Raw genomic sequence first — 287,566 nt, forward strand, 5'->3', positions numbered from 1 at the left:
CCAGAATCCATGGCAAGGAAGCAAAACCAATTTATTTGGTTTCTTAATTTTTCCTAGTTTCCAAATACAATTTCGCATTGCCCCCACCCGGTCCCTCCCGCCACCCCCACCCTGATTCTTAAACACTTCCAAAAGTTGCCTGTGCAAACACTTTTCTACCCATGTATAATACACATTTGAAACTGAAATCTTTGTGCAGAGTTTTGAGTTTAAGAGTCTTAAAAAAAAAAACAAACCCTCCTTGGCACAAGAGCTGAGGAATAGTCAAGCTTCTTTTAAATCATCAAACACAAAATGATGAAAAGTGGAGAAAGCACAGTTAAATGAAATGAAAAAAAAAACAAAAACAAAAACAAAAACCTAGACCCGCAGCTTTTATTAGCCATCGTTACAGTCTCTCGTCCACAAACACTGCCCGGCTCCCTTCCCAGGGCACTTTACTGGAGGCAAGTGCAAAACACTGTGGTGCTTTCTATTCAAAGAAACAGAAGATGTAGCTGTGGTGGTAACGGACAGCCCAGCTACCCACCAGTTTTACAGCAGGATCCGCAGTGAGCTTGATACAGATAGAGGATAGATGACGGTAAAGGGGGAAAAGAGTTTAAAATTATCAAGTTTCCTCTTGAAATGTCTTTTCCCAAGGCACTGTGAAGAAGACTGCTGCTAGCAATTTTCTAGGACTAAACACACCGATGGGAATATAAATATTTCAAACACAACCCCCGTTACATTCTTACAGCTAGTTTCATCACTTAGGTCTCTTCTTAGCTTAAATGATGCTCCTTGAATCTGTTTGGTCCTTGGAGGGGCAATCCATTTTTGTTTTCTGTAATATTGACAATCACCTTCTTTAATGCGGCTATAACATCAAAGCTCTGTTAGGTTACTTAACCCTTCACTCTTAAACTAAAAGTTTTCATTATCATCTCACGTGAATCCAATGTGCAGGTTTTGCTTGCTTATTTAAGAATAAAACAAAACAAATGTAAAGGGTTGAAAAACAAAAACTCTGCTTTTTTTTTCTTCAAGAGGAAACTATGTAAGAATACATAAAAGGCAAAGTTGGCTACTTGAAATCCAAGAATGGTTTTAATGTGTTGGCCGAGAAAAATAAACTGTAAAGTTCTGTGAGGTCTTCTAAAAATGTACAAGAAAAACTGATGGGCAGTTCTAATCAGACTTGGATGTTATCTTTTCCCCCCTTTTTAAAAATGACAACAGATACAGTTCCACAAAATACAATAGAAACTGTTTTTTTATCTTGACTGCCAGAGACGCTCCTTTGCAATGCCTTCCGGTAACCAAATGTTTGGGCACAACACACAGCTGGCCTTCATTTCTTCAGGGGCTGGTAAACAGAGGCATTGGGGTCAAGTCCAGAGGGGCTGGTCTCCACAAATTTGGAAGAGTAGTGGGGGGAAACAGGGCTCAGGGGGCTGGTGGCGGCACTGTATGTTATGCTGGGCATGACGGCCATGACTTCGGCTATCTTCTGTTTTAGGTCCTTGATTTCCTGATCTTTCTGAAGGATTTGTCCTGTAAGATCAAAGACCCACCATTAGTGAAAAGGGAGGCCTCACCCAACACAATGTCCCCAGGGGCCAATCCCTAAGTAGATTCGGTTCAGTGTGAACAGCTCCAGGTTCAGTGATTTGTAAGAGCAGGCAAACTTGTCCTGTAATGGGACACAGTAAATATTTTAGGTGTCGTGGGCCATATACAGTGTACTTACTATCTTTGTCATCTTTTCTTCCCAGCCATGGAAAAATGTAAAAACCATTCTTCATCGGCAGGCAGTACAGGCATAGGTGGCAGGCCAGATTTGGCCCATGGGCCACAGTTTACTGATTCTTGGCTTAGAGCTAAGAAGGGATTCTGTTCATATAGGTGTGGTTGATGTAAAGAAGTCAGTGTCCAGGAACCACGTTTTGAACATGGCAGTCAGCTATGACAGCGTAAGAGGGCTGGCGATTTTGAACTCTGGCTCCACCTCTTGAGCTGGAATTTTTTTGAGAGGACAGACTATCTCTGAGTGTCAGACCAAGGAATACAGCATAACCAAGGCCTCAGACTCAGTCACAGTAATACGCTTCTGCCACCAGGTTCTCTGACAAAACAGAGGAAGCTCTGTGGCTGCTGTACTGGGAGGAACGCTAGTGTGACCCACATCACTTGCCCTTGCTTTAGCAACATCACCCTATTTAGCCTTCCAGCACACTTGCCCTCACTACGCTTCAGTTTCTTGATCCAGTCAGCTCCTGCCTACCTCGGGCCACTTCCTGTCCTGTGTGTCTCCTGCTTTCTTTGTGAAGCTAGCTAAATCTTGAGGATTCTGTTTCTACTTCCTCAGTGAAACTTTCCCTGAGCCTCCTGTCTAAATTAGCTTCCTACAACTCCTAAATTCTTTTTTTTTTTTGAGATGGAGTTTTGCTCTTGTTGCCCAGGCTGAAGTGCAGTGGTGAGATCTCGGCTCACTGCAACCTCTGCCTCCCAGGTTCAAGCGATTCTCCCGCCTCAGCCTCCCAAGTAGCTGGGATTAGAAGCATGCACCACCATGCCTGGCTAATTTTGTATTTTTAGTAGAGAAGGGGTTTCTCCATGTTGGTCAGGCTGGTCTCGAACTCCCAACCTCAGGTGATCTGCCCACCTCGGCCTCCCAAAGTGCTGGGATTACAGGCGTGAGCTACCGCGCCCGGTCTAACTCCTAGATTCTTAACACACCCTCAACTTCCCTTTCTGTCACTTATAATGACAAAAACTAACACATAGGGCTTCATATATGCCAGGCATGCTAAATGCTTATGTATACTAACTCATTTCTTTCTTACGACAACCCCATGATGGGGGAATTATTATTATCCATTTTATAGATGAGGAAACTGAGGCATAGAGAAGTTGAGTGACTTGCTCAAGGTATACAGCTAGTGACAGAGCCAGGATTCAATTCCCTGCAGTCTGTTTCAAATGTACACTCCTACCTACAGCATTCTTCAATCTCTGGCAACTATTCATTTGGTGATGATCTGTGTCCATCATCTCTCTGCTGGACCATGAGTTCCATGAGGGCAGACACTGTGTCTACCCTTTTTTTTTTTTTTTCCATTGTTAGCTCCCTATTGCCCAGTCCAGTAAAAGCTGGAGTTCTACAAGTTGTGTATCTTGCTCAAAGTCATTTAGTTATCAAAAGGTAGGGCAGGATTTAAACCCAGGACCACTTTGTTCCAAAGCCTCACGTGACTTTCATCATTCTATGTAGCTTCCTGGTCTTCTAGGGAGACCAGAATAAAGACATGGTTGGTATATGTAAAAGCACTTAGAACACTTAGGAGCAGTCTTTCAGAAACTTAAATGCTGGCCAGGTGTGGTGGCTAATGCCTGTAATCCCAACACTTTGGGAGACCACAGTGGGGGGACTGCTTGAGCCCAGGAGTTGGAGACCAGCCTGGGCAACATGACCAAACCCTGTCTCTACAAAAAATACAAAAATTGGCCAGACTTGGTGGTTCACACCTGTAATCCTAGCTACTCAGAAGGCTGATGCAGGAGGATCACGTGAGCCCAGAAGGCGGAGGTTGTAGTGAGGCAAGATTGTGCCACTCTACTCCAGCCTGGGCGACAGAGACCCTGTCTCAAAAAAAAAGAAAAAGAAAAAAAAAAAGCCCACAAAAATGCTTAAAAAAGAAAAAGGTTGCATTTGAGTTGTATTTATTTTGAGATTGCTCATGGGTCCTATAGAAGACAATAATCTATTTGGAATATAAGAAAGCTTGGCAGTGTATTTTTTAAAAGGATGCAGTAGAGATGAAAGCCATTTTGGTTTTGTTTTGTTCATTTTTTTTGAGATGGAGTCTTGCTCTGTCGCCAGGCTGGAGTGCAATGGCGTGATCGCTACTCACTGCAACCTCCACTTTCGGGGTTCAAGCAATTCTCCTGCCTCAGCCTCCCGAGTAGCTGGGGTTACAGGCGTGTGCCACCACACCTAGCAAATTTTTGTATTTTTAGTAGAGACGGGGTTTCACCATGTTGGCCAGGATGGTCTCGATCTCTTGACCTTGTGATCCGCCCGCCTTGGCCTCCCAAAGTGCTGGGATTACAGGTGTGAGCCACCGCGCCTGGCCTGAAAGTCATTTTGGAACCAGGATGTATCAAATGATATAGAGAGTAGGAAGGAGAAAAGCAACAAGAGGTTTCATTTAAATTACAAAGTTGGGTTCTTATTAGAATATCCTGAGCACAACCCTGTAGGGAGGGAGTGGGGAAGGCAGCAGTGAGAGCAGTAGAAAGGAACTGGCTTCCTTCATGTCCCCTAAGCTTCAAGGAAGCATCAAATATCCACCTTCTCTTTGAACAAAATAAGCCTCAGATGAATAAAATACCTAAAAGCATCTGATATATGAGCCACTGTATCTTTTTCCCTGCCGATTTAAGTTTGATTTCTTTAATCAGTAACAGGAAAACATACCCAGTGCTTTGGAAAAAGTTCTTTTTGCTTCTTTGTCACTTTATGAGGATTTCTGGGCTGACAGCAGAGCACACAGTCTGAGCTGGGAAGCCAAGCTCCTCTGGCTACTCTGAGGCCAGGTGCTGCTTCACACCAGGGGGAATCTTTTCCAAGTTTGCAAAACCAAGTAAACAGGGTTGAAGCACTGAGGGGTGGCCACTCCTCAGGTAACTAAGCCAGGCAGGCAAAAAAAGTCAGTGTAAGGTCAGAAGCTCGGCTTCAAAGCAGGATTCCTGGGAACCTTCTTAAATGCCTTTCCTCGAGTCCACAGATTAAAGCAGTGAAGGATTCTCAAACTTCTTCTCTTGCTCAATCACCTGTGCCATCCCAAGCCACTCCTGCGCTTCACTAACTTCTCACAACTTCTAAATCCAACCCCTTACTCCCAGGGGTTTGGGCCTCCGTCTTTGGTTTAGGCCCAAAGTTCCCACTGACTGAGGAATATTTCCTACTTGGGTTTCTGGGGAGTACCTTCAAATCAAAACATCCAAAACCAAACTTATTCTTCCTTCACTCCTTGTATCTGTTCTGCTCGCCTTCCTTGGCTCCAACAACTTTGTCCTTCCAGAACTCTCAGGCACCTCCACTCTCCACTCACCTGTCTGGCCCGTCCGCCCTCCCCATACTTATCATCTCTTAGATAGAGGACAGTGGTAGCTTCCTCACAGTCTGTCTCCACTCAGTCTCACCCCTTCCATCGGTCTTTCACATTGCTATAGGAGGGAGATTTCCCGCTTAACATTCTGAACACGTCCCCTCCTTCTTCCTTCAGGAAGATCTAGGGAATACCCTCTCTAGTATGGCTTCATTCATGGTCCCCTACCCTCCCACTCTTTCCTTCCCTGCCCCCAGCTTAAGGCTGCCGGACTGCTCACCTGAACATCCCGGCACTTTCTTTCCTTTGCTTATACTACTTCCTTAGGCAACATGTTTTTCCCTGGCATTCTCTGCTCTTGAAATTCATCATCAAAGCCCACTCAATGCCCCCTCCTTCACGAGGCCTTCCCTGATCTTCCTCTGGCCTTTCTAGCCCCCTGCCTCTACCTCATGCCTCTACTTTTTTGCTGGGCTCACCCTAGGTCAGCAATTCTCAAAGTACAGTCAGGGTCCACAGGCTCAAAACTACCTTCATAACAGTACTGAGACATTACTTCCCTTCTTCATGCTCATTCTGTCAAAAGTGTAAGTGGAGTCTTCTAGAAATTAGGTGGAGTGTGAAATCACAACAGAATGAATGTAGAAACAGAGATAAGAAACTATCTGGCCGGGCACGGTGGCTCACGCCTGTAATCCCAGTACTTTGGGAGGCCGAGGTGGGCGGATCATGAGGTCAGGAGATCGAAACCATCCTGGCTAACACGGTGAAACCCCGTCTCTACTAAAAATACAAAAAATTAGCCAGGTGTGGTGGCGGGCGCCGTAGTCCCAGCTACTCGGGAGGCTGAGGCAGAATGGCGTGAACCCGGGAGCTAGAGCTTGCAGTGCACCGAGATCGTGCCACTGCACCGAGATCGTGCCACTGCACTCCAGCCTGGGTGACAGAGCAAGACTCCATCTCAAAAAAAAAAAAAAAAAAAAGAATCAAACTATCTTCTGTTAAGTCAGACATTAAAGAGATCTGCTAAATGTAAAATAATGCCACTTTTTTCAGGAATTTTTTTTGTTTTGGAAAATAGAGTTTCAAATTAAAAAGTTATTTATATTAACATGTAATATGTTTGTATGTTATTTTAAAATGAATAATAAATTAATTTGGCTGAGCACAGTGGCTCATGCCTGCAATCCCAACACTTTGGGAGGCTGAGATGGGAGGATCTCTTGAGCCCAGGAGTTCGAGGTCAGCCTGGGCAACAAAGTGAGACCTCGTCTCTAGAAAAAAAACAGAAAAAAAAAATTAGCTGGGCATGGTGGCACACGCCTATAGTCATAGCTACTAGGGAGAGGCTGAGGTGGGAGGATCACTTGAGCCCAGAAGGTCGAGGCTGCAGTGAGTTGAGACTGTGCCACTGCACTCCAGCCTGGGTGACAGAGCAAGACCCTGTCTTGAAAATAAATAAATAAATGCTTTAAGTTTTAATTTCTAGTAGGTAAATATTGATAGATATAATCCACTTGAAATAAACCTCTTTGGGGTAATAATTTTAAGATTGTAAAGGGGTCCCTAAGACAAAAGTTCACACACCATGTTGTATTCATGTTTGTCTCCCCCAGAGCTTCTAGGACAATGCTTTGCACAGAGTGTGACTACTCTGTCAGTCCCTGTTGAAATATTCTTTATTTTAGAGACAAGGTCTCGCTATGTTCCCCAGGCTAGTCTCAAATTTCTGGGCTCAAGTGATCCTCCTGCCCTAGCCTCCTGAGCAGCTGGGACTATGGGCAGGCACTGACACAAACCACCACGCCTTGCTTGAAATATTCTTCTCTTTCCACTAAGTCAACCATTTGAAAATTCTTTTCAGTACTCTATTTTATGCAGTACTCTATTTAGTACTCTATAGAGTACTCTATTTTTTCAGTACTATACTCAATTTAGTACTCTGGTTGGATAGCTAATCAATTTCTTGGACAAAAATCCAAATTTATTTTTCTCAGGTCATGCCATGCCTCTGTTCAGAAGCCTTCCAGTGCTCCCCTATGGCACTCATGGTAAAACCCTAAGTTCTTTCCATGGGCCTCAAGTCCCACACAATCTGACTGCTGTTACTCCTGTCTGCTCTGACAACTCTCCACGTTATCACACAGGCTACAACCCCCACCCTCTGCCTGCAGAGTACCCATGCTCCCCCTGCCGGGCTTTTCACTTGCTGCCCCCTTCCCGGAAGTGCTTTCCTCCAGCTCTTTACACGGCTCACTCCAGCTCTCTTCCTTTGGGTCTCTGCTCAAATACTACCTACTCAAGGGATTTTCCATGATTGCCCTGTTAAAAAGGGAGACCCCTGCCACATACGTTCTGTCTCGCCACGGCTTTATTTCCATCATTGCACCTACTGCCACCTGACATACTCTCTGCTGGCTTGTTCATCACCTGTCATCACCAGGGCTGTATTTTCAAGTCATCTTATGGTGCTTGGCACAAAGTAGGTCTCAGTAAATATCGGCCAAGTAGATGACCATGGCCTACTCTCCAGACTCTCACCTGCAGCTCCCTCATTTGTATCCTCTGCTTCAGCCAAGCAGGCTGGCTGCAGCTTGGAACACATCAAGCCCCACTAGCTCCCAGCCCTTGCCTAAGCTGTTTCTTCTGTGTGGACCCCTCTACCCCTCACCCTCCACCACACTGCTGCTTCACTGGGCCAACTCCTCATCATTCAGGCCCACCTCAGACATCAGCTCCCCTGGGGAGAGGCCCTCTCCAATTCCCCAGACTAGTTTCGTCCCTGCCTCTTTCTATGTTCCCTCAGGCCCCGTATATACTTATACCTAAGCACCTTTTGATGCCTCTGCAGTTCTCTACTTCTTCAACAACACTGTGAGCTCCTTGAATGTAGAAATCATACTATTCTCTGTATGCCCTGCACTTGACATGTTCTCATCTCAAAATATGTCTGCAAATGAATTAATGTGATGGTTCCTATATTTCAATGTTGGGCACTTACCAAGACTCTTGAAGAGAAAACTGAAATGCCCCTTGGTTGAGAGCTCTCAGGAGAGGTCTGGCCTGTGCATCCCTGTGCATTATCAGTCACACCACCTCACCAGGGGCCCACGTTCTCCTACCTTGGGCAATCTCGAGCTGCCGCTTTGCATCGCCCAGTGCGGAGAACAGGTCCAGCTTGATTCTCGTCTCTGCGCTTAAGCTGTTCTCCAGGTGCTGTGTTTTGTCTTGCATGGCTGAGAGGGCTGACATTAACACCTCAGTGTCCTTCTCATTTTCCTTATATTTCCGAAGCTCCTATCAATATCATCAAAACAGCAATGCTACAAGGTAGTTTTGGCATCGATGTCTATAAATTAGCCTGAAATCACAAATTAAATCCCACTATTCTTGGTCTGGCCACTAGAACACAAAATCTGGTGTTTCATGGGTTTAGGCAAGTGCTAAATGTGTTTATATGGCAATACGCACATACAAAAACATTTAGAAGATAATCATTTGACTGTGCTGGGCATGTGTCTAGAAAACAATGGAATCTGCTTCCAAATAAAACACTTTTCTTATAAGCCTAATTCAGAACCACGGAAAACATTTTTCCTTGCTGGCCATGTGCAAATTATCATAATGCTGTAATCGAACTTGCCAAAACTCAACCTGCATTAATAATTGTAAAAATGTTAATTATTTTGACAGGGCATACTGCAGAATAAGCCCACTTTAATGTAAACAATTAATATATACAGATATTTGAATTTTTCTTTTTAACAGAAAAATCCAAATGTATTACAGAGAATTTAGGAATATAGAAAAATTCAAAGAAGAAAATGAAAATTACTCATAATACCAACACTAAAAAATTTAATATTTCTTTTAATCTTTTATGCATATGTGTATCTTTCAGCAGAAGTGAAATATTAAATGTACAGTTTTGTACATAGTCTTTTAAAAACTAAATGATTTCAACTATTGTTTGAAAATAAAATTTTTATTGGCTGTACAATATTCCTGAATGTTTACATACCAAAATTTAAATGACTCTCCCATTGTTAAGACTGTTTTCATTTTTTTTGCATTTTTATACCACTACGATGAACATCTCTGTACATCACTCATTGGTGAGATTTTAAAATTGTTTACCTTAGGCTGGATTCCTAAAAAAGGTTAAATACTTAAAAAGTGCAAGACTTTTTCCAGAAAGTTACATTTCTACCAGCAATGTATGAGGCCTATTTTGTTGCATCCTCACCATGATTGATATTCTCATTTAAAAATCATCTGCTAATTTCATAGGAGAAAAATGATATCTACTTTTAATCTGCATGTCTTTGATGACTGGTGAGTTTATATTTTTATGATCTTATCAGTCACCTGTATTTCCTCTGAATTATTTGTTCACATCCTCAGCCTATTTTGCTATATATATGAGCTTTCCTTAGCAACTTTTATGAGCTACGGATATGTTGAGAATATTAATTCCTTATTTATAATATTTGTTGCAATATTCGTACCTTCCCCAATCAATTTTTTCATTTATTATTATGATTTTTGCTTTGTGATTTTTTCCCATTGCTTGTATGTTTAGAAAATCTTTCCCTTGTTTCAAGGTCAAGTATATTTCCACCTAGTTTTTAAAAACTCATTTATTCGTTTTTTCTGCCTTCAACTCTTCATCTGGAATTTCTTTATATGTGGCATGAGATGAGTTTCTAATTTTTTTTCTCCAGTTATTTAGCTATTCCAAAGCCTTTTACTGACTAATCGTTACCTTTCCCATCTATCTCTGATGCCACCTTTACTTTTTTTCGTATTTTTTTCGGTACTGTACTCCAGGGCCATCATTCTCGTCCACTGACTTGACAGTAATTTTTCACTTGTCCCACCTGGCTCAAATTACTGTAACTTTACAATATATGACATTAGTTTAAATGACAAATATTTGGCTAAAGTATACACAGCCCATAAAACAGGCTATGTCCATAGCACTAGCACCTTTCCTATCATTCACTGCTACGAACAACAATCTGCAAGGCTCAGAGCCATGCAGGAGGGTCAATCCCCTGGCAATAGAAAGAGGGTTGGGGCTAAAAGGAGGTGTGTAAGTTTCAAAGGACACTAATCTGGCCTATAACCTGAAAAAGTTAAATGAATCTACAGCAAGTTAAATCCTGGTATAAAATACACCAAGGGATTGTCAACATTTCTGGTTTGTATTAGAATCTGGCTACATTAATATGACTTGAAATGAGCTGGACAAGATTAGAACTTCAAATCTTTTTGTCACATAGAGATTTTTCAGATGCAATGAGATTTGATCTATATTAAAAGGCATCATCTCTACACTGCAACACAGAGCACAAATTTAGCATAAAAGTGGAATTCAAATACAAGGGAAGTCTTTTGTTCCCCCCTTACCTGGACTTTTAGTTCTAGTTCTCTGATTTGGTCTTCTTTCACCTTCATGTCCATCGTGAGCTTCTTGCCCTCTGCTTCTAGTTCTCTGATCCGATTCCGTAACGTTTCGGTGCATTCTCCCCTTTTGAAAAAGAAGAGAAGGAAATAAAGTGATTTAAAAGACTATAGGTTGGGGCTGGGCCCTGTGACTCAGGCCTGTAATCCCAGCACTTTGGGAGGCCGAGGCAGGCAGATTATTTGAGGTCAGGGGTTCGAGACCAACCTGACCAGCATGGTGAAACCCCGTCTCTACTAAAAATACAAAAAAAACTGGCTGGGCATGGTGGTACATGCCTGTAGTCCCAGCTACTGGGGAGGCTGAGGCAGAAGAATTGCTTGAACCCAGGAGGTGGAGGTTGCAGCGAGTCCAGATCGTGCCACTGCACTCCAGCCTGGGCGTCAGAGTGAGACTCCATCTCAAAAATAAATAAATAAATAAATAAATAAATAAATAAATAAAATTTTTAAAAAGACTATAGGTTGGCCAAGTGCAGTGGCTCACGCCTGTAATCACAGCAATTTGGGAGGCCAAGGCAGGTGGATCACTTGAGGTCAGGAGTTCAAGACCAGCCTGGCCAACACAGTGAAACCCCCTCTCTACAAAAATTAGCTGGGTGTAGTGGCACACATCTGTAATCCCAGCTACTCGGGAGGCTGAGGCAGGAGAATTGCTTGTACCTGGGAGGCAGAGGCTGCAGTGAGCTGAGATGGTGTCACAGCACTTTAGCCTGGGTGACAAAGTGAGACTCTGTCTCAAAAAAAAAAAAAAAAAAAAGACTATAGGTTTACTTGTATTGTGGGATTTATATTTCTTTTAATTTCTTTTATACTCCAGGGTCTGTCAGGTTTTAGCTTCTGGCTCAGTCTGCTCAGTTCTCTGTGTCCTTTGATAATTTCAATAATACCCTAAAACAACTGGGCTGGGCATGGTGGCTCATGCCCGTAATCCCAGCACTCCCAAGGCCAAGGTGGGAGGACTGCTTGAGCCCAGAGTCTGAGATCAGCCTGCACAACACAGAGAGACCCTGTCTCTACAAAAAATTTAAAAAATAGCTGGGCATAGTAGCACATGCCTGTAGTCCCAGCTACTCAGGAGGCTGAGGCAAGAGGACAACTTGAGCCCAGGAGTTTCAGGTTATAGTAAGCTATGATTGCACCATTGCACTCCAGTCTGGGTGACAGAATGATATCCTGTCTCAAAATACATACATATATACAATAATTATTACTGAGTGTCTAGATGAGCCAAACACTAAGGTACTTTACCCATACTACCTTCTTCAATCCTTATAACAACCTAGGGTATATTTATCCCATTTTCCAGATAAGAAAACTGGGGCTACATAGATAAAATACTAGTTCAAGGTTACCTAGCTTTTAGGTCTTAGAATAGGGATAAGAAATGAGATTTTCTGGCTTCCCAATCCAGCAAACTTCCCACCAGGCCATGAGACTTGAGACAATACACACAAAGCCAGATAGAACTGAACATGTACTATGTCCAGCAGGGGGCGGTGAACTAGAAAAAAAATTTTCCCCCCACTTTTGAGGGGCTATGCATTGGGACTTTTGTCTTTCTTGTCATAAAGTTGCCACAAGACTGGAGTAAACAGAAAAATAAGGGCACACTGTTGAGCTGCTTCTCAGGGCTATCATAAGGTTGAGCTAAAAGAGATGACAGCAATGGCCAGTCCAAAGCTGGTACTGTCTAGGTTCCAGAAACAGCCCAATGAAGAAAGTAGGTGTTCTCTGCCTACCAAAAAGGAAGGTCCAGTCAGAGATTTATGCCCTGAGATTTACTGAATAAATTATGGCAGGCCTGGTGTGGTGGCTCACGCCTGTAATCCCAGCACTTTGGGAGGTCAAGGTGGGCAGATCACCTGAGGTCAGGAGTTCGAGACCAGCCTGGCCAAGATGGTGAAACCTCGTCTCTACTAAAAATACAAAAATTTGCTGGGCGCGGTGGCAGGAGCTGTAATCCCAGCTACTTGGGAGGCTGAGGCAGGAGAATCGCTTGAACCTGGGTGGCAAAGGCTGCAGTGAGCTGAGATCACACCACCACACTCCAGCCTGGGTGACAGAGTGAGACTCCGTCTCAACAAGAAGGAAAAAAAGAATAAGTTATGGCAAACAAGGACTGTCCAGGGATAAGATAAATAAGCTTAACTGGAAGCAAAAGGGATTTGGGGTAGACACTGAAACCAACTTACTGATTCTCAGGCATGGGAGACACTAAGCAATATCGTTAAGGAACTGCTATGTCGTCCTGAGTGGAATTTTTCAGAAAGGGCAGGTGCTGTATGAATTGAGGAGAGAGGAGAGCAGTCATCACTAGATGACTGTTCAGGAACATCTCCTGCAAGTTTAAGTGCTTCAGAATGCAAATACATCTTCAAACAAACAAACAATCCCACATTGTAGGCAGGCTAGTCAAGGGCCTTGTAAGTCTGTATAGATGCTGATGGGCCAAGCCAGCTCAGCCATCTGCTGGGGGGAGGCAGGATCACACAGGAGAGAGTTCTCAACTGCTGTTATTTCCTAAAAGGTGAAATGATTCACCAATTATTCTGCAAATGCCAGAACCCACAAAGAAGGCTATCAACACGCCAAAAGTTAAATTACTTAACTTTAAGTACGACAAAGCAAAGTTCAAGGAAAAATTACAGTTGAATTATACCACGTAGATATAAATTAGGATGGAATTTAAAAGTGAAATAAATAATAATTTACCCTCGCTCTATATCTGCAAACACCTAACTGATTCCCACATGCAGAGGGACTTCACTAGTCAAGAAAACAAAGGAAAAAGTGATAAGTGAAGTAGAAGCAAAAAGAAAAAAAAAGCTCAACTATCTAATAGTTTTTGGAATACTTGCACACAGGGGTACTTTCCAGTGGTATAGGAGGTAGTCCCCAATTTTCATTATGCCATAAATGTAATTCCATCTAGTAGAGACTTATGTTTCACTTTTTTTTCCATTTCATTTGACAGTTTGCTGATATCCATTTGAGCAGCCAGTACACAGTGCTTGGGCAACCAAGATTTTATCTTTCTTCCATTTTAAGATAAAAACTTCAGAAACACATATACCTAAGAGTGGAGAGTAATGATAGCTCTCTAAAGGGAACGAACTTCCAGATGGAATCTCTCAATGCATTTAGTAATCATCAGTCTGACAAAAAGTGACTGGAAACCTTTTTATGAGCAGTACTTTGCCTCCCAGGTATGGGAAACATGGTGATTCCCTCATCCCACTTTATAGATGAGGTCACTGAGGGATAAAGCTGTTATAAGATAGTGCAAGCTTGCACAGATGGAGTTTAAACCTGTTAATAAAACAGTACTTAAAAGCAATCCATCCGTGCATGATTGCTGTACGTCCAATCCTGCCCAAGGCACCAAATTCCCATGTCTTTGTTGGTAAAGGAAAGCCAACCTTGGATTAAACACTCAGGTGACATGGACATACCTAGATGCAGCAGCAAACGCAACAGCCCGGGCAGCAGTGGCTTCTTCTAACTTCTTCCTTTTTTTCTCTTCCATTAACTGTTTCTCTACAAAACTTCGGGCTTCCTGCTCAGCTTTTAGCTTTTTCTCCAACTGGCTGATATTCTGCTTGTCTTTTTGCTTCATTTGCACAGCATTATGTAACCTATATGGAAATGATTGTCATATAAAGTCTTAAAATTACAAATGCCCACTATAAACCCTTGAGAAACATCTCTTTATCACCTTAAGGCCAATTAAACAGGAGGTTTGAACAGCAAATCAAAAATGTCAATGCCCAGAATGCCTGAGGAAAACACAATGTTATTCTTTAATAATTCCTAAACACCGATAAACAAGCTGCCTTACAAAACAGAGATTAAGACCTAGCCTCTACTCTGTTCAAGTAAGTGATCTACAAAAGGTCATCCAGAAAACAGGGTAAAACAAATTTCAAACAGAGGGGAAGATAATTGTAGAACTAATTCTAATGTTCCAGAGCACCCTGAAAGAACTTCAGTCCCACCAAAGAACCACTGATGGGACCAGCCCCAGTGAAACTAAGGTAAGGGGTGGAAAGGGGAAAGTTTTTATTTTTCCTGAATACAATTTTGCTGTAGCCTACTACAGCTTTTCCTTTCCAGCTCAGGATGTTTGCTCACAGTGTCCCCAAATCCTCTTTTAGAGTCACAGGATGCTTAATTTCAGATAGAAATTTCAGCCATATTTCCTGCTTACTACCACCCCCAGCTTTACCTATCAGCATGAGGTGAGTTTATCATTGGGATGTTCTCTACATATCAATGCCAGAACCACCACAAATGCTGGTCAGAGGCAATGGAGAGGTTATTTGCCTGTAATGCCCTAGCTTTTGAGTTACATTCCTTAAAAATGTTGAACACCTCTTTCAATAGGGAAAGCCCAGAAAGCCAACAGCCTGTAATGATCATCACTACCACGGGCACACATTGCTGGGAGATTTAAAAAAAGAAAAAAGGACAGACCCACACTGAGTTAAGAAGTAATTCCAGAACAAACTAATCAAAAGCCTAAATGAATTCACACAGAAGACCTGGCTTTCTGCCTGCCTTTTCAAATAAAATCAAAGTTCAATGTCATCTTTTAGTTCTGGAAATAAAAGTAAATATAGTCAAATCCTCTAGAAATTTTCACTCAAAGGAGCAAAATTTTCAAACTGTGACAGAACTACTTCTTGTCAATTTTACTATCCAAAAACTCAATAACTATTTTAAACTAAGAAGTTATTAAATTAGAGAAGACAAAACAGTAATATTAATAAACTGTTTTGTGGCAATGAAATAAGTTTTTATAGATTTTATAAACATGTTGAATATCTGGTACTAAATAAAGTATTTTAAACATTTTATTTAAAAACCTCTCAGCAGGTCTCTGTCACCATAAATCTTGTGCTCCAACCCCTGGCAACAGGAGAAGCAGTGAAGCTGCTGGGCTTAAGGCCAAAGGCCTAAAAGGTGCACGTACTTGTTCTGCAGCAGCTCGTTCTCCTGCCGAAGCTGGCCCATTTCTGAGCGGATCCCTCGCTCGGTGCTCGAAAGGGAGCTGATCTGACTGCGGAGCTCTTGTTCCACTTGTCTGCTGGCTTGCAGGTCAGCCTTTAACTTTTTAATGTCTTGTTCCAGCCTAGGAGAAGGAGAAATGCAGCATTTTCATCTAGGTGAGGGCACCCACAGAGCTGGGAGGGACCTGGTGGGGGTCCTGGACTGCTGGGTGAATGGCAGAAGAAGGACCCCGCTGGCAGTTCCTGCCATCATGAGGACTTCTGTCTGCAACTGGGTTAATTTTGTTGAATGATTCCACCTGGGTCCCTACCTCTTCCTACTGGGGTGTAACTTTCAACTTCCCCCTGTTTATGAATATTGACAGGTGAGTATGGTGCTTGTGAATATCCATCTGAGCTGCTGATAAAGGAGAAGGGGACAGCAGAGAGGGTGGCTGAAGACTAAAGGCTCCCTTCTGGTGGCTTTTCATGCCCTCAGCAAGGGAAATATGTTCAAACAACTAGCTCATGACCTACCACTTAATGCTTTGTGATATTTTGATAAATCAGAATCTACTGTCTGAGACTGTGTCCCACCATGGGCCTAGAAGAAAACGGTCTGCGACAACCTCCAGAAATTGCAGCATCCTTGCTGAATGACGTTCACACCTCTGGTGATTGCGGCAGAAGAGCTCACGAGACTCAACAACAATGAAAAAAGGAACAAATTACATGCTCTAAGAATCATAAGAGAACTCCATCTGTAAAATGAAGCCTATCTTTTCTCCTCAATTCCTTACTCTTGTTCCATCTATTTTCTTTACTGCAGTAATAGTTTCACTTTAAGTGACAGGTATTGGAGACCTACTATGCATATGTAGTGCTGAAAATGGTCAACAAAACTATCGGCCGGGCGCAGTGGCTCATGCCTGTAATCCCAGCACTTTGGGAGCCCGAGGCGGGCGGATCACCTGAGGTCAGGAGTTCAAGACCAGCCTGGCCAACGTGGTGAAACCCCATCTCTACTAAAAGTACAAAAATTAGCTGGGTATGGTGGCGCGTGCCTGTAATCCCAGTTACGCAGGAGACTGAGGCAGGAGAATCACTTGAACCCAGGAGGTGGAGGTTGCAGTGAGCTGAGATCATGCCACTGCACTCCAGCCTGGGTGACAGGAGTGAGACTCTGTCTCAAAAAACAAAAAACAAACAAACGAAAACTATAAAATCAAGTCTCTTTCTTCATGGGAAAACTTCACAATTAGGAACAAAGAAATAGAGAGGAACTAAGAAATACATAATTTAAATGATTAAACAATAACACAAGGAAGGCCATGATTAAATATATGCTAGAAGGAATAATAACAACAGCTACTATTTAATGAGAACGTATGGGCCAGGCACTGTTCTATAGGGTTTAATCCTACGATCTGTACAACTATGGGCCAAATGCCATTCCTATTCCCATTTTTACAGATGAAGAACTCTAGGCTAGGAAAGGATGCAGCCCAAGGTCATCCAGGCAGTCTAGCTCCAGAGTCCATTCTCTTCACCATTAGGCCAAACTATAGCCATGTCATCCACAGCATGGTAGAGGAAGAAGTGCTATGTGAGTCTGAGGAGAGAAGACTGGGAAAGGCTTTGCAGAGCAGGTAGAGATTGACTTGGGCCCTGATGTTTGGATAGGATTTGGAGAAGTAGAAGAGGAGGAGGGGACATTCTAAATGAGGGGAGAAATGTATTAAAAAACTCAAAGGCAGGAACAGCCATAGACATGTGCGGGCAAGCCATTAGTCTGGCTTCTGAGAAAGGCTTGTACTGGGGAGAGAGTAGGAAAGGATAGAACAGATCTGGTAGATAGGACTGTGGAGAGTGGTGCTGAAGGTCAGGTCAAGGATGGCTGCCATGTGAGCTGCAGTTGAGAATGAAAGAAAAATTAGATCTACAGAGGCTGGATCTCAATAATTTTGCAGTTATTACTTTCATTTTTTAAATCTCTTCCTACCACAAACTAGGAATAACAATATTTATTTAGAAGAGGCTTTTTCCATCAGGATACAAACTCACAAGTAGGTAAAGTCAGTTTGCTCTGATGAGACTCTTGTTCATGTCACTAATTCAACATACCAACAGAACCAAGATTTCTGAAGGGCAATGGTGATCTCTTTGGAACTGTCAGCTCCAAAGACTAAGTCTTAGAGACATGTTTTATTAAGCACTAAATCCCCAGAGCCCTCCACAGTGATCAACGCTTACTCAATAAATGTTGCCTGACATAGAGCAGCTTTATTTACATATCTACCTTTAGGCAACTTAAAAAAAAAACCCCCAAACCCCAAATCATAAAACACTGACAGTCACCCTGCAGGTGCAAGTAGCTAGTCCTCCTGTCCAGTGCCTGGGAGCATGGCCTAGAAACCTTTTGTTCCAAAAGCACCGCTGGGTGTCCTGACAGCTTGCTGCCCAGGGAAGGGTCACAAGTCGACATCACACCACACTTTCCCTATTGCCAGGGTTATTCCAGTTGAATGTACTCTCAGAACTGCTCTAAACAATTACAGATCGGCATTTATACCATCACCATACTGTCTGTCATTCACTCCTAAGCAGCCCAAAGAATATATTCCGAAAGAGGTCAATGCTGTCAGGCTATCCTCTTTGAGAAATTTGGCTGAAAAATGTGTTAGGTAATTTGTCTTTCTTCAGAAGCTGATTTCACAGTCCGAGGATTGCATTTTCAGTAGAAAGGGTGAGTTTTTAGGTGAAAATAGGGGCTAAGCCTGGTTTAGTAACAGAGTTTAGGATCAGGGTTCTACATTCAGCTCTGGCGCCAACTCTCTGACCCTGCACAAGGCGTGTAATCTTCCAGGCCTCAGTTTCCTCATCTACAGCTGATATCTCTAAGGTTCCTCCCAGTTTGGGCTAGGATTTCTATGCCTGACACACTTACAGATGGCTGCTGATTTGCCTCTTTAGATTAGCAAACTAAGCTGCATCATATGCAGATGCACAGGAATCAAGTTCCACACAACCAGTCGCTGGGGAAAAACATACGCCACAGTTGGGAATGAAAGAAAAATTAAATCTGTAGAGGCTAGATTGTGAGAATTTTGTAGTTGTTACTTTCTTTCATTTTTTAATCTTTTCCCACCACAAACTAAAAATAACAATATTTATTCTGAGCGAAATTTTAGAGTTCCTTGAAAAATGTAAAAATCCAATGAGCTAATGTAGTTTGAGACCAAAAAGCATAAAATATCTAGATTATAACTTCTGAAGACCAAAGAACATGAAATATATATATATATATATATATATATATATATTTTTTTTTTTAACCAAGTCTCACTCTGTTGCCCAGGCTGATCTCAGCTCACTGCAATCTCCCCCTCCTGGGTTCAAGCAATTCTCCTGCCTCAGCCTCCCAAGTAGCCGGGATTACAGGTGCCCACCACCACGCCCAGCTAATTTTTATATTTTTAGTAGAGACGAGGTTTCGCCATGTTGGCCAGGCTGGTCTCGAACTCCTGACTTCCTTCAGGTGATCCACCCACCTTGGCCTCCTAAAGTGCTGGTATTACAGGTGTGAGCCACCGTGCCCAGCCAACAATATATTTTTTAATGTGAAGCTTATATAAAAATTTTGTCAAAGACTAACAGTGGCACAATACAACAAAAATAAAATGAAGTGGTTACAGGAATGTGTTCACTTTGTGAAAATTCATAAATGGAACACTTGATTTGTGCACTGGTGTGTATACATGTTATACTTCAATAAGAAAAGGTTTATTTAAAAAATAAAATAATCTCACAAGACACAGAACTAAAATACTTCAGGATTTTCATAACTGCTACCATGAATTTTGTAAAACTGAATTATTTTCCAAACTGCTGCAGCAAGCCTGAGAGTTAACACCAGCATTCCCAGTTTAAGAAACACTGCTCTACAAGAACACTGCCCAATGGCTAATGGCATGCAGGATAACATAAAACAGTAAATGGCAAAATTCTCAGCAATTTTAAAAAATTTATGATGGACAATTTTTCATTAGCTGTCTACAGAAAGCATTTGCCTTGAATGTCCACTATATATTTTAAATCTTTACTAAGGTAGGCAGCAAAATGATTTACCACCTGCATTGAGTTTATTTTTGATACCCAGTCACAGTATCAAAAACTGAATAAATAATGGAAAAGTATAAATAAAAGTATAAATAACTCATAATCCTCTTATCCAGACAGAACTGCTCACTATTTGGTGTACCTCTTTTCTGTATGTTTTTTTCTATTTCTTCGTACATGTAAATATATTTAATATTGGTGAGAGAGTACCACATATACAGCTTATAAATCACAAGTACCTTCTCACACTATTAGACATTTTCCATAAATAATTAATTGCTAATATTCCATTGTATGGATGTACTATACAATCCTATTTTCTAAGATATATCTCAATTTTTGCATTTGCCCAATAGAAAAATGTATGTCATGAGTTTTGAAAGAATTATGTGTGGCCAGGTGCAGTGGCTCAGGCCTGTAATCCCAGCACTTTGGGAAGCTGAGGCGGGCAGATCATCTGAGGTCAAGAGTTCGAGACCAGCCCTGCCAACATGGTGAAACCTTGTCTCTACTAAAAATACAAAAAAAATCAGCTGGGCTTGTGCCTGTAGTTCCAGCTACTAGGGGAGGCTGAGGCAGGAGAATCGCTTGAACCCAGGAGGCGGAGGTTGCAGTGAGCCAAGATCACACCACTGCACTCCAGTCTGGGCGACAGAGAGAGACTCCATTTCAAAAAAAAAAAAAAAAAAAAAAAAAAAAAGAATTATGTGTTAGCAAATTGAACTGAATCAAGACAGTTGAGTGCTAGAAGCATTTATTAAACAGATAACTACTATTTGTCTTAATGGCATACTTAACCCTTTGGTGCTGAAGTTCAATACTTTATAGGTAAAATACAGATATATAATTTATTAGTGTGAAGTACAAAGAAGTTTTTATTAAATGGTGTTAAAAGGTTAATGCAAAATCGCCAAATGTATTAATATGATTTTATTAAAATGTCATTAGCTGAAACCTAAATTAAAAGCAATGATCAGGAAGAAAATGAGGCAGAAGTAATAGATTATAAGCCTTGAAACTAATCTCAGCAGACAGGGATAGAGAGAATGGAGGAAAACATCAAACCCCTTTTATCTGAGTTAAGGGCCACACTCTTCCCTAGACTATAGAATTTTAAGGGATAAAAGAGTAGTTTTCTCCAGAAGAGCTACAATCTCATTTAAAAAAAAAATAATGGGCCAGATACATCTGAACCAAGCTTTAGTGAGGCTTAGTCAGGAAATAAATGCACTTCCTTCTTGCCTAATTCTTGTGGAACCAGTTTTCACCCTTACAAAGGCCTGCCCTGTGGCATCACCACTTTGGACACAGACAGGGCCCATGGCAAAGCTGGAGTTTATATGTACAATAAATATGTCCATTTTTGTCCAACGGAACAAGCCAGGGTTCTAAATTATTACAGATCAGGTCCAGGCAACTTTCCTACTCACTTTACTGATAATTTCAAAAGATAGCACTCAACTTCTAAGGGAGTTGTGAAGCTACCTCTGAATCCTATTATCTAACTCACAGCAAGAGTTGGGACCCATACAGCAGCACTTTCTCAGGTCCCTGTGTCAGATGCCAGGCTGACTTCAAAGCAAAAGTGTCAAGTTTAAGGATCACTCTTACTCCAAACCTTAACTATATCTCACCTTCTCCCTAATCCTATCCAATTAAGATAAACTGTAATGTAAATGATTAATAATTATTTAAATTTAAGAGGAAGAGATTTACATTTTAATAAAGGGCAATCTGCTAATTGACCAAAGGAATGAAGTTCAAATGTTAGCCTTTCAGACAGGCTAAAGAGGAAAAATATCTTTTTGAGTATCTGGAAGAACACCTGGTGGTAAAATAAATACAGTATTTATTTATTGAAAAATTTTTTTGAGACTGAGTCTTGCTCTGTCGCCCAGGCTAGAGTGCAGTGGCATGATCTCGGCTCACTGCAACCTCTGCCTCCTGGGCTCAAGTGATTCCTGTGCCTCAGCCTCCTGAGTAGCTGGGATTATAGGCACGTACCACCACGCCTGGCTAATGTTTGTATTTTTTGTAGAGATGGGGTTTTACCATGTTGGCCAGGCTGGTCTTGAACTCCTGAACTCAAGTGATCTGCCTGCCTTGGCCTCCCAAAGTGCTGGGATTACAGGCCTGAGCCACCACGCCCAGCTGAAACACAGTATTTAAGTATTAGCTTTTAGTTGAAATGGGTATTGTTTTTAAGTATCTGAAAAGGTAGGGAGATACTATGTCTAAATGTTTGTAATTCTTATCTCTTGTGAATTATCTGAATTACAGCCCACACCACTATGCCTTCACTGAAAGTTTAAACGTCTTCAGTGGCTACTGCCAATAACTTCACGGTTTTAAGCCTGACTTCAGCTTTATGAGGCCTGACTGAAAGCATAGGGGAAGTTTAAGGCATCAGGGCAGTAAATTTCCCCAGGAATCAAGTCTTATAAAAAAGAAGCAGACCTTTTTCTCAGCCAAGACTTCACCTAGGGGTGACTATGAGTCATAGCCCATACCCATTCCAGAAAACCACCTAAGGATATATGTCTGTGGGCTGCAGGTTGGGCCCCATGAACCCCTGGGGATGATAAGGAGCCTCAGCTTTGCTGGTTATCTATGAACTCTAAAGAGCAAGTGACAGAGAGGCTCTAGGCTCTGCAATACAGAACTTACCCTGCTGCTTGCTCTGTAGGAGAAGGGGCTTCAGAAAGTCATCTCCAAGTTATACAGCCAACTAATTGAAAGGTAGGTTTTCTGACAAACCCTTCACATCAGCCAAAATGACCCACTCCTTGTTTTCCAGACATTTTCTGCCTTTTACTATGTTACCTCTTTGGGAGGAATGGCCTCCATTTTTCAATCTTACCCATTCTTCAAGGCTCAGTTAAAAAACAACAAAAATTAAACTCTCCAGCACACGGTGCCCAATATCTCTTCTCCTTCTAAAACCCTAAAGCTCTCCATGTTAGTGTTTCACATTTGGCATCAAACCATTGCCCCGTGCTGGGCTTCTTTTTGTTGCTGCTGTTCTGATGTTTAATCTTTTCCTGTGACTGTATCGTATTTCTAACAAGACTATAAGTTCTTTGAAGCCAGGGACTGTGCTACAAAATTAGAAGCTGGGACTGTATTTCTAGTTTCTTCCAATCCTTATAGATCATATCACTAATCTTCACTCTGTGTCTATCTCCTCAGTGCTCACAATGGAACAGGGTCAGTGTTACGATATAAGAGGCTCTGGAAACCTATCTACAGCAGACCATCCGATTTTTAATTTAAATAGTGGCTGAAGGGAACAGGGGTAAGTGGGCATTTGCTTTTAAGGAAGGCAGGTGCACATGAAAAGAATTAATGAAGAGCAACTGCTTCATCTCGATTAGTACCTAGTTCCATTAGGAGTTCCCCTGGTACACATTAATCATACAAGACAAGACTTGTTTAAGGACCACACAGCTGTCTGTGCAGAAAGTTGAGCTCATAAATCAAAGCTCTGTCCTCAGAAGAAATACTGATTACCCTCTATATCAACTCCTCCCCCTCTCCTTTCCAGGTCACTCACACTGACAGGATAGGTAGCTTGGGTCATTCACAGAAAAATGTATTTTAAGTATATGGTAGACAGATCCCATCTTAAGTGAGGCCTACACTAACATGACCCTGTTTCAATGTAGCAGGTATAAACCACAGATTTGGAAATACTGACATGAAGCTGCCTCTGGTGTCACTGTAGTGACTACAAGGCATAAGTGTACAAAAACAAGCAAGAGCTTGATGACCTGATTACTAGGTGAAGCCATGTTACAAAGTACTTTATGTCTCTGCTCCATAATCTGTCAAACACAAAAGGCAAACACATTAATTTTCCTAAAGGAATGCAAAGAGAGACAGAAAAGAATTCTAGAGACTTTCACACAACTGGTCATTTAGGGAAATAGGGTACTTACTGACTTCTTAAAGTTCTTCAAGAATAAAGCCGTGAGTGCCAAGAACTAGTCATTTTAGTAAGGTCCATAAAGGAATCTAGTCAGATTTGACAAGTGTGTATCAGCAGTCATTAATATTCATATCTTATGTAAAAGCTTGTCTGTTGTAATAAGAAAAAAATCATAAGCACTTAGATATTCAACAGAAGGGTGGCTAAATTACAGTACATTCACATTTGATTGTCATTAAAAAATTAAATCATTAAAAAATCACCAATGAAGAATATTCAATGACATGGAAGAATGCTCATGATAGAGTCTATGAAAAATAAAAGCTACAAAACATACATAGCATGAGCTTAATTTTGTAAAAAGAATATATATGCAAGAGAAAAATGCTGGGAGGATATAAAATAGTGGTTATCTCTTCCTTTTCAAAATCAGATATAATATGCATAACTTATTTTTAACATTTTAATTATTATTCGATAATTTTAAAAGAGGATACTGCTAACCTGCTCCCCATTCTGTTCCGCATTCACTGACACTCTCAGATTTGCCCATGTAACAGGGCAGTTTCAGAACAACCCAAAACCTTAGGGAAAATCCAAGTCTCTTACTTTTTTTTCTTTTCTTTCTTTTTTTTTTTTGTAGAGCCTGGGTCTTGCTATGTTGACCAGACTGGTCAAGCTAACTCCTGGACTCAAGCGATCCTCCCACCTCGGCCTCCCAACGTGTTCAGATTACAGGCGTGAGCCACCATGCTCAGCCAACATAAACTTTTTAGGTCACTCCAAAAAAGGGGAACTTTAACTTTCTGATACAGAGAATGCCTGTTTTTTGTTTGTTTGTTTTTGAGACCGAGTCTTGCTCTGTTGCCCAGGCTGGAGTACAGTGGCACGATCTTGGCTCACTGCAAGCTCTGCCTCCCGGGTTCATGCCATTCTCCTGCCTCAGCCTCCCGAGTAGCTGGGACTACAGGCGCCCGCCACCTTGCCCAGCTAATTTTTTTGTATTTTTAGTAGAGACGGGGTTTCACCGTGTTAGCCAGGATGGTCTCGATCTCCTGACCTCGTGATCCGCCCGCCTCGGCCTCCCAAAGTGCTGGGATTACAGGTGTGAGCCACAGTGCCCGGCCGAGAATGCCTCAGTTTTTAAATCTACCTCAACTACTTCCTATTCATCTGCTCCTAACAAAATAATAGTTTTTCTAAATTTAGATTCTCTAGCTGCAGTTTATTGTCCTGTTTGTCCTGCTCTCTTTGGAAAGATCTCTTGGTTACGTACAACATTGACTGCAGGAGAGGAGGCACTGCTCTGACTTGAGACTTCACTGTACCACACGCTACAAGAAATGGTGCTGCGAAGTTCAAATTCTAAGCCAACCCTGTGTCGTCTGTGAAGAAGCAGGACCCACATCCTGAGTTTTGGTGTATTTTGTGCTCTGAGAACACAGTAGAAAAATATCTTGATGTAGAAGAAGTTGCCAGTCCTAGACACAGATGGAGTAAGCAGCTCTCTGCACAGTATAGTTTGAGGAATGCCAGAAGGCCCCAAACCACCCTTATCACAAGGCTGTCCCCTCTCCTTCTAAGCGGTATGAAAGCCTCACAGTCAGGTGTGGGAATTTAACAGTAAAGGGACTGGTGTTTCACTCTAGAGAGGTACCGTCAACATGGCCTATTTTCTAGGAGCACAGAAGACTGAAGAAGAAAAAGCAAAAAGGTCCCATTAATATATGGCAGATTAGTTCATAGGATTTACCAGGTATTCCCTAATAGAAAAGTCCTTGCTAAAGGAAAGTCAAGTTTTCACTGGTGGGGCCAGAGGGCTAGAGGGAGCAAAACACAAGTGTAACAGAAAAAGTGAGGCACAGAGGTTGCAAACTGGTGAGCCAATATGGCCCATAAACATGTTTTGTTTGACCCTCCTCCTACATGATGTTAAAAAAAAAAGTTTTTTAACTGAGAGGTTTCACGTAAGATATTTTCAGCATCTCCCCAAAGTATCAGAAGACTTGGCAACACTGGGCCTACAATCCCCCATGGCAACAACTGGCTGTCCCCTTTGGAAGGGTTTAGGCTCCCCAAATGCTAGGTGTCAGGTTCAGTACTGAATGAGAATGATGACAATGCCAGACTCCAGAATGCTCACCCTAGCCTGCCTCACTCACTCCTGTAGGAGTCTGAATCTGCAATACTTGCTCTGGAGCAGAGTGTGGGGGGAGCAATGGTCCTTTCTAATTCATTAATTTGTGTCTCTGTTTTGAATCTACTGGAACACTCTAACAAGAAAAGTGAAATGTACCTTGTGATAGAGGAGAGTTGTCATTCTACCTATAAAAAAGAAACTGAAAGTTGGTTTTAAAGATCTAAGACGTACCCAAGAGATTTGCAAAGATGAAATATACCCACATTGGCTGGCAAAGTATCCAAATAGCCAGTTTCTAAATGATAGCATGAATAATATTTAAAGAATATGGTTCCTTTTCCTTGGGGTTACCTTCCCTTCAGGGAATCCACCCCTAACCCCCTTAGATGAAAAACTAAATTCATTATATGCCAACAGAGGTACTGACTCAGAATTTAACACAAAGCCTTTCAAAGTTTTGTAATAGTTCCTTCTCAATTCTAGGGAGTAAACTTTCAAACAGCCTATCTAGAAATCAGTTTTGATAGAATAAACTCTCGGGACTCAATATAAAATTTTTTTTTTCATGTTTATGTAGAAGCCCCCTCCCCAATAACCTACATGTTACTTCATAATTTATCCATACACCATAATCACCTTCCTGTTTGGCCTCTTAGATATGGAGATATTCGGTAAACTGCTTGCTTAAATTCACTTATGCCTAGTTTCTAAAATGCCATGTTTTTCAAGCCACAAAATAACCCTGTTTAAGTATAAAATCAGGCCCCTATTACCACATTTATATCCCAGAATACGATAGTTTTAAATTCCTGCAACGGTTAAAATAAACTCAAACTATATTGTATATTAATATAAACAGAGTCAAACTATAGGTATATAAAATATTATGGTTATAGCAGAAAATGAAAATTAATCAGGTCCGACAAAGTATATCTGCTCAGACATAGTGCTAGAAAAACATAAATCAAAAACATGTTTCCACAGAGACAGAAAACACACTAAACTAACTAAATAGACAGATGGCTCTACTACTTATTTTTTCCCACTTGATAATTTCCAAATAATTTAGCAGCAGCTATAGCCAACATATTCAATTTAGTCTAGCTAGAACATCTAAGTGTCTAGTTTTCACAGTTCCCATTCTAAAATTTCATACATTTTAATTATAATTTTATATCTCAGCTAGAATAATGCTGTTCCGGAAAATTATTTTATGCCTCACAGAAGTAGAAAGGCCGGCTGTGGTCGCCATCACTCACGGAGGGGTCAAGCAGGTGACTCTGCAGCAATCTGTCAGCACCCTGTTGTGTAGCCACCTGTAGGGAAAGCAGCTAGGGGAACCCCCAAAGCCTGAATCACTGTCTACCAAGATCAGATTTTCTTCCGCAAACTACTCCTGACACAAGCAAAATGCATTCAAAGCAGAAGAGAACAAACAAATTTACCATTCTCTCTGTTGCATTAGAGAGAAAGCAGCCAAACACATATTCTAACCTGGAGGATCTCCTTGGAGAGAAGGTTGGAACAGAAACATGGATGAAGCTGGAAACCATCATTCTCAGCAAACTAACACAGGAAGAGAAAACCAAACACCGCATGTTCTCACTCATAAGTGGGAGATGAACAATGAGAACGCATGAACACAGGGAGGGGAACATCACACACCGGGGCCTGTTGAGGGGTGGGGGGCTAGAGGCGGGATAGCATTAGGAGAAATACCTAATGTAGATGACGGGTTGATGGGTGCAGCAAACCACTATGGCATGTATGTACCTGTGTAACAAACCTGCACATTCTGCACACGTATCCCAGAACTCAAAGTATAATATATATATTTTTTAATGTGGGATCTGAGCTGCATTTCCAGCTACCACAAAGACAAAGAATGATCTGGGACTGGCGAGGAGAGAGAGGGCTAGACCCACCAGAAAAGATGAATAAGACAAGGCAAACTGAGATTATCTTCCCTGTTCCTGGCTGAGATGGGGCTTGTGTCTAGATTCCTTGGCCCTGAAGCACAACCAACCCCACTGCCAGAGCAAATGCCTTTTTTGACAACAGTGTCTCAGAGGACTTTTCTCCTCTTTTCCCTTGTAACTTCCAGAAATTCTTACACCTCTTTCAAAGCCTTGGGAAAAACTACTGACGGAGTGCTGGATTTTAAAACTTTCTGTGAAATACCAAGAAAAGGGGTTTGGAGCAAAGAGACTTTCTATTTAGAAATAAAATTATTAATAACCTCAAAAATAACAAAGAGTTTGACACTGGATGTGCAGTTCTCGATTGGGTCTAATGTGATATTCAGGTTTTCTAACTTCAAAAGCCTTTGAGTTGCACTGTGATAAAATTACTGGGCGCCACCCTCCCTGCTTCCTAGTATTTTCCCTGCACAAAGGTAGTATTTATTAATTCAACAAGTATTTATTGAGTATCTACTCTGTGCTAGCCAAGCACTGTGTACTGTGACAAACCAGTGAAAATAAGTTCCCTGCCCTTACTGAGCTTACATTCTATTATGGTATAATAAGCATGTTATAAAAACTTAAACTATACAGAAATAAACAATGCAGAAAGTAAATGTCTCTGGCAGCCAACTACAATTGACCATCTGGTATATATTTCAAGTAATTTTCTGTGCACATATGGGTAGATATATTTCTCATTTTTCTTTCTTTTTCTTTTTTTCTTTTTTTTTTGTTGAGACAGAGTCTTGCTCTGTCGCCCAGGCTGGAGTGCAGTGGCACGATCTCTGCTCACTGCAATCTCTGCCTCTCAGGTTCAAGTGAGTTGCATGCCTCAGCCTCTCGAGTAGCTGGGATTACAGGCACCCACCACTGCACTCAGCTAATTTTTGTATTTTTAGTAGAGACAAGAGTTTTGCCATGTTGGCAAGGCTGGTCTCGAACTCCTGGCCTTATGTGATCCACCTGCTTTGACCTCCCAAAGTGCTGGGATTACGGGTGTGAGCCACCGTACCTGGCCCTACCCATATATATTTTTAATTTTTTTTAAAGACAGGTTCTCACTCTGTGGCCCAGGCTGGAGTGCAGAGGTGCGACCCTGGCTCACTGCAACCTCTGACTCCCAGGTTCAAGTGATTCTTGTGCCTCAGCCTCCTGAGTAGCTGGGACTGCAGGCACATGCCACCACACCCAGCTAATTTTTATATTTTTAGTAGAGACGGGGTTTCGCCATGTTGGCCAGGCTGGTCTCGAACTCCTGACCTCAACTGATCCACCTGCCTCAGCCTCCCAAAGTGTGGGATTACAGGTGTGAACCACTGAGCCCGGCCCCTACCCATATTTTTCCATGGATTCATACTACACAATCTGTTTTGCTACCTGCCCCCTCCCCACCCCACTTTAGCAGACAATCTTGGGTTCCTTTAATTACCTTAAGATGGGCTTGCACCTTTCAAGAGAATTGTTTGTTATCTTTCCCACTTAACTACTGTGGTTCCCCACTAAGGACTCATCAGGGCCTTGGGAGAAGGATGGAATCGTCCATGAAAGGCCACCTGCCCCTGGGTTACCAGTCTAGGGAATGCTCACAGGCTCTGTCTCCTAAACTGACCGCTCTGTCTTGCTTGAACCCAATGGTCAGGTCCCAGCTTTGGATTCTATTCTTGCTTCATGCCTATTAACAACCTTGTGCTACATGCTCTGAATCTTCTTCTCCACCTTCTGTTGCAACTTTCTCTCTTGCCCTGGAGCTGGGAGCCAGCCTCAACCACTCCTAACCCTGACCCAGGCCAGTTCCCTACAAGAGATAAAGAATGATAGAAAGATAGATAGTAAATAGCATTTGCCCCCAAATTTGCTAGTGGCTTTGAAATGTTTCTCTAAGATCACAAAATAGGGACATCGTGGATTCTCTCTTCACTCTGCTCTGTTTTACAGTTATTCACACCAAATCATATTGAATCCACTGATTATGAAAAATCAGTATCTAAAAATATAGTCCTTTCTATTCAACAAATGTATAATTTTAAATTGGGTGTAGACATCTTATAATGTGGAGAAACAAAAAATAAGTACCCTAAAACATCTACTTTAGTTTTTTCCTAAACTGCAAGACCAAATACACCAAGGAGTCTTATAAAAGTCAGAGGTTGGCCGGGCGCGGTGGCTCATGCCTGTAATCCCAGCACTTTGGGAAGCTGAGGCGGGTGGATCACAAAGTCAGGAGTTCGAGACCAGCCTGGCCAATATGGTGAAACCCCGTCTCTACAAAAATTAGCCAGGCATGGTGGCGCATGCCTGTAGTCCCAGCTACTCGGGAGGCTGAGGCAGGAGAATCACTTGAACCTGGGAGTCAGAGGTTGCAGTGAGCCGAGATCGGACCACTGCACTACGGCCTGGGTGACAGAGCAGGACTCTGTCTCAAAAAAAAAAAAAAAAAGTCAGAGGTTACACAGCAGTATTAAATGCTGGTAGCTGGAAGACAAGGTTAAATTCAGAAGTATGAAAGTCTGTGAATTCCTAGTCAAGCCACATTTGAGCAATGTGTGCCATCAGGAAAGTCTAGTCACAGAGGAAAGCTGATCGTTTTTAACATTTGCTATCTTCATCTGCCCTTTTAAGGAAAAAAGGGCAGATTCATGTTTTAAAATCATAAAACATAAATACAAGGTTTAAGTGGGCTAGAAAGTACAATGAAGGGCAATGACACTTTGCTCACTCACCAACTTAAACCAGAAAGGAATGAGTCACAAAAACTCGTATCACAGACAACACAATACTAATCAACATACTCACTGATGACTAGAACATTACATAGCTTATTTATAGATTATGTTGTTATCAATATATATGCTCTAAAAATATTTCTCTAGATTCAGATTTGTTAATTTAAATTAGTACTTGCATATGAGTATAAGTTAAACACTTCTCAGCCAGGTGTGGTGGCTCACGCCTGTAATCCTAGCACTTTGGGAGGCCAAGGCAGGCAGATCACTTGAGGTCAGGAGCTCGAGACCAGCCTGGGCAACATGGTGAAACCCCGTCTCTACTAAAAAAAAAATAAAAAAATTAGCCAGATGTGGTGGCACTGCCTGTAATCCCAGCTACTTGGGAGGCTGAGGCAGGAGAATTACTTGAACCTGGGAGGTGAAGGTTCCCAGATTGCGCCACTGCACTTCAGCCTGGGCGACAGAGTGAGACTCTGTCTCCAAAAACAAAACAAAACAAAAAAACCAAAAAACACTCCTCAGTGTAAACAAATGAGTTAAAATCTCCCAAAGTGCCTCTCTATGCCTCCCTCTTCTCTGAGGCAGGTCTACCAGTTGCTTAGAGATCCCTGAAAAAATCCTGAGCAATGTTTTCCCCATTTCCTTTCAGGCTCTCAAGTCTCTAAATAAACAGAACTAATTATGGGAGCAAACCAAGTTATAAGTAATATCATTTTGATGTGCCTAAAATAACCAAATGAATTTGGAGCAGAATAAAAGAGTATTCAATATATTACACTTTACCCAGATTTCCATATTCTCCTTAAGAAAAGGCACTTTCTTTTCCATGGCTTCAAAATTTCTAGGAGCTCACCATCACGGCAATGTGCACACCCCAGGACTCTAGGCCTTCGAAGCAAGAATGAGGAACAAGGTTAATGGTGGCCTCTCTGCAGGGTAAGTTGATGGTTACATCTCTGGTCTCAAGTCTTCTAGTTCAGGGCTCTTAAATCTGCTGCTGCCAAGCTAAGCCTACTCCAGACATAAAGAACAATTCCCATGCTGTGGGGCTCTAGGCTGTCTGGACCAGACCAATTCCCAAGCTAGCCCTAACCAGAGTTGAAGTCTCAAAGATCCTGTAAGCTTTCAAGGATACAAGCAGCTGGCTCCCTTCTATTTAGAGATAAGTAAGTACACTCATGTGTCTTTGGCAAGAGCAAGAATTTTTAACACACAACAGCACCTCTCTAGTAGAAAAAAAAAATCTGAAATTCTAACCATTTTTTCTACAGATTTTAGCCATGAGATCCTAGAATCTCATTCTAGTGCCAATCCTTGGGCCAATGTTAGTTGTATTTGCATTCAAAACAAAAAGCCAAAAAAATATAAAGCAGAAAAAGCAAGCAAGTTGATAAAAATTTTTAAAGTACTATGGTGTAACAGAAAGGGTTCCAGAAGTCAAAAAACTTCAGTTCTGGTCCTGGCACCGTCACCCTAGCTTGGTCACCCACACCACCCATGTAATCTTCTAGGGTTCATTTACTTCACTGATAAAAATGAAAAACAACAGAGTTCAAGGAAGCTGGTCTAGATAGCTCTTAGATCTCTTCTACTTGCAAAAAAAAAAAAAAATCATTCTAATTTCTACTCAGTTTTATTAAATGGTACTCTACCAAGCAAATTCTGGATACATTTCCTTTATGACTCTTTATACCAGATACAATTCAACTACTTTAAAGGGTTGATATCATATTAAAAATAAACACTATAATAAAAAAGGATGAATCTGTCTTAACAAAAAAGGCAGTGGAATGGAAATAAACAGAGAAGAGACGTTTGCTTCAACATTTCTGCAGATTATGGATCACTTAGTATTTTGTTAACTCAAAGTGTTAAATTCTCTCCCTTAACAAGGAAACTGAAAGAAGTAACAATTGCCGACAAGAAACCACATGGTCTTGGGCTGTTTTGAGAGGGAACCTTGTGGCAAGTACAAACAAAATTGTTGATTCCTCTGCAGGCCTTGAAACTTCAGGACAGCAGTTCAGGTGTCGCACCCTGCTCTGCCTGATCTTAGAGAGTGATTTCTTTTTTATTTTTTTTTGAGAAAGAGCCTCGCTTTGTTGCCCAGGCTAGAGTGCTGTGGCATGATCTTGGCTTACTGCAACTTCTGCCACTTGGGTTCAAGCGATTCTCCTGCATCAGCTTCCCAAGTAGCTGGGGTTAAAGGTGTGCGCCACCATGCCCAGCTAATTTTGTATTTTTAGCAGAGACAAGGTTTCACCATGTTGGTCAGGCTGGTCTCAAACTCCTGACCTCAAGTGATCCACCCGCCTTGGCCTCCCAAAGTGTTAGGATTATGGACGTGAACCACCGTGCCCGGCCGAGCATGATTTCTGAATGATCGCACTGGCCTGCCATGGAATATTCCACCCTATGTAAAAATGAGTGTTAGACTAAGTTGAGAAAATGATTTTTATATAATTTAAGTGAAAAAAGCAGGACACAAAAACTGCACAAACAACTCTAAAGGCATGATCTATGAAAGAAAAAATTGACAAGCTAGACCTCATTAAAATAAAAATTTCTGCTCTATAAAAGACACTGTCAAGAGAATAAAAAGCCTCAGACTGAAAGTATAACATTTGCAAAAGGCATCTGATAAAGGACTATTATTGAAAATATACGAAGAACTCTTAGAACTCAACAATAAGAAAACAAACACACTGATTTTAAAATGGGCTGAACTGGCCGGGTGAGGTTGCTCACGCCTGTAATCCCAGCACTTTGGGAGGCCGAGGCAGGTGGATCACCTGAGGTCAGGAGTTTGAGACCAGCCTGACCAACATGGAGAAACCCCATCTCTACTAAAAATACAAAATTAGCCGGGCATGGTGGTGCATGTCTGTAATCCCAGCTACTCGAGAGGCTGAGGCACGAGAATCGCTTGAACCCAGGAGGTGGAGGTTGCAGTGAGCCAAGATGGCACCATTGCACTCCAGCCTGGGCAACAAGAGTGAAACTCTGTCTCAAAAATAAATAAATAAATAAAATGGGCAGAACTAATATCAAAAAGACAAAAAATAACACACGTTGGCAAGGATGTGGAGAGAAGGAAACCCTTAAACACTGCTGGTGAGAATGTAAATCAATTCAACTTCTATGGCAAACAGTATGAAGATTCCTCAAAGAATTATAAGTAAAACTGCCACTTGATCCAGCAATCCCACTACTGGTTAGCTACCCAAAGAAAAAGAAATCAATGTATCAAAAATATACCTGCACTTGTATGTTTACTGCCACACTAGTCACAATAGCAAAGATATGGAATCAACCTAAGTGTCCATCAATGGATGACTGGATAAAGAAAATGTGGTATACATACACAATGGAATATTGTTCAGCCATATAAAGGATGAAATTGTGTCTTTTGCAGCAACATGGGTAGAAATGGAGGTCATTATCTTAAGTGAAACAAGCCAGATGCGAAAAGCCTGATATTACATGTTTGTACTCATAAGTGGGTGCTAAAAAATGTGTACACATGGATACAGAGTTGAATGATAGACAATGCAGACTCGGAAAGATGAGGGGGTAGAAGGAGGGTCGATAATGAGAAGTTGGTTAACAGGTAAAATGTATATTATTTGGGTGAAAGCCCTGACTTGACCAATACACAATCTATGCATGTAACAAAATTGCACTTGTACACCATGAATTCATACAAATTTTAAAAGTGGGCTAAGACTTTAACAGACACCTCACCAAAAAAAGATGCACAGATGGTAAACAAGCATTAAAAAGATGTAACATCATATCATATGTCACCAGGGAAATGCAAATTAAAACAACGAGATACCACTATCCACCTATTACGGTGGCCGAAATCCATAACACTGACAATACCAAGTGCTGGCCAGGATTTACAGGAACTCCCATTCATTGTTGGTGGGAATGCAAAATGGTACAGCCACTGTCAAAGACATTGTGGCAGTTTCTTATAACTAAACATACTCTATGATCCAGCAACTGTGCTCCTTGGAATTTATCCAAAGAAGCTGAAAACTTATGTCCACCCCAAAACCGGCACATAGATGTTTATAGCTTTATTTATAATTGCCAAAACTTGGAAAAAAACAAGATGTCCTACAGCAGGTGAATGGATAAACTTGCAGTATATCCAGACAATGGAGTATAATTCAGTACTAAAAAGAAATGAGCTATTAGGCCAGGAAAAGACACGGAGCAGGCTGGGCATGATGGCTCACGCCTGTAATCCCAGCACTTTGGGAGGCTGAGGCAGGTTGATCACTTGAGCACAGGAGTTCAAGACCAGCTTGGGCAACATAGTAAGTTCCTGTCTCTATATTTAAAAAAAAAAAAAAAAATTGCCTGGGCGCAGTGGCTCATGCCTGTAATCCCAGCACTTTGGGAGGCCGAGGCAGGTTGATCACTTGAGCACAGGAGTTCAAGACCAGCTTGGGCAACATAGTAAGTTCCTGTCTCTATATTTAAAAAAAAAAAAAAAAATTGCCTGGGCGCAGTGGCTCATGCCTGTAATTCCAGCACTTTGGGAGGCCGAGGTAGGTGGATCACCTGAGGTCAGGAGTTCAAGACCAGCTGGTTAACATGGTGAAACCCCATCTCTACTAAAAAACCGTCTCTACTAAAAACACAAAAAATTAGCTGGGCATGGTGGCGGGTGCCTGTAATCCAAGCTACTCGGGAGGCTAAGACAGGAGAATCACTTGAACCTGGGAGGTGAAGGTTGCAGTGAACTGAGATAGCGCCTTGCACTCCAGCCTGGGCAACAAGAGCAAGATTCCATTTCGGGGTGGGGGAAAAAAAAAGAAATTATAGACGGGTGCGGTGGCTCACGCCTGTAATCCCAGAACTTTGGGAGGCCCAGGCAGGCAGATCACCTGAGGTCAGGAGTTCAAGACCAGCCTGGCCAACATAGCGAAACCCCATCTCTACCAAAAATACAAAAATTAGCTGAGTGTGATGGCAGCCGCCTGTAATCCCAACTATTCAGGAGGCTGAGGCAGGAGAATCGCTTGAACCTGGGAGGTGGAGGTTGCAGTGAGCCGAGATCACACCACTGCACTCCAGCCTGGGTGACAGAGTGAGAATCCATCTCAAAAAAAAAAAAAAAAAGAAAATAAAAAGAAATTATAGAAGACATGGAGGAATCTTAAATGCACATTACTAAGTGAAAGAAGTCAATCTGAAAAGGCTATGCAATATCATTCCAACCACATGACATTCTGGAAAAGGCAAAACTAAAGAGATAGTGAAAAGATCAGCACTTCTCAGGGGTCAGGGGAGGGGAGGGATGGATGGACGGAGCACAGAGGATTTCTAGGGCAGTAAAACTACTCTGTATATTATACATTAGGTGGATACATGCCATTATAAATGTATTCAAACCCATAAGACTGTTTAACACTAAGAATGAATTCTAATGTAAACTGTGGACTAACTGATAATGATGTGTCAATGGAGGTTCGTCTGTGTAACAAATGTACCACTCTGGTGGGGGATGCTGACAATGGGAAGGCTAGGCATGTGTGGGGACAGCAGGTATATGAGAAATCTGTATCTTCCACTCAATTTTTCTGTGAACCTAAAACTGTTCTAAAAATTAAAATCTATTTTAAAAAACACTATAAAATGCTATGATGACAACTATATATAATTAGCCTATGAGAAGACAACAAAATTTTAACAGCTATTTGTATCATGATTGTGGGACTATTTTCTCTTTTTCCTTTATCTAAAATTGTAATGATTTTTTTCACACTTAAAATATTTTTAATTGACCACTGAGGAAAACTTTTAAACCAACCTTATTCTAATTTATATTATTCCTTTCCAACTTAGTACTTAGTTAAAACAACTGATCTTCCTCATTGCTTTTTCTGTTTTTGACTAGAATTTTTCTCATGTTGGAATCAAAACCATTTTTGGCTTCTAACATTAAGTCTGTTTTTAAATATCTTAGGTAAACAATTCAGAAATCAAGCTGGTAGAAAACAGGGTCATTTTGTAAGGTATATGTTTCTAAAACCAACAGAGTACTCCAGACTGCCTTTGGCAAGTTCCCAAACTTTCTAGGAAAGGACCCTATAGGCAACACCTGTTTATTCCCAGGTTCCTCACCTTCCTCCACATTTCTTTACCTTAGCAATCTACCCAGCATCTTCTGCTCCACTTTCTCCTGTATTTCCTCGTAAAGCAGAGCTTCTTCCATTCACCCAGTTCCTTGTCACCATATATCATTCATTGATTCAACATTCACTAAGCACTCTATTTTTGTAGAGAGATATTAAAAATGAAGAGAACCAGCTTCTGCCCCCTGGAACTCACAATCTAATAAGGGGGAAAGATCGTCAAAACAAGTGACTACTATATGATGGACGTCAGCAGACTTTTTCTGTAAAGGGCCAGACAGTATATACTTTTGGCTTTGCAGGCCATAGTCTCTGTGGCAGCTATTCAGCCCTGCCACTGTAGCACGAAAGCAGCCATTGATATGATGTAAATGAATGAGAATGGCTGTGTTCCAGTAAAATTTATTTTTACAAAAACAGGCAGTGGGCCAGATTTGGCCTGTGTGCTGTTGTTTGCTAACCCATGGTATACAGCATACTAAAGAACATCCCTGGAGCTGAGAGAGCTTGAGAAAGACCTGCCAGACTGCCCGCCCTTTTATAGGGAATAGCCATCAAACCTTAATTGGACAGCCAAACCGAGCTAAAAGAATTCTCCTTGAAACTGGTGGAGCAGTAATGAATTTTCCCCCCAAAAGTCACTGAATTGGTTTCTCAAAAATAGCAGTTCTCACCCACAGTTTTCAGACAGACATAGCTGTAGAATGTGTTGCAATTAATCTATATTATTACAGTAGAGTTACTGGTTAGTTAATATAGTACTGGTTTTCAAATTTTGTCTTCAACACTTAGAAAAGGGTAGATCAACTTGGGGACACACGGACAGAAAGACTGGAACAACAGACACTAGGGACTTGAAAAGGAGGAAGAGAGGGAGGCAGTCAAGGGCTGAAAAACCTTCCTATTGGGTACTATGTTCACTGTCTAGGTGATGGGATCAATAGAAGCCCAAAGCTCAGCATCATGCAATATGCCCTTGCAACAAACCTGCATATGAACGCTTGTGTACCTCCTAAATCTAAAATTAAAAAAAAAAAGGAGAGATCAATTTTATCGCTAAAGCATCCCTGGGGAAGTTTGTTGGCCTGAAACTGTGCACCACCCCAAGAGTGCCTGCAGAAGCAAACAGTGCATGTACATACTGTCAGCCCTGTATGTTTGCATCAGAAGGGGTCTTAGAGACTGCTGAGTCCAGCCTGCTCCATCTGGATAACAAACTCACTCTCTAGCTAACAACTCAAACATGTCAGGTTTGAATCAGTCACAATCTTATTGACATGGATCAAAACATACATGAAGTCAAACGAGGAAACAGAGGCGACGGCTAAGGAAGGGTGGGAGGAAGTAAGATAAGACCTCCTCCAACCACGCTGGATAATCTGCTCAGATAGATGCCTTTCCTTTTAAACTCTTTCATTGCTGTTCATCATAGAAAAATGTGAAAATGTATGAAAATAAAAAGAAAAAATAAATGCCCAATACTATCAAGGGATAACAACTATTGTTAACAATTTGGTTATTTTCCCTTTAAATCGTTTTTCTATGTATATTAGAAAAAATTGTTTTTCATTAAATTGCTTTCTCCTTTATCCATGAAATGCTTTGACATACTTCCCCATATTCTTTAATATGGCTTGAAAGTATGATTTTATAGTATCTATATGAAAAGTTTATCAAATGGATGGACCATAATTTATTTTAAATTTCTCCCATTATTGGATATTTACATCATCCTTTTTTTTTGGGGGGGGGGGGGAGGAAGGGAACCAACATTTATTGAATGCCTGTATCTTAACAACAGCACTATTCTATTAGTTTTATCTCAACTTTCCAAGAAATGGAAATCAGAGGGGTCAAATAATATGCCCAAGGCCACTCAGACAGTAAACAGAAGGTCCAGGATCCAACCAAGGTGTGATTTAAAAACCTATATTCTTTGCATAGTATTCTTTATTTTATTTTATTATTATTATACTTTAAGTTTTAGGGTACATGTGCACAATGTGCAGGTTTGTTACATATGTATACATGTGCCATGTTGGTGTGATGCACCCATTAACTCGTAATGTAGTATTAGGTGTATCTCCTAATGCTATCCCTCCCCCCTCCCCCCACCCCACAACAGTCCCCGGAGTGTGATGTTCCACTTCCTGTGTCCATGTGTTCTCCTTGTTCAATTCCCACCTATGAGTGAAAACATGTGGTGTTTGGTTTTTTTGTCCTTGCGATAGTTTGCTGAGAATGATGGTTTCCAGTTTCATCCATGTCCCTACAAAGGACATGAACTCTTCATTTTTTATGGCTGCATAGTATTCCATGGTGTATATGTGCCACATTTTCTTAATCCAGTCTATCGATCCCCTTATTTTTTATAACATTAAAAGTTGAAAATAATACCATGGGAGCTTATAAACCTACTTAAATATACTGTTGTCTATTAGTCATTTGATAGTAAGTAGTTCTCCAAAACAGAGTAATACCTGGGGCACTGTAGGTCAAGGCAGAGTACGCATTAGTGACCACAAGAAGAAGCATACTCCTTAGGTGTAGGCACGGGGGCACTGGACCCATGTCATCATCTCCAGCTTACTGGACAATTAGCCATCTGGGTCCTTGAACTTCTCTACTAAAAGCAGATCAGATAGTAGAGTCAATCAATATCACAAACCATCATTTAGTAATAGCTTGACCGCTATTACTAAACTTGTGTCAGCCTGGGCAACATGGCGAGATCTCCTCTCTACAAAAAAATTAAAAAATTAGCCAGGCATAGTGGCATGCGCCTATAGTCCCAGCTACACAGGAGGATGAGGTGGGAGGAAAACCTGAGCCTGGGGAGGTAGAGTCTACAGTTAGCTGTGATCACGCCACTACACTCCAGCCTGGGCAAAACAGTGAGATCCTATCTCAAAAAAAAAAAAAATGTGTAGGAGAAAGGATGGTAAATAGCTGTGACAGATGTTTTGTGTATAGCATTTAGTGAATTTGTGGGATATTCCTCTGAAATAGAAGGTAAACTAATTGGTCTTTCTCTCACGGGCATCTGGAGGAGAGTTCTCTTCCACATGTTTTTTCTGCTGGGCACAATGGCCAGAATCTCCTAAAAATGGATATGGATGCCAGCCAGGCAACAGCAATAGCACACTTCCAAAAGTAGCCTGGGGGCTGTGAAACCTCTAGAGCCTGTATTAGTAGAACCCAAATATACTTCGCTTAGTTTAACTGCCAATCAGAAAATTAAAACAAATTAATAATCTAGTTCATACCATTTATAATGCTGGAAAGCCTCCCTCCTAGAATAAACGGACTGCCTAAAGGGCTGCCTAAAGCAAGCCAGAGAAAGAAGAATATAACTTACTGGAAGGGGAGAGTTTCAATTGCCCTCTTGAGTTACACACACACAAAAAAGCTCCAGTTTAGATCTCAGTTTCCAAATTAAAGATCTGAGGTGAAAGGAACATATTTGTGTTTGCCTAACATAAGCCATATAAAATATAGTAAAATTAAGTCTGAGCCAGTCAATGTAATAAAACAATGTTATTCTTTTATGGCCGGGCACGGTGGCTCACATCTGTAATCCCAGGACTTTGGGAGGCCGAAGCAGGTGGATCACTTGAGGTCAGGAGTTTGAGACCAGCCTGGGCAACATGGTGAAATCCTGTCACTATTAAAAATACAAAAAAATTAGCCTGGCGTGGCGGCAAGCACCTGTAATCCCAGTTAGTTGGGAGGCTGAGGCAGGAGAATCACTTGGAGCCAGGAGGCGGAGGTTGCAGTGAGCCGAGATCATGCCAGCCTGGGCAATAGAGCAAGACTCCGTCTCAAAAAAAAAAAATTCTTTTAATTAAAATGAGAAAAGGAACATTCCTAATTAAACTCTGTGTCTAACACTGTTTCTCCATGGATTTTTGTGAAAGAGATTGCTTTTCAAATCTAACTTTCCCAGAGTTATCTAGGATAATTCATATTCTAAGTGCAGAAAAACAAACAGAAAAACAAAACAAGCACAAAGTAGTAAGGACAACTTTCTCACCCCTCTCCTGCAATGTATATCTGTTTGACAGAGATTTGCGTGAACAAGCACAAACTCTTCTTTTTGTGTTTATGCCAAGAGAACTCTGGACATGCAAACAGAAAAGGACAAGGACCAAAGAAGTGCCTTACAACACGACTAGAAGAATCAAGTTACAGGTCAATTTGTCACATGTGGGAAGTAATCAGTGTCACTCCTTATTCAGAACACTGCAAAGAGCTGAAATCAGTGCTTCAACACAATAACACAAGGTGGCCAACAAACTCATGTAAAACACCACACGCCACTAGTCACAATATCTGATTACAAACAATCCCTACAGGCCCATATGGGAGTATGTCAAGAGTATGTCAAGTTTACTGGAAAGTGTTAGTAAGGATGCAGCATGCGCACTTACCTGACCAGTGCGTCTGGTTTGCTTAGCTGGTTATTAGGAATACAGTTTTCCATTAAGTCCTTGTGTGTACTTGGGCTCTTGCTAGTGCATTTCTGCTTCTTCTCATTTTTACTAGATGAGGAAGGAATGCTCCCATTTGTGGCGCTATGACTTCGAGGTGAAGAGTTCACAACTCCACTGGCATTTTTGTAATTTTTTGAGGAAGCAGTGCATGAGTCCTCTTTCAAGAGATTTTCTGTACTTCCCACAAGATCATTATTTAATCTTTTACTATTGATATGGTTTTCCATATACTCAATCTCTTGTATTTTAGAGTCTACAGGTTGTAGAATATTGTTGTTATTTATTCCAAGGTTGTGTTTTTTGGCATCCTTGTCCTTTTCTTTCCCTTTTTCTCGGTACTCTATCTCTGGCAAAGTTGTGGAGAGTTTTTTGTTGGCTGGGATACCTCCATTGTGGTGTATAAGGATCGAAGAATCCATATCAGGTAATCCTTTGGCTGCTACAATACCAAAAACAAACCAACAAACAAAAAGCCCACACCGGAATATTTAGTTGTTTAACAACACAGATTAATTCAACAAACTATTATCTACACTTAAGAAATTCACATTAGTTTGCACACTCATTATACGCTAATCAAGAAGCAAATCCTCATAGTTTACTAGAAGATGTAGGAAAAAATAGAAGAAAATCCAAATACATTTGAGAAACTCTACATTTAGAAAATCACCATCATTTATGAAAATGATGGCCACTAAAGGTCTAGTCTTGAAAACAAGATCAGGGTTTTATAATTAGGTCACACTTTGTGTATTAGTCAAATCAAACTCGCCTATCACTGAGGTGAGAGGACAAAGGCAGATCCTAAGAAGTCATATTTTTTTAAGTGCCTGGAGTAAACGACCTGTTAATAACTTTACTGAAAAGAAAGAGGTTAAATGAAACAAAAGAAGAGGAATAATTTTAGGATACAGGACATCTATCCTTTTTCTGGACTCTAGTGTTGAGGTAATAAGGAAGTCTGTATCATTTACCAGACCACTCAGAAAGAATTTTGTGTATCGGGTCTACACATTCCAATTTATTAAGGTCTACTTGAAGAGATATTTTTGCACCACATCACACAAAAAGAAAATTTTGAAATATATTAAATAAAAACATGACCTCAAACTTTCAACTTTCAAACCAATGGAAACTAGCTACTGCCAATTATCTATTTCTATTGGTCAAATGCCCATGAGAGAAATTCCATTAGAAATGGTTCAATTTAAAATCTGCATTACATTATATGAAGCATTTAGAACACGACCTATCCATCTTGGCTCTATTCAGAAGACATCTGGCTTCTGAAGTTCAATTCTACATGTCTACATCTCCGTTGTGCTTATACTTTGGTTCTTGGCTTGCTTCAATTACCAGTTCACATAGTTCCATACTATTTTGTTGCTGAGAATATATATTTTAAAATATGTAAAACAGGCTGGGCATAGTGGCTCATGCCTGTAATCCCTACACTTTAGAAGGTGGAGGTGGGAAGATTGCTTGAGATCAGGAGTTCGAGACTAGCCTGAACAACACAGTGAGACCTCATCTCTACAAAAAAATAATTTAAAAAAATTAGCCAGGCATGGTGGCACGTGCCCATGGTAGCAGCTGCTCAGGAGGCTGAGGAGGGAGGATTACTTTGCTCCCAGGAGTTTGAGGCTGCAGTGGGCCCTAACTGTTATCACTGCACTCCAGCTTAGGCAACAGAGTGAGACCCTCCCTGTCTCAAAAAACTAAATTTAAAAAAAAATCAGAATTAAAATATAAAAAAGATATAAATATATTTTAAAATAATAAAATAAACATATTTAAACACATAGTCTTCAGACAGTATGTAAAAAACTTCATTCACAATCTGTATTTCATTGACCAAATAAAACAATGACCCTGAGGAGGAACACCATTAGACAGAAAAAAACAAAATCCTAGCTACTTTTCCAGAAAAGAAAATTCTACCAAGAGACAAAATAATGACTAGCCTATTGAGCCAACAGCTTTAGGGTAAAGACCTACCTTCCTCGGCCTCTTTTTCTTGCTTCTGTAGCATCTGCTGCTCTGGAGGGAGAGCTTGTTGAAGAAGTTGCATGTAAAACTCGTTCTCTTTTTGTACTTCTTTTTGCTTCCTTAACCGCATTTTGTAGCTTACGTAACTTTTGAAGCCAAAGCCCAAAGTTACCACAGGGTACCCAATACTAGAAAGAAGACAATCCAGCCAGTAATTGTAGGTTTAAAACGAACCACATGTGCCTCAAGCACATGACAATACCTATGGCTTAAAATTTAAAAATAAATTCTAATTGATGATGGTAGTTGAGAATAGCATTCACTAGACACACAAATAAATGTAATGTCTACTGTGGAAATCAGAAGCAACTGGCACACAGAACAAAACCCCCAGGAACAACAGGACTGCTAGACCGTAAGACGACACTTCCCATTAGACGTTGGCATTCTTCAAATTAATTCAAGGAGTCACCACAGTGACTGTCAGATACAGTGGCTAATAACGCCTTTGAAGAAATATTGAAGAAACTGCCTTATGCATTAGAACTTAGGCAGATACCTGTACCCTTTTTTTTTTGAAATGGAGTCTCACTCTGTTGCCCAGGCTGGAGTGCAGTGGCGTGATCTCGGCTCACTGCAACCTCCGCCTCTCGGGTTCAAGTGATTCTCCTGCCTCAGCCTCCTGAGTAGCTGAGACTACAGGCCTGCACTACCATGCCCAGCTAATTTTTGTAATTTTAGTAGAGACAGGGTTTCACCATGTTGGCCAGGATGGTCTCGATCACTCGACCTCGTGATCCACTCGCCTCGGCCTCCCAAAGTGCTGGGATTACAGGTGTGAGCCACCACGCCTGGCCTGTATGCTTTTAAAAACTAAAAGGGTAGAGACTTTATGGGTAGCCAAAAGTAAACATAAGTGTTAAAAAAAAAATCACAAGGACATCATTTGATTTTCAATACTAGAAGGCAGGGTCAAATTCAGGTGACTAATTTAATCTTCCTGCTGCCTGAGGGGTACTGTCACCAGCTATTCCTTGAAGATTGGTTCACAAACACTCTGTCATATATAAATTCTGTCATACATAAATTCAAGAATCATTTAAATAAGTATCCGATATGATCAGTGCCAACATTTGGTTTGTATCACCAAATTAAACCAGCTGTACTTAGAACTCTAATCTCTGGGATAGAAAGTTAAATATTTTCATTGAACTTACCAGCCTGCCTAACATCATTTCAAAGCCTCTGCAAACACTGTCAAGCCCATATAAGTTTCACTAACATGAAAATGTATCAATTTATAATTAGTCTAAATGTGGTCTCACTACAAACTTACAGTGACATGTTTTATTGACCAAGTTCATTTAATTTACTTGTTTGTAAAAAGACTAAAAATACTGGAAACAGTATTTTTTTAGTTGATTACTGTTTATTTTGGTTTCTGCCATAAATATTAGTAAAAATTGGTGTGTTTAGGAGAAACATACATTAGGTGGTAAGCTCCACAATAGATATAAATAAGAACCAAGCTCATTTTTCAAAAATGTTTCATGGGTAAGATTAAATGAATAATATCTTAATATTCATTAACATAAAGAGAAATAATATTCATTCAAAAATTATTAATAATATTCTCTTACTTTTATAAATAGGCTAAGGAAATTCTAAATTATTTTAAGTTTCATGAATTAGCCATATATTTCATCAAGACCTTCTGGAATCACTACCTGATTATAACAAACATAGCTAACATTCATCAGACACCTATGTGCTTGGCATTAAGTTGAATACATGTATCACTTCAGTTCCTTTTTCCCATGACACAGTGAGGCAGGTAAGAAAACCATGGCTTAGGGGCAGTGACAAGGCAACACAAGCTGTCAGAGGACAGAGCTGGGATTCACTCATCTGCCTGAAAAGGGGGGGCTCATGGTCTTTCCAACCATGCTGTACTGCTTTCTGGGTCCATGTAAAATTTCTAAGAATAAATTTACAGTTGAACTTAACATTCTACAGTGAAATGAATTATAGACAAAGAATATATATAATACTGGCTGGGTGCACTGGCTCACACCTATAATCCCAGCACTTTGGGAGGCCGAGGCAGGTGGATCACTTGAGGTCAGGAGTTCGAGACCAGTCTGGCCAATATGATGAAACCCTGTCTCTACTAAAAGTACAAAAATTAGCCAGGTGTGGTGGCACGCGCCTGTAATCCCAGCTACTTGGGAGCCTGAGGCAGGAAAATCGCTTGAAGCCGAGAGGCAGAGGTTGCATAACCAAGATCGTGCCACTGCATTCCAGCCTGGGTGACAGAGCGAGACTCCGTCTAAAAAAAAAAAAAAAAAAAAAAAAAATATATATATATATATATATATACACACACACACACACACACACTTACATACACACATATACACACACACACACATACATTTATGTAATACTTACCAGTGAGCAGCAAATGGACGACAAAGGTCTACATGAAAGTTTTTGAGATCTTTAAATCTAATGGCTGCTTCAATATAAACAAAGAGGATCCAGAGAGACACTGTAGGCAAACACACTCCCCTTTCTGTGAGAAAGCAGCAGAGAGGCAAGCATTAATAAACGATATAGTAACTAACAGATGGATTGTTTGGGAGACTAATTTGACGACAGTAACTTTCATTAAGACCTTCACCTAAACTAAATTAAAAGGCAAACTGATCCAAACTGAAAGCTTTTATATGACAAATGATTCCACAGAATCACTGACAAAAATAAAAGACAAACATCCTGGCAAAAAATATTTACGATGTATGTAAAACAAAGGATTCATAGCCCTGACATACAAAGAGCTCCTACAAATCAATAAAAAGCTAACTAAAGAAAATAATTTACGAGTCACAAAAGAAGAAATACAGATGGCTAAAAAACATAGAAAAAGATGTTAACTACTGATTAGAGAAATACAAATTAAACCAATCAGATTCCATTTTCTTAACTATTAGATAAAATTTTTAAAGACAGATAACAGCACAGGGAGGGTATGGGCAAAGGTTCATTTTCATACTCGGCAATAATATAAATTGGGACAACCATTTTAGATAGCAATTTGGCAGTATATTTAAATTTAAATACTTGTACCTTTCTTTTACCCAGAAATTCCACTTCTTTTTTTTTTTTTTTTTTTGAGGGAGTCTCACTCTGTCGCCCAGGCTGGAGTGCAGTGGCGTGATCTCGGCTCACTGCAAGCTCCGCCTCTCAGGTTCAAGCAATTCTCCTGCCTCAACCTCTCAAATAGCTGGAACTATAGGCGCCCACCACCACAACCGGCTAATTTTTTGTATTTTTAGTAGAGACAGGGTTTCACCGTGTTAGCCAGGATGGTCTCCATCTGCTGACCTCATGATCCGCCCACCTCAGCCTCCCAAAGTGCTGGAATTACAGGCGTGAGCCACTGTGCCCAGCCCAGAAATTCCACTTCTAAGAATCTACCCCATAGAAACATAAAAGAGTCTTGAGATAAATACATAAAAATATTCACTGGGCTGGGCGCAGTGGCTCACACCTGTAATCCCAGCACTTTGGGAGGCCGAGGAGGGCGGATCACCTGAGGTCGGGAGTTCAAGACCAGCCTGGCCAACATGGCAAAACCCTGTTTCTACTAAAAATACAAACATTAGCCGGGCGCGGTGGCAGGCGCCTGTAATCTCAACTACTTGGGAGGCTAAGGCAGGAGAATCGCTTGAACCCGGGAGGCAGAGGTTGCGGTGAGCCGAGATTGCATCATTGCACTTCAGCCTGGGCAACAAGAGCGAAACTCCGTCTCAAAAAAAAAAAAAAAAAAAATTCACTGTAGGGCCAGGTGTGGTGGCTCATGCTTGTAATCCCAGCACTTTGGGAGGCCAAGGTGGGTGGATCACGAGGTCAGGAGTTCAAGACCAGCCTGACTAACATGGTGAAACCCCATCTCTACTAAAAATACAAAAATTAGCTGGGCATGGTGGCGCACACCTGTAATGCCAGTTACTCGGGAGGCTGAGGCAAGGGAATTGCTTGAACCCAGGAGGCGGAGGTTGCAGTGAGCCGAGATTGCGCCACTGCACTCCAGCCTGGGCAACAGAGCGAGACTCTGCCTCAAAAAAAAAAAAAAAAAAAAAAAACAATTCACCGTAATATTATTTGCAATAGCAAAAATTTAGAATTTAAATGTTCATCAACAGGAAACTGTTTATGATAAATCTATATAATGAAATATGTTGAAGGTTTCCTAAAGAATGAGGAAGATCTGCATTGTCATGGAATGACACACACAAAAAAATCCTTAAGTAAGAACAAGTTGTAGGACAAAGAAATGTTTCTGACACTTAAGTACTGTTCAAAAAATTTTTTTCTGAAGCACAAACTCATATTCCCTTTGTAATTAAAAACAATTTTCAAGGGAGGAAAAAGCAACTTGCAACAAAATAAGATGCAAATAAAGGCAAATGTCCATTGGCTTTTAGAATCAAAATCTGCAGGCTAGGTCCATCTATATCAGGACATGACTAATAATGGGATATTTATGAATGTGGACTACATGGGCACGAGGGGGAAAAAATCAGTGACCTGAAGGCTTTTTGCTAAGGATCTTTGGGATGAAACTAAAGAAAAATCATAGTATCTTCAAACTAGGAAGATCATTTTGTCTAACTTCCTCATTTTGTTGAAGAGTAAACCCCAGAGTTTAAATAAACTGGGCCCAAGTTCACAGAGACAATACTAAATCTGCTTCTAAGGAGAACCTCCCTTAGTCCTAGTACCTGAGTGAAGTTGTCACTGGATGCTCTGTGAAGCCAGCTAATGGTCTCAACCACTCTTATGAATTTAACATATCAAAAATAGGTACTTTTTTTTCCTTTTCTTTTTTCTTTTTTTTTTTTGGAGACAGAGTCTCGCTCTGTCGCCCAGGCTGGAGTGCAGTGGAGTGCAGTGGAGTGCTGGAGTGCAGTGAAGTACAGGTGCGATCTCAGCTCACTGCAACCTCTGCCTCCTGGGTTCAAGCGATTTTCCTGCCTCAGCCTCCTGAGCAGCTGGGATTACACACACGCCACCATGCCTGGCTAATTTTTGTATTTTTAGTAGAGACGAGTTTCGCCATTTTGGCCAGGTTGGTTTTGAACTCCTGAATTCAAATGATCCACCCGCCTTGGCCTCCCAAAGTGCTGGGATTGCAGGTGTGAGCCACCGTGCCCAGCCCAAAAATAGGTATTTTCACAATGTAGGAGGAAGAACAGCAACCCACAGAACAATGCATTTTCAAAATCATTTCAAAATGCATTTTCAAATATTTATCTGCCCTATTCTCTATATTAATTTATAAGGTTATTATAAACATAAGCACATTACAGAAAAAAATAGAAAAATTAGACAAAATACCTGTATTCTACATCTATGAAATAAATAAAATCACATTGAAAGCATTTTTGAGCAAGTATAATAATCATATTGTACATACAGTTTTATATCCTGTTTTTTTTTCCCCTCTTAACCACCAGGAAAAAAGCTTACGCTACAATATTATTCTTTCTTTGTAATCATATGTAATTTCATCAACCATTCCTAATATTGTCAGGAAATAATTTTAAATTTTAACAACTACCCCGAGTTATAGGAATTGCACTCATATTTGTCAGCCCAATAAGAGTAGTTTTTTGTTTCGTTTAAGCACTAGTCATCCCAAATTAAAACATATTTCATAACTTAGCTATTCCAATATGCATTTCTGAGCCTAGGGCTAAAGATGGGCCAGTAGCCATTTTATGACATTAGCTACACTGCTGCCCTGTGGGTCACCCACTGAACTAGTTTCCAATAGGTTCTATTAATAGTTATATGGTTAGTTTCTTCTCCACTACTAAGATATTACTAAAGAAATTTAAGAAATCGCCACAGCTCATCAGAGTCACAGAATATTTGAGGTGGAAGGTTCTTTAGCCATTATTTAGATTACTACACCTTTATATAACAGAGAAGCTGAGACCTAGGGAGAGTGACGAGTGTAAAAGGCAGCTCACTAGAAACTGAGGCCCAGGATAAGAAAATACAAATTAAAAACTGGTGGGAAGAAAAATCACTTTAATTAGAGGAAAGCAGACTAAAGAACCTTCATAGTAGCTTATAAATCAAGTCAGATATGAAAGAGTGTGAAACATGGAGAAAATCATGCTCATAGCAGATACTTTAAAAAATACAGCTCAACTGTGTCTTCTACATGGGCCAACATCATCATCTTAGCAGTTCTGAGAAGAGGATGAATATTGGTCCAGACAGCTTTTATTATTATTTGGTGCTCCCTCTCTGGTCAAAATCCTACAGGTTGTAGCTAGGCCCAAGAATCAAGTTTCATGCAGCTTTGCAGACAAATTTGACTCTGACAGCCAATCCTCAAATCCTAGTGCATACTAAGCTCTGGCTTTCACAGTGGGCTGAGGCTGTCAAAATATCTCATCTGATCTTAGTCTGAAGTGACAGAAGTATAGCTCTAAGAAGTAGGGAGCTCTACTCCAGTCAGAACACACCTGCCACAGTGTAGAGAACCACTGAGGTAGGCAGACTAGGAGGGTGAAAGTGCTTAAAATATATAAGGAAAAGATGATGAAACCAGAGGTGTTCTTGCCTACAGAAAAGACTTAAGAGGTTATGACAGTGTCTTTAAATCTCTAAAGAAATGTTAACGTGGAAGGGAGATTACATTCATTCAGTGTGGCTCTAATGCAGAGGTTCAATGTTTGGGATTGAGGGGATGGTCTGGTAGGGCCCTTAATATTTTTTTATTTTGTGTTGTTTTGTTGTGTGTTTTTTGAGATGGAGTCTCGCTCTGTCAACCAGGCTGGAGTGCAGTGGCGCAGTCTCAGCTCACTGCCACCTCTGTCTCCCGGGTTCAAGCGATTCTCTTGCCTTGGCCACCCAAGTAGCTGGGATTACAGGCATGTGCCACCACACCCAGCTAATTTTTGTATTTTTAGTAGAGGTGGGGTTTCACCATGTTGGCCAGGTTGGTTTCAAACTCCTGACCTCAGGTGATCTGCCTGCCTCAGCCTCCCAAAGTGCTGGGATTACAGGCGTGAGCCACTGCGCCTGGCCCCCTTGACATTTTAAGGAAAAGTTTTATACATTCCCTTATATTTTTCTGGGAAAGCCTCTTTAGATCCTCTAAGAAATCAGCAAGCTGTGGCTTAGTCCAGATACTTAGGAGGCTGAGGTGGGAGGATCATTTGAGCCCAGGAGTTCAAGTCCAGCCTGGGCAACATAGTGAGACCCCATCTTAAAAAAAAAAATAGAAATTTTTAAAAAAGAAATCAACGAGCCCAAAAACAGTGAAGACATACTGGGTCAAAATTTAAGGAAGAAAATTCTGGCTTAATATGAGGAATAACTTTATTTTATAGCTGCCCCAAAACAGAGTAGGGTACCAGGAACGGTAGGTAAGTTCCTTGTCACTGTAGGTTTTCCATCAGAGGTAAAACCACCACGTGCCAGGGATGCTGTGAGGATTCTTTTGCCAAATTAAGGGTTCATCTAAATGACATTCCTTTCAATGATGAAATTCCATGAACATTTTTTTTTCTTTTTTGGCACATGGCTGTCTTCAAGTATACCTAAATAGAAATCAGTCCAACTATTTTTTTTTAAAAGATATATTCAGAGTGAAAGCTGGTACCTGCAATGCCTGTAACTGAAATATCAAATCATAACAGCTTAAAGTTTTTATTCAAATAACGAAAAAAGATATATATTTTTGAAGGTATATTATAACCTATTAAGAAAACTTTAAAATGTCCACATTAAACTCAACTCTAAATAATGTATTCAAAGAAATAACCACATTTAAAAATTTGAATCTAAGATTTCTATCCATCTAAGAAATCATTAAGACTTACCTGTGTGCCATACGTACTGAACCCATACATATGTGCTAGCAGCAAAAAAAAGCCACTGTATGGGGATGAACAGCAGGCATATTATATTTGACGTGAATGCTACACAAACAAAAAATACTGAGAAGGCCTAAAGGGAAAAATAAAACAAAATAAAAGATACATCTTAGAACCTGTTATTTTCAACCACACATTGTTAAACACATGTTGGACAAAATTATTGAAACTGCTAAGAGATAACTTGGTAACTGTAGAGCAAATTCACAAAAGGAAATTTTAAACATTTAAAATCAACCATATAAAAAGTAGCGGTTACTTTAACATTAAAGAATACTAGCACTTTATGGTCCTTACATCATGAAAAATAACTGGATCAGAATGAGCTGAGGTGGGACCACAGTGAATTCATTTGGATTCCAAATAAATGTGGGTTACCTGAAAGAACTAGAGTTTTTTTTTTCTTTTTTCTTTTTTGAGATGGAGTCTCGCTCTGTCACCCAGGCTGGAGTGCAGTGGTGTGATCTTGGCTCACTGCAACCTCCACCTCCCGGGTTCAAGCAATTCTTCTGCCTCGGACTCTTGAGTAGCTGCAACTGTAGGCACTTGCCACCACACCCAACTAATTTTTTGTAACTTTAGTAGAGACAGGGTTTCACCATGTTAGCTAGGGTGGTCTCAATCTCCTGACCTTGTGATCCGCCTGCCTTGGCCTCCCAAAGTGCTGGGATTACAGGTGTGAACCACCACGTCTGGCCCTGAAAAAACTAGAATTTTAATACAGAAAAGTCTTCTCTCTCCTCACAAACCATTCCTAAAGAGCTTCATTCTTAAAAGACAGGCTGTCTGGAGCACAGATGAACCATAATATTAGTAAGAAATATACTGATGCTATTAGGTTGGTGCAAAAGTAATTGCACCAAACTAATAATAATTTTAATAATGCAGCTTTCCTCTGGACACCACTACCGCCAATAGAACATAAGCCGAAACTATCTTTTTAAAGCATGGATTTGCTCTGACCAAAGCACCAGGCCTGGGTGGGAGAGTTATAGTTTTAAGATGTGGCTGTAGAACACAACAGAATTAACACATTAATCAAGGGAACAAGCCCAGGCCTATGCTTGCTCCAATCCAGCAGCTGTCTAAATGTGGTTTGGGGATTTCTGGGGTGTCTTTGAGATCCCTCCAAGGGCTCTTTGAGGTTAAAACTATTTTCATAACAATACTAAGATGTTATCTGCCTTTTCTACACTCACTCATGCATATGGTGGAATTTTCTGTAAGTTACATGACATGTGATACAGTAACAGACTGACTTCAGAAACAGATATGAGAATGTAGGTGTCTTCCACTGAGCCAAATATTAAAGAGATTTACAAAAATGGAGCCACTCTTCTATATTGTTTGTTTTAGAAAATATAGCTATTTTTCACTTAAAAATGTAATTTCTATTAACGTGTAATGGGCTTATTATTATGTTTAAGTGCATTAATAAGTGTGTATTTTAAATTTTTCTCAGTTTTAATTTCTAATACAGTAAATCTGGATAGATATAAACCACATTAACAAAAGCTCTCTGGAGTCCTCAATAGTTTTTACGAGTGAAAAGGGGCCCTGAGACCAAAACGTTTGAAACACTACTCTAACTCGAATCCAATCACTAACCTAGCAACAGGAACCCAGAAACACTTCAAAGCAGGACTGAGCAATTTTTTTTTTTAAGGTAGGAACGGCCTTTATGGTTGCAATGGGAAATGGAAGAGGAGGGAATATGCCATCCCCAGACTAGGTTGCCGCCCTCCAAAAGCCTGAGTAATTATTGCTTCCTCCACTGTTCTGTTTCACTGGAATGGGAGAGGAGGAGAAAATGTAACTATTTGATCAATGGGTTTAGACAAAATAGTTTAGAGGTGAATTTCAGTTAACAGACCCGATTAGCTAATCCTAACATAGTTACCTGAGTATTGCTAATAACATCTACTCTAAACAGCTGAATGGTCCCCACACATGGAAAACATGTATTACTAGACATACCAGTCCCTGGTATCTGAAGGAATCATAGACGCTTCTGATGAAAAGCCAGAATGGCCACAGGTATTCAAATCTGAACTCCAGGACAAAATCTGCTAGGAGGACAAGTGCCCACACCACCAGGAATTTCAGGTATAAAAATGTACTGCAAAATATAAAAATAAAGAATTAATTTAAGGTCATTTGTGAATAACTAGAAATATAAAATTCACTGTTTCTGTTTAAAACGACAAAAAAAATACCTCCATATATCACGAAAACAATGGAGATAAAGCACAAAAAAGAGATGCTGCCGTGGCCCATCTGCATTTTAAATGCTCTGGTGTTCATTCTCAGACCCAAAACTATCAAGATAAGATGATACCAAAAACGCTTAATTCCACTTAAGATGGAAAAAAACCATTTAAATCCCACCACTATTTTAAAAATGTGCTAAGTGTCTGACTTCAAAATACTGCAACACTCTCAAAATTACAGCTTTCAAGCTGTTCTTCATTAGAAGAAAATGTCACAGTTGAAAGGCTTCAAATTTGCTGTTTCCCCACCCCTATACATCTGTTTGAAGAGTCTTTGAAATTCTTGATGCACATCCTTACATGCTTAAAGAATTCTGTCTTTTTTTCCCCCTTTTTTCCTCTTGCCTCTGTATATAGTATTCATCTGCATTAACCAAACAAAAACCAAATGACTTCCCCAAATAGACAGAAACAAACTTAGGGAGCAGATGCTAATCACTACCAAGGGCTGTGAAAGCATAAAAATGTACATTAAAGAAAAAACTCCTTAAACATCTAAGCCATGCTCCAGCTGAGATATAAATGTGTGTTCCCAGTTCCCTCTGGACTTGTGTTAAACAGAAACACTCAGACAAGCCAGTTAGGACACATATGTAACCACTGCAGTAGGTCACACAAGGACACAGAAAAAAAATATTATTTTTCATATACTCTATAGGTCAATTTTCCAGTTCATTAGTTGCATAATGGACAATAGAAGCCTTTAGATTCTACTTGTTAACAAGCCTCTATTTCTGTGCTCCTAATCCTGCCAATTCTGGAGGTCAAATTTAGGTATTAAAAAATATTTTCCACAATATACAAAATGGAAATACCTAAAATTCACTTTCATTTGGGATAAAGCCTTGCACGGTATTTTGTAATACAAATATTCCAATACTGATGTGATCAAATTAGTCATTTAAAAAAACAACAAAATTGAGATTTTTAATAAATAATTTTGAAATATATTCCAATAAGATACAAAAGACTTACATACTTGGAGGAAAAAAACAAAAACAAAAGCAAGAACTTAAAGTAAAATAATAAAAAGAAAAGAGAAAAAAAGAAAAAAGAAAAAAAAAGCAGGATCCAGCATTGAGGATTTATTTTGTGCCCTTTGAAGCCATTCAGGCAAGAGATGTCAAGAACAGAAACATCTGACCCTCAATGATACAGTATTCACAGTGATACATAATTTGCCATCTAGGGTCGATTTCTAATATTTATCCTTAGAACTTCTTTAGGTTTGATAATAAGTTTCTACTAAGAGGTATGCCATAAAGGAATCCGAAGCAAATCACAAAAGAACGCAGTCTTTTTTTTTTTTTTTTTGAGACAGGGTCTTGAGCTGTCTTCCAGGATGGAGTGCAATGGCACGATCATAGCTCACAGCAGCCTCAATCTACTGGGCTCAAGTGATCCTTCTACCTCAGCTTCCCAAATAGGTGGTAATATAGGCATGCGCCACCATGTTTGGCTTTTTTTTTTTTTTTAATAGAGATGGGGGTCTCACCATGTTACCCAGGCTGGTCTCAAACTCCTGGGCTCCTCCTGTCTCACCCTCTCAAAGTGTTGGGATTTCAGGTATGTGCCTGGCCAGAACACAGTCTTGAATCCTAAGTCCCACCTTTTAGTTTCATTTCACTAGAGTTCTGCTGGCCAGATGAAGATAGAGCCCTCGTAATTCTCACTCATTAAATCCATAACTGACCTAGTGGAGAGCAATGCACATTTTATTACAAAGAACAAACGAGGGCCAGGCACAGTGGCTTATATCTGTAATCCCAACATTTTGGGTGGCCAAGGTGTCCAGGAGTTCGAGACCAGCCTGGGCAACATAGTGAGACCCCATCTGTACAAAAAATTTAAAAATTAGCCAGGTGTAGTGGCGCACACTTGTAGTCCCAGCTACTCAGAAGGCTGAGGTAAAATAATTGTTTGAACCTGGGAGGTCCACGCTGCAGTGAGCCACGACTGTGCCACTGCACTCCAGCCTGGGTGACAGAGCAAGACCCTGTCTCAAAACAAAAACAAAAACAAACAAAAAAACACAACTGACTCATGCAGGTATTCGGGAGCACAAATCTAGTTTGAAACTAGATTTCCAAGGTGCTTGACTTTTAAGAGTTTTTTCCTTGTGTCTAGAACCCTTTCTACGTTTTGAAAAAGGAATAACAGCCTCTCCACCATGGTTTCAGAGCACTTTTTAAAAAATGGCATAGCTAGAAGCAGTGGCGTGCACCTGTAGTCCCAGCTATTTGGGAGGCTGAGGTAGGAGGATCATTTGAGCCCAGGGGTTCAAGTCCAGCCTGGTCAACAAAGTGAGACCCCCATCTCTTTATTTATTTATTTATTTATTTATTTAAAGACTGAGTTTCACTCTATCACCCAGGCTGGAGTGTGGTGGCATGATTTCAGCTCACTGCAACCTCCACTTCCCGGGTTCAAGTGATCCTCCTGCCTTGGCCTCCCAAGTAGCTGAGACTACAGGTGCACACCACCACACCACACTCAGCTAATTTTTGTATTTTTTTAGTAGAGACGTGTTTTCACCATGTTGGCCAGGCTGGTCTCAAACTCCTGACCTCAAGTGATCTGCCCGCCTTGGACTCCCAAAGTGCTGGGATTACAGGCGTGAGCCACTGTGTCTGGCCAAGACACCATCTCTTAAAAAAAAAAAAAAAAAAAAAAAAGGCATGGAAATATATTATTTTTCCTGATTAATCCTTTTCCCCATGGAGCTATCTCTGGAATGTAGCTGAATGAGACATGAAGGGTAATCCATCAGGTCTAGTCCTTACCATTCCCAAAGTGGAGAAGAAAGAGTACCACCAATTGCTTTCTGCCCAAAATGCCCCCAAGGCATGGCAGGATCCCAGTCAGACCCCAGTCAGATCCTGCCATGGCAACACTCCGCTTCACTATTTAGATAGCATTATCCAAAGAATGGTAGCCTGTTGAATACGTACTTTTTAATAATTCAATCATTTAAAACTAACGTAGTTCAAAAATTAGCATCTTTGTTAGTGACTATTCTTTTTCAATTGCATAACTTTAAGGCGGGTTCCTTTTGATACATTTCTTTTCAAACAACTGCTTTCATACCTTTGATGTTCCTTGACACCCAGTTCTTACTGAGTCACAGTTTAGAAGTACAGGTATCTAAGAAAACTTGATCTTTTACAAACGTATGCCATACCCTCAACTTTCCTCTGGCTCTCCTTTCAGGCAGGCCTGCCTCTAAAATCAAGAGACAACCTAATTAACAAACCTAACTTTCTCTAAGACTAATCTTGAATTCTATTAAGTCATTTTAGTCTTAGAGGTTTTAGAAGTTTAAGACAGCTGCCTGATTCAGTATTCACTTAGCCGTCTCCATCAGTAAATCATGCCTCTTATCCTTCTGTAGGTACATGTACAGAAGTTAAAGACAAGTAATCTAAAATGATTGCTCATCACAGTAAAAGCCCTAATTCCTCTCCTTTCATATTCTGAAGGTCATAAGATTTTTGCCAAATCTAAAGAGATGACATTCCAAGGGATGAGAAAATTAGACAGGGATTTAAGCCATCATGGCATTCTAAAATATTTCTTTTAAACCATGAAGAAAATATGATTAAATATAAAATACTTTTATACACAGTTCATTATATGACTCATGGCTAATTTGATGTTACCTTGATTCTCTGATCCAAATAAATTTGCTAATAACTATACTGTATCTTAAACAAAATTTTAAAGCATAACTGCAACAAAAAGATATTTTCCAAAATAATATATTGAAACAAGGGCAAATGAATAACATCTTCTGATGGTCTTGTAAGCTTCCAAGTGCCAATGAAATTAAGCAGTCTTATGCAATTGTTAGGCTTAATGGTGGTGACTCTATCAAAGTGAATATTAACTATAAGATTTTCCCCCATTCTATTCCTACCTTTGCCATTTACAACCATTTTTTACCTCAATCCATTTAGCAGTACTCTCCATCCATAGATTAATCAACTATGATTAATGAGAAGCAGTATTCAACATTCTTCTTATTCCAAGTAAAGTGCACCTTTTCTCCAGTATCTCTAGCTGCTTATCATCTAGATCATTTTCTGGAGCCCACACAATTACCACCAGCTGGCCATCAATCCTTAGTACCTGACCTTTTCCCTAGGCAGACTAATGGCCATTTAGTTCACTTGGTCCTCACTACAGAAATGAGTCTGTGGAATATTTTACTGGCTCTGCTAGTAGCCATCCATCTCAATCCCAGCTTTCCTGTCCTCTCAGTAATGGCAACTGTGAGTCACCTTTTGCATTCAGTATCTGCCATGATACTTCCTAGACCAAACTGCTTTATCTTTTCTGTTATCCAATACCTCTCCCTACTGGACATCACCTCTAGAACATTCGTTCAGCCCCTTATCTGGCTTGTACTCTACCTGAAGTCTCACACTGGCCATTTGTTAATTACAGCCTTGCTAATCAAAGTATTGGTCTCTGGACTAGCAGAATCACCGTCACATATTAGCTTTTTAGAAAAGCAGAATTTCAGGACCTATTTAATCTAAGCCTGCATTTTAACCAGATCCCTAGGCTACTTGCGCATACAATCAAATTTTAGAAGCACTGGTATATAACATAAATTTCTCATTGTCATGGAATTTCCACTCAATTACAGGATGTCTCAGAAAAAAGACAATGCCCTAATCAGATAATCCGTACTTATCACCAAATGGTTGACTGTCCTTCTCATAACTGGGAACATTCGAACTGTTCAGGGTTAGTTCTTCCATTTTTCTACATTTCTTTCTGAGTCAAAGCCAAGATCCCTACCTAAGTACAATTAAAACTAAACGAAGCACTTCCATAGCTACTCATCCTTCGGCACACAGCACAAATATCACTTCCTCACAATAAGCCGCCCTAACCCCAAAGTAAAGACTAGGACCCCATTACATACTCACATAGCATCCTGTACTATAAGAACACTGAATCACAACGATAATTAAATAATATTTTGTGTAATTAGCTGTTCGGATGTAAAGTCCACAAGAAAAAAGGAGCTGCCCATTTTGTTCCCTGTTTTATCTCCTTAGTGCCCAGCACAGTACTCTGACTACAGGAGCTTAACTATTTTTTTTCTCAAAAAATTTTTGTTGAGGCCGGGCGCAGTGGCTCACGCCTATAATCCCAGCACTTTGGGAGGCTGAGGCAGGTGGATGACCTGAAGTCAGGAGTTCGACACCAGCCTGGCCAACATGGTGAAACCCCGTCTCTACTAAAAATACAAAAAAATTAGCCAGGCAGATGCCTGTAATCCCAGCTACTCTGGAGGCTGAAGCAGGAGAATCGCTTGAACCCAGGAGGTGGAGGTTACAGTGAGCCGAGATCATACCACTGAGGTCCAGTCCGGGCAACAAGAGCAAAACTCCGTCTCAAAAAAAAAAAAAAAATGTTGAATGAATGATCTGTAATGTAGAAAAGTGTTTAGGACTGACAGTAGGACTTTTACCAAAGCACATACTTACAACGAATATAGAGGGAGAGATGACACACAGGTGACTGACTGGGAAGGTGTCTGGACAAAGCAACAACAACCAAGATAACCAATGCAGCTTCTGCCTGAACGATTACCATGAACCTGCTCCCATCTGTTCTGAATGTTCTTCACTATGAAGAAACTAATTTAATAAGCCTTGTTCTGGGTGCCAGACTATCACTCCATTTGGCCTACCCGCCACTGGCTCTGACGACAGCGGTGGTTCTCAAAGTATCTTCTAGTAAGCCAGACACTAAAGAGCTATGCAAAAATGTAAAAACACACCAGTCTTCTCATGAATTTATTAATTTATTGTTACTTTTCTTTTCTTTTTTTTTTTTTTTTGAGATGGAGTCTCACTCTGCCGCCCAGGCTGGAGTGCAATGGCGCAATCTTGGCTCACTGCAACCTCTACCTCCCAGTTCAAGTGATTCTCCCACCTCAGACTCTCAAGTAGCTGGGATTACAGGTGCCTACCACCATGCCTGGCTAATTTTTGTATTTTTAGTAGAGATGGGGTTTCACCATGTTGACCAGGCTGGTCTCGAACTCCTGACCTCAGGTGATCCTCCTGCCTTGGACTCACAAAGTGCTGGGATTACAGGCGTGAGCCACTGTGCTCAGCAATTTATTGTTACTTTTAAGTGAACTAATGTTTTAAATTTTTCTATTTTAACTTTTTTCTTTCTTCTTCTTTTTTTTTTTTCTCCAGAACTGGGGTCTTCCTTTGTTGCCCAGGCTGAAGTGCAGTGGTACAATCATAGCTCACTGCAGCCTCAACCTCAACCTGGGCTCAAGTGATCCTCCTACCTCAGCCTCCAGAGTAATTAGGACTACGGGCACATACCACCATGCTTGGCTAATTTTTTTTTTTTTTTTTTTTGTAGAGATGGGATGTCGCTATGTTGCCCAGATTGGTCAACATAGCAAGATCCTGGGCTCAAGTGATCCTCCTACCTTGACCTCCCAAAGTGTTGGGACTACAGGCATGAGCCACCACATCCAGCCAGTTTTAATTTCTAATACAGTAAATATTGATAGATATAATCCATATAAACCAAATCTCTGTGATATTCTCAATCTTTTTTTTTGAGACAGAGTTTCGCTTGTTGCCCAGGCTAGAATGCAATGGTGCGATCTTGGCTCACCGCAATCTCTGCCTCCTGGGTTCAAGTGATTCTCCTGCCTCAGCCTCCCAAGTAGCTGGGATTACAGGCATGCACCACCATGCCCAGCTAATTTTTCATTTTTAGTAGAGACGGGGTTTCTCCAAGTTGGTCAGGCTGGTCTCAAACTCCTGACCTCAAGTGATCCACCTGTCTCGGCCTCCCAAAGTGCTGGGATTACAGGTGTGAGCCACAGTGTCCAGCCTCAATCATTTTTAAGAGTGTAAAGAGATCCAGAGACAAAAAAATTTTTTGACAAAAAAAAAAAAATATAGAAAGTTGTGTGTGAGCCTTAACATAAAATAAACTGGAACCACTGCTGCATTCTGCAGGCACCTCCTTGTATAAAATCCAAAAAAGGGGAGCAGGCTGAGAAGACCAAGCTGTTCCATATTTCTTTTTTCTATTCTAGGCCTCCTGCATACTGCAAAGGGAACCTTTCTAGTGTCAATTACACACACACACGCGCGCGTACATGTGCAGCCACTGCAATGACAAATCTAACAGTATGAAATATGCCCTTTTTTGTTTGTTTATTTTTTTCAGAGACAGAGTCTTACTCTGTCTCCTAGGCTGTAGCGCAGTGGTGTGATCATAACTCACTGCAACCTCCAACTCCTGAGCTCAAGCAATCCTCCCACCTCAGCCTCCCAAGTAGCAAGGGTGACAGGCAAGAGCCACCATGCCTGGCTATTTTTTTTTCTTTAAAAATAAATAAATAAATAAATAGGGTATCTTATGCCTTTCACTAAGGTGTAAGTACTTTGTACTATTTTTGTGACTTTTCTGTTTAATTAAATCTAAAATTATTTCAAAATCAGAAGTTAAAAAGAAGCAACACATACTTGTTATTAAAAATGTAATATAATGTATAACATAAAAGCCCTTAATAGTCCTGCCCCAAGATGATTGCTGTTATATAATTCATAAATATAGTTTGCTTTTTCTATATAAACAAATGTGTTTCTTTCTTAACAAAAACAGGTTTCTGTTTGACATGTCCGCTTCTTTTTTTTTAGTTTTTTATTTTATTTTATTTTTCTTGAGACAGTCTCACTCTGTCGCCTAGGCTGGAGTGCAGTGGCACAATCTCGACTCACTGCAACCTCTGCCTCGTGGGTTCAAGCAGTTCTCCCAAGTCTCCCAAGTAGCTGGGATTACAGGCGCATGCTACCACGCCCAGCTAATTTTTATATTTTTAGTAGAGACGGGGTTTCGCCACGTTGGCCAGGCTGGTCTTGAACTCCTGACCTCAGGTGATCCACCCGCCTCGACCTCCCAAAGTGCTGGGATTACAGGCGTGAGCCACGGGGCCCAGTCATGTCCACTTCTTTATATAGAATTTCCCTTATCCATTTTAGCAGCAACATAGAGTTCCACATAGAATTTACACTGTTCTCTGCAGTCTCCTAACTTCTGTTTCTGTACTCTTTCAACAGTGCCTTGCAGCTTTTTAGTTCTCTATTCCTCAGGTTTGTTTCCTATAAAATGGCAATAACTACTCTGCCTATTTCACACTTGTGAGGATAAAATGAGATAATATGAAAACATTTGGAAAAGTTACAAGTAAGATAGAAATGTAAGGTGTGATTAAGCAGATTATTACTATCAATTATATGAAGCATAATTTTGATTCCCTTATGAAATGAATTTCTAATGTTTATATAATGTTAACAGGTTTTTTTAGAGCCTGTGAGTTGTTTTCTCTCTCCGCCTATGCTTCTTCACCCCTCCCCTTCCTCAACCCCATAGACTCCACACTGTTAAAAGTATTCTTGAAACAGAAATTCTAAAACTCACCACCTGCATTAGGTTACAATACCTGTCCTTGATATCTCTGTGGTCTATACAGACCTTTATAAAAATGTTATACTACAAAACCGTGAAAACCTTTTTTAGCGATTTCCATTCTAGATTTTTTTTTCCTTTAAATTGGGGGCTGATTATGGTGGCTCACGCCTATAATATCAGCACTTTGGGATTATATTAACCACCACGCCCAGCCAATTCTCTTTTTTTTGACACAGGGTCTTGCTCTATTGCCCAGGCTGGAGTGTAGTGACACGATCATGGCACACTGCAGCCTCAAACTCCTGGGCTCACGTGATCCTCCCGCCTCAGCCTCCCAAGTAGCTGGGACTACAGGAATGTGACACCACACCCAGCTAATTTTTTTGAATTTTAGTAGAGATGAGGTCTCGCTATGTTACCTAGGCTAGTCTTGAACTCCTGGACTCAAGCAATCCTCTTGCCTCAGCCTCCCAAAGTGCTGGGGTTACAGCCATCACACCCGGCCAAAAATTCTTATTACATCTGAGCAAGACGACTCAAGCCTCAGACAGTATCTCTCTTTTCTGAGACAGGAATCCTTACTTTGGACATGAACATAGTATTCATTCTCTTTAATGTTCAACTGTTCTTGCTACAAGATAGGCAAAGTACTGATTTTAGTACTTAGCTATTTATTTGGTTTTTAAAAGTGTTGGGTGGGTGCAGTGGCTCATGCCTGTAATCCCAGCACTTTGAGAGGTCAAGGTGAGTGGCTCACTTGAGCCCAGGAGTTCAAGACCAGCCTATACAACACGGCGAGACTCCATCTTTATAAAAACGCAAAAAAAAAAAAAAAAAAAAAAAGCCAGGCATGGTAGTATATGCCTTTGGTCCCAGCTACTCGGTCAGCTGAAGTGTAAGGATCTCCTGAACCCAGGAGATGAAGGATACAGTGAGCTGTGATCTCGCTGCTGCACTCCAGCCTGGGCGACAGAATGAGACCCTGTCTCAAAAAAAAAAAAAAAAAAAAAAAAAGTGTTTTGAAGATGAACAACGTAACAATATGATTCAAAAACAGAATGAGATTACTTCTAGCCACTCCTCTGTGCTGAGTGGGAGATCGGTCCTAAACAGCTCAAACGCATCAGTGATACGAACAGATATATGAAAATGGAGTAGTCACACCATTTTAATCACTAAATGCAAAAGCTCTGAAAAAGAGAAGGCAACAGAGGAGATGGGGTGAGGGATACATTATTTTTGGTGCCACAATCCCATGACTCAAAGTGGGCATATCATCCTTAAAGGCAGCAGAGAAAAAAATATAAAGCAATCAAGGTCAGTACTATGAATGTCTTCAAAGGCCAGGGAAGACAAGTGCCTTGGAAGGCTCATCAGCTGAGACAATTTGATGTCGGTTAAATGTCAAATTAAAGATACAAAGCCTCAGTATTCTCTAAAAGTTGATTAACTTTTTTCAAGCTTCCATTGCCAGGATGCAAGGTGAGAGGCTTTGAAAAGTCACTACTTAAGCATCTGAAGAAATCCACAGTGGAAAAAGTCTAACAAGGATATGTGTATCTACTGTTGTATGTACCATCCTACTTATGCAGCTTGCTGGACAGCCAACTTCTTTTTCTTCTAGACTTAATTCTTGAGAAAGAGCCAAGTAAAATAATTATGCCCAAATCTAGTAAGCCTGGGGATAAACTAATCAGTATATCTGAAGAACACACTAAATTTTATGAAGAAAAGTAACCTAATTACAGTATTTCACTCAACTATGTTTGTGAAATTTCTACTTGCCCTCCAAACTCCACGAGATGGTAGCCTAGAAACAGATAAAACAAAGTGCACATTTATATACATAAAACCCCAAAGGGTTAACAATATCAGTGGGGAGATCTGGGAGAAATGGCCAAAGAAAAAGATTCTAGGAACATAAATGCTTACAGAACATGGACTGGGTCCATGAGATATATACAAGCATATAACTAGTAAGAAAATGTAAATAATTATTTGTTAAACCTACCATTAAGATCAATCTCTAAATCTAGTGAGGTTCAAGAGAGGCCACGAGGAATCGATGTGAAGAAAAAGGAGACTATCAATGATAAAACAGGAAGCTTTTAAGCAAATAATGTGAAGTGAATCACGTTCTCTCCTGTTCCCCTCCTCAACCCAGCAGCAATTTAAAGGGATTTTCAAAACACCTAATGAAACTAAACTGCCAAGACTGCTCAGACAGGAAGAATCATAATGAAAGTTGGAGGAAAGTGCTTTTTCATCCCAGTGTGGCCGATTTTTAAAGTGTATTTTGTGAAAACCACAAATAGAAGAGTTTAGCTAATAAACACTTCACTGCACAGGTTAGTGAAAACATTTCAATTTCTCCTTCCCCAACACTCCTCTAAAACAATACAGAATCTATCACTTTCGTGCCAGGTCCAGGATTGTTAAAGTTAAAGCCTACCAAGATTACCAAAATGCTTTTAGGCTATGAGATTGCAACACAGGTATCTGGGGTTTCAGTTGCAGAACACATGTACAATCAAGGCAGCCAAGGGTCATGACAGCCTGCAGTGACTTTAATAACCATAGCCCAAAGGAGTCTAAAACTAGGCTTAGAAAACATCATTAAGGAGGCAGAAAAAGCAGTCAAATGAAACCTCTGGAGATCAGATGTAGACAAGGGTCTGAAAAAGGAAATTGGGAAGTTGAGAAGAATGCAAAATTTAATCACTTTAAAAAGTCACTTTTGAGGAGCCCCAAGGACCAGAGAATTTTTCTCTGAAATAAAAACGGGAAATAATAACATATACACCAGTGCTGAGTTCTTAGTCCTAGTTTTAAGGCATTAAGCTGCAAAAATATGACAGTCAGGTACAATACTGCACCGCCTAAGCTTCACACAGCACTACAAGCAGAATCCAGTACATGAAGACAGGAAGCAGTCTTAAATACACAGTGAAAGGGTACTTCCTTCAGCCACCAGTAACACAGATATAAAATCATTCCCAGAAGCTTAAAACATATACCTTACTTAAAATTCGTATTATATTTACTTGCATAAATAACCATTTAACTGTAGCGATTTGGAATATATATACACTTTAAACATAAATGTTTCTGCCTCCTTCTTCTACTTACCACATCTTATCTCCTCATTTTTGTATTATAAAGTCAGTAATTCTCTGAGGGAAGAGAGTGGAAAGTATGGCAGGGTGAGAGGTAGGGGTGAACCATACAGAATCCCCTTAAGGCTTTTAAAAACTACATAGTACCCTAACCTCACCTCACCTGGAAAATCACTGCCTGCAATGAGATATTACTATCGGGAGTGTCTGGTGCACATGTATCTAGGCAGACACAGGGAGAGAACCCAGCCCAGAAAACCAAAGGACCTTAGAAATATGAGTTAGGTACTTAATAACTTATGCTCATAATTTTTAAAGTACTTTCATATCTATCTCATTTGAGATAGAAAAGACTCCCTCATATAGTGGCAACTGTCTACTTTATCATAAAACAGCACAGAGCAAAATACAGCTGTTAATGTGTCAGATGAACCACTAAAACAGTAAGCTAAAATTTAGCACAACAGAAATATTTTTACTTGAACAGAACTTAAAGTTCTTTGGAAACTCTAAACCACTGTACAAATTTAAGATGGTATTACTACGGCCTACTAGACTGTAAACTCCTTGAAGACAATGAGCCATGTGTTATCCTGTATCCTCCACAATTCCCTGAACAACGTAGGCACTTCATGAATGAAATGGACTAGCTTATATTCATTTATTAATTTACTCACTCAACATTTATTGAACACTGAATGTCGACTCTGTGTCAGGCTCTGGGCTGGGTCAGATTTTTTTAAAACTACATCGAACTTTAGCCCCTAGTAAGACGAAAAGATCACTATTCCTATTTCCTTTCTCCTATTTTTAATTATTAACTGGACTAAAATATTTCTATAGCATGTTTCACTTTTCAAGTGATGTTTTATATGTATAAATGCAGATTACATTAACATAATGTCTAAAATTAATTTTCCTTGTATCTCACCCCGAAACAGAATTCCAAGACAGCCATGATACTCACAATAAATGATATCATTTGACAGTCACCTCAGTAACAGTTGTTGGACTGCAGCCCATGATTTAAAAGTGAGTCCACAACAGGATTTTTTAAAGCAAGACCAAACAGCAACTGACCCCTTGTTTTGGCTACTCAACTTTTGTTTACAGTTGCACCAAATCTTACAGTATTTCCTGCCTCCTTAAAAAATTAACCACACATGTTAAACTGTGATAGCAACAACATGGTAAATAGTATCTGTAAACTACACTAGGATTTATAAAGCATTTCACAAACTGTACATATCTCCTTTAGTCCTCAAAACTCATTTGAAGGTGGGAGAACTGGGGCTCAAAGCTGTGGATGCCCTGTCTGCCTAAAGCAGCAGAGCTGCGATTTTGAGTCTGATCCTGGGTCTCCTGATTCCTGCAGTCCAGTGCGCTTTTCACCACAGCTGCCTCCTTCCTATGCCAAGGCTCAGAAAGTTGTACAGACTGAGAACATGAAAATAGTTAAGTCCATGAAAGGTTTGGCTATGAAACAGTAGACAGTGGTTATCAAAACTGTCAACACGGCCCCAGAAAAAAAACAAGGCTCTCTGTTTAATGAATCCAAAATTGGCCACATGTTGTTGAGAAACAAAATGGGCAATAGATGGTGTGAAAAACAACTTAGCATAGACTTAAATTTGATGATCACCAGAAATTTGATATTCATGAATCCTCAAGCATTCTAGTTTATAACCAGTCCACTCATCCTGTTTGCTTTAGAAATAACAGGAAATTTTTCTAAATCTCTTTAAAAACAGAATTGGGCAAAAAAAAAAAAAAAAAAAAAATCTTGTTCTTCAGTCCAATACTCCATAATATAAACCAAGAAACAGATAAGTGAGTTGAAACGCTCATTTGATATATGATACTCCAACCAGGAAAGACAGGTAGAAATACATTTAGGTCTTTTATTAACATTTAACTTAAAGAATGCAAAACAGAGAAGCATAAGAAGATTTAAGGCTAATGCACTGTTGGTTTTTAAAATTTTGCAGATGAACCTCTGAATAACTTGCATAGAGTATTTACAATTAACCTTTAGGGTAAGAAAATTCAAATTTCAAAAGCCATCAGTAAGATGATAAATCTTCATTAAACAATGAATTCACTTCTTCACATCGATTCACACTGAGTAGCTATTATGGCGCAGGTTGTAAACTGGGTCTATTTGTTCAAGTACAGAGAAATTGAAATACAGCAGAAAACACGTAAACAATATGGAACTCTCAATCTTCTTGCTATAAATGGAGGTACATCATCTTATGTTACTGTAAATAGCGGCTATTCAAATGCCACAGTTGTGCTAAGTCTACCAACTCGGTTTAATATCCCTTTCCTATTTTTATGTTACCATTAATGTTAAGTTGGTCAAATATTTTTCAATAGCCAAAGGGGAAAAACTTTCTTTAATTCAAGAATGTATAGTGTATGTAACGTGAATTGAAGAGACCTTTCCTCCATCTATGTGTAGAAAAAATTGTTTGCTTTCACAGTTCAAGTTAAAATGGTCAAGTTCGATTCATTCAGCATAGATTCGAGTCTGTTTTACTCACTGCTCTATCTTCACTAATTAGAAATGTTCCTGGCACATAGTATATATAACTGTTGAATGAATGAATTACTCCTATGCTCTATGGCTCATTTTATAAGAATATACCCAAGAAATTTTTACTTTGATTCCTTAATGCTTTTAAACTTGAAGAAAATCCCCAGTGTTTACATCAGTCAGCTGCTTGTGGAAAGCAATCATTCCACATCTGTAAACAAGAGCATGTGCAAGGTGTACAGTTATGTTAAGACAACTTGGGTGTCATCAGCTACCTCACATATTTCTTGAAATCCCACAGCTAGAGGAGCTAATTGTAAAACACCATGAGGACTCAATTAAGCCTACATCCACATGCTGAGAATTCTTCTTTGTAAACTAATTACTTCTCCACCTAAATCTGTATCATGGCAAATACCATTTACAAGTAACATTCTGAGAAGAACCAGAAAATAACAGTCGTACACAAATCGACTTGGGGAAGCTATGATAGTAAGTTGCCCCATGAACCTGTTGTCTTTCTCTACCGGTGGACTGAATTCAATTTCTATTTAAAGGGACACTGCTTTTCTTGCGGATGAAAAAAAAAAAAAGAGTTTGGAGAAAATCCCTTTTTAAAAACGTTCAAAGCAAGCTATCTGCTTGGAATTGTCAAAACAATATTTGCTGAAAAACTGGTCATCAGACCCTTCCGAGTCTGGAGCAGGGCCACAGGGCATGATTTGGGGGTATCAGCTTCAGCCCTGGGTGCCAAGTTTGAGATCCCATATGGGAAGCAGAAGGTGAAAGAAGTGACAGCATGGCCCCAGGCCAGTCTGCTGGCAGCTTGGGGGAACGAGGGGCCACAGTGGGCTCTCAACTTTGTCAACCTCCCCCACCCCCCCGCGCTGTGGTCCACGAGCCTCCTGGCTCCGGCCGGCAAACCCCCAGGCCACCGGGGGGCTCGGGGGCCAGCGGCGGCCAGTCAGGGGTCCCGGAAGCGGCCCTCCGGGCCCAGCGGCACGGCCGGGATGCTGGGGAACGCCGGGCTGGTTGGGGGGCTCTCCGCCCCTCCCCCCGGCGGGCCCGGCGCTTCCAACGGCGGCGCGGCGGCTCCCTCAGCCAGCGCCCGCCGCGCCCTGCCCGCCCGGCCGGGCCGGCCCTCGCCACGCCCCGCGCCCCCGGGGCGGACCCCCGGCGGGCCGGCCAGCGGCTCCGGGGCCAGCGCTCCTCAGGAGAGCCCCCGGCGCGGGCGTGCGGCCTACTCGGGGTTACATAACGGGGCCAGGCCCCTCGGAGCTGGAGGGGGACCGCAGGGCCCGCGCCCGCGGAGTGGGGGTGCAGCCGCTCACCTGCCGTAAATGCCCTCGGTGATCCGGTTCCGCTTTAGGGGGCGGCGGAGCTTACTGCAGTCGGCGTTCCGCCGCTTCATCCTCCCGCTGGGGGGCCAGGTGCCCGCGCCGCCGCCGCCGCCTCTCACCTCAGCTGCCGCCGCCGCTGGCCCGCCCCGCGTCGGGCCTGGACTCTACCCCTGAGGCCGGTCACACAGACATGGAGCCAGCACCCGGGGGGAGGGGGTAGCACGGGGAGGGGGGGCTCGGAGCCTCCTCCGCCTTCGGAAACAAAGAAATGACAATTCCGGGGCCCGCCCGCCCAGCACCAGCCAGCCGCCTGCCCCGCCTCCCCGGCTCCGACGGACGGCCCGGGAGGCCAATCGAAGCCACCGGTAAACCGCTGTCGGCCAATCCCAGGGCCCGCTGAGGCAAAACTGACTCTAGAACCCGCCTCTTTGAAGGACGGAAGAATGCGCCAATCATTATGGTGTCTGGGTCCGCGGCTGAGCCTATCAGAAAAGATTTAAATAGAGGCTTATAAATAGGCCCTATAAATATAACATCCTATATTACGCCTTGTTGCGAAGGTATGCTTTATTATTACTGGGTTGCGTTTCATTGTATTGTAATCCCTACTAGAGCATACCGTACGGCATGGCATTGTAGGCTCTCGTCTAGCAATGTATGAAATCGGAAGGCCCGGGTTTGCGGCGTGTGCGGTGTCTGCGCTGACGTGCGCTTCAGCCAGTCGCGTCATTATGTAAGGGAGCATCCCAGGAACAGCGCCGGGGACCCTTCTGCGGATGCTGGAGAGCTCGGCCAGGCCGGCCGCGTCAGCGCGCACCGGGGGTACGAATGACAAAGCAAACCCCACACGCACACAGACACACACCCTGCCAGCTTCCCGCGACGTGGTGACAGCGCGCCGGCCAATCGGAGGTGGCGGCCCCGCCCCGGGTTACGCCACGGGGCGGAGCCTTGGGGGCGCGCGACGTAGCGCAGAGATGCCCGGGGCGTGTGCGGCGGTGCGGCCCGGGCTCCACGTCCACAGGCTGGGCAGCGCTGTGGGCCCCGCGGGCGCCGAGTCCGCAGGACCCGCGAGGGCACTACCGCGAAGCATCGGCCTCCGGGCCGGGCCGTGCCGGACCGGGAGCCTGCTCGGCGGGTCCGGGCTCCTCCAAGGCGGGGACGCGGGGCCGGCGAACCTTCACGCTTCATACTCATTGAGCGCCGATTTTATGCCAGGCACCGTGCTGGGTAATTTGCGTGTATTTGCTCATTTACTCCTTATAACTCCCCTGCCACGTACGTATGGCAAAGTAACACTTAGAAAAGGCCGCATGGTGTTTTTTTTTAAAGAGAAATAAAAAGAATGTTTATCATTAGAGAAAACTGGGGAAATGTAGGAAAGTGGCCGAAAAGGAAAAATCACCAATGAGTATCATCACATTAACACAAATACAGTTGACATTTTATTGTATTTGCTTGTTTTCCAATTTTCCCCTATGCATGATAATGCTACTATTGCTATTAAATAGAATAGTGGTCATACTAGAATAGCAGTCATACTGTTTTTAACATAAGCATTTTTACGTGTTTGAATGCAGCTTTTATAAATATTTCTGAAAATATTGCAGAATGTCCTATCCAGTAGCTTTATCAGTGTAATCCCTCAACGACAATGGGGCAGTTAGTCTTCCAGTGCATTTTTAAAACTTCCCAGGAAGGGCTGGGCGCGGTGGCTCACGCCTGTAATCCCAGCACTTTGGGAGGCCGAGGCGGGTAGATCACGAGGTCAGGAGATCGGAGACCATCCTGGATAACATGGTGAAACCCCGTCTCTACTAAAAATACAAAAAATTAGCCGGGCGTGGTGGCGGGCACCTGTAGTCCCAGCTACTCGAGAGGCTGAGGCAGGAGAGCGAGACTTTGTCTCAAAAAAAAAAAAAAAACTTACTTCCCAGGAGGTAGATGCCATTTTGTTTTGTCCTGGGATTCACAGAACTCTCTCTGGCCTGTAATCACCCCTCCCTTAATCAACATCTACCCCAGGGAGAAACTTTACACCAAATGCGTTGTCCTCAATCATGACTCTGTGTTACTTTCTTCTGCTCACAAACCTTCAAAGATCTCCCAGTGCCTGGAAGAGAAAACCCGTTCTGTTTCGAAGGGCATCCAGAGCTGGTCACAGTGGGGACCCACCCTCCTTTTCCAGGCTACACCAGGCAAGCAAACCGTTTTTCTCACTATCCTTAAATCCACTGCAACCGATCTTTCCCCCTTCCTGCCTCTGCCCCAACACAGTATCCCTGTCAGTGCCGCTTGTGGTGTGTGGTTTCTTAGGCAAGGCTTATCCATCCACTTAGGCAAAAAGCTTCTTGGAGATCAAATCTATACCCTGCAGAGATACAGTTCAGAAAAATGGCCAAAGTACTTGCTTTTTCAGAGTAGGGCTGAAATTCTAGCTTGGCCACTTACTAGCTTGGACAAGTTACTAAATCTTTCAGAGTCTGTTTCCACTCAGGTTTGTTTTAAGGCTTGGAGGACAATGAGCCTTCAGAGCCAGACAAGCAGTAGGTAACAGAAAGTAACTGCTGTTAGCAGTATACTTGTTTCTCATGCCTTAACTCTACTTCAGTATATTGATCAAGTGGCACCGGGTGGCCAAGAAAACAAACTGTGTGAGCTCAAAGTTTCACCAAGGCCTGCCCATCATTGAGAAAGGATATGAACAGAATGCTATATGTGGAGCAGTAGAAAAAAGTCTTCAGCTGCCAAGGCAGATTGGTTCACTGAGGAAGATACAGGTGGGAACCAAATCAAAATGGAAGCTTAAAGGCATTGGGGAGCGCAGGAACAGGTACATGGTAAAGTCCTGGCTCCAGCCTCCATGGGAACCCGAGACTTGAATATCCCTCATCCCCATGACTGCAGTGTTCCAGATTAACTGGGACAGAGACTAAGTGGGATGGTTAGATGAGTAAGCCAAAGAAAAGATGAGAGGCGCTGGGGACACATGCCAGCTTTCTGAGGCTCACTGTCTAGCCTACTATTAAATAGGCCCTGACAGGGCATCTCATGCTGTGGCAAAAGTGCAGAGTGGCTGGGAGCAATGGAGGGTGTGGCTGAGAGTTACTGTTGAGCTCTAGGACTACGTGGAAGCAGAGAAAGGGCAGAGAATATCTCAGGGTGATGGCTGACAAACAATCTGAAGGTCTGGAGGTCTAAGTTCCAATCCCAATTCACATGGCAACTCACCAGTGTCCTTGGTTGAGTCACCAGCCCACCCTGTGCCAAGATCTCCTCTGGAGGTGGTGCTTCTAGTTCTATGTTTAGAAGCAGATCATGCTAGCTCCATTTTACAAATGAGAAAACTGAGGCTGAGAGGAAACAAGGTCACATATTAGGTGTTGTAGAGCAATCTAGCTCAAAGCGCAAGCTGAGCAAGCTGTAGTGCCTGTATATAGCTATTGATGGGTAGAGTTGGGGTGAGATGATGGGAATGGCCTTCTTGCCAAGACCCAAGGACAGGCCAGAGCAGGACTGCCCATCTCCATACTCTTCCTCTTTCACTCCTCCAGACCCAGCTCTTTTTTCCATGACCCACTCTAGCACAAGCCCTTTTGGCTCCAGCCAAGTGCCAGCCTTTTTCCTCTGAGTCCTGAAATGGCCCTTTGGGATTCTAAGGGCACAGAAGTGGGCCTCCTGCCAGAAGGCCCCAGCTCCCCACACCTTCACCAGTCAGGAAGCAGAGATCAGCAGTGGCCATTTTACAAATGAGTGAAACAAGGAAGGGAAGTAATTTGCCCTCGTTCAAAAGACCAAGGCCTACATAGGAATTTAGGCTTGTCCCTCCTTCTGGGACTTTCTGATGAAGGGATTTGCACTTGGGCTTCAGGTGAGCCCAGAACAGCTCTAGAGGCCAGATCATTAAACCCTGTTTCACATATAAGGAAATGGTATTCCCACCTCTGTCAGCCCGTTCAATCCCCGCAAGCCCACTAGCTGTCTTGAGCTTTGTTCCTGCCCTATAAGAATCACAGAAAAGTCCAAAGATTTTGATGGCCATCTGTTAACACATGTACCTGTATCCCCTAGAGAAACCTATTTTTTTTTTTTTTTGAGATGGAGTCTTGCTCTGTCACCCAGGCTGGAGTGCAGTGGTGCATTCTCAGCTCACTGCAATCTCCGCCTCCTGGGTTCAAGTGATTCTCCTGCCTCAGCCTCCAGAGTAGCTGAGACTATAGGCACACGCCACCACGCCTGGATAATTTTTGTGTTTTTAGTAGAAATGGGGTTTTGCCATGTTAGCCAGGCTGGTCTCAAACTCCTGACCTTAGGTGATCCACCTGCCTTGGCCTCCCAAAGTGCTGGGGTTACAGGCGTGAGACACCACACCAGGCCAGAACCATGTTAATGGAAGATGTTCACTGTAGTGTTTAGAACAGGGCTAGTTTGGAAGAGGACTGACCAAACACTTTATCACATATCCTTACCATGGAAGTCAGTGTGGCATGGAGGATGATTATACACAGCACTAACTATGGCAGCCACCACTCCAAGTATCAGATACATTTTGTTTTAATCCTCACAACAATCCTATGAGATAGAGATTACTGGCACCATATTACAGATGAGGACACTGTGGCACAGAGGAGTTAAGGCACTTGCCTAAGGTCACATAGTAACAGAGTTGGGAATTCAAATTCAGGCAGTTTGCTTTCAGAGCCTGGGCTCTTTAACCACCATGTTATATTGTTGTAGAAAGATTTTCCTGGCTTGGAAACTGCTTATGATATACAGTTCATGAAAATAGCAAGTTACCAAACAGTATGTGCTGTGTAATCCCATTTTTGTAGGGAGAAAAACAAGGCCTAAATCGACAGGAATAGAAAAACATCTGAAAGGATATACACTCAAAACAGTGCTGGTTTTTGGAGAGACTGAAATGGACATTTTATGTTAGCTTTATGCATCTGTATTTTCAAAGTTTCTACAGTAAACTTGCCAAGCTTGTGTGATAATCATAATTGCTAACGTTTATGGAGTGCTTTCTACACATCTGACACTTTATGCACTGCCTCGTTGAATCTTCACAACAACCCAGTGAGATTGACACTGATTTTCTGCCTTTCCAGATGAGGAAACAGGCACAGAGACACTGACTGTTTTACCCAAGGTCACACAGCTCATTCCAAAGCCAGAATTTGAACCAGGTTGCCTAACTCCAAAGCTCATGTGTGTTAAATCAATGAACGACTGACTTAGCTGCACTTTAGCCAAACGTGCCCAGAGCAAGGTCACACCCTTGGCGTGGACACATTTCCAGGGAGGGACCGGAGGACCTCCTACCTCATTGGTCACTGCCAATGACTGAGCTTGACTCAGGTAGGAGGGCATGGCAGGTATTCTCAGGGAGTCTGGTGTTTACAGAAAAGTCATGATTACACGTGAAAGCTGTGGGCTCCCTGGGCTTGATTCACCACACCTGCAGGAAGCCTGGCTGCTCAGACCAGCACGCCGTGGTCATAGCACCACTTGCTCAGCTTCATTTCCGTAACTCAGGCTGCCAGGCCTGCTGACAAATTTTCACGTTTGTAATAACCCTGTGAGGAGACCAGAGTACATCTTACTTGACTCATAAGGAAATTGAGACTGGGCGATTTAGTAACTTGGGAGGCAGAATTGCAAAGTCATTAGCAACACAAGCCATGGTGTCAGATGGATCTGGGTTAGGTCCCACCTCTGCCATTTATTAGCTGTGTGGCTTTGGGTACTCACGCCACCTCTCTGAGCAGCAGTTTCCTCTTTTGTAAGCGTAATGATGCCTACACTCACAGACTTGAGAGGAAGATCCGATGAAATAACATATGCAAAATGATTGGTTCCATGCTTGGCATTCCAGAAATGGTAGCTGTTATTCAGCCAACAAATATTTATTGAGCACCTACTATGGACTTCCCTGGTGCTGAGGATACAACAGCAACCACAGCAGTCAAAAGTCCCTGTCTTCATGTTGCTCAGATTCTCATAGGGGAAAGCAGATAATAAACAAATACACGGCCAGACGCAGTGGCTCACGCCTGTAATCCCAGTACTTTGCGAGGCCAAGGTGGGCAAGTCACCTGAGGTCAGGAGTTCGAGACCAGCCTAGCCAACATGGTGAAACCCTGTCACTACTAAAAATACAAAAATTAGCCAGGTGTGGTGGCTCATACCTGTAGTCCCAGCTACTTGGGAGGCTGAGGAAGGAGAATCGCTTGAACCTAAAAGGCAGAAGTTACAATGAGCCAAGATCGTGCCACTGCATTCCAGCCTGGGTGACAGAGTACTCCATCTAAAAAAAAAACCTAAATACACAAGTAAAAATATAGACTTCGTCAGATGCTAGTAAGTGCTGTGAAGGAAACTAAAAGGGGAACACAAGGAACCCTTGTCAAGGGGAGCAGAAAGGGAAGTTGATGCTGTCCTTTTAAATAGGGCAATCAGAGGCCAGGCACAGTGGCTCACACTTATAATCCCAGCACTTTGGGAGGTCGAGGCAGGTGGATCACTTGAGGTCAGGAGTTCAAGACCAGCCAGGCCAATGTGGTGAAACCCTGTCTCTACTAAAACTACAAAAACTAGCCGGGTGTGGTATCGCGTGCCTATAATCCCAGCTACTCGGGAGGCTGAGGCGGGAGAATCGCTTGAACCTGGGAGGTGGAGGTTGCAGTGAGCCGAGACTGTGCCATTGCAGTCCAGCCTGGGCAACAAGAGCAAAACTTCATCTAAAAAAAAAACACAACAAAAAAGGGCAGTCAGGGAAAACTTCCCTGAGAAGGGGATGGCGGAGTACAGATCCAGGGAGGTGAGGTGGGGAGCAAGCCAGCACACTTGTTCCTTGACTTTCGATGGGGTTATGTCCTGATAAAGCCATGGTAAGTAGGAAATATTGTAAGTCAAAAATGCATTTAATACACCTAACCTACGGAACATCATAGCTTAGTGTCACCTACCTTAAACATGCTTAGAACACTTACATTAGCCTACAGTTGGGCAAAATCATCTAACACAAAGCCTATTTTATGATAAAGTATTGACTATCTCATGTAATGTGCTGAGTACTGTACGGAAAGTGAAAGACGGAGTGGTGGGATGGGAACTCTAAGCGCGGCTCCCACTGCATGTGTGTTGCTTTCACGCGATCATAAAGTTGAAAAGCGTTAAGTCAAACCACCGTACGTCGGAGGCCATCTGTATCTGGTAGGAGGAGTGTTTCAGACAGAGAGAACAGCAGGTGCACAGAGTGCTTTTTTCCCAGCATTTTATTATGAAAAATTTCAAACATCTACCAAAAAAAGTTGAAAGACTTGTACGGTGAAAAGCCATACATCTCACAGCTAGAATCAACAATTAACATTTTCCTGTATTTGGTTTTTGACTTATCTATCCTAGATCCCTTGTGCTTTCTGTAGCAGGTGACCTGCCTTGAAGATTTAAAGACAGAATATCAGGAAATGTAGTCAGAAAATGGGGCCTTTTATAAGAGTCAGAGGGGAAGAGCAAAAACTCTGCTTTGGACAAATCTGTCGGGAGAGGCCAACTGCAGGGATACCTCCCTTTTTTAATGAAAGCATTTCTGTTCTGCGAGGAGCGGGATCCTCTTGTCAAGCAGTCAGTCCCTGCTGCTTCCTTACTGGGGCAGGATCAGGACGCACAGGGATTTGGAGTGCCTTGGAACCAACCACCACCCACGCCGTTTGCCAGCTGGTAAACATGCCCGTCAGGTCTGGGGTTGGCATTGCCTGGAAATCTTTAGTGTTCATCTTGCTGACATCTGGTGCCCTCGGGCAGGTAGGTGCAGTTGGCTGCCTGGTTTACAGAGCTTGTACTGGGCCCAGGTTAGCAGGGGTCACATCCCTTTCTCCCACTGCTCAGGGGAGTTCCTTCTCAGGAAACCCAGTTTATAAGAAGTACTGACTGCCAGAAATAGAGCAAAGATCAGAACCAGGAGGCAATTGTGAGAGGAATGGAGACTTCTGACCTCTGGGGATTGGGGTACCCTCCCCCTTAATTGCTGTTGGGGTAGCAGAGGGCTTAGAAGCCCATGTTCCTAGACTTTTAGAATTGGAAGAAGACTTAGAAGTAATCTAGGCTGGGGTCCCCAACCCCCAGGCTGTGGCCCGTTAGGAACCTGACCGCACAGCATGAGGGGTAGGCCAGCGAGCACTACCGCCTGAGCTCCGCCTCCTGTCAGATCAGCAGCGGCATTAGATTCTCATAGGGGCACAAACCCTATTGGGAACCGCGCATGAGAGGGATCTAGGTTACGTGCTCCTTAGGAGAATCTAACTAATGCCTGATGATCTGAGGTGGAACAGTTTCATCCCCAAACCATCCCTCCAACCTCACCCCGGTCCATGGAAAAATTGTCTTCTACAAAACCCGTCCCTGGTGCCAAAAAGGTTGGGGACCCCTGATCTAGGCTACATTTAAGTGGTCAAACACCCAGGTCCTGAAGTTAGGCTGCCTGGGTTTACATCCCAGCTCTACTACTTACTAGCCCTGTGACCTTCAGCAAGTCACTTAGTTTTTCTGTGCCTCAGTTTACTCATTTGTAATAAAAGCCTAATAGTACCCATCCCAGTGTCACGAACTAAGTTCATATATGTAAAGTGCTTAGAATGGTGCCTAGCAAGTACTTAATAACAGTTAGCTCTGAAAATGTATAAAGCAAAATTAACCAATGTTTTAGTGGTTTGCAGCCAACTTTTTTCTATGCGTGTGCTAACATATTATTTTATAAGAGTGGGAATATATTGTACATGCTGTTATATAACTTGCTTTTTCACTAAACAGTCTATCCTCTGTGTCAGTTTTGATAAAAGCGTTTTCGTCTTGCTTTTCCTGCATATGTTCAGAACCATCATATTGGTAGCAAGTTTCATGTCCTGTAGTTTTCTTAACCAGCCCCCTGCTACTGGACATTTAGGTTAGTCTCAGTTTTTTCCTTCTGTAAATAAAGCTGCACTGAGCAAGAAGTGACCGATGCCGAGTGACTAGATGACCTTAGGTATGACCTCTCTGGGTCTTGGTTTCTAGGTCTAAAAACAAAATGACAGGATTCGACTGGGTGATTAAAATCTCCTCTGATCTACATAGGAATTGTTTTCGAGACATTTCTGCATTCCTCTAGTGACAGGGTGCTCACTACCTCATGAGTATTTCAGTGGACAACTGTAATGGTCAATAAAGTATCCACTTTCCATCTTCCACCTCCCTGCAGCTCCTGGCCCTGGCTTTATTCTCTGGGGCTCCACACATTCGGTTTACACTCAGTGGCCAGTGGCTGGGACCATTGTAGAAAATGAGGAAACTCCAATTCCTTCCTTCTTTTCTTCCTCTTTCATCCCTTCCTCCCTCCCTACATCCCTCTCTCTCTTCCTTCCTTCCTTGACACTTACCATGTACCAGACCTTCTGCCAGGCACATGGATGGGAGCACAGGGGAAGTTGGCTGCAGGGTTAGAACTAAGTCCCAAGCCCCCTAAAGCTCATGCCAGGGGACTGGACTGTCCAGTACTGAGGGATGGGGATGCTGAGGCTGGTGGCCTTCCTCAAATGCACTGTAGTGCCCCAGGCAGAGTCCTGGGCTGCCCTGTGAGGAGGTGACTAGAGGTAGAGCAACTGCACCCTAAGGCTGGATCAGGATCCCCTCCAGGTTTTTACTAGAGCCAAACCCACATCTCCTTTCTCTTCTGCCACCCCCCCTTAAAATGCTTAGAAACACACAGATTTAAATACAAATTCAAATGTTAAGTAATTTCAACTGTGTAACTATGAGGAGTCAATTCTACGTGGGTCCTATCTGTATCCTTCCCAGGGCTCAGCTCCATTCTTTGCTTTCATTCATTCTCATTCAATACATTGTTGTTAAGAGCTCACTGGGTGCCCTCTCTGTCATGTAGTAAGGTTTTAAAAAGAAAGCCTCTTCTGAGCTTCAGTTTCCTTATTCATAAAATAGGAGTATTGATCCGTTCCTTGCTTTCCTTACAAGGATATGCTGAAGATGACTGAAGTACAGAGTAGAGAAGGATTATGTTTGGGTGTCAAAGGCATAGAATGCCCTCTTTCAAACTGAGCACAGCAGGAACCTGTAACAGGAACACAGCAACTTGTTGAATGAATGACAATATTGGAAAACATACATTTCCTCCCCTCCCCATCATAGTCCCTCTGCTTCCGTGTTAACTCCATAGACAGGCCAGCACAGCCAGCCTTGCAGCCTGAGATAAGGCCTTTGGCGGGTGTCTCCCCTATCGCTCCCTCAAGCCCTCAAGTAGGTGTTGGAGAGAGGGGTGATGCCTGGTGCTGGTGGAACCCCTGCACAGAGACGGACACAGGATGAGCTCTAAGTACCCGCGGTCTGTCCGGTGCTGCCTGCCCCTCTGCGCCCTAACACTGGAAGCAGCTCTCATTCTCCTCTTCTATTTTTTTACCCACTACGACGCTTCCTTAGAGGATCAAAAGGGGCTCGTGGCGTCCTATCAAGGTGAGAGTTCACTGGAAAAGTGGTCACAGGAGCAAATAGCAGGGGCAGGGGCGGGGGAGGCCTATGGTTCTCCAGGGGCACAGATGTTCCTTTCTACAAAATCCCAAGGAAAAAGATTCCCCCATCTTCTTCCGTAGATTGCACCGAAATTCAGCCAACAATGTAAGCTTTCCTTTAGAAGCAGCCTGGGCATGCCCTCTTCTGTGAAGCCTGCCTTGATTTTTCAGCGCAGTGAGAGGCGTCCTCTTTGGTGTTCCTCAAATTCCCTCTGCCAAATGGTCTTCATAATTCTCTGCTTCTCTGCTTCCCCTTCTCTCTCCTTAGTGGCAAGGAATTTTTTTATTTTTATAGATTTAGGGGATACAAGTGCAGCTATCTTATGCAAGCAATTTCATGTTGTTGGGTTTTCGGGTTTTGTTTCCTTTTTGTGGCCTCTGGCTCATTTCTTCTTTCTTTTTGAGACAGGGTCTCACTCTGTTGCCCAGGCTGAAGTGCAGTGGCATGATCATGGTTCACTGCAGCCTTGACCTCCTGGGCTCAAGCAATCTTCCCACCTCAGCCTCCCAAGAAGCTGGGACCACAGGAGGGCACCACCATGCCTGGCTATTTTTTTTTTTTTTTTTGGTAGAGATGTGGGTCTCCCTGTGTTTCCCAGACTGGTCTCAAACTCCTGGACACAAGCGATCCTCCAGCCTCAGTCTCCCAAAGTGCTGGAATTACAGGCGTGAAGCACTGTGCCCAGCTCTCTTGCTCATATCTATACTAGTTTTGTTTTGGAAGCTTCAGCCTGTTGCTACCCCCCACCCCCACCCCCACCGACCCCAGCTTTCTTCTCACTTAGGGGCTGGGAAGTCTGCATGCTGTCTGTAAATCCAGAACCAGAAGGTATGGCTGAAGGGGAGGGTAGGATGATGGTTATTTTATATTCAGCTAAAAATATTCCCAGACTGTGATGAGACAACTGTAAATAAGACAGATGTCCACAATGGTGTGACTTTGCTTTTTTAAAAATATTGAAATGAGTTTCAGGCATCTCAGTGGGCTGATAGGTTGTTGATAATGGACGGGGCCTCCTTGAAGAATGTCCCTGAGACAAAGTTGAAGCTTGAGCCTGGTTGAGTGCTTGCTTGTTCCTAGGTTGATATGAACGGCTAGTTAACTGGAAGCAAAGAGAAGTCATCCTGGGGGCCATGGCAGTGACAAGTAGGACTTAGGGAGGGAAGCCCTTATACCATTTAAGGTGCTGGCCCAGAGAGGAGCCTTCAGTGACAGACAAACAAGAGCTGGCACAATTTTAATTCATTTCAATTTACTTTAATTCATTTCAATCCAATACAATTCAATGCATTCCATTCATTCAACCATGTATGACATCCAATGTGGGATCCAGACACATGATGATTAGAGCTGATATTTGTGAGCACTTACTATGTACCAGGCACTATTCTAAATGCTTTACATTGAACCCTCACAATAACCCAATGAGGTGGGTACTATTATGATCTTCGTTTTTCATATGAGGAAACTAGGCATATGGATGTTGAGTAATTTGCCCAAGGTCACTCGGCTAGCAATAGCACAGCATATTTAAATTTAGCCACCCTGGATTTAGTTTCCTTACACTTAACCATTATGCATCATGGCCCCATTTTACAGTGGGGTTGAGTCATTTGTCATATAACCCAGTAGGTGTAGCAGCCACTATTCCAACCCTGTAGATTGACTCTAGGGTCCGTGTTCTTTACCCCTGCACCGTGCTACTAACGTAGGTACAAAATGTCCTCAGAAACTCACTTTATACGGAAGCTCAGAGGAGGGTCCACAACCCAGGCAGGGGAGACGATGGTGTCAGGGGAGGCTTCTGGAGGGAGGTGACTGCCCAGCCAGGTCTTGAAGGCTCAGTAGGAATTACCTGTGGGACAAAGGAGGGTCATCCAAGTGAGGGCACAGTGGGTGCCGTTGCGTGTGCACACACTAGAGCAGACTGAGCTTGGGCTTAACATTGCATTGCCCTGGAGCCTAAAAAGAGAAGCAAGGGGCTGGGGGAGGTAGCTCACACCTGTAATCCTGGCACTTTGGGAGGCCAAGGCTGGAGAATCACCTGAGGTTAGGAGTTGAAGACCAGCCTGGCCAACATGGCAAAACCCCATCTCTACTAAAATTATAAAAACTAGCCGGGTGTGGTGGCACACGTCTGTAATCCCAGCTACTTGGGAGGCCATTACACTCCAGCCTGGGCAACAGAGCAAGACTTCATCTCAAAAAACCAAACAAAAACAACAACAACAAAAAAAAAAACAAAGAGTAGAGCAGGGACTGGGCGTGGTGGCTCATGCCTGTAATCCCAAACACTTTGGGAGGCCAAGGCGGGCAGATCACCTGAGGTCAGGAGTTCGAGACCAGCCTGGCCCATATGGTGAAACCCTGTCTCTACTAAAAATACAAAAATTAGCCAGATGTGGTGGCACGTGCCTGTAGTCCCAGCTGCTTGGGAAGCTGAGGGAGAAGAATTGCTTGAACCCAGGAGGCAGAGGTTGCTGAGCTGAGAATATGCCACTGCACTCCAGCCTGGGTGACAGAGTGGGACTCTGTCTGAAAAAAACAATAGTAATAAATAAAAATAAACAGGGAAGCAGTGGGTGGTAGACTCACTGGGCTGCATACGGAGTTTGGCTTCAGTCTGAGGTCCGAATAGTAAACAGGAGCATGACAAGTTTGGGTTTGGGTCATGGCGGACGCCATGCCAGGGCTGGTGTTGGGCACAGGGGAAGGGGCATGGCTTGAGACACAAGACCAGCGTGGAGGCTGTAGTGTAATATTGACCCGAGGGCTTCAATCTTCTGATGGTGTACACACCATTTTTTGAGCATGTACCATGGTTATATGTTACACTTTAAGTATTACTACATTAATATATTTTGTATGTTATAATAAATACATACAAATTAGGAAAATTGAAAGAGATCAAAATGAAATATATAGTATTTTCAAATTACTAATCATAATGGTGTCAATCTCCAGGCAGGGTCCATTGCTACAGTTGACGATAGTGGATGAAAATTCACTCCTCAGAGTCTTCTTGATAATTTGAAATTGTCTTGATTGACTTGTCAGATCTGATTAGATTGACATTTTTTAAATCTCGAATGTGACTGACAGCTTGTACGAGGAGAAGTTTCACTCTGCCTTTCCTTTTTGTTCACTTGACTGCCATTATTTCTATGCTTCCAATCTGTGTTTTTCTGCATGAGTTGGTTAAGCCATTACTTCATTTTGTGAAAGTTTGTTGAGTTAAACTTAGGTAACTTAATCTGTCAATCCACTTAATTGAATTCAGTCCTGGTAAACTATAATAGATTATTCAAACCTGCCAATTCTAAAAAGACATTTTGAGACAATCAGGAAATCTGAATATAGCATGAATATCTTATGATATACAAGAATTGTTGTTAATTTTGTTAGGTATGATAAAAGCATGGTGAGTTTTGTTTTTGTTTTTGTTTTTTAAGGCTCCATCTGTTAGAGAGGCACATTGAAATGGCATGATATCTGGGGTTTGCTTTTATGCCAGAAAAAAGGAAAAGTAGAGAAGGATTATAGAAACAAGATTGGTCTCATGTGACAATCATCAGAATTTGGAGATGGGCACGTAGGGTCATCGTGCTGTTCTCTCTGTTTTCGTATATGCTTTAAAAGTTCTGTAATAGTTAATTAAAAAAAAAAAAAACACCCTGGCTGAGCACTTAGGGAGGCCAAGTGGGGAGGATCGCTTAAACCAAGGAGTTCAAGACCAGCCTAGGAAACATAGGGAGACCCCCCCCCTCCCCGATCTCTAAAAAACAAAACAAAACAAAAAAAACTTTAAAATTTAACCCAGTGTGGTGGCACATGCCTGTAGTCCCAGCTACTCAGTAGGCTGAGGTGAGAGGATTGCTTGAGCCTGGGAGCTTGAGGCTGCAGTGGGATGGGATTCTACCACTTCACTCCAGCATGGGTGACAGAGCAAGACCCTGTCTCAAAAAAAAAATAAAAATATTTGAGGTGAAGCGAGGCTGTAATAACAAATTTAAAAATATAAATAAAACATAAAGGCTGGGCGCGGTGGCTCACGCCTGTAATCCCAGCACTTTGGGAGGCCGAGGCAGGCAGATCACGAGGTCTGGAGATGGAGACCATCCTGGCTAACACAATGAAACCCCATCTCTACTAAAAATACAAAAAAATTAGCCGGGTGTGGTGGCGGGTGCCTGTAGTCCCAGCTACTTGGGAGGCTGAGGCAGGAGAATGGGGTGAACCCAGGAGGCGGAGCTTTCAGTGAGCTGAGATTACGCCACTGCACTCCAGCCTGGGCAACAGAGCGAGACTCCATCTCAAAATAAATGAAAATAGAAATAAATAAAACATAAAACCCTGCCATTAGTTGCAACATGAAGAATATAGAGAAATGCATATCAAATCCTTCTCATTGGACCAATATTCCCTTAGGGCACCTTCCAAAGCTAGGAGACTCAAGGCTGTATGACATCCTGAGCAAGTGAGGGGTGGCTTCTGGGTGAATCTGAATATTAAATATTTGCAGAATTGAAAACGTCACAAAGTACCTTTAGAGATAGAATAGCCTAGATCCATGTTTCTCAAAGTGTGGTCCCCAGACCTGCTGCCTCAGCATCTCCTGGAAATTTAGTAGAAATGCAGATTCTCAGGCCCTAGGCCAGACCTACTGATCAGAAGCTCTGGGCCTGGGGCCCAGCAGTCTGTGTTTTCACAAGCCCTCTGGGTGATTCTTCTGTGCATGAAAGTTCGAGAGTTCCTGGAGCTAGACTGATTCAAATCTTGCCTCTGTATCTTAGAGACCTTGGGCAGATTAGTCAACCTCTTTCTGTTTCAACTTCTGTCAGAGTATGATAGCACTTGTTTCATTAAGTTGTTGAAAGGATAAATGAATTGACACACATAAAGAGTATTAGCTTTTATTATCAAAAGCTTTTTTTTTTGAGACAGAGTTTTGCTCTTATTGCCCAGGGGAGTGCAGTGGTGCAATCTTGGCTTATCGCAACCTCCGCCTCCCAGGTTCAAGTAATTCTCCTGCCTCAGCCTCCCGAGTAGCTGGTATTACAGGCATGCGCCACCACACCCAGCTAATTTTGTATTTTTGTAGAGATGGGGTTTCTCCATGTTGGTCAGGCTGGTCTCGAACTCCCAACCTCAGGTGATCCACCCGCCTCGGCCTCCCAAAGTGCTGGGATTACAGGCGTAAGCCACCGCGCCTGGCCCAAAAGCTTTAATTTCTTAATTTTTTAAATAAAAATAAATAAAACTAGAATTGCTTGTTTTCTTCCAGCTACCCTGGTGATTGTATTGAGCACTTTCTGGGGTGTGGGTTCTTTGCTGTAATGACTACTGGTCTGGATGACCTGTGATGAGATCAGATGGACAGGGGCAGTGGAGGAGATTCTAGAGATATTTAGGAGATAAAGTCAGCTGTACTTGATGAAAACAGTGGGGAGTTAAGGCTGGCTGCAGATGTATGATTTGGCATAGAGAGGTGCCAGTTCCTGAGATGAGAGACAGAAGGGGAGGGACAGGTTGTGAGGATGAATGAACAATGATATGTTCATTCTGGGCTTGGTGGTAAGGGGCCTATGATATGCTTAGGGGAAGCAGAGAGTATCAATTACCTATTGCTGCGTAACAGCCACCCCAAACTTAGTGGCTTAAAATAGCAACCTTTTAATTTACTCATGATCATGATTTACTCATGATCATGATCTCTCGCTGCTGAAATACCAGGTTAGACTTCTTTCTGCAAGTCATGAGGCTTTCATAAACTTTTCCTGAAGGCTTTCCGTAGAATGTACAATTCCCCTCTGGGCCCAGGCTTTCCGTAGAATGTACAATTCCCCTCTGGGCCCAGGCATGGGCGCCCGGATAGCACATCCACTTCTTATCACCCCTGAACACCTTCGAGCCCATCAGCTTATCAAACCAGCAGCTGATGTGAGTGCAGAGCAGACTGTGAGAGGTGGAGGCTGATACCAGTGAGGATGCTCCAAGCTGGGACCCAGCCCTGAAGCGGGAGCCCAGATAATGGAGGGGTAGAAATGGGCCTGCAGCCCAGGAGAGGTGGGAGGATGAGGGGCAGGGGGAGGAGAAGCCTGAAATCAAATGTTATTTCCTGACCAGTTTGGGGTGCATGAGCTCTGTCAACAGCTCATGGAAACTGCTGCCCTAATTTCATCTTGTTGGCTGAGGCACAATTCCTCTCTCAGGGACAGTGTAGAGCCTTGGGGAGGAAGGCCCTGAGCGCATATACCTGGAATCAGGGAATCAGGGAATCAGGGAATCAGGGGCAGCAGCTGTGCCCGATAAAGCCCGCACCCAGGATCCTCTGACTTCCTCGTCTCTCTCTTTGCTTTTTTGAGCCGGAGTCTCACTCTGTCATCCAGGCTGGAGTACAGTGGTGCGATCTCGGCTCGCTGCAACCTCAGCCTTCTGGGTTCAAGCGATTCTCCTGCCTCAGCCTCCTGAGTAGCTGGGATTACAGGCATGCGCCACCATGCCAGGCTAATTTTGTATTTTCGGTAGAGACGGGGTTTCACCATGTTGGCCAGGCTGGTCTCAAACTCCTGACTTCAAGTGATCTGCCCACCTCAGCCTCCCAAAGTGTTAGGATTACAGGCATAAACCACTGTGCCCGGCCTTTTTTTTTTTTAAACAGAGTCTCCCTTTGTCGCCCAGGCTGCTGGAGTATAGTGGTGTGATCGCGGCTCACTGCAGCCTTAACCTTCTAGGCACAAGCCATCCTCCCACCTCAGCCTCCCGAGTAGCTGGGACTACAGGCACTCGCCACCACGCCCAACTAATTTTGTATTTTTTGTAGAGACAAGGTCTTGCTATGTTGCCTAGGCTGGTCTTGAACTCCAGCTCAAGCAGTCCTCCCGCCTTGGCCTCCCAAAGTGCTGGGATTGTGCTGGGATTACAGGTGTGAGCCACCACACCTGGTCTGACTTCCTCATCTTTAGGGCCCCAACTCTGCCCTTATCCAGACAATTCTCCTCTCCCCATCTTCCACTAACTTCTTTGGAATATTCCAGAGCTGTAAAAGCCTTAGTATCAAGTCCAACTCCTATGTGTTACAGACAGGGAAACTGAGGCCTAAAGAGGGTAATGGACTTGCCTAAGATCACTTAGTGAGGTGAGAGAAAAAAGAGCTAGAGACAGCCTAGCCTGTGCAAGGACATAGTTCCAGGAATTCAGAGCTGGGCTCTGCTGCCGGCATGTTTTGGGGCCTGGTAGTTAGTTCACTGCTGAACTACCAGGTTAGATTTTCTTTCTCCAAGTTGTGGGGCTTTCGTAAACTTTTCCTAAAGGTCTTCCTTACAGTGTACAATTCTCCTCTGGGCCCGGTCATGAGCGCCCCTCACAGGCTCTCTCTGGTCCCCTTCTGTAAAATGAGAGGAAAATGGAAGAATTGCTCTACTCATGGAATCTTCAATAAGTCCGGACCCTATGCATATAGCATTGCTACAAAATGGCAGATGCACTTTAACAATCGTGTTTAATAAAAGGTTGGATTTGCATATCTTAAGTGGGGCATGCAGTCTCCAACTGAACACAAGCCTCACTGCTCCCACATGTGCACTGCACCTTCATGTACATATTTCCTGCTTGGCTCCTGAGGGAATTTGAGTAATCCCAAGAGGAACCCCTGTAGAAAATGTCCCCTGGCCACACACCCCCATTCCTAAGGACGCAAGCAGGAGACAGAAACATTCCCTGCACCTCCCTCCTTGCTGTCAGAAGAAGTGCAAAGAGTTGAATCCTTCCTAATGCCCACTTCTCACGCACGCCCCAAATCCCCAGGTCCTGTGGAGGTCCTTGGGGGTCTCCTATATCCTGGTGGTGTCAGGTTGATTTGGAAATGTCAGTGTCCTCCCTTGTCCTCTCTGGCAGACCCTGGGTGTGTGTATGTTTCAATGGAAGTGAATTTAAATGTACTTTATAAATCAAAGACTTTTTCTGAGACTTTGGAGAGTTCCAGTAATGAGAGCTTCTCATTGTTATCAAAGCCAGGGCTGGAGACCAGTGGCAGGTGAGTTCCTATTGCTGTGATTGTCATGATGATGTTGATGAAGAGCCACTATTTATTGAGCGTTCTCCATGTGCCAGGCACTGTACTAAACATTATTTCCTTCAGATTTCCCAGAAACCTCTCAGGTGGCTCTAATTACCCTTATTCAGTTGATAAGGAAAGTAAGCAACTTACAAGACCACAGGGCTATGAAGTGGAAACACATAAATTGATATTTCATTTTATTTATTTATTTATTTTGAGACGGAGTCTCGCTCTGTCACCCAGGCTGGAGTGCAGTGGTGCGGTCTCAGCTCACTGCAACCTCTGCCTCCCGGGTTCAAGCGATTCTCCTGCCTCAGCCTCCCGAGTAGCTGGGATTACAGGTGCCCGCCACCACATCCAGCTAATTTTTTTGTAATTTTAGTAGAGACCGGGTTTCACCATGTTGGCCAGGCTAGTCTCGAACTGCTGACCTCATGATCTGCCCACCTCAGCCTCCTAAATTGGTATTTTTATATGTCCAAAAGAGTCAACTGGTGGCAATTTAGTGAGCTTGAATCTAATAGGAAATGATAGAGCTGGGATCGAACAGAGCTATGTGAACTCAAAACCTATGCTTCCCCTTCCACCTTTTCGAAAAACATTGTCTAGGCTGGGCACGATGGCTCATGCCTGTAATCCCAGCACTTTGGGAGACGGAGGTGGGTGGATTACATGAGGTCAGGAGTTCGAGACCAGCTTGGCCAAAAATTAGCCAGGCGTGGTGGCGCGCGCCTGTGGTTCCCACTGAAGCACAGGAGGCTGAAGCACAAGAATCACTTGAACCCGGGAGGCGGAGGTTGCAGCGAGCTGAGATCGCACCACTGCACTCCAACCTGGGCAACAGAGAGACTCTGTCTCGAAAAAAAAAATTGTCTACATGCTGGTTGCAGAAAATTTAAACACTAAAACTAAAAAAGTAAAACATCTCCCAAAGTTAGAGACAATATTCATGACGGGAAAAAAAAATTCTTCAAGATCTCTCTCCAGTCATTTATTCATGTGCGAAAACAGTTGGTGATCATTGATAAAATAGCTTTTAGAGTTTGGAGCAATTACGTGCATTACATATACCATTTGATTCTGGCAACCTAATGAAGGAGTATGATCATTTCCCCTATTTAACAGACAAGAACAAGAAGAGGGAGGGCAGATGGTGTGGTAGTCTAAGGCACAGGCTCCAGCAGATTATCTAGGTGTAAATCTTGGCTGTAGGCCAGGCCCTGTGGCTCATGTCTGTAATCCCATCACTTTGGGAAACCGAGGTGGGCAGATCACTTGAGGTCGGGAGTTTGAGACAAGCTTGGCCAACACAGTGAAACCCCTTCTCTATTAAAAATACAAAAATTAGCCGGGCACGGTGGCGGGCACCTGTAATCCCAGCTACTTGGGAGGCTGAGGCAGGAGAATCACTTGAACCCAGGAGGCAGAGGTTGCAGTGAGCCGAGATCTCGCCACTGTACTCCAGCCTGGGTGACAAGAGTGAAACTCTATCTCAAAATTAAAAAAAAAATCTTAGCTCTACCCACCGGGGCAAGTTACGTAACGCCTCTGTGCCTTGGTTTTCATATCTGTAAAATGGTGACAGTAACAGCACCCACGTCAAAGTGTGGTTGTGAGAACGAAACAAGATAGTCTATGTAAAGTGATTGAAACAGCATAGGCACATGGTAAACGCTTAAGAAATGTAGGCTGTTATAAAGCTCAGAGATGTTAAGTAACCAGATCAAGACCACACAGTTAGAGGGTGCCAGAGTCCTGATTTGAACCCAAGTTTGTCTCGTTCTGGAGCTCAAGCTGCTAACCCTTTTTCAAAACTGGAATTAAACCAAAGTGCTCACCCTCCGCTTTGCTGGGCCCCTCCCTGCCCTCAGGTGCATCTCTTCCACTCACCTGCCACAGCAGCCTCTGCTCAGGGTCTGAGACTGGGAAAGGTGAGGGCTACCCAGGTGGCCCTGATGTTTTCTGCCAGCCAGCTCACCAGGTCCCTCGCAGCAGGCAGCAAAGGGAAGGAGGTTTGCTGTGAAGATTATGTGGTTCCCAACAACAAGAGCACTGGGCCTATCTCTGCCCTCTCTTTTCTGTGCGTCCTGGGCCAAGTCACTTGGCTTCTGTGGCTTTATTTTCTCATGTGCCCGGCCAGGGGGTTGGCCCCCATATGCAATAACAGCAGCAATGACCTTTACTGAGTGTCCATGTGCGTCAAGCACGTGTGCTTTACACTTGTTCTTATTATTAGGTTTAATAATAGAATAATTGCCACATTTACTGAGCACTCATTATGGGCCAGGCCCTGCCCTAAGTGCTTAATTAGCTTTAGCTCCTCTAATCCTTACCTTATCCCCACACGGCATGTTATGTTATCCCCATTATTCAGTTGAGAACATTGAGGCTCAAAGAGGCAAAGTAACTTGACCAAATACTTGTAAACGATCTCGCATGTCCCTTCCAGCTGCCATTTTGTAAGACTCTAATTTCACACCACCCTAAATCTCGTCTGCTTCCCCCTCCCCCTTCTCGCCATCTCCCCACTGAGCAGTTGGCCAAGATCTGACTGTGATGGCGGCCGTTGGCTTTGGCTTCCTCAACTCGCATTTGCGGAGACACAGCTGGAGCAGTGTGGCCTTCAACTTCTTCATGCTGGCGCTTGGTGTGCAGTGGGCAATCCTGCTGGATGGCTTCCTGAGCCAGTTCCCTCCTGGGAAGGTGGTCATCACACTGTTCAGGTACTGGGATGGTGGCTGGATCACTTCTGGGCCATAGAGGGAATGGACCCCGAAAGGACAGGTTCCAGAAGATCTGGGATATTGCCCCCTCTCTGTCTAGCACCAATGCTGTGCAATATTTAGGACATCCTTATGCTAAAAGATTATTCATTGTTTACAATTCAAATTTAACTGGGCATCCTGTATTTTACTGGACAGCCCTACTCCGTGTATCACAAGGAATCCAGGCCTACATTCCTCCTGCATCCTTTCTTTCCTGTTATTGTCGATTATGATTTTGTAAAGTTACATAATCAATATAAGTTTATGGAAAAAGTAAGAAGGAAACACGTTAGACAGAGAGAAATAGACATGCCACACCTAGAGAGACATTCCTTTTCTTTTTTTTTTTTTGAGACGGAGTTTTGCTTTTGTTGCCCAGGCTGGAGTGCAATGGTGCTATCTCAGCACACCACAACCTCAGCCTTCTGGGTTCAAGCGATTCTCCTGCCTCAGCCTCCTGAGTAGCTGGGATTACAGGCATGTGCCACCACACCTGGCTGATTTTGTGTTTTTAGTAGAGATAAGGTTTCTCTGTGTTGGTCAGGCTAGTCTCAAACTCCTGACCTCAGGTGATCCGCCCGCCTCGGCCTCCCAAAGTGCTGGGATTACAGGCATGAGCCACCGCGTCCCGCCTGAGAGACATTTTCTTGAAAAGAAAGGACTTTCAGCCCCCTAATGCTGCTAGACAAGAAATAGCCATGCGTTTATTTTCATTAAATTACCTGTGCTTTGTTTAGATGCCTTTGTGTGAAATGCTAAGAACCATCACAACTAATGTATGGTGCCAGAAGTCAGAATAGTGGTTACCTGGGCAGGAGGTGGATATTGATTAGGAAGGAACATAAAATAACCTCATGGGGTGCAGAAAATGTTCTCTATGTTCACCTGGGTGATGATTACACATCAAGCTATACATGTTTTAAAAGGGCATTGGCACTTAATAGGAGAAAGTAGGCTAAATTTTTTCCTGAAACATTGTTTTGTTTTGTTCAACTCTGAATCTCTGTGCTGCCCAGATGATGGTAAACGTCATCCTAGGCATCTTAGGGACCTCTCAAGGCCTCTCAAGGCCATTCCAGCCTCCCTTTCTAAGACTCTGCGAAACCTCTGGGCACTGCTGTTCAACATTTCTCTATGAGCCAGGAACTGTGCTGAGCACTCCACAAATATTATTTTGTTTAACTCTTCCAGGTAGGGATCTAAGCTGGTATACAAATAAGGAAGTGGAAGCTCAGAGAGGGCAAGGCACTTGCCTAGGGCCACACAGCTAAGTGGTGGAGATGGCTCCAACTTTTTATTATAACCTTTTCCACATGATCCAGAGTGGTCAGAACATGAAACACAGTCTAGCCAGCTCCCGATTGGCCCTGGGGGAAAAAAACTGTATGTATTTTTCTTTTTTAAAAGGTTTAGAGGCTGGGCATGGTGGTTCACACCTGTAATCCCAGTACTTTTGGGAGCCGAGGTGGGCAGATCACTTGAGCCCAGAAGTTTGAGACCAGCCTGAGCAACGCAGTGAGACCCTGTCTCTGCAGAAAATAGAAAAATCAGCTAGGCGTGGTGGTGTGCACCCACAGTCCCAGCTACTTGGGAGGCTGAGGCAGGAGGATCACCTGAACCCAGTGAGGTTGAGGCTGAGTGAACCATGATTGTGCCACTTCACTCCAGCCTGGACAACAGAGTGAGACCCTGTCTCAAAAACAGTTTTAGGGGCCGGGCACGATCGCTCACACCTGTAATCCCAGCACTTTAGAAGGCCGAGGCGGCAGATCATGAGGTCAGGAAATGGAGACCATCCTGGCTAACACGGAGAAACCCTGTCTCTACTAAAAATACAAAAAATTAGCCGAGCGTGGTGGCGGGCACCTGTAGTCCCAGCCACTCGGGAGACTGAGGCAGGAGAATGGCGTGAACCCTGGAGGTGGAGTTTGCAGTGAGCTGAGATCGTGCCACTGTACTCCAGCCTGGGCGACAGAACAAGACTCCATCTCAAAAAAAGAAAACAAAACCAGTTTTAGGCCAGGCGCAGTGGTTCATGCCTGTAATCCTGTACTTTGGGAGGCCTAGCAGGTGGATTACCTGAGGTCAGGCGTTCGAGACCAACCTGAACAACATGGTGAAATCCTGTCTCTACTAAAAACACAAAAATTAGCTGGGCATGGTGGCAGGCGCCTGTAATCCCAGCTACTTGAGAGGCTGAGGCAGGCGAATCACTTGAACCCAGGAGGCGGAGGTTATAGTGAGCCGAGATGGCGCCATTGCACTGTAGCCTGGACAACAGAGCGAGGCTCCATCTCAAAAACAAAACAAAACAAAACAAAAACAGTCTTAGAATTAATTCCCACGGGGATTCAATACACACACACACACACACACACACACACACACACACACACACACACACACGCATACACACAGTGCATCCACCTGGGACGTGACAAAGGGCACCCTGGGGGAGCCCTTTCAAACGGTAGTGGCCCTGGTTTGGTGTCGCTGCCTTAGCTTAAGGTCACACCAGCCTTCAGACTCCTTCAGCCCCACAGACTAGGGCTGCTCCCTTCATCTGATGTCCACAGGGACCCGTTTGTTCTTGACTCAATCCAGGAAGATGAGAAGGGAGAGAAGTCACTCGCAGCCTGAGTGAACTCCCCTGCCCCACCCCTGACTGCTTGGATCCCCCTAGGGGTGACCCCTGCTGAAACTGGCTCCTTCCTGACCGATTCCTCCCGTCAGGGCTGTGCTGATGGGTGGTGCCCAGGCCTGCCCCTGGGGACAGGGTACTCTCCCTTGGCAACACTCCAGCTTGTGCCACTTGACTTGGGACTGATTTGGTTCTGTTTTGAGTCCCTTCAGGGGAGGGGCCTATCTTATTCAACGTTGTTCTTTGTTTTCCTCACATACTGATAACTTAGCAAATGGCTATTGGAACAAAAATGAAAATAAATGGAACCCTGAAGTGGGATGTTTTAAAATTTTATTTATTTATTTTTTTAGAGACAGGGTCTTGCTCTGTTGCCCAGTCTGGAGTGCAGTGGTACAATCATAGCTCACTGCAGCCTCTGCCTCCTGGGCTCAAGTGATCCTCCCACCTCAGCCTCCTGAGTTAAATTTTTTTACAGGCGCCCCCTACCAAGCCCGGCTAATTTTTGTGTTTTTAGTAGAGAAGGGGTTTCACCAGGTGGGTCAGGTTGGTCTGGAACTCCCGACCTCAAGTGATCCACCTGCCTAAGCCTCCCAAAGTACTGGGATTACAGGCATGAGCCACTGTGCCTGGCCTAAAACTGTTTTTGAGACAGGGTCTCACTCTGTTGTCCAGGCTGGAGCGAAGTGGCAGGATCATGGCTCACTCAGCCTCAACCTCACTGGGTTCAGGTGATCCTCCTGCCTCAGCCTCCCAAGTAGCTGGGACTGTGGGTGCACACCACCATGCCTAGCTGATTTTTCTGTCTTCTGCAGAGACAGGATCTCACTGTGTTGCTCAGGCTGGTCTCAAACTCCTGGGCTCAAGTGATCTGCCCACCTCGGTTCCGAAAAGTACTGGAATTACAGCCTCCTGAGTAGCTGAGACCACAGGCACACACCACCACACCTAGCTTTTTTTTTTTTCTTTTTGTAGAGATGGAGTCTCACTATGTTGCCCAGGCTGGTCTCAAACTCCAGGCCTTAAGCAATCCTCCCACCTCAGCCTCCCAAAGTGCTAAGATTACAGGTGTGAGCCACCATTCCTGGCCTTAAAAGTGTGATATTTTTAATGTATTTTGAAATCTGCAGGAGTCTCCCTAGAAGATAATAGCAATAACCAACTCCTTTATTGTGCTTGACATATATCAACTCACTTTGCCCTTACCGTGGCTCCAGAGGCATTGGGTCCACCTTATAAATGGAGGCACCAAGGCACAGAGTGATTAAATAAGTTGCCCAGGATCACACAGCCAGAAAGTGGCTGAGTCAGGATTCCAGCCCAGGCAGCCTAGACCTGAGAGCACGCTCCTGACCACTGCACATCACTGTCTTAGCACCTCCTCAGCACAAACTGGCCCTTGAGGAATGAAATACCGCCGCCGGCACACACGCTCCTGAGTTAAGCCTTTGTCAATGAAATGAACACCCACTTAAAAGGAATAACCTGTCCAGGCACGATGGAACATTGAGTAACCCCTTATTCTAAAGTCCTGGTCCCTGTAAGACTCCTTCCCCATGCCCTTGCCCTTTTCTGACCTTCCCCTAAAGTCCTTGAGGCTTAAGCGGGCATAGTCTGCAGCAAACACTGGGGAAGCTGAGTCCAGACTTCAGAGCACAGGCTTTGGATCTAGGCCAGCTGGACTTGAACCTCACATTTGTGATCAGCTGGCATGACTGTTTCCAAAAAGTCCATTTTAATCCTCTACTTGACCTTCTGTAAAATGGGATACTGAATGGTAAGCTAGCACGATTTTACAGAGAGTTAATTTTTTTTTTTTTTTTTTTTTTTTTTTGTGAGACAGAGTCTTCTCTGTCGCCCAGGCTGGAGTGCAGTGGCGCAATCTCGGCTCACTGCAACCTCTGCCTCCCGGGGTTCAAGCGACTGCCGTGCCTCAGCCTCGAGAGTGGCTGGGATTACAAGCATGCACCACCATGCCTGGATAATTTTTGTATTTTTAGTTGAGACAGAGTTTCACCATGTTGGCCAGGCCAGTCTTGAACCCCTGGCCTCAAGTGATCCACCTGCCTTGGCCTCCCAAAGTGCTGGGAGTACAGGCATGAGCCACTGCGCCCAGCCTTATAGGGTTAAAATTTAAAAGAGGTGATGCTGTTACAAGCCTGTTTTACACAATTCTCTTATAATACATCATTATCATCACTGTTGCTGTGGTTGTAGCATCGTCATCATTAACTCCCAGAGGGAGGAGGGAGTCTCAGAGCAAGCTGCTCAGGGGAGACTGGATGTCCATGGATTGTGCAGCTCAGTACCACTTCCTCCAGGAAGTCCTCCCTGATAAGTCCAGTCAGCATCACCCTCTCCTTCCAATGAACCCCACTAGCCTTGTGATATCACAGATATTCTTAGTTGACAGGCTCATGGTGTAGCCTGTCTGGATCGTAAGTACATTTTTTTTTTTTTTGGGATCATAAGTAACTTCAAGAGCAAAATAATTTTGTCCTCCTGAGCATGCTCATTGGTCAAGGAAAGGAAGGAAACGTAATAGTGTTAATAAGGCTAGCGTCTTTTCAGGAGTTGGTTCTTTGTGCCAGTCTTGGTGCTAGACACACCGATAGGAAGAATACTCCTTCACATCCCCAGGACACCAACATGGGATACGTTTGATCATCATTCTTAATTTGCAGAAGGAGAAATAGGCTCAGTGAGATGAAATAGCCACTCCAGTGGCAAGGCTGGGACTGGAAGCCGGGCTTGTCCTGATTCCAAATCCAGTTTCTTTCCACTGCCATGGAGAGGGAGCGAAGGGACGGTGGCCCCAGATGAGGATGGGGTGACTGGATGTGGGCAGGCCTGCGGGGGAAGAGTGCCCTCTGTTGAGCATCTGAATGACGGCAGCAGAAAAGAAGACTGGGCAGAATCCCAGTTGTCAGATCCCCTGAGGGAACAGTCACCCCGATCATCCTCAGTCAGATGAGTGTGTGTAGATCAATGCCTCATAGATGAAGGCACTGAGGCACAGAGTGGTTAAGTCATCTGCCAGACCACATGGCTCAGGGTGCAGAGGCCACCTTAACAGGAGAAGAGATGGTCACTCCACTCTGCAGCATCAGCGCCCAGGTGGGTAGAAATCTTGTCTTCTATTCCCACAGAAAGTAGGTGCCCAACAGTGTTTGTTGAATGAATGAATGAATGAATGAATGAATGAGTGAGAGGCATCCTTCCTTCTCAGTCATCCTGGCTCTCCCTCTCTCCCCCAGTATTCGGCTGGCCACCATGAGTGCTTTGTCGGTGCTGATCTCAGCGGGTGCTGTCCTGGGGTACGTCAACTTGGTGCAGTTGGTGGTGATGGTGCTGGTGGAGGTGACAGCTTTAGGCACCATGAGGATGGTCATCAGTAATATCTTCAACGTGAGTCACGGTGCTGGGAGGAGGGACCTGGGAGAAAAGGGCCAAAAGCTCCATTTGGTGGGGTTTCCAGGGTTTTGAAAAATAAAGACAACCTGTAATCCCAGCTACTTGGGAGGCTGAGGAGGGAAGATCACTTGAGGCCAGGAGTGTGAGACCAGCCTGGGTATCATAGCAAGATCCTCATCTCTAAAAAGTAATTTTTTCTAAATTATCCAGTTGTGGTGGCATGCACCTGTAGTCTCAGTTACTCAGGAGGCTGAGGTGTGAGTTGGAAGGATTGCTTGAGCCCAGGAGTTAGAGACCAACCTGGGCAACATAGCAAGACCTCATCTCTAAATAAATAGGTAGGTGGATAGACAGATAGATAGACAGACAGACAGACAGACAGACAGACAGACAGACAGGCTGGGTACAGTGGCTCACACCTGTAATCCCAGCACTTTGGGAGGCCAAGGAGGGCAGATCACCTGAGGTCAGGAGTTCAAGACCAGCCTGGTCAACATGGTGGAACCTCATCTCTACTAAAAATACAAAATTTAGCTGGTCATGGTGGCAGGCACCTGTAATCCCAGCTACTCAGGAGGCTGAGGCAAGAGAATCGCTTGAACCCGGGAGGTGGAGGTTGCAGTGAACCGAGATCACGCCGTTGCACTGCAGCCTGGGGGACAAGAGCAAGACTTCATCTCAAATTTAAAAAAAAAGAAAAAAGAAAAGAAAAGATTGATAGATAGATAGATACCCAAATGAGGTTACAAAAGTGTGGTCTGTGCAAATGTTTAAACACAACAAACCAGTGCCTTTAACTACTACAGTATAATCCTGTAGGATTGTGCTATTCATGATATAATTATGGTTGTATAAAAGTAATTAATTCTCAGAGCCTCACCAGCAGTGGGTCCAGCAAGTTTGTACAGCCAGCATCTTCTTTCAGTCAGTGCATGTCAATAACTGCACATGTCCTCTCATTGGGAGAGCCTGTCGACAGTCTAAGTTTGAAGGCAGCTGTGAAGGTAAGGCCAATCCAAATGGCTCTCCCAGCTCCTCTGCTGTAACCCTGACCCTGAGTGAGGACATAGCCAACCTTCCCATCTCATAGGTGAGAAAGCTGATGCCTGGAGAGGGGAAGGGACTGCCCAAGATCACATAGCAAGATAGTGGCAGAAGCCAAGCGAGAACCCACAGTTCCAGCCTGGCTTAGAAGAAAGTGCACTGGACTTGGAGTCAAAGGCTGGGGTTTGCATCCGAGCTCTGCCATAAATCCCTGTGTGACTCTGGGTAATTTAACCTCTTAGAGCTTTAGTTTCTTCGTCTGTAATATGAGGGTAGCAGTACTACCACATAGGGTTTTGGGGGAGTAATTGAATTAATCACATGAGCTGATGCATGTTTACAAAAAAAAGCATGAAGCCCCTTTACTGTGCCTCAGTATCCCAAAGGACTTTGGATTTTACTCTGAGAAATACAGGGAGAACTAGGGAGTGTTGGGCAGAGGAGAGCTATGATCTGACTTATGTTTTAAGATACTCTGGCTTCTGGGTTCAGAAAAGACTGAAGGGGCAAGAGAGGAAGCAGGTGGAGACCAGAGCGGCAGTGATGGCCATCATCCAGACTCAGACTAGGACAATAGCTGTGAGAGTGGTGGGAAGTGGTTGGATCCTGACTGTATTTTAATGGCAGAATTGACAGGATTTGCTGACAGACTGCACGTGGGGTTGAGAGGGTCAAGATGACTTCAAGGTTCTCATCTGGCACAACTCAGCGGCTGCTGGTGCCATTTACTGAGATGGGGAACGTTGGGGTGGGATAGATCTGGGAGGGAAAACCCAGAGTTCAGTGTCGAATGTGGTAGCGTTAGGGTTAAGGTTGGGGCGGGTAGAGATGTGTATGAAACATCCCAGTGGAGACACTGAATGGAGATGTACAAGTCTGAAGCTTAGTGGAAAGGTTAGGGCTAGGGATGTAAATTTGGGAGTTGTTACAATACAGATGGTGTTTAAAGCCATGAGACCCAAGGAGATCACTCAGGAGTGAGGATAAAGGGAGATGGGAAGAAGTCTGAGGACTGAGTCCTAGAACACCCTGCATTTTAGAGGGGGGACATGTGTAAGAGCCAGCAAAGGAGACAGAATTGTGCTTGGAGAGGCAGGAGGAAGCCCAGGAGAGCGTGAGGTCCTGGAAGGCAAGGAAAGAGAGGGCCCCAGGTGGGCTGAATGCTGCTGAGAGGTCACGTAGGATGAGGGCTGAGAAGTAGCCATTGGATTTGGCCAGGAGACCTTGGCATGCATGGTTGTAGAGGAGGATGAAGGCAAAAGCCTGGCTTGACTGATTCAAGAGCAGGAGATGAGAAAGTGGAGACAGCATGCAGGGGCAGCCCTGCCAAGGACTTTGCTCTAAAGGGGAACAGAGAAATGGAGGAGAAGCAGGAGGGCAATAATCCGATAGAGAGAGGAAAAATCTGATGATACAGAAGAGAGATGAACTGCAAGAGTCAAGCCTTTGAGTTGGAAAGCAGGAGTGGGATTTTGAGCACTGATACCTTTAGGCCGATGCAGGGACAGTTCATCTTTTTTTAAATTATTATTATTATACAACATTTTATTTAAAAATTTATTTTCACAGAATACATTTTCACATTAGAGATTCCCATTGTGCGAAAATAACAATTTATTACTTATAGTTTTATATTTGTGGACAGATTGTTTTAGAACAAGTAGAATACATTTGAGAATTAAATCTCAGTTTACAATGGGTAATATTTTGATACGTGTACGGGGAAACTTGCCCTTAAATGGAACTTCTGTATCTTCAGAAGCACTCCAAGCGTTTCTTCCTAGGATTTAGAAATTTATAATATGAGATATCAGCATTTCCTAATTTTAAAATTTCCCTAGTATATGTAACCATCGGTAGGTGGTATCTACCGACTAGAGAGGGGAGTTTTCGAAAATTAAACACTGTCTAATTTTCTGCCAAGTTTTTATTCATGAATTAAGAGTATTTCCCTTAGTCCATTATTCCCAAGGCAAATATGGAAGTTTGATCATATGTTAATCGTAATAAAGCTGGATTCTTTTTAAGAGATTGATAAATTAAAAGGCAAAAGCTGATATATCATGTTTAGTTATACTGTGAGTCTTATAAGAAGCTGGGAGGCAACCCCATTAACTCACCAGAATACAGAACTCAGTCTCACAACTTAAATATAATTCCTCTCAAACCTTTTCCTCAAAGTTAAATTCTGAAAATAATCTTGTGATGAAGAGAAGAAGGCTGTCGACCAATGGACTTATCTGTTATTTCTTCCTTATTGTGAGCTTAATGGCATGACAAAGCAGAGGCAAAGAGGCATACATCAATTCTTCAAAGTAGGAAGTCAGAAAGGTCAGAGCTTCCACAGCATGGCAACAGCTTTGCAGATGCCCACATCGTGATAGTTGAAATAGCAAAGCCCAGCAAAGGTTAAAGCTGAAAGTGCCAAAAGCCCTGCCTTGGCAGCTTTCTGCGAGGCATCCCCATGAACATAGTCAGTAACAACTTGTCCAAGGCCCCAGTGACCATGAACAGTGAGGGCTGCAGCCAGGGAATAGTCCATCGCAGAGCAAGGATTCAAATCAGCAGCCGGAAGCAGACCCAGGAGCAAAACACTGACAACCCTCTCGCTAGTCCAGTGGAGACACGCAGCCTTGGAGCCAGAATGGTGGCTCGGTGACAAGTGTATGTGCTGCACTCCACACCATTCTGGGATAGGTCGGTCCTGAAGAAATGCTGAGATATGAGCAGGTCTGACAACTGGAGTTCGCAGCAACAGAGCTGGGCCTCCTTGGGCACCGCAAACGGCACTCAGCCTCCAGAGAACTGCCATCTCGTTCCTGAGGCGGACAGTTCATCTTAACGAGAGAAATGGCAGGGACTGTGAATAGGCTGGCAGATTTGGTGGCGGGTGCCACAGGTTCAGTCTCCTGCAGGGAGAGGAGAAAATGCCTTACTAATTCCTTGTATTTTCTCAGAGAAACAAGAGGCACCGTCATCAGCCTCATGTGAGGGTGGGAAGGAGGGATGGGGTTTGCGGAGAGGGAAAGTATGGTATGGTCATCTGTGGGAGTGGAAGAGAGTGAGAGGGCTGGAGGGGTGCAGCGGGACTGCAGGCTGGCACCAGGGTCCCTAGGGCTTGTAGTTGGTGGAAAGTGCATCAGTGACCAGGGCTGTGTGCAGCTGCTCCAGGCAGGTGTGGAAGAAGCAGAGTTGAACTTGCCCAGCCTGGGGTGCTGCCCAGAGTGAGCCCAAAGCCCAAGGGAGACCAGAGATGGGGCTGTTTGCAAAGGAGGAAGTATAACAGTAGCCCACAAAATCTGAGCTGGTTAAGAAAGGAGAGAGAGTGAAAATGGGAAGCCCAGCCTGGCAGCCTGGGTACACATCTCAGCTCAACCCACACTAGCTGAATCCATTTGGGCCCCTTAGTTGACCTCTCTGTGCCTCAGTTTCTCTATCTATAGAATGGGGATAAGAATAATGCTACTTCCTAGGGCTGTTGTGAGAATTGAACAAGTGAACGAACACTTGTTCAATTTTGAACACTGTTGTAAAGCATTTAGGACAGTGCCTGGCATGGGGTAAGTGTTGCAGCAGTGCTGTTATTTTCATCATCACCATTGTTCTCAGGCTGCGTTGGTTGGAGCTGCTGAAGGGAGGCAATTTAAGGAAGTGAGCCGGACAGACAGGAGGTGGGTGGTTATCAGGTGCGATGCTTGAAACTGAGGCTTCGGAGGCAACAGTTACTGGTAATGACAAGGTCTAAGGCTTGACAGTGGGTGGCAGAAGTGTAACGTAGGGAAAGAGACGAGCGGTCAAGGAGCCGAGAGGGAAGGAGTTGGGTGGACTAAGATCATTTGTGGAAGAATGATGGAGAGAAAGGCTGAAGGGCAGGAGCTGACATCATCAGTGACCAAGAGGCGGCCGGGAGGCTGAGACCGCAGCAAGGAAGGGAGAGTGTGATGGCATCTTCTTCAAGGGAGCTGGGGATGTTTGGGGTGGAAAAAAGAACAATGGTCTGGGAGGGAATATGGGAAGTTTTTTTTTTTTTTTTTTGAGATGGAGTTTCGCTGTTGTCACCCAGGCTGGATTGCAATGTTGCAATCTCGGCTCACTGCAACCTCTGCCTTCCAGGTTCAAGTGATTCTCCTGTCTCAGCTTCCCGAGTAGCTGAGATTACAGGCACACACCACCGCGCCTGGCTTACTTTTGTATTTTTAGTAGAGACGGAGTTTTGCCATGTTGGCCAGGCTGGTCTCAAACTCCTGACCTCAGGTGATCCACCCGCCTTGGCCTCCCAAAGTGCTGGGATTAGAGGCGTGAGCCACCGCGCCCAGCCTGGAAGTTTGTATTTATTAATTTTTGGTTGTCTTCATCTGTGTATGTGACTTTAACCCCTAAATACTTCAGTGTACATTTCTTTTTTTTTTTTTTTCTTTGAGACAGAGTCTTGCTCCATCAGTCAGCCAGGCTGGAGTGCAGTGGTGTCATCTCAGCTCACTGCAACCTCCGCCTCCTGGATTCAAGCAATTCTTTTGCTTCACCCTCCTGAGTAGCTGGGATTAGAGGCATGCCACCATGCCCAGTTAATTTTTGTATTTTTAGTAGAGATGGAGTTTCACCATATTGGCCAGGCTGGTCTTGAGCTCCTGGCCTCAGTTGATCCACCTGTCTCAGCCTCCCAAATTGCTGAGATTACAGGCGTGAGCCAGCATAACCGGCCTCAGTGTATATTTCTGATGCAGTTGGGTTCTGTATCCCCCTCCAATCTCATCTCGAATTGTAATCCCTACGTGTTGAGGGCAGGACCTCGTGGGAGGTGATTGGATCACAGGGGTGGTTTCCCCCATGCTCTTCTTGTGACAGTGAGTGGGTTTTCAGGAGAGCTGATGGTTTGAAAGTGTGGCACTTCCTCTCTCTCTTTCTCTCTCTCTCACCTGCCACCACGTAAGATGTGCCTTGCTTCCCTTTCACCTTCCACCATGATTGTAAATTTCCTGAGGCCTCCCCGGCCATGCCAAACTGTGAGTCAGTTAAGCCTCTTTTGTTTATAAATTACGCAGTCTCAGGAAGTATCTTTATAGCAGTGTGAAAAGAGACTAACACAATTTCCTAAGACATGGGGACATTCTCTCACATAACCATTGTTCAGTTAACAAAAATGAGAAATTGACATTGATATATTATGATCACCTTATTCTCATTTCACCAATTTTTTCAATAATATCCTTTCTAGAAAAAAATACATATTTTTTGTGGTCGAGGATTACATCTTGCATTTAGTTCTCATGTCTTATTCAATTCCATCAATCTGGAACAGTTTCTTCATCTTTCTTTATCTTTCATGACCTTGACATGTTTTGAAGTTTCGAGCCAGTTCTTTTGTAGAATGTGGGTTTGTCTGCTGTTCCTCATGATTAGATTGTGGGTATGCATTTTTGGTAGGAATTCTCCAAGAGCCGTGTGTGCCCTTCTTAGTATATCATATCAGAAGACATGCTATCAATTTGCTCCATTACTGGGTGTGTTAACTGTGATCATTGGGTTAAGATGGTACCTGCCAGGATCTTCCACTGCAAAGTTACTATTTTCCCCTTTGTAATTAATAAACATCTTGTGAGGAGATAATTTCCTATAGAAATCCTGTTGATCATCCAACTTTCACCCACTGATTTTAGTGTTCATTGATTCTTCCCTGAATAAATTAGTACTATAATAATTGCCAATGGTGGTTTTCTAATTCCATCTTTCCTTCAGTAGTTGGCATTCTTCTGTAAGGAAAAGCTTTCGCTTCTCTGTTCATCCACTCATCTATGTGCTTGTTTATATCACCATGGGCTCCTGGATTCCGGTTTACACACTTCCATTTTCTGCCTTTTCTCTCTGCTTAATATAAGGATTAATGAGAACTCCCTGATTCCCAGGAAGAAAATGTCACCAGAGCTTTCTTAGGCGGAATGAAGAGAATTCAGTGTAAGAACCATAAAGGTGTATCTGTGTAGTATGGACAGTTTTAAAAACCAAACAAACACAAAGAACCTCCAAGGGCAGGAGGTGCTGCCAGACTCAGGAGGGCACTAGAACTGGCTATGAGAACCCTCTGAGATCCCAGGTAATCTGTGCTCTCCATCTTTTGGCTCTGATTCTCTCTGTACATCTAACATCTCTGTACACCAGCTTTCTCTTTAGCGAAACATGTGTCCCCTCCACCCACCCATCCACCTCCACTTGTTCCTGCATTTCTATGTCCCAGATCCTGCAGAAAACAACTCTTTCCTCTCAGTTAGTCTCAATTGTGTAGTCCAGGGAGAGAGAATCTGATCAGTCCCCTGGGTCATTTTTCCACCTTGGTCCAAGCAGCTGCAGCTGGCGTGGGAAATAGTTCACACAGTAAAAACATGGCTGTCAAGAAGAGGAGTAAATTTCAGAGGCAGAACACTCCCTGTGAGCCTGAACCTCTTCCTGCTTTGTTGCAGTCTTCATAACGATTGCTTTAAAAGACTGCATTGATATAACATCATCTCCTCTCTTCTCTGCATCTTTGACTTGCTAGCTTCACTGGTCTAGGGGAGGGCTTAGCACTGATTTTGAGTGTTCATTTTCCTCAAAACTTCAATTCAGCCTGGGTTTCTTCAGCAGGAGGGCTCGGGGGAACCAGAGCCAGGGACCAGAGTCATTTCAGTGCAGGCAGCTCAAGAAATGAATATTCCAGGCCAAGAATCCCCAAGTGTTCTTCCTGAACTCCTTCCTGGTGGAGCTCAAAGAGATGAAAAACGCAAGCCCGCTTTTCAGTTCTTATCAGGAAACTACATAGACTTTCCTCTTTATGTATGACTGAGGGCTTTTTACCACCATTTGTTCACTTCACAGATATTTATTTGGTATTTACTGTATACCAGGCACTCTTGTGGCAGTGGAAAATACAACTCTCATGGAACGTCTGTTCCAGAAGGAAAGACTGCCAATAAGCAATAAAATAGGCAAAAGATATAGCATGTTAGAGAGTGGTAAGTACCGCAGAGAAGAATAAAATGGAGAAAAGAAACATGAAAAGTTGGGGAGAGAGGATAACTGTTTGAGAGGGTGGCCGGGGCAGCTTCATCTCATCAAGGGGGTGATTTTTTGAGTACAGACCTGAAGGTAACGAGTGCACAAGCCACATGGGTACCTGAGAACAGCGGCAGAACAATGGCAGGGTGCTGGGAGGGCTGTTTACCACCCACGCTGTTTAGAATTGTCAGCACATGGTGATTAAAAAAAAAAAAAATAGGCTGGGTGCGGTGGCTCATGCCTGTAATCCCAGCGCTTTGGGAGGCCAAGGCGGATGGATCACTTGAGGTCAGGAGATAGAGACCAGCCTGGGGAACATGGTGAAACCCCGTCTCTACTAAAAATACAGAAATTAGCCAGGCACGGTGGTGGTTGCCTGTAATCCCAGCTACTTGGGAGGCTGAAGCAGGAGAATCGCTTGAACGCAACGGGTGGAGGTTGCAGTGAGACAAGATTGCACCACTGCACTCCAGCCTGGCGACAGAGCGAGACTCCGTCTCAAAAATAAATAAATAAATAAATAAAAATAAAAAGCAGACAGACTTTGTAGTCGGCTTTGGAATTGTTAGACACCCTCTACAGAAAAGGTACCCCGATTGCTTGCACCCAGGGTGGACTACTCCCTCCACCCTGCCCTTGTTACACCCTGGCTGGGGGTCAGCATTTCAGGCAGCTGAATGACCCAAAGTGGGAACATGCTAGTGGGTTTGAGGATGAGCAAGTGGAGGAGGGCAATAGGAGGTGACGCCCGAGAGGTCAGGTGAGAGTGGATCCTGCAGGGTCATGGCAAGAACATGGACCTTGACTTTGAGTGACATGGGAGCCGCTGGAGGCTTCTGAGCAGAGGAGTAACATGATCTGACTTGCATTTTATTTTATTTATTTATTTGACGCAGAGTCTCACTCTGTCGCCGAAGCTGGAGTGCAGTGGCGCCATCTCAGCTCACTACAGCCTCTGCCTCCCAGGTTTCAGTGAATCTCCTGCCTCAGCCTCCCAGGTAGATGGGATTACAAGCAAGCATCACCACGCCCGGCTAATTTTTGTATTTTTAGTAGAGACAGGGTTTTGCCATGTTGGCCAGGCTGGTATCGAACTCCTGACCTCAGGTGATCCACCCACCTCAGCCTCCCAAAGTGCTGGGATTACAGGCAGGAGCCACCATGCCCGGCCTGACTTGCATTTTAACAGGGTCACTCTGCCTGCTGTGTGGAGAACAGTCGGCAGGAAGACAAGGGTGGAAACAGGGAGACCAGTTAGGAGGTTATTGTAACAATTTGGGGTAGTGGTGATGGTGGCTTAAACCAAGATGGGGTCAGTGGGAAATGGTGCTAAAAATCCTGCCAATTCTGGGTATTTTTAGAAAGCACAGCTGACAGCTTTCTCCAGTAGCCCACTAAATAAGTTATGAAGCATTACTAAAATGTGATAGTCATGATGCAGAATTAGAATATATCTAGAATTTACCGAAGACCTTAGTTTGGTATTACAAGAAGTCTGGTTGCTTCATGTTGCAAAATTTATATCACTCATCACTCCTGCAGAGTTAAAAATCCGCTGAGAAGTAGGAATCAGTGAGGTGCGTGTCCATGTGGGTTTTTGCCACACCTAAGTGAACCTTGGTCAAAAGCATATAAGAGCTACTGATAGGCCAGGTGTGCTGGCTCATGCCTGTAATCTCAGCACTTTGGGAGGGAAGAATCTCTTGAGCCCAGGAGTTCGAGACCAGCCTGAGCAACATAGTGAGATTCCATCTTTACACAAAATTTAAAAATTGGCCAGGCATGGTTGTGCATGGTTGTGCACTCCTGTAATCCCAGCTACTCAGGAAGCTGAGGTGGGAGGATTGCTTGAGCCTGGGATTTGGAGACTACAGTGAGCTGTGACCACACCACTGCACTCCAGCTTGAGCAATGGAGCAAGACTCTGTCTCAAAAAAAAAAAAAAAAAAAAAAGGCCGGGCACAGTGGCTCATGCCTGTAATTCCAACACTTTGGGAGGCCGAGGCGGGTGGATCGCCTGAGGTCAGGAGTTTGAGACCAGCCTGGCAAACACGGTGAAACCCCATCTCTACTAAAAATACAAAATTAGCCCAGCGTAGTGGCGCATGCCTGTAATCCCAGCTACTAGGGAAGCTGAGGCAGGAGAATCGCGTGAACCTGGGAGGCAAAGGTTCCAGTGAGCCGAGATCGTGCCGTTGCACTCCAGCCTGGGCAAAGCCTACTGGGTTGGGCTGGGTAAGCTATGAACACCAGTCTCATGGCTTCAAGTCACACCTCCTAAGTGAAGCTCTGAACTTTCTCCAAGGACCATCAGGGCTTGCCCCAGGCAGAGGATGCCGACACTCACTGCTCTTACTGGGTTTTATTGCAGACAGACTACCACATGAACATGACGCACTTCTACGTGTTCGCAGCCTATTTTGGGGTGACTGTGGCCTGGTGCCTGCCAAAGCCTCTACCTGACATAAAGAAGGATAAAGATCAGATAGCAACGATACCCAGTTTGTCTGCCATGCTGGGTAAGGACAAGGTGGGGTGAGTGGTCTCATACTTGGGCTGAGCAGAATGGCTCAGAAAAGGCTCTGGCTGAAAAAATCTCCCCCCTTTACCAACTTCCCCTGGGTGTCTGAAGCCCTTCCATCATGATTCATTTCTTTGAGCAGTGTTTGTTAAATTCATACCTTTGAATTAAGCACTTCACAGAGCAGGTTCAGGAGCAGGCTCAGGAGGCCTGGGGTATGCAGATTTCAACCCTCTTGACTTTGTTTCCTTGTCTGTAAAATGTGGTTAGCTGGTATCAGCTTGAGAGCTCGGAGGGGAGACGTGACTTCCCCATCTAACTCTAAGTGACAAGGCTGAGACTTTCCAGCCCTAGGATTCTCATCCAAAACCCCTCGAGGCTCAGACCTTTGGAGCAGGAGTGTGATTCTGGCCAACCACCCTCTCTGGCCCCAGGCACCCTCTTCTTGTGGATGTTCTGGCCAAGTTTCAATTCTGCTCTGCTGAGAAGTCCAATCGAAAGGAAGAATGCCGTGTTCAACACCTACTATGCTCTAGCAGTCAGCACGGTGACAGCCATCTCAGTGTCATCCTTGGCTCACCCCCAAGGGAAGATCAACATGGTGAGCAGGGCGCTGCCCTTGGGCAGCACTTGGGTCTAACAGGACTGACACACATATTTATGCCCCTCCCCACCCCAGGGCCAGCGTGGGTTGGGAGAGGGCATGCTGGCTGGTGGAGCTGTGCCTGCCTCTACAGTGGAGCTCTAGGAAGAATGCTGGGTGGTCACAGTGGGCCTGGGACTCAGGAGACTGTCCAGTAATCAAAGGCTTTCTGGGGGGAGTGATTAAATCCATCCATGCTAACATGAAACAGACCTGAGTTTGAACCCCATTTCTGCTAGTTGTTAAAGTCAGTCACCATGAGCGAGAGTCAGCAGCAACAGACTAGACTAGAATTAGCCAGCCTCTCTCTTCCCCCCAACAAATTTCAAGAAGGGAACCATCAGAATCAGAAGTAGAGAAGTATGTGACACTAGCCATGTGGCTCTGGTCAAGCCACTTCAACGTTTTGAGTCTCAGTGGCCTCATCTGTAAAGTGGGAATTAAGAGATGATGCATGTAAAGTGCTTAACGGGGAGTAAATGGTAGGCAAACATTAGCTGCTGCTATTAGTACAGAGAGACGATGGTGTGTGTGAGTCTTGTGGGCAGAGATGGGTGGGAGGGGAGACAAAACAAGTTCTCATGATGATGGGGGCAGGGGGTCAAGCCGGTGGTGTCGGAGGGAAGTCTGGACAGACCAGTGGTGGGGCTGGGGTGGGAGGCACTGGGGGGGCTGGAGTGGAAAGAATGTGGCCACAGATGACAGCTTCACAGCAGAATTCAGTGCTAAGAGGAAGTGAGTGGCCATGAGTTCCATGGTGACAGAAAGTCTAAGACACCCAGCAAGGCAGGAGTGGGTGTCAGCTCAGGGAAGCCCAGAGGCTAATCCTAGGTGAGAGCTGAGGGTGTCAGATAAGAGCAAGGCAAGGCTCCGGTTCTGGAGCAGTGAAGGACATAGCAGAGCTATGACCCAGGAACAAGGCCCAGCTTATTGGAACTGGGCCCAGTCACACAGGGTGGCACAGGCACCAAGTAGCCAGTAATAATAATAAAAACAATAACAATGATTTGTGTCTACTGGGCATTTATTCATGTTCTATGCCAGACACTGGGCTAAGAGCTTCATACGTGGAAACTCATTTAATCCTTACAATAACCTTACGAAGAAGGTACATCCAAAACCCCATTCTTCTAGGCCAGGTGCAGTGGCTCACACCTGTAATCCCAATATTTTGGGAGGCTGAGGCAAGAGGATTGGTTGAGGCCAGGAGTTCAAGACCAGCCCAGGCAACATAGCAAGACCATATCTCTAAAAAATAAAACAAAAACCCATTCTTCCCGCTGCCCAGGGACACACCACTAATGAGTGTGATGGGTGGCTAGGATGCTGAGCACCTGGACTTCCCAGCTCATTCCCTAAATGCTGCACAATCAGGCTAACTGTGCCCTGAGCCTAAGAGGCAGTAGTGAGCTGGCCCATCATGTCCACTGATGAAGGACACGTAGCCCCAACACAGGGGAGAGGTGGTTTCAGGATCAGCAAAGCAGGGAGGATGTTACAGGGTTGCCTTGTTCCCAGCATGCTGGTCACTTGCAGCAAGATGGTGTTCTCTCTCTACCTTGCTTCCTTTACCCACGAGCTATTTCTTTGCAGACTTATATGCACAATGCGGTGTTGGCAGGAGGCGTGGCTGTGGGTACCTCATGTCACCTGATTACTTCTCCGTGGCTTGCCATGGTGCTGGGTCTTGTGGCTGGGCTGATCTCCAGCGGGGGAGCCAAGTGCCTGCCGGTAAGAAACTAGACAACTAACCCCCTCTGCTTTGGCTGAAGGCCAGCAGGACGCTGGGACCTGATGGGCCACTGTGCAGTGCACAGCTGCATTAGGCAGGTGTCGGCGCATTCTCTTATTGGCTTCAACGCCTAGTGAGGGATCCATCCTGGCTCGGTGGCACATTTGTTAAGATGCTGGGGAGCAGGTGGCAGAACCCATTTGAGCTTGCTTGGGCACTGAGGAGAATTTGTTATCAGGCTACTGGGGTGTCACAGAACTCAAGGACAGGGACTGGAGTGTTGTGGGGAGCCCCGAAGCCCCTGTTTTACTTCTTTCTTTGCTCTTCCTCAATATCTGCTTTATTCTTACTCTATAGACCTGCTTCCTCCTCTTTCACCCCACATTTTGGGGTGTAGTCTTTTGCTTCAAGAAAGCAGCCTGGTGGATGGAATCTCTTGGCCCCAATCCCAAATTCTCTGGAGAAGGGGCTCTTTGGTTTAACTTGGATAATGTTGTCTTCAGCTGGGGGTGGGCACATCGTGCATATGTGGCTGCTGCCGGGGAACCACGTGGATGATGTGAGAGGAGCAGCACCCAGAAGAGGGAGTGCTGGGCTGATGGTCCAGGTTGTGTCCACTTCTGATTGTTTAATTCTTCTTCTAAGTGGATGGATCTTTCTCCAATACTCAGCAAATCCTGATCGTTCCAGAATACTTCATTATAGCCAATTGGTTATAATGTGCTTCTCTAAGAGAAATATTTAGGGACAACAAATCTTCATGGGTTTGAAGACTTGATGGAGGAAAAAGGAGTAGATTTTAGAAGGCTGGATTTGGATGAACAGGGGCTATTCAGGGAGTCCATTCCAACCTAAAATTAGGAAAAACTGGCTGGGCGCAGTGGCTCACGCGCTTTGGGAGGCCGAGGCGGGCAGATGGCCTGAGGTCAGGAGTTCAAGACCAGCCTGGCCAACATGGTGAAACCCATCTCTACTAAAAGTACAAAAATTAGCCAGGCGTGATGGCGGGCACCTGTCATCTTAGCTACTCAGGAGGCTGAGACGCGAGAATCACTTGAACCTGGGAGACAGAGCTTGCAGTGAGCCAAAAGCGCGGCACTGCACTCCAGCCTGGGCGACAGAACAAGACTCTGTCTTAAAAAAAAAAAAAGTGGTTTATATACACAGTGGAATATTATTTAGCCATAAAAAGAATGAAATCCTGTCATTTGCAGCAACATGGATGGAACTGGAGGTCATTAAAAAACAAAATAAAATAAACAAGGAAAAACGTATCAATACTTCGACTGACCAAAACCAGGGCAAATCTGATTTTCATCTTTGCAAGGGGAACAAATTTCTTTTATCTCCTCTGGCTTTGAAACCCTGAAATGAAAGGAGGAAGGGGAGAAAAAAGAACACATAGCAAGTTACCATCAGGCTCAGCGCCCGTCGCATTCCCTGAGCTTGTTTCCTTGACTTCATCACTGGCAGGACTATTCAAAAGTGATTCGCTCATTCATTCATATATTCATTCATTCATCATTCCTTCATTCAACACATACGTTTTAACACTCATCTTGCTTTTCAAGCTATAGTTTAGTGAGGGAAATGGATACACACAATACAGTGTGAGAACAGCTAGAGGGCACATCTGAGCTAGCCTGGGATGGGTCCGGAAATGCTTCCTGGAGCAGAGGAAACAGTTGACAGCCAAGTGTTGACAGATAAGTAGTATTAGCCAGGCAGAGACATGGGGAATGTATTCCAGGCAGAAGGCACAGTGTGTATGAAAGCTTATTGGTAAGAAGACTGTGTGGCCCAACCAGGAAACAGACATTCTGAAGGCATAGGGTCCACCCAGGAGCATGGTGGACCCAGATCCCTGAAAGATGGGAGGTGCTCAGGCACACTTCCTGGGCTAGTTGAGGAGTCTGGATTTTTATTTATTTATTTGTTTATTTATTTACTATTTATTTATTTTTTGAGACAGAGTCTCATTCTGTCACCCAGGCTGGAGTGCAGTGGTGCAATCTCAGCTCACTGCAACCTCCACCTCCCGGGTTCAAGTGATTCTCCTACCTCAGCCTCCTGAGTAGCTGGGATTACAGGTGCCCACCACCATGCCTGGCTAATTTTCGTGTGTGTGTGTATTTTTTTTTTTCTTGTTGTTGTTGTTGTTGAGACGGTGTCTCGCTCTTTTGCCCAGGCTGGAGTGCAGTGGCGCCATCTTGGCTTACTGCAAGCTCCGCCTCCCGGGTTCACACCATTCTCCTGCCTCAGCCTCCTGAGTAGCTGGGACTACAGGCGCCCACCACCACGCCCAGCTAATTTTTTGTGTTTTTAGTAGAGACGGGGTTTCACCATATTGGCCATGCTGGTCTTGAACTCCCGACTTCAGGTGATCCACCCACGTCGGCCTCCCAAAGTGCTGGGATTACAGGCATGAGCCACCGTGCCCGACCTGGAGTTTTATTCTGAAGACTAATGGGGATCCTAAGGAAGGAACCAGCTTGATTGAATTTGCATATGTGTCCACATCTGCTGGCTCATGGCTGTGTGGGAGGCTGAGTGATGGGGAGGAAGGATTACTGAGTAGGGATCTGGAGGTGTGGCCTCATGCTTTGTTTCTAAGCAGCTGTGTTGTCTTTGGGATGGTGCTTAAATTTGGGCTAGACCAGTGGGTCTCGGTCACCCCCCAGGGGACATCTGACAATGTCTGGAGGCGTTCTTGGTTGACACAGTGGGGTGAGGGCTGCTACTGGCAGCTCGTGGGGAGAGACCAGGGATGCTGCTTAACATCCTACAGTGCACAGGGCAGCCCCCACCACAAGGAATTATCAGCTGAAATTGTGAACAGTGCCTACACTAGAGCCTTGCTACTCATAGTGTGGTCCGTAGACCAGCAGCATTGGCATCACCTGGGACCTTGTTAGAAATGCTCTTAGATCCCACCCCACATCCACTAAAGCCAACTCTTCATTTCAACAAACTCCCCGATGATGTGAGTGCACATTCAAGTCTGAGAAGGGCTTCTTTGAGGTGAGCCTTAGTGCCCATCCCCATGTGGTGGCCCCGGATACCAAGGGTGTGTGAAAGGGGTGGGTAGGGAATACGGGTCTCACCTGCCAATCTGCTTATAATAACACTTGTCCACAGGTGTGTTGTAACCGAGTGCTGGGGATTCATGACAGCTCCGTCATGCACTACAACTTCAGCTTGCTGGGTCTGCTTGGAGAGATCACCTACATTGTGCTGATGGTGCTTCATACCGTCGGAGCTGGCAATGGCATGTGGGTCACTGGGCTTACCCCCCATCCCCTTAACACTCCCCTCCAACTCAGGAAGAAATGTTCACAGAGTCCTTAGCTGGGGCGTGTGCATTCAGGGCCAGGTGCTCAGTAGGCTTCGGTGAATATTTGTTGGCTGATTTATTCAGAAATTCTGTCCAGCCCCTACCTTGGATGAATTTATCACCTCTCCAGCCCACCTCTTCTTTCCAAATAGGGCCACCTAGGTATAGGACAAAGACGCGAAATCTTTTGTGACCCCACAAACACAGAGCAGGTCAAATAGGCCCAAGCCAATTGAGACTGTGGTTCAGGTCGTGATGCAGAGCTTTGCTGTGGACCTGCTCCCACTGCGTACTAGCTGGGCATGCGGCTTAACCTTTCTCAGCCTCAGTCGCCCCACTGTAAATGGAGATAATGATACTATCTCCCCTCACAGGACTGTTGGGATGCTACTGGATTTAATAAGCTAATGCAGGGACATGCTAAGCACAACCCATCCCTGAGGCCCAGAGAGGGGTGGGCCTTGGCTGAGGTCTCACTGTGAGGTGGGAATGTGGGCCTCCAGACCAGAGGTAGGTCCTGTGGCCCCTAGACAGTGGACAGCAATGGTCAGTTTGACACACCAGAGCCCTAGCCATTACTTCCTGGATGTAGTGTGAATATTTTCTGGACATGGCTTATATAAAATGAAAAAGTGAATTGGGCACGATATAGGGATAGATTTTTAGAGATGAACTGATAGCATGATGATAATCATATGCACTGATAACATTTACTACTGTTATTGACTGCTTTAAAAGTGTCGGGCATTGTGCTAGAAACCATTATATGCATTATCTCCTTGAATTCTCACAACCGCCTACTGAGGTATTCTCAGACTCTAAGTAATGAGATTTAAGAGAAGTTATCTGCCCAAGGTCACTCGGCTGGAACCTGGCTGTAAAAATGGCTGAAGCAGGTGATGAGGAGCTGATGTGTTTGGACGTGTCTCAGAGAAATCATGGAGGCGCTGGGGTTCCTTCTGGTTCTTGGATGCCTTCTGCAGAGACAACCATAGCCCCACATTATAGGGATAACATATCAGTGGGTGAGACATCATTGCTTGGGATGAGGAGGGGATGACCTGTGTGAAGCAAGGCGCCTCTGTAATGGGTTCCAGTGATGTGTCTGCCACTGTCTTAATAACTGTGCAATTCTAAGCAGAACCTTTCCTCTCTCTGGGCCTGAGAGTTCCCCTCTGTAAGATGAGGACTTGACCTAGCAAGGTCCTACTCAGATGCCTGTAGAGAACAGGCAGGGGAAGTTAGAAAAAAAAAAAAGCCAGTGAAGGAAGGGAGCTCTTCAGCTTGCACCCACCATCACAGTGCAGGGACCCAGGCTCAGTGTTGCCAGATCCAATGACTTCTCAAGAGCTCAAAATCTAGAGTTTTGCATGTGCTCTCCCAAGTACTGGCAGAAAATTCAAGATTGTTAGTAACAGTGTGTGGCTAAATTCTGCTTGTGGGCTGCCTAGATTCCCAATTCTGTGATTCTGTGGTTCTCTGGAAGCATTGGTTCTCCACAGCACCTGCATCACCTGGAAACTTGTTAGAAATGCAAGCCCTACCTACGGCCCCACCCCAGACCTACCCAGTTAGAAATCTGGGGGTGGGACCTATCAGTCCATGTTTGAACAAGCCCCACAAGTGTTCTCTTGCAAGCTCAAGTTTTAGACCCCCTGACCTATAGCCAAAAAAGAAAAAGCCAATCAGTGGTTTTCTGGTAAAGGATTAACTTAACAACTGGCTTTCCAAGAAAATAAAGACTTGATTGGCAGCACTTGCAATTTCTATGGTACAAACGCTTCCCGCATGACTGAGTTCAAGCTGTCAAGGAGACATCACTACACATGGACTTGGGAAGAGATGAGAACAATCAGCCCACTGAGCCTATGGGAACTGGCTCCAGCACATCACTGCAAGTCAACTCTCATCAGGGTGAGTGAGTTGAGGACCAAGAAGCAGTTATCCTCTTGCCTTTGCAGGACCCAGGCAAAGGGAAGGGCATAGTGACAGTGATGATCTCTCTTCCAGAAGCCTTTGGTTTGCTGAGAGTAAAAGGCGTGGGCTTCACCAGTGGTGAAGCCAGTCATGCAGCCTTAGTCCTGGTACTCAAACTCTCTAAATCTCAGTTTTCTATCTGTAAAATGGGAAAATAAGACCTATGTCACCGGGTTGCTGTGCAGATTTAGCAATAGAACATAGCCCCGTTCTTTATGATGACTGATGCTGCATCCGTATGAGGACATCTCTATGTAATGGAAAGATGGAGAGAGGATTAAGTGCAAAGTCACAACACTTAATGGGAACTGTGGATTAGCTACTTGGTGGCATTGGGCAAGTCAGTTGACTTTGCATTAATTCCACAAACAGTATTTCCCAATTTCCTATTCAGATGAGCATATGTGACTGAGTCAGATGCTGTGATCAGAACCAGGATGGAGCATTTCCCACAAACTGTGGGATTTTTAAGTGATGGGAAGGCACACTGAAATGGCATTGAATCATGCAGTTGCAGATACTCTTTTTCAATTCTCAGTCCTTTGATTACATCAGGGAGAAAAGAAGGTCCCCACTTGGGCCAAGAATCTCTGCATCCTTCTAGCTCTTGTTAACCGCTCTTTTGAATAGCAGAGAAAACCTCAGACTGCCATATCTGGGAGAGATTTTAGCAACATTTTGTTTTCATTGTATCTCTTTTTACAGCTACCTCCTATTTCCTTTCTATTTCAAGCTAGTAACACAGTTTTCTTTTAAATTCATTTATTTAAATGTAAAAATAAGTCTATTTGGAGAAAAAAAATTTTAATAGCATCTCTGGAATGCCAGTATGGCTAAATTCGTGAATATTGTCCCCAAATGCTGAAATCTGGGAAGCATCTGGCCAAGCTTTGTGGACAGGCCTGCCTAGTTTGAGTCCCAAAAGCCGCTCATTCCGAGCCACAAAACATTGGAATTCTTGGTTCACTTCCCTAACCTGAACTTGCCCTCTGTGAAATAGGGACACTAATAGCTCACTCACAGGGCTGCTGTGAGGACATGTGTTGAGCTGAGGGTCTGGCCAGGGGAGACCCTGTGCAGGGAGACTGTTATCATGGTGATGGATTTCTGCTTCATTCATTTCTTTTTCCAGACAGCATCATATAGAATGAGTTGTGGGGTGGCAGTCAGCAGGTTTGGGTTTATCCTCTATTCTGCCACTTATTACTTAAAACAAAAACAAAAACAAAAACCCAACTTATATAGTATAAGCTATATCCAGAAAAGTGCAAATATCATACAAGTACCATTTGATGAATCTTCTGATATCCCCACATAACCAACACCCAGAACCTCTTCTTGTCTCATTCCAGGATAACCACTAACCTGACTTCTAACAGCATCAGACAGTTTTGTCTGTTTTTGTACATTATATATGTGATGGTTTGAATGTGTCCCCCAAATTTCATGTGCTGGAAACTTAATCCAATTCATATGTTGATGGTTTTTGGAGAAAGGGCCTTTGGGAAGTAATTAGGATTAGATAAGGTCATGGGGTGAGGTATGATGGCACTGGTGACTTATAAGAGAAAGAGAAATCTGGGCTGGCATGCTCTTGCCCTCTCACCGTGTGATGACTTCTCCATGTTATGATGCAGCAAGAAGGCCCTCACCAGATGGTGGCACCATGCTTTTTGACTTCCCAGCCTCTAGAACTGTGAGCTAAATCAATTTATTTTCTTTATAATCACCCAGTTTGATATTTTGTCATAGCAACAGAATATGGACAAGGAAAGAAAATTAATGCAAGAAGTAGAGTTTTTACTGTAACAGATTCCTGAAAATGTGGAAGTGGCTTTGGAACTGGGTGATGGGAATAGGTTGGAAGAGTTTTGAGGAAGAGGCTAGAAAAAGCCTGTATTGTCAAGAACGGAGCATTAGGCCAGGCATGGTGGCTTAGGCTTATAATCCCAGCACTTTGGGAGGCCGAAGCAGGTGGATCACCTGAGGTCAGGAGTTGGAGACCAGCCTAGCTAACATGGTGAAACGCTGTTTCTACCAAAAATACAAAAAATTAGCTGGGCGTGGTGGTGCACACCTGTAATCTCAGCTACTCAGGAGGCTGAAGCAGGAGAATCATTTGAACCCAGGAGGCAGAGGTTGCAGTGAGCTGAGATCGTGCTATTGCACTCCAGCTTGGGCAACAAGAGCAAAACTGCATCTCAAAAAAAGAAAAAAAAGAAAAAGAATGGAGCATTAAAGACAGTTCTGCAGTTCTGGTGAGGGATTAAAAGAAGACCCCATAACTAGGGAAAGTCTGGAACTTCTTAATGGTTATTTAAGTCGTTGAGATCAGAGTGCTGATAGAAATATGGCTGGTAAAGGCCATTCTGATGAGGTCTCAGATAGAACTGAAGAACCACGTGTTGGAAACTGGAGCAAAGGTCATCCTTTTTATAAAGAAGCAAAGATCTTAGCTGAACTTTTTCTGTGCCAGAGTCATTTATGGAAGGCAGAAAATCTGTAGGTCAGCCATGTTGTAGAGAATGAAAGAACATTTTCAGCCGAGAAAACTGAGAGTGTGACAGAACTACCGATTGATAAGAAAACTAGTACACATAAATTAGCCAGGCGTGGTGGTGGGCGCCTGTAGTCCCAGCTACTTGGGAGGCTGAGACAGGAGAATGGCATGAACCCGGGAGGCAGAGCTTGCAGTGAGCCGAGATCGCGTCACTGCACTCCAGCCTGGGCGACAGAGCAAGACTCCGTCTCAAAAAAAAAAAAAAAAAAAAAAGGAAGAAAGAAAATTAGTACACATAGAACAAAGCCAGAGGCTGTTCATCAGGACAAGGGAGAAAAACTCCAAAGCCATTTCAGAGATCTTCAAGACTGCCACTCCCATTAGTGGCCCAGAGCTCTAAGAGGGCAGAATGGTTTGGAATGACCAGCTGCTGCCCAGGGCTGCCTTGGGTCTTGGCTCCCCGCATTTCTGGTGCAGCGTTCCTCAGCCATCCCAGCTGTGGCTCAAGTGGCCACAGGTGTGATGTGGAAGGTAAAAGTCATAAACCTTGGCAGCATACACATGGCACTAATTTTGCAGGTGTGCAGAATGCAAAAGCTGAGGGGGCATGCCTTCTTCCACCTACATTTCAAAGGGTGCTGTGAACGGCCACCCCAGAGAGCCCCTAGTATAGCAGGGTCTAGTGGAGCTACAAGGGTGGGGCCACCCCCAAGACCCCAGAACGGTAGAGCTATCATAGTGCAATGCCAGCTTGGGAGAACTGCAGGCGTGAGACTCCAACCTGTGAGAACTGCAACTTGGGCAGAACCCAGCAAAACCACAGGGGCAGAGCTCCCCGAAGCTTCGGGGGTCCAAATTCCATAGTGTGTCCAGGAGGTGGCACACAGAGTAAAAGATCATTCTGAAGGTTTAAGGTTTAATGTTGTTTTCTATGTTGGGTTTTGTACTTTCTTGGAACCAGTTACCCTTTTTCCCTTGCCTCTTTTTCCTTTTAGAATGGGAATGTCTGTCCTATGCCTGTTCCACTGTTGTATTTTGGAAGTCAATAACTTGTTTTGACTTTACAGGCTTACAGCCAGAGGGAATCTCCCATAGAATGAATTGTACCTTAAGTCTCACCCACATCTGATTTAGATGAGACCATGGACTTTGGACTTTTGAGTTGGTGCTGGAACAAGTTAAGACTTTGGGGGTTGTCTAAGTGTGGTGTTTCATGCCTGTAATCCCAGTGATTTGGGAGGCCGAGGTGGGAGGATTGCTTGAGCCCAGGAGTTCAAGACCAGCCTGGGCAACATAGTGAGACCTGTCTCTACAAAAAATAAAAATAAAAAAATTAGCCAGGTATTGTGGCATGTGCCTGTAATTCTAGCTACTCAGGAGGCTGAGGTGAGAGGATCACTTGAGCCCAGGAGTTTGAGGCTGCAGTGAGCTATGGTCATGCCACTGCATTCCAGCCAGGGCAACAGAGTGAGACTCTGTCTCTACAAATAAAATTAAATAAACTTAGCTGGATATGGTGGCATACATCTGTATTCCTAGCTACTCAGGAGGCTGAGACAGGAGGATTACTTGAGCCCAGGAGTTTGAGGCTGCAGTGAGCTATGATCATGCCGCTGCATTCCAGCCTGGATGATAGAGCAAAATCCCATCTCTAAAAAAAAAAAAAAAAAAACTTTAGTGCTATTGGAATGAATTTTGCATGTAAGAAGGACATGCATTTTGGGGGCTGAGGCAGAATGCTATGGTTTGAATGCATCCCTCAAATTTCATGTGTTGGAAACTTAATCTCCAAATTCATATGTTGATGAAATTAGAGGTGAAGCCTTTGGGAGGTAACTAGGATTAGATAAAGTCATCAGGGTGGGGCCCCTATGATGAGACTGGTGGTTTACAAGAGGAAGAGAGACCTGAGCTGACATGCTCTTGCCCTCTTGCCATGTGATACCCTCTGCCATGTTATGGCACAGCAAGAAGGTCCTCAACAGATGCCAGCAGCATGTTCTTGGACTTCCCAGCCTCCAGAACCATGAGCTATATATACTTATTTTATAAATTACCCATTCTGTGGTATTCTGTTATAGCAATAGAAAATGAACTGAGATAATATACATGGAATCATACAGTAAGTCTGTGCTTTTGTATGCTTCTTTTAATCAACATTGTAGTTGTGAGATTCATCCAGGTTGTTAAGCATTGCTGTACCCTTTTTCCACTGGGATATAGTGTTCTGTCATGCTTGGGTCTTAATTTATAAAGGTGACTGAGTGGCATTTTCTTCCAGTATTATTGGAAGGAAAGTTTTGTTGTTCACAGTTCCCCTGTAAACAAGAGGCAGAACACATCATGCAGGGCCACACAAAACTGTATCATCCAGGGACCAGGCAGCAGAAAGAGAGGGGGAACCGGGACTATGCCTTTATGAAAAAGAGTGGTGGGAGAGTAACTGAGTGAGGGCATCCACTAATGGGCAGGAAGTGAAAACACATATGTTAGAATTTGTAGCCGAGGGGTTTATAATATGAGTTTCCCATGCCTGAGAAAGCTGACTTGCAAGAAAACGAGATAAACAACTTTGGCCATTAGTGTGGCCCTGTGATAAATGAATGCCAGATAGGCAAATAGAGAATCTAAGAAAAGATAGTTGGAACAAGTGTTCCATTGTGTGAATGCAGCAGAATTTATTTATCCATTATTGAGGAGGATTCGGGTAGTTTCCAGTTTGGAGCTATTATGAATATTCTAGTATTGCTCCTATGAACATTCTAGCACTTTTATTTTTGGAGCACATGAATGCACTTCTGTTGATTATATGCCTAGAAGTGAAATTGTTGAATTATACAGTATTCACACAGTCAGCTTTAGTGGCTACTGCTAAACAATTTTCTCTAGTAGTTTGCGCCAGTCTAATCACCAGTAGTGTATAGAAGCTCCTCTTACTCCACATTTTGCCAACACTTGGTGTTTTCCTTCTTTTTGATTAGTCATTTAGCAATCAAACCTATTGTTTACATTTTGATATCTCCAATAACTAACTAAATGGAGCACTTTTAATATGCTTTTTGGACAGTTGAATATCTTTTCTTGTGAAATGTCTATTCAAGTTAGTTTGCCCATTTTCTATTGTGGTGTTCTGTCTTTTTCTTATTGATTTGTAGGAATTCCTTACGTATCCTGGATATGAATCCCACTTTGTGCGTTACCTTTTTCCTTCCTTTCTTTTTGAAACAGAGTCTCCTTCTGTCACCCAGGCTGGAATGCCGTGGCACTATCTCAGCTCACTACAACCTCTGCCTCCCAGGTTCAAGCAATTCTCATACTTCATCCTCCTGAGTAGCTTAGATTACAGGCACATGCCACCATGCCCAGCTAACTTCTGTATAGACAAAATAATTTTTGGTAGAGACAGGGTTTTGCCATGTTGGACAGGCTGATCTTGGACTCCTGGCCTCAACTTTGGCCCACCTTGGCCTCCCAAAGTGCCAGGATTACAGGTGTGAGCCACCATGCCCAGCCCACCTTTTACTTTCTTAATGGTGTCTTTTGAACAAGAGAGGTTCTTAATTTTAATATAGCCCAATTTATCATTGTTCCCTTTATGTTTAGTTCTTTTATGTCCTGTTTAAGAATTTTTGCAGCCAGCGCGGTGGCTCACACCTGTAATCCCAGCACTTTGGGAGGCTGAGGCTGGCAGATCACAAGGTCAAGAGATCGAGATCATCCCGGCCAACATGGTGAAGCCCTGTGCCTACTAAAAATACAAAAAATTAGCTGGGTGTTGTGGCTCTTGCCTGTAGTCTCAGCTACTCAGGAGGCTGAGATTGTGCCACTGCATTCCAGCCTGGTGACACAGCAAGACTCCATCTCAAAAAAAAAAATTTTTTGCAAGGTCATGCATATGTCCCCCTGACTTTTTTCCTAAAAATCACTGATTATTAGATCAATGAATTGAGTAATTGACTCCATTTTTCAGTCATTCAACAAACATTTCCCTGAGGTTTTGATAACCTGAACTGTGTTTGGAGCTGGGGAGGAAGCAAACTATTGAAGATATACAAAGATGGCAAAGATGAGGGCCTGGAGCTTGCCACACGGAAGGGGGGATGGCTGCCTGAATGGTTGGGCGGGTAGTTGTTGACATCTGCACTCCCTACATGAGCAGCAGGGTGGCAACTCTTTTTATCTTTTTATTTTTCTTTTCTTTCTTTTTTTTTTTTTTTTGAGATGGAGTCTTGGTGTGTTGCCCAGGCTGGAGTGCAGTGGCGTGATCTCAGCTCACTGCAAACTCCACCTCCCCGGTTCACGCCGTTCTCCTGCCTCAGCCTCCTGAGTAGCTGGGACTACAGGCGCCTGCCACCATTCCCGGCTAATGTTTTGTATTTTTAGTAGAGAAGGGGTTTCACTGTGTTAGCCAGGATGGTCTCCATCTCCTGACCTCATGATCCACCCGCCTCAGCCTCCCAAAGTGCTGGGATTACAGGCGTGAGTCACCACGCCCGGCCTTAATTTATTTTTCTAGTCTGCGGGTAATTCTTTTTAATTCTCTCCACTCTCCCATGATCTTATGAGGTAGGGACTGTGATTATTTCTCCCACTTTATAATGAACAATCAGTAAAGACAGGGAAGATAACCAAATGACATACAAGGTGGGGTCCACCCCATGAGGCTGCAGGCTTGGAGCTTTCCTTTGTCTTAAAAATGAGAACATGAGCTGCCCACCTGTTGAGACAAGAAACGGGAAAGGCTTAAAAAACTGGCTTGCTGTGTACAACTATCCGTGGGGCTGCAGTGAAGGGGCTGGCAGCGCCCAGGTGCAGGCTGAATCCTGTGACAATCACATTTAGCATGCAAGGGCCCCCGTAATAGCTTAATGTTTGAATTGAACCCCTGGGGTTGCCTTGAAGGAGAGAGGTCCTGGAAGTATGTTCAAGGGGTAGGGATGGGCAGGGGAGATGGGTCTGAAAGCCAAGCTCTACCCCACCCACCTTGCCCCAAGAGAAATAGAACCTTCATCTTTAATTGCCTAACGACAAAACTGGGGCTGGCCACACGTGGTGGCTCATGTCTGTAATCCCAGCACTTTGGGAGGCCGAGGCGGGCAGATCACTTGAGGTCAGGAGTTCGAGATCAGCCTGGTCAACATGGTGAAACCCCGTCTCTATTAATAATACGAAAATTATCCAGCTATGGTGACGCATGCCTGTAGTCCCAGCTACTTGAGGCACAAGAATCGCTTGAACCTGGGGGGCAGAGGTTGCAGTGAGCCGACCACTGCACTCCAGTCTGGACGACAGAGTGAGACTCCATCTCACAAACAAAAACAGAAAAAAAAAGAGAGAGAGAGAGAGAAAACTGGAGGCTCTGAGAGGTTGAGGGACTTGCCCAGGGTCTTGCAGCTAGTAAGTGACAGAGCTGGGACTTGAGCTTGGGTTTTCTGACTCCTGGTCTGGTTCATTATCCATGAGGTGCTGGGAACTAAAATAAGCCACAGATAATCTTGGAATCTCCTTCGCCTCCCTCCCTCCCACATGTCTGCATGGCTTTTTGGGGAAATGCCAGGGGAATGTACCAGCCAGGAAGAGGACCCTTGTTTTCCTCATGGCCCTTCCTGGCAATGGCACTACTGACACCGACAGTCCTTTTTGTCCCTGATGACCTCTGCTGCCTGATGCCCAAGTGACCACCTCTGCTTTGTCATTTCTAGGATTGGCTTCCAGGTCCTCCTCGGCATTGGGGAACTCAGCTTGGCCTTGGCGATAGCTGTCATGTCTGGTCTCCTGACAGGTCAGTGTGAGGCCACCTTTCTTCCACCATTGCCAGGACACAGCACCCACGTCCAGAGCGCACCCTGCCATGTGGCTGGATGTGTATGTGCCCCATCTCCTTCCATCACATAATTTCAGAATTGGAAAGGTTCTTAGAGGTCACCTGCTGCTAATGTGGACTGTGAGGCCAGGGCAGGGAAGGGACATCCCTGAGGTTATAAGTAGGGTGAGTGGCAACGTTGCAGACTTTTGAACCCAGGGCTGGTGATCACACTCAGTTTTGCACAGAAGCCCGAGAAAATCCTTACACCCAAAAGCCTACCTTTTATTTCTGAGGACACCCATAATACTATTTTATTCAACAGGTATTTATTCAATATCCACTATGAGCCAGGCACTGGGGACACAGCAGTGAGCAAAACAAATTCCCTGACCTCATGGAATTGACCTTCTAGTGGGGGAAGGTATTAGCAATAAATAGACAAGTAAGTGTCTACTATGTCAGATGGGAAGAAGTGGCTGTGAAGACAGAGCAAACTAGAGAAACATAGAGTCAATGTGGGATGGGGTGTTCTTTTAGGGGGGTGGTCAGGGAAGCCTTATCTGAGTAGTTAGCTTTTAAGCAGGGACCCCAATGAAGAGGAGGGAGATGTGCGATGCATTTAGTTAGGGGAAGAACATTCCATGAAAATAGGATAGCAAGTGCAAAGGCCCTGAGACAGGAGCATGCTTTGTGTGTTGAGGGAACGGTAAGGAGACCAGTGTGGTTGGTGTGAATGGAGTGAGAAGGAGCGGCAGGGGTTGAGGGCAGAATGGTAGCGAGGAGCAGGCCCTTATAAAAGATGGGAAGCCACTGGAGATCTTTCAACAAAGGGGAAAAGTATGTTTCTGTTCTTGCAATACAATAGAACAGCAAAAAATCTAGGGGAGTTGCTAATTAGCCAGTTTTACTTATATGCCAGGTGAAAATATGTGGCTAGATGCAGTGGCTCATACCTGTAATTGCAGCAGTTTGGGAGACCAAAGTGGGCAGATCATCTGAGATCAGGATTCAAGACCAGCATGGCCAACATGGGGAAACCCCGTCTCTACTAAAAATTAAAAAATAAGCCAGGCGTGGTGTTGGATCCCAGCTACTTGGGAGGCTGAGGCAGTAGAATTGCTTGAATCCAGGAGGCAGAGGTTGCAGTGAGCCGGGACTCTGTCTAAAAAAAAAAGAAAAAAATACACATTCAGGCCAGGTGCACTGGCTCACGCCTGTAATCCCAGCACTTTGGGAGGCTGAGGCAGGTAGATCACTTGAGGTCAGGAGTTCGAGACCAGCCTGACCAACATGGCAAAACCCTGTCTCTACCAGAAATACAAAAATTAGCCAGGCGTGGTGGCGTGTGCCTGTAGTCCCAGCTACTGGGGAGGCTGAAGTAGGGGAATGGCTTGACCCCAGGAGGTGGAGGTTATAGTGAGTCGAGGTTGCACCACTGCCCTCCAGCCTAGGTGACAGAGTGAGACTGTCTCAAAAAAAAAAAGAAAGAAAATATACATTCCATCCAGAACTGTTCACCTTTATTCTACAAGCAAACATCTTTTATTGGTTAGACACCCATATATGTGTCCCTAAGCAGGAGGTGAATGCCAAATAAGAGACAAATGGCGTAAGACACTATGAGTTGTGTGACGTTCGGCATGTCACTTTACTCCCTCTGAGCCTTGGTTAGCTTCTCTGTAAAATGAAAGGATTATGGTAACTAAGCTGGCTTCCTTCCAGCTTTAACAAACTGTATGGAGGTACTTTTTGGAGTTACCTGGGTAACTTTTGAGTGTGAGATTGGCTAGAATTGCTTTAATATACCAATGTCTGGCCTTAGCTTTTGGCAGAGTCTGTGTGAAGAAGCAGAGGCGGAGTAGCGTTAATTCCGTAAGTTAACGTTCAGTTCGTGGCAGCTGGCAATCCAACCCTGGGAAAGGCTGCCGGATTTATCAAAAATGCAAGGTGTCTGTTTTTAAATTCGAAATGAATTGGGTACCCTGCATTTTATTTGGCAACCCTGTCCTGGGACTCACACTATTCACTGTTAGCACTGGTATGTTCAAAGTGGTGCTGACTTGCCCTCTGTCTTGCAAAGTACCAGGAGGTCTTTTCTTATTCACTGGAGTCAAAAAAGAGAATAAAGGAAAAGACAATCATATTGTTCCTTTAAGAGTTAAGACCAACAAGTCTTCCTCTTTACATGTTGTTTTTGATATGAGCAAACTGGTGATTAAAAACAACTTGGGTGGCTCATACTTGTAATCCCAGCACCTTGGGAAGCTGAGGTGGGAGAATAGCTTGAGGCCAGGAGTTCAAGCCAGGGCAACATAGTGAGACCCCATCTCTACAAAAGATACAAAAATTAGCCAGGCGTGGTGGTACACCTGTAGTCCCAGCTGCTCCAGAGGCTGAGATGGGAGGATCAGTTGAGCTTGGGAGGCGGAAGTTGCAGTGAGCTGACATCGTGCCACTGCACTCCAGCCTGGACAACAGAGCAAGACCCTGTCTCAAAAAAGGAAACAAAACAACTTGGACAATGGAAGGGGGAAAAAGTTCCTCAAGCAGCCAAAATTGCACCAAATGGACTCCCAGAAGACAAGCATTTAACTTGTTAATTGAGCCCTCTATGGGCCTGTCTATACTTATTTAAGAAACAATCCTATCAAGCATAGTTATTGGGTTTCTCAGCCCAGGTAGATTAGAAATAGCAGATCAGAGGTGGGCTAGGTTTCTAGAGGTAAAGTAAACCAGCAGAAGTTAGAAGTGAAAGCAAAGAGCCTAACAGAGGAAGAGAAATTTTTTTTTTTTTTTTTTTTTTTTTAGATGCAGTTTTGCTCTCGTTGCCCAGGCCGGAGTGCAATGGCGCTATCTCGGCTCACTGCAACCTCCGCCTCCTGGGTTCAAGTGATTCTCCTGCCTCAGCCTCCGGAGTAGCTGGGATTACAGGCATGCACCACCACGCCCGGCTAATTTTGAATTTTTAGTCGAGACAGGGTTTCTCCATGTTGGTCATGCTGGTCTCGAACTCCAGACCTCAGGTGATCCGCCCACCTTGGCCTCCCAAAGTGCTGGGATTACAGGCATAAGCCACTGCGCCCGGCCGACAAATTCTTAAAACGACACAAGAACACAAAACGCTTGGGCTGCTGAGAGATTAGAACAACAACCCTCCACGGCTACACACCTTTTCCACGTTATATGGCACGTTATAAGTGGGTGTTCCTAGTGATGGTTCTGATTTTTTTTAAAAAAAGTCTAAATATGTTTAATGTTGTCTCAGAAGACAAAATATATTTTAGACAGATATTCCTCAGTGATGAGTAAGCCTCAGCTATCTGGAAAATTCATGCAGGTGCCAGAGATCATTACTGAGTAATTCAAGCTAACTGCATCATGCTGGTTGTACCCTGCATGCCAATATCAGCTAAAAGCAGCACCACGAAAGGGAAATACGAATCTCACTAAGCACTCGCCCATTCTTGTTAATGACACTGGAACTGATCATCCTTAATAATACACAGATAAATCTATCAGGAGCATTTCCTTGCTTCCTGTGAAAGGAAGCACTCATTCCATGTGTCCTGTGAAATTCAGCCAACTTCGGGAAGCTGGAGGAATACATATGGCCAAGCTATCTGGGCAGAGAGTAGACAGGGAATGGAGGTTGGGCACAGTGGCTCACACCTGTAATCGCAGCCATTTAGAAGGCAAAGGCGGGCAGATCACTTGAGCTCAGGTGTTCAAGACCAGCCTGGGCAACATGGCTAAGTCCTGTCTCTGCAAAAAATACAAAAAAATGAGCTGGATATGGTAGCACACACCTGTGGTCCCAGCTACTTGGGAGGCTGAGGTGGGAGGGTTGCTTGAGCCCGGGAGTTTGAGGCTGCAATGAGCTGTGATTGTGCCACTGCACTCCAGCCTGGATAAGAGAATGAGACCCTGTCCCAAAAATAAAAAATAAAATCAAAGACACTTAAAAAGATGGGGAAAGGAAGGACAGGCACTTAAGCAAGTTATAAGCTACTTTCCTAACTACACAAGTAGAATCTTAAGCTGAGGTTCCCGGGAGTTGACTGGAGCCAGAGAAGACAGACCTATAGGAGCACCCAATTGGAGTCACCCTCCATAGTAGCCTGTATGTCTTACATGGATCAGCTTTCGTGGGGCCCTTCTAGTCCGTCTGGGGAAGGGTGTCAGATCTGTGGCTCTCCTGTACTGCTCAGTACACTGCCATTCTCAGTTCTTTAAAAAAAAAAAATGTCTACAGAATCGGCCGGGTGTGGTGGCTCATGCCTGTAATACTAGCACTTTGGAAGGCTGACGTGGGTAGATCACCTGAGGTCGGGATTTCGAGACCAGCCTGGCCAACATGGTGAAACTCCACCTCTACTAAAAAAAAAAAAAAAAAAAAAAATTAGCTGGATGTGGTGGCAGGCGCCTATAATCTCAGCTACTTGGGAGGCTGAGGCAGGAGAATTGCTTGAACCTGGGAGGCAGAGGCTACAGTGAGCTGAGATCACGCCATTGTACTCCAGCCTAGGTGACAGAGTGAGACTCTGTCTCAAAATAAATTAAATAAAATAAAATAGTCTACAGAATTAAGCTGGTCCAGGAATGACAGGGCTTCCATTTATTTGTCTTTCAATTGTGGGAGAAAAAGGATTTCTGTTGAGATACTGTGGTTTTGACACACAATATTTCGATTAATCTTGAGATTAAAAATCCTGTGCTCCAAATGTTTTAACATTAAATTATGCATTTAAACAGGTTTGCTCCTAAATCTTAAAATATGGAAAGCACCTCATGCGGCTAAATATTTTGATGACCAAGTTTTCTGGAAGGTAAGATTTTTCACCTATTAACGTGATAGATTTTGAGTGCATGAACTTAAAAACATACCTGGGTATATATGTTGACTTGCTGTTTATGAGTAAAACAAAAACAAAAATGGAGTAAGGAGCATTGCAGGAGGAACTGGAGGAGGAACAAATCCATGATATGCATGTGTGTGGGGGAGGGTGGCGGGCAGGTGGTAAAGGTCACCATTTCCCTGATACCTCAAATTCATTCAGAGTCAGGGATGAGACAGCTTTCACTGGCCACACTTCCCCTCCCCTCATCTGCAGTCCTCAGCGTAGCCAAATAGTTTGACATGCGGGTGACAGAACCCCGCAATGCAAAAGCTGGAAGAAACCTCAAGCCTTGGAGTCCAACCCCTTTTTTGACAGATGCTAAGAGTGGAGACATGACTTATCAAGATCTTACAGCTGGCCGGGCACGGTGGCTCACGCCTGTAATCCCAGCACTTTGGGAGGCTGAGGTGGGGCGATCGCCTGAGGCCAGGAGTTCGAGACCAGCCTGGCCAACGTGTGGAAACCCCATGTCTACTAAAAATACAAAAGTTAGCTGGGCGTGGTGACACATGCCTGTAATCCCAGTTACTCAGGAGGCTGAGGCAGGAGAATCGCTTGAAATCAGGAGGCAGAGGTTGCAGTGAGCTGAGATCGCGCCACTGCACTCCAGCCTGGGCGACAAGAGCTGACACTCTGCCTCAAAAAAAAAAAAAAAAAAAAAAAATTCTTACAGTGTGTGAGTATCCAGGCTGAGTCCTGAACACAGCTCTTGATAAATGATAACAAGCAGGCACAAAAAAATTTGTAGTACAGGAGTCTGAGGTCACTTAGCAAAGGGACATAGAGCTCAAACAACTCAGCAGCTGCTGAGGGTCCCGTGTTACATTGTAGCGTGTGTTGTTGTGACTGGGCTAGAAAGAAGGTGAAGAAGGTTGGGGCTCACTCCCTGCCTCCCCTCCCACTCTCCTCCCTTTGACCTACACTCATAGTTCACGCAGCACTCTGATGTGTCCCCTTAGGCCATCCTCTAGTCAATGCTGTGGGTAGGCTGGACCAGCAGGGACCAGTATTGTCACAGCAAGTCCAGGCCAACAGTGGTCAGGCTGCTGCCTGGTGTTGTACCTTTGTGAGTGGCAGAGCCAAGACCGGAACCCAGGCCTTCTGAGTCCCAGGCCAATACTTGCCCCACCCAGCATCCAAGATGTTGCTCACTAAAGAGACAGAGAAGCAGCCTTATTATGGGCCTGGACACCTGTGCATGAGGGGTCAAGCAGGGAGAACCTGGGGAGAGACCCTGCCCCTTCTTTTCCTTCTCCTTCCTCTCCTTTCTCTTCTTCTTCCTCTTCAAATAGCTTTTTGAGGTGTAACTGGCATACAATCAATTGTACATATTTAGGCTGGGTATGGTGGCTCACGCCTGTAATCCCAGCACTTTGGGAGGCCAAGGCGGGTGGATCACTTGAGGTCAGGAGTTTGAGACCAGCCTGGGCAACACGGTGAAACCCCGTCTCCACTAAAACTACAAAAATTAGCCAGGCATGGTGGCAGGTGCCTGTGATCCCAGCTACTCGGGAGGCTGAGGCAGGAGAATCACTTGAACCTGGGAAGCGAAGTTTGCAGTGATCTGAGATCATGCCACTGCACTCCAGCCTGGGTGACAGAGCGAGACTTTGTCTCAAAAACAAAACAAAACAATTGTACATATTTAAAGTGTTGTAACCAACTGAGTTGTAGAGAAACACCACACTTTGAGACTAATTCAGGAGTCCTTTATTAGCCGGCGACCTAGAGACGGCTAGTGCTCAAAATTCTCTCGGCCCCAAAGAACGGGCTAGATTTTCTTTTATACTTTGGTTTAGAAAGGGGAGAGGGAACTGAGCTGAAGCAATCTTACAGAAGTAAAACAGGCAAAAAAGTTAAAAAGACAAATGGTTACAGGAAAACAAACAGTTCCAGGTGCAGGAGCTTTAAATCCATCACAAGGTGACAGGTGTGGGGGCTCTGGGTGCTATCTGCAAGACACAAACGCTGGGGCTTTAGAGTACTATCACCCGGGTAAGTTCCTGGGAACTGCGGACACAGCTTGCCACAGTACCTTATCAGCTAATTGCACTCTTTGATGTGCGGGGAGTCAGCTTGCACAAGTTAAGTCCTTGAGGAAGGGGGTGGGTAAGGAGCCCTTAACGTCTTGCAAATGAAGGAGCCTAATGGAATCCGTCTGGCTTTCTTAGCTAAGAGAGAGTCAATCAAGTTAATACAAGTTAGGGTATCACAAAAGTATATAATTTGATACATTTCAACGTATTTATACACTGAAGAGACCATCACCACCATCAAGACAAGGAGCACACCCATCACTTCCACACACTTCCTCCTGCTCCTTTGAAATTCCTCCCTCCCTACCCACCTGGTCCCACCCAAAGGCAACCACTGAACTACTTTCTGTCACTAAGGTTTGCATTTTCTGTAATTTTTTTGTTTGAGACAGGGTCTCACTCTGCCACCCACACCGTAATGCAGTGGCACCATCATGACTCACTGTAGCCTCAACCTCCCCAGGCTCAGGTGATCCTCCCCCCTCAGCCTCCTGAGTAGCTAGGACCACAGGTGTAGGCCACCATGCCAGGCTAATTTTTGTATTTTTTTTGTAGAGATGGCGTTTCACCGTATTACCTAGGCTGGTCTCGAACTCCTGGGTTCAAGCAATCCTCCTGCCTTGGCCTCTCAAAGTGCTGGGATTGTAGGCGTGAGCCACTGTGCCCAGCCCTCTGTAATGTTACACAAAGGGAATCATGCAGCACGTACTGCCCTTGCCCTTGGTCTGGCTTCTTTTGCTCAGCATGATTATTCTGAGAATCATCTGTGTTGTTGCGTGTAACTGACTTCATCAGCTTCTCTCTGTAGCCGTCAGCTCCTGGCTTCTCCCAACAGACAATCTCTCTTTATCCCCTGCAAGTGTTCTTGCCTATTTAGCAGAATCAGGGTACTCTATCGAAAAGACTCGGAAAATTGGTTTAATCTATTCATTCATTCCTCAAGTATTTATTGAATAACTATTCTATACCAAGTACTATGCTAATCAAGCAAGGATAGCACAAACAGGACAAATCTCCAGCTCAGTCACTTGAGTTGCAATAAATATTTGCTGGATAGGTCAGGTGCAGTGGCTCACACGTGTAATCCCAGCACTTTGGGGATTACTGAGACGGGAGGATCTCTTGAGCCCAGGAGGCCAAGGCTGCAGAGAACCATGACCATGCCACTGCACTCCAGCCTGGGTGACAGAGTGAGACCCTGTCTCTGAAAAAAAATATTTGCTGGATAAATTAAGGAAATCTGAGGAACCCCATCTAACACTAGCCATTGCAGCAACAGGTAAACTAGAACGAGTGTGAATTTGGAATGAGGAAACCCGATGTTAGCCATCATTCTGTAATGTCATGTATTATGTAATGTATTATGTATTAATGTATGTATTACGTAGGCAAGTTCCTCGACCTCTCTCACTGGTAAAATAAAAGTAGTAATCTTTGTTCTACTTCACTGGGTTATTTTAAAGATCAAGTGAGGTAATAATGTCTCTAACAACATTCTGTAAAATGCAAACCACCACATGAATGTGAAAGTTTATTACTAGGGATTTAGCCAACCACAAGGGAATGTGTGAGCATAACAGCTATCATATTGCAAGCGTACAGTTTCTGATTTTGTGCTAGGTGCTTTTCCACATTACCTGATTTTATCCTCACAACAATCCTGCATAAAAGTAAGTATCTCACCCAGGTGTGGTGGCTCATGCCTATAATCCCAGCACTTTGGGAGCCTGAGGTGGGCAAATCACTAGAGGTCAGGAGTTTGAAACCAGCCTGGTCAACGTGGTGAAACCCTGTCTCTACTGAAAATACAAAAAAAAATTAGACAGGCGTGGTGGTGGATGCCTGTAATCCCAGCTACTTGGGAAGCTGAGGCAGGAGAATTGCTTGAGCCCAGGAGGTGGAGATTGCAGTGAGACGAGATTGCGCCACGGCACTCCAGCCTGGGTGACAGAGCAAGGCTATGTCTCAAAAGAGAAAAAAAAAGTAAGTATCTCAGTCTTGAAGATGATGAAATGGAGGCCTAGAGAGATTAAGTAACTTGCCCAAAATGACAGAACTAATGCATAGAAAAGAAGAAATGTGATGTCTTTTGGCTCCAAAGACACCCCACATATGTGTTGGGTACAGTTACTAGAGAAAAGTTATTCCACCCCCACCCCACCCCCAGAAATCTTCTGACTTGTTTTCTCGCAGTTGAGTAGGACCATTTATTCGGCAGTGTACCATTCTCAGCTTGCAGTTGAAAGCCAAATATCCATTAAAAAGGCAAGGATGCAAACTTGCAAAGCTGATAAAGCCAGGGTGATTTTTTTTTTTTTTGCAAACCATCCAAGAAGACATTTTAAATACTCATTGAATTTCACAGAACTGACTGCCAGGATTGGAAAGACATTAAAGCCAGCTCAGCCACTGCCTCGCTGGTTGGCCAGACCACGCCTGGCACTTCTGGAAGGGAGCACTCACCACCCCCCAAGGGCACCCATCTCATCCTCTGATGGTTTATTAAAATGCACTCATCATTTGCTAATTCATTCCACTACGTGCATTACCTAATTTGTGACATGGTATGAAGTACCAGAGAGATAATTCTAAATAAAATATAGTTATGGGTCTCAAGGAGCCAGATATGCTAATCTCCTATCCTCCTGCAGTTTACAGTGGTCCTCACCAGATACTTATTTACAAAAATTCAGTTTATTATTTATTTTTTTGAGACAGAGTCTTGCTCTATAGCTCAGGCTAGAGTGTAATGGTGTGATCTCGGCTCACTTCAACCTCTGCCTCCCAGGTTCAAGCGATTCGCCTGCCTCAACCTCCCAAGTAGCTGGGACTACAGGCACCTGCCACCACGGCTAATTTTTGGAGTCTTAGTAGATACGGTTTCACCACGTTGGCCAGGCTGGTCTCGAACTCCTGACCTCAGGTGATCTGCCCACCTCAGCCTCCCAAAATGTTGGGATTACAGGCGTGAGCCACCATGCCCGGCCAAAACTTCAGTTTATAACACAATCTTTCATGTGTCTTCTGCTTTCATTAAAAGAATAAACAGTTCCCTTCTTTATTTCAGTTTAATAAACCATGGATTTTATTTCATGCTTTGCAAAACACAAGGGCTCACTGACATGCACTTCGTAAACTAATTCTGGCTGGTCGCCTGTAATTCCAGCACTTTGGGAGGCTGAGGCCGACAGATCACTTCAAGTCAGGAGTTCAAGACCAGCCTGGCCAATATGATGAAACCACGTCTCTACCAAAAATATAAAAAATTAGCCAGGTGTGGTGGTGCGTGACTATAATCGCAGCTACTCAGGGGGCTGAGGCAGAAAAATCACTTGAACCCGGGAGGCGGAGGTTACAGTGAGCTGAGATCGCGCCACTGCACTCCAGCCTGGGCGACAGAGTGAGACTCTGTCTCAAAAAATAAATAAATACAAATAATGTAAAATACGAAACAAGCAATCCTGGCAGTAGCTGCTGGAATGAGAGGAGGGAGAGGTCATAGGGAGGTGGGGGAGAATGGAGCATGGAGTTGTGTTGGATTTGGCTAAGCAGCTGGAAGTGCAAGGCATTCCAAGCAAGCAGAGGGGGGCAGGTGGGGAGCGTCTGCAAGAACAGAAGCAGCATGAGCAACCTGGCTCGGCAGTGTGTGAAAAGGCTGAAAGGTGGCTAGAGCCATTTCAATTTCATCCTTCAGGCAAATGGGAAAGTCCCAAAGGTTTGAGTGGGGAAGCAATGCCTACAATGAAAGTTTGAGAGTGAAGCAGAGTGATCGAATTAAGCATGTAGGCCGAATTCTGAAATAACTGCAATGTGCTGAAGATCATCCATTGGCTTCTGAATGAGTATTTGCAGTTTATTTTTTAAAATGATTTTATTGCCAAGAAATATAAACACTACTGTTTTGGTACAAAAACATAACACAATGTGTTGAGTCCCTCTTGCTGTTTTACACAAAGTTTTAAAAACCTACTCTTGTCACAGTGGTATCACCCCTACTTCTGATTTCAAATAAATGTTCTAGAGACACAGTAAGGGCCCAACAAATGCTTGTTCAACAACACAAGGAGAGCCAGCTTTTAAAGTAAGGTAGGAAAACAGGCCGGGCGCAGTGGCTCACACCTGTAATCCCAACACTTTGGGAGGCTGAGGTGGGCAGATCACTTGAGGCCAGGAGTTCAAGAACAGCTTGGCCAACATGGTGAAACCCTGTCTCTACTAAAAATACAAACATTAGCCAGGCGTGATGGCACACACCAGTAGTCCCAGCTATTCAGGAGGCTGAGGCAGGAAAATGGCTTGAACTGGGGAGGCAGTGGTTGCAGTGAGCCGAGATCGTGCCACTGCACTCCAGCCTGAGGTACAGAGGGAGACTCCATCTCAAAATAAAACAAAACAAAACAAAATCATACAAAAACATTAGCTGGGTGTGGTGGTGCACACCTGTAATCCCAGCTACTTGGGAAGCTGAGGCAGAATTACTTGAACCCCTGGGGGGAGGTTGCAGTGAGCTGAGATCGTGCCACTGCACTCCAGCCTGGGCAACAGAGTGAGGAGACTCTGTCTCAAAAAATATATATATTAAAAAAAAGAGAAAAAAAGTAAAGTAGGAAAACACATCAGCAGCCTGCCAACAGACTCCCCTAGCCTCGGTGAGGGCCAGTGTTCTGGGAGGCAGATCTGAATTCTAGTCCTAGTTCACCCACTGGCAGGCTGGTGCCCTTGGGCAGGTCACTTCTCTGGAGCTCAGTTTCTTCCTCTATAAAATGAGATCAAATCCCATGTTCTAAGAGTTTGTGCTCTGGAGTCAGACAGATCTGGGTTCTACCACTGCCAGCTCTGTGATCTTGTAGCTTCAGTCTCGTCATCTAACATGGAGATAACAGTAACTGTCTCACTGTGTTCTTGGGGTTTAAAGGAGATAATGTATGTGAACTGTTAGCAAACAAGTGTTAGCTACCCTGATTTCCGGTTTCAGAGTTCTGTGGTCCCAGTTTATGCCACATGAAGTGACGCTGTATGGTAGGCTGTGGTGTGGCACCACTTCAGAACTCAGCGCATGCACAGCTTGCAGAAGAGAAGGCCAAAGGAGACCTAAGAAGGCTCTTCGAACACTTGAAAGACTGGCATGTACGCCGGGCGCGGTGGCTCACGCCTGTAATCCCAGCAGTTTCGGAGGTCGAGGCGGGTGCATCACCTGAGTTTGGGAGTTTGATACCAGCCTGACCAACATGGTGAAACCTCGTCTCTACTAAAAAATACAAAAATTAGCTGGGCATGGTGGCAGGTGCCTGTAATCCCAGCTACTCGGGTGGTTGAGGCAGGAGAATTGCTTGAACCCGGGAGGCAGAGGCTGAGATTGCATCACTGCACTCCAGCCTAAGACAAGAGCGAAACTCCATCTCAAAGAAAAAAAAAACAAAAAAAAAACCCCCACAAAACCTGGCATGTAGAAGAAAAATATTTTTTCTCTACGCTTCTCCAAAGAATTTAACTAGGCCCAGGGGAGGTGCAGTATAAATTTCTAACAATCTCAACTGTCTGCCAAATGGAATGAGCTACTTCATATGGCACTAGTGAGTCCTCTGTCTTTGGAGGCATTCAAATAAAAGCCAGATGGCCATTTATCAACAATCCATGTAAAATGTTAGATGAAATAAAACCTATATATCTAAGATCTCTTCCAATTCAGATTTTATGAAAGAATTTCTAAGGTCTTTGTAATGAGACATTTAGGCTGTTTCAAGAGATCAAGCCAAAATCAGTATGTGGGTTCATCTGCAATAAAAATGTTTGTTTTGCTTTTACAGTTTCCTCATTTGGCTGTTGGATTTTAAGCAAAAGCATCCAAGAAAAACAAGGCCTGTTCAAAAACAAGACAACTTCCTTTCACTGTTGCCTGCATTTGTACGTGAGAAACGCTCATGACAGCAAAGTCTCCTTATGTATAATGAAACAAGGTCAGAGACAGATTTGATATTAAAAAAATAAAGACTAAAAACTTAGTTTAAGAGTCAATTTAATAAGTTTAAAATAAATGTTTAGTTTCATTAGGATGATGCTATCAATATTTTCTTGGTTACAGACACATTATTAAAGTTTTGGGTTAATTTTATTGACAATTCTTAAGATTCTTTCTCATGCTTAATAAAGCATGGTACTCAGTTAACTCTTGTCTACATCAGCAAAGCAGATAATACAAAACAGGAAAATTACAAATCACTGATACTTAGTCATTGTGGGAATCATGCTTTTCTCCCAGCAGTTTTACAAGGTGGGTGGCATTCCCTGAGCATATTCTGAATTGCACTGTGGGGAAAGAGGTTGTGCTCAGTTGTAGGGTGGGGGGATGCACTGCCTGAGGATTAAAAAACTAGTTCTGTGACCGTGAGGAAGTCGTTTAAATTTCCATGGTCTGTTCCCTCCTATGTGAAAAGAGAAGGTGGACTTCAACCTCTAAGATCTTCTCCAGTTTTCACATTGTATGGACTTTTGTAGAAAAAACATCAGGAGTTCATGCGGGATGACAGCAAGTCATTTCTTTGAGGAGAGTCTTGATCACCAGGCAATATTCACAGCATAGAGACTGTCGGATGACGATGGCTAGCATGGAAATGAGACCCACACATTTAAATCACCCAGCAAATATTCCAAAGGCTAATTGTAGCACATTTTATGAAAGACATTTCAAACTGTGGTCCTGAAGAGTGTATCCCATCTTGCAGAGGTGGGGAGCCTGGGGGGACAAGAGTTCTGAAGAGGAAGAGACAACAAGAGTTCCCAGTAGCTAATGTTTGTCATTCTAGTTGACCGTGCTGGTCTATTAGGCTAGTGGTTCAGTACACAGATGAAATGCAACATGGAACCCAGTTTATTATCAGAACAACTACAAATAAATTGTCCCCTGTCTAAGACTGGAGTGTCAAGTCTCTGCCCTTTTTTCCTTTCCTTCAATGGTGGATGTGGAGTGACTGTGCATCCCACCAGAACCACGTGTCATGGCTGAGTCACATCTTCCTGCCCTTGGAATGAGAGGCACAGTGGAAGAGCTTCCCACGGAAGGGACACAGGGAGCCTGGTGGCTGGACCATGGTGCTTCTCTCTTCCAACACATCCACTCACCCCTTGGGAGACCCTCAAAAGCCAGTTACATTACATGTTCACAGAATTTTTGGTAAAAGTAAATACCAATTATAGTGAGGAAGAATTCTGACCATGGAATATTTTAAAAACTAAAAAATGTTTATATTTCATTTAACATTTGACACAGAAGAGACCACATTTGAATAAACACATTAAATCTTCAGAGCACTTTCATTGTGGTTTTGGACCTCAGATATGACAAATACTTACATTGACAAATCCATAATTTCTTTCGTAATTTCTTTTTATTTTTACAAATTATACCATGATAAAATTTGACAAAAATTATTCATGTGAAAGTTTCCTCTAACATTTTATAAGTTAATCAAGTGCATACCACAATAGATTTTTGGTTGTTGTTTAGGTGTTCTCGTGATTTTAGTATTACACAACTTTAAGCTGAGACTACACTCAGAAATAAGTTTAGAAAATGGCATTACAAAAGGTTGGGAGTGAGCAGTAAAAAAACAAACAAACCCATGCAGGGCTGTTGTGCTGCGGGAAATCAGATGTGTTCACTGCCATAAGTCTTCAGTGCGGCCAAACTTAAAAACCAGCCCTCTGTGAATAAAACAAGAAATATCACATGACTCCCTGAATTTGAGAAAAGAGTATGTGAGATTTCGAGAATGGTGTGAAACAAAGAATAATTGATGAGTTGTAGAAGAAATTTTGGTACGAAATGTATCAAAACAGAAACTGATCATTCTAAGGTAGTGAATTCTTCCATTATGTTCAACTGTGCTATTAACCACCATATTCCCAACAACCTTAACTTTCCAGTACTGAATACACATGTGACTTTTAAAAAGTTACCAGTGTTTACTATGTAACCATTATATGTCTGATTTTTTTTTTTTGAGACAGAGGGATTTTTTTTTTTTTTTTTGTGTCGCCCAGGCTGGAGTGCAGTGGCGTGATCTCGGCTCACTGCAAGCTCTGCCTCCCGGGTTCACGCCATTCTCCTGCCTCTGCCTCCCAAGTAGCTGGGACTACAGGCACCCGCCACCACACCCGGCTAATTTTTTGTATTTTTAGTAGAGATGGGGTTTCACCATGGTAGCCAAGATGGTCTCGATCTCCTGACCTCGTGATCCGCCTGCCTCGGCCTCCCAAAGTGCTGGGATTACAGGCGTGAGCCACTGTGCCCAGCCCTATACATCTGATTTTATCAAATTCATTCAACAAACTGTTTTGGTGCCAGGGCTATAAATAAGATACAAAGCCACTGCCCTCAAATTGCTCTCATTCTTGCTAACGTGATGTGGTAAGTGTGGGGGTGGTTGGGGAAGGAGACTTATATACCAAGTATTAAGGGGGCACAGAAACACAGAATTCGGTCGCCCTGAATAAGTTACAAAAGGATTTACAGAGGTGGTAATATCTGAGATGGGCTTTTGTGGAAAAACAGGGGTTTGAATGGGAGATTGGTAGGAACAAGACCTAGCGGGATGAAGGCAGGTGTTTCGGGGACAGGAAACAGTACATCAAAGGGGAAAGAGGCATAAAAAAGCATGGGGCTTCTGGAAAAGCCCAGGAGACTAGTATGACAGGAATTTGCCCTCACAGAGCTTACAGTCCAGGGCAAGCTTGTCCAACCCACAAAGCTGGGCCACATGTGGCCCAGGACAGCTTTGAATGAGGCCCAACACAAATTCGTAAACTTTCTTAAAACATTATGAGATTTATTTTGTGATTTTTTTTTTTTTAAAGCTCATCAGCTATTGTTGGTGTATTCTATGAGTGCCTCAAGACAATTCTTCCAATATGGCCCAGGGAAGCCAAAAAATTGGACACCCCTGGTCTAGCGTTTCAGTGAGGGAATGTCTACAGTTGTCCTTAAGGCTTCAATTTAAAAGAGGCAAGAGGGCAACTGTATGCATAAGATGATACCTGAGGTGTTAACAGAACAAGGAAGAATCCACCATGGCCAAATTACGGTTGGCCATGAGGAGGCAGGGAATGGACACAGCCAGGCTTTGGAAAGCCAATTGCCAAGGGTGGCAAATTACCCACAGGTGCCTTAGATGAGCCAGAGTGCAGATGCCTGCCTGCATGCTCTATGGGGCTGCCTGCCTGCATGCTCTATGGGGATGCCTGCCTGCATGCTCTATGGGGCTGCCTGCCTGCATGCTCTACGGGGCTGCCTGCCTGCATGCTCTATGGGGCTGCCTGCCTGCATGCTCTATATGGGGCAGCCGGTGCGCAGTCCCAGGCACCAAATGAAATGGGGGCTATGAGCCAGACACAGTGGCTCATGCCTGTAATGCCAGCAGTTTGGGAGGCCAAGGCGGGCAGATCGCTTGAGCCCAGGAGTTTGAGACCAGCCTGGGCAACATGGCAAAACCCCGTCTCTACAAAAAATACAAAAATTAGTCGGGCATGGTGGCATGCGCCTGTAATCCCAGATCTCTGCTCTTCTAGTTAATATAGGATCTACTGCTGTAACAAAGAAAAACTGAAGTTGGTTATTAGAGGCCTCTACTGTCCAAATAGCTTAAAAGAGATGCTGTAACTTCAGAATACTCGTCACAAGATATGAACTCTAATCGGAAGAGTTTCCTGGGCAAGAGCCAGGGACCAGTCCCTCCTACACTGTCAAAATTACCTGGGGTTCAATCTGCTTACAGGATACAAGGTATAACCCAAAGAGGCTGTGCATCTTGTCACATCTAAGTTTACATTTTTATTTCCAAACTGATTTTACAAAATGGCAAAAATGCCTGGTGATGGAATAGAACAGGTGTGAATACCAACTGGTGGCTCTTTCTGAAGGGCAACTATTACTATTTCAAGAGGGCTTCAGTAGACATGGGATTTTTGTTTCTTTTTTGGAGGTGGGTGGGAAGGGAAGGGGAAGGAAAAGTCCTGTAATATACATCAGATTCCTAGCCTTTTTTGGATTAGGGGCTTCTTTGAAAATCTGATGAAAGCCACAGACTATCTCTTTCCAGAAATACACAAAACACCAATTTCCTGCATATGGAAATGTCTGGTGATATCTCACCTTCAGAAGACTACTGAAAGAATAAAGGTTAAGAACTCTTGGCCGGGCACGGTGGCTCATGCCCGTAATCCCAGCACTTTGGGAGGCCGAGGTGGGTGGGTCACGAGGTCAGGAGATCAAGACCATCCTGGCTAACATGGTGAAACCCTGTCTCTACTAAAAATACAAAAAATTAGCTGGGCATGCTGGCAGGTGCCTGTAATCCCAGCTACTCGGGAGGCTGAGGCAGGAGAATCATTTGAACCTGGGAGGCAGAGTTTGCAGGGAGCCAAGATCACGCCACTGCATTCCAGCCTGGATGACAGAGTGAGACTCCCTCTAAAAAAAAAAAAAAAAGAACTCCTGATGCAGGCTGGGTGTGGTGGCTCATGCCTGTAATCCCAGCACTTTGGGAGACTGAGGCAGGCAGATCACGAGATCAGGAATCAAGACCATCCTGGACAACATGGTGAAACCCCGTCTCTACTAAAAATACAAAAAAAAATAGCCAGGTGTGGTGGCGTGTGCCTGTAGTCCCAGCTACTCGGGAGGCTGAGGCAGGAGAATTACTTGAACCCGGGAGGCGGAGGTTGCAGTGAGCTGAGATTGTGCCACTGCACTCCAGCCTGGGTGAGAGACTGAGACTCTGTCTCAAAACAAAACAAAACACACACACACACACACACACACACACACACACACACACACACACACACACACACACACACACACACTCCTGATGCAGAGGATTAAGAGCTGTTGAGCTGTTTTGTTTGTGGGGTTTTTCGGCCAGTGATGGGGGTAGGTTGTGGGGGCTGGAGGGGGTGGTGGTGGTGGTTGGAGGAACAGCATGGGTAGAGAAAAGGGCAGGCCCTAAATTTCTAGGAAAGATGAACATCAGAGAAGATTACTGATAAAAGCCTTGAGGTTTCTAGAGGTTTTCGTCATCTTTTCATTTGTAATTGAAAGGGAAGGATAAAAAAATGTTTGGGCTTTTCCTCCACACCTCAAAGCTCACTCACAAACTCTACGATATCAAGGGCAGAAGAACTATAAAATATATCAGAAACCAAAATTTAAGGATAAATGGTTTTAGGCAGGCTTTCACTTAAAGCAACTGTTAGAGATCTAAGTTTAAAATGAACATCACCAGTGTTATGTAACTAAATCTTCATGAATCATAGTTACTCACTCATTAAAAGGGGGCGTGGTAGCAATCTTAAAAATTAATATATGCTCCTAAGGTTGGCAGCAAACCAACTCATCTATTTAAAATATCCTTCTCAACCTTACTCTCCATGTTTTACGAAAATATCATGGGGGAGGGGCATTGGATGAGTAATTAGGCAACTAAATATAGAAAATGATATAAAAGAAGCTATTTTTAAAAAAAAAAAAAGATAAAGAATGCAAAACAAACTTACCCAAAAAAGATGAAGGCATTCTGGAAAAATACAGCAATTCCAGGGTATACTATGTCTTTTTCTGTAAAAATAATCGCGGTGTTTAGAGGGTTATGATCTCAAAACATTTAGTTTCAGATATATTGGCAAATACCAGTTTTCCTGCCTAGAAGAATTGATTTTTCTTAGAATTAGGGTTGCCTTGAGTATTAAAAGACATAATGTGTAACAGAGTCTAGCATGGCTTTAGTAAATGATAGCTCCCTTAGTTCACTTAACAAATATTTACTGGGGGCATACTGTATGCTGGCCCTATTTAATGCTGAGGATACCGCAATAAACAAAACAGGTAAAATTTTTTTTGCCCTCATGGAACTAGAGAATATACTGAATAAAAAGAAGATAAAATAATGCAGGAAAGGTGGAGAAGTGTAGTGTGACATCGGACACAGATGGCCAGTTAGACCTCATGAGAAGGTGACACTGGAGTAAGGACACGCAGGAAGTGGGGCAGAAGCCATGCACACGCCCTGAGGGAGCACGCCGGTGAATTACAGGAACAGCCACGTAGGCACAAGAGGGAAGAGCAGGGACAGGGTAAAGAAAGAGGACAACTGGGCAGCAGAGACCTGGCAGTCACAGTGAGGCCTCTGATTTTTACTCTGAGTGAGATGAGAAGCCACCGGGTTGTGAGCAGAAAAGTGATCTGAGCTGACATATTTTAAGAGGATCCCTCTGGCTGCTGTGCTGAGGGTAGATTAAAGGAGGCAAAAGAGGAAACAGAAACCAGTTAGGAGGCTCTTCCAGGAAATCAGGTGAGAGATTATGATGGATTGAACCAGGGTGGTAGCAATGGAGAGATGGTAAATGGTGGTTAGACTCAGGATATATTTTACAGCACAGTCAACATGATCTGCAGATAGATTGGATATGGGGCGTGGGAGGAAGACAAATGTCATCTTTGACAGGCCTTCCCCATCCAGGGCTTTTGGCCTAAACACCTGGAAAGATAGAGTAGCCAGCCATTAACTAAGATTGGAAGGACTGCTGGAGCAACATTTTTTTCTGATTGTATCTAGAAGTGAAGTTGAAATTCTCATAAATTTCTACTACTGGAATTGTTAATGACTGCTCATTGACAGAGGCACAATAAATAGGTGAACTGTCAAATTTTTCTCATTTCAGAACAGCTTTGGTTAATCTGATTAACATAACAGATGGTTTGCATAGGTCTTCACCACTATTTCACGTTAAATAACCATTACCACTAGAATGGCTTCTAAAAATGTTATAAAGCCAACTTTATAAAATTACAGATCTGCTGCTAATTATTCTCAAAACATAACCTTGCTCCAGAAGCTTTCAGGAAAATAGCCTAAAATTATGAGATAAAGACATTCCTACAAAAAGGGGCCCTGTATTAATAGTTGTACCTGGGAAAGAATTATCAGTAATTTCATTTTCTTCTTTTGAGTTCTTTTACATTCTTAGTTTTCTATAATGAATAAGCATTATGCAATTCCCATGATAAAAGGTAATTTTTTTCCTTTTTTTTTGTTTTGATTCTTTTGAGAGGGTCTCCCTCTGTTACCCAGGCTGCAGTGCAGTGGCGTGATCGCAGCTCACTGCAACCTCCACCTCCCAGGTTCAAGAGATCTCGTGCCTCAGCCTCCCAAGTAGCTGGGATTGGAGGTGTGTGCCACCATGCCTGACTAATTTTTGTATTTCTAGTAGAGATGGGGTTTTGCCATGTTGGCCAGACTGGTCTCAAACTCAAAATATATACATTTTAAAATATATATATGGCTGGGCGTGGTGGCTCACTCCTGTAATCCCAGCACTTTGGGGAGCCAAGGCAGGTGGATCACCTGAGGTCAGGAGTTCAAGACCAGCCTGGCCAACATGGCAGAACCCTGTCTCTACTAAAAATACAAAAATTAGCTGGACATGGTGGCAGGCGCCTGTAATCCCAGCTACTTGGGAGGCTGAGGCAGAAGAATCGCTTGAACCTGGGAGACGGAGGTTGCAGTGAGCTGAGATCGCATCACTGCACTCCAGCCTGGGAAACAAATATACATATAAAAAACAGATTTTATAGCAGCAAAAGAACAACTAACTTATAATATCATGTGAAATGCAAACGGGGGATAAAAATTATGATAATAACTAAAAACATAAGAAAAGAGAACAAAAGGAAATACACCAAAATATTTAAGAGTGGTGAAATTATTATTACTTCTTTTTCTTTTTTTCTTTTCTTTTCTCTTTTTTTGAGACAGCGTCTCACTTTGTCACCCAGGCTGGAGTACAGTGGCACAATCACAGCTCACTGCAATCTCTGCCTCCTGGGCTCAGGTGATCCTCTCACCTCAGTCTCCCGAGTAGCTGGGACCACACGTGCACATCACCATACTCGGCTAAATATTTATTATTTGTAGAGATGGGGTCTCCCTATGTTGTCCAAGCTGGTCTCAAAATCCTGGCCTCATGCAGTACTCCCTCCTTGGCCTCCTGAAGTGCTGGGATTACACTGCACCCACCCTTTTTTATTTTCTACAATTTTGGTAACATGATTTTAATAATAAATTACACATGGCTAGGCCTAGTGGTTCACACCTGTAATCCCAGCACTTTGGGAAGCTGAGGCAGGCAGATCACTTGAGCCCGGGAGTTTGAGACCAGCCTGGGCAACATGGTGAAGCCCCATCTCTACAAAAAATACAAAACTAGCAGGGCGTGGTGGCATGCGCCCGTCATCTCAGCTACTCAGGAGGCTGAGTGGGAGGACTGCTTGAGCCTGGGAGGTGGAGGTTGCAGTAAGCTGAGATTGTGCCACTGCATTCCAGCCTGGGTGACAGAGCAGACCCTGTCTCAAAAAATAAAAAAAATAATTAAAATAAAATTAAAAATACAAACATTTGGAAATATCTATTACTCCCGTCTATGAGATTAAATGATTTTAATAAAAATTTAGGAAACATTATTTTAATCTAAAAGTTACATTTTATTCAAATCAGTGTTAAAATATGAGCAGAATATATATAACCTGGTCCAGTTTTTATAAATCATTAATACTGTATTTTTACTATGACACCCATAGCAATTTTACCTGGACCATTAAATGGGTTTTCTATTTTTCTAGGGTCCCTCAAGGTGAAATTTCTCCCAGGGTCTAACAGTATACCTTTTCCTGAGCTTGCCTTAAAGTGGCCTTATATAGCAGATGTATATTAAATGTTAGTTTACTTTTCTGTCTGAAAGGAGGTGACATCATATTACCAGGGAGGCTTAACTGAATAAATCTCAATTCTGGGATGTTAGAGCTTTGCACAGATATTCTGAAAGTCAGAACTTGTTAGGCCAGGCTTGAGGCCAGGAGTTCAAGGCCAGCCTTAGCAACATAGCAAGATCCATCTCTATAAAAAATTTAAAAATTAGCTGGGTGTGGTTGTGTGTGCCTGTGGCCCTAGCTACCTGGGAAGCTGAGGTGTGAGGATGGCTTGAGCCCAGGAGGTTGAGGCTGCAGTGGGCCATGATCATGCCATTGCACTCCAGCCTGGGTGATAGTGAGACTCTTGTCTCTAAAAAAGAAACAAAGCTTGCTAACTAGCTAGATAACATATGTTCTGCTTTTGAGATTTTTGGAAGCCAAAGAAAAGCAGTGTTTAGAGCTGTCTCATCCCTTCCAGGCTCTGGATAAGAAGAAAAATGACTGAAGAAAGGAATACTAAAAATATATAAGACAAAGAAAACCAAACACTGTCGGTGGAGGGTGGGGGGTCCCGGATATAAATGCATCGCTAGTAGTTGGCCCATCTATAGGAAAAAAATTTTATTCTAAAATAACCAACTTTAATGCAAAATTCCAGTATTCCACTGAAGTAAACTGTAACCTATGTTTTCTCTTACCTTTAGCAACATAACCTCCAAAAAGAATCCACATAGATGCAATCAGAGATCCAAAGGCCAACATGAAACCAATGAAAAGCCAAATGCGAGCACCTTCAAAGAAATAATATTTTACCAGAATTCTTTCTTATAGAGCAGTACAATTAACTTTCAAAAAGAAAACAAAACCCAAACAGAAAAAAAAAAAGTGCAACTGCCATTAAAGTCTAATGTGAGAACAGTAAAGGATGTGTTAAACATCTTCATCAGTGTACCTGTTGGCCTTTTTTCTTCTTGGTTGGTCTGTATAGATTTTTAAAAATTATTTATGAGTCTGTATAAGTGCATATACTTACTTTCCCCAACTGCCTACACTGAGAAAACCTATACTCAACCTTCCTATAAAACATCTCATAAAATCTGTTTCACCATATTTAGAGGCTCATTCTCCTTATGCTTTTATATAGACAATGCTCCCACAATTTTTTTTTTTTTTTTTTTTTTTTTTTTTAGGCAGAGTCTTGCTCTGTCTCCCAGGCTGGGGTGCAGTGGCGCAATCTCGGCTCGCTGCAAGCTCCACCCCCCAGGTTCATGCCATTCCCCTGCCTCAGCCTCCAGAGTAGCTGGGACTACAGGCACCCGCCACCACGCCCAGCTGATTTTTTGTATTTTTAGTAGAGACGGGGTTTCACTGTGTTAGCCAGGATGATCTCCTGACCTTGTGATCTGCCTGCCTTGGCCTCCCAAAGTGCTGGGATTACAGGCGTGAGCCACTGCGCCCGGCCGCTCCCAGATCTCCCAAGAGTACTTTCAAACGGTAACACAGACATAGAGTAAAAAATTCATATTCAGTGATATACGAATCTCAAAGCTACCATATTTCACTTTCAGGGAAGTTAGGCAGCAAAGTAAATTCAAATTCACTGTGACTAGAACTTAGGAAGGTTGCATTAAAATTATGTTAACAGAGGAGGACAGGCAACTTTCAAATCACATTAACATGTTTATGAAGATTTGCTATAAATAAATGGAGTCATGACTGCCTAAAATGAATTCTGATAGGGCCTCTTTAATTTGCATAAATACATTTTAATAAAAACACTGCCTACAGCTCAATAAAGCACGGCAAATAGAATGTTATATATTAATTCCCAATTTCAAGCCCAAAACATAAAACAATAGATTCAAAACAATAAGCTGTTACTCACAGATATATTAAAACAAATAGAAAAGTGGTATTTCCATGGGAAATTCTCATCTTAAGGATTTAAGCATGTATAATAAGATGCTGTTTGCACCTATTTACCTGTTTGACCCAGACAACCTTCACTGTAACTATCACCTCGGACTTGTCCATTCGATACTGCATTAATCCTGTATGAATAAAATAAAACCAAGAAATCAGGGTCCATGACACCAATTACCAGAAACAATAATCTACAGTTTCTCAAATGTAAGGTTAGGCATGAAAGTCTTTTTTTTTTTTTTTTTAAGATACGGGGTCTCACTCTGTTGCTCAAGCTAGAATGCAGTGGCACAACCATGGCTTACTGCAGCCTTGAAATCCCAGGCTCAAGTGACCCTCCCACTTCAGCCTCCTGAGTAGCTGGGATTACAGGTGTGCACCACCACACCCGGCTAATTTTTAAAAAGTTTTCGTAGAGACAAAGTCTCGCTATGTTGCTCAGGCTGGTCTCAAACTCCTGGCCTCAAGAGATCCTCCTTGCCTTGACCTCCCAAAGTGCCACCACACCTGGCTCATAAGCCTTCAGTTCTTGAGTAAAGAGTTCATATGACTGGTCTCTTCAACCAGATACTCTTTTTTTTTTTTTTTTTTTTTGAGACGGAGTCTCGCTCTGTCTCCCAGGCTGTAGTGCAGTGGCACGATCTCGGCTCACTGCAACCTCTGCCTCCCAGGTTTTACACCATTCTCCTGCCTCAGCCTCCCGAGTAGCTGGGACTACAGGCATGCACCACCTATGCCCGGCTAATTTTTTTTGTATTTTTAGTAGAGACGGGGTTTCACCGTGTTAGCCAGGATGGTCTCGAACTCCTGACCTTGTGATCCGCCCGCCTCGGCCTCCCAAAGTGCTGGGATTACAGGTGTGAGCCACTGCGCCCAGCCAGATACTCTCTAGAGCAGTGGTCATGGGCCCCAGGATAGTGGAATCAGCATTACTTGGCAACCTATTTGACAAGAAAATTCTCTGGCCCTAACCCAAACCTAGCAAAGCAGACACTCTGGGCATGGGGCCCAGAAATCTGAGTTTTAACAAGTCTTTCAGGTGAGTCTGGATTGTTAAAATTTGGGAACGAGGCTGGGCGTGGTGGTTCATGCCTATAATCCCAGCACTTTGGGAGGCCAAGGTGGGCGGATCACCTGAGGTGAGGAGTTCAAGACCAGCCTGACCAACACAGAGAAACCCCGTCTCTACTAAAAATACAAAATTAGCTGGGCATGGTGGCGCATGCCTGTAATCCCAGCTACTCGGGAGGCTGAGGCAGGAGAATTGCTTGAACCCGGGAAACAGGTTGTGGTGAGCTCAGATTGTGCCACTGCGATTCAGCCTGGGCGACAAGAGTGAAACTCCGTCTCTTAAAAAAAAAATCGGGAACAGAATTCTCAAAATTTTCTTTTGCTAAGATTGGAACAGGTAAAAAGGTAATTTTGCTTGGTTCTATCTGATATTCCATTTGTATATATCAGACATAACATGTACTCATGTATGGCAATGGCAGAGGGAGAAAATGGGCCGTAGATAATCCAAATATTTCTTAAAATTGGCTTTGGAATAAATTTTTTTGTAGTAATTTTGTACTGATGTCAAATGTTTGGAGAAATAATTATATTTCAAACAACACAATAACTTTTTGCTCTGAAGACATTATAGAATATTCAAGTGGTAAAATCTTGTTTTTTAAATCCTTGATACAGGCTCTAAACATAAGAAGTGTTTTACTAACTTTTCATAGCATACCACTCTAAATTGAGATAGGCTTGCTTTCTTTAGAAGTATCCTCTGAAACATTCCAAATGTCATGGGAAAACGTTCACAATACATCAAGTTAAAGTTACAAAACATTATACCTATGATATATATACCCATTTAGTTGTGTGTGTCTAACACTAGAATATAAGCTTCACGAGGACAGGAGCCATTGTCTGTCTTGTTTCTCATTTTCATTCTCAATGCCTAGCACAAGGCTAGGGGCTTCGCACATAGTAGGTGCTCAATAAATGTGTTTAGGTCAGGCCTGGTAGCTTGTGCCAGTAATCTCAGCACTTCGGAAGGCCAAGGTAGGAGGATTGCTTGAGCCCGGGACTTTGAGACCAGCCTGGGCAACATAGTAAGACCTTGTATCTATGAAAAAAAAAAAGTGAATATAGGAATCCTAGTTTTTTTCACAGTAATATGATGTCTTAATTTATTCATACAAATCTAAGTTTCAGAATGATCAAAATACTCAATTATTTTCAGTGATCTCTGTACAGTACTAAATTATTTTGTATATAAAATAGATACATTAAAAACAGGTTTCGTATATAAAAGTAAAACACAAATAAATGTTCTTGGGTTACTGGTTCTCAGCTCTTGTTTTCTTTGCTGAGCCATCTGAATAAACTTCAGAGCCCTCTGTGAGCCACCACAATCCTGTCTTCACTATTAGGGACACTTTGGAATGAACAATCTCTATTTGTTCTCTGCTATGATTATTTTTATGTATGTTCTCCAATTTATAGAAAAGTTACTAGTTAAATAATCTTTTTACTGAAACGTCTGGTATTTGTCAACATGATGCTCCATAACTGGGGGCTATAGGTGTGCTCCTGGTGTTGGGGTGTAGCTGTTCTGGGCACTCTTAGCGGACAGAGCTGCCACACTGCTTCCCCTGCCCCATCTGGACAGCCTCTTCACCCTGCTCAACTCCAGCATCCCACGTAGGGCTGCCTTCTTCCGTCCCGCGCTCCGCTGCATGGATCCCCTCCTCACCCTGCTCAGGATCTGAGCCCATGCCGAGTTGCCCCTTCCCACCCTGCCTGAGCCCAGCAGCCTGCTCTGGGCCACCACAACTTGTCTTTCTATAGAGGATGCCTGTCATGCTTGACCTCACCTAATAGTTTTTGGACTGAATTTTTCCAGGAAGAGGAAAGGAAGTGGAGAAGAGTTAAATATTACTTTTAAAACATATAGATGTGTGTTAGAGAAAGAGAAAACAGAAGAGAACACTGGTAGAATATCTGTCAAAATGTTATAGTTTGGTGAGATTATAGGCAACTTCGTTTTTGCTTATTGGCATATCCTACTTTTTTTTTTTTTTTGAGATGGAGTCTTGCTCTGTCGCCAGGCTGGAGTGCAGTGGCACAATCTCAGCTCACTGCAACCTCCACCTCCCAGGTTCAAGCAATTCCCCTGCCTCAGCCTCCTGAGTAGCTAGGACCACAGGCGCGTGTCACCACACCCAGCTAATTTTTTGTATTTTAGTAGAGACGGGGCTTCATCATGTTGGCCAGGATGGTCTCGATCTCCTGACCTCGAGATCCTTCCACCTCGGCCTCCCAAAGTGCTGGGATTACAGGTGTGAGCCAACGTGCCCGGCCTACCCTACATTTTTAAAATTAAAAAATACAGAGTAATACACAGAACATTTATTAACATTTTTAAAGCCACAAAATCAGAGAACTTTTGTAATAAGAGAAAAAATAATAAAGTCATTAATGAAAGAATAGCTGCTTTTTGACTCCTATCCATTTGAATTATAATTAACTAACAGTTTTTGTTTAAAATTATGGCCTGACACTATCTGACACTATAATAAAAAGATGTAAACTGAAGCCAAATAGATGATAAACATTTATAAAGACATGAAGTCAGCTCTGCTATAATTATGTTAATGCAACAGAATGTAAGTTTAGCAGGAAACACGTTTGAACAGTACATTCAAGCTCATATACAGCTATACTTCCCCTCCATAGTCAGACTTGCTACTGCTTCAAAATGGAACAAAATAATTTTTTAAAGATCTGAGAACAAAAGCAGGACAAAAATACAATCACAAAAATAAAACTTTAAAATCTAAACCGATGTTGAAATTTAGGTGTCAGCTTTCTAAAAGAATTCTAACAGCATCATTATTACGGTAAAATAAATTGCAACAAAATGGAAAGAACTAGAAATAGCTGCATACTGGCCGAACTTCAAAGAAAAAGACCTCAGCCCTTTGCTATCAGTGGCTTCTGAAGTCAGACCTTTACTTCTGCGAATGAATAACTACTCTGGCACTGACTCCACGCCAGGCACAGTCAAACTGGCTGCCCTTAGCCACTTGCTTTACTCTGAAAATACAAGTTACTGTGTTTACACTTAAGTAACTGTAGCAAAATTTAAAAATGTGTGTAATTTTCAACTTGGATTACCTGGAAGCCTGTATGAGATGACTCTACAACCTAAATTAAAAGTCTACAGAAGGCCGGGCATGGTGGCTCACGCTTGTCATCCCAGCACTTTGGGAGGCCAAGGCAGGTGGATCACCTGAAAGGTCAGGAGTTCGAGACCAGCCTGGCCAACATGGCGAAACCCTGTCTCTATTAGCTGGGCACAGTGGTGGGCGTCTGTAATCCCAGTTACTCAGGAGGCTGAGGCAGGAAAATTGCTTGAATTCAGGAGGCAGAGGTTGCAGTGAACCGGGATCATGCCACTGCACTCCAGCCTGGGCAACAGAGCAAGAGCCTACCTCAAAAGAAAAAAAAAAGGTCTACAGAAAGCTGATGGACAATGGTAGAGGTCAGGATGGGGGCTATACAGGTGTGATGGAAGTGCTGATTGAGAATGTTCTGGGGTGATGTTTTAAATCTTGATCTAGATGCTGTTTACATGGGTGTATATATAAGTAAAAATTTGTTGAGATGTATATATGACTTGTGCACTTTATGTATCTCACTAAATGCGTTTTTTTGTTTGTTTGTTTGTTTTGAGACAGAGTCTCACTCTGTCTCCTGGGCTGGAATCCAGTGCTGCGATCTTGGCTCACTGTAATCTCTGCCTCTCAGATTCAAGTGATTCCCCACCTCAGCCTCCTCAGCAGCTGGGACCACAGGCATGCACCACCATGCCCGGCTGATGTTTGTATTTTTTTGTAGAGACAGCGTTTCACCATGTTGGCCAGGCTGGTCTTGACCTCCTGACCTCAAGTGATCCGCCCACTTTGGCCTCCCAAAGTGCTGGGATTACAGGTGTGAGCCACCATGCCTGGCCAGAATGCATTTTATATTACATTTTTAAAATAATAAAGGCAGAGAGGCACAGTGACTCACACCTATCATGCAGCACTCTCAGAGGCCAAGGCAGGAGAATCGCTTGAGACCAGGAGTTCAAGAACAGCCTGGGCAACATAGTGAGATCCTGTCTTTACAAAAAAACTGTTTAAAAAATAGCTGGGTGTGGTGGTATGTGCAAGTAGTCCTAGCTACTGGGGAGGCTGAGGCCAGAGGACTGCTTAAGCCCAGGATTTTGAGACAGTAGTGTGTTATGATCACGCCATTGCACTCCAGCCTGGGTGACAAAGCGAGGCCCTACTTCTAAAACATTTTTTTTTTTTAATTTAAAAGGAAAACCTGATTCTTTTGTAGTTCTTAGGCACGATGATTGGGTGTTCATGTGCATGTTTGAGATGTGCCTCCCTCAAACCTTGTTCTTACATCAGCACCTTACACGTCTAACATGAAAAGAAAAGAAAAAAAAAAAAAAGAAAGGCCCACAGAGAGAGTTGATCCCTAAAGGAAGCATTCATAATTAAGGAAACAAAAAAAGGCCCTTAGAAATTAAAACATGAGAACCGAAATGCAAAAATGTTTAACAGATTGGAATATAAAATAAAAAGATAAAGAGATGAGAATTCTAAGAAAACATATCGGCCGGGTGTGGTGGCTCATGCCTGTAATCCCAGCACTTTGGGAGGCCGAGACGGGCGGATCACTTCAGGTCAGGAGTTCAAGACCAGCCTGGCCAACATGGTGAAACCCGTCTCTACAGAAAATACAAACACCAGCCAGGCATGGTGGTGTGTGCCTGTAATCCCAGCTACTTGGGGAGGCTGAGGCAGGAGAATCGATTGAGCCTGGGAGGTGGAGGTTGCAGTGAGCAGAGATCATGCCATTGCACTCCAGCCTGGGAGACAGAGCAAAACTCCATCTCAAATAAATAAATAAATAAATAAATAAACAAACAAACAAACAAACAAACAAAAATACTTTTTTCTTTTAAATTTATTGAGACGGGGTCTCCCTCTGTCGCCCAGGCTGGAGTGCAGTGGTGTGATCTCGGCTCACGGCAACCTCTGCTGCCCAGGTTCAAGTGATTCTTGTGCCTCAGGCTCCCGAGTAGCTGGGACTACAGGCACGCAACACCGCGCCTGGCTAATTTATTTTTTAGTTTTTGAGACAGAGTCTCACTCTGTCGCCCAGGCTGGAGTGTAGTGGCATGATCTCTGCTCACTGCAACCTCTGCCTCCTGGGTTCAAGCGATTCTCCTGCCTCAGCCTCCCGAGTAGCTGGGACCACAGTCACGTGCCACTGTACCCGGCTAATTTTTTGTATTTTTAGTAGAGACAGGGTTTCACTGTGTTAGCCAGGATGGTCTCGATCTCCTGACTTCGTGATCTGCCTGCCTCGGCCTCCCAAAGTGCTGGGATTACAGGCGTGAGCCATTGCGCCCAGCCTTTTTAAATTATTTTTAGTAGAGATGGGGTTTCACCACGTTGGCCAGGCTGGTCTCAAATTCCTCACCTCAGGTGGTCTGCCCGCCTTGGTCTCCCAAAGTGTTGGGATTACAGGCGTGAGCCACCATGCCCGGCCAAAGTAAATACTTCTTGTATCCAAAAAAAAAAAAAAAAAAAAAAAAAAGATGTGGTAACTGGAAAAACAGTGGATTCAACCCTGATCAACAGGGGAGGGAAGTCCCATGGTGACAGTGCTGCAGCAGGCTTACACAGTCATTAATTCATAATGAAACAGACAGATATGGGCTTCTGGGATGTTGATTTCTAAAACAAAAGAGGTTATAATACATTAAAGAATATAATTGAGAATTTGGGAAAAAAATAAAGATGTGATAATAGTAGAAAATGCAAGAAAACAAAGAAAAGGCAGCTAGAAACTCTAGGAAAAACAAAAAACTGAACAAGGCTACTACAGTCCACACAGTAACTGTCCAAATTAGAACTGCAGCATTCAAGAAGAATGAAATGAATCCTAAAGAAAATATACATTCTTTCTACTAACAACCACCAAAAAAATAAATAAATAAAACAATCAGAAACTCTAGGAAAGGTCGGGCACAGTGGCTCACACCTATAATCCTAGCACTTTGGGAGGCCAAGGCAGGTGGATCGCTTGAGCCCAGGAGTTCAAGACCAGCCTGGCAAACAAGGTGAGACCTCGTCTTAATTAAAGAAGAAAAAAAAACTATAGGAAAAAACAATACTAAATAACAAAGTCATAGCCCAAGTATGAAGCAAACTAAACGATTTTATGAATTTGAGAAACTGGTAAGAATACAAGAATATTTTCAAAATACATTGATAAATTTGAGAAGCACAGAGTCATGGTGCTTATACTATTTGGCACTGCAATAAATTTTGTTTACCGGTTTTAAAAATTTTTCAACAGGAATGCTCCTATTAAAATATAAGGTCATTTCATTCCTCTGCTCGAAACCTTCCAATGGCTTCCATTACGCTTACAATGAAAGTAAAGTTCTTATTTTTGTGATGGGGTCTTGCTCTGTTACCCAGACTGAAGTGCAGTGGCACAATCATGACTCACTGTACCTCGACTTGACTTCCCAGGCTCTGGCAATCCTCCCGCCTCAGCCTCCGGAGCAGCTGGGACCACAGGCATGCCCTACCAATTTTTGTATTTTGGTAGAGATGAGGTTTCACCATGTTGCCCAGGCTGGTCTCAAATTCCTGAGCTCAAGTGATCCACCCACCTCAGTATCCCAAAGTGCTGGAATTACAGGCATGAGTCACTGCATCCAGCTGAAAGTAAAGTTCTTATAATGCTTCTCAAGGCCCTATACCATCTGTCCCTCTCCACCACTTCTCTGACCTCATCAATTTCTCTTTCCCTTGATCTTGCTACTGCAGTTATACTGGTCTCCTTGCCGTAAAGCCTTTGTACTTGCTGTTTCACCTGCCTGGAATGAACCTCTCTTATATATCCCCATCCCCTGGTCAGCTCCTTCACTTTCTTCAAGTCTTTACTCAAAGTCACCTTCTTAGTGAGACCTTCTCTGACTCTGCTGAAAATTTCTGGCGTGTGGTGGCTCACACCTGTAATCCTGGCACTTTGGGAGGTCGAGGTGGGAGGATCACTTGAGCCCAGGAGACCAACCTGAGCAACATGATGAGACACCCTCTCTATAAAAAAATGTTTTTTTTTAAATTTCTATCCCTCCTATTGACATCCCTTTCTCCTTTGCACTTATTTGCACATATCTCCTTTCTCTATTTTTTTCTCCTTTGCACTTATTTTAAATGACAAAAAGACATGGATTTTTCCTGTTTTATTAACTACTATATGTCCTGTACCTAGAGCAGAGTCTGGAATATAAAAGCTTAATAAATATTGTTGAAAGAATTATCCCTTAGACAAAATACAGTTTCTGACTTAAATATAAAGCTATAAACCCTGGGGGTATAAAATAAAAGAATAGCTGAGAGAAGCTCGGAGGGAGTGGAGAGGTACACAAAAAGAATAAAGAGGACTGCTGCTTTTCTGTATAAGTCCATCTCTACTGTGTGACTTTTAAATCATGTCCAGTGTGTTAATCGGATAATATTTAGAATTTTAAATCTATGCAACTATATTTGAAACATTTTTATTTTGTGGCAAGCTATGTAAGTAATGCCAATTACGATGACACTTACATTAGGAAGGCTATGGTTGCTATAACACCACAGGCATGGTATGAGTGGTTGAAATCTTTCATGGTGGGATAAATAACAGCTGCATCTATGATAATCCACCAGCCTGTAAAAAACTAAAACAAAGGTGATACCAATGAGAAATCATAGCAATTCTGTATCTCACTGGCTAAAAGCAAGGTATTTAAGTGAGGAGATCCCTTTTAATACATTTCAAAAATGTTCTAGCTTTTTCCCACATGTAATTTGCACATGGCCTAATAGCTGATTAGGTACCCTTAAATCTGAGAGCAATTTATATTTATTAACGTAACTTTTCTCTAAGCCTACTTCAATCATTATTTAATTTTTATCATAATAAAGCCTTGTAATCTAATTTGGTGAACTAGAAACCAGTTATCTCGTGGAGGGGGAAAGGAAAAAAGTGACTCAAATTCCAACTGACAGAAGTGTCCTGTTGATATATGATAAGCTTCCAGAGAAATATTCCCCAAAATCAAGAAAAAAGCATTCAAATTAATATGGAGAACAACTATTGTTCACAGAATTTTAGCTATCTTCTTGGTATGAAATAACAGCTCTGAGGTTCTGCTTTTGATGAATTCCAGTGCAGTCTAAAGATGGTTTCAGGTGTGATTTTAAATTTAATTTAAACACCAGATTACAATTTATCTAATTGAATTTGGCTCTAGATATTATCAAGGGCAAAGGTATAACAAAATAACGCCAAAACTTCAAAAACAGTTTTTATCATCTGAGCAGATATTTACAATAAAATTATATTAACCAAATTCTGATAAGTAGCCTAGAAGATTTTAAAAGTAACCCCCTTTCCTATCCCCACACCAAACCCTGACTCAGTTAGCTCTGGCAACTGACATCTTCTGGCAATTATTTTAAAATAACAATTTTAGGCTAGTCAAATTACTTTTATCAGGTTACAGACAGATCCATACTCGATTAATAACATTTTTAATGGCTAGCATGAGTACATATGCCTTTCTTTTTACCCTCAGCTCAATGTATTTAAGATATTTTCTTCATAGACTAAAAACGCAAAGCTTTTTGGCCAGGTGCAATAGCCTGTAATCTCAGGACCTTGGGAGGCCAAGGCCAGTGAATCACTTGAGCCCAGGAGTAGGAGACCAGCCTGGGCAACATGGAGAGACCCCATCTCTACGAAAAAAACAAACAAAAAAAACCACAAAAATTAGCCCGGTGTGGTGGCCTTCATCCGTGGTCCAGGCTACTCCGGAGGCTGGGGTGGGAGGATCACCTGAGCCCGGGAGGTCGAGGTTGCAATGAGCAGTGATTTCACCACTGTACTCCAGCCTGGGAGACAGAGTGAGACCCTGTCTCGAAAATAAATAAATCTTAAAGCTTAAGAAAAAATGGCTTGGTGCGGTGGCTCACGCCTGTAATCCCAACACTTTGGGAGGCCGAGGCAGACAGATCATCTGAGGTCGGGAGTTCAAGACCAGCTTGACCAACATGGAGAAACCCCCTCTCTACTAAAACAAGAGCAAGGCCAGGCGCGGTGGCTCATGCCTGTAATTCCAGCACTTTGCAAGGCCGAGGCGGGCGGATCGCGAGGTCAGGAGATCGAGACCACGGCGAAACCCCGTCTCTACTAAAATACAAAAAAGTTAGCCGGGTGCAGTGGCAGGCGCCTGTAGTCCCAGCTACTCGGGAGGCTGAAGCAGGAGAATGGCGTGAACCCCGGGAAGCGGAGCTTGCAGTGAGCCGAGACTGCGTCACTGCACTCCACCCTGGGCGACAGACCGAGACTCCGTCTCAAAAAACAACAACAACAACAACAACAAAAAACAAGAGCAAAACTCTTATCTCAAAAAATAAAAATAAAAAATTACTCTTTAGAGCCTATGACACCATATGATCATAAAAAACTAATAGCAGATCCCTTGAGGGATCTGAAGTGTAAATAAGAATTTTATTCTGTAAATTACTTCTACACAATGTATTTTAATGAGTTTCCTTTTTGTTTTTGCTTTTTTAAAAAAAATTTTAAGGGGCCATGCTAATCTTCTCTGTATCATTCCAATCTTAGTGTATGTGTTGCCAAAGCGAGCACTTTTTTTTCCCTGAGACTGAGAAGAAAGTTAACTGGATTATGGAGAAATGCAATCACATCTATTGACTGGTTTTGACCTGACTGCGTCTTAAACACTTCTTTGTACCTTAATATACTCATTAAAAGGAGATATAATCCATATGATGCACAAATGTTTTATTATGCCATTTTTACCATGCAGTTAAAACAACCCAACCACTCTGGTAATCAAATTTTAAACCATAAACTCTTAAAGTGGAACTAATAACTCTCCACAAACAACAAAATATCAACATGGTCAAAGTGGTCAAAGATAAAATAAATAGTACATATTTTAAAACATCCTGCAGAATTCAAAACCCATACACACAAACGCACCAAAAAATAAGGCCCAAATAATCAATGACACTTACTAGTACACCAGCAGCAATGGAAGCAATAGTATTGCGCTTTTCCCCCCAGTCAATGCATTCTGAGCATCTCAAGCCCTCTAGAAATCCAGACATTTTTTTCAGGTCACTTAAAAACAAACAAACAAACAAACAAACAATTAAATAAGTACTTCCATTTATTTGCTTCAAACTCGAAAAATAATTAATAGCTCAGGAATAATTAGATAAAAGTGAAATTACAAATGCTTTATTTTGGTTCCACATACTTCTTCAGAATATTTGATTTAGTTTTTGATGAATTTCCACATTATAACTTTGGAAAGTAACATCTGGATTCATTTAGTATCTTTTTTAATGTAAAAAATGGTTTGGGGGCCGGGCGCGGTGGTTCATGCCCGTAATCCTACCAATTTGGGAGGCTGAGCTGGGTGGGTCACCTGAGGTCAGGAGTTTGAGACCAGCCTGGCCAACATGGCAAACCCCATCTCTACTAAAAATACAAAAATTAGCCGGGCGTGGTGGCGCATGTCTGTAATCCCAGCTACTTGGGAGGCTGAGGCAGGAGAATCGCTTGAACCTGGGAGTCGAAAGTCGCAGTGAGCCGAGATCGTGCCACTGCACTCCAGCCTGGGCGACAGAGCAAGACTCTGTCTCAAAAACAATAATAAATAAATACAAATAAATGGTTTGGATATATTTAAGCAGTATTAACAAAGGTGGGTCTCCAAATATTGAAAAAATTTTAACTACTGGTTGACCTCCTCCTGAAAATCTGTCACATCCTATTATTTCTAAGTAGGTATTAAATTAGTTTAGGTGGTACTTTTAATACCAAGTATATGATTACTAATCCACAAGAGCTCTTTTGTATCATTTTGATTCCAAACTTATTAAACGAATTTGATATTTACAGTCCAGAAGCACTAACATTAGTAGAGAGACAAGTGATAAACTTTGGCTCTGAGTGGAAGTACAGATTCAAATGAAAAATATTTCTCTAATTTACATATTTTATCACAGAACGTGTGTTTCTTCACACCTAAATCAAGAAATTAAACATTGCACTGCAGTTCTTACCTCTACCCACATCATTTCCTTTCACTTCATTCATTATTTTTCTTTCTGCAAGCCTGCCTTTTGGTGTCATTTCTATATAAAGAACATCCACTTTAATATCCCTATCTCTGATCCTAACGTGTGTTTCCAGCCAAAAGCAAGCACAGAATCGTGGTTAATATTAATTCAGATTACAAAAATCCCACTGCTATTTAAATATAGCGGACCCAAGCTGTCTTTACAAATTATATAAAACATTCCTGTAAGCCGAGCAGTAGAGACCTGAGATACAGCCATGTTATCTCTATTTCAGAGTATGAAAAAGCCTGAAATACGTATAACTTGCGAATAACAACACCCAAACTCCTACAGCGAACTTGAGTTCTTTAAGTTACTTTGTAGCCAGCAATTATGGTTGTCCAAAAATATGACACCCTACAAAAGAGCAACGTCTCCCATTTTTAACTTCTCTTTTAAAAATTAAATATTAAAATATATGATTACAGCCACTGCTAAGATGCCTTTGGGACAAGTTCAATTTAGGAAATTCACTCATTTGATTCTTCCCCGGGAAGAACTGCAATTCAATAAGTGTTATTTTCGGTTCATCCCAATGGCCCCACCCCGAATCCATTTTTCTTTGCACGACGACTGGCACGCTCAAGCCAGAACCCGCACTCCAAACTCTGGGACTTTTAGGTCTCGAGGGACGCCGCTGGAAGATGGGGGAGCCACCTTTAGCCCGGGCACCCCTCGCTGAGGGAGCCGGCCGGGTCACGCTCCTTTCTCGGTCGGGGCTTCGGCTTGTCCAGCTGTGAAGTGGGGGATCGGGGGATTTTCCAGGGATCCTGGGGTGTCCTGGGGGAGGGCGCGGTCCCCTCTCCGTCTTCGCGGGGTCTGGACGCCGTCGCCTTCTCCTGGCGCCGCCGGACCCAGGAGAGGAGAGGTCCGCGGCGGCTCAGCCCGGGTCTGCGGCTTCCGGGAGGGTGGCGGCAACGAGCCTGTGCTGTGGGCACCAGCCCGTCAGACGGCCCCGGCTCCGAGGCCTCTCCATCCTGCGGCCGCTACTCTCTTGCCCCCACTCCCCGCCCGACACTTACGTCCAGCCCCGTCGTGCAGTGGTTCCAGAACCCGGTGTCGCGCCGCGCCGGCCCGCCTCACTCCCTCGATTTTAGCCAAGAAAACAAAACGGCCACGGCCTCCAGACACCCGGATGCAGCAGTACCACCACCGCGGCTCAGTCGCGCATGCGGACACGGGGCGGAGGGCGGGGCGCCGGGTACGGAGGGAGCCACGCCCACCACACCAACGCGTCTGCGCATGCCCAGGCGCTGGGCTCAGGGGCTTTCCGCCGCTCTGGCTTCACAGCTGGACGTCGGAAGTGCTAGTTTGGAGTACGCCCTTTGAGAGTAGGCGTGAGAAGTTGCTCTGTGTGCTGAGCTTTCTAAAGGAAGGCGTCCGTTGGCCTTCGTACCCGTCTTGAGTGAGGTGACGAGTGTTTTCTAGTACTGGGTTCGGCCCCGCAGCCCTCTCAGGTGTGGATGGCAGGAAGAGTGCCGGGTCCCGCGTGGTGCAAAAGGTGGGTTCAGGTTTGCGGCCACACAGCGCTACTTAGGACTTTTTAGTGTTGTTTATTTTCTCCTTGCCTGTTCCCGCCCCCCGCAGCTCCACCTCTGGGAGAGGGGCGGGTTCAGCTCCAGGAGGCGGGGACTTCCCGGCTTGGCGTGGCTGGGGTGTCCCGTGGACCCCAGTCTCGGCGCGGTGACCCACTTATGGGACTTGGCCTTTCTTTGCTGTTTAAGGCAGGGTTTGTCAGCCTGGGCACTACTGAGGTTTTGGGCCGGCTAATTCTGTCTGGGTTGGGGAGGGTGCTGTCCCGTGCTTCGCAGGTTGTGTAGCTGCATCCCCCGCCTCTACCCAGTGGATGCAAGTAGCAGCCCCAGTGAACCAAAAATGCCCCCAGACTTTGCCAAATATCCCCTCCCGGGGAAGATCGCCTCGCTTGAGAACCACTGTTGGAGGAGAGCCTGGGTTTTCGGGAGGTAACCGTTTACAAAGAGGAGAACGGTAAGAAGCCGGAAGCAACGATGACTTAGCTACGTGAAAGACTTGTGGCCGGGCTCGCCCCTCTTCTAGAAGCCGTCAGTTTGGGTCTCGAGTCTGGAATCACCGTCAAGGAGTCAGATCCAGCCCCGGAGAGGGAGCAGGGTCGAGGTCTCCTTGCAGAAGGCGCCACCGCAGGAAGCACAGGCGCAACGTGCGGTCTCCCTAGCGGAGGCGCTCGCGATCCTGCAGCCGCCGGTCCGGGAGGTGCTCGGTAGCCCTCCTTGGTGCCTGTCCGGTAGCTGGTCACTCTCGGGGGAAGGTCGTGTGCAGAAGGGCACATGCGATCACACAGAGACGGCGTTGCTGCAGCTTTGACCCGATGGTGCACCCGAAAGAACACAGAGGGTGGAGGGGGAGATCCAGGAATTGGTCGCGGAGCAGAACCTTTCACTTCAGTCAAAAAGTTGGGTCAATTGTCGTTAAGGGATAGGCACAGGTTCATCTGATTGACATGTACGGCGGCAGTATATGAGTGGGATGGGAACCAAGGTGACTGTTGTTTCCTTTGATGGATGAAACTTTTATCCCTTTGGGTTTTTTTTTGTTTTTGGCGGGGCATTAGCCGATTAGTAGATAAAACTGCATGACAATCTATAGCCTATTTTTAAATGGACACGTTCTTACCACTCAGGAGGTTTATCGTGATTGTTTAATGTCTCAGGGTGGAGGAATCTAGTGCAGGCAGTTCTTAATGAAACCTTTTACATTCCCGTTAGTGACTTAACATTAGTTTCCCAGCTCTGAGCAGCTTTAAACAAACATCCTCTTTTAATAGCTAATGAGTGCGGGAGAAAAGATACTAACTCCTTTCTCTTTGCGTTTTTTGCCCCTACCCTTTTTTCTCTTTTCTGGCCTTAACATGATTGTCAAATATTTATAAATATGAGTGAGCATCTTTATATTGCTCTTATTAATAAGATACATGCTTAATTTGTCATTCTTTACCTTTTTGGGACTTAATGAATGTTTGTCTTTTGTAGATAAAATGGAGCTGCTAGAAATAGCAAAAGCCAGCCACCCATATTAACCCCTCCATTTTCCCTATAATTAATGGCTTTCATTATTGGGTATATTTGTTACAATTACTGGACTAATATGATACATTATTATTAACTGACATCCACATTTTATTCAGATTTCTTTAGTTTTTTGCCTAATGTCTTTTTCTGTTCCAGGATCCCCTCCAGAATACCACATTAGAGTTAATTGTTATGTCTCCTTAGTCCCCCCTTGGCTATGTCAGTTTCACATACTTTCTTTGTTTTTGATGATATAGATGTGAAGAGTACTAGCCAGGAATATTATAGGTATTGGGTTTTTTAAATGTGTGTGTCATTTCATGATTAAAAATCAGTTGCGGCCAGGTGTGGTGGCTCAGCACTTTGGGAGGCTAAGGTGGGAGGATTGCTTGAGGCCAGGAGTTCAAGACCAGCCTGGCCAATGTGGCAAAACCCCATCTCTACTAAAAATACAAAAAATATAGCTGGGCACAGTGGCACACACCTGTAATCCCAACTACTCGGGAGGCTGAAGCACAAGGATCGTTTGAACCTGGGAGGTGGAGGTTGTAGTGAGCCAAGATTGTGCCACTGCATTCTAGTCTAGGCAACAGGTGAGACTCTGTCTCAAAAAAAAAAAAAAAAAAAGTGTGGATTATAGTATCTGTTGGGCCTACTGTCGTGAAACACATACACATGCATGTGCACACACAAACCTCCAGGCTATCACTTGAGTGCCAGCCAGCAGCATTTCTTACTCTATCCACTGCAACTGTGTCCCTGCTTCATCTTGGGGCTTCATTCTCATATATTTTCTTCACACAGCAGCCACAGAGAAGCTTTTACAATGTAAACCAGAGTCTATTACTTCTGTTCTCCAACTACTTCAGTGGCTAAATTGGTACCAGTAGAGTGGGGTGCTGCTGTAGATACTCAAAAATGGGTACGTGACTCTGGAACTGGGTAACAGGCAGGGTTTGGAACAGTTTGGAGGGCTCAGAAGAAGACAGGCAAATGTGGGAAAGTTTGGAACTTCCTAGAGACTTGTTGAATGGCTTTGCCCAAAATGCTGATAGCACTGTGGACAATAAAGTCCATAGGCTGAGGTGGCCTCAGACAGGAATGAGGAACTTGTTGGGAACTGGAGCAAAGGTGACTCTTGTTATGTTTTAGCAAAGATACTGGCGGCATTTTGCCCCTGCACTAGATATTTGTAGAACTTTGAACTTCAGAGAGATGATTTAGAGTATCTGGCAGGAGAAATTTCTAAGCAGCAAAGCATTCAAGAGGTGACTTGGGTGCTGTTAAAGACATTCAGTTTTATAAGGGAAGCAGAGCATAAAAGTTCGGAAAATTTGCAGCCTGACAATGTGATAGAAAAGAAAAATTCCCATTTTCTGAGGAGAAATTCAAGCTGGCTGCAGAAATTTGCATGAGTAACAGGAGCCAAATGTTAATTCCCAAGAAATGGGGAAAATGTCTCCAGGGCATGTCAGAGGTCTTTATGGCAACCCCTCCCATCACAGGCCCAGAGGTATCAGGAAAAAATGGTTTTGTTGGCCAGGCCCGGGGTCCTCATGCTGTGTGCAGCCTAGGGACTTGGTGCCCTGCATCCCAGCCACTCCCAACCATGACTGACAGGAGGCAAGGTAGAGCTTGGGCTGTAGCTTCGGGGAGTGCAAGCCCCAAGCCTTGACAGCTTCCATGTGGTGTTGAGACTGCGAGTACACAGAAGTCAAGAATTGGGGTTTGGAAACCTTCGCCTAGATTAAAGAGGATGTGTGGAAATGCCTGGATGCCCAGGCAGAAGTTTGCTGCAGGGGCAGGGCCCTCATGGAGATCCTCTGCCAGGGCAGTGCAGAAGGGAAATGTGGGGTCACAGACCCCACACAGAGTCCCTACTGGGGCACCACCTAGTGGAGCTGTGAGAAGAGTTCCTCCAGACCCCAGAATGGTAGATCCACCGACAGCTTGCACCGTGTACCTGGAAAAGCTGCAGACACTCAATGCCAGCCCGTGAAAGCAGCTGAGAGGGAGGCTGTACCCTGCAAAGGTACAGGGTCAGAGCTGCCCAAGACCATGGGAACCCACCCCTTCCATCTGCGTGACCTGGATGTGAGATGTGGAGTCAAAGGAGATCATTTTGGAGCTTTAAGATTTGACTGCCTCACTGGATTTTGGACTCTCATGGGCCTGTAGCCTCTTTGTTTTGACCAGTTTATCCCATTTGGAATGGCTGTATTTACCCAATGCCTGTACCCCCATTGTATCTAGGAAGTAACTAACTTGCTTTGGATTTTATAGGCTCATAGATGGAAAGGACTTGCCTTGTCTCAGATGAGACATTAGACTGTGGACTTTTGAGTTAATGCTGAAATCATTTAAGACTCTGAGGGACTGTTGGGATGGTGTGATTGGTTTTGAAATGTGAGGACATGAAATTTGGGAGGGGCCATGGGTGGAATGATAGGGTTTGGTTGTGTCCCCACCCAAATCTCATCCTGAATTCCCATGCGTTGTGGGAGGGACCCAGTGGGAGGTAACTGAATCATGGGGACAGGTCTTTCCCGTGCTGTTCTTGTGATAGTAAATAAGTCTAACAGGATCTGATGGCTCTATAAGGGGGAGTTTCTCTGCACAAGCTGTCTTTGTCTTTGCCTGCCATCCACGTAAGATGTGACTTGCTCCTCATTGCCTTTCGCCATGATTGTGAGGCCTCCCCAACCATGTGGAAGTGTAAGTCCATTAAACCTCTCTTTCTTTTGTAAATTGCCTAGTCTCAGGTTTGTGAACAGACTAATACAATGGCTTTTCACCTTGCAGAATAAAATCCTACGTGATCCTCATGCTCTAGCTCCTGGCCAGGCCACCTCCTCAGGAGTTAGATCACTTATCCCTCTCTCCCTGGCCCACCCTTCTCTGTCACATGGCTTCTTTGCTGACCCTGATATACACCACACTTGTCTTCTCTACCTGGAAGTTGTATTCCCCATACCCACATGGCTCACTTCTTCACTTCATTTAAGTCTCTGCTCAGACGTTAACCTCTTCAGAGAGCCCTTCCTTCACACACTGTCTTGCATAGCAGCCTCCCCTACAAGTTGTCTTCTTTCTCCTTAACTTTTGTGATGGTTAATTTTAGGTGTCAGCTTGACTGGATTAAAGAATACCTAGAGAACTGGAAAGGCATTATTTGTTAGTGTGTCTGTGAGGGTATTTCCAGAAGAGATTGATATATGACTGAATGGACTAAGAGGGAACCATCCGCCCTCAACGTGCAGTTGGCTTGAAACAAAAACGGAAGAAAGGCAAATTGGTCTTACTGTCTTGGAGCTGGAATACACGCTTCCATTCCTGCACTTGGATTTCAGGATCCCAGGCTGTTGGGTCTCAGGACTCCAGGACCTACACCAGCCTTTCCGTCACTGCTGGGGTTCTGAGGCCTTTGGGCTAAGAATTATATCATCAGCTTTCCTGATTCTGAGGCTTTGGGACTTGGACTGAGCCATGCTACCAGTATCCCTGGGTCTCCAGCTTGCAGACAATCTGTTGTGGGACTTCTCAGCCTCTGTAATCATGTGAGCCCTTTCTAACTAATAAACCCTCTCTTATTTATCTATGTATCCGATTGGCTGTGTCTCTTTGGTGAACCCTGACTATGTGTACTTTTGTTTGAATTCAAAGTATTTATCCCTACCTGATATTACATCCTATATCTGTTTTCTGTTTCTTCCATTAGAATACAAGTTTCATGACGACAGGGACTTTATCCATTTGTTTACTGCTGTATCTTAGGCTCAAAGTTGGCACTCAATAAATATTGGTTAAATAAGTGAATTACAAGCAGGTTGGATTATTAGGTAATATGGTTCGCAGTGTGGGACTCCTGAACTCCAAGATGTCTTTGAAAGTAGCCATTTCTTAAATTTCTAATGGTTTAGTCAGACTACAAATTACTTAATAACAGGGACTATAGTTGATTCATGGATATATCCCCAGAATCAGGAACAGTTTCTAGAATACACTTGAGTGCTCAATAGACATAGCTATTATAGTTAATTGAAATGGAATTGACAATGTGGGAAATAAGAAGTCACATTTTTGGCCAGGCACAGTGGCTCACACCTGTAATCCCAGCACTTTGGGAGGCTGAGGCAGGAGGATCACTTGAGGTCAGGAGTTTGGGACCATCCTGGCCAACATGGTGAAACCCCATTTCTACTAAAAATACAAAAAGTAGCTAGGTGTAGTGGCGTGTGCCTGTGATCCCAGCTCCACAGGAGGCAGAGGTGGGAGAATCGCTTGAACATGGTAGAGGTTGCAGTGAGCCAAAATCATAACACTGCACTCCAGGCTGGGCAACAGAGCAAGACTCCATCTCAAAAAAAAAAAAAAAAAGAAAAAGAAATCTGCTGGGCGTGATGGCTCATGCCTGTAATCCCAGCACTTTGGGAGACTGAGGCAGGTGGATCACGAGGTCAGGAGATTGAGACCATCCTGGCTAACATGGTGAAACCCCGTCTCTACTAAAAATACAAAAAATTAGCTGGGCATGGTGGCGGACACCTGTAGTCCCAGCTACTCGGGAGATTGAGGCAGGAGAATGGCGTGAACCCAGGAGGCGGAGGTTGCAGTGAGCCAAGATTGCACCACTGCACTCCAGCCTGGGTGACAGAGTGAGACTGTCTCAAAAAAAAAAAAAAAAAAAAGAAATCACATTTTTCTCAGAGCAAAGTCTTTGTGATAGTAAATCTGGATAAAGGCAGTGGAACACTGAGGACGTTTATGCATAAGGACAGTAATCACGAAATTATCTTTGTATATATTGTCCGTTAATGACTACTGCTATTTACTGAATTGAGCTCCCTCAGATTCATATTTTGAAGCCCTAACCCCTAAAGTGACTATATTTGGAAATAGGTGCTTTAAAGAAATAATAGTTAAGGTCAAATGAGGTCATGAGGGTGGAGCCCTAATCTAATAGGACTGGTGTCCTTATAAGAAGAGGAAGAGGCCGGGTGCAGTGGCTCACGCCTGTAATCCTAGCACTTTGGGAGGCCGAGGGAGGCAGATGACAAGGTCAGGAGTTCGAGACCAGCCTGGCCAATGTGGTGAAACCCTGTCTCTACTAAAAATACAAAAATTAGCCAGGCATGATGGCGGGCACCTGTAGTCCCAGCTACTTGGGAGGCTGAGGCAGGAGAATTGCTTGAACCTGGGAGGCAGAGGTTGCAGTGAGCTGAGATCGATCGGGCCACTGCACTCCAGCCTGGGAGACAGAGCGAGACTCTGTCTCAAAAAAAAAAAAAAAAAAAGGAAGATGACACCAGAAGTGTAAAAGCAGAGGACAGGCTCTATGAGGAAACAGGGAGGAGGCAGCCATCTGCAAGACAGGGAGCGAGGTCTCACCAGAAACCAACCTTGCCAGCACCTTGAACTTCCAGCCTCCAGAACTATAAGGAAATAAATTTCTGTTGTTTAAGTCTGAGTGGCTAAACAACAGTTTAAGCTGCTGTTATGGTAGCCCAAGCTGACTAATACAACGCTTAAGGATTTCAGTCACTGAGTGGAACCACCTTAGAATGTGAAAGACAATGAGGATATACACACAGCCTCCTTCCCCTGTGTTTGGAGGGTGGCTTCAAATTCCTTCTGGTTTATGTGCTGTGTAGGAAAAAAAAATCTGTAAAATTATGTGAGTTTGTAATTGATAGATTGGTTCTCTTTCATGCAAATAGTGCTTATAGTTTAAAAGTCCTAGAAAAATTAATTCACAGTCACATTTTCTGTATGCAACTACATTTATGTAAGTGAAAACTTGGTAGTTTGTTAGGTTGTTCATTTTTATTTTTCAAGTATTATGTAAACAAAAAGAACCTTGGTCTGCCAGAATTTTCAAAGAAAATTGGCAAAACAAGATTCCCCATAGTAACAACCATACATATAGCTATATTCAGTGACTAAATGGTGTTTATGTGTTTCTTAAGCAATGGAGTTCATTTTGACCAATTGTCTGTTAAGAAGTGCCTAAGAAAACTGCTTATTCATTTCCCACATCCTGTTTGGCAAAGTGTGACACATAGCAATAGGAAACAATAATATAATCTTGGGATGCATATGCAATCAGTGCACAGAGAGCTGTCGTATCAGCTTTCAGAAGAGCATTTAAACACTGCCACACGCTGTCCGTCTGTTTGTCCTGCAACCAGGTTCTCCCCTTGGTCTCAGTGGAAGCCTGAATCATAAGCACTGCCACGTTCACAAAGCTGTTAATTCTTCAAAACACCAAATGGTATTCAAAAAGGCAAGTATAGGCTGGGCACGGTGGCTCACACCTGTAATCCCAGCACTTTGGGAGGCCGAGGCAGGCTGATCATGAGGCCAAGAGATCCTGGTGAAACTATCCTAGCCAACATGGTGAAACCCTGTCTAGTAAAAATGCAAAAATTAGCTGGGCGTGGTAGTGCGCACTTGTAATCCCAGCTACTCGGGAGGCTGAGGCAGGAGAATCGCTTGAACCTAGGAGGCGGAGGTTGCAGTGAGCCGAGATTGCGGCACTGCACTCCAGCCTGGTGACAGAGTGAGACTCCGTTTCAAAAAAAAAAAGTATAAAAATCTGAAGACTCTAGGGGTATAATCCAATTAAGTTTCTATGAAGCACATGATTGCAGTCATGTCAAAGCAGTTTCTATGAGCACCCTGTTATCTGTTAAAAAAGCAGACAAGGCCGGGCACAGTGGCTCAGGCCTATGGTCCCAGCACTTTGGGAGGCCGAGGAGGGCAGATCACTTGAGGTTGGGAGTTTGAGATCAGCCTGGCCAACATGGTGAAACCCCATCTTTACTAAAAATACAAAAAATTAGCCAGATGTGGTGGGTGCCTGTAATCGCAGCTACTTTGGAGGCTGAGGCAGGAGATTCGCTTGAACCCAGGAGGCAGAGGTTGCAGTGAGCCAAGATGGTGCCATTGCACTCTAGCCTGGGTGACAGAGTAAGACTACATCTCAAAAAAAAAAAGAAAAAAAAAGGGAATAATAATAAATTAACCCTAGCTTACTGGATGACCACCATCATATATGCAGTCTGTTGTTTACCAAGATGTTGTTATGTGGTACATGGCTGTATTTTATTGTTGTATTCTACAGTGCATAATAAATGGTGAGATTCTCCTCAAAGAGTGGCAGAGAAAGGATTCAACTCCATTTTCTCTGACTCCAGTGCCTGTGCGAACATTGGATAACACCTCTAAAATGACAAAGTGTTTTCTAGGCCAAATCTCCTGTGATGCCAAACTTCTTATAAGAGTACAAATGCAGTTTTTTTTCAGAGATATTTATTTCATTGTTCGGTTCCAGAAAGAAAGATAATTCTTTATGCTTTAATACTCAAAGTATTTGGTATAATGACTGAATATTAAAAATTTAAATGAGTTTTTATTACATAAAGCAGTATTCTTGTTCATTCAGTAGATAAAAATTTTTGGTTTTGAACCTACTGAGAGAATAATTGGAACTAATTATTTATGTCATAGGAACAGAAACCTCAGATAGCTCTGACAGGAGGACAGCAGGAGCCAGCCTCACAAACGCAATGCCAGGGTCTTCCAAAAAGTCTTCTTCTCCCATGAGAACACTAGTTGCCGGCTGGGCACGGTAGCTCACACCTGTAATCCCAGCACTTTGGGAGACCCAGGCAGGCGGATCACAACGTCAGGAGTTCAGGACCAGCCTGGCCAAGATGATGAAACCCAATCTCTACAAAAAATACAAAAATTAGCCAGCATGGTGGCGCACATCTGTAATCCCAGCTACTCAGGAGACTGAGGCAGGAGAATCACTAGAACCTGGGAGGCGGATGTTGCAGCGAGCCGAGATTGTGCCACTGCACTCCAGCTTGGGCAACAGATTGAGACTCTGTCTCAAATAAATAAATAAATAAATAATGAGATTATGCATTTTTGTAGTGTAGGTGTTTCAGGTATTTGTTTAAGCAAAGCATATGTTAAGGTTAAAAGCCTTTGGAACACTCTGCCCCCATATCCTGCAAGCGTTTTCTTTCCTCCCATCCAGTTAGGTAAAGCTACTTGCCATCTCAGTGTATTCAGTCAGCTTTTAGGAAATAGATTATTTCTGATGAATGAGGATCCTGCTGCTTCACAAGTAGATGTTCACACTCATGGCTCCCCAAGGTCTGCCTCAAATCTATTTCTGTGGGCCAGGTATGGTGGCTCACACCTGTAATCCCAGTACTTTGGGAGACTGAGGTGGGCAGATCACTTGAGCCTAGGAGTTTGAGACCAGCCTGGGCAATATGGAGAAACCCCATCTCTACAAAAAATACCATCACCAACAAAAAATTAGCTGGGCATGGAGACGTGTGCCTGTAGCCCCAGCTACTTGGGAGGCTGAGGTGGGAGGATCACTTGAGACTGGGAGGTTGAGGCTGCAGTGAGCCATGACTGCACCAGTGCTCTCAACCTGGGCAACAGGGTGAGACTCTGACTCAAAAAAAAAAAAAAAAAATCTGCATCTCCAGCCTTATTTTCCAAAATTCTCCACAATAAACCCTTTGCTCTAGTCAAGCTAGTTTATCTTCTATCCCCAAATTCTAAAATGGGCATTTCTAATTCCAAGTTTGCTAAGACTTTTGTTTCTGTCTAAAATATTATTTTCCCTCTGCCTGTTCTCTTCAGACCTATTTGAGATTCTTTTTCATTTGTTCATTCAGTAAACACTAATTGAATGCCAAATGAAATACACTGTCTGGAATGCTGGGGTAGAGTAAGAACAAGTTTCTCTCCTTATGTAATTTATATTCTGGGAGGAAACACACATTGAAAATAAATTAAAACCTTAATTATTTAATTACAAGCATGATAAATGCTAAAAGTAGGAGGCACAGGAAAGCAGGATAACCTATAATTGGAGGAAAACCTGTCTGGGAGATCTGACCTCTCGTCAGATCAGCCGCAGCATTAGATTCCCACAGGAGCGAACTCTGTGCATGCGAGGAATCTAGATTGCCACTCCTTATGACAATCTAGTGCTTAATGATCTGTCACTGTCTCCCATCCCCTCAGATGGGACTGTCTAGTTGCAGGAAAACAAGCTCAGGGCTCCCACTGATTCTACATTATGGCAAGTTGTATAACTATTTTATTATATATTACAATGTAATAATAATATAAAGTGCACAATAAATGTAATGCCCTTGAATCATCCCAGAACAACCCTCCACCCCCAGCTGTGGGAAAATGGTCTTCTACGAAACTGGTCCCTGTTGCCGAAAGGGTTGGGGACTGCTGCTCCTTAAGATCCCATTTCACTGGTTGTAAAAATAATGGCTTCATTGCATTGTACCTTGAAGTAAAGGTTATTTGTTGTCAGCATGAGGATCGAACAGTTCATCTTTACACAGGGCCAGACAAGTGCTAAATCTCCTAAGATATTACCTGTGATCATTTGGTTGTTGAGTCAAAGTTGCAAAAATTAAGTATGATCAAGTAGAGGCCGTGAAAGGATTTGGGGGAGCAGGACACAAAGTAGACTGCATATAACCTTCAAAAAGGAAGCCTCTTATAGCATCTGTAACTTAGCCTTCTATAGTATTTCTCGTTTTTCTGTTCTGGACCCAGTTGACATTCTCCAGTTATTCCATTGCCCATGACTGTGCCATCATCGAAGTTAAATTCCCTGTGAAGTTTGTGTAACATAATCCATATATGGTTAATAATGGTTCCTCTGATGTTAAGGTGGGTATGGTTGAGATGGCTCTTCTGACTGAGTAGCAACACCCTAGTGAGCAAAAGTGTGCGTGGAAGAGTTATATTTTATGCAAAGCAGACCAGTCCTCAAGCAATACAGGTGGCCATTAGGCACGGACGTGACTGTCTCATTCTCAGTTACACAGAGGCACCAATCGGTTCTTCCGTTGCAGTGACACCACCAGTAATTGCACCTGTATGACTTATCAAGAATAATATTGACAAATACATATCTGGATTTGTGTGTTGTCCTTTTGCTTGCCCTGGTTTCAGTAGACACCCCCCAAAGCTGAATGATGTGATACAGAACTATTCGGCTGGGCGTGGTGGCTCATGCCTGTAATCCCAGTGCTTTGGGAGGCCGAGGTGGGCAGATCACGAGATCAGGAGTTCGAGACCAGCCTGGTCAACATGGTGAAACCCCGTCCCTACTAAAAATACAAAAAATTACTTGGCATGGTGGCACGCGCCTATAATCCCAGCTACTCGGGAGGCTGAGGTAGGAGAATCGCTTGAACTGGGGAGGTGGAAGTTGCAGTGAGCTGAGACCACACCACCGCACTCCAGCCGGGGTGACAGAGTGAGACTCCGTCTCAAAACAAAACAAAACAAAACAAAAAAAAACCTATTCATAACATCTCTATATGGTGGCTGTAATTGGACAGAGTCATTGGCTTCCCTGGTGAATATTACAGATAGCATCTTCCCATACTAGGTATTCATGGCAGGGAATACATGTGTTAAGTTTATCAAGGGTGCCTCCTGTATAGCACTGCAAGCCTGATATTTCCACACTACAGCTACCAACCCAGGAAACCATCACTAAGAGGAGCAGTAGGAAGATCAGCTGATTTACACCAAGGCTCAGTAATTGCAAACAGTGGAGTGAGCTCCTATGGGGTGATGGTTCACCCAGCAGCAGGAATTCCTTGGGACATCCTAAAAAAGGCCATGTTTGTTGATGTGTTAATTGCCTTGAATGCTTTACTGGTGACTGTAGCTATGATTCTATAGCAGCCCTAACAACGGAGATGTCTAATCTCAACTAATCTCTGATCTAAGATCAACAAATGTATCATCTGTGTCAAAATCACTCAGAGCTCCTTTTTCCTCTGTGTAGCTCTCACACTTTGGATATGCTCCTCTAATCCTGTCTGAAAGAGCTAAGCTGACCCCCACCACCGTTGGAGGAAACTCCTGGAGCAGTGCTGGGGTTTTCACTGCAATCAGCTGCTCCAACTTTGTCTTGTACATGGCTCTTTGACCTTGGGCTTGTGGATTAGGGGCCTGTGGAGGAGCTCTGTGACTGCTCTGATATCTGTGGATGGTTCTGAGGCATTGTAGTTAGTGAAAAAACTGGAAACCATATGCATGTCCATGAATAAAAAATGGGGCATAGGCCGGGCGCCGTGGCTCACACCTGTAATCCCAGCACTTTGGGAGGCCGAGGTGGGCGGATCACCTGAGGTCGGGAGTTCGAGACCAGCCTGACCAACATGGAGAAACCCCATCTCTACTAAAAATACAAAATTAGCTGGACGTGGTCGCGCATGTCAGTAATCCCAGCTACTTGGGAGGCTGAGGCAGGAAAATCGCTTGAACCCGGGAGGCGGAGGTTGCAGTGAGCCGAGACCATGCAGCCTGGGCAATAAGAGCGAAACTCCATCTCAAAAACAAACAAAAAAACAAAAAAATGGGATAGACCAATTTCTAGTACTTCTAAACTATGGAATACAATACAGCTGATAAACCAAAACTCATTAGACCTATGTGATTTCTCTTAAAGGATGTTGATTATAAGTTTCAACTTGTTTAGAACGAGCCCATATTCATCCAAAATTCTGTATGCACCGATGTGGTGGCTCATGCCTGTAATCCCAGCAGTCTGGGAAGCCAAAGTGGACAGATCCCCTGAAGTCAAGAGGTCGAGACCAGCCTGGCCAACATGGCGAAACCCCTTCTTGTAGAGGAAAAGTTAAATATTAAATTTGAACTCAATTGGACTTGAACACAACAAATGGTTACATGCCAGAAATATGTCCCTGGGCACTTGCTCAGGAACGGATGGACATACTGATTGTTCTTGATAAATACATCATCTGCCTCGAGGCAATAAACAAAACCTTGAAAATAGGCTGACCTTTCCGTGTTCCTTGAGTCCAGTGACAAAAGGCCCTTGTGCCTAGGCCTCATGCCAAAAAGAATACTATAAAAAGGTCAGGCCAGGTGCGATGGCTCATGCCTGTAATCCCAGCACTTTGGGAGGCCAAGGTGGGCGGATCACCTGAGGTCAGAGGTTCGAGACCAGCCTGACCAACATGGTGAAACCCCCCATCCTACTAAAAATACCAAAAATTAGCTGGGCGTAGTTGCTGGTGCCTGTAATCCCAGCTACTCAGGAGACTGAGACAGGAGAATCCCTTGAACCCAGGAGGCGGAGGTTGCAGTGAGCCGAGATCGTGCCATTGCACTCCAGCCTGGGCAACAAGAGTGAAACTCTGTCTCAAAAAAAAAAAAAAAAAAAAAAAAGGTCAGGGTCCCAGACTACGCTGAAGCTCCACGAGACCTCTCCTTCTCTGTGCATGGACCAGTGGCTGACTCGAGCCCAGGCTGTTGCTTCCCGGTCTGGTGATGAATCCTCCATCGTCTGGTGAGTGTATATATGCTGATTGTTTTTTTTTTTTTTCTCACTGCTATTTGCTCAATGCACCTTCTATTTTATACTTAAATGAACCTAAAGTAGTTTACAATCTGCACTTATGTGTGAGTGCTGTGTGTTTGCTTTTACCTGTGCACTCCCCACACAGAACATGTCTCTACTGGAAAAAAAAATTAGCCAGGTATGGTGCATGTGCCTGTAATCCCTGCTACTTGGGAGGCTGAGACACGAGAATCACTTGAACCTGGGAGAGGGAGGTTGCAGTGAACCGAGATCATGCCACTACACTCCAGCCTGAGTGAGAGAGTGAGACTCTGTCTCACAAAACAACAACAGCAACAAAAATTAGCTAGGCGTGGTGGCGTGCACCTGTACTCCCAGCTGCTCGGGAGGCTGGGGCATGGGAATCACTTGAACCAGGGAGGCAGAGGTGGCAGTAAGTCGAGATTGCACCACTGCACTTCAGTCTGGGCAAGAGAGCGAGACTCTGTCTCAAAAAAAAAAAAAAAAAAAAAATCTATATGTGGGTATATTTGACATGTCTTGAAGAAAACTGTGGAAGGGCACTCGTTAAACTGTTAACATTGGTTATCTCTAAGATATGAGGAAGAAGGATGGAGACCTCTTTTGGAGGATTCTATACCTCTAGGGAATGATCGTTAGCTTGTATACATCTTTGGATTCCTTTACCTGATAAAAAATTAGTTTTGTCATTAAAATTAACAAAAATATTAACTGAGCCGGGCGCAGTGGCTCACACCTGTAATCCCAGCACTTTGGGAGGTTGAGGTGGGTGGATCACCTGAGGTTGGGAGTTCGAGATCAGCCTGACCAACATGGAGAAACCCCATCTCTACTAAAAATACAAAATAAGCCAGGCATGGTGGCACAAGCCTGTAATCCCAGCTACTCAGGAGGCTGAGGCAGGAGAATTGCTTGAATCCGGGAGGCAGAGGTTGCAGTGAGCCAAGATCAAGCCATTGCACTCCAGCCTGGGCAACAGGAGTGAAACTCCTTCTCAAAAAAAATATAAATTTTAACTTTGGTAGGTAAAGGATGACTAAATTTTTCTTAACCTACCCAACAGCACCTAATAAAATAAATCAATAAATATTCTATAAGTATTTGAGAAAGGAGAGACAAGAGAAGGAGGAACAGGCTTAGTTAAGTATGTTTGGTAGCAATAAAAAGATAACCATTAATGGCAACGATGAAACATTGTAGAACCTTTAAAAAACAGTGGATGGGGCGGAGCGCGGTGGCTCACGTCTGTAATCCCAGCACTTTGGGAAGCCGAGGCGGGTGGATCCCGAGGTCAGGAGATCGAGACCATCCTGGCTAATACGGTGAAACCCTGTCTCCACTAAAAATATAAAAAACAATTAGCCGGATGTGGTGGCAGGCGCCTGTAGTCCCAGCTACTCGGGAGGTTGAGGCAGGAGAATGCCGTGAACCCAGAAGGTGGAGCTTGCAGTGAGCCAAGATCGCACCACTGCACTCCAGCCTGGGCAACAGAGTGAGACTCCGTCTCAAAAACAAAAAACAAAAAACAGTGGATGGGAGGAAAAAAGATACTTGATAAGCTGGCAAAATAAAATGGGAAAAAGTGAAAAAAACAAAGTCTGTAATGAATAATAGACACCAATAAAAGGGATAAGGTCAACACTGCACTTGTTCCAATAAATGTAAAAGGGTTGAATTTACTATCAAGGAAAATAACTTCATATTGGCTTTAAAAACTCAGCTAGATGTTATTCATCTAACTCAGCTAGGAGGTATAGTTCACCTGCTGAAACATTTAAAACAAAGTGGACATCTAGGCAGGGCACAGTGGCTCATGCCTGTAATCCCAGCACTTTGGGAGGCTGAGGCAGGCAGATCACCTGAGGTCAGGAGTTCGAGATCAGCCTGGCCAACATGGTGAAACCCCGTCTCTACTAAAAATACCAAAATTAGCCGGGCGTGGTGGCGGGTGCCTGTAATCCCAGCTACTTGGGAGGCTGAGGCAGGAGAATCGCTTGAACCTGGGAGGTGGAGGTTGCAGTGAGCTGAGATTGTGCCACTGCACTACAGCCTGGGCAACAGAGCAAGCCTCCATCTCAAAAAAAAAAAAAACGAAAACAAAAACCAAAGTGAACATCTAAGAACAAAAATCTTATTCACATTCTACAAATATTGTTAAAATATTTCAGAATAGGACCATGTGTGGTGGCTCACGCCTGTAATCCCAGCACTTTGGGAGGCCGAGGTGGGCAGATCACGAAGTCAGGAGATCGAGACCATTCTGGCTAACACGGTGAAACCCTGTCTCTACTAAAAATACAAAAACTTAGCCTGGTGTGGTGGTGCGTGCCTGTAATTCCCACTACTTGGGAGGCTGAGGTAGGAGAATCACTTGAACCCAGGAGGTGGAGGTTGCAGTGACCTGAGATCGTGCCACTGCACTCCAGCCTGGGCGACAGAGCGAGACTCCATCTCAAAAAAAAAAAAAAAAATCAGAATATACCTAACAAGACGTGCAAGATGTGTATGAAAAATGCTATAGGTGCTGGGCGCAGTGGCTCACGCCTGTAATCCCAGCAGTTTGGGAGGCCGAGGCTGGTGAGTCACATAAAGTCAGGAGTTCAAGACCAGCCTGACCAATATGGTGAAATCCTGTCCTGGCCAATATGATGAAATCTCGCTAAATATGAAAATTAGCCGGGCATGGTGGTGTGCGCCTGTAGTCCCAGCTACTTGGGAAGCTGAAACAGAGGAATAGCTTGAACCCAGGAGGCGAAGGTTGCAGTGAGCTGAAATTGCGCCACTGCACTCCAGCCTGGGCCATGGAGCAAGACTCTGTCTCAAAAAAAAAAAAAAAAAAAAGAAAGAAAGAAAAATGCTATAGAGCTGGGGTGTGTGGTGGCCCATGCCTATAATCCCAGCACCTGGGGAGGTTGAGGTGGTAGGATTGCTTGAGCCTAGGAGTTAATGACCAGCCTTAGTCACATAATGGAGACCCTATCTCTACAAAAAATAAAATTAGCTGCGTGTAGTGGTGTAGGCCTGTAGTCCCAGCTACTCAGGCAGCTGAGCTGGGAAGATCACTTCAGCCCGAGAAGGCTGCAATGAGCTGTGACTGCACCACTGCACTCCAGCCTAGGCAAAAAAGCAAGACCCTGTCTCAAAATAAATAAATAAATAAATAAATAAAAAGCCCGGGTGTGGTGGCTCATGCCTGTAATCTCAGCACTTTGGGAGGCCAAGGTGGGCAGATCACCTGAGGTCAGTTCAAGACCAGCCTGGCCAACATGGTGAAACCCCGTCTGTACTAAAGATACAAAAATTAGCCGGGTGCGGTGCACGCCTGTAGTCCCAGCTACTCAGGAGGCTGAGGCAGGAGAATTGCTTGAACCCAGGAGGTGGAGGTTGCAGTGAGCCAAAATTGCGCCATTGCACTGCAGCCTGGGCAACAGAGTGAAACTCTGTCTCAAAAAAGAAAAAAAAAAAAAGGAAAACTAGAAATTATACTGAATGTTTTATTTTCCTATTGCTGTGGTAATAAATAACCATAATGTTAGTGGCTTAAAACAACCTAAATTTAATATCTCATAGTCCTATAGGTGAGGAGTCTCACCAGATTAAACTCAAGATGTCAGTCACATTTTGTTTCTTTTTGGAGGCTCTAGGGGAAGATCCCTAACACTTGCTCATCCATGTGTTGGCCGAATTCAGTTCTATGATGTGGGATTGAGGTCTGTTTCCTGGCTGTCAGCTGGAAGCCACCATTAGCCCCTAGAGTTCTCTCCCTGCCCTTCCTTGCACGTAAGCCCCTACATTTCTTTCTTTTTATTTTTTAATTATTTTTTTCTTTGAGATGGAGTCTCGCTGTGTTGCCCAGGCTGAAGTGCAGTGGTGTGATCTCAGCTCACTGCAACCTCCGCTTCCTGGATTCAAGTGATTCTGTTGCCTCAGCCTCCTGAGTAGCTGGGATTACAGGCGGACGCCACCTCGCCCAGCTAATTTTTGTATTTTTAGTAGAGACGGGGTTTCACCATGTTGACCAGGCTGGTCTCAAATGCCTGACCTGGTGATCCGCCTTCCTTGGCCTCCCAAAGTGCTGGGATTACAGGCGTTAGCCACCGCGCCTGGCCCGCCCCTACATTTCAGAAGCAGCAACAGGGCATGGAATTCTTCTCATGCTTTGACTCTCTCCTGAGATTAGATTGGGGCCTACCCAGATACTTCAGAATAATCTCATCTCCAGATCCCTAACCTTAATTACATCTGCATAATTCCTTTTGTCACCTTAAGGTAACATATTCACAGGTTCCAGGAAATTAGGGAATGGACATGTTTGGGAGGCGATTGGTTTGCCTACCATAATGAAGGACATAAACAAAAAAACCAACTTAAATGGCACATTTAAAACTTGTTGTGATACCCTACCTTGTTTAAACCTGAGTGACTCTCTCCTAGCAGAGAGAGCCGGACAGACTCCATTTTAGTTTCTTCGCTTGCAGCCCCCTTTATCCCCCTAAGGGAGTAACTAGTGCAAGCTGACTCCAAGCACATCCAGGAATTCACCTGCTGATAAGATATTGAGGCAGGCTGTACCAGCAGCTCCTGGGAATGTGCTCAGTGGAAGGTACCTAAAGCCCCTGCATTTATCTCTTAGTGATAGTTTAACCCCTGTACCTGGAACTGTTTATTTTTTGTAACTGCTTCTATAACCAATTAATTTTTTTAACTTTTTGCCTATTCTGCTTCTGTAAAACTGCTTCAGTTAAACCCCCCTCCCCTATTTAGACCTTAGTATAAAAGAAAATCTAGCCCCTTCTTCAGGGCCGAGAGAATTTTGAGCACTAGCTGTCTCTCGGTCGCCGGCTAATAAAGGACTCCATAATTTGTCTCCAAGTGTGGCATTTCTCTATAACTCGCTTGGTTACAACATTGTCACATTCTTAGATGGGAAGATTTGCTATTGTAAAGACGTTATTTCTGCCTACATTAGCCTACAAATTTGGTGCTAGATGTTCTAATAACTAAAGTTGAATTTTTTTCATTAGGTGAGTGGATAGATGCTCAGAGAATATATATTGTTTAGAGAAATAAAGGAAGGTGACTTTGCAGACTTTAACTCAGGTAGACCGCGTATGTTTTTGAGATAAATACACCAGCATTCTGCACGAGGGCAAAATAATGTTTCCCAATGTTTCCAAAATCCTGTTAATATCCAGGATTTGCTGGGCACAGTGGCTCACGCCTGTAATCCCAGCACTTTGGGAGGCCGAGGCAGGCAGATCACTTGAGGTCAGGAGTTCAAGACCAGCCTGGCCAATATGGCGAAAACCCATCTCTATTAAAAATACAAAAAAAATTAGCTGGGCCTGATGGTGCACGTCTGTAAACCCAGATGCTCGGGAGACTGAGGCACAAGAATTGTGTGAACCCAGTATACAGAGGTTGCAGTGAGCCCAAGATCACACCACTGCATTCCAGCCTGGGCGCCAAAGCGAGACTGTCTTAAAAAAAAAAATTAGGATTTTTCTGGTCACCATTTTTTAGGCACACATTGACTGATACTTTGAACTGTCTATGGAGACTTGTTCCATCCTTTCCTATTCATAACCAAGAGCTCAAAACTGTATCATAAGTATACTTTAACTTTAGTTCCCCTAACACATCATTTTTATACTTGTCAAATGTGAAACTCGTGTTGTTATTATTATTATTTGTTTCGAGACGGAGTTTTGCTCTTGTTGCCCAGGTTGGATTGCAATGTTGCAATCTCAGCTCACTGCAACCTCCGCCTCTCAGGTTCAAGCAATTCTCCTGCCTCAGCCTCCCGAGTAGTTGGGATTACAGGCGCCCGCCACCATGTCAAGCTAATTTTTGCATTTTCAGTAGAGATGGGGTTTTGCCATGTTGGCCAGGCTGGTCTCGAACTCCTGATCTTAGGTGATCTTCCCGCTTCGGCCTCCCAAAGTGCTGGAATTACAAGCGTGAGCCACCGCGCCTGGCCTCGTGTTATTTTTCTGTCCACTCACACAGCTTTATGAGAACTTTCGGCAAAGGTTTCTGATGGATGGGCATTGTATCTTCACTGTCTTGAGATTTAGAGAAGAAACTGTTTAAGAACTACTTCCATCATGATGCATCCTCAGGAGATGTGGATGAACTGCGGAGATGTGGGGTGAAGATGAACAAGAGATGAGTGAGTTTGTATCTCCCTCTAAAGAAAGTGGCTTTTGTCAAAATGTACTTGTAAAGAAGTGTATAGGCTGGGCAAAGTGGCTCACGCCTGTAATCCCAAAACTTCAGGAGGCTGAGGCGGAAGAATCGCTTGAGCCCAGGAGTTGGAGACCAGCCTGGGCAACACAGTTAGATCCCGTGGGTAAAAAAGTACAAAAATTAGCATGGTGGTGCATGCCTGTAGTTCCAGCTCTTCGGGAGCCTGGGCTGCAGTGAGCCGTGATGGCCCCACCACACTCCAGCCTAGGCGAGTGAGATCCTGTCTCAAAAAAAAAAAAAAGGCAATTAACCCACAATTTTCAAGGCAATTGTTATGCTTTATTACAAGAAGTGTTTGAAATGCATCCCATTTGTAGGTCCCTAGAAGTAAAATAGTCACCTTTGTTTTACACTCACACCAAACACAGTTTTTGGAAGAGATAGCGCAGACTTCGTTATTATCCCCAGATTAAAGGTCAGTTTTGAGTCTTTTTATTTTGTCTCGACCTTATTACCTTCCTAGCCAAAACATGGAAGTAAAACATCTTTTCTACGTTAATACTGCATTTCCAGGGATCTTGGGGTGTTCCGGGGGAGGGTGCGGTCCCCTCTCTGTCATGGCGGGGTGTGGACGCGGTCGCCTTCTCCTGGCGCCGCGGTACCTAGGACAGGAGGAAGAGGCCAGGAAAGGTCCAGGGAGGCTCAGGCCGGGTCTGCGACTTGCCGGTGGGTGGCGGCAACGACCCTGTGGGCACCAGCCTGTCAGACGGCCCCAGCTCCGAGCCCGGCTGCGAGCCCTCTCCAGCCTGCAGCCGCTCCTCTCCCGGCCCTATTCCCCGCCCGGCACTGACGTCCAGCCCCGCCCGTGCAGTGAGGCCAGAGCCTGGTGTAGCCCCACGCGAGGCCGTCCCATCTTCGAAGTTTTCTGGTGACTGGGTCGGTCCCGCAATTATCTCAGATGCGGGGGGAAGCCAAGGGCAACGGGACACCCAGATGCATCAAGCACCGCCCCCCTGGAGCCCCATCGCGCATGCGCACCCTGGAGGCAAGAGCGCGAGGCACAAGGCGCGGCTTGGGGAGGGAGGAGGCAGGGCGGTGGTTGGGCAAGAGGAGAGCCACGCCCACCACGGAACATCTCTGCGCATGCGCTGGGGGCCAGCTTCTGGTACTTTCGACGCGTCTGCTAACGTAGTCCCTCAGTGCGCATCCGGACGTCGGAGGTGGAGGTTGTGGAATTCGCTGTTCGAAAGCAGGGACGAAAAGCCCCACTTCGTCTTACGTTCCGTAAGGAAGGCGTCTGTTGGGCCTTTCTCTCAGTCGTGAGGGAGGCGTCGACGGCCTGCGGTAAGTCTTCTGCTGACGGGGTCTCTCAGGACCACCGCAGTGGTCTCTCAGGAGTGAGGGACGGGAAACGTGCCGGGCGCCGCGTTTGGGGAACGCAGCGTTTCGCTTCAAGGCTGCGGCCTCAGGGCGCCGAGCGGGGTTTCTAGGGCTCGGTTCCTGTCGCGGCGGTCGCCGCCCGCGCCGTGGCTCCGCCTCCCGGAGATTCCCCGACTGTGGCTTCCGGGTGGCCAGGCGCCGGCTTCCGCGACTCGACTTGTTTTTCTCTCTTGGTTTTTTAGGAGGTCCTGAGTTGAGGCTTGCGGGATCCTTTCCGGAGAAAGCGCAGGCTAAAGCCGCAGGTGAAGATGTCCAACTACGTGAACGACATGTGGCCGGGCTCGCCGCAGGAGAAGGATTCGCCCTCGACCTCGCAGTCTGGCGGGTCCAGCAGGCGCTCGTCGCGGTCTGGGAGCCGCTCTTTTTCCAGAAGCTCTCGGTCCCATTCCCGCGTCTCGAGCCGGTTTTCGTCCAGGAGTCGGAGGAGCAGGTCCAGGTCCCGTTCCCGAAGGCGCCACCAGCGGAAGTACAGGCGCTACTCGCGGTCATACTCGCGGAGCCGGTCGCGATCCCGCAGCCGCCGTTACCGAGAGAGGCGCTACGGGTTCTCCAGGAGATACTACTGGTCTCCTTCGCGGTACCGGTACCGGTCCCGGTCCCGTAGCAGGTCGCGCTCTCGGGGAAGGTCGTACTGCGGCAGGGCGTACGCGATCGCGCGGGGGCAGCGCCACTACGGCTTTGGTCGCACAGTGTACCCGGAGGAGCACAGCAGATGGAGGGACAGATCCAGGACGAGGTCGCGGAGCAGAACCCCCTTTCGCTTAAGTGAAAAAGGTGGGTGGGTCATTTACCTTTCCATTTGTGGTAATGTATGGCGACAGTATATGAGTAGGCTAGGGAACCAACGTTGCCGTGTAGTTTCAATATTAGTTCCTTTAGTGCCCGAAATCTTTTTTGTTGGAGGAAGGAGGGAGGACATTACCTGTATTTAAGTGGACAGCATTCTCTTTAGGGTTAAAGGTCAACTGGATGTTAAATGACTCAGAATGTAGGGAACTTTTTTTCCTATTGGCTGACTGTTCTTAGTGGGTGGAGCCTTTTAAATGTTATGATTAAGTTAAAGGTTCTAAGTTAACGTGATTGGGAAGAACAATATCAAAACACGCCTTCTTTTAGTTGACATTATTACTGAATAAAATTGGATTGTCAAGTATCCTAAATGACCTAGGAGGCCGGGCGCGGTGGCTCACGTCTGTAATCCCAGCACTTTGGGAGGCGGAGGCGGGTGGGTCACTTGAGGCCAGGCGTTCCATACCAGCCTGGCCAACGTAGCTCACTATCTAGTAAAAGTACAAAAATTAGCCGGGGGTGGTGGTAGAAATACACTTTAGTAGTGTATCAGTATTGGTTCAGTGGTTGTGATAATTATATAATCTATAGCAGAAAACCCTGGTTTTCAGAAATACATCTTTGAAGAGAAAGCAAAATAATATCACTATTAGCTAGAGAAAATTAAGTACAACAAAAAGACAAAATAATAGGACGCTCAGGCCTTTAGTCAAGAAAACTGAAAACTAATTGTTGAGATAATTTAAGAATTTTATTCTTTTCAGCAAGAAATGAGCTGGAGAATAGAATTTTCAGTGAATAAAGTTACACAGTTGTCCCTCTGTTCACTCGGGGGATTGGTGCCAGGACGCATATGGAACCCTCGCGCACACTTGGGGTTTACAGTCTCTCAAACACTGTGGTACTTTCTATCTGCATTTAGTAAGGGGGAAAAAAAACAAGTATAAAGTGGACCAGCGCAGCTACTAGTGTTCAAGGGCAACCTTAGTTTACCTATTATAAAACAAGTGACTTAATATATTTAATACCACAAAGTAACATATTTATTGTGTAATTCTGAGTTCTCTTGGGAAATAACTACCAGATTAATGAGTATTTAAAAAAATTTTTTTTTTTTTTTAGATCGAATGGAGCTGTTAGAAATAGCAAAAACCAATGCAGCGAAAGCTTTAGGAACAACCAACATTGACTTGCCAGCTAGTCTCAGAACTGTTCCTTTAGCCAAAGAAACAAGCCGTGGAATAGGTGTATCAAGTAATGGTGCAAAGCCTGAAGTAAGTATTCTAGGTTTGTCGGAACAAAACTTTCAGAAAACCAACTGTCAAATCTGATTAGCCACTTATATCTTAGACTATACTTTTTGGGAAGTCTAGAGATGTATATAATGTGCTAAATTCAAAGTAGCAAATCTGAAGATAGGCAATGTCATACCCATGAAAATGGGAGATTAATGAGCTTTATTTGGCCGTTCATGGTGCCTCATGCCTGTAATGAGGCAGATGGCTTGAGTCCAGGAGTTCAGGACTAGCCTGGGCAATGTGGCAAAACCGTGTGTTTACAAAAAATACAAAAATTAGCCAGGCATGGGTAGTCCCAGCTGTTTGGGAGACTGAGGCAGGAGGATCTTTGAGCCTAGGATGCTAAGGTTGCAGTGAGCCAAGATGGCACCATTGCACTCTAGCCTGGGCAGCAGAGCGAGACCCTGTCTCAAAAAATACATTTTTTTTTTCATTTTTAGTTAACACTGTACTCTTATAACACCGTTATTAGCTGGTACTTTGGTGATTTCTATTACTAGTTTTTCTAAGCTATTTACAGAGTGTTTGTAGCTTTCATTTGCAGCATTATGTTCCCACAAATTCTGTACTTAGCATATACAGTGTAGTTTATCTGCTCTATTTCTGTCTTATAGAAATCATGAATGTGGTCTGCAGACATTGATGAAGAAAATCTGTTGGTAATTGATACATGGGCTAAAGCATCAGAGGTTTAATTTGAAGTTTATGTTTACACACTGAAAACTTAGTTTTTTTGTTGGTAGATCCATGTGCATGCTAGAATTTGGGACAGGTACTATTTGCATAAAGTATTAAAGTCAATTTCTAAACTAAGCAAAGGTACATGTTGTAACGGTGGGGCATCTGTGAAAAAGATGTCCCTTTCATAATATATGCAATATATTCCAGATGTTTTGAGAGATTACAGAAGAGGAGGCCTGCTTCACTTGCAGATAAGTTTATTATAATTCTCCAGAAATGTGCAGGATGTGCATTAGCAGATTGCACTGTACTTTTCACTCCAGCCTGGGTGATAGAGCAAGACTCCCATCTCGGGGGCTAAAAAAAAAAAAAAGATGTATCTAAATGAATCTGTGTAATTGGGCCCAGATGTGGGTTTGCTCAGTATTAGTAGACAAGGTCTTCGTTCAGACAATTAGGTGCCTAACTGGCAAATGCCTTAGTTTCTTAAAACGTATTTTCTGATGTGGCTTTACTTTTCAAAAGTTAACTTGATTCAACCTGAGAAAACTGATTAAAAAATTAGTTTAAATTTGCCAGCAGGGAAGTAAAATAATTATGGGAAGAGTGTCTTAAGCCTAATAATAAATCAGTTTTGTTAAGGGGAAAACTCAATAGTTCTGTTACTTAGGCTGTTAGATCCAAGTTGATTTTTGTGTCTACAACTAAATTTTGTATACAGTTAGGCTATTTTTTAATATAGGATTTAGAAACCAAGGGTATGTGTTTTAAAATTACACTTTTTCTTAACCTGTCTAGCTGTCGGAAAAGGTAACAGAAGATGGAACTCGAAATCCCAATGAAAAACCTACCCAGCAAAGAAGCATAGCTTTTAGCTCTAATGTAAGTACATCCAGGCATTGAACACTCAAAAATTGGATTTAGGATGTATTTTTGCATCTTTGTGTTTTTATCTTTGTGGTGATAGTTGTGGGCCTACTGACACACTTTTTAAATAGAATTAAAATCATTTGTTTTTGAGCCACTTTTATAAGTGGCCATTATAATGGGTTCGTAATATATATAACATTCACGTTAGTTCCGATATTTTGCCATTCTTTTAAGTGTCCCCCCTTTTTTATTGAAATATTTTAAAGGGAAATCTTTAGAATACTCCTTAATCACAATGTTTTAAAATAAGAGTTTCAAAAACGAAGCCTCAAAGCCTCAAAATCATTATACCTTGTATATCTTGTGTATGTCCAGTGTCTCCCTGCTGCCCCAGTATCTTCACTTCACTTTTTGAATCAAGCTACAATTAACGTTCACACTATGTGTTTGGTTGATAATCTTTTTTTTTTTTTTTTTTTTGAGACAGAGTCTTGCTCTGTCGCCCAGGCTGGAGTGTAGTGGTGCAATCTTGGCTCACTGCAGCCTCTGCCTGCCTCCTGGGTTCAAGCGATTCTCCTGCCTCAGCCTCCCGAGTAGCTGAGACTACTGGTGCATGCCACCACGCCCGGCTAATTTTTGTATTTTTAGGAGACAGGGTTTCACCATGTTGGCCAGGATGGTCTACATCTGACCTCGTGATCTGCCCGTGTCAGCCTCCCAAAGTGCTGGGATTACAGGCGTGAGCCACCGCACCCAGCAATTGATAATATCTCTAAGGCTCATACATGGGATTATTTAATGTACTTTTTTGTGTGAAAAAAGTGTACAATGTATGTTTGGGAAGCTGACTGAATTTGTTCTTTTACAGAATTCTGTAGCAAAGCCAATACAAAAATCAGCTAAAGCTGCCACAGAAGAGGCATCTTCAAGATCACCAAAAATAGATCAGAAAAAAAGTCCATATGGACTGTGGATACCTATCTAAAAGAAGAAAACTGATGGCTAAGTTTGCATGAAAACTGCACTTTATTGCAAGTTAGTGTTTCTAGCATTATCCCATCCCTTTGAGCCATTCAGGGGTACTAGTGCATTTAAAAACCAACACAAAAAGATGTAAATACTTAACACTCAAATATTAACATTTTAGGTTTCTCTTGCAGATATGAGAGATAGCACAGATGGACCAAAGGTTATGCACAGGTGGGAGTCTTTTGTATATAGTTGTAAATATTGTCTTGGTTATGTAAAAATGAAATTTTTTAGACACAGTAATTGAACTGTATTCCTGTTTTGTATATTTAATAAATTTCTTGTTTTCATTCTTACAGTCTTTATTGTATATATATAACCTAATGGATCTTTATTTAATGTAGAGATATAAGGAGGTGTGTGTTGATTAAAGCCCTGTTAATCCCAAGTCCAAGGCTGACTGGCCCTACCTGGGATTTTGAGAAATGCTGAATCTCAAGTCCCTACCCTAGACCTGCTGAATTAGAAACTGAATTTTAACAATATTCCCAATTGAGGTCAATACTTCAACTTGAAAAATTGCCCTAAAAAATTTATGGAATACTGGGCTTCAAGGCAAGAAACTAAGCCAGAAAGAGGAGGAATAGAATGCCTCATTAAGCTGTAAAATCTGAGGTATAAAATTATTATGCTTTTAAAAGTATTCTAAATAAACTTTTTTTTTGAGACGGAGTTTAGTGGTGCGATCTGGGCTCACTGCAAGCTCCACCTCCTGGGTTCACGCCATTCTTCTGCCTCAGCCTCCCGACTAGCTGGGACTACAGGCGCCTGCCACCACGCTTGGCTAATTTTTTTGTATTTTTAGTAGAGATGAGGTTTTACCGTGTTAGGATGGTCTCTATCTCCTGACCTTGTGATCCGCCCGCCTTGGCCTCCCAAAGAGCTGGGATTACAGATGTGAGCCACTGCACCCGGCCAAAGTATTCTAAATAAACTCTTAATTTGAAATTTATTGGTGCTACTGTAACTGGGAAGGATTTTTTTTTGGAGACCGAGTCTCTCTGTGTCACCCAGGCTGGAGTGCAGTGGCACAGTCTCCACTTACTGCAACTTCCACCTCCCGGGTTCAAGCGATTCTTCTGCCTCAGCCTCCTGAGTAGCTGGGACTACAGGCATGTGCCCCCATACCCAGCTAATTTTTGTATTTTTAGTGGAGACGGGGTTTTGCCATCTTGGCCTGGCTGGTCTAGAACTCCTGACCTCGGGTGATCCACCCTGCTAAGCCTCCCGAAGTGCTGGGATTACAGGTGTGAGCCACTGCATCCGGATGGGAAGAATATGAAGCACATGATTTTTTTTTTTTTTTTTTTGAGGCGGAGTTTTGCTCTTGTTGCCCAGGCTGCAGTGCAATGGCACAATCCTGGCTCATCACAACCTCCACCTTCTGGGTTCAAGCGATTATCCTGCCTCAGCCTCCCGAGTAGCTGGGATTACAGGCTTGTAGTTTTAGTAGAGATGGGGTTTGTCCATGTTGGTCAGGCTGGTCTGGAACTCCCGACTTCAGGTGATCCACCAGCCTCGGCCTCCGAAAGTGCTGGGATTACAGGTGTGAGCCATCGCGCCTGACCCTTAAGCACATAAAATTTTAAGTGGGTATTACACTTTATGAACTGGAGAATCTAGACCTAAGTAAGACTGATTTTTATAGACTCTTTATTTTTTAGAGAAGGGGTATCTTGCTCCATCACCCAGGCTGTAGTGCAAACAGTCACAGCTTGCTGCAACCTTGAACTCCAGGGCTCAGGGAATCCTGCCACAGCCTCTACCATACAGGCTTATGCCACCGCACCTGGCTAATTTTTTGGGGGTAAAGATGAGTGGGATTTCTGTTACCCTAGGCTGGTCTTGAACTTCTGGCTTCAAGCAGTCCTCCTGCTTCGGCGCCCCCAAAGTGTAGGCATTATAGGCGTGAGCCACTGTGCCTGGCCTAAAATAATAGTTCGACCAAATGTTTTAACTTTCTTACAAGGATATTTGGTTTTTGAAGGATGGCATTTTACAGAATGTTATTAGAGATGAGTATCTCCATGGTTTTGTTCCCATAAATGCACCTGGGCTATGCAATAGAGCATGGAACAGGAAAGCACCTGTAATTGTGACCACTTCTGGGGAAGAGGAGGGACTAGGGTGAATTTCCTGTAGTCATTGTCACCTTCGTTTCACTACCTACATAGCTTGCAAGAAAAATTAGCACCCTGCCTCTGAAGCTCTAGGCTTCACATTAAACACAGAAGACAACCCAAGTGAATAATATACAGATAAACGTGGAAATATACACATTAGAACATTTCTTTACAAACTACAAACGCGCACGGACCTGGCCAGGCGGCAGGTCTGAGCTGGTGTCCGAGACTATGCATCCGTTTCCGGCGCAGCGCCCGGGATTTGCGCAGTCTCCGTTCGCGCTTCTGGGCTCCGTGAGGAGAAGCGTCTTCAGACGGGGTGGCTTGGCTTCCGAGGCCCTCGGCTGGCGACCCAGTCCCAGTGTCTGCGCCTCCCTCTCCCCTGGCATCGCCGCCTTCTCTAGGACAGACGTAGCCACAAACGTCCCTACCTCGATACCCCCAGGGAAGGGCCTGCCACCCATCTTGTCAGCCACAGTCTCCGCCCTCCCCTGGCAACGCTTCCCTCCACTTCCGGTAACAATTAACTGGAACCCCGGGCCTCACTTTCGGCGGCCCCGGAGCCTCACTTTTCCGGACGTAACCCGGCCATTCCTGGGGGACACAGGCAATCCCCGCCCCTGGCAGTCCTGGGCTGCGTCCGATTGGGCTAGGCCTGTGCGCAGGCGCATTGGGTGGAGAAACCTGGACCTGTGCTGGAGACGCGAGGACACAGTGAACTATGATCTCAGCCTGGGTGACAGTGAGACCTTATCTCAAAAACCTAAAGGCAGACGTATCCCCCTCCTTCCTCAGATTTCCTTAAATGCCTTTCTTTAGGGAAGCCAGCTCACCACTTTAAAAGTCAGTTTCCCGTTACAGCTCTTCATACATTTTTACATTTTCTTCTTTGCAGCACTTACATAAATGTAATTACATAAGTGTGGAGTTGCTTGTTTAATGTAGTTAATTTGGGGTTTTTTTGAACCCCAGATTTTGAACGGATCTCGCTCTGTCGCCCAGGTTGGAGTGCAGTGGCGCGATCTCAGCTCACGGCAACCCCTGCCGCTTGGGTTCAAGTGATTCTCCTGTCTCAGCCTCCCGAGTAGCTAGAATTACAGGCGCCCGCCACCACGCCCGGCTAAATTTTGTATTTTTAGTAGAGACGGGGTTTCACCATGTTGGTCAGGCTGGCCTGGAATTCCTGAGCTCAAGTGATCCGCCCGCCTAGGCCTTACAAAGTGCTGGGATTACAGGCATGAGCCACTGAGCCCGGCCTAATGTAGTTAATTTAAATGAGACATTTCTTAACCTCTATTAAAATAGCAAAATATTTGGCCAGGCACTGTGGCTTACTCCTGTAATCCCAGCACTTTGGGAGGCTGAGGTGGGAGGATTACCTGAGCCCAGGAGTTCAAGACCAGCCTGGACAACAGAACAAGACCCCGTCCCCTACCTCTGACCCTGCCACCCCCTCAAAATTGAAGTATTAGCCGGACATAGTTGCAGGTGCCTGTAGTCGCAGCTACTCGGGAGGCTGAGATGGGAGTATCCTTTAGGAGGCAGAGGTTGCAGTGAGCCAAGATTGCGCCACTGCCCTCCAGCCTAGCCAACAGAGCAAGACCTTGTCTCAAAAAAAAAAAAAAAAAAAAAAAAGCAAATATAGCAGAGTAACAGGAATTTTCTCTATGTTACAGATGATTTGATAGAGCAATATTACAGGTATTTACATTCTTTAAGAATACAAAAATGTCAATTATAAACCAGGCATGGTGGCTCATGCCTGTAATCCCAGCTACTCAGAGGAAGAGTCTGAGGATGGAGGATCACTTGAGGCTGGGATTTCAAAACCAGCCTAAATAACATAATGAGATCCTGTCTTTTAAAAATAAAGTCAATTATAAAATTATTTTCAGTAAGATCACTTATCAGAATTACAGGTTTTGAAAGTTATGTTACTAGGCTTACATATGCTAAGTAATTAAGGAGAGCTTAATAAAGGGACTGTTTACAAAGTTGTAGACTGGGTAAGAAAAACCAACCAAAGAGTGAAGCATACCAGGGCTAGCAATAGGGGGATCCATCACTACTACTATCCCAAAAGAGGCAAAAGAAGGGAGCAGCAATGGGAATCCACAAAGTACAGGGTTAGGCCGGGCGCGGTGGCTCACGCCTGTAATCCCAACACTTTAGGAGACCGAGGCGGGTGGATCACCTGAGGTCAGGTGTTTGAGACCAGCCTGATCAACAAGGTGAAACTGTCTCTACTAAAAATACAAAAATTAGCCGGGCATGTTGGCAGGTGCCTGTAGTCCCAGCTACTCGGGAGGCTGAGACAGGAGGGATAGAAGATAGTCTTCAGACAGAAGCGGTGACTACGGAAATATACCAAATCCATAATCCAGCCAGGGAATAAATACCTTGACCTCATTTCTTCCAAACCTCTGATCTTATGTAGGTACTATGCATTGGCAGGACCCAAGAAGGTAGAGGGCAAGAGAGTTTACTGATGCAGTCCATTCAGGCTAGCACTCAGGGACACAGAACATGGAGACCAATGGAGAGTAGTTCTAACAGGGCAGACAGAAAATATGTAGCACAAATTTTTTTTCAACGGGATATGGCAACAATTAAAAAAATTGGAGTCTTATAAGAAGTCTGTTCAAATTATATTTATACATATTTATTAACAAAGAACAGAACAAGTGATGTGTCTAATTGAATTTTTCTAGATGCTGGAAGATCTTCCATCCTATGTGCTAGTCTTACAATGTGTCATTGGCACTCCTTCTATCTAGAAGTAGAGTCTGTATCCCTAATCCTTGAATCTGTGACTATGGAGGGAGTGACACTGTGAATTCTGAGACTAAGTCATAAAAAGTGAAACAGATTCCACCTAGTTCTCTTGGGATACTTGTTCTTAAAACCCAGCCCCCATGCTTTGAGGAAGTCCAGGCCAATGGAGAGGCCAGGTGTGGGCGTTCAGGCCTACAGCCAACATCAACCACAAGACTTCTGAGTGAGGAAACCTTTACAATGATTCCAGCCCCAGCCCCTAATCTGACTGCAACTGCATAAGAGACCCTGTGTGAGAACCACACCAATTCTCAGACCTATGAGAGATAATAATAAAATAATATTTGTGCTAAGGTACCAAGTTTTGGGGTGATTTGTTATGCCACAATAGAGAAATGATACAGTTCAGAACAGTTTTTTTGTTTGTTTGTTTTATTTTGAGCCGGACTCCCGCTGTGTCGCCCAGGCTGGAGTGCAGTGGCGCCATCTGAGCTCACTGCAACCTCTGCCTTCTGGATTCAAGTGATTCTCCTGCCTCACCCTCCCGAGTAGCTGGGACTACAGGTGCACGCAGTCACGCCTGGCTAATTTTTTGTGTTTTTAGTAGAGATGGGGTTTCACTGTGTTGACCAGGCTGGTGTGAAACTCCTGAGCTCAGGCAAATCACCCACCTCGGCCTCCCAAAGTGCTGGGATTACAGGCGTGAGCCACTGTACCCAGCCCAGTTTTTAAAAATCACACAAATTATCATATTGCACAGAAAAGCAACATTGAAAATCCTGTGAATACTCTTAATAAATCCTTACAAAATCAGTTGAGCAATTTTTACCACACATCTTTCCTTTCTATACTGCTTATCACTTCCAGAAACTTCTTTAATTACAAACATTTCAATTTTTTTAAGTCCAGACTTGCAGATTTTAATTTGCAATGTAAACAAATTGGTAATATAGAGCCCAATTTTACTGGCAGGAATAGGATTTTTTTTTTTTTCAAGACAGGGTCTCGCTCTGTCACCCAGGCTGAAGTGCAGTGGTGCGATCAGGGCTCACTGCAGCCTTGACCTCCCAGGCTCAAGCAATCCTCTCACCTCAGCCTCTCGAGTAGCTGGGACTACCGGGGCAGGCTACCATGCTTGGCTATTTTTTTATTTTGTAGAGATGAGGTCTCGCTATGTTGCCAGGGCTGGTCTTGGACTCCTGGGCTCAAAGGATTCTCCTGCCTTGGCCTCCCAAAGTGCTGGGATTACAGGCTTGAGCCACCGTGCCAGCCAGGATTCTTAATAACAGTAAAATAAGGATATAAGCACTACTCTTCCCCAATAACTATTGGATTTCCTGAGAAATCCAAGAGGCACAAAACCACATGTAATTGTGTTTTTTTTTTTTTTTTTTTTTGAGACGGAATCTCACTGTGTCTCCCAGGAGTGCAGTGGCACAATCTGGGCTCACTGCAAGCTCCGCCTCCCGGGTTCACGCTATTCTCCTGCCTCAGCCTCCTGAGTAGCTGGGACTACAGGTGCCCGCCACCACGCCCGGCTAATTTTTTAGTAGAGACGAGGTTTCACCATGTTAGCCAGGATAGTCTTGATCTCCTGACCTCGTGATCCACCCGCCTTGGCCTCCCAAAGTGCTGGGATTACAGGCGTGAACCACCGCGCCCAGCCGCGATTCTATTTTTTATTCAGAAATACTGTTGACTATTCTTAGTTTTTCCATACAAACTTTTAAATTTTTTTAAATTTTAGAATTGACATACTTATTTTTTGAGACGGAGTTTCACTCTTGTTGCCCAGGCTGGAGTGCAATGGCATGATCTTGGCTTACTGCAACCTCCACCTCCCTGGTTCAAGCAATTCTCCTGCCTCAGCCTCCAGAGTAGCTGGAGTTACAGGTGCCCGCCACCATGCCAGGCTAAATTTTTTTATTTTTTTATTTTTTGTAGAGACAGGGTTTTGCCATGTTGACCAGGCTGGCCTCAAACTCCTGACCTCAGGTGATCCGCCTGCCTCGGCCTCACAAAGCGCTGGGATTACATGTGTGAGCCAAGGCGCCCGGCCGAAATACTTACATGGTTCAGAAGTACATATATCTTATTACACCCCCAAAACAGATGATGGCTTTTTTTTTTTTTTTTGAGATGGAGTCTCCCTTTGTCGCCCAGGCTGGAGTGCAGTGGAGCGATCCTGGCTCACTGCAACCTCTGCCTCCCAGGTTCTAGCAGTTCTCCCGCCTCAGCCTCCTTAGTAGCTGGGAATACAGCTGCGCACCACCATGCCCGGCTAATTTTTGTATTTTTAGTAGAGACAGGGTTTCACCGTGTAGGCCAGGCTGGTCTTGAATTCCTGACCTCAGGTGATCTGCCTGCCTCTGTCTGTCCTTTGTCCACAAGGACATTCCCTGTGAGGAAGGTAGGTAGCTTTTTTATCTTAGTGGCTTTTTCAGGTATAGAATGGGAGGTAGGTTTGCCCTAAGCAGTTCCCAGCTTGACTTTTCCCTTTGGCTTAGTGATTTTGGGGCCCCAAGATTTATTTTCCTTTCAATGTGTAATTGTATCTGTAACATAAATTCCCAGAATTATGATAGCTGAGTCAAAGAGTAAATGCCTTAATTTTTACAGATATTGCCAAATTGTCTTCCCTAGGGGTTCAATCAATTTTTAGTCCTACCAGCAATACGTGTAGGATTCATTTTTCTTCGTTCTCATCAACACAATGTGTTATTGAACTTTTAAGATTTTTGCCACATTATTTTCCAGTTCCAAAAAACAAAAACAATGACCCACTGAGGTTCTGATGGGAATAACATGACATTTATAAACTCATTTGAGATACTCCTTTGTGATATTGTTTTTATAATATTAAGTCTTCCAGCCAGAAAACAGGTTATCCACCATTTATTCAGATTTAATTTACTTCAAATTATCTTTTATTTTTATGTTACCATTTAAATTTTGTACCTAGATATCTTTTCATTTTAGGGATTACTTTTTTTTTTTTTTTTTTGGTTTTTTGAGACAGAGTGTTGCTCTGTTGCCCAGGCTGGAGTGCAGTGGCGCAATCTCGGCTCACTGCAAGCTCTGCCTGCCGGATTCCCGCCATTCTCCTGCCTCAGCCTCCCGAGTAGCTGGGACTACAGGCGCTCGCCACCACGCCCGGCTAATTTGTTGTATTTTTAGTAGAGATGGGGTTTCACCGTGTTAGCCAGGATGGTCTTGATCTCCTGACCTCGTGATCTGCCCGCCTCGGCCTCCCAAAGTATTGGGATTACAGGCATGAGCCACTGCACCTGGCCTACTTTTTCATTTCTGTATCTAACTAGTAGTTGTTAGTGCAGAAAAAAATAATTTTCATATATTCCTCTTATATCCAGCACCTTACTGAATTATCTTAGTAACTTCAGCACTGTTAGTAATTCTGGCATTGCCTCTCCGCTGAGCATGTAAGAGTAAACAAGATGGGTGGACCCTGCTGTTCTCCAGTAATAACGCTGATGAGAAAAATGGAAAATCAACAGACAAAAATAAAACTTATGCAATTGGAGATAATTAAAATAGTGTCAAATGACAGTACTAAAAGTGAGACAGGGTAGTCAAGGAAGACCTGCTTCTATTTTTAAAAATTTATTTTTATGGCCAGGCACAGTGGCTCATGCCTGTAATCCCGGCACTTTGGGAGGCTGAGGTGGGCAGATCATGAGGTCAGGAGTTCGAGACCAGCCTGGCCAACATGGTGAAACCCTATCTCTACTAAAAATACAAAAATTAGCTGGGCATGGTGGCGGGCACCCATAATCCCAGCTACTCGGGAAGCTGAGGCAGGAGAATCGTCTGAACCCGGGAGGCGGAGGTTGCAGTAAGCCGAGATCGGTGCCACTGCACTCCAGCCTGGGTGATAGTGCAAGACTCTGTCTCAAAACAAAAAAACAAAAAAAAATTATTTTTATTTTTTAATTTAGAGACTGATTCTCACTTTGTTGTCCCGGCTGGTCTTGAACTCCTGGGCTCAAGCAATCCTCCCGCCTCCGCCCCGCAATGTGCTGGGATTGCAGCCATGAACCACCACACCAGGCCAAGGGCAAGACCTGCTTCTTGGAGAAAGTGACAACACCTTAAGCTCTAAATGGAAAGAACTTTCCACTCATGGGAATGAATGGCACTACAGGTTCTTCCTGCTTACTGCAGACAAAACCAATTCACTGAAAAGTGCTACTGCAGTATAGAGTCGTATTAACCTGAGGCTGGCCTCAGGGAAGAAGGGTTACCACTCAAGTAAGTTTTCCTGAAGGGTCAGCTCAGATGTTAGGGTATTTCATAGTTTGGTGTGGGCAGGGCACTAGGGAATGGGTGCTGCTGATTGGTTGGAGATGCAATCACAGGGGTGTGCACTACACTCCTCAACAGCTGAGTCCGCCTCTTGGGGGAGGAGTGGGGCAGAAGAAGCGGTTGGGTCATGGGTCACGAGTCTGGGTGGGGTCAGTTAGTTGCCAGAATGCGAAAGTCTGAAAAATGCCTCAAAAGACCAATCTTAGGTGCTACGATAACGTTATCTACAGGAATAATTGGGGAAGTTACACATCCGCTGTCCTCCGAAACAATGGCTGGTTATCGTTTACTACATTTTAGCAGAATTCTCCCCTCATAATCCTAACCTCCCGGTCTTTCATTAGTTTTATAAAGGCAGTTTCAGCCCCCAAACAAGGAGGGGCCCTGTTTAAGGAAGGGACTATGATCATCCTTGCTTAAAAGTTAAACTATAAATTCTCCCATGGTTAGCTTGGTTTATGCCCAGGAATGAGCGAAGACAGCCGGTCTGCGAGGCTAGAAGCAAGATGGAGTGAGCCATGTTAGATTTCTCTCACTGTCTTTGCAAAGGCGGTTTCCAGGACAGCGTGCAGAATAGGGGGCTTTCTATCAGGCTCCTTTTGGTCATTTCTTCCTAGCCGTCCGATTCTGAGCTCTTCCCAACCCTTTTCTTGACGACTTACCTCCCGCTGTCCTGGCCCACGCTACCTTTCGCGGCTGCGCAAGACCCTACGCAATCCAAAATATTTCATCGCTAAAAGGGTCCCAACTTCCGGAGACCGCCCGGAAGGGGCGGGGCTTATGGTAGCCCGTTCGTACGTATCGGCCCGGTTGTCTGAAGGTTGACGGAAGTGCTCTATCTTGTTGCCGGAAGTGGGAAGAGAGAAAGGTTGTGATGGCGGCTATCGCTGCATCCGAGGTGAGTTCGACCGACCGTACACCGGAGGTTTTGTTGGTGAGGGTTCCGTGGAGCGGCCTGGATAGAGGTGGAGGCGAAGTCTAGTTTCGCTTCAGGGAGGCTCAGACACTGTGGGGTCAAGTCCGCGGTGGAGGCCCTAGGCCCAGCCTGTGGGGACCGGCGGGGACTCGGCCTGGGCAGTCCTGGGAGAAGCTGAGCCGGCTCTGCCTGAAGCCAGTTCTCCTTGCCGCAGGTGCTGGTGGACAGCGCGGAAGAGGGGTCCCTCGCTGCGGCGGCGGAGCTGGCCGCTCAGAAGCGCGAACAGAGACTGCGCAAATTCCGGGAGCTGCACCTGATGCGGGTGAGTAGTCTTGGAGGCCGGCTCAGATCCGTCACCTGGCCAAGCCTGTGCGCTTTTGTAGAGGGGACGAGGAAGCCACACCACTGCGTCTGACAGACCAACAGAGCAGGATCATCTGAGAGGAAAGCTCTGTTCGGTGGTACTCAACCCTGGCAGCACATTGGGATCATTCTGAGAACATTTGAAAATATAACTGTTCACTCCAGCCCCTCTCCCACCCACATCGAATTTAACGTATCTGGGTTAGGTTTGGGAGTCTCTATTACTAACAACCTCCCTGCTCCGTGATTCTAACAAATTCTTCATTTTACCTAGGGAAATATGTAGAGCTAGAGACAGGAAGAAACTTGTCTAGTGTCAGTAAGAGACCTGGTTCACTTTAAAAAATAATAATCTTCTGTCAGAATCTGTTTGAGTGAAAAGAAAATAATCATCTGTTTTTAGGATTTCTGGGGGAAAAGAATAAAAAGAAAATTTAAAAAAATGGCAAACTTTTGAAAGTCTACAGTGTGGTAGTTCAGCCAGTTGATAGGGAATCGGATGTTTAAGTGCCCTGGAAGTGCAGAGGAGGAGAGAGGAATGCAGTTTGTGGGTCTCCAGGGGGTGCCTCATGTAGTAGGTGACACCTGAACTACTGTTTGAAAGCCAGACAACTAAAGGAGTTAGAGAAAGAGATATCCAAGCAAAGGGAACAAATTCAAAGAAAGAGAATTTGTATTAGGGATAAGAGTCCAGCAAATAGCTTGCTGCAGTTGGAGCAGAGAAAGAGAAAAGCAGCCCCTGTTTCACCATGGAGTGACCTGACAGCTAGGCCATGGTTTCACAAAATCCCAAAATCACTCTGACTGTTGTAGTGAGACAAAACAAAGAAGACTTTTCAAATCACAAGAATGACCACATATTTCTTTCTTCTGGCTAACACCAGTGACTGTTATTAACAAATACAGCATTAGTCTCACTCGGTTACTTCTGCCTCCTATATAAAAATGTAAGATACTGGGCCGGGCCCGGTGGCTCACACCTGTAATCCCAGCACTTTGGGAGGCCGAGGAGGGCGGATCACAAGGTCAGGAGATCAAGACCATCCTGGCTAACACGGTGAAACCCCGTCTCTACTGAAAATAGAAAAAATTAGCCGGGCGTGCTGGTGGGTGCCTGTAGTCCCAGCTACATGGGAGGCTGAGGCAGGAGAATGGCGTGAGCCCGAGAGTCGGAGCTTGCAGTGAGTCGAGATCACACCACTGCACTCCAGCCTGGGTGACAGAGCGAGACTCCGTCTCAAAAAAAAAAAAAAAAAAATCTAAGATACCTAATTGTAGAAAGCCCCTGCTTTCTGACAGTACCCAATCCACATCCTTAACCCTCCCCTCAGTCACCTGATACAAACCCAAATCCTGGAACAAGCCCTTCCTAACACCCTGTCACTCAAATGCCCACGGTTCCCCGTGGTTTGCTGTCTTCTGTGCAACAGACTCAACTTTGTTGACCATAGGTGTGTTCTTGGTGTCTTTAATTGCAGGGCTTTTCCAGGGCCAAGAATATACTAGGGATGGTAGTTGGGAGGAGTATCTCTCTTTGCCGAGGGAAAGTTAATCTAATAAACAATTAAAAAGACATGCTTAAATATTTAGAGTGATTGTGTAAGGAACACATGTCTGGAAATTAGGAGGCGGGGCTTCCTGGACAAACTGCCGCCAGCTTATGACCTAAGGAATGTCTAACTCAAGTTTTCCTTAAGACGATACGCTCATTTTGCTTTATGCAGTTAAGTTTATTTAAAAATAGACTCTTCTCCCTGCTACCCCAGCTCCAAAAAAAAAAAAAAAGACTCTTCAATGGTACTTCAAATGGAAAATTCCTTTCATTTTTCATTTGTCAATGCAAACTGTGAAAATATTTAAAAGGAGGGGAACTTGGAAAGCATTAGAGGCATTAAGATAGGTTTTAAATCCTCTAACCCAAATTGAGGCTTTTTTCTTGAATTAGGATTAAAAGATAATTGAGGCCTGGTGTGGTGGCACATGCCTGTAATCCCAGCACTTTGGGAGGTCGAGGCGGGCAGATCACTTGAGGCCAGGAGTTTGAGACCAGCCTGGCCAAACTGCAAAACCGCGTTTCTACCAAAAATACAAAAAAATAAGCCAGGCATTGTGGCACACGCTTGTAACCCCAGCTACTCGGGAGGCTGAGGCATGAGAATTGTTTGAACCCCGGAGGCGAAAGTTGAAATGAGCTGAGATGGCTCCACTGTACTCCAGCTTGGGTGACAGAGTGAGACCCTGTCTCAAAAAAAAAAAAAAAAAAAAAGTCTTTCACATCATGTGACATAATTTTTTTTTTTTTTTTTTTGAGATGAAGTCTCGCTCTGTTACCCAGGCTGTAGTGCAGTAGTGCAATCTTGGCTGACTGCAACCTCCGCCTCCTGGGTTCAAGTGAATCTCCTGCCTCAGTCTCAGCCTCCCGAGTAGCTAGGATTACAGGTGCGCACCACCATGCCCGGCTAATTTTTGTATTTTTAGTAGAGACGGGGTTTCGCCATGTTGGCCAGCCTGGTCTTGAACTTCTGACCTCAGGTGATCCACCTGCCTCAGCCTCCCAAAGTGCTAGGATTACAGGCGTGAGCCACTGCGCCTGGCCAATTTAATAGTAATGCCAAATAAAGTCTACGTAAGTGCCACTATAGTATGGTCTCCAATACTGCAAAACCTTATTCTGATCCAATAAAAAGGGACCATACAACTCAATAGAGGCACAGCTGATTTTAACCTCCAGGGCTCTGGAACAGCAAACCAGTGCAACTCAACACATTTTTCTTGACTGCATAAAAACGTAGACCCTATTAGGCTATTCCCTGGCTTAAAATCCTATGATGGCTCTCTATTGCTTTTAGGATAAAATGGGGTCAGCTTATTAATATGTCCTGCCTGACCCTCCTCAAAGAAGGCAAGATGTATCTGGATTTATTTTCATGTTTTAGCTGACAGACTTCTTGTGTTACGGTTTTAGAATGAAGCTCGTAAATTAAATCACCAGGAAGTTGTGGAAGAAGATAAAAGACTAAAATTACCTGCAAATTGGGAAGCCAAGAAAGCTCGTTTGGAGTGGGAACTACAGGAAGAGGAAAAGAAAAAGGTTAGGAACTATTCTATCTTCATAAGTGATTTAGTCAATCGTTCTGTTGTATCAAGACACTACAACATGGTGGTTGTATACACTGGCTCTTAGGCCAAGCTGCCAGAATTGAAATTCTGGCTCTGCTCAGTACCAACTGCAACATGTTGGGTGAGTTTATTTAACTTCTCTGTACCTCTGTTTTCTCATCAATAAAACAGGGACTGTAACAATAATTATTTGAGTTCATTATGAATTAAGTGAGTTAATGCATGTAAAACATTTAAAACAAGGTATGACACCTGATAAACACTCAATAAGTATCATGTGCTCACTTATATACCGTAGTATATTCCCAGATTTCCTTTAAATGCTATTAAAGTGGCCGGGTGCAGTGGCTCATACCTGTAATCCCAGCACTTTTGGGAGGCCGAGGCTGGCAGATCATTTGAGGTCAGGAATTTGAGACCAGCCTGGCCAACATGGTGAAACCCCATCTCTACTAAAAATACAAAAATTAGCCGGGCATGGTGGCACGTGCTTGTAGTCCCAGCTACTTGGGAGGCTGAGACATGAGAATCCCTTGAACCTGGGAGGTGGAGGTTGCAGTGAGCTGAGATCGCGCCACTGCACTCCAGCCTGGGTGACAGAGTGAGTGAAACTCCAACTAAAAAAATACTATTAAAGTATTGGTTGATATTTATTGGATCTTTCTTGATGTAAAGTAGATCAAATTATTGCATGTATCATAATTGTAGGTGTCAGCTTTTTTCTTCTTTTTAGGAATGTGCAGCAAGAGGAGAAGACTATGAGAAAGTGAAGTTGCTGGAGATCAGTGCAGAAGATGCAGAAAGATGGGAGAGGAAAAAGAAGAGGAAAAACCCTGATCTGGGATTTTCAGGTCAGATTGACCTTTATTGAACCTTATTGACTGGGCTGTTAGTCATTTCCTTCATTGTTTCTGGTTTCAAGAAAGGATGTGCCTCTTGTGCTTCATGGGATATTCTTGATGAGGCTTAAGACCAAGAAAAGTACAAATATGTCTCTTAGGAGAGAAGTTAAAAAAAAAGGCTGTACTTCAGTTAGCCAGGTTTTTAAATACTTGATGATAAAATTTATCAAAGTCTGTTTGTCGGCATCTTCAGGATAGAAGCTATGCTTAGAATAGTGTTATGGGCATGTATTACTTCACACAGATTGAGTATCTCTAGTATGAAAATCTGAAATCCAAAATGTTGCAAAATCCAAAACTGTTTGAATGCCAACATGGTGCTATGATGCTCAGAGGAAATGCTGATTGGAGCATTTCAGATTTTGAATTTAAGTATAATAAAGATATTCCAAAATCTGAAAAAAATCAGAAACACTTCCGATTCCAAGCGTTTTGGATAAAAGATACTCACCTGTGATAACTTAGATGTTTCTCTCAATAGGAAGGTCCAAACAAGGAAATATATTATCACTGATTCTCATTTTATATTTTTAGATTATGCTGCTGCCCAGTTACGCCAGTATCATCGGTTGACCAAGCAGATCAAACCTGACATGGAAACGTATGAGAGACTGAGAGAAAAACAGTAAGTCCTTTTTCAACCTGAGGTGATGCGGATGTGTGTGTGTGTGTGTGTGTGTGTGTATACATGTACATAAATAGAAACATGCTTTAATGCTAAGGTATGGGTTATTAATAGTTGTCTAAGGATGGTCTCTGTTTTTTCTGGATATTTTTTTCCTTTGAGATGGAGTCTTGGTTTCTCACCTAGGCTGGAATGCAGTGAATGGTGTGGTCTCAGCTCACTGCAACCTCCGCCACCTGGCTTCAAGCAATTCTTCTGCCTCAGCCTCCTGAGTAGCTGGGATTACAGGCGCCCGCCACCACGCCCAACTAATTTTTGTAGTTTTAGCTGAGATGGGGTTTCACCATGTTGGCCAGGCTGGTCTTGAACTCCTGACCTCAAGTGATCCGTCCACCTCAGCCTCCCAAAGTGCTGGGATTACAGGCGTGAGCTACTGCACCCGGCCCTTCCTTGTTTTTTTTTTTAAGAGACAGTGTCTCACTCTGTTGCTTAAGCTGGAGTGCATTGACACCGTCATAACTCACTGTAACCTCAAACTTGTGGCCTCAAGGGATCCTCCCACATCAGCCTCCCCAGTAGCTAGGATTACAGGCATGTGCCACGATTCCTGGCTAATTAATTTTTTTGTAGAGACGGGGTCTCACTTTGTTGCTCAGGCTGTCTCAAACTCCTGGCCTCAAGTGATCCTCCATCCTTGGCCTCCCACATGGTTGAGATTACAGGTGTGAGCCACTGTGCCAGGCCTAGTCTCTGTTTTGACAGCACTGTTTATTGCTTACTTCACAGCAATTAAATTAATCACCTGGTTTTTGTTTTGTTCTTAACTGGGCATTCTAAGACTGGTTGTTGATTGGTTAACACCCTGATTGTCATAGTTACTTAGATATTATTTTAGGAGGCACAATGCTTTAGTGCTGGGGTTGGTGAACTTTTTCTGTGAAGGACCAGATAGTAAATATTTTAGCTTTGTGGGCCATATAGTCTCTGTCGCAGCTATTCAGCTGTGCTGCTGCAGTGCAAAAGCAGCTGCAGAGAATTAATAAATGAAGCCTCTTTTCATAAACAGGTGGTGGGCTGCTGTAGTTTGGCAGCTTGTTTTAGTGGAAAACGAAATAACCTCAGGATGGAGCTCTAATCCCAGCTCCGTTCCTAGCACTTTGTGACCTCTGATAAGTCCTGGAGCCTCTCTGCCTGTTGGCTCTTTGATCTGTACAGTGAAGGTGTTGGTGTAGATGATGTCTTAGGTTCCTTTCAATTGTGTAATTTTTTATTTTTTATTTTTATTTTTTTTTGAGATAGAATCTCGCTCTGTCACCCAGGCTGGAGTGCAGTGGTGCGATCTTGACTCACTGCAGCCTCCGCCTCCTGGGTTCAAGTGATTCTTCTGCCGAGTAGCTGGGACTACAGGTGCCCGCCACCACGCCTGGCTAATTTTTTTGTATTTTTAGTAGAGACGGGGTTTCACCATGTTGGCCAGGCTGGTCTTGAACTCCTGACCTCAGGTGATGTGCCCACCTTGGCCTCCCAAAGTGCTGGGATTATTGGCGTGAGCCACTGCACACGGCCCTATTTTTTTTTGTTTTTTTGAGACAGAGTCTTGCACTGTCGCCTGGGCTAGAGTGCAGTGGCGTGATCTCGGCTCACTGCAACCTCCGCCTCCCGGGTTCAAGCAATTCTCCTGCCTCAGCCTCCCAAGTAGCTGGGATTACAGGCACCTGCCACCACTCCCAGCTAATTTTTGTATTTTTAGTAGAGATGGGGTTTCACCATGTTGGCCAGGCTGGTCTCAAACTCCTGACCTTGTGATCCGCCCGCCTCAGCCTCCCAAAGTGCTGGGATTACAGGCGTGAGCCACTGTGCCTGGCCTCCACATGGTCCTATTTTAATTCTTTTAATTAAACAAATTTTTTTGAGACGGAGTCTTACTTTGTCGCCCAAGCTGGAGCACAGTGGGGCGGTCTTGGCTCACTGTAGCCTCCACCTCGCGGGTTCAAGTGCTTCTCCTGCCTCAGCCTCCCAAGTAGCTGGGACTACAGGTGTGTGTCACCATGCCCGGCTAATTTTTATATTTTCAGTCTCTACTGGGTTTTGCCTTGTTGGCCAGGCTGGTCTTGAACTCCTGACCTCAAACGATCCGCCTGCCTTGGCCTCCCAAAGTGCTGGGATTACAGACGTGAGCCACTGCACCCAGCCTGTATGTTTTTAAAAAAAAAAATATTAAAGTAGGATCTCACAGTAAATATATGTGTATGCTTTCTTATCGTGTATGGTACTTTAGTTTGAAATTTGAAAATGGAGCATTTATAGTGTTACTGTAAGTTCATTTTGCTGCCTTTTCAGTGGAGAAGAGTTTTTCCCAACATCCAATAGTCTTCTTCATGGAACACATGTGCCTTCCACAGAGGAAATTGACAGGATGGTCATAGATCTGGAAAAACAGTAAGTATTCAGTAGAGCAGCTTGACATTGTAAATACTTCATGACAAAATGCACTTAGAATATGCACCTATATCTGACGTGCTTAGAATGAATTCAAAAGATAGAAATTGTACAGTTATACTTGCTAATTTTTGACCTGTCTATAGTGGTTTGGGGATGGATAGCAAGTATGGGTTGAATATATCTGATTTGGAATGGAGATGAAGAGTGTTGATGAAACTGAATTGTTAATATTGAAGGGGAAAGGTCTAAAAAAAAATGATCCTTCTTTAAGGATTTTACTTTAACCACTCCCCTGTTTGATTTGAAGAAGCAAGAATGTTGTAGTAAATGTTCCTCGCTTAGGTTTGTCTTTCTTAATACTGATAGGGGCGACTATTAGGTAGAGCAGAATGAAAATATATTTTAGAAGTTAATACATGAAAAGTATTAAGAATAGTGCCTGGGCTGGGCATGGTGGCTCCTGCCTATAATCCTAGCACTTTGGGAGGCTGAGGCAGAAGGATTGCTTGAGCCCAGGACTTTGAGAACAGCCTGGGCAACATGGCAAAACCCTTTCTCTACAGAAAATATACAGGAATTAGCTGGGCATGGTGGTACGTGCCTGTAGTCCTAGCTACTTGGGAGACTCAGTCAGGAGGATCACTTGAGTCCAAGAAGTGGAGGGTGCAGTGAACTGTGATTGCATCACTGCACTCCGGCTTGGGCGACAGAGCGAGACCCTATCTCAGGGGAAAAAAAAAAAAGTGTCTGGCACATATTGTGCGCTCAGTATTAGCTGTGGTTATTATTTAATATAATTTTTTGAGACGGAGTCTCACTCTGTTGCCCAGGCTGGAGCGCAGTGTCACGATCTTGGCTCACCACAACCTCTGCCTCCCAGTTTCAAGCGATTCTCTTGCCTCAGCCTCCTGAGTAAATGGGACCACAGGCGTGCACCACCACTCCTGGCTAATTTTTGTGTTTTTAGTAGAGACGGGGTTTCGCCATGTTGACCAGGCTGGTCTCAAACTCCTGGCCTCAGGTGATCTACCTGCCTTGGCCTCCCAAAGTGCTGGGGTTACAGTCATGAGCCACTGCACCTGGCCTATTTAATATTGTTATAGTTATCTTCTTTTTTAGAAAATGTATTCAAACAAATTTTTTTTATAGTGATGGAGTCTCCCTATGTTGTCCAGGCCCTGGTCTGGAACTCCTGGGCTCAAGTGATCCTCCCAGAGGACCTTTTGGGAGGCCTTGTCCTCCAAAAGTAGTGGGATTACAGGCATGGGATTGCAGCTGCCATGCCCAGCCAATAGTTATCTTCTTTTAAGTGGTTCTTCAGTACAGTCAAGTTCCCAACAATGAGTCATTGCTCTAGCATTCTGAAGATGAATTTGTATTTACTGGATTTCACAGTTCCTATTCTGAGTTGTGCCATTAATTCAGTTTCAACTTTAACTTGATGAAAACTGTCCTGGCTTCCTCTAGCCCTCACAACATGTGCTATTCTAAACGTAGATTATATTCCTGTTTGGTCGTGTTTTATTAAGATCAAAAGAGAAGACAATTTTGAATTTTGTAAATTTTCTTCTTTCCCCAGGATTGAAAAACGAGACAAATATAGCCGGAGACGTCCTTACAATGATGATGCAGATATCGACTACATTAATGAAAGGAATGCTAAATTCAACAAGAAAGCCGAAAGATTCTATGGGAAATACACAGCTGAAATTAAACAGAATTTGGAAAGAGGAACAGCTGTCTAATCCCTTCAAGAACTGTTTATAGAAGCTTGAGAATGGGGTAAAAATTTCTGCTAGCAAAATCAAGTTCTTTTTGAAATTTTATCAGTAATCCAGAATTTAGTAGTCTATGCCTTCTCACTCAGCATTTAGAAATAAAAATGTGGTTTCTTAAACGTATATCCTTTCATGTATATTTCCACATTTTTGTGCTTGGATATAAGATGTATTTCTTGTAGTGAAGTTGTTTTGTAATCTACTTTGTATACATTCTAATTATATTATTTTTCTATGTATTTTAAATGTATATGGCTGTTTAATCTTTGAAGCGTTTTGGGCTTAAGATTGCCAGCAGCACACATCAGATGCAGTCATTGTTGCTATCAGTGTGGAATTTGATAGAGTCTAGACTCGGGCCACTTGGGGTTGTGGACTCCAAAGCCAAGGACAGTGATGAGGAAGATGGCAGTGGCCACTGGAGGACTGGAGCAGTCCCTCCTCATGGTGGCCTGTGACCAAGGTCAGGGAGGAGTGGAGCTATCCTTCCATGATCTGATCATGTACAGTTCCCTTTTTAAAAAGCAATAAATGCTTGGGATTAGAATTTCTAACATTTTTAGTCTATCATTTAAAACAAACATTTGTTATATATACATTTGTTTATATACATACATGCTTCCATTCTACAAACACTGAAAGAATATTTTATTATGGGAAATTCCATACACCCAATACCCTTGATGAGTCCCATATACCCAGTACCCTGTTCAACAATCATCAACTCATGGTCAGTCCTGCTTCATCTTTATTTCCGTTTACTTTCTTTATGACTCTTATTTTGATGCATATACTAGATACATAATTTCAGCTATAAATATTTTAGTATGTATCTCTGAAAGATAAAGACTTAAATGACCACAATACTATTATCACTGCGATAGATTTATTTTTATAAAACTCCAGAGGGAAAGGTTGTTATTTTTTTTCTATGTTGAATTAAATGCTAAATATCTAATTGGGATATTTTAAATTCAAAGAAATCTGAAGCTCAGAAAATTTCAAATATTGGCTGGGTGTGGTGGCTCACGCCTGTAATCCCAGCACTTTGGGAGGCTGAGGCAGGTGGATCACTTAAGATCAGAAGTTTGAGACCAGTCTCATCAACATGGTGAAGTCTCATCTCTACTAAAAATACAAAAATTAGCTGGGCGTGGTGGTGGGTGCCTGTAATCCCTGCACTTTGGGAGGCTGAGGCAGGAGAATTGCTTGAACCTGGGAGGCAGAGGTTGCACTAAGCCGAGATCACACCACTATACTCCAGACTGGGTAACAGAGCAAGACTCTGTCTCGAAAAAAAATTCAAATACTTCAACTTTAGTGTTTAAAGACAACATAACATATGATGCCACTGGTGATTAATTACTCTCTTTTTAAATTAGTAGCACCTTAGAAAAAATTTCTGTTCTCCCTTTGTTTCCTCTCCTGGCATTTCTTTTCTTTTTTTTTTTTCATACCCACCTGCAACGTGAAAAAGGACATAACAGAAGGTTATTTATTTTTCTGTAGAGACGAGGTCTCACCATGTTGCCCAGGCTGGTCTCAAACTCTTGGGCTCGAGCTGTCTTCCTGCCTTGGCCTCCCCAAAGTGCTGGGATTACAGGTATGAGCCACTGAGCCCAGCTCCTCTCCTGGCATTTCTATGTGCATTTAATTACAGATCTGTCACAAAGCATTGATGCCTCTGAAAATACTTTGACTATGTTTCAATCTTTTTATTCCCATTTCCATTACCTTAGGTCTTTGATCCTGAATATCACAATAGCCTTAAAAAACACCTTAAAAATATTGTTGAATAGAATATGGCAATGTATTTAAAGGAACAATTCACTGTGACTCAGCAGGGTTTGTTCTAAGAATGCAAGAGTAGTGTTTTAGACTATGAATTGCCTGGTTTAATTTAATTTTTTTTGAGAGAGCCTCGCACTGTTGCCCAGGCTGCAATGCAGTGGCATGATCTCAGCTCACTGCAACCTCCGCCTCCCAGGTTCAAGCGATTCTTCTGCCTCAGCCTCCTGAGTAGCTGGGACTACAGGCTTGCGCCACCACACCTGGCTAATTTTTGTATTTTTAGTAGAGACGGGGTTTCACCATGTTGGTCAGGCTGGTCTTGAACTCCTGACCTTGTGATCTACCTGCCTCGGCCTAATTTAATTCTTTATTACCAGCCAGCACGCAGATTTTTTTTGTGAATTTGTCGTAATATTTCCAGGTAAACGCTTAGTTCCCCAGGCTGACTTACTATTATAGGTGGTCAGATGTTATAATTCTGGCTAATAGGACACGCGCTAAATTTATCTTGAGAAACCTTTTCTTTCCTGATATGGGAGGAGGTGCTGCTCCTCCCTTTCTCCTGCCTTCCTCGTTGGATCACATCCAGGAGGCCTGGAGTTGCAGAAGCCCTTTCGTGTCATGAAGTAGCAAGCATGAGGGCGAAAGTCAGCATGAAGAGGAGAGTGGAGTAAAGCTTGTGTTGCAGTGCTGAGCATCTGCACCTGGATGCTCACCTCTTTTACCCTTACTTGCTGTTGAATAAATTTATTAGGTTGGTGCAAAAGTAATTGCAGTTTTTGCCATTACTATTTTTTTTTTTTTTTTTTTTTGAGGTGGAGTCTTGCTGTGTCACCTAGGCTGGAGTGCAGTGGCATGATCTCGGCTCACTGCAACCTCCGCCTCCCGGGTTCTGGCAGTTCTCCCGTTTCAGCCTCCCAAGTAGCTGGGATTGCAGGCACCTGCCACCATACCTGGCTAATTTTTGTATTTTTAGTAGGGATGGGGTTTCCCCATGTTGACCAGGCTGGTCTCAAACTCCTGACCTCATGTTATCCACCAGCTCGGCCTCCCAAAGTGCGGGGATTACAGGTGTGAGCCACCGTGCCCAGCCTTTGCCATTACTTTCAATAGCAAAAATGGCAGTTACTTTTGTGGTAGCCTACACATGGGTGGTTCAATTTCAGGGCAAATGTCAACAAATTAAATGTAAATGAAAGCAAACATCAATAGTTTTTCTCCACTCTAGAAGTAAGTACCTAGAAATGGAGAAGGGGAGGAAATAAATAGTCCAGTTATAATAGCAACAAAAATGATATTTAGGCACAAATTTAATGAGAAAGCACAGGATCTATGTGAAGAAGATTATAAAATCTGATTGAGAGAGTAAACAGGGCTGGGCGCAGTGACTCACGCCTGTAATCCCAGCACATTGGGAGGCTCATGCGGGCAGATCACCTGAGGTCAGGAGTTCAAGACCAGCCTGGCCAACATGTATCTAGCGAAACTCTGTATCTACTAAAAATACAAAAATTAGCCAGGTGTGGTGACATGCACCTGTAATCCCAGCTACTCAAGAGGCTGAGGCAGGAGAATCGCTTGAACTCTGCCGGGAGGCAGAGGTTGCAGTGAGTTGAGATTGCGCCACTGCACTCCAGCCTGGGTGACAGTGAGACTCGGCTCAAGAACAAAAACAAAAACAGAGTAAATAGGAGACTTCTGCATCAAACCAAGATGGACTAACAAAGAATGGATTTACCTTCCCAGTGGAACAACCAAAAAAAAAAAGAAAAAAGGATGGCATATATAAAACAGCAGTTTTCAAGATACTGGAAATGAGACATAGAAGAAGAGTGATGCCCAAGGGAAAGCCAGCTATGATCGCCCCAGCTTACTGTCTTTGGAGAACTTTCAGGCTGTGTAGGCTGTGGTGTGTGGAGAGAGAACCCAGAGGAGCCCAGAAGAATCCCTTAGTTTAGGAGCTAGAGCTGAAAGTCTAGAGGGACCAAGGCAAGAGCTCGCAGTACAGAGTACTGGGGAGAAGAGAGCTACAAGAATGTCTGTAGAGGGTCCCCTCAAATACCAGGCAGAGTACTGATCAGCATGTGTATGCAAGGAACTCCTAGAGGTGAGGGAAAGAACCACCTGAAAAGATTAAGAGGGGACAGTACTTTGCACTCATGGCCAGGAATAGTGCTTTTCCCACCAGCCAGAATGGAAAATACGGTGATGATAATACTAACCTCATGGGATTGTTGTTGGGATTAAGTGGCTAATCCATGGGAAGTGCTTCTTGAGGTGGGCTGGTGCAGAGTCAATGCCCACGAGTGTTGGCAGCTCCTATGATTATCATAATTCATGGGACATTGGATAGAATACTTAGAAGGTTCTTGCCTCAGCAGTGGAAAATAATTAGCCCTAGGCTAAACACTGCTTGAGTCTTGCCCAACAAATCTTCAAAGACCTGAAATAATCCAACTGTTTGCAAATAATTTAGCTGCATTCCAGAACAAAGACCAAGAATAATTATAAAGAAACACAGAAACCGTCAGTACCCAAGAACGTCACATTCACAATGCCCAGTGTCTCATAAGAGAAACAGGAAAATAGGACCCATAAGAAGAAGAAAAATCAATCCATCTAACCAAGAACTGACACAAATATTAGAGTTAGAGGCAAGGAAATTAAAAGTTATCACTGTACTCTATATCATCGAAAAGTTAAAAAGAGACACGGGATATAAAAAGACCCACACTGAGATTCTTGACATGCACACGACAATTTCTGAGATGGGAAATGTACAGCATGGATTTGACTGCAGATGACATATCACAGAAGAGATTAGTGAACTTGAAGATACAGCAACAGAAACCATCCAACGTGAAGCACAGAGAGTAAAAAGAATGAAGAAATAGGAACAAAGCCTCCGTGAATCGTGGGACCCTGTACGTGTGATCTGGAGTTCCTCAAAGGTAGAAGGGCAGACGCTGCCCCCTGTGGAAGGCTCTGGATCTCAAATCTGTTCTCTGTTCAAATATGAGCAAATATGAGAGGTGTACGAAAGATATGTTAGCACCAAGTTGAGGCTTTCTCCTGGGCACTGACTAGGCAAGAGTGAGGAAGAATTGCAAAGGGCCTGTCTCAGGTGTGCCTACCTGTGAGACACATCTAACCCTTTGGAAAATGCTGTGCCCACAGAATGGAGAGCTTTTATTTCAGTCCTTCCTAACCTATCCATGGGACTGACAAAATTGGGCACCTAAACAAGGAAACAAGGCCTATTTGCGGGGAGGTACAGGAGAGTGGTGGAAATGGAAATGGGGGTGTTCTCTCTCTCTAGGTGGATGTGGCTGGGGACAGGGATGATGTTAGGCCACCCTTGACTCTCACCTGACTGCTGCTGAATCCTTGTCAGCCATTGCTTATTTCAAGGGAAGAAGGGCGGCTCTGTTCACCCCCAGCTGCAACAGTCCTGGCTAATTCTGCTCCTCTCATGGTGCTCCCCTCTGCCCTGCTCCTGCCCATCAGGGAAGGGTTGCCTCCCCATGGGCCCTTTTTCTCCAAGGGTGTGACATCTTGGTGAAGATGCCTTCCTCATTAGCCCACTTATTTCAAAGACCTCCTCAGAGATGTGGGCTTCATTATGACTTGACTCAACACTGTTCTCTCCGTCGGAGGCACAGTTGCACAGCTTTTGGCCAGGTGGTGGAGCTGAGCACAACAAAATGGTCTCATCCTTAGAATGGCTTGCAGTAGAGCATCGTATTCTGGGATGGCTCTGGAGGGAGTGTGCCCCACTGGAATTCTCTTCAGGCCTTGGTGACGTGGGGGCGATGATAATACTAATCTCATGGGATTGTTGTTGGGATTAAGTGGCTAATCCATGGGAAGTGCTTCTCGAGGTGGGCTGGTGCAGAGTCAATGCCCACGAGTGTTGGCGGCTCCTATGATCATTGTCATGTTCTCCAATAGTTCTCGCTCTTACTCTCTCCTTTCTCCAGAGCACTCCAGTAGCTGATAAAAAGCACAGACTCAGGTGCCAAACGGCCTGGATTCAAATGCCAGCTCTTCCATTTGCCGGGTGAAAGATCTCCAGCAACTCACGCTGTTAGTCCACTTGGGCTGCCATAACAGAATACCACAGACTGAGTGGCTCAAACAACAGAAATTCATGTTTTCATGGTTCTGGAAAACAGGAAGTTCAAGACCAAGGTGCTGGCAGGGTTGGCTTCTGGTGAGGTCCCTCTCCCTGTTTTGCAGATGGCTGCCTCCTCCCTGTGTCCTCACATGACCTGTCCTCTGCCTTCACACTCCTGGTGTCTCTTCCTCTTCTTATAAGGACATCAGTCCTATTAGATTAGGGCTCCACCCTCATGACCTCATTTGACCTTAATTATTACCTGCTGAAAGTCCCTGTTTCCAAATACAGTCGCATTGGGGGTTAAAGCTTCAACAAATACATTAAGGGGACACAATTCAGTGCATATCATCACCCAACCACTTTGTGCCTCAGTTTCCTTGGATTTAAAAAGTGTTATTAATACCTACCTCAGAGGGTTATTGTGAGCATCAGATGAGTGTGACATGTACAGAGCAGTGCCTGCTTCAAAGTGGGCATGGTATGGGTTGTTTATTTTTATTTTTTTATTATTATTTTTTTGAGACAGAGTCTCACTCTGTCATCCAGGCTGGAGTGCAGTGGTGCGATCTCTGCTCACTGCAGCCTCTGCCTCCTGGGTTCAAGCGATTCTCCTGCCTCAGCCTCCCAAGTAGCTGGGACTACAGGTGCCTGCCACCATGCCTGGCTAATTTTTTTTTGTATTTTTAGTAGAGACGGGGTTTTCACCATGTTGTCCAGGCTGGTCTCGAATTCCTGACCTTGTGATCTGCTCGCTTTGGCCTCCCAAAGTGCTAGGATTACAGGTGTGAGCCACTGGGCCCGGCAGTTTGAGTCATTATAGTAATAATACATCGCTTGATCTTAGCCAAAAGGCTAAGAAGCCATTTATAGTAATAATATAATCAATAAGTAATATCATCCTCATGGACATTTCCTGCATTCCATCTGCTCTTCTTTCCTCACCTCCAAATCAAGATAATGCCAAACTGAACTTTCAGAAATCATCAAGGGGGGTAGAATTCCCATGTGACTTGCTCCCTGCTCATGAAGGTGTTGGCCGTTTTCTCAAGAAGAACTAGCAGAGACTTCCTCTTTCTGCCAATCTGATGGTTTGAAACGATAGGACATCCGGGAGCTTTGAAGCCTCCCTTCCCCAGAATCTCTTCTCCTGCAACACTCAGCCAGGTAGCGATAGGTAAGTGATGTTTTGCAGTGTGCTAGCCTCATTCCCCTGGGGCTCTCTTTATAAGCTCATCACTTATGCAAGATTAATTTTACACTCTCGCTGGTCGGCTTCTCCAATCCAAAGCAGTTAGAGTCAAAATCTAGTTTCTGAGAAATGGCGACTCTTTGCAGAACCCAGGGATCTGAGGGCCGGAGGTTCTCCTTGGCTTTTTGCTGGAACAGAAGCAGCACTTCAGGTAAATTTGTTAAAAACAACAATCCAAAATATCTTTTAAAAATGCTCACATTTTAAGGCCGGGCATGGTGGCTCATGCCTGTAATCCTGGCACTTTGGGAGGCGAGGTGGGTGGATCACTAGAGGTCGGGAGTTTGAGACCAGCCTGGCCAACATGGTGAAACCCCGTCTCTACTAAAAATATAAAAATTAGTTGGGCCTATTGGTGCATGGCTGTAGTCTCAGCTACTCAGGAGGCTGAGGTGGGAGGATCACTTAAACCCAGGAGGCGGGGGTTGCAGTGAGCTGATACTGTGCCTCTGCTCTCTAGCCTGGGCGACAGAGTGAGACTGTCTCAAAAAAAAAAAAAGTCCCATTTTGGATGAATCATCTAGCTTTGGATTCAATCTTGTCCCTGTGGATGGGGTTGTTGGGTTTTTGTTTGGAAACCTACAGGCTGTTGGGAGCTCTACAGGCTGGAGGGACCACAAGAAATTGGGAGATACTGACGTCTCGCCTGTCCGGTGCACGAGTGTATGTGAGAGTCGGGGCAGATGTGCGTGTTTCTTCAGCTGGAAATGGTCCACTGGGGAGAGATGCAGAAAATACCCAGTAATTTCAGAAATACACCCTAGAATGTATGGAAGGTATTCACCACATATATGTAAAGGTTAAAGTAAAACATTTAAAATATACCACAATTTTTAGAAAATCCTGTCTTGGCATTTCTCATTCTTTTTTTTTTTTTTTTTTTTTGAGATGGAGTCTTGCTCTGTGGCCCAGGCTGGAGTGCAGTGGCCCGATCGTGGCTCACTGCATCCTCCACCTCCTGGGCTCAAGCATTCTCCTGCCTCAGCCTCCTGAGTATCTGGGACTACAGGCATGCCCCACCATGCCCGGCTAATTTTTTGTACTTTTAGTAGAGACGGGAGACGGCCAATATTTCACCTTGACGGCCAGGCTGGTCTCGAACTCCTGACTTCAGGTGATCCGCCTGCCTCAGCCTCCCAAATTGCTGGGATTACGGGTGTGAGCCATTTCTCATTCTTATTACTATAATAGGAGCCTTTGAATAAAGACCAGCTTAGTCCTTTCCTGTTGCTCAGAGGCCCGTGTGTTTAGTGACCGAGCATTCCCCTTTGGGAATCTGGGAAAAATTAAACAGCTCCTCGAAGTGAGCACAGCAACGGTTTATCGCCCTTTTATGGGATGATTGGAGAAGCATAGTTTCAAAATCAAATTTTTTTTTTCTTTTTTTTTTTTTTAGAGACAGGATCTCACTCTGTCACTCAGGCTGGAGTTCATTGGCACAATCATGGCTCACCATAACCTTGAACTTCTGGGCACAAGTGACCCTTCCACTTCATCCTCCCGAGCAGATTGGACTGCAGGCATGCACCATCATGCCCAGCAAAGTTTTTTTTTTTCTTAGAGATGCGGTCTTGCTGGTCTTGAACTCCTGGTCTCAGGCCATCCTCCCAACTCAGCCTCCCAAAGTGCTGGGATTACAAGCTTGAGCCACCTTGCCTGGCCCAGTTCTGCTTTTTTCTTTTTTTGAGATGGAGTCTCAGTCCAGTCACTCAGGCTGGAGTGCAGTGACACGATCTCAGCTCACTGCAACCTCCGCCTCCTTAGTTCTAGCAATTCTCCTGCCTCAGCCTCCTGAGTAGCTGGGATTACAGGCATGTGCTAACCATGCCTGGCTAATTTTTGTATTTTCAGTAGAGACGGGGTTTCTTCATGTTGGCCAAGGTGGTCTTGAATCCCTGACTTCAGGTGATCCGCCTCCCTCAGCCTCCCAAAGTGCTAGGACTACAGGCATGAGCCGCTGCGCCTGGCCCCAGTTCTGTATTTTTAAAACCCAAGCAGCAAGCATTCCACTAGAGGCGTTGTTATGGGAGAGCCTTAAAAAAAAAGGCATCTTTTTGAGTTATAATATTAATCCATAGTCATTGTATACAGCTACTTCCTCTGATTTTGAAGAGAGGGATTGAGGGAAGTGTGAAGTCTTATTGGTTTATGAAATACTGAAGTATGGGAACCACAGGACTACTTATACCTCTTTGAAAAATACTAAGATAAAATTTACAAACCATAAACTACACACTCTTGAGTGTATATTTGGATACAATTTTACATACTTGTGAATCTGTGCAACCATCAACTACCTCAAACTGTGGAGGGATCCCTCATAACATCTCCCAGTCAAACCATCCCTCAAAGGTAACCATTATTCTGACTTTTTTTTTTTTTTGAAACAGAGTCTTGCTCTGTTGCCTGGGCTGGAGTGTAGTGGTGCAATCTGGGCTCACTGCAACCTCCATCTCCCGGGTTCAAGTGATTCTCCTGCCTCTATAGGTGCACACCACCACGCTTGGCTAATTTTTTGTATTTTTAGTAGAGATGAGGTTTTGCCATCTTGGCCAGGCTGGTCTCAAACTCCTGACCTCAGGTGATCCACTCACCTTGGCCTCCCAAAGTGCTGGGATTATAGGCGTGTGCTACTGCCCCTGGCCCTGACTTCTTTTATAAGCGTTTTTTAAATTCTTATTTTTCATAGAGATGGGGTCTCAATATGTTGCCCAACGCCTTGAATTCCTGGGCTCAAGTGATCCACCCACCTCAGCCTCCTGAGTAGCTGAGACTACAGGCGTTTTTTTAAGTGGAAAATTCCAGAAATATGTTCTGACTTCTGTCACCTTGGATTTGTTGGCCAGTTTTTGAACTTCCTACGAATGGAATCCTACAGTATTTACTCTTTTGAGTCTGACTTTCTTTGCTCAGCATTTTGTGAAGTTTGTCCAGGCTGTGTGTAGGACTAGCTTCAACTTTAAATTGCTTTCCAACTTTGAGACTGTCTGATTCTGTAAGAAGGGAGGAAATGAGGGAAGAATAAAATTGGAGAGAGGTCCTTGATGTCGTTTTAGAGTTGATGGCTTCAAGCTCTTCAGGAGAATAATGATTACTTTGAAAGGCGAAGTCTTCAATGACTTGTCCCACGATTGTGTGTGGCTTGTCGGGAGGTGGGGGGCGGTTCAGATAACTTGTCTCTTTAACTGACAACTCTTCAGATTGAGAGGAGCCGTCTTCTTTAACTGTTCTTTGAAGCCGCAACTTCAGGTGGACTCGATTTAGAGGACAACGTTCCGGGCTGGGCGTGGTGGCTCACGCCTGTAATCCCAGCACTTTGGGAGGCCGAGGCGGATGGATCACCTGAGGTCAGGAGTTCCAGACCAGCCTGGCCAACATGGCGAAACCCTGTCTCTACTAAAAATACAAAAATTAGCTGGGCACAGTGGTGGGCGTCTGTAATCCCAGTTACTCGGGAGGCTGAGGCAGGAGAATCGCTTGAACCTGGGAGGCAGAAGTTGCAGTGAGCCGAGATCACACCATTGCACTCCAGCCTGGCTGACAAGAGTGAAACTCTGTCTCAAAAAAAAAAAAAAGAAGATTCCGGACTTTGAGCTGATGCTGAAAGGGATGAGACTGGTGATTTTGAATGAGGGGGGGGCGAATGTATTTTGCGTGTGGGAGGACTATAAATGTTTGTGGCCAGAGGACAGGCTGCGGAGGATTGTAGTTTCTGAGGATGGCCACACCAACATCTGTGCCCTTCTTGCAATATGGCGCTGATGGTCCTCCATCAGGAAGTGACATACGAGTTTCCTGGGACTGCTGTAAAAAGGTACCAAGGCTGGGCACAGTGGCTCATGCCTGTAATCCCAGCAATTTGGGAGGCTGATGTGGGAGGATCGCTTGAGTTCAGGAGTTCGAGACCAGCCTGGGCAACAAAGCAAAACCCTATCTCTACAAAAATACAAAAATTAGCTGGGCATGGTGGCATGCACCTGTAGTTCCAGCTACTCAGGAGGTTGAGGTGGGAAGATGACTTGAGCCCGGGAGGTTGAGGCTGCAGTGAGCCCTAATCACACCACTGCACTCCAGCCTGGGCACTGGAGTGAGACCTTGTCTTAAAAAAAAAGGGGTCTTAAGATGTGAACAAAAAGTACAATAAACTAGTGGACCAAATAACAAACGTATTGTCTCACTGTTCTGGAGGGCAAAAGCCCTAAACCAAGATGCTGGTAGGGTTGATTTTTCTTTTCTTTTCTTTCCTTTTCTTTCTTCTCTTTCCTTTTCTTTCTTCCCTTTTTCTTTTCTTTTCTTTTCTTTCTTTTCTTTTCTTTTTTCCTTCTCTCTCTCTCTTTCTTGCTTGCTTGCTTGACAGAATCTTGCTCTGTTACTCAGGCTGGAGTGCCGTGGCATGATCACAGCTCACTGTAGCCTCAACCTCTGGGGCTCAGGTGATCTTCCCACCTCAGCCTCCCGAGTAGCTGAGACTACAGGTGCACACCATCATACCCGGCTAATTTTTGTATTTTTTGCTGGAGACTGGGTCTCACCATGTTGCCCAGGCTGGTCTTGAACTCCTGGCCTCAAGCAATCCTCCTTCTTTGGCCTCCCAAAGTGCTGGGGTTACAGGTGTGAGCCACTGTGCCTGGCTGATATTGTAAAATATATATTTGGTGTCTGCCCCTGGTTCCTGAGACAGAGGTACTAAAACCCATGTAGAAGAGGCACTAGGAGGATCTTTTGTTTTAATATTTGGTCTTTGACCCCAGTTCCTGCCACAGAGTTGCTAAGGCCTTTGTAATTTTCTGAGTGATAGGAGCATGTGACACAAAGCTCCTAAATCCTTTGGAATTTCCTGGGTGATAGGAGTATCTTTTGTTTTAGTGAGGTGACTTGGTGGGCTCCTGGAGAGCCTCAGATGGGGGCTGGTTCCCAGGGGAACTAAACAAGTGATTGATTAGAAGGTTAGAACTTTCAACTCCTCCCCACAGTCTCTCCTTCCTCCCACTCCCAGACCTCAGGGAGGGGAGGGGGGCGAAGGGCTGAGATTGAGCTGATCATCAGTGGCCAATGATTTAATCAGTCATGCCTACATAGTGAAGCCTTCATAAAATCCCAGAAGGACAGGGTTCAGAGAGCTTCCCAACAGCTGAACACATGGAGGCTCCTGGAGGGTGGCGCCCGAGAGAGGGCATGGCAACTCTGTGCCCCTTCCATTACCTTGCCCATTTGGCCATTAATCTCTATCCTTTGTCACATCTGTTATAATAAACTGGCAAATGTGTTCCCCTGAGTTCTGTGACCTGTCCTGGCAAATGAAATTGAACCCAGGGAGGGGGTAGTAGGAACTCCAATTTATAGCCAGTTAGTCAGAAGTGTAGGTGACAACCTATTACTTGCAATTGGTATGTGGAGTGGGGGCAGTCTTGTGGGACTGAGCCCTCACCTGTGGGATCTGATGCTGTCTCCAGGTAGATACTGTCAGAACTGGGTTACATTCTAGGACATCTAGCTGGCGTGGCCACAGAATTGATTGGTGGTTGGTGGGGAGAAATCTCCACAGATTTTGGTGACCAGGGTCACAGAATATTATTTAGCCATAAAAAAGAATGAGGTACTGGCTGGGCACGGTGGCTGACACCTGTAATCCCAGCACTTTGGGAGGCTGAGGCGGGCGGATCACCTGAGGTCAGCAGTTAGAGACCAGCCTGACCAACATGGAGAAACCCTGTCTCTACTAAAAATACAAAATTAGCCAGGCATGGTGGTGCATGCCCGTAATCCCAGCTACTCGGGAGGCTGAGGCAGGAGAATTGCTTGAACCCGGGAGGTGGAGGTTGCGGTGAGCTGAGATTGCGCCATTGCACTCCAGCCTGGGCAACAAGAGAGAAACTCCATCTCAAAACAAACAAACAAACAAACAAACAAACAAACAAACAAACAAACAGAATGAAGTACTGACTCATGATACAATATGCATGAACTTTTAAAACATTTTGATAAGTGAAAGAAGTCAGACACAAAAGACTACATACTATATGATTCAATTTGTAAGAAATGTCCAGAATAGGCAAATCCATAAAAGACAAAAAGTCTATTAGTGGTTGCCAGGGGTTGGGTGAGGTAGGGTAGTGACTGCTTATGGATATGGGGCTTCCTTTTGGGGTAATGAAAATGTTCTAGAATTATATTGTGGTGATGGTTGCGTAACCCTGTGAATATGTAAAAATCACGGAACTGTGCATTCTAGAAGGGTAAGTTTTTTTTTTTTTTGAGATGGAGTCTTGCTCTGTCACCCAGGCTGGAGTGCAGTGACGCGATCTCAGCTCACTGCAAGCTCCACCTCCCGGGTTCACGCCATTCCCCTGCCTCAGCCTCCCGAGTAGCTGGGACTACAGGCGCCCACCACCACGCCCGGCTAATTTTTTTGTATTTTTAGTAGAGATGGGGTTTCACTGTGTTAGCCAGGATAGTCTCGATCTCCTGACCTCGTGATCTGCCCGCCTTGGCCTCCCAAAGTACTGGGATTACAGGCGTGAGCCACTGTGCCCGGCCCCTAGAAGGGTAAGTTTTAAGGTAAGTGAATTATATCTCAATAAAGCTGCTATGGTTTCTGTTTGTAACCATACTGTGAAAAGACTTCCACTGAGTTTGGAAGGTCTGCTTGATATGTAGGCTGTGTGGTCTCTGCAGAATTCACTTGGCTATGATTTCTAGGGGGTGCCTTGAGAAGACAAAGACAAAGCAGCCAAAACAGATACCCAAGAGACACATGTGATTGCCCATGCAGAGAAAGATCAATAAATCAATTAAATCATTCATTTAACAAGCTATATTGAGCACCCATTATATGCTAGGAAGTGCTTTAGAACCGTGGCTATATCAATGAACAGAACAAAGATTCCTGTCTTTGGCTTACTTTCTAGCAGGGGAAGACAAACAAATAAAAAAGAAACATAATGAATAAGTAAATGATATACTATGTCCAAAGGTTTTAAGTGCTATGGCAAAACAAAAACATAGAACTAGATACAGGAATGAAGCTGGTGTGTTTTGAGAAGCAGCAAGGAGGCCAGTGTGGCTGGAGTGGATCCAGATGAGCAGTGAAAACAGAACTTGAGCTTGAGCTTCAAGTAGAAATGCAGCAGCTCTGAATTCAAGGGTTGATGTTTTTAGGTTGGTAGAGATGCAGCTTCTCACATGGTCAACTCTAAATTGCTCCCTCCGGGGCAAGTAGCAGCAGGTATTGATTGAATGATATTAGCAAGAATTTGTGACTTCTCTGAGAAATACCCAAGAATGATCAATAAATACTAAAAAAAAGAAAATTATAACAGTTTTTACAGTTTTCCTAGCTCCCAACTGTACCTTTAAGTTCAGAGTCCATTTAATGTACTTGTAATAATTCAGGCTGGTGTTCTATTATCTTTTCTACATTATTACCCTCTCAAAGAACAAAAGCAGGTAACTCCTATAAAGTCTAATAGTCTGAAAAAAAAAAAGAATTTGTGACTTCCTTCCTGCTATTCTAAGTTGTGGGGGAACAAGTCAATCCAAAGAAAAAAGCAGGATATATAAAGATCTAGCATCTGTAAAAGATTTTGCCATACCTGGGAAAGTCAACAGCAGTGAGGAATGGCTTTGGCCGTTAGCAGCAGAAATCTCAACTAAAAGGCTTGGAAACAGAGGAGATTTTTTTTTTCACAAAAATATAGAGGTGAGTGATTGCTCAGTGGCTGGACAAGATCATCACGGCCCTAAGCTCAGTCTTTTCTGCTTGGGGATCCTCAGCGTATTGGCCTGTTGCCTTTGTCCTGGTTGCCTGTGGTCACCAGGCACTAACCATTATGTCCTCATAGCAGTGCCCAGTAGGGAGCAGAGGGGCAGGGGCAAAAATGTTTCTCCTCTGGAGGCTCTGCTTATTCTGGAAATCTTCCCTGGTGTCATTGACTAGAACAGGATCATGAGGTGTATCAGCCCCATGCTGGTGTGCAGTGAACACTCATTGGGTTGGTTGGGGTTTGCTGATTCAGGCTGGGCTCAGTTGCGTGTGGCTCTAGACTTCAGGTCTGGTTTGGGTGGGCTCCATGGGTCTCGTTCTGGGGCCCATTAGCGCAAGGAGGACACACCAATGGCACAAGCCATTTCTTTCTTTTTTTTTTTTTGCGACGGAGTCTCGCTCTGTGGCCCAGGCTGGAGTACAGTGGCACGATCTTGGCTCACTGCAACCTCCACCTCCTGGGTTCAAGCGATTCTCCTGCCTCAGGCTTCCAAGTGGCTGGGATTACAGGCACGCACCAGCACACCTGGCTAATTTTTTATATTTTTTTGGCAGAGACGGGGTTTCACCATGTTGACCAGGCTGGCCTTGAACTCCTGACCTCAAGTGATCCACCAACCTCAGCCTCCAGAAGTGCTGGGATTACAGGCATGAGCTACCGCGCCCAGCCACAAGCACATTTCAAACCCCTGCTTGATATTATGAAATGTCCCATTGGCTGGAGCAAGTCATATGGCCAAGACCAAAGTCAAAGGGGCAGGAAATCCACTTAGTCTTCCATGAAGACATGATAAGGGGTACAGGTATAATTCCCCTACTGGGGACTCAAGGCCAAACATCCTGCCTTTCCCGAGACCAGTCAACAGGATTTGGGATTGCCATGAACAGCTTAGTCCAAGCACAACTTATGAAGTTATGTGGTGTAGTGGTTAAGAGCATGGGCTGTAGAGTTGAACTTCTAGGACCAAATCCCAGCTTCTCCTCCTGCTAGCTATTTGTCCTCGAGCAATTTGCTTATGTCTCTGAGCCTCGGGTTCCTCATGTGTAAAATGAGGGTAGTTATGGTACTACCTCTTAGGGTTGTTGTGATGATTATATTAATATGTGCTTCTAGGCCCAGCGCGGTGGCTCATGCCTGTAATCCCAGCATTTTGGGAGGCCAAGGTGAGTGGATCACCTGAGGTCAGGGGTTTGAGACCAGCCTGACCAACATGTTGAAACCCCGTGTCTACTAAAAATACAAAAATTAGTAGGCGTGATGGCGGGCGCCTGCAATCCCAGCTACTTGAGAGGCTGAAGCAGGAGAATCGCTTGAACCCAGGGGGCAGAGGTTGCAGTGAGCCGAGACTGTACCACTGCACTCCAGCCTGGGCCACAGAGCGAGACTCCGTCTCAAAACAAAAAAAAGTGCTTCTAAAATTGCCTTGCACATAGTAAGGTGCCATAAGTGTTAGCTCTGATCCTCTGGGGTAGCTAAGGTCTTGGTACTTCTGCTGTCCTCGATAGCTATAACATCCTAACCAGCAAGGAAGCAGGGAGGAATAGCAGCTGGACAAGCAGGACCTGTGTCTGCCTCAGTGTGTCCTGCCAGGGAGGGCCCCCATCTTGCTCTGTGTGTCTTTCTCATTGCTCACAAACAGCTCTGCAGCTAATGTACCACAATTGCTTTTTCATTAGTAGCCGCAGCATTCACATCCAGTAGCTCTTGACCACTGAGGTTTGCAGTTAATGGTGGCCTTGCACACTGAAACATGAAGCTGAACAGTTTACTCCAGCCTTGTTAGGATGGAATCAGCCACTTGAATAAAGAACACCACTTCATTACCTGCTCTTGGGTCAAGCTGAAAGGAGAAAGAGCATCTCACCAGATGTCCCACGTGCTGGGGCTTCAGTGTTCTCAGGGATTCCAAGTGTGTTCATTCCAGAGAATTCTCAATCAAAGCGCGACCCCAGGCAGACACATTTTCACACCAGTATCCCGACAGCATGTGTGGAAGAAAGGGGGGATGGATTTGTGTAGATCTAAGTCAAACTAATTAGCTGTCAGCTGCATCACATCTGGAGATCAAATATAAATTTTTGGCCTCAAAAACCATTCCGGTCCCTGTCATTTCCGTTCTCCTGGTACCAGGCCATCTTTTGTAGCACGGCTCTAATACGTTTCTCTATGCTGCCAAAACCCTGCAGCATGCTATGCTAAGCATGGACTCCCAAGTCATCTGCCATTGGTGACTGTAACACCCTTTTACTTTGTGAGAGGTAGAGTTAGAGACCCAGGTCTTTTGCTGGGACAGATAGGTAGGAGTGGGTAATTTCACTTCCGGCATGTCGGAATGCAGTTTTCATGGGGAAAACAGAACTGCTTTTGTGGAAATTTTGAATGCATGGTGGAAACCAGTGACAAATTTGGGTTAATGTAAATATGATGTGAGAAACGAAAACCAGAGGTGAGCAGGAGCTCTCAGCTTTAACAAGAGGCTTTCATTGTTTTCTACCATGTGTAGCAAATATTTAACAGTTGCCTATTAATGGGGTCCTTCACCACTGATACAGTTCTGTGTGTCCAAAGATCACAGACTCTGGGGTCTGACACGAGCTGATTTTGACCCATCTCCTGCTGAATTTCATCAGCTGCCTCAGCTCGGATCGGGTGTAGATTTTGCTTCTCAGGAGAGGCCTGTGCGTCTGGCAATGGGAGAGTGGCCAGAGAACAGAGCCAGCAGCAGTTTTATTCTATTTAGATTATTTAAAGTGTTTTTCCCCTGGTGGAAAATAATATGTTTCTGGTTTAACTTGATTTTAAATCACTGCCATGTTATTGTAAATAATGTGACACCTCATTTCTTGAAAGAAGCTTGGAATGTGGTTATGGAATCCCAAGTATATGAATGACAAATTGGCTTTGTGAATTTGATTATTCTCCATGGCAAAAGATAATGCAATTTTTTGTATATTCTAAAATCAAAGCAATATTTGGCATAGGGTACTTCTAGGAACTGCCCACTAGGTGGCAGTGTACTTTCAGGTTTTTTTTTTTAACATGCAGCCAGTGGTTCCCATAGTGTCGTCCCTGGAACAGCAGCACCCAGGAATTTGTTAAAAATGTGAATTCTCTGGCCTCCACCCAGACCTACTGAATCAGAAGCTCTGGCAGTGGGGCCCAGCAATCTGCTTTTTATTTTTATTTTTTTGAGACAAGGTCTCACTCTGCCGCCCAGGCAGGAGTGCAGTGGCGCGATCTCGGCTCACTTTGAACATCTGCCTCCCTGGTTCAAGTGATTCTCCTGCCTCAGCCTCCCGAGTAGCTGGGATTACAGGTGTGCACCACCAGGCCCAGTTAATATATATATATATATTTTTTTCACGGAGTCTTGCTCTGTCGCCCAGGCTGGAGTGCAGTGGCACGATCTTGGCTCACTGCAACCTCCACCTCCCAGGTTCAAGTGATTCTCCTGTCTCAGCCAGGTTCACGCCACCACACCCAGATAATTTTTGTATTTTTAGTAGAGACGGGGTTTCACCATGTTGGTCAGGATGGTTTCGATCTTTTGACCTCGTGATCTGCCTGCCTTGGCCTCTCAAAGTGCTGGGATTACAGGCCTGAGCCACCAAGCCCGGCCTATAAATAATGTTTTATTGGAATACAGCCACACTTATTTGCATATTGTCTGTGGCTACTTTCAGCTTACAGTGGCAGAGTTGACAGATGGCCTCAAATATTTACTATCTGGCTCTTTACAGAAAAAGGGTTAGATAGATGCAGAGGTTATTTAGCAAGGCCTTGAGGAATTGGGTCATTAGCTCCAGGAGAGTTGAGGGACCCAAGGTGGGAGACCTTGAGTACTGAAGTGGCCAAGAGTGTTTTTGGGGGGGGTGGGGAGAGAGTAGGAGCAGTATGGAGGAGATAAGAGGCTTGGGTGAGGCGTGGAGAGGGGACATCGAGAGGCTTTCAATTGCTATGCTAATGCCCTCAAATACAAATACCAACCAGAAAACCCACCAATTAGGATCACCTTGACTCATCTGTAAATAACAACTATTTATCCATCTGTAATCAATGAAGATGATTCCTGTTGGGATTTTAATTTACATCTGTTTTAAATTTTCATGCACTTTCTTTCAAAGGACTTGTGAGTGTGCATATTAAAAGTGCAGAGAAAAAGAAGACATTTGCCAATAAAACAGAATGGGCCACATTACACAAACCTCTTTGCACTTATTTCCATCTTTAGTACCAGCTACTGCACTGGAATTTCTTTCTTTTTTTTTTTTCTTTTTCTTTCTTTCTTTTTTTTTTTTTTTTAAGACAGAGTCTCACTCTGTTGCCCAGGCTGGAGTGCAGTGATGTGATCTCGGCTCACTGCAACCTCTGCCTCCTGGCTTCAAGTGATTCTCCTGCCTCAGCCTCCTCAGTAGCTGGGACTACAGGCATGCATCACCATTTCTGTATTTTTAGTAGAGACAGGGTTTTGCCTTGTTAGTAAGGCTGGTCTCGAACTTCTGACATCAGATGATCTGCCTGCCTTAGCCTCCCAAAGTGCTGGGATTACAGGTGTGAGCTACTGCGCCCGGTCTGGAATTTCTTAAGCAATATTTTCCAGGTGTTTTCAGCCTATTTTGTGCTGGGTAATTTTCATATATTGCATTTATTGAATTTCCACAATACTCTGACAAATACACATCAATTCTTCTATCTTTCAGAAGAAGGCAACAGCTCAGAGAAGTCAGGTAATTCTCGGCCGGGTGCGGTGGCTCACACCTGTAATCCCAGCACTTTGGGAGGCTGAGGCAGGTGGATTGCCTGAGGTCGGGAGTTCAAGACCAGCTTGACCAACATGGAGGAAACCCATCTCTATTAAGAATACAAAATTAGCTGGGTGTGGTGGCTCATGTCTGTAATCCCAGCTACTTGGGAGGCTGAGGCAGGAGAATCACTTGAACCTGGGAGGCGGAGGTTGCGGTGAGCCGAGATCGTGCCATTACACTCCAGCCTGGGCAGTAAGAGCAAAATTCTGTCAAAAAAAAAAAAAAAAAAAGAAGTCAGGTAACTCTCTAAGGCAGGCCAGCTGGACCCTGAATTTGAACCCCATGAACCAATCTTGGCATTAGTCAGAGCTGAGTCCACGGCTCCAAGCTTCCTCCGTCTTGAATGTCTTCCTAATTATGCTATGCTTGGTGTTCTTTTTATAGGCTGGTAGCTAGGCCTTGCAGTCTTACTTATGTTATTATATTATTATCCTTCCTAGCAGAACCCTAATTAATTAATCATATAGAAATGGTTCCTTATTTAGTCCGTTAAGTTAAATTGAGGCCTTTAGTGAGAGGAGCCAGAAGCCTTGGCCCAAGTGTAGCAGTCCCAGTCCGCGGGACTAAACATCTGAGAGACACGGGACAGAGTGACCAAGGGCGGGAGGCTGCTCTTCAGAACAGATGTACCTGCAGCTTGCCATCGTCGGGCCATGGGAAGGAAACGAGGCAAAAAACAAATGCACGGTCAGGACAATTTGTTAGATCCAGGGCTAGTTTTTAACTCTCAGTGTTGGCCTGTAGAGGAACGCATTACCCTGCCTAGGAGTGGGCTCATGATCCCACCCCGAGACTGACTTTGACTGCTGGAAAAAGGTCCCTTTTGTAAGCAGTCACACTAGGGCATCTGGAAATAAATGTGCTGGGGCATGTTGGTGTTTTATTCCCCGGCGTTCTATGTTTGTTGTCTTGGGAAGTGTTGACAGGTGCACAAGGCAGAAGTAATAACAAAAGTGTTTGTGGGTGCTCTTGAGGAAAGGTGTGCTAGGCTGTTTTTTTTTTTTTTTTTTTGAGACAGACTCTTGATCTGTCGCTCGGGCTGGAGTGTCGTGGTGCGATCTTAGCTCACTGCAACCTCTGCCTCCCAGGTTCAAGCGATTCTCCTGCCTCAGCCTCCCGAGTAACTGAGATTACAGGTGCCCGCCACCATGCCCAGCTAATTTTTTTTTTTTGTATTTTTAGTAGAGACGGGGTTTTGCCATGTTGCCCAAGCTGGTCTCGAACTCCTGTGGCTCAGGCAATCTGTCTGCCTTGGCCCTCCAAAGTGCCAGGATTACAGGTGTGATCCACCGCATCCGGCCAGCTGTTTTTGCATTGCTGTAAATGAATACTTGAGGCTGGGTCATTTATAAAAAGAGGTTTAATTGGCTCACGGTTCTGCAGGCTGTATGAGAAGCATGGTGCCAACATCTGCTCGGCTTCTGGTGAGGACCTCAGGAAGCTTACAATCATGGTGGAAGGTAAAGGGGGAGCAGGCACGAGAGTGGGAGCAAAAGAGTGGGGTTGGGGGGCGGTTCCAGACTTTTAAAGAACTGGAACTCGTGTGAACTCACGGAGCAAGAACTCACTTATCACCAAGGGGATGTCGTTAACCCATTCATGAAGGATCTGCCCTGGTGGTCCAGTCATCTCGCACCAGGCCCCACCCCCGACATTAGGAATCATATTTCAGTGTGAGATTTGGGGAGAACAAACAAACATCCAAACCATACAGAAAGACATCTCCTGGTTCTCAACAGCCCCCACTATCATTTTTTGCAGGAGGTGCGGAAGGTGAAATAGGTAGGTGGCTTATGAGCATAAGCTGTTGGTAATTAGATCCTTCCTTGGCCTCAAGTCCTCCCTGTTTCTCAATTGGCCACGCTGTTGGAGAACAAAGGTGTGGGACAGGCCTTTAGGATCACATTACTGAGGGAGAGGAGGCAGTTTCAGAGGACACGTTCCCGGGGATTTGTTTACCTGTTGACCGGATCTTGTGGAGGGCTCCAGGGAGCCTGTTCCCGACAGGCGACCTCCAGCGCTGTGGGTGAAGGGTGAACATGGAAGCTGATGGCCATGACTGTCAGAGGAGCTGCAGTGGGGTCTACTGGATGGGCAGGCCCGTGTGGGATGGAATGAAGCTCAGGGGAGTGGCAAGTCCAGAAAAAACTGTAACAGAGGAGGGACTAAATATGATGAGATGGGAGGATCAAGAAATGCAGAAAAGGTGCAGAGGGGTCAGATATGGTGGCTCATACCTGTAATCCCCGTGCTTTAGGAGGATAAGGCAGGAGGATGGCTTGAGGCTGGGATTTTGAGACCAGCCTGGGCAACATAGTGAGACCTCATCTCTATAAAAAGTAAAAAAAAAATTAGCCAGGTGTGGTGGTGCCTGCCTGTAGTTCTAGCTACTTGGGAGGCTGAGGTGGGAGGATCACTTGAGCCTGGGAGGTTGAGGCTGCAGTGAGCCATGATCGTCACTGCACTCCAGCCTTGGCCTGGATGACAGAGTGAGACCCTGTCTCAAAAAGCAAACAGACAAACAAACACACACCAAGCGGGAGCCTAAAGAGCCACTCCACTCACGTAGAGAAAACTTCACACACAGGAGCTGATTTTTGGAGCGTGAGAGCCCTATGGCTGGGCACTGTGGTGGTCCTTGCCCTCCAGACAAGGGAGCAAAGGCTCAGAGGTTTACGCTACCGGTTCCAGACCACACTGCTGTGAGTGGCAAGGTGGGGCTTCGAATCCAGCCCTATCGGCTGCCAAAGCCGCATTGCTCATCCACCAAGCCACACTTCCTCTCAGCCCTGCCTGTTCATTAAGGCTCTTCTCGGAAGCTCCAGGTGCCCGCATACCCTCTCCCAGTGCCCCTGCCATCTGTCCTGACTCCCTGCCTGTCAGAGCTTGGATACCACGTGGTACTTGGCCTTCTCCCGTAGATGCTTCTCCCCTACAGACCTGGCCCAGATAGGCAGGCCTTTGCCAGCCTGGCCATGCCCAGCTTGGGTGAATGTCGACTCGTGTCGTCCTGTGAGCACGCCGTCCCAGGACACTATGGTGGATGCCTCTGTAGCACAAAGAGACTGGGCCAGGGTCCTTGAGGGCTTGGGCTGGAGCGGGGGCCCTCACATTCCTGCTGCCTGCCAGCACTGTCTCCAAATGCCTGTCAGGTTGTAAAGGCGAAGAGTTGTGCATAACAGCTGCAGAAATCAAGCTGGCTCAGAAGAGCTCAGCCTGCAGATAGAAGAAAATGACTTCAGCAAGAAACAAGCTGCAAATAACTCATAATGACCAGAGCGGGGCCCTGCCGGCTTTGCTCTGGGTTTGGTGAAATGTCTTAAGATATATTTCCAAAGCCCTGGATTTGGCCAAATTGGAAACGTCCTTCAGCAAATGCTTTCTTTGCCTTTATTTTTAAAGTCAAGACTATTTGGAAGGTGATCTCCTTTGCTGTTTCAGATTCGTTTACTCTTGACACATCACAAGGGGCCTGCTGGGTGAGAGCTGTTTATAGGAGCAGATTTTAGGAATCAGAGGCTAAAGCAAGAAAGGTTTGGTCCATCCCATTAAGCACACCTCCCCCCATCCTCCACATGGGGAGAAAGCCCTGGAAACAAGGGACTGAGGCTTGGGATCCCTGGTGGAGGTCAGGAAGTACCTCCTCCGTCACCCCTGGGCACCTTAGAGATGTCTCCCAAAGCCTCCTCACTTTTCTCTTCTCTTGGATTCTAGAAATGCTGCCGAACTCAAAGCCACAGACCCCAGAGACCTACAAGGCAGTGTAGGTCTCACGAGCCTTGGTCTCACGTTGCTCAGGGGGGTCTTCCCTTCCTCTCGGCTCTTCCCACCTTCTCCTTCTGCACGACACCTCGGGAGGGCCTTGTGAGTGGCTTCGGTGGCACTGACCCAGGACCCCAAGCTCTGCAATTAGGCCCAGAGCCTCAGGTCTTTCAGCTCTACCCTGGACGTGGAAATAGAATCCTGAAGGCTTTTTGCTCCTGGTTTCTAGGCTGTCTCCCCGGACCCTGCCTCGCCCTCTGCGGGGCTCTGAGTCCTTGGTGGAGGCGCACACAGTGTGTGGCTGGCTACACTGCTCACTGCAATGGCTATAGGAGGTGAACACGGGATCAACCCTGCCGGGTTTGCTCCTTCGCAGTAACGCACGGCTCCGAGAACACACTCAGCCTCTGTATTTTGGCTTCACGTTGGAAAAATCTGCAACAATGCCTTCTGAGTCAATTCCACTGGGGCTCTGGTGACAAACCACTCTGGTTGTGTCTGGTGGCTTACAGGGTCCCCAGAGCCCTTTGATGGAATTATAGCTGCTCCTCTGGGCCGTCGCTGTCTCTCTGCCTCTGTCTCGCTCAACCTCTGTTTCTCTTTCTCTCTGTCAACACGGAAGGAGCTGGAACCAAACTGGAATGTGTGCTTGGGCAGCCTCAGTCCCGAGTGCCCACGAGCTGGTGTGTCTTGGCAACAGTGGCCCAGCAGCGCCCTGGCAGAGCCAAGCAGATGAATGGGTAATTAAACCGAGTGTTTCCCTACTGATGCTTATTTCCCTGGTTTCAAATTTATTACTTAATTAAAGGGTATTCACAGCCTGCCAAGAGATGCTAGATCTTTCTTTCCTGTGCCAACAAATAGTTCCTCTTATACCCCTCTTTTGCCCTCAATTCTGCCTCTCTCTTTTTGTCTATCTGTGTCTCTGTCTGTTTCTCTCTTCCTCTCTCACAGACCCACATCCACACCCACGCCCACAGAGTCTTAGATCAAATAAGAGTACTAGTTATTAGTAATTTCCTTGGTTAAGACTCTGATAGTTTTTGCCCCAGGACAAGGCAAGAGAGTTAGTCCCGGCTCTTTTCTCCAATGGCTATTTAGTCCTGTGGGCTTGAGGTTTGGGTCAAGGGAGAGAGGAGTCAAGGGAGTGGTGGCTGAGGCCATGCTAAGGCTGGCAGGACCGGTGGGGACATTAGTGCCCCTGACTTCCCCATCATTGCTTCCAGGTGGGCACTGCCCCCAGGCAGCTTTCTCTCCTCTGCCCGTTCAGCTGCTGCTCCCCGCAGACTTCCCCATTCCTTCTGTTTTGCCCCATCTGAGATGAGCCTGTGTGCTTTGGAACACAGCAGACTATTGTTCCAAAGACAATAAAAAAAGATTGGGAAATGTAGTGGCTGTCACTCCCCAGTGCCTTCAAGTTAGAATTCGACGTGTGTGTTCAGAGGGCCGTGGTGAGATTGCGCCTGCCAAGGTAGAACAAACAAAAAGGAGTAAGAGAGAAAAAAGACAAAAGCTGGGATTAAACACCCCAAAAAGAAGATAAAATAGGCACCTCCTCCCTTAACCTCCCGTGACAGATTTAAAGCTTCATTAGTGGCCCACAAGGGGTTCTCAAGCAGCTACTGCCTCATCATCATGGCCATTAACCAGCGTGCAAATGACCCGCCGAGGGCCCTCGACCTGTCATGGCGCTGTCACCAGCGTGGTTTATGGCTTCTGAGCACCAGGTCCCAGATGGGCAACATGATCCTTTGCTTCCCTCATCAGAGCAAATCTGGACTTTAGAGCTCGTAAATTCAGCGGGGTGTCCCAGGGGCTGGCTGACATCTTGGAGGTGCCGGGTGAGGATTTATGGGCCCAGCCATAGTTTTGGGGGAGCCACAGGTTACCAGCGCAGGCATTAAAAGATACGGAGTTGCCCAACACAGCAAATGATGGCCACACGGGTGGCTCAAAGACAGCAAGGCTTAGTCAGCATGAGAGAGGGCGTGTGGTCCCTTAATGGGACTGGTGGCCGCTGCTGTTTACCCAGGCGTTGGGCTAGGAGCGCTCTATGCACTGTTTTCCTGCCCTCAACACTCAGGCAGGGGGCTGAGCGGGGATCCTGACTCCCGGGCTGCCCAGTGGGGTGCAGCGAGTCCTCACTGCCCCACAGCTCTTCCCAGCTATTCCACTCCCAGGCTGCCTCCACCTCCCACCCCTCCAACCCCCCCCGGCCCGGGGTGGCTTTGCACACTTAGAACAACCTCTGGCTTGGTTGTATTAGCAGAGACACGGATCCTTAGTGTTCCTAAATGGCAGGTCTCAGGGCCGGGGCAGGGACACTGCCTCTCCACCCAGATTCCACCTGCTCTGTGCCCTGGCTCGTCCCCACCACCAGCCCTCCAAATCCCCGTCCCTGCTGGTATTCATTCATCCTCTGGAGCCAGGCTGCCTGGTTCAGCTTCCTGCTCTGTCGCTCACTGCTGTGTGCTCTTGGACACATCACTTAACCACCCTGGGCCTCATTCTCTCATCTGTAAGAGGCAGGTTTTTACAGAAGTGCCTACGTGGTTGTAGGGTTGTTGTAGGATTGCATGCGATAACCCATGTAAGTGCCTGGCCTGTAGCAAATGGTTGATGAATGTGAACTTTTTATTTATGCTATTATCATCATTGTGCCAGCTCGTCAGACACTACCTGCCAGTCCTTTCGGTGAGACGGCCTGCCTGGTGTCACACTTAATGTGTGTGTCTAGCTCTTTTTTTTTTTTTGAGATGGAGTCTCACTCTGTTGCCCAGGCTTGAGTGCAGTGATGTGATCTCGGCTCACTGCAACCTCCACCTCCGGGTTCAAGCAATTCTCCTGCCTCAGCCTCCTGAGTAAGCTGGGATTATAAGCACCCCCCCACTATGCCTAGTTAATTTTTGTAATATCTATAGAGATGGGGCTTTGTCAGGTTGGCCAGGTTGGTCTCGAACTCCTGGCCTCAAGTGATCCACCGGCCTCAGCTTCCCAAAGTGCTGGGATTTCAGGCGTGAGCCACCATGCCCAGCCATCTAGCTCATTTCTGGGAGTCCTTAAAGACCTCTGTGTTCCTTAGGCATCGCATGTAGGCGGAGCACAGACAAGGCTTCAGTGTCAAATTGACCCGGGTGTTGGTCCCCACACCCCCAGGTCCCCAGGTTCCCTGAGTCTTGTAGCCCGGGAGGGGCAGGCTGGGTTTCTTGGGGGACTTGAGGCCACATAGGAAAGGTTTTTCCTGATACTCTTTCCTGGTTGTTTGCAGGTGGGAGGGCTGTGGCCTGGTGGTTTGAAAGGTGTCTCTCCAGCTTGTCCTTCTGGGGCACTTGGGCGTCTTCCCTGAGGCCTGTCCTCTGGGCTGTCACGCTACCTGCTCCACTCCTCCCTGACATTACCATCTGCTTAGAACCTGTGTGCACCTGCCCCTCCCCTGCCCCCACTGTCCCTAGGAAGGAGGGTGGCCGCGTGGGCACCAGAGGTGTGCCAAGCTCTCTGGTTGGGGGTGGCTGGGGTGTGCCTTTGCTTCCGGCCCACTGCTTGCACGCATTGTTTATGTAGACAAAAGAGAATGGATTTTTGGTTTCAAGGTGTGATCCTGCCCGGCACATCCATCAGGCTCCGCTGCCCCCTCTTTCTTTTTCTCCCCTTCTCATTTCCGCCCTGGGCTGTGGAGGGGAAATAGCAATTGTGAAAGGGCCACTTGTCAAGATAAAAATCACACTGCTCAACAATGCTGCTGCCCTGGCTGCTGACAGCCTCAGGGATGTGCCAGGGGGGCAGTGCCAAGGGTCACCACCCAGGGTGGAGGGCAGAGCTGCCCTGCCTGGCTCTAAAGCCCAGCCCTGCCTCCTATTGGCTGTACTACCTAATCATGCCGTGCCTCAGTTTCCTCATCTGTCAAATGGGGATAATAACAATTCCTACACTACAGGGCTGTAATGGAGGATTCAGCGAGTTCTGTCACAGAAAGCGTCCAGGACTGTGCCTGGCGTGGAGGAAGCCAGTACTGAATATTTGTTGTTTTATTAGGAATCAGGACAGGGGCGGGGTGGATGGGCCCCATTTTTGTGGGAAAGTCCAGTGTCCACTGGGAGCTTGGGTGGGACCATTCGCCATCTGTGACGGAAATTTCTTCTGAATCACCCAGGGAACTTCAAAAAATTCATCCCCCAAATATTAATTGAGTGTCTACTCTCTCATCCATAGGCATGGTGTTGAGCTGCTCAGGCACTGGGCTGGGCTGGCCCAGCCCACGCTCAGCTCCGGGCTCTACCACCTGCAGGCTGATTACTGACAACTGAGCCCACCTCGCTGAGTCTCAGTTTCCTTATCTGCAAAATGGGAGCGTTCCCAATCCCTATTCTGGGGGGTGCTGCCAGAATGGGATGGGAGGGGGTGTTGCCAGAATGGGATGGGAGGGGGTGCTGCCAGGATGGGATGGGAAGATGCAGCTGAGCTCTGAGACTTGGTTCTTCCCTCGGCTCCTCGGCCGGGTGCAGAGGCTGCAGCAGCACCTGCTCTGGAGCTGAGTGAGGACAGGTAGCTGGCAGGGTACCAGATCACAGCCCAGCCTCAGTGTCTCCTTCTGTGGAACGGAAGTTTTGGTGGTGCTGTTTCTCTAGAGGCCTGAGTAGGCATGACCTTCCACCATCTCATGACACTGGCATTTGTGTAGAGCTGACGTGGCATTTGCCAAGTGGCCTTGGCGTTTCCCCCTATGCAAGAAGGAGCCGGCCTGTTGCTCCTGCGTTTCTCACTGACTGCAGCAGCTTGAGCTGTCACGCGGCTGCCGCAGCCCTGGGGGAAGGCATCCATGGACATGCAGGGACAGGGCCCTGGCTGACGGTGCAGCTCCATTCCCTGTTGACGTCCCTTTGTTCCCCCGCCAGACCTGACGCAGGCAGTGACTGAAATGTCAAATCAGGGTTCAGTGTTACCCCAGCAGGGCTGAGTCTGAGCCACAGGAAAGCCAGCTCCCTGAGCCAGATTAGACCCGGGTGGGGGGACTTTGGGGCGTGGCTGGCGTAGCTGTGGGGATGTGCCCGGGACGTCTTGGTGGAAAGATTTTGGAGTAGAGCGTGTGTGTGTGTGCGTGTGAATGTGAGTGTGGAGAGTGTATACATGATTGTGGGTGTGAGGATGTGGGTGGGAGTGTGTGTGAGCATGGGTGTGTGTGCTGTGGGTGAGTGTGAGTGTGTCAGTGTGAGTGTGGAGAGTGTGTACATGATTGTGGGTGTGAGGGTGTGGGTGGGAGTGTGTGTGAGCATGGAGGTGTGTGCCGTGGGTGTCAGTGTGTGTCAGTATGAGTGTGGAGAGTGTGTGAATATATGCGTGAGAATGTTATGAGGGTGGGTGAATGAATATGGCTGTGTGTTAGCACGAGAGTGTGCATATGAGTGAGAATGTGTGATTCTATGAGTGTAAGAATGTGTCAGTGTGTGTGACTAAATGACAGTGTTGGCCTGGTGCTGTGGCTCTCACCTGTGATTCCAGCACTTTGGGAGGCCGAGGTGGGCAGATCACTTGAGGTCAGGAGTTCGAGACCAGCCTGGCCAACATGCTGAAACCCCATCTCTACTAAAAAATACAAAAATTACCCGGGCATGGTGGTGGGTGCCTGTAATCCCAGCTACCCGGGAGGCTGAGGCAGGAGAATCACTTGAACATGGGAAAAAGAGGTAGCAGTGAGCCGAGACGGCGTCACTGCACTCCAGCCTGGGCGACAGAGTGAGACGCCATCTCAAAAAAAAAAAAAAAAAAGATTTCCCAAAGATCATTTAAAAAAGAAAAGAAAAAAAGTAAATGAGTGTGAGAATATGAGACTGTGTGTCAGTGTGAGTGTGTCAGTGACTGTGTGAGCATGATCGTGTGTGTTCTGTGGGTGTATGAGCATGTCAGTGTGAGTGTGTGACTATATGCGTGAGGGTGTGTTATGAGAGTGTGTGGATGAGAGTGGGTGTGTGTCTGTGTGAGTGTGAGAGTGAATATGAGTGAGAATGTGTGTGTGTGAGAAGCAGTGTGTGTGCACACATCTGAGGGTGTCTGGGGGGGCTGGTATGAGAGGGAGAGAGGAATTCTGTTGGATCCCCCAGTTGGAGTGGAAGGAAAGCTCCTCTGTGGACTTTATCCCCGACTCCTGAGAGCCCCGGAGCTGTCCTCATGCCCATCCCCCGGCCCCGCTGCCTGGGTCCTGGCAGCAGCACCTCCTTCAGTCTCCTCCTCCCTCCCTTGCCCCCAGCTCTGGGCATACAGGTTTTTAGGCCAAGCTCTCAGGACCACCCTCATGCTACCCTCCTTCCAGGGTGAAGCCCTACTTCTGCTCCCCCTGCCAGGGACAGTGGGGCTCCTCTGAGCCAACCTGTCAACTAGACCCTCAGGGTGCACTGGGGAGCAAGGGTTCTGTCCTCAGTGGGTCAGTGGAGCTACCAGAGCCTTTTTGCAAACGGGCCAGTAGTGGTGGATGGGAGTAATTTTCTCTGGAATTCTTGGGAGGGAGGTGAGGCTGAGCCACCCCGAAGTAGACACTGAAGAGGCAGGGGTCCTCCATGAGACCATCCCACTGGGGTGGCGCTGGGACCCTAGTGGACTTTCGAGGAGAGTCCCAGCCCAAGGGGGACAGCCGAGTCCCTGGCTTTGGGCTTTCACGGATTTGTAAAAATCCACCTTTCTCAATCTCAGGACAACTTGAGGTGACGGCTTGTTTATTTTGCCAGTTGAGGCATCATGTCATAAAAGAAAGGACCTTAAAAAGAAAAGCAAGCAACACATGCCAGGTTAAAAAGCAGCATTTTCCAACAAAGAAAAGTCGATAACTTTACTAGAACATTTTATGCCTTCAGCCAGTGAAAATGTCCTCAAGGCGGAGAGGGGGGAGGCATCTTTCCAGGACCTAGGGGTTGGGAGCCACGGTGGGGTGAGCCCAGCAATGGGCAGGGACCACCAGCCCTGCGCCTTCCACACTGGGGTGGTGGAACCCTGTGTGGAGCAGTGAGTCCTGTTCTGGGGCAGTGGGAAGGGGAGAGAACCTGGGTGGGTGCGGTACCTGACCCTGCTTCAGGAGGAGGGGATGTTTGGCTGGAGTCTGCTTCCCCTGCATATAAGTCCTGAGGCCACCACTTAATTCCTTGCTGTGTGACTTTGAGAAGTTACTCAACCTCTCTGGCCCTTCATTTTTTCATTTGCATAATGATAGTAGCCATCTTCCATGGTCGATGAAATCATCAGTGTTTTAACACAGAGCCTCAAGAACAGCCCCTGGCACACAGAATTCGATCTCTCTGTGTTATTATTATTACTATTATTATTAAGAGGGCTGCTTCCACTTTTTGGAGGGATCTCATGTACAGAAGGAATCACACTTTGTGTGGCTGTGAAGGGCAGAGCAAGGCCCCTGCAAACATTCACTGTGAGCCAGGCCGTGTACCAGACATTTCTTTTTTTTTTTTTTTTTTTTTTGAGACGGAGTCTTGCTGTGTTGCCCAGGCTGGAGTTGATGGTGCCATCTCGGCTCACCGCAACCTCCACCTCCTGGGTTCAAGTGATTCTCCTGCCCCAGCTTCCCGAATAGCTGGAACTATAGGCACCACCAAGCCCGGCTAATTTTTTGTCTCTTTAGTAGATACGGGGATTCATCATGTTGGCCAGGCTGGTCTCGAACTCCTGATCTCAGGTGATCGGCCTGCCTTGGCCTCCCAAAGTGCTGGGATTGCAGGTGTGAGCCACCGCACCTGTCCTGTACCAGATATTTCAAACATTACTTTGCAGCAAGGTCTATCAGCCTCCTTCCACAAGGGAAGAAACAGACTCGGAAGGTGAGCAATTTCCCAGGGTTGCATAGCTGGGAGGAGGTGGAGCTGAGAGAAAGCCTGGTGGGGGGTCTGACTCTACAGCCCCCAGTGGCATTCTGTAACAGCTGGATGAGACTTTAAGTTTCCCTGTATGGAGGATCACCACTGTCCAGTCAGTGCTAACACAGTGCTTGGCGCAAGAGGGCACTCGAGAAATGCGCTCGGAGAATGAATGATGGGAAGCAGTGAGGTCCCCGGCAGTGGAAGTTTTCAAGCAAAGAGCTACCATAGACGGCACGCATGCATTAGGGAGTCACTGGGCTGTCCTCGGAAGGCCCTGCCTGCCCTGGATCCTGTGAGTCTGTATCCAGACACACAGAGAAACTTCCCGTGGCCGAGGGCATTTCTGAAGCATGTGTTCAGCTGGGAGCCCCTGACTTAATCCTCAGAGGTTGCTGGTCTGTCGCTCCCTGAGGGCCCACGGGGCAGCCAACTAGCTCCTTGTTACTGCACAGCCTTAGTACCACATACAGCACCATCTCCATCTGTGTCTGACAGGTGGCTTCTGTCACCTCCCTTGCCACCCAGCTGGGATCGCCACATCCAACCACGGGACTTGGGACACGTGGGAACTTTGGATTTGGCCACAGCGTCTAAGTTGGTGTGCTCAACTTCGTTCAATCTTCAGGCATTTCATGAGCCAGCAGCATTAAAAATCAAATTATAGGCCAGGTGCGGTGGCTCACACCTGTCATCCCAGCACTTTGGGAGGCTGAAGTGGGCAGATGGCTTGAGTCCAGGAGTTTGGGACCAGCTTGGGCAACATGGCAAAACCCTGTGTCTACAAAAAAATACAAAAATTAGCCAGTCGTGGTGGCACAGGCCTGGGGTCCCAGCTACTCAGGAGGCTAAGGTGGAAGGATCGCTTGAACCCAGGATGTTGAGGATGCAGTGAGCTGTGACAGCAACATTGTGCTCCAGCCTGGGTGACAGAGTGAGACCCTGTCTAAAACAAAACAAAACAAAACAAAATCAAATTATATGAGCTTACAATTGGATTATATTTAAAAAGACAATAAGTATTCAACACTCCCCACGGCCTAATGATTTTTCTACATTTTGCTATTATTATACTCTTGAGGTTATTTTACCTGGTGTCCAGTGACTTCACTTAAGTAGCTTGAAATTGGCTGTGGTGGGAGTATTTACACCACAGAAACTGGCAAACACTACACATCACCCAATCCACCCCATGAGCTTGTTGTTAGACATTTACTAGCACACCACAGCTTCTGCCTGCACTATTAAGAATCTCGTTGACAATGGGTGTGTACTATTTCAGAGAAATTATGAGACCAACAGCCTCATGTGCTCAGGAGTGGGTCTTCCTAAACAACTGATTTCATTTCTAGCTCCTGGACTGGGAATCATGTTAATATCCCTCCTCTTCTTTGCCTTCACTGCTAGAAAACTTAGAAACAAATTTGAGACCCATCTCTAGCAGGTAGCATGGCTTATATTCTGCATCCCGACACCATTTCTAGTACCTTGTTTTCCTCCTTGTGTTTCTTCTTTTACTTGTCATCCCCTCCCCTTTTTAAATTTTTTTCGATTCTTTGGCTGTGACAACGGAAGAGATGATTTAGTGTATATGTGTTACACTCAGCCACTACTGAGAACAGAACCAGTCCAGGCTGTCCCAGGTCCAGGGCAGAGGACAAAAGGGACTGCTTTGGTGACCAAGGAGGATCTCTTAGAGGTGCTCTTGGTGATCAGATGGCGATGGATGTTCTGGATCCATTGAGACAAGTTGTAGACAGTAGCACGCAGTCCAACGGTTGTACCAGTGTCCTCAGCCTCTGGCACTCCCTCTGCCTCCATGGGTACACAGGCTTGCACCTCTGCCCCATCTTTCTTCTTTTGCGTTTTAGCCTGTGTTTGGCTCTCGTGGCAAGTAGGTTTCTAAGAAGGTGGCACTAAGGCTAAGAGAACATTTAAAACATGTTATTTATTTATTTATGGCCGGGCGCAGTGGCTCATGCCTGTAATTCCAGCACTTTGGGAGGCCACGGCGGGTGGATCACGAGGTCAGGAGTTCGAGACCAGCCTGGCCAACATGGTGAAACCCCATCTCTACTAATAGTACAAAAATTAGCTGGGCATGGTGGCGCATGCCTGTAATCTCAGCTACTCGGGAGGCTGAGGCAGGAGAATCACTTGAACCTGGGAGGCGGAGGTTGTGGTGAGCCGAGATTGTGCCATTGCACTCCAGCCTGGGCAACAAGAGCAAAACTCCGTCTCAAAACAAACAAACAAACAAACAAACAAACAAACAAAACCCCACACCATATTATTTATTTATTTATTTATTTTTGAGATGGAGTCTCACTGTGTCGCCCAGGCTGGAGTGCAGTGGTGCAATCTCTGCTCCCTGCAACCTCTGCCTCCCGGGTAAGTGATTCTCCTTCCTCAGCCTCCTGAGTAGCTGGGATTACAGGTGCATGCCACCATGTCCGGCTAATTTTTGTATTTTTAGTAGAGATGGGTTTTCGCCATGTTGGTCAGGCTGGTCTTGAACTCCTGACCTCAAGCAATCCGCCCACCTCGGCCTCCCAAAGTGCTGAGGTTACAGGTGTGAGCCACCATGGCCAGCCTATTATTATCATTATTTTAAGAGATGGGGTCTTGGGATGTTGCCTATGCTGTTCTCAAACTCCTGGGCTCAAGCAATCCTCCCACCTTAGCCTCCCAAGTAGCTGGGACCATAGGCACACGCTGCCATGCTTGGCTTCCCTTTTTATATTAAAAAAGTAAAAAAAGTTGCTTTTATATAGGAAGATATAAAAAAATTACAACAACTTTTATTACAGCTTTGTTGAGGTATAATTGACATATAATAAACTGCACATATTTAAAGTGCTCCATTTGATAAATTTTAACATATTTATGTACCTGTTAAACTATCACCACAATCAAGATAGTGAACGGCTCCATCACCCCTAAAGGTTTCCTCATGTGCTTAGTAATCCATTCCTCCTGTCCCCAGGTGATCTTGATTTGCTTTCTACTAAGATACATTAGTTTGCATCTTCTGGAATTTTGTATGAATAGAGTCTATAGTATGTATTCTTTGTTTTTTTTCTTTTTCAGTCTGGTTTCTTTTTTATTTTTTGAGACGGAGTCTCGCTCTGTCGCCCAGGCTGGAGTGCAGTGGAGCTATCTTGGCTCACTGCAAGCTCCGCCTCCCGGGTTCACGCCATTCTCCTGCCTCAGCCTCCTGAGTAGCTGGGACTACAGGTGCATGTCGCCATGCCCGGCTAATATTTTGTATTTTTAGTGGTGACAAGGTTTCAACATGTTGCCCGGGCTGGTGTCAAACTCCTGAGCTCAGGCGATCCGCCTGCCTTGGCCTCCCAAAGTGCTAGGATTACCAGTGTGGCCACTGCACCCAGCTCTTCATTTTTATTATTATTTTTTTTGAGAGATGGGGTCTCACTATGTTGCCCAGGCTGGTCTCAAACTCCTGGGCTCAAGTGATCCTCCTGCCGCAGCCTCCCAAAGTGCTGGGACTACAAGTGTGAACCACTGTGCCAGGCCCTTATTTTTATTTTTATTTTTTGAGAGATGGGGTCTCACTATGTTGCCCAGGCTGGTCTTGAACTCCTAGGCTCAAGCAATCCCCCACCTCAGCCTCCCAAAATGCTGGGATTACTGGTGCGAGCCACCACACCTGACCTAATTTATTTCTTTTTATAGCTGAATAGCATTCCAGCATAGGGGTATATCCCAATTTGCTTATCCATTCACCTTTTGATGGATAGTTCAGCTGTTTTTAGTTTTTGGCTGTTATGAATAAAACTGTAAATATTTGGGTACAAGTCTTCATGTGCACATATGCTTTCATTTTTCTTGGGTCGGTATCTAGGAGTGGACTGCCTGGGTTGCATGTTAGATGTGTGTTTAACTGTTAAGAAACTGCCAATTTCAGTTTATTTTTTTATCATACAGTATGACCTTGGACAAAAGCCACCGAGCATGACCTTTAACCTCTCTGGGCCTCAACTTTGCTTAGAACTCAGTGATACAGCTTCTGTGGAATTCTACCTTTACAGAACTGTTGCAGGACAAATAAGACTTGTCTTTGAGAAGACGCTTAGGGCTCTCAGGAAGGACAGAGACCTCCAGAGAGCCAGGAGGTTCTTATTGCCGCCGTCATCGCACCCTCACACCCTTTTAATTAGATCGCTCATCTCCCCTGTGGACCTGAGGGTGCTGGGGGGGGGGGGGGCCGGGGCGGGGGCTACTGTAGATTCCCTCCAGATTTTGTGCTGCCCAACCCTCCCTGGCCTCAGAATGGTGCTGATGCTGTCATAGGTCATAAGGCCTTTGAAGACAGGTGTGAACACCTGCCAGTTGAAGCAGCCCTTGCTAAGTGGATGCTTTCCTCCTGTGGTGTGTGAAATGTCTGAATCAGGTTTCTATACCCCCAAGTCAGCTAGTGACCCCTGTCCCTGACCCAAAAGCAACAGGCAATGTGAAATGGCAAAAACCACCCAGCACCCCCCTTCAACACACCAAAACCCTCCAACATCTAAACAACTTGCTTAGATGTGAGCTTTTTTTTTTTTTTTTTTGAGATGGAGTCTTGCTCTGTCACCCAGGCTAGAATGCAGTGGCACAATCTTGGCTCACTGCAACCTCCGCCTCCTGGGTTCAAGTGATTCTCCTGTCTCAGCCTCCCTAGTAGCTGGGATTACAGGTGTGTGCCACTGCGCCCGGCTAATTTTTGTCTCTTTTTAGTATAGAATGGGTTTTGCCATGTTGCCAGGCTGGTCTTGAACTCCTGACCTGAAGTGGTCTGCCCCCCTTGGCCTCCCAAAGTGCTGGCATTACAGGGGTGAGCCACCATGCCCGGCCCCTAGAGTGAGCATTTTGCAGAGGACTTGAGACATGGGATGGGGACTTTCTTGCTTGGGGAGGACTCTGTGGCCCCGTGGCTTTGCTCTGAGATTTTGCTGCTTCTGACATTTCTGTGTCCTGGATGATGGTGGGACTGTCCTCAGTGAGTCTGTGTGGGCGGAAGGAGAAGGGGGAGCCTTCTCATTTGATGTGCAGCAAATGCATCTGACTCGGGCCTTAGTGGGATTTGGGGAGAATGCGTCGGGGAAGGAGTGGGGAGGCTCCGTGGCCCTGCGGGTTGTAGGGGATTTCATAGCAGGCTTTCACTCCTTAAGAAGGGCACAGAGCCTGCAGATTTTGTTCCACTCTGCTGAGCCTCTCGGAGTGAGTGGTCTTGCTGGGTGCCGGGCAAAGGCAAGCCGGGGAGCTAGGAAATGCCTCCTCCTTCCCTTGACGTGTGATAAGCAATGTACCCACCACCAGAGCTGCAGCTTCAGAAAGAAGATTATGTTCAAGTTGAGTCAGTTTGTCCAATCTCTTTGCCTGTACAACTGCAACTTTTCAGTTTGTACTGGTGATTGGGGTGGAAGGAGGGGTGGAGAAGGAAGGGACCATGGAGGGAGGAATAACAGAAAAAAAAAAAAGAAAAAGAAAAAAAGAAAAAGATTTGTGTCAGCAAAATGACAGAGCCAAGTTTTTCATGTGTTTCTGGGGAAATAGAATTTGCAGAGCTTACGCTTGACTGTAAATCAAGGCGTCTGTTCCAGGCTGCTGTTGGCTCTGTGTTTGCTCTGAGGGGCTGGGACTTAGGTGGGATTCAGAGCCACGCAGGGTCTGCCCTGGCACTGAGCTGTAGATGTGAAAACTGTCCCAGGTACAAGCCTTGAAAGAAAACAGAAACTGGCTAAAGAAAATCAGGCCAGAGGTGGGTGGGTGGGGTGGGGGTTGCGGTGCAGGGCAAAGCTGTTTGCTAAAACTAGGGTAGTTCCCTCTCACACCAAATCCAAACTCAAGTTCAAGTTCTTTGCTGTAGGCAGTAAATGCTTGAGCCTTCTCTTTGCCAGGTGATGTGGGAAGAGGTTGGTGAAACCTGGGGGATGGATGGAATGAAAGGGGGAGCAATTTTAGAGAGCGTTGGTAGGGCCAGGGGAAATTTTGCAAGCAAAACTAGATTGTTGCAGGGCTTAATGAGTTTGGAAAATGTTTCGCGGAGCTGCTCCAGCTGGAAAGGCTGTCTGGGAGGTGCTGAGATGGGAACTGGACAGCATCTTGCTTCTGCGGAGTGAGAGGTGGGGGCTTTCTAGCTTTCAATTGGATGAGTTATTTTATAAAGTTGAATTGGAAGGAACTAGCAGCCTCTGCCCCCCTTCTCTTACCTGATTAAAACCCCACCCATTCCATCCTTCAGGGGGCCCTTCCCCTCCCCTCTATGATCTCAAAGATGTTTGGTGTCTATCAGTACTGACCTATGTATTTGGATTTCAGTCCAGCTTTCTTTCTTTCTTTTTTTTTTTTTTTGAGACAGTCTCACTCTGTCACCCAGGCTGGAGTGCAGTGGTGCGATCTTGGCTCATTGCAACCTCCGCCTCCCAGGTTCAAGTGATTCTCCTGCCTCTGCCTCCTGAGTAGCTGGGATTACAGGCACCCACCACCACGCCTGGCTAATTTTTGTATTTTTAATAGAGACGGGGTTTTGCCATGTTGGCCAGGCTGGTCTCGAACTCCTGACCTCAGGTGATCCATCTGCCTTTGCCTCCCAAAGTGCTGGGATTACAGGCATGAGCCACTGTGCACGGCATCATTTCTCAGTTCCCTTCGGCAAAAGGTTGTCATGAGGGTAACAGTACTTGGCACCCAGTCAGCACTCCGTCACCTTTTTTTTTTTTTTTTTTTTGAGATGGAGTCTCGATCTGTCACCAGGCTGGAGTGCAGTGGCGCGATCACGGCTCACTGCAATCTCCGCCTCCCGGGTTCAAGTGATTCTCCTGCCTCAGCCTCCCGAGTAGCTGGGACTACAGGCGCGCACCACCATGCCCAGCTAATTTTTGTATTTTTAGTAGAGACGGGGTTTCACCATGTTGGCCAGACTGGTCTCTAACCCCTGACCTCGTGATCTGCCTGCCTCAGCCTCCCAAAGTGCTGGAATTACAGGTGTAAACCACCGCGTCTGGCCTCTGTCACCTTTTAGTCATCACTGATACTAAGATTAAGGACAAACTGAGTCCCAGAGAGGCTGAGGCCTTGCTCCAGGTCACACAGCAAAGCTGCTACGTCGTGAGCCTAGGGCAGCCAGTCCATGGCGCCCAGGCACTGGAGGCCTGGGGCTGTGCACCATGTGCTCAAGAGGGTGGATGTGGGAGAGGCCAGGATGTAGCCCACACACCTTTCTTCAGTTTCTCCATTTACCACATGAAGACAATGGTCCATGACCACCCCTGACCCTGGGGCAAACACTGTTGCCTGCTCAGGTGGGAAAGCAGATGTTTTCATGTTTAGGGGCCCTCCAGGTGGCCCTGGACCCTTCCAGAAGCAGCAGTAGCAGGAGCCTACCCCTATCATATCCCTCTTCTCGAATTGCTCTGGGCACAGCACCGGGAGGCCTTGGGAAACACACGCGCATGCACGCACACACTTCCCCCTTTCTGGTTCCCATGAAACACATCTCTAATGGCACGGTCAGCCGAGGGTGTGTGGCTCCATCCCTGGGTCTGCCTCCCTAAGGGAGGCAGGGAAAGGGACATGGCTCACCCTCATGGCTAGGAGGCTCGAGGAGGCTGCTTGAGAGCCTAAAGCTTTTCCTTTGCTGGCTGGTTCTGGAGTGAGGGCAGCATGCTTGCTGGGCAGTAATTAGTAGCTGGGCTATGGATGGGAAAAGGCACAGCAGAGCCTGGATCTGGGCAGAGAGGCAGGACAGGCCTGGGCTGGAGCAGGAGGCCCATGAGCAGGTCCGCGGGGCTGGACTGCCTGTGAGGAGGCTGCAGCTTGGGTGAGGGCAGCTCTGACCACGTGAAGACCCCTTGTGGAGAGCCCTGGCCCAGAAGCTGCCTCCAATAGGGCTGCTTTTGTGTTAAGATAACTGGAACCCGGTCTCAGGAGAGCAAGCTGACTCTGCGGCAAGAAAGGGTGGAGAGATGAAGGCGGGGTGCAGCAAGGCTCGGGAAGGCCTTTGCATGTGAGGCAGGGCGGTGAGGGTGGTGAGGACGGTGAGGACCGTGGGAGGGCATTGTGCAGGCAGCTGGGGTGGCCCTTAGGGTCCTGCCAGGCTTTGAGGCTACATGCCAATGGCCAAAGGCACTTCACCTTGCTGGGCCTCAGTTTCCTCTTCTGTAAAACAAGAAAATAAAATATCCACCTCATGAGGTGTTGTGAGGGTTCATGAAATGGTGCAGGCCAAGACTTAGCATGGTGCCTGGAGGGAGGGAACGCCATACTAAATCAGCTCTGCGTGTGGAGAATTTGCCATGTGCCAAGTCCTCCGCTAAGAACCGAAACCTGTGTAGTCGCATTAAATCCTCACAGCCGCCCAGGGAGGAACGTGGAATTATCACCGACTATGTTTTACACATAAGGAAACTGAGGCACAGGTTACTGGCTCAGGGTCACGTGAGGCCAGAGATGGGCTCCTGACCATTGTCCCCTGCTGCTCTGCCTCCCTGGTAAGTGGTTGAAGGATGAAACTGTTGTTGTTTTTGCAAAGGCGAGAGATGGAGGATCAGCTGGAATCTGTTCTCTGGCTTCAGTAGGTGTCCATATATTTTCCTCATGTCACATTCTCATTAGATGGCGTATTCTACCGCCTTCCGGAAATGCGGTGAGGGCCTGAGGTCCTGTTTCCTTCTGCCAGTGAGCTCGGCCCTCAGCGGGAAGGGTTGGCAGACGACCGTATTTTACACCAGGTGATAGTGGGTTGACCTCACTTGTGCTTAAAAATTTATAACGTTCCCATCCAGATCTTTCCACCAATGGCACATTCCTTCACTAGACATCGCACTAGTGTGGTTGGCAAAAATGACTCATGCTTTCATGCCACAGGCGGGGAAAAAATCTTCCCTAGAATTCCCAAGACCAGTAAAGAAGCAGCCCCAGCTGGAATGCTGCAGTGGGTCCAGCCCCGAGTGGTGGAGGATTCGAGTTCCTATGGATGACTCGCACCTCACCTCGGAGCCTCTCCTGCAGATATCGGTGAGAGTCACCGGCCTTTCTCCTGCACAGTTACCAAAGGACAGCAGTGATGTAGTGAAGTCTCTCTTTTCTGAAATGATGTTTTAGACCATGAATAGAATACCCTAATAGTATTACATTCTAAATTATAATTTAGAATTATACATTCTAATATAATAATAATTATTATTATTTTTGAGACAGAGTCTTACTCTGTCATCCAGGCTGGACAGGCTGGAGTGCAGTGGGCAGTGGCACAATCACAGCTCACTGCAGCCTTGACCTCCTGGGCTCAAGTGATCCTCCCACCTCAGCCTCCGGGGTAGCTGGGACTACAGGCATGCACCACCACATCAGGCTAATTTTTGTGTATATATATATATTTTTTGGTGGAGATGGGGTTTCACCATGTTGCTCAGGCTGGTCTCAAACTCCTGGGGTCAAATGATCTGCCTGCCTCTGCTTCCCAAAAGACTGGTATAATTCTAATTCAAATATAATTTAGAAAAGTGTAGTTTCCAGATATTTCAAAAATTTGTTTCTAATATTCCTAAATATTTCTAAGAGATGCAAATTTCCTTTCCAGGCTCAGTATGGATATCCTTGATGGAAAAGGACCGATTCTTTCCTTGATAGCATTTAAGTGTCACCCTGAATCTTGATTTGGATGGAAGGTGGTGAGCAGCTGGGAGGTTTGGTATATTGTACCAGTGCTTTACCCTGGAAGTTGCTTTTACAAAGCAAGTAATGAGAACCTTGCTCTCATGCAAGTGGAGGGAAGGACTGTGTTTTAGTCCACAGAACATTGCTGCCTTTTAGCAAATGTATTTAATTTCAACAGCATTTTGTATTATAAATAATGGTGCTTAAATCTTACATTTTGGTCAAGTTGGCACTTTTTAATTTTTTAAAGAATTACTAGGTTGTGATGGTTTATTTGTCCATTTTTCCTACTAGCCGGCCAGCTCCTTCGGGGAAAGCTTCTGTCTTCTGCCTCCTTTTATTCCCACAAGTTAGCTAGGGCCTGCCGCAAATCTATGATAATACAAAAAACACCTATTGGCCAGGCACGGTGGCTCACGCCTGTAATCCCAGCACTTTGGGAGGCCAAGGTGGATGAATCACCTGAGGTCAGGAGTTTGAGACCATCCTGGCCAACATGGTGAAACCCTATCTCTACTAAAAATACGTAAATTAGCCAGGCATGATGGCGGGTGCCTGTAATCCCAGCTACTCGGGAGGCTGAGGCAGGAGAACCACTTGAACTTGGGAGGTGGAGGTTGCAGGGAGCCGAGACCTTGCCATTGCACTCCAGACTGGGTGACAAGAGCGAACCTCCATCTCAAAAACAAAACAAAACAAAACAAAAACACCTACTGAGCCCCTGCTGTGTGCCAGGCTGTAGTCCAAGTGCTTTATCCTAAAAGGCATGTTCCGTTATTATTATTCCCACTGTACAGATGAGAAAACTAAGGTGCAGAGGGGTTAGGTGCTCAATAAACGTTTGTTGAGTGAATGACAGAGTCTCGGAGGGATCTGCTAGCCTTATAGTACTAGTGGTAATTATTTGAGATGACCCTTTTCCCTAGCATGAGTTTCCAAGCTCTGTAATGTCAGAAAAGAAATGCTGCTTATTGATTCCTTAAACAGTTCCCTCTCTTCTGGAAGCATCATGTAAGAGTTAAGGGCACAGTTTCTAGAATCAAAGTATGGCCGGGCGCGGTGGCTCATGCTTGTAATCCCAGCACTTTGGGAGGCCGAGGCGGGCGGATCACGAGGTCGGGAGATAGAGACCATCCTGGCTAACACAATGAAACCCTGTCTCCACTAAAAATAGAAAAAATTAGCCGGGTGTGGTGGCGGGTGCCTGTAGTTCCAGTTACTCAGGAGGCTGAGGCAGGAGAATGGCATGAACCCGGGAGGCAGAGCTTGCAGTGAGCCGAGATCTCACCACTGCACTCCAGCCTGGGTGACAGACCGAGACTCTGTCTCAAAAAAAATAAAAAATAAAAAATAAAATAAAAAAAATAGAATCAAAGTATGTGGGTCCAAACCTGGCTCTGCCATTTACTAGCTGTGTGGCTTCAGACAAGTTATTAAAACCCTCTGTGCCCCAGTTTTCTTATCTGTAAAATGGGGATAATAACAGTACCTTCCTTTGAGGGTTGCTGTGAAGATTTAAAAATATGTATAAAGTGCTTAGAGAAAGACCTCGCAGTATTCCGAGTAATACATGGTGGCTTATAATTACACTCTCTGCGTAAGCTGGAACACAGAGAAATATGGTGCCAGTTTGCGGGTCGTTTGCCCTATCATAATTAAAATTCCTATTTTTACCCCAACGCTTTCAGACTTGAAGGCTGTGGTCTCAGGATTAGAGGTCTGCTTGGTCGCAGTAACATTTATCTTGGGAGGGTGCTTCTTGCCAGTGCCTCCCTCTCCCTTCCCATCCTCCCATCTTCATCTTTCTCTTTTTCCTTTTTTTTTTTTTTTTTTTTGAGACAAAGTCTCGCTCTGTCATCCAGGCTGGAGTGCAATGGTGTGATCTCAGCTCACTGCAACCTCTGCCTCCTGGGTTCAAGCAACTCTCCTGCCTCATCCTCTCGAGTAGCTGGGATTACAGACGTGTGACACCACGCCCGGCTAATTTTTGTATTTTTAGTAGAGACAGGGTTTCACCATGTTGGCCAGACTGGTCTCGAATTCCTGACCTCAGGTGATCTGCCCACCTCAGCCTCCCAAAGTGCTGGGATTACAGGCCTGAGCCACCGCACCCAGCTATTCCTCTTTTTCTTCCTTCCATAAAAATTTAGTGAGTGCTTGTTAGGCCCTGCGTAAGGAGCTGGGTACGCAGCAGTGAAGAGAAACTGGCTTGGTCCCTGGCTGAAGGAGCTTGCACTCCAGCAGGAGGGAGAGACTTTTTTTTTCTGAGATGGAGTCTCACTCTGTCACCCAGGCTAGAGTGCAGTGGTGCGATCTTGGCTCACTGCAACCTCCACCTCCTGGGTTCAAGCAATTCTCCTGCCTCAGTCTCCCGAGTAGCTGGGATTACAGGTGCCTGCCACCATGCCCGGCTAATTTTTGTATTTTTAGTAGAGACGAGGTTTCACCATGTTGGCCAGGCTGGTCTCGAACTCCTGACCTCAAGGTGATCTGCCCGCCTCAGCCTCCCAAAGTGCTGGGATTATAGACGTGAGCCACCGTGCCCAGGCATCACCATGCTTTCTATACAGCCTGCAGAACCATGAGCCAATTGAACCTCTTTTCTTCATAGATTACCCAGCCCTGAGTGTTCCTTTATAGTGATGCAAAATGGACTAACACACCTCTGATGTCTTTCCTCTTCCAGGAGAACTTTCCCAATGAAAGAAAATGAATGAAACTATGCCTGCTGTCATTCGCAACTTCATACTGGGCCCTATACTAGGTAATTTATACCAGTATCTCATACAGTGACACAGACATGTGTATTACATGAATTTTCAGTCTCAACAAAAACTTGTGATATGGTTTGGCTCTGTGGTCCCCCCCAAATCTCGTGTTGAAATTTAATCCCCAGTGTTGGAGGTGGGGTCTGGTGGAAGGTGATTGGATCATGGAGGTGGTTTCTAACGGTTTAACCCTATCCCCCTGTTGCTGTCTCAAGATAGAGTTCTCATGAGATCTGGTTGTTTAAAAATGTGTAGCACTGGCCAGGCGTGGTGGCTCATGCCTCTAATCCCAGCACATTGGGAAGCTGAGGTGGGCAGATCACGAGGTCAAGAGATTGAAACCATCCTGGCCAACATGGTGAAACTCCATCTACTAGAAATACAAAAATTATCTGGGCATAGTGGCACATGCCTGTAGTCCTAGCTACTCCGGAGGCTGAGGCAGGAGAATCGCTTGAACCTGGGAGGCAGAGGTTGCAGTGAGCCAAGATGGCACCACTGCACTCCAGCCTGGCGACAGAGCCACTCCCATGATTCAATTATCTCCCACTGGGTCCCTCCCACAACATGTGGGAATTATGGGGCTACAAGATGAGATTTGGGTGGGGACACAGAGCCAAACCATGTCAGGTAGTCACCGTTTCTGTAAGTGGTAGGTTCCAGCCTCTCTTTTCTTTTTTTTAAGCAACTTTATTGAGGCAAAATTTATATTCCATAAAATTTACTCATTACACTTCAATGCTTTTTAGTAAATTTACTGAATCGTGCAACCATCATCACAATCCAGTTTAGAACATTTTTACCACACCAATAAGATCCCTTATGCCTATTTATCATCCTTGATTCAATTCTCAGCCCAAGGTAACCACAGATCTACATTCTAACTCTATAGACTTGCCTGTTCTGGACATTTCATATACATGGAATCAGGTATTTTTTGTTTTGGAATCATGGCTTTTTGTGTCTGCCTTCTTTCACTTAGCATAATGGTTTGAGATTCATCCACATTGTAGCAGGTATCAGTGTTTCATTCTTTTTTTATTGCTACCTAATATTCCATTGCATGGACATGCCATACTTTATCCATTCACCTGTCCACAGCCATCTGGGTTGTTTCTAGTTTTCAAGTATTAAGATAAAACAGCTAGGAACATTCGTGTACAAGTCTTTGTGTGGGCACATGCTTTCATTTCTCTTGGGTAAATACATAGGAGTGAAATTGCTGGGTCGTATGGCAGATGCATATTTAACTTTTTAAGAAACTGCCAAACTGTTTCCAAAGTGTCTGCCCCATCCTTACATCCCTGCCAGCATGCCAGCATCATATAAGGGTCTCCGTTTCTCCCCATCCTTGCTAGCATTGGTTCTTCTCTGTCCTTGCCAGTTTCTCTTCTTAAGGTAAATGACTACAGGTGATTTTGTTTTATTTTTTATTTTTATTTTTTTTTGAGATGGGGTCTCACTTTGTCACCCAGGCTGGAGTGCAGTGGGCATGATCACAGCTCACTGCAGCCTCTACCTCCCCAGCTCAAGCGATCCTCCTACCTCAGCCTCCCAAGTAGTGGGGACCACAGACATGTGCCATCATGCTGGCTATACAGTTGACACTTGTTGAAGACTTACTGTGTGTCAGGCACAGGTAGCTGTTCCTCAGGCTTTGTCCTCACAATCCTATGAGAAGGTGCCCTCATACGCCCATTCAGCAGACAAGGGAACTGGGGTGTGGAGATGAGAGGTGTCTGCAAAGTAGGATGAAAAGCTGAGTGTGTGCGCATCAGGCCCAACGAGAGCAGAGTGGAGCAGAAGGTGCATCTGAAGTGGAGCAGAGAGGCACTGGGCCTGTCTCGGAGAAGTCTGAGGTCTGGGGCCTAGAGGAGATGGGAAAATGAGGCCAGGAAATGTTCCCTGGACAACAGTTAGGAAGGTCATACTTCCCAGGGAACGGGCATGACTGGGAATGACCAGCAATTCCCAAGGCCAGTGCCCGGGAGCCCAGGCCCTCCTGAGTTTCTGTTCCATGGAACAAAGAGGCCTTTGCTCTCCCTCATACGCCTAGAGAGAACCACAGAGTTGGGTGCCCAAAAGAGGCAGCAGCCTGTTCTCCCTGGGGAAGAACTCTCACCTGGCGCCTTGCTCTGGACCCTCATCCATTAGCCATGCCAAGATTCAAGGAAGAAAGTTACCATCCAGCAGCTGGCAGGTAGGAGGCAGCCTGCGCTCTGTGGCCCTCAGTAAATCACAGCACTCAGTTGGCGTCTTGCTGGATTGCAATTACAATCCTTCAGGCCCGACACAAAATCATTGGGCTGGTAAGAGGAGAGTACCTGGGTAATGTGTTTAACAAAAATTAACCTGGTTAAGCCCTGACTCTATAGAAAATGAGAAAGTGTGGATGGGCCTAATCGATTCGTCCACAGCCCAATTTACTCCAGGGCTGGCTTTGGGTTTCAGTTAAGTGGGTCCACCCGAAAACAGGGATACTCGTTTTATTAAATTACCTCTTTGATTACAGAGTTCAGAGTATGGCAGAGTTTGTTTTTATGTTAGCCTTGGGGCTGGTGGATGGAGGAGAGGGGGTTTTGGTGCACACATACGCTTGCACACGCTTGCACCCATGCACACTTCCCCTTGTCCATATAAGCATGCAAACAAACCTTTCCAGGGTGAGAAGGGTTAGTAAATATTTACCTCCCCTCCCACTGGGAGTCGAAAGTATGGATTTGATCAAATACTCATTTACTCTCTGACCACCACCACTCCCCATCCTCTTGGCCTCTTGGCAGATAAATGATGTTATTTGAAGATATTCTTGAAATTTCTGATGGAGACTGTTTCTTAAGTGCTTTTAGAGTAGGCCTATACTTTGTAATACTTGTCATATTCTGGCTAGTAAACTCCTGGCCTTTAAAAGCCGGAACCTTACTCTGTTTCCTGAATACAAGGGAATAGGTCATTAACTATGAATTTCAAATGAAGCAGATTTACAGTATATATCACAGAAATATGTTTCTGAGAGACAGCAAATACCAAGGAATCCATGGAGCAGAACAAGCCAAGAACTCAGGGAAAGCTCAGCTGGTCTGGGGAGTAGGCTTTTGTTTTTCTTTCTCAGGTTTTTGTGGCTTACTTGGCCCAGTCCAGGACTCTTGTTCCAGGTTCCTGCTAGAAACACCTTTCTGGTTCCTTTTGCTCCCACTTCAATGTGGAGCCCTACACTGTGAGGGCCCTAGAAGACTTGACGGTGGAAATGACCATGTCTGGAGGTTAATCCTGGGGAGCTGGGGATGGGGAATTGGTTGGGGTAGGGTTAATTAGGGAAATGAGAGAGATAGTAATGGAAGTACATTAAGGTTGGGTCAGCTGGTTTGATGGTTTGTTTTATGTGTCAACTTGGCTAGGCCTTAGGACCCAGTTATTCAACCAAACACTGACCTAGATGTTGCTGTGAAGGTATTTTGTAGACGTGGCTTACATCTGCAATCAGTTAATTTTAAGGAGATTATCCTAGATAATATGGGTGGGTTTCATCCAGTCAGTTGAAGGCCTTAAGAACAGAAACTCAAGTTTCCTAGAGTAGAAGAAATTCTGCTTAAGACTTCAGCATCAACCCCTGCCTGAATTTCCAGACTGCTGGCCTGCTCTGCAGATTTTGGACTTGCTGGTCTCCAGAATCATAAGAGTCACTTCCTTAAAAATCCATCCACCCATCCAACCATTTGCCCGCCCATCCATCCATCCATCCACCCACCCATCCACCCATTTATCCACTCATCCATCCATCTATTCATCCATGCATCTACCTGTCCATCCATCCATCCATCCATCCATCCATCCATCCATCCATCCATCCATCCACCCACCCATTCATTCATTCATTCATTCATCCACCTATCCATCCTATTGGTTCTGTTTCTCTGGAGCACCCTGACTAATACAGCTGGCTCCCGGCAATAATTTTTGGACCTCTTTCCCTCATAATTTCTCAGCATCCTTTTTCACTGGCCACCATCTTGAATGGGAGAGCCCCATGTCAGCACTTTGCACAAAGCCTGGCACACAGTGAGTGCCCAGTGAGCATTAGCCAGTTCCACTCTTATTGCTCCCTACCTGGGATGACCTTTCAGTTTCTTTCGAGCTCTCTGCAGTTGTGGTAGACACTGTTGGCTGCCCACTGAGCCTTCACCTTTCTTCTTATAAATAAATAAGTTGAACCTTGGTTTTGTTCCAGCAATAGAGTGCTCAGCTCCAGGGGCTGGGTCATGACTGGTCTTGGCCAGTGATAGTACTTCTACCTCTCTTTGCTGGTGATGGGTCTCTGGTGGGTATGTGATCCAGCTGTGGCCTAAGAGATGTTTGGGGAAAGTTGCTGGGGCATTTGGGGACATGTTTGGCCTGATAGGAGAGGCTCAGGTAGCAAATGCACTGTTCTTCCTGTTTCTCTCTTCTGGATCTTTGATTTAAAATAAAATTTGGATGAAATGCACACATCTCAATGAGTTTTTGCATGTATGTATACCCAAGTAACCATTATGGCCATGCATATATGCTACCCAGATCAAGGTGTAAGTCATTTCCAGCACCCCAGAAGGCTCCCTCCTGCCCCATCCTGGTCAATAGCTCCTACCAGAGGTAATCATTCTTCTAAATGCCGCTAACCTTTTATCACCATAGATTAGTTTGTTTGCTCCTGAACTTTATATAAATGAAATCACTCATAATATCTTCATTTGTGCTTCTTTTGCTGAACATTATGACTGTGAGAGTCATTTATGTTGTTAATGGTAGCAATGCTTCATTCTTTTTTAAATTGCTGTGAGCTTTCCATTTTGTAGACACACAATTTATTTATCCATGTTTCTTATTTTTATTTATTTATTCATATGTTTATTTTTAGTTTTTAGAGACAAGGTCTTACTCTGCCCCCCAGGCTGGACTGCTGAGGTGCCATTCTAGCTCACTGCGGACCCAAACTCCTGAGCTCAAGTGATGCTCCTGCCTCAGCTTCCTGAGCAGCTGGGACTACAGGTGCATGCCACCATACCTGGCTAAGTTTTTAATATTTTGTAGAGACAGGGTCTTGCTCTGTTGCTCAGGCTGGTCTTGAACCCTGGGCTCAAATGATCCTCCTGTCTGGGCCTCCCAAAGTGCTGGGATTACAGGCGTGAGCCCTTGTGCCTGGCCTGGGGCCCATCGTGACTTTGCTCCTTACTCATGGTGGTGCTGGCGTTTTGCGTGGCTGTGCTCATCTCTCTCAGCAAAGCCAACTGGCCCTGTTCACACCCTAACTTCCCCAAGAAGCCTTCCCAGATGTCCCCTCTAACCCCACAATGCCCCCATTTTCAGCTGTGACTAATCTGTTACCTCTGAACTCCCACCAGACTGCAGTTGTACCTGGAGGAACTTTATTTAGTCATGCCTTCATTCATCTATTCAACAAGTATTTGTTAAGTGCCTGGTCCAAGTAACTATTCTAAGCATAGGGGATATAGCAGGGAATAAAACGAGCCCAGGTCCTGCCCTCATGGAGGTTTTTGTCAGGTAGGGAGGTGGAGTAGATAGGTCACATATCTGATGATGGCCATGCTGTGGAGAGACACCCGTATGGGGAATAGGAAGAGTGAGGGATGGGCAGTCAATACTTTCAATAGGGTTTTCAGGAAGACTTCAATGATAAGCGGTGGCATGAGCCTGGTAGGTAGCTGGGGGGAAGGGTGTTTCAGGCTGCGGGGACGGAACGGCAAGCACAGAGGCCTCTGGGAATATTGAACAATGAGTCTGATGCAGAGTGAGCAAAGGGACCCTGGGAGAAGATGAGGTCGGACCATGTAGGATCTTGTAGGCCAAGGTGAGTATTTTGGTGTAGGCTCTGAGTGACATGGGAACTACTGGAGTCTTTGAACAAAGGTGTTATCTGAACTGCCTTCCATTTTATTTTATTTTATTTTATTTTGTTTTGTTTTGTTTTATTTTATTTTATTTTGTTTTATTTTAGAGACAGAGTCTTGCACCGTTGCCCAGGCTGGAGTGCAGTGGTGCGATCTTGGCTCACTGCAATCTCCGCCTCCCGGATTCAAGCGATTCTCCTGAATCAGTCTCCTGAGTAGCTGGGACTACAAGTGACCGCCACCATGCCCAGCTAATTTTTTTGTATTTTTAGTAGAGACAGGTTTTGCCATTTTGGCCAGGCTGGTTGCAAATTCCCAACCTCAGGTGATCCGCCTGCCTCGGCCCCCCAAAGTGCTGGGATTACAGGCATGAGCCACTGCGCCTGGCCTTTTTTTTTTTTTTTTTTGAGCTGCCTTTCCTTTTAAAGCTCTCTCTGCTGCTTTCTGTTGAGGAAAATATTGTAAGGTGTGCAGGGAGGGGGCAGCAGGGTGTCTAGTGAGGAGGCTGATGAGAGAGGGAGGTGCGGGGGCTGCAGCCATGGAGATGGGGGTGATCGGAAGTCCCTGGAGGGCAGTTTGTGGAGTGGTGAAGCACACAGGCACTGGAGCCACCTGTCCTGCCTTCGACCTCGGCCCCATCGCTTCACAGCTACTTAACCTCTGTGTGACTTAGCTTCCTTAACTGTAAAATGGGGATGCGAGTACCTACTCCATAGAGCCACCATGAAGACTGAACGGCTTTTTTTTTTTTTTTTTTCCTGAGACAGGGTCTCTCTCTGTTGCCCAGGCTGGAGTGCAGTGGGACGACTGTGGCTCACTGCAGTCTTCTCAGTCTCAAGCGATCCTCCATCTTAGCCTCCCGGGTATCTGGGACCATAGGCGCATGCCACTACACCTGGCTAATTTTTAAATTTATTTTTTATAGAGGCAGGCTCTTGCTCTGTTGCGCAGGCTGGTTTCAAACTCCTGGCCTCAAGCGATCCTCCAGCCTCAGGCTTCCAAAGTGCTGGGATTACAGGTATGAGCCACCCGCCTGGCCAAAGATTGAATAATTTAATACAGAAAGTGTTTAGAACAGCACCTGGCATGCAGCGTGTCTTACACGTGCTAGCTAATATGCAGACGTGGAACCAGCGAGTCTTGCTAGCAGTTAAATGGGATAGAGAAAGAGGGTCAAAGGTGGTTTCAAAGTTTTAGATCTAATATCTGGAGGAATCATGGAGGTGAATTTTAGATGCGTTTGAGATGCCTATTGTCACATAGGTGGAGGTGCTCAGGAGTTCGGTGTACAAGTTAGCAGCTCACAGCGGAGGCTGAACACCAACACGGAGATGTTACTTTGCTCACTTGAACCTGCAGAATCCTTAGTTCACTAAGTTGTATTGTGTTTCACCCGTCGTATATTTGGTCTCATAAACAGCAGTCTCTTTAGTTAGCAGGAAATCTCCTGACTCTCTAGGCCTAGCTTTCTCCCTTAGGCCTGGGGCTTCTAGAAGATTCAAATGCAAACACAGTACAAGGCCAGGATTTGAGGACAGGCTGCCCATGGTCTGGCAGGAGTAACGCTCTTCTTAGGGAGTCACAGGGCGGGGCTTGTCCTTGTTGAGAGAGGCAAGAGACAGGCCTTCCTTCTGGGGCCTCTATTCTGTGCTTTTTGGAGGTCCGAGTCTCTGAGCCTTGTTGTGATGCCTGGAGCACCAGCTCCATAGAGAGCTGGACTTACTTTTCCAACAGCTGGTCCCTGGATGCCCAAAGGACAATCTTCCTTCCCTCCTTCTCTCCTTTCTTCCTTCCTTTTCTCCTCCTTCTCTGCTTTTCTGTTAGCCTTAAAAGAAGATAACAACTAACCAATTTTTATGTATATGTATGTGTGTATGTATATCTCTCTCTATCATCTTTCTATCTATATCACCATCATCCATCCATCCATCCATCCATCCATCCATCCATCCATCCATCCAACCATCCAACCATCCAACCATCTCTATCTACCTATCTATTCCTTTCAGGAGGATTTTGGGGATAAAATACATTCACAGGGACTTCGTTTTGAAGAGGCCTTCAATTTCATGGAATCCAGACTCTTCATTTTACCGCTCAGAGAGCAAAGTGACTTTCCCAGAGTAACACATGTCTCCTGTGGCAGAGTAGGGATTAGCCCCCAGGTCTCCCGAATCCCCTCACCCGTCCTGCGGCTCTGATTGCGCTCAGTCACCACACAGCTGGCAAGCCTCGGGGTGAGGCTGGAGATCTCCCTGCAAGCGTCCTCTCTGAGGCCTGAGGCAGCCTGCCATATCTGGGGCTGCCCCTAAGGGGCCCTGCTGAGGCAGCGCTCCTTTTGCGGGGGGCGCTAGCTGCAGGGAGTCTGTTCCTGCAGACCCCTGATTCGGTGACAGATGAATAAAGTACGCCAGCACACAGATATTCTGCTCTGCCGGTCCAGCCGAGGGTCCACTTACAGGCTCCAAGCTGAGTTCTGTAAACAGTTGCGACTCGGCCCTCATCAGCTAGTGAGGCTCGCATTTATTCAGTAACACTAATTAACAAAAGTTGCAAGTAAACACCACTAGAGGGTAAAGATTAAAGGCCAGTTTCTGAGGCCTAAAGCAAACACTGTTTGTGAGTAATACACTTTTGCAGACCTCCCTGAGTAGGAGGCAGTAAAGTACCCGGTAGGACAAAGGTTAGTCTTAAGCCCATATAAGTAAACAGGTTAGTAAGATAGACTTCCCACATTCCTTTGTACTTGCACCTTAATCTTTCTGGCTCCTGCAAAGAGACCCTGGATGCCTTCAGCCAAGCAATCTGAAGCTATGCAAACTCTCGGGTCTTCCAAGATAGTTTTTGGCTATTACTGTAACTATCCTTAATATTTTTCCCACCAGCCTGATTGAACCCCAACACCCTGCCCCCTGCTGCCCTCACCTCCTAGTGTTTCAGTCCAGGCCACCTGGCGTAGGTGAGTTTGCTGTTAGGTGACACCTCTCCAGTGGGTTTTTTCTAGGGCATCATGGTAAGAAGAGCTACCATTTGTTGAATATTTACCATGCACCAGACACTGCACTTGGCACCCTTGAGGGGTCAAGGTCAGGGAGGTCATTGACTACCCAGAGATCCCAGCTACTAAGTGGTGCAGGTGGGAGGTCTAGCCCTTGTGTCTTCATTAGTCCGTCTGCAGCTGCTGGTGTGGAAACCACCTTGTACTCCTGGGAAACACACTGGGCAAGGGACCTGAGGGCCTCGGCTCTCTAGCTAGCTGTGTGACCTTGGTACGCTCTGATTTGATTTTCTCAACTGCCGTGAGCCTCTCAGTTCCAGCCCTGCCTTCACGTGCTGTGCTGCAAACGGTAAAGTGCTGTGCTCCCTGGAGATGATGCTGTCCCTCGACTTGGCTCTTGTCCTGGTGGTCATTCAGTTCAGCTGGTGCTGGCCACATACTGCTAGTATCCTGCCTCCATCTACCTCCTCATCTGCCAGGGATGAAATGTACCACACGAGAGCTCCCTCTGGGACCAGGGATGGGCTGTGTTCTCCTGCCACTGCAGCTTTGATTTCTCTCCTCTTTGATGTGGGGGCTGGAGGATGGGGCGAGGATCCTGCTCTGTGGAGCCACACAATACTGCCTTTGTGAACCCTGCCTCAGGGCATCTGCCCACAGAAACCTGCCCGCTCAGAACTGCCTCTTGGGGAAAAGCAGCCTTCGGAAGAAGTGAAACAATGAACTTGTCATGTCGAGGAGCCAGCAGAGCCCGGGCCAGGGCTGGTACTGGGTGATTTAGGAGGCAGACTCTGGGGCCCTGTTAGCACTTCAGAAAGACATGGCATTAGGCTGGCAGGGATGGGAGCCTCTGGAATGTGTGGGAAGGGTGTGGTTTTCTGTGGCTCCAGGATCGAGTCCCCACCTACTTCTCTCATCCTGTGCCACCTTGTCCCTTGGCCCCACTCTCCAGCCCACAGTGGCGGCACTTCATCCTGCCTCAGGGCCTTGGTGCATATAGGGCCTTTTCTTGAGATTTTAATCTTTCAAATATGCAGAAAATTACAGAACATAATTATCCATATACATCTGGGTGCCTATATCTGGACAGATATGAACCTTTTGTCACTTTTGCTTCAGAATACTGCTTTTTAAACTATTTTTGTTCAAAATTCACAGTGTAGAAAAGGATATGCCACGTCCTCCCTCCACGGACCTGCAAGCACCTAGTCCCTCTCAGAGGCCTCTGATGCCATCGTTCTAGAGTGCGCTTTCCGAGATATTCTGTGCCTACTTCCTCCCTCCCTCCCTCCCTTCCCTCCTCCCTCCCTCCCTCCCTCCCTCCCTCCCTTCTTTCCTTCCTTCCTTCCTTCCTTCCTTCCTTCCTTCCTTCCTTCCTTCCTTCCTTCCTTCCTTCCATCTTCCTTCCATCATCTATTTGTATCAGTATGGACACGTGGTATTTATTTTGTACTTTGGGTTGTAATCTAAAAGTTTACAGGGACTTTTTTTTTTTTTGAGACGGAGTCTTGCTCTGTTGCCCAGGTTGGAGTGCAGTGGCGCGATCTCGGCTCACTGCAAGCTCTGCCTCCCGGGTTCATGCCATTCTCCTGCCTCAGCCTCCCGAGTAGCTGGGACTACAGGCACCCACCACCACGCCCAGTTAAATTTTTTTTTTTGTATTTTTAGTAGAGACAGGGTTTCACCATGTTAGCCAGGATGGTCTCAATCTATAGGGACTTTTTAATATAGGGAGTAGATTAAGTCAGGGAAGGAACTAGTAGTTTGTTTTTTTAAAATTAAGGTAAAATTCACAGAATATAGAGTTAACCAATTTAAAGTGGACAATTCAGTGGGATTTAGTCCATTTATGGTGTTATGCAACTACTGCTTTCGCCTAGTACCAGGACGTTTTCATCATCCCATTAGGCAGTTACTACTCATTCTTCCTCTCCGCCACCCCTTTCCCCCACAATCTGCTTTCTGTCTCTATGAATTTGCCTATTCCGGATATTTCATGTAAAAGAAACCATACAATATGTGACATTTTGTGTCTTATTTTCTTCACTTAGCATGATATTTTTGAGGTTCACCCATGTTGTAGCATGTCTCAAGCACTTTATTCCTTTTTATAGTTGAAGAATGTTCCATTGTAGGTATATATCACAATTTGTTTATCCATTCATCCATTGCTGGACCATTGTTTCCCAATGTCTTTTGGCTGTTTTGTATAATGCTGCTATGAACATACATGTATTTGTTTGAGTAGCTGCAATTTTTTTGGGTATATATCTAGGAGTGGAATTGCTGGGCCATATGGTATCATTTTGAAGAACTGCCATACCGCTTTCCAAAGTGGCTGCACTAGCTAGGTACGGTGGCTCACACCTGTAATCCCAGCACTTTGGGAGACAGAGGTGGGCGGATCACTTGGGGACAGGAGTTTGAGATCAGCCTGGCCAACATGGTGAAGCCCTATCTCTACTAAAAAAAAATACAAAAAAAAAAAAAAAAAAGAAAATTAGCTGGGTGTGGTGGCACATGCCTATAATCCCAGCTACTTGGGAAGCTGAGGCAGGAGAATCAATTGAAGCCAAGAGGCAGAGGCTGCAGTGAGCCGAGAGAGCCTGGGTGACAGAGTGAGACTTTGTCTCAAAAAAAGAAGAAAAAGTGGCTGCACCATTTTACATCCCCACCAGCAACATATGAAGTTTCCAATCTCCCTCACCCTTGTCAACACTTATTATTTTATTTATTTATTTTTTAAATTATAGTCATGCCAGGGGTGTGAAGTGGTATCTCATTGTGATTTTAAAAAAATATTCTTTAATTGACAAATAAAAATTGTACATATTTATGTGTACAATATGATGTTTTGAAATATGTATACATTGTAGAATGGCTCAGTTGGGCTAACTAGCATGTATGTTATCTCGCATACTTATTTTTTCTGGCAAGAACACTTAAAATCTAGTCTTTTCACCATTTTCAAGTATATTTACATTGTTATTAATTACAGTGCCATATTGTACAATAGATCTCTTGAACTTATTCCTCCCGTCTAACTGAAATTTTATATATTTTAACCAACACCTGCCACCTCTCCACCCCTCACTGTGGATTTGACTTTTATTTTCCTATGCTTGTTGGCCATTTGTGTATCTTCTTTTGATAAATGTTTATTCAAATCCGTTACCCATTTTTAATTGAGCTATTTGTCTTTCTGCTGTTGGATGCAAGAGTTCCTTATGTATCCTGGCTACTAGACCTTTATAAGATATGTGATTTACAAATATTTTATCATATTCTGTAGGTTGTCTTTTCACTTTTTTGCTGCACAAAAGTTTTTAATTTGATGAAGTCCTACTTATCCATTTTTTCTTTTGCTGCCTGTACTTTTGGTGTCATATTTAAGATTTCATTTCTAAATTCGAGGACATGAGATTTACCCTTATGTTTTCTTTTAAGAGTTTTATGGTTTTAGCTCTTATATTTAAGTTGTTGATCCATTTTGAGTTAATTTATTTATATGGTGTGAGGTTGGGGTCCAAATTCATTTTTTAGCATGTGAATATCCCATAAAAAAAACTTTAAAAAATTAAAAAAAATTGAAACAATCTCAAAGTTGCAAGAATAGTACAAAAAATCTTTTTTTCTCATATCATTTGACAGCAGGTTGTCAACATGGTGCAACCTACCATTTTTTTTTTAAGAGGTTCTTTTTAAAAAAATTTTACATGAAAATATTTCATCCTCTCCACACCTCCATCCCTCATTCCCCACCCTGCTTGGCCCAGGACATGCCTAACAGCAAGTCAGAGGCAGGTAGAAACTCAGGTTTAGTCTGCCTGAGATGGCTCAAGCACTTTGGTCCATAGAGACAGTCAACAAATGACTCTGGTCTCCAGGAGCAGAAGGAGCCTGGTCATATCTGATCATGGCTGTAAATAGGAGTCTAGCACAGGTAGCAGGCCCTGCCGACAGAGGATCGGTGAATGCCAGCTCCCAAGGGTAGGCCCAATGTTGTGGGAGTGGGGCAGGGTGAGGGCAGGAAGAGCACAGTCTCTGTGTGTCACACTCACCCTCACCTGCTTGTCTGCCCTTACTCCTCAGGGTGGTCCTGGAAGAGGGGTTAGCCTCTCAAAACCCCCTGCCTAGCCAGCCCTTGGCCTACAAGTTAGAGGAATGTGGTTGCTCTCTGCTTAACCTTGGCCTTGGACTTAATGGGCAATGGGCGGATCATGGCTGGGTCAGTAGGCTGGATGAATTTTTTCCAGCCACCAAGCCCATTGATGTCCTTACCACACCTTTGCTGTGACAGGGCTCTGGTCTGTCCCTCTTGGGCTGTTTCTGACCCAGGATGGCATTCGGATGAAAATAGTGAAGCCATCTGATACTTTAGTATCAGGCACCATTGAAACTTGAGCGTGCATTTCTCACAATCCAGGTAGGTCTACAGAACCATTGAAATCAGGACATGAGCATGGATTTGTCACTGCTGTCTAATCTTCAGACCCCATTCAAGGTCCTCCAGTTGTCCCCATAATGTGCTTTATAGCAAAAGACATGATTCAGAATCAGACAGCTGTCATGTCTCTTTAGTTCCCTTCACTCTGGAACAGCTCCTCAGCCTTTCTTTGATTTCCATGAGCTTGATGCTTTTGAAGATTACAGGCTAGTGTTTTTGCAGTTTGCCTCCTGAGCTCAAACAATCCACCTATCTTGGCCTCCCAAAGTGCTGGGATTACAGGTGTGAGCCACCGCACCTGGCCTATTTTTTTTTAATAGGCTTTATTTTTCAGGACAGTTTTTGGTTCACAGAAAAATTGAGTGGGAGTTACACAGATTTGCCATCTACCACCTCAACCTACATATACAGAGCCTCTCCACTATCAATGTTCCATGAAAGAGTGGTCCATTTTTTATAATTAGTGAACCACCCAAAGTCTATAGTTTACATTAGGATTCACTCTTGGTGCTGTACGTTCTATGGGTTTTGAAAAATGTACGATGACATGTATCCACCATTATAGTATCATATAGGATAGTTTCGCTTGTCCTAAAAATCCTCTGCGCCCTTCCTATTCATCCCTCCCCATCCATATTTTTGCCTTTTCTGGAATGTCATAGAATTGGAATTATAAGTATGTAGACTTTTCAGATTGGCTTCTTTCACTTAATAATGTGCATTCAAATGTTCATAGCTTGATAGTTTGTTTATAGTGCTGAATAATATTCCATAGTCTGGATGTGCCACAGTTCAGTTATTCATTCACCTACTGAAAGACGACTTGGTTGCTTCCAAGTTTTGGCAACAAGTGTTATAAACATTGTGTGTAGGGTTTTTTGTGGACATGTTTTCAACTGATTTGGATAAATACCAAGGAACACGATTGCTAGATCATATGTTTAGTTTTCAGTATATTATGTTTAGTAAGAAACTGTTAAACTGTTTTCCAAAGTGGCTGTACCATTTGGCACTCCCATCAGCAATGAATGAGAGTTCCTGTTGGATTTTGGACATTCTAACAGGTATGTAGTGATATCTCATTTTTGTTTTAATTTGCAATTCCATAATGATATATGATATTGAGCATCTTTTCATATACTTATTTGCCATCTATATATCATCTTTAGTGAAGGAAGGGTCTGTTCAGGTCTTTTGCCCATTTTTTAATCAGGTTGTTCATTTTCTTATTGTTGAATTTTATGAGTTATTTGTATTTTTTTCTTCCTGAGTTGGGGTCTTGCTATGTTGCCCAGGCTGGAGTGCAGTGGCTATTCACAGGAATGATCGTAGCATACTACAGCCTTAAACTCCTAGCCTCAAGTAATTCTCCTGCCCCAGGCTCCTGAGTAGTTGGGACCACCGGTGTGTGCCATGGTGCCTGGCTGTATATTTTGGATAACAGTATTTTATCGGATATGACTTTTGCAAATACTTTCTCCCATTCTGTGGCTTGTTTTCTCATTCTCTTGGCAACGTTTTTCCCAGAGCAAATGTTTTTAATTTTAGTGAAGTCCAGCTTATGAATTATTTCTTTCATGGATTTTGCCTTTGATGTTGTATCTAAAATATCATTGCCTCACACAGGGCTAACTAGTTTTTCTCCTATATTATCTTCCAGGAATTTTATAATGTTGTGGTTTACATTTAGGTCTCTGATTCATTTTGAGTTAATTTTTGTGAAAGGTGTGAAGTCTGTGTCTAGATTCATTTTTTTCGTATGTGAATGTCCAGCTATTCTAACACCATTTTTAATCAACAAAATAGTTTCTGTTGATTAAAAAACTATTTTTGGTCCACTGTATTGCCCATGGTCCTTTGTCAAAGATCAGTTGACTATATTTATGTGGGTCTATTTCTGGATTATCTATTATGCTCTATTGATCTATTTGCTTCCCCTTTTGCCAGTGCAACACTGTCTTGATTACTGTAGCTCTATAGTGAGTATTGAAGTTGAATAGTGTTAGTCCTCTAACTTTGCTCTCTTTCATTGTTGTGTTGGGTATTCTGGGTTATATGCCGCTCCATATAAAATCAGTTTGTCACTATCTACAAAATAATTGTCAGGATTTTGATTGAGATTGTATTGAATCTATAGATCAAGTTGAGAACTGGCATCTCTCCAGTTCATATTCCATGAACATGGACTATCTCTCCATTTATTTAGTTTTTGATTTAATTCATCAGAGTTTTGTAGTTTTCCTTATATAGATCTTGTACTTATGCTTTTTGTGAAGTTGAGGCAGTTCCTCTCTATTCCTAGTTTGCTGAGAGTTTTTACTTATTTTTTTAAATCATGAATTGGTATTGGATTTTGTCTAATGCTTTTTCTGCATCTATTGATATGATCATGTGATTTTTCTTCTTTAGCCTGTTGATGTGATGGATTACATTTAAATTATTATATTATTTTTAAGACTCAAATCGTCCCTGATTTAGCCAGTGGGAGCCCTTTTAGGCTGCTTTCTGTCCTTTTGAAAGGACAGTGCTTCCTTTCTTTCTGGTACAACAAGATGTTCCAGGCCCATCTTGTACTTTCCATGCCCTAGCCCTGGAACAAACCAATTCTCTAAGGATGTGTGGTTCTTTTCAGGAAAGAATGTATTTAGAAACCAAGATCTGGGCACTAGGTGTGCTGGTTGCTATTGTGGGTGGGGGTGGTGGCAGCTGCTCCCAGGTATCTCATTACTTTTCTATTTATTTCACCCTACTGAGGGCTGACCTCCTGTACACACGTCTTCCTCACTATGCTTGGGGCCTGATGCTTTGCCCCTGAGAAAAAGCAAGCATTTCCATTCGATATGTTAGATTTGGGATGCTGATTAGACATCCAAGTGTGGAAGTTGAGCAGGCTGCTAGAGCTAACAGGGGAGGTTCGGTTAGAGATAATCAATGTGAGGGTCTTCGGTGGACAGGTGACATTTAAAGCTGTGGATTGGGTGAGTTCCTAGAAGCCTAAGAGATGAACCTTGGGGTACTTGAGAGTTAGAAGAGGAGTCAGCCAAGTGTCCTGAGTATGTCAGTTTCCTCATCTGTAAAATGAGTATAATACCTCTCTCATTGGATTGTAAGGATTAATGAGTTGACACATAGTAAAGGCCTTAATGGGGACCTTTCCATCCTCCCCCAACTTGTGGTCTGCCCTTTCCATTGTCCCCACCAGACTGTCCTATCTCTCTTACTTGCTTGTCTCTCCCAATTTTCCTCATCTCTGCTTTCCAACACACTCAGTAAAGGGTACACGGGGCCCATCTTCCCTCCTTTCAGTGAAGACTGACTTGGAAAACCTCCCTCAGTGAATTAACATTGACTCCTCTCTTCCTCCCCATCACTCACCACCTTTTGTAAGAAAACAACTTTACCATTACATTTGAGGTCCTTTGTGTACCTCCTTTTCAATCTTATCCCCTAACCTTCCCACCTCAGAGGTATTTTAACTGTATGACTATATTTCTGAGAATAAATATTGTCTAGTTTTTGCATTTTTGAAGTTCATAAGCATATAATCTTATATTCTTCCATGACTTGCTTTTAATAGTCAGCATTTTGTTTCTGAGATACATCCATGTTGCTGTACATAGTTGTAATTCATTATTTATTTTCTCTGTCATATTATCTCACATTCTACATGTATTTATTTATGCTGCCCATTTGTTTTATGCATTCTCTAGTTGGTTGACTTTCTGATTGTTTCCAGTTTTTGCTGTTAGAAACAGTGCTACTATGAGCATTTTGTCTACATTTTCTAGTGCGTGTGTACAGAATTTCTCCAGAGTAGGTACCTAGGAGGGGAAGAGAAGGTACATTGTCAGCTTTTCCATATAACATAAAATTCTTTTCTAAGGGGCTTGATTCAATTTACACTCCCACCAGCAGTATGTATATTCCCTGTAAGATCAGAATCAAGCACTATGACCGACTTTGTTCAACAATGTACTGTTCCACAATCCTTGATTACACTCAATATGATTAGACTTTGTGATTCTGCAAATGTGGTAACACATTACAGTTTTAATTTGCATTTTCTGAATACTAATGAGGTTGGATGTCTTTACATGTCTATTAGTTATTTGGGTTTTCTCTTCTGTGAACTGCTTGCTTTAAGTCTTCTATTAGATTTTTATTTTTTACTTCTTGGTTTATAAGAGTTCTATATCAGATGTTAATCTGATTACGGATGGTAAATGTCTTTCCCCAGTTTGTGGCTTGTTTGCTCACTTTGTTTATAATACATTTTGATAAAAGAAGTTCACATTTTATGTGGTATATATATATATATATACGATGGAATACTACTCAGCCATAAAAAGGAATGAATTAATGGCATTTGCAGCAACCTGGATGAGATTGGAGACTATTATTTTAAGTGAAGTAACTCAGGAATGGAAAACCAAACATTGTATGTTCTCACTCATAAGTAAGAGCTAAGCTATGAGGATGCAAAAGCATAAGAATGACACAGTGGACTTTGGGGACTTAGGGGGAAAGGGTGGGAAGGGGGTGAGAGATAAAAGGCTAAAAACTGGGTGCAATGTATACTGCTTGCATGATAGGTGCACCAAAATCTCACAAATCACCACTGAAGAACTTACTCATGTAAGCAAACACCACCTGTTCCCCAATAACCTATGGAAATAAAATTTTTTTAAAAAAGGAGTTCATATTTTAATGAATCAATTTTATCATTCTTTTCATTTGTGGTAAGTTCTTTTATCTCTTGTTTAAGAAGTCCTTCTCCTACCCCAAAGTCATAAAAAATTATTCTCTTTTGTCTACTAAAAAGTTTTTTAAGTCCTTAATCTACTTTTGACTCATTTCAGTGTATGGTGTGAGGTAAGGATTTAATGTCACCTCTTTCCCCTATATATAACCAATTGTCTTGCAGCCATCTTTGAGGAACCCATCCTTTTCTCATTTATCTTTAATGCCAAGTTGGTCATAACTTTTTTGTTTGTTTGTTTTTTGAGACAGAGTCTCGCTCTGTCACCCAGGCTGAAGTGCAGTGGTGTGATCTCGGCTCACTGCAACCTCTGCCTCCCAGGTTCAAATGATTATCCTGCCTCAGCCTCCTGAGTAGCTGGGATTACAGGTGCCTGACACCATGCCCGGCTAATTTTTGTATTTTTAGTAGATACGGGGTTTTGCCATGTTGGCCAGGGTGGTCTGGAACTCCTGACCTCAGGTAATCTGCCCGCCTTGGCTTCCCCAAGTGCTGGGATTACAGGCGTGAGCCACCGTGCCCAGCCAGGTCATACTTCTTATGTTGATATATTTCTCTTTCTAGCCTCTATTCTTTCTATTGATCAATTTTTCTATCCCATGCCAGTATTTCATTGTCTTAATAATTAACAGCTTTAAAATAATCTTTGATATTTTTAAAGACAAATCCCATTTTGTTTCTCTTTTGAAGTATTTTTGTGTTTTGTACTGTGGCATATATTGTACAATTAGGCTGAATGTTCTACAAAATAAATACTGCTTGGGGTTTTATTGGAATTGAATGGAATTAAACTGAATTTATAGAGCAGTGGAGGGAAAACTGTTGTGTTTATTTTGTTGTGTCTTTTGATTGATGGTATCTTTCTGCATTTATTTAAAGAGAGATGTTTATTTTCGCTACAAAGGCCTTGCACAATTTTTGTTTGATTTGATCCTGGGTACTTTATATTTTTTTGATGTTACTGCAAATTTTGTTTATACTACATTGTATTTTTAAACTGTCATTTTCAAATTTTATTGCTGGTGTTTAGAAATGCAATGGATTCCTGGAGCTAAACTACTTGGAGACGACCTGCTTCTGGGTCGGGGTTTTGTATTTAGCAGAGCAGCTCCCTCACTGCAATCTATTGAAAGTCAGCTTTCGACACAAGGGTTTGTAGATTAAAATAAAGACAAGAAAATATTTACAAATTTTTTTTTTTAAGGATTAAAATACAAAAGTTAAAACAGGCTGGGGGCGGTGGCTCACACCTGTAATCCCAGCACTTTGGGAGGCAGAGGCAGGGGGATCACTTGAGGTCAGGAGTTCGAGACCAGCCTGGCCAACCTGGTGAAACCCCGTCTCTACTAAAAACATAAAAATTAGCTGGGCATGGTGGTGGGCCCCTGTAGTTCCAGCTGCTTAGGCGGCTGAGGCAGGAGAATCGCCTGAACCTGGGAGGCGGAGGTTGCAGTGGGCCGAGATCGCACCACTGCACTCCAGCCTGGGCGACAGTAAGACTGTCTCAAAAACAACAACAACAAAAAAAAACCAAACAAATAACAAAAAAAGTTAAAACAAGAAATTTTAAAAAAGAAATGCAATGGATTCCTATAGACTTATTCTGTATTCTATAATCATTCTTCATATTTTTATTAATTCTAATAATTTGTGTGTAAATTTTGTTTCTATACATAATAATGGCATTATTTTTCTTCGTTTTTCATGTATATACCTCTTGTTTGTAAGTATTCTGTAGCTACATTAGCTAGGAACTTCAGTATAGTGAGAAGTAGAGCCATTGATAGGGTCTCCATAATGAGACCCCTAACCAGCTCACGATCTCAAAGAGAATGCTTTCAGTGTTCATAATTGAGTATGATGTTTGATTAAGGTAGATTTATTTCTTCTCTTTCTCTCAGGTACCCTTCAACAAGTTAAGAGATTTCCTTTTTACTTTTTTTTCTCAAACGCTTTCAGCAGAATCACCCTTTTACTTCTACTTTGCAAACTTTTATTTTTGTTATCATGAATGGGTATTGAATTATACCAAATGATTTTTCTGCATAACTGAAATGATCACATCATTTTTCTTCTTCTTCGTCTTTTGTTTTTTTTTTTTGAAACAGGGTCTTACTGCGTCGCCCAGGCTGGAGTGCAGTGGTGCAATCTCAGCTCACTGGAGCCTTGACTTCCTCCTCCTGGGCTCAAGAAATCCTCCTTCCTTGGACTCCCAAGTAAATGGGATCACAAGCACGCACCACCATGGCCTGGCTAAGTTTTGTATTTTTTGTAGAGACTGTGTTTCACCATGTTGCCCAGGAACTCCTGGACTCAAGGGATCCACCCGCCTCAGCCTCCCAAAGTGCTGAGATTATAGGCATGAGCCACAATTCCTGGCCTATTTTTCTTTTTTTTGTGATGGAATTTTGCTTTTGTTGCCCAGGCTGGAGTGCAATGGCACAATCTTGGCTCACTGCAACCTCCGCCTCCTGGGTTCAAGTGATTCTCCTGCCTCAGCTTCCCGAGTAGCTGGGATTATAGGCACCCATCGCCATGCCTGGCTAATTTTTTGTATTTTTGGTAGAGATGGGGTTTCACTGTGTTGACCAGGCTGGTCTCGAACTCCTGACTTTGTGATCCGCCCACCTCGACCTCTCAAAGTGTTGGGATTACAGGCGTGAGCCACTTCGCCCAGACTATTTTTCTTCTTTAATTTGTTAATGTGGTGAAGTATATTAAGTGGTTTTGTAATGATAAGCCAATCTTGGGTTCTGAAATAATAACCACAACTTGGTTATGGTGTATTTATTACCCTTTTTGTTACCTATTGCTAGGGTTGGTTTTCTACTATTTTACTTAGAATTTTTGCATCTATGTTCATGAGTGAGACTGGGGTTGGTTTTCTAGTATTTTACTTAGGATTTTTACATCTATGTTCGTGAGTGAGCTTGGCATGTAATTTTTCTTCATCACACTGCCCTTAATAGGTTTTAGAATCAAGGTTAAGCATAATGAAATGAGCTGGGGAGTGTTCTGTCTTTTCTATGATTCTGAAATAGTTTGTGTGAATTTGGAAATATTTACTCCCGGTTTTTTTGGATAAAATCATCTTTGTTGATCTTTTCTTTGTGAGGTTTATATGGAAGCAAAAATTTTAAATAGTTTTAGGGTTATTCAGAGTTTCTATTTCTTCCTGAGTCAGTTTTGATAATTTATACTTCTTCCTTGGAATTCATCTAATTTGTCTAAGCATTCAAATTGTTTGTAATATCTGCTCCTTATCTTTTCATTCTCCATAGCATCTGCAGTTATGACCTCTTTTTCATTTCTATTATTATTTGAATTTTCAGTTTTAAAAATCAGTTTTGTCAGAACATCTTTCAGTTTTGTTAATCTTGTCTCTTTCAGCATAAATTCTGACACAACATATTTTGAAAAGTTTCAAACCTATCAAAAGTTGCAAGACTTATTCATTATTTACGTAGATTCACCAAATGTTAACATTTTGCTACATCTATGCCCACTTTCTCTCTCTTCTCTTTTTTCTCTCTCTCTCCTCTTTCTCTCTTCTCTCTCCCTCTGCCCTCTCTCTTTCTCTCATTGATTTCAGAGTTATTTTAGGGTAAGTTAGAGATCTCATAACACTCTACCCAGAAACAATTAATCATATATTTCCTAAAAGAAAAGACATTCTCCTACATAACACAATACGATGATCACACTTGGGAACTTTAACAGTGGTAAAATACTATGATCTAATATATAGTCCAAAATCAAATTTCTCCAGTGTCAAAATAATGAGCTTTATAGCTGTTTTATCTCTTTTAATCCAGGATTTAATCAGGTATTGCATATTGCATTCAACTGTCATGCTTCTTTGCTCTCCTTTAATCTACAACAGGTTACCAGCCTTTTTTTTTTTTTAAATCTTTTATAACATTGGCATTTTTGAAAGGTTCAGAACAGTTAACAGAATGTCCCTCTATAGGCAGAAAAATGGCCTTGCAAAGATATCCATGCCCTAATCTCAGGAACCTGTGGTTATGTTACCTTATATGGCAAAAGAGACTTTGGAGATGTGATTAAGGGCCTTTGAGATGGTAAGAGAATTCTAGATTATCAAGGTGGGCTCCATCTAATCACATGGGTCCTTCAAAGTAGAGAACCTTTATGGGCTGGGTCAGAGAGATGAGGTGGAAGGAGGAGAGATTCAAAGCGTGAGAGGGACTCAACCTGCTGTTGCTGGCTTTGAAGATGGAAGAGGGGATGTGAGCCAAGAAATGGAGGTGGCCTCTTGAAGCTGGAAATGGCCCTAAGCTGACAGCCAGTAAGGAAATGGGGATTTCAGTCTTGCAACCACAAGGAGCTGATTTCCGCCAATAACCAGAATGAGGAAGAAAACGGATCCTCCCCTAGGGCCCACAGAAAGGCATACAGCCCTGCTGACACCTTGACTTTAGCCTGGTGAGATCCATCTCAGACTACTGACCTACAGAACTGTAAAATAATACATTTGTGTTGTTTTCATCCACTAAATTTGCGGTAATTTGTTAAAGCAGCAATAGAAAATTAATGCATCCTTAAACTCGAATTTGTCTGATTGCTTCTTCATGATTTAGATTCAGGTTTATTGGTTTTTTTCAACTAATTCACTTTTAGATATATTAATCCTCTAAAATGTATGTTCTCGATTTCATTAATTTCTACTCTATCATTTCCTTCATTCCACTTTCTTTGGGGTTATTTAAGTAGATATTTAACTCAGTTTTCATCCTTCATGCTTTGTGATATAACCATGTAAGGCTATACATTTTCTTCTAAGTGTTGCTATAGCTCATCCTACAAGTTTTTTTGTTTTTGTTTTTTTCTTTTTTTCCCTTTTTGTGGAGAACCAGGTCTCGCTATATTGCCCAGGCAGGACTCGAACTTCTGGGCTCAAGCTATGCCCTCTCCTCTATCTCCCTAAGAGCTGGGATTACTGGTGTGAGCCACTGTGCCTGGCCTGCATCTTACAAGTTTTTTATATATTTTCATTCTAAATATCTTTTAATTTCTACTGTGATTTTGTTTTTGGTCCAGGAGTCAATTAGAAATTTTTTTTATTATAAATTAGGAAACATATGGAGCTTCTCCAGTTAGTTTTTTTTTTTTTTTCAAGACGGAGTCTTGCTCTGTCACCCAGGCTGGAGTGCAGTGGCATGACCTTGGCTCACTGCAACCTCCGCCTCCCGGGTTCAAGTGATTCTCTTGTCTCAGCATCCCGAGAAGCTGGGACTACAGGCACCCCCCACCACACCCGGCTAATTTTTAGTAGAGATGGGGTTTCACTGTGTTAGCCGGGATGGTCTCGATCTCCTGACCCCGTGATTTGCCCACCTCCCAAAGTGCTGGGATTACAGGCGTGAGCCACCGCGCCCGGCCTTCAGTTAGGTTTTTGTCATTGATTTTCTAATTCATTTGTACCGTGCTTAGAGAATCTGATCTGCATGACACCAAATCTTTGAAATATTTATGAAAATTGTTTCATTTATGCTTGAAAGTATGCTGAGTGCAATAGTCTATATACATATTCATCACATCAAGCTTCTTAATTATTTCAGTCAAATTTTTTACATGCTTAACTGATTACTTTTGTTTGTGTTTTTAGTTTTTCAATTACTGAAAAAAATGTGTTAAAATCTCTACTATGATGGTGGATCTGTCAATTTCTGTCAAATTTCCCCTAAATGTTTTTAGATTATATTATCACTTGCATATAGGTTTAGAATTATTATATCGTCCTGGTAAAATGAACCTTTTATTATTACTTAGTGACCTTCTCTATCCTTAAAGACACCTTTTGTGTTAAATTAATTGATGTTAATATAACTACCCAATCTTTTCTCATCCTGTTAGTATTTGCCTAGAGTATATTTTTCTATTCTTTCCCTTTTAGCCTTTCCGGGTATTTATGTTTTCATTGTCACTCTCATAAATGGTACTTACCTCGTTTTTAAAAAACCTACCCTGATAACTGAGATTTTAGGTAATCTACAATTTATTTGTATTTTTTTCTTTGTATTTTGCTGCTTCTGTTTTTTTCCTACTGCCTTTTCTAGCCATTTTGGGGAGAGTGATTATTTTTCTAATTCCATCCTAATTATTGCCTTGAAAGTTATATACTTTACTGTAGTTCTTTTAGTCATTATTCTATACTCACTTACTTAATCAGATTCTAAAATTAATCACCATTATCCTCTCCCCACAAATACAAGCATCTTCTAAAACTCCATCATCCCTCTTCCATTCTATTGTTGTCATGTATTTAAATTCCACTTTTTAAAAATTTTATTTTAATAGACAGGGTCTCACTCTGTCACCCAGGCTAGAGTGCAGAGTGGTGTAATCATGGTTCACTGCAGCCTCTATCTCCTGGGCTCCTCCTGCCTCAGCTTCCTGAGTAGCTGGGATTACAGGCATGCCCCACTATGCCTGGCTAATTTTTTAAAAAGTTTTTTTTGCAGAGGCGGGGGTCTCTCTGTGTTGGTTCTGGTTATGAACTCCTGGGCTCAAGTGATTCTCCTGCCTTGGCCTCCTAAAGTGTTGGGATTATAGGTGTGAGCTGCTGTGCCTGGCCACCACCTTGGGTTTTTAATCCTCATAATATTAATGGTTTGGTCAATCTATTGCTTGGATCTACTTATATAGTCACCATCTTCCTTGCTGTCTGTTCTTTTTGCGTCTTTGACTTCCATCTGGGATCACTTTTCTCCTGCTGAAGGAGTACTTCAGCATTAAAAAAAAATGGCGGGGGAGATCTGTTTATGGCAGACTTGCTCAGTTTTTATTTGTTTGAAAATGTCTTTGTTTCAGTCCCATTTAAAAATCTATTTTCTCTAGCTATAGAATACTAGTTATGTTTTTTCCAACACATTGAAGACATTATTCCACTGTGTTTTGGCAACTCTTATTGCTGTTGAGAAGTCAGCTGTTAATCTAATTGTCATTGACTTAGAGGCCATGTGTCTCATCTCCTTGGCTGCTTTTATAAATTTCTCTTTTTTCTTTGGTGTTTTGCAGCTTCACTGTGCTATGTCTAGGTGTTAGAGTTACCAGAAAAAATACAGAATGCTCAGCTAACTTTGAATTTCAGACAAACAACAAATACATTTTTAGTATCAGTATGTTCTAATTATTGCATAAGGCATATTTATACTAAGAAAAATTCTTCATTGCTTATCTGAAATTCAGATTTAACTGGGAGTTTTGTATTTTTATTTGCTAAATATCATAACCCTATTAGGTATTGATTTCTGATTATTTATCTGCTTGGGCTTTTTTTTGGGTTCTTAAATGTGTGGCTATTTACTTTCATTATTTATGCAATATTTATGAAATTCATGAACATTTCTAGAGATGCTGGGTGATTTCGTGACCATTGTCTCTTCAAATATTGCCTCTGCCCCATTCTTTTTCTCCTTTCCTTTTGTAATCATGATTAGGTATATGTAACAACTTTTCACACTATTCTCCATGTATCTTACTCTCTCTTCTTTATTTTCTACTTCTGTGATTTCTGTGTTTCATTCTTCTTCAACTGTGTCTAATTTACTGTTAAACTAATCTACCGAGTTATAAATTTCAGTCATTCTGTTTTTTCATTTCTAGAAGTTCTTTTTAAAAAATCTATGGAGTCACTTTTCTAGATGATCACTGTTTTTTTATTTTGCGTTTTTGAGATGGAGTCATACTCTGTTGCCCAGGCTGGAGTGCAGTGGCACTTGGCTCACTGCAGCCTCAACCTCTTGGGTTCAAGCGATTCTCCTGCCTCAGCCTCCAAAGTAGCTGGGATTACAGGTGCCTACCACCATGCCCGGCTACTTTTTGTATTTTTTAGTAGAGACGGGGTTTTACCACGTTGGCCAGGCTGGTCTCGAACTCCTGACTTCAAGTGATCTGCCTGTCTCAGCCTCCCAAAGTGCTGGGATTACAGGCGTGAGCCACTGCACCCAGCCAATGCCCACTCTTTACTCATAATTGCGAATACCCTTTGAAAACATCATTAAACATGTTGAAATCTTTTAAAATCCTATGTCTAATGATTCCAGTGTTTGAGGTCTTCGTGGGTCTAAATCTACTACCTGTTGTTTCTGCTGATTCCTGGTTACCTTGTGTGTTATGGAATTGTGACAGTGAGTTCATCTATCGGAATGTTATCTCTGGGCAATCTTTGAGACTGTGTTGAAGGTGGATTCCTACAGGGGATTTGCATTGACTTCTGCCAGAAGCCTGTGGTCGTTACCAATTTGAGACCGCTTTAAATTAATTCTTGGCTTGGTATTTTTGAACCACCCAAGTAGAGTGAATTCAGGCTGTAAATCCTCTTATTGGGATTGGCTTGTAGCTACAAATTCTAAGGGAGAGGTTTCCCCTCTACGATCATTGCCAAGGCTCAGTATAAGCAATGTGCCTTGTAGTCCCTAGGGAGTAGGGAGTAGAGAGTAGGGTGGTTTGGTTCTAGTTCACCTTGACACCAATGTATAACTTTTTGGGGTCTTGGCTTTCTGCAGAGGGGATTTTCTGTTGCAGTCCTCACCTTGGGTGGGCTCTGGGCTTTGTCTCCGATCTCCACTCCATGTAGCTTAAGGGCATCATTAACATCTCTGAGTTCCAGTCTTCACTTAGTTTTTGGTTCTGAGTATGCCTTATGTTTTTGAGAATTAATTGATGCAATTAAAGCTTTTTTTTTCTTCTAGCTGGCATATTTGGTTGTTTCTGGTGGGAGTGTCTAAAGAATATCTAGTACACCATCCTGCTGGAAATAAGACCTCCTTTTCTCCTGCTAGTAATTCTTTAGTGAAAACCTGTAAGATCAGCTTCTGAGTGTTCTTAATTTGTTTTTGGAATCCAAGTAGAGGACACTGTAAGATATGTCAATCACAGCATTGAATCTTTAATTTGGGCTAGCAAATTCATTCATTCATCAAATTTTATCAAGCCTCTGTTAAAGGCCAGGCTTTTTGTTGGGTCCTGGGGATTCAGGATGGACAAGGCAGACTCAACTCCTATCTGCCCTCCTGAGGCTCACAGTCTAATGACTTGAATTTACAGTACAGTGCTAAGCACTTTACATCCTTGTTTAATTTAATCCTCATTACAGCCCTATGGGTTAGGTACAATCCTTTATAGATTAGGAAGAGAAGGCACAGAAAGACTATGTAAATTACCCACGATCAGACAACTCGCAAGAGGCAGATCAGGAACTCAAACTCAGGTTGCTCTGCTCTACAGTCTTTGTCCTTAACAGTTATGCTCTTGGTTGTGCCAAGAGAGGGCACTGTTGAGTATGCCAGGAAGAGAGGGTGCTTTCTTTTTATATGTGTGAAGGAATTTGCCTGTAGAAGCCATTGTTAATTTTCTTAGGATAAATTTCGGTGACATGTCATGCCAACCCACCATCAGAGTGTAGAGCTCCAAGGTACAGGACTGAGGCAGACGACGGCTCATTTTCCAGACGTCAGTAGCTATTTGCATGACACCGTAACAACATTCCTAGATACTTGCTTGTGCTCATGGAAGACAACCAGGAAGGAGGACTCAGTAGCATCCAGAGCAGTACCGTGGGGTCATGGTGCTGTTGTTGCTGCTTACTTCTAGAATATGCACCCTGCAGAGCAAGTGTCAGAAGCCAACCCTGTCCTTGAATATGAGGCTAGCTGGTTTCCTGGATGAAAAATCAGGAGATCTTGGTGGCAAGGTCCTTCCCCTCAGTAGAACTCCGTTTCCTCATATATATAACAAGGACATTGGACTCTGTTCTCTAAAGGACGCTTCCACCTCTGACACTCTGTGCTTCTGTGATTTTGTGTGATGCCCAGAGAGGGACCATTTTCTATTCTGTGTCCAGGGAAGAGCAGGGGGTAGAAAGTTAGGGAGCAGGAGCCCTAGCTTTTCCTGCCCCCAAGCACTGTCCCAGTTTGGCTACAGTGAAGTGAAATAGTGCCACATGTCCCAATCTTGCAATTCCTGGAATTCCTACAACTCCTTCCCAAACCAGCCTCAATGACATCTCTTCTAAGAGGCCCTCCTTGATCCTCCCATTTTGGGATTCCCAGAACACTTTGGCCAGACTTCTTCCATAACACCTGTCTTTCCTTTCTTGCTAGACTGTTGAGCTTCTTGAGGGTCAGGTCTGGGTCTCTTGCACCCCCACATCCCCCACAGCATCCAGAGCAATGCCAGGTAAGTGCATGAATGCAAGAAGATCCAGCTTTTTTTTCCCAAACAAGTCTATGGGTAGGCCCAGATTTAAAAATAGGTAGCTCTTCTATATTCTATATATATATATATAGTAAACACATTTTATATAGCACATAAACATACAATAGTATTTCTATGGATTATAAATGTTCATGGTGGAAATTTAATAAATGTTAAAAAATGTAATGATGAAAATAACCATCCCCACGCACCCCCTCTCCCGTCCTCTGATCACCCAGGGAATGCCATTGCTAATGTTTTGTTGGATTTCATTCTCGTCTTTTTTCTACATATAACAGTCCTGGCCACTTACTACATATGGAGTTTGCTTCTCTGTGCTTATTACTCAGGAGTTGTTGGGAGCCTTTCCTCATAGCCTTAAATGTTCTTTGAGAACATGATATTTAATGGCTGTCGGGTGTTTCACACCTATTAAGGTCGGAGCTGTGAAGAGCTCAGCTGCCCAGAGGACCTGAGCTCAGTAGTGAGAGGCTTGTGGTGTCCTTGGAGGCTGGAAGTAGACCATCTCCATCACCTCTGCTCTCAGAACTCCCACTCTGTTCTCAGGAACTGTGCGGTATCTCCTCTAACCCTCCTAAACGACGACAAGGAAGGCTCTACAGAGACAGAGCCTCTGGAAGGCTCAGAGAGACGAAGTGACTCACTGGAAGTGACCAGCACACACAGTAGAGGAAGATGCCTATTCCCAAGCCTCCTGCAGTTATTTATTTATTTATTTATTTATTTATTTATTTATTTATTTAAAGACGGAGTCTTGCTCTGTCGCCAGGCTGGAGTGCAATGACGCGATATTGGCTCACTGCAACCTCCGCCTCCCGGGTTCAAGCAATTCTCTGGCCTCAGCCTCCTGAGTAGCTGGGATTACAGACATGTGCCACCACGCCCAGCTAATTTTTGTATTTTTAGTAGAGACGGGGTTTCACCATATTGGCCAGGCTGGTCTCGATCTCTTGACCTCAGGTGATCTGCCTGCCTCGGTCTCCCAAAGTGCTGGGATTACAGGCGTGAGCCACCGCGCCCGGCCCTGCAGTTATTTTTCACGTTGTTGTTGGCAGTCGAGGTTGCTGCTGGACACACTGAAAAAGAGGAAATAGTAACGTCTGGAGCAGGACCCTGTGGTTGGGCTGCTGGTGGGAGGCAGCCGGCCCTCCTGGGAGCGAGAGTTGGAACCTCGCTCAGTTTGGTGGTGCTTCGGCTTCCCGGACCTCGAACTCCTGGGGCCCGTCCGCCTCCCCGCTCTGGCTCCAGACGCTGGCTGGAAGGCTGCTCAGCACATTAGCTGTGAAGTTAACTGGCTCCGGATCACAAGTTCACCACTCTCTGTTCAGGGTGGCAAAAGGAACCTCGTCTGGTGGCCAGAGCCAAGGGAGGGAGAGAGTGGGAGGCTGTGGGGCCCCTGAGCAGTAAAGCATCTTCTCTGATGACTCCTCTCCCTTACATAGTCTTCAGTGATTCCTTAGCATGGAGAAGAGGCTAATGAGTTGGCTAATTATGAAGGGGAAAGGAAAAAAGACAACAAAACCCCCAGCTACCCTGTAACATAAAACGCTGCCTCCTCGAGACCTTTGTCATATTGTTCTCGCTCCAGAAACTTGGGGTTTCTCACCCTTGTGATATCTGTGCCTGGGCGTGCACCATTTGTCACTCTCAAAAACTGGCCCAGGAACACTTGGTGAGGGGTTATTGTGCTGCAGGAACGGCTTTTACATGAATAGGCATTCCTTTCCACCCACATGCTTGAAAACTGGTTATAATTAGAACCATTTCTAGCTGTTCTGACACTTACAGGGGCAGTGTTCGTAGGGGGCCTGCCCAGAGCCCTGACCAAGCTGCGGAAGGCAGAGCCAGAAAGTGGGTTCTAATCCCACCCTCGGCCACTGTGGCTATTAGCTATGCTTCACTAAGAGTCTTACGGTTGGAAGTCCTTGGACCGTGAAGGAGAGAGCTGCACCTCCGCCTCGCGCCACCTCTGTCACATCCTGATTCTGTCTCTCGGGCCTTTCTCTCTCCTTCTGCCGGGCAGCCTGGGAGGGAACAGTTCTAGCCTGAATCCACAAGACGTTCGAATTTTGATATATTTTCACATAAAAATGTCAACTTTTTAGTGGAAGGGACTTTAGAAATAATTTCATTGTGTGGTTTTCAACTCTTGGGGAGACTTAAAAAAAAAAAAACCACGTATCTGGGCCCCACCCCAGTCTCCCAACGCAAGTGGTATTTTGAAAGGGCTCTCAGGTGGGTTTTCCTTTTTAATTAAACTTCTAATTTTGAGACAATTGTAAATTCACATGTAGTTGTAAGAAATAATACAGAGAAATCCTTTGTTCTCTTTGCCTCGTTTCTCCCAGTGGTAACATCTTGCAAATCTATAGTAGGGTATTGGCTGGCCGGTGTGGCTTACTCCCGTAATCCCTGAACTTTGAGAGGCTGAGGTGGGTGAATCCCATATATATGTGTATACACACATATATATGTATATATATGTGTATACACACATATATATGTATATATATGTGTATACACACATATATATGTATATATATGTGTATACACACATATATATGTATATATATGTGTATACACACATATATGTGTATATATGTGTGTATACACATATATATGTGTATATATATACACACACACACACATATATATATAGAGAGAGACAGATTATATATATATATATATATAGAGAGAGAGAGAGAGAGAGAGAGAGAGAGAGAGACAGAGAGAGAGAGCTCACACCTGCAATCCCAGCACTTTGGGAGGCTGAGGTGGGCGGATCACAAGGTCAGGAGATTGAGACCATCCTGGCTAACACAATGAAATCCCATCTCTACTTAAAAAAAAATACAAAAAATTAGCTGGGCGTGGTGGCACGCACCTGTAATCCCAGCTGCTTGGGAGGCTGAGGCAGGACAATCACTTGAACCCAGGAGGTAGAGGTTGCAGTGAGCCAATATCGTGCCACTGCACTCCAGCCTTGGGTGACAGAGTGAGACTGTCTCAAAAAAAAAATCTATCTATCTATCTATCTATCTATCTATCTATCTATCTATCTATCTATCTATCATCTATCTATCTATCTGTCATCTATCATCTATCTATCTATCTCTTGATCATAGGCATCAGAACAAGGATGCTGCCGTTGATACAGTCAAGATACAGAACAGTCTCATCTCCACAAAGATCCCTCATGCACTTACTTCCCTCTGACCCCACTCTTCCTTTACTCCTGGCAACTCCTAATCTGTTTTCCATTTCTATGTCTAGTTTTGCCATTTCAAGAAGCTTATATAAATGGAATTGTGCAGTATCCAACCGTTTGGGATTCAGTTGTTTCATTCAGCATAATTCTCCGAAGATTAATCCAGGTTGTGCGTAGCAAGGGTTCGTTGCTGTCTATGGCTGAGTTGTGCTCTGTGGTGTGGACATACCACAGTTTGTTCACCACTTACCCGTTGAAGGACATCTGGATTGTTTCCAGTTTTTGGCTGTTATAAATAAAATTGCTATAAACATTCTTTACAGCTTTGTGTGTGGTGAACATGAGTTTTCATTTCTCTAGGATAAAGGCCTAGGATTGCAATTGTCATATGATAGTTGCATGTTTAGTTCTCAAAGAAACTGCCAAACTCCAATGGCTGTCCAATTTTACATTTCCACCAGCAACGTCTGAGTGATCCAGTTTCTCTGCATCTTCACCAGCATTTAATGTTGTCACTATTTTTTATTTCAGCCATTCTGATAGGTATGTAGTAACATTTCATTGCTTTTTTAATTTTTAAAAAATTGATACATACAATTATACTAATTGATGGTGTACATGTGATTTTTTTGGATACATGCATAGAATGTGTAATGAAAATATCAAGGTCATCAGTATATCTATCACCACAAACACGGATTATTTCTTTGTGTTGGGACCATGTGATTTTACTGAAGTTTCACTGGACGCCTTTTCATGTGCTGATTTGCCATTTGTATGTCCGCTTTGGTGAAATCCCAGGCAGTGTTAACGGGCAGTGTTGGTCACACACCAGGTCTGGTCTACCCCACTGGACTTAGTTTGCTGCCCAAGCCCTTTCTGTAGCAAGGAGCAGACTTTCTCCTTCTGGACAGTCCTGCTTGTCAATAGATGCTTCTTGGCGGGGCGTGGTGGCTCACACCTGTAATCCCAGCACTTTGGGAGGCTGAGGCAGGCAGATCACCTGAGGTCAGGAGTTCAAGACCAGCCTGGCCAACATGGTGAAACCCTGTCTCTACTAAAAAATACAAAAATTAGCCGGGCATGGTGGCAGGCACTTGTAATCCCAGCTACTCGGGAGGCTGAGGCAGGGAGAATTGCTTGAACCCGGGAGGCAGAGATTGCAGTGAGCCGAGATTGTGCCACTGCACTCCAGCCTGAGTGACAGAGTGAGAATCCACCTCAAAAAAAAAAAAAAAAGTGCTTCCTGCTGAGCGCTCTGCCCATTAACACAGGTCCTCTTCTTATTTGAAACATCTTTAGTGACTTAAACTGTGCCATGTAATGTATTGGTCACATCCATCAGGTCCACTTGGCTGGTGCCCATGTCTCTGGGTCCACAGGCCCATCGGACTGGAACCCAGACCTCCGAGGAGGAGGCACTGGCAGGCTAGTGTGGGGATCTGGGTGAGTGAGGGTGGGGGCAATAAAGCTGTTCTGCAATTGTTGGAAAAACTATAAAGTGGATTCAGCTGCTGCTCCCAGAAAGACCTGTGGCTGTCAAGGTGAAGGAGACAGAATTTAATATATTGTTAATTAGGTATGAGGTTGTTTTTTGTTTGTTTGTTTTGTTTTGAGACAGAGTCTCGCTCTATTGCTCAGGCTGGAGTGCAGTAGCGCGATCTTGGCTCACTGCAACCTCCGCCTCCCTGGTTCAAGCGATTCTCCTGCCTCAGCCTCCTGAGTAGCTGGGATTACAGGTGTGTGTCACCATGCCCGACTAATTTTTGTGTTTTTAGTAGAGACAGGGTTTCCTCATGTTGGCCAGGCTGGTCTCGAACTCCTGACCTCGTGATCCGCCCGCCTTGGCCTCTCAAAGTGCTGAGATTACAGGCGTGAGCCACCGGGCCGGGCCTCTGATGTTGTTAATTAAGTCCAAAAGGGTCAAAATAGAACGCTGAGGTATTATAGAAGTAATAGCCCCTAGAGCTGGGAGAACAAAAGGAAGAAGTGGGAATTAGAGAAACTCAGCCTTCTGAGGAGAGGGTACTGCGCAGCTGGGGCTGGTATTCCTAATCTCACAGGAGAGGCCCCGTGGTCCCTGGACCCAAACTTTTAAGGAAGACAGGCAATGAAGCTGCTTCTGCAATTGCTGGAAAAACTGTAAGCAGATTCAGGTGCTGCTTAGGAAGGACTTGCTCCTGCCAGGGTGAAGGAGCATTGCGAGGGTGACCCTTTCAGGAACAGGAAGCGAAGGGAATGAGTCCCTTCCTCCTCCAGCCTTTCCAGCCTCCCATTAGTCCCCTGTAGGCGGAAACAAACTAGCTGGTTAACAGAAACCTGGTTTGTGGGGTCCCTGCCCCAGCATCACAGAGTAGACATGGAAGGGCAGGTTTTGAGGTGAGAAGCAAGAGCTCAAGGACCAGCATAACAGCCAGGAGTTCGGGCTCTGCAATCAGACAGGCCTGGGTTGCAATCCTGGCTCTTTCCAGCTCTGTGGTTTGGAGCAGGTCACTTCACCTCCTGGAGGCTCGGTTGTCCCAGAGATGAAATGAGGATAATAATGTTCTCATTTATGAACTGTTTATGAAACTGAAATGACAGAATGCAGGTAAAGCAGTTGGCACCATGCCTAGTACATGGAGTATTCCATAAATAAAACTTTGTAATGCATATACTCACAATTGATATATAAATGAGTGGTTCTCGGGTATTTTGAACAGGAGCCTGTGACAATGGAAAGGGCAGCAGCTAAGAAGCCAGAGACCTGAGCTGTCATCTCCACTCTGGTTGCTTGCTGTGTGACCTTGTAAAAATCACTTATCCTCTCTGGACCTTAGGTTCTTCAGGGGTAAAGAGAGAGGTTGGAATACATGGTCTCCAAGGCATCTTTCTAGTAGATCAGACTTGGCCCCTGCCATCAAGGGGCCATGCACAAGTCACGTTTGTAGCAAACGTTTATTTGTGCAGGGAATGAAAAGTAAACTGGTCAACGACATTTAGTGGGTGGAAAACAAGACTCCGTGTACTTAGGGTGCACGTGGTCAGGACAGGGTCCACTTGGAGTTCTTCTAGCAAAAGAACAGCCGCAGAGAGAAGTTCAAGATGCTGATGAAAAAAGGAAGCAAGGGAGGAAGAAAGGAGAGATGGATGATAGGAAAGAAAGCACCCCTCTTGGCTTTAGAACGGCAGCAGAGTCCACACCCTCATTTGCTGGGGAAACACTTGGTCTAGCCCAGGGGGTCCCAAACCTGGCTGATAGTTCTTTTTTTTTTTTTTTTTTTTTTTTTGAGGCGGAGTCTGGCTCTGCTGCCCAGCCTGGAGTGCAGTGGTGCGATCTCCGCTCACTGCAAGCTCTGCCTCCCAGGTTCACGCCATTCTCCTGCCTCAGCCTCCCGAGTAGCTGGGACTACAGGTGCCCGCCACCGCGCCCGGCTAATTTTTTGTACTTTTAGTAAAGACAGGGTTTCACCTTGTTAACCAGGATGGTCTCAATCTCCTGACCTCGTGATCCGCCTGCCTCGGCCTCCCAGAGTGCTGGGATTACAGGCGTGAGCCACCGTGCCCAGCCCCGGCTGATTGTTCTAATCACCTGGACAGGTTTTAAGAATATTAATTCTTGGGCTCCATCTCAGAGTCTTAAAATCATTAGATCTAGGAGTGGGACCACAGAATCTGCCTCTTTAACAAACAGCCCCCTGGAGGCTGTTTCACAGACCAGTTTTGGGGAACCTCAACTTGATTTTGTAGGAGGTGTTATCCCCCGTCATTACAAGTGATGTCCTTCCCTGGCACATTTTCATAGCCACTTAACATGAATAAGAATAGGTAATGTTCATTAAGCACTTACTATATGCCAGGAATTGTTCTAAGCATGTATACATACACACAATCTATACTCATCTATATTGATGAGTGTGTGTGTGTGTGTATATGTACACACACCTTCCAATAACCCCGTGAAACAGGTGCTATTAACATCCCTGTTTTTACAGATGAGGCAGTCAAGCAATTTAAAGGTTAGGTAAGGGTAGAGCTGCTTGTAGCTGGGCGTCGGGGTGCATACAGAGTCAAGATCATAGCACACGTGCCAGCACAGCGCTCTGGGAACATGAAGTCACAAGTGTGGAATCAGGAGAGGCTGCATGGAGAAGGCAATCTTGGCTAGTTCTGCTTGTCCCTGGATAGGAGGACACACCATCTGTGATGACAGTCTGCCTGCCGGGCTTCCTTCCCTGTCCCTGTGACTTCTGCTTTGTGGACACGAGGTATGTGGCAGCCAGGGCCAGACGGCACCTTCGGACCCAGGGGACCAAGCCCCCTTCGGGCCGGCGGTCACTTCCTCCTGCCCTCTGTCCATGGGGAGTTCCACATTCCTGTGGGGCTCCAGCTCTATGACAGGGTATGAGATAAGTGTCACTCAGACCCCATCTGGGCTTAAGATACGAGAAGAGGAAATGGGCTGAGTTTGCTGCAGGCATGGTTTAGAGTTACACACCAGGGGGTTTCTGAGGTGGTTTTAGGGGAGAGGCACCAGGGGAGAGGCTCTTGATCTGGGCTCTGGGATCAGCCAGGCCTGCAGTCAAGTCCAGACTTGTGATCTTGAGCAAGTTACTCAACCTTTCTGATCTTCACTTCCCCACCATGAGAAAGGGATAATGATGGCAGCTGCCTGCCCATGGGGTGGTGTGCGCTTAACTGAGATGGGGAGTGTAGGCACTTGGCACAGCGCACAGCACATGAGATGCACTTAATAAATGTCTGTTTTATTACTATTTAAAGATCTTGGTCAGGCACAGTGGCTCATGCCTGTAATCCCAACACTCTGGGAGGCTGAGGTGGGACGATCGCTTGAGCCCAGAAGTTCAAGACTAGCCTGGGCAACATAGTGAGACCTCGTTTCTGCAAAAAATTTAAAAATTAGCTTGGCATGGGTGGATGGCTCTGGTCCTAGCTTCTCAGGAGGCTGAGGTGGGAGGATCGCTTAAGTCCAGGCAGTTGAAGCTGAGGCTGCAGTGAGCTGTGATCACACCGTTCGGCGGACAGAGCTAGATCTGGGCTGGGTAATGGAGCTAGATCCTGTCTCAAAAAAAAAAAAAAAAAAAAAAAAAAAAAAAAAGATCTTTAAGGGCACATTAGATACCCACTGCTCATTACTTTCTGCCTCAAAAATGGAAGCAGTGGACCACACTATGGGAAATTGGCATTCATCTCTTCTTTTTGACATGCTCTGGGCTGGGGTGGGACACAGGGAGCTCTCCAGGCACTGGCATCAGGAGCCTGTGCCTTTTTGCGGAAGGGGGTGGCAAATGGTTTCCCAGGATTAAGCCTAGGCGTGCAGGAAGGGTAGGAGTTAGCAAGAGGACCGGGAGTGAGAGGTGACTGAGGGAATGATGTTCCAGGCAAAGGGAACTGCACTTGCAAAGGAGGGAAAGTGTGACGCATTCTAAGAAGGGAAAGCAGTACTATGTGTTGGCCTTAGAGGAGAGGGAGGCTGGAGGGGAGGAGATGAAGCTGGAGAGATGGCCTTTGCAGGGCTTTAAGGCCTCTTCCTTCTCCTGTAGTTGGTGAACCTTCAGGGGAGGAAGACACCAGCAGCTTGGCTGAAAATTGGAGGGGCCCAGGCCAAAGCTCTCGCCTAGTTGCCTGGGGATGAGTAGCTTCTGCTCCATCATCAGTCCCTGGGGTCTAAACAAGTCCCGACCTGTGTTGCGCTTCCTTTGTTTGTGCATAAGGAATTCTGGTCTTTACCACTATTTTCCCTGGACAGCATTTCTGTTTCAATGATCCTTGGCACCCTTCGCTCTGCCCATTCCCTATTATTTAATTTAAAACCATTCATCTAATTAACATCTGTCGGGAATAGTTCTGGTGTGGTTTTGCCTGGAAGGACTGGGCTGCATTGGGCGACATGTTGGATTTTTTTTCCAGCTTCAAGACTCCACCATAGGGTTCCCACATTTATTTTGACCCAAGAATGTTCCGAGGCAGAGATCAGAGGCTAGAAATTTGGGAGCCTCTGTTGTCTCTGGGGCTGGTGGCTTCTGGCAGCAGTGCTTAGTCCTTTGCGTTGATCATCAGCTATTTCTCCATCCACAAAGGGGCTGGCGCTGAGGGTCTACCTAACTTAGGGAGCATTGAGCGGGACCGTGGATTTGGGACGGGTTTGGTGTTTAATGTTCCAGCTCCCTTCCTCAGTCTCTGAGGTTCCTGTTCTTCTACCTCCACTCTCCCGTCCAATCTTTTTTTTTTTTTTTCCTAATGTTCCTTTGTGTTTTTGTGTCAATAAGGAGCTATGGCAGGAATCAATGGAGATCTCCCTCTTCACCTGGATCCTTTGTGGTGTCCCTTGTCACTTTATCTTATTCGATGTTGATCTTTTCTGAGCCTTTGTTTTGTTAGGGGCCTTTGTTCCTAAATTCACCCTAAAGGCTGAACTCCGCAGCATCGTTGAATAAAAAGGGCTCAGAAGGTAGAATCAGAG

General features: G+C 44.5%; 6 protein-coding genes, 1 long non-coding RNA gene, 1 other non-coding gene and 1 pseudogene across 21 annotated transcripts; 4 read left to right on the top strand and 5 right to left on the bottom strand.

Moving 5' to 3' along the window:
* Window positions 1–361: 361 nt before the first annotated feature.
* Window positions 362–69,092, bottom strand: MACO1 (macoilin 1). Of its 2 annotated transcripts, XM_031012526.3 has the most exons (12): window positions 68,751–69,092; window positions 53,003–53,144; window positions 50,972–51,098; window positions 45,516–45,639; window positions 43,074–43,252; window positions 41,013–41,514; window positions 31,214–31,318; window positions 15,538–15,696; window positions 14,018–14,200; window positions 10,509–10,629; window positions 8,219–8,393; window positions 362–1,536 (listed from the first exon to the last, which is right to left on the bottom strand). In XM_031012526.3, the coding sequence occupies exons 1-12, from the start codon at window positions 68,828–68,830 to the stop codon at window positions 1,334–1,336; spliced, it is 2,100 nt and encodes a 699-aa protein (XP_030868386.1). In that variant the 5' UTR covers window positions 68,831–69,092; the 3' UTR covers window positions 362–1,333. The 2 variants fall into 2 exon arrangements, with proteins under 2 accessions (XP_030868386.1, XP_030868387.1); XM_031012527.3 differs by lacking the exon at window positions 31,214–31,318.
* Window positions 69,093–69,131: 39 nt separating this feature from the next.
* Window positions 69,132–136,322, top strand: RHD (Rh blood group D antigen). 7 transcript variants are annotated; one of them, XM_063701591.1, is made up of 10 exons: window positions 69,132–69,989; window positions 89,918–90,104; window positions 96,045–96,195; window positions 106,646–106,793; window positions 107,230–107,396; window positions 109,032–109,169; window positions 112,309–112,442; window positions 122,684–122,763; window positions 127,540–127,613; window positions 135,529–136,322. In XM_063701591.1, the coding sequence occupies exons 1-10, from the start codon at window positions 69,536–69,538 to the stop codon at window positions 135,553–135,555; spliced, it is 1,560 nt and encodes a 519-aa protein (XP_063557661.1). In that variant the 5' UTR covers window positions 69,132–69,535; the 3' UTR covers window positions 135,556–136,322. The 7 variants fall into 7 exon arrangements, with proteins under 7 accessions (XP_063557661.1, XP_063557663.1, XP_063557665.1 ...); XM_063701593.1 differs by lacking the exon at window positions 69,132–69,989 and adding an exon at window positions 78,948–79,265; XM_063701602.1 differs by lacking the exon at window positions 69,132–69,989 and adding an exon at window positions 86,890–87,357.
* LOC101141792 (succinate dehydrogenase [ubiquinone] cytochrome b small subunit, mitochondrial-like) lies at window positions 98,789–100,057 on the bottom strand. The gene has a single exon (XM_055388175.2). It carries the CDS (start codon window positions 100,055–100,057, stop codon window positions 99,578–99,580), a length of 480 nt encoding a protein of 159 aa, XP_055244150.2. The 3' UTR covers window positions 98,789–99,577.
* On the bottom strand, window positions 108,445–123,951 carry LOC129533774 (uncharacterized). The gene is made up of 3 exons (XR_010132059.1): window positions 123,741–123,951; window positions 112,275–112,662; window positions 108,445–110,535 (listed from the first exon to the last, which is right to left on the bottom strand). It is a non-coding gene; the product is annotated as an uncharacterized lncRNA (long non-coding RNA).
* Window positions 135,721–168,923, bottom strand: TMEM50A (transmembrane protein 50A). Its single transcript, XM_004025190.5, has 7 exons — window positions 159,682–168,923; window positions 157,547–157,652; window positions 155,066–155,178; window positions 146,445–146,512; window positions 145,160–145,252; window positions 141,272–141,332; window positions 135,721–137,422 (listed from the first exon to the last, which is right to left on the bottom strand). Exons 2-7 carry the CDS (start codon window positions 157,637–157,639, stop codon window positions 137,377–137,379), a joined length of 474 nt encoding a protein of 157 aa, XP_004025239.1. The 5' UTR covers window positions 157,640–157,652; window positions 159,682–168,923; the 3' UTR covers window positions 135,721–137,376.
* Window positions 151,755–151,858, top strand: LOC115932430 (small nucleolar RNA U13). The gene has a single exon (XR_004068715.2). It is a non-coding gene; the product is annotated as a small nucleolar RNA U13 (small nucleolar RNA).
* LOC115932262 (uncharacterized) lies at window positions 157,091–157,154 on the bottom strand (annotated as a pseudogene).
* Window positions 168,924–181,351: 12,428 nt separating the features above from the next.
* RSRP1 (arginine and serine rich protein 1) lies at window positions 181,352–186,722 on the top strand. 7 transcript variants are annotated; one of them, XM_004025189.5, is made up of 5 exons: window positions 181,352–181,663; window positions 181,942–182,533; window positions 183,671–183,822; window positions 185,326–185,409; window positions 186,266–186,722. In XM_004025189.5, the coding sequence occupies exons 2-5, from the start codon at window positions 182,008–182,010 to the stop codon at window positions 186,380–186,382; spliced, it is 879 nt and encodes a 292-aa protein (XP_004025238.5). In that variant the 5' UTR covers window positions 181,352–181,663; window positions 181,942–182,007; the 3' UTR covers window positions 186,383–186,722. The 7 variants fall into 7 exon arrangements, 5 of the variants coding, with proteins under 5 accessions (XP_004025238.5, XP_063557694.1, XP_055244126.2 ...); XM_063701624.1 differs by lacking the exon at window positions 186,266–186,722 and adding an exon at window positions 184,461–184,505 and having other exon boundaries at window positions 181,440–181,663; XM_055388151.2 differs by lacking the exon at window positions 186,266–186,722 and adding an exon at window positions 184,461–184,505 and having other exon boundaries at window positions 181,441–181,663; window positions 184,735–185,408.
* Window positions 186,723–196,110: 9,388 nt separating this feature from the next.
* SYF2 (SYF2 pre-mRNA splicing factor) lies at window positions 196,111–206,347 on the top strand. Its single transcript, XM_004065408.5, has 7 exons — window positions 196,111–196,545; window positions 196,778–196,885; window positions 199,892–200,017; window positions 200,780–200,897; window positions 201,483–201,573; window positions 203,914–204,012; window positions 205,595–206,347. Exons 1-7 carry the CDS (start codon window positions 196,522–196,524, stop codon window positions 205,758–205,760), a joined length of 732 nt encoding a protein of 243 aa, XP_004065456.2. The 5' UTR covers window positions 196,111–196,521; the 3' UTR covers window positions 205,761–206,347.
* Window positions 206,348–287,566: the final 81,219 nt, after the last annotated feature.

The sequence above is a fragment of the Gorilla gorilla genome, chromosome 1 (genome assembly GCF_029281585.2).
Source record: "Gorilla gorilla gorilla isolate KB3781 chromosome 1, NHGRI_mGorGor1-v2.1_pri, whole genome shotgun sequence".
Taxonomy (NCBI): Eukaryota; Metazoa; Chordata; class Mammalia; order Primates; family Hominidae; genus Gorilla; species Gorilla gorilla.

Excerpts from the sequence above, each read along its gene's own strand:
- MACO1 (XM_031012526.3), bottom strand. The coding sequence starts at position 68,830 with ATGAAGCGGCGGAACGCCGACTGCAGTAAGCTCCGCCGCCCCCTAAAG. Across the intron at positions 43,253-45,515 it reads CGTCCATTTGCTGCTCACTG|TATTGGGTACCCTGTGGTAA; the intron begins GTAAGTATTACA and ends TCTTCTTTCTAG. Across the intron at positions 14,201-15,537 it reads AACGAGCTGCTGCAGAACAA|GTTACATAATGCTGTGCAAA; the intron begins GTACGTGCACCT and ends ATTTCCATATAG.
- RHD (XM_063701591.1), top strand. The coding sequence starts at position 69,536 with ATGCTGGAGAGCTCGGCCAGGCCGGCCGCGTCAGCGCGCACCGGGGGT. Across the intron at positions 107,397-109,031 it reads CCCAAGGGAAGATCAACATG|ACTTATATGCACAATGCGGT; the intron begins GTGAGCAGGGCG and ends ATTTCTTTGCAG. Across the intron at positions 122,764-127,539 it reads CATGTCTGGTCTCCTGACAG|GTTTGCTCCTAAATCTTAAA; the intron begins GTCAGTGTGAGG and ends GCATTTAAACAG.
- LOC101141792 (XM_055388175.2), bottom strand. The coding sequence starts at position 100,057 with ATGGCAGTTCTCTGGAGGCTGAGTGCCGTTTGCGGTGCCCAAGGAGGC.
- TMEM50A (XM_004025190.5), bottom strand. The coding sequence starts at position 157,639 with ATGTCTGGATTTCTAGAGGGCTTGAGATGCTCAGAATGCATTGACTGG. Across the intron at positions 145,253-146,444 it reads AGGTTGTCTGGGTCAAACAG|GTGCTCGCATTTGGCTTTTC; the intron begins GTAAATAGGTGC and ends ATTTCTTTGAAG. Across the intron at positions 137,423-141,271 it reads AATGCCTTCATCTTTTTTGG|AGGGCTGGTTTTTAAGTTTG; the intron begins GTAAGTTTGTTT and ends TTTTATTCACAG.
- RSRP1 (XM_004025189.5), top strand. The coding sequence starts at position 182,008 with ATGTCCAACTACGTGAACGACATGTGGCCGGGCTCGCCGCAGGAGAAG. Across the intron at positions 183,823-185,325 it reads GTAATGGTGCAAAGCCTGAA|CTGTCGGAAAAGGTAACAGA; the intron begins GTAAGTATTCTA and ends TAACCTGTCTAG. Across the intron at positions 185,410-186,265 it reads GCATAGCTTTTAGCTCTAAT|AATTCTGTAGCAAAGCCAAT; the intron begins GTAAGTACATCC and ends GTTCTTTTACAG.
- SYF2 (XM_004065408.5), top strand. The coding sequence starts at position 196,522 with ATGGCGGCTATCGCTGCATCCGAG. Across the intron at positions 196,886-199,891 it reads GGGAGCTGCACCTGATGCGG|AATGAAGCTCGTAAATTAAA; the intron begins GTGAGTAGTCTT and ends TTACGGTTTTAG. Across the intron at positions 200,018-200,779 it reads AGGAAGAGGAAAAGAAAAAG|GAATGTGCAGCAAGAGGAGA; the intron begins GTTAGGAACTAT and ends TCTTCTTTTTAG.